At 42.5% G+C, this 288,358-nt stretch overlaps 3 protein-coding genes across 13 annotated transcripts; 2 read left to right on the top strand and 1 right to left on the bottom strand.

The window, feature by feature from the left end:
• The first annotated feature begins 8,269 nt into the window (after window positions 1–8,269).
• LOC115162807 (actin-binding LIM protein 1) lies at window positions 8,270–189,735 on the top strand. Of its 7 annotated transcripts, none has more exons than XM_029714247.1 (23): window positions 8,270–8,379; window positions 72,398–72,532; window positions 97,340–97,523; window positions 97,826–97,938; window positions 105,385–105,511; window positions 105,706–105,799; window positions 143,097–143,184; window positions 143,398–143,462; window positions 145,577–145,654; window positions 146,699–146,857; window positions 151,266–151,310; window positions 151,630–151,756; window positions 158,564–158,686; window positions 160,072–160,176; window positions 160,591–160,638; window positions 169,959–170,047; window positions 170,953–171,067; window positions 178,200–178,252; window positions 178,427–178,487; window positions 178,813–178,820; window positions 179,467–179,541; window positions 188,167–188,247; window positions 188,422–189,735. In XM_029714247.1, exons 1-23 carry the CDS (start codon window positions 8,367–8,369, stop codon window positions 188,533–188,535), a joined length of 2,100 nt encoding a protein of 699 aa, XP_029570107.1. In that variant the 5' UTR covers window positions 8,270–8,366; the 3' UTR covers window positions 188,536–189,735. The 7 variants fall into 7 exon arrangements, with proteins under 7 accessions (XP_029570107.1, XP_029570095.1, XP_029570111.1 ...); XM_029714235.1 differs by lacking the exon at window positions 8,270–8,379 and adding an exon at window positions 24,990–25,248; XM_029714251.1 differs by lacking the exon at window positions 8,270–8,379 and adding an exon at window positions 25,158–25,313.
• A 34,161-nt stretch (window positions 189,736–223,896) lies between these two features.
• LOC115162848 (delta-1-pyrroline-5-carboxylate synthase) lies at window positions 223,897–241,546 on the top strand. The gene is made up of 18 exons (XM_029714278.1): window positions 223,897–224,034; window positions 225,630–225,740; window positions 226,104–226,255; window positions 226,546–226,695; window positions 226,800–226,904; window positions 227,634–227,792; window positions 228,262–228,352; window positions 228,437–228,561; window positions 228,874–229,018; window positions 229,295–229,368; window positions 229,528–229,627; window positions 229,783–230,003; window positions 230,904–231,041; window positions 231,381–231,576; window positions 238,549–238,670; window positions 240,326–240,512; window positions 240,755–240,850; window positions 241,099–241,546. Exons 2-18 carry the CDS (start codon window positions 225,641–225,643, stop codon window positions 241,278–241,280), a joined length of 2,343 nt encoding a protein of 780 aa, XP_029570138.1. The 5' UTR covers window positions 223,897–224,034; window positions 225,630–225,640; the 3' UTR covers window positions 241,281–241,546.
• A 5,244-nt stretch (window positions 241,547–246,790) lies between these two features.
• On the bottom strand, window positions 246,791–250,541 carry LOC115162851 (gamma-crystallin S-1). Of its 5 annotated transcripts, none has more exons than XM_029714327.1 (4): window positions 250,523–250,541; window positions 249,091–249,145; window positions 248,419–248,661; window positions 246,791–247,944 (listed from the first exon to the last, which is right to left on the bottom strand). In XM_029714327.1, the coding sequence occupies exons 2-4, from the start codon at window positions 249,100–249,102 to the stop codon at window positions 247,633–247,635; spliced, it is 567 nt and encodes a 188-aa protein (XP_029570187.1). In that variant the 5' UTR covers window positions 249,103–249,145; window positions 250,523–250,541; the 3' UTR covers window positions 246,791–247,632. The 5 variants fall into 5 exon arrangements, with proteins under 5 accessions (XP_029570187.1, XP_029570178.1, XP_029570170.1 ...); XM_029714318.1 differs by lacking the exon at window positions 250,523–250,541 and adding an exon at window positions 250,345–250,363; XM_029714310.1 differs by lacking the exon at window positions 250,523–250,541 and adding an exon at window positions 250,259–250,341.
• Between the last annotated feature and the right edge of the window lie 37,817 nt (window positions 250,542–288,358).

Genomic DNA, 288,358 nt, shown 5'->3' on the forward strand with positions numbered 1-288,358 from the left:
TCCACCTCTACGCAGACGACACCATTGTGTATACATCTGGCCCTTCTTTGGACACTGTGTTAACAAACCTCCAAACGAGCTTCAATGCCATACAACACTCCTTCCGTGGCCTCCAACTGCTCTTAACCCCTGTGCGGGCTCGCATCCAGCAAAAAATCCTATCGTCATTAGCATAACAAAATGTAATAATTTTTTTTTTTCATTTTTTTTTTCAAATTATATCGTTTTATAGATACACCTCTCCTGAATCGAACCACGTTGTCCGATTTCAAAAAGGCTTTACGGCAAAAGTAAAACATTAGATTATGTTAGAGGAGTATATCGTAAAAGTAGCCACATAGCCATTTTCCGACCAACCACATGCATCACAAATAACCAAAAAACAGCTAAATGCAGCACTAACCTTTTACAAACTTCATCAGATGACACACCTAGGACATCATGTTACACAATGCATGCATTCTTTTGTTCAATAAAGTTCATATTTATATATAAAAACAGCATTTTACATCGGCACGTAACGTTGACTAACTATTTTCCCTCAAATGCATCCGGTGAAACAGTGCTACAATTTACTAAATTACTATTCGAAAACATTTTTAAAATGTAATATTGTCATTCTAAGATGTATAGATGAATATCTCTTGAAAGCACCTGTAATGCCAGATTTAAAAATAACTTTACTGGGTAATCACACTTTGCGATAAAAGGGGATGCGATACTCAGAAAATTACCTAGTAAATATAGGTCTGCGCCATCTTGGAACAATCGCATATCACATCTAGTCTTGTATACTATTGTCAATAATCCCTTACCTTTGGTTGTCTTCATCAGAAAGCACTTCCAGAAATCCCAGGTCCACAACAAATGTATTTTCGTTCGAAAAAATTACTCCTTTATGTTCCAAGAGCTTGTTCTTGTTAGCGCGTCTGAAGGCTGATCCAAATGCTCCGTCGGCCGCGGGACAGCTATTTCGAGAAAATGCATTTTTTTCCAATTAGGTTTGTTCAAACATGTCAAACGTTGTATAACATAAATCTTCAGGGCCTTTTTCAACAAGAGAGCCAATAAGATTCGAGGGGGACGATTGCATTGTGTTTCAAAACGTTTCGAAAGGGGAGGGAAGCCAGGGCCGCCAGCGTCATAATGGTGATGGCCCTCCTCATGTGACCAATTTCAACAGCGTCTCATTCATTCAGTTTTAACAGTAGGAGACTCAAACCACTTTGTAAAGACTGGGGACATCTAGTGGAAGCAATAGGAAGTGCTCAATGAACCATTGCTCACTGTGTGAATTACAGGCAAAGATGTGAAGTTGAGTCCACAATTCAGAATTCCACATCCTGTTACGATCGGTCTCGGGGTTTTGACTGCCATATGAGTTCTGTTATACTCACAGACACCATTCAAACAGTTTTAGAAACTGTAGGGTGTTTTCTATCCACAAGTATTAATTATATGCATATCCTAGCTTCTGAGTTTGAGTAGGAGGCCGTTTAAAATGGGCACAAATGTAAACTATCCTAGGGGAACGCCAAGAGGTTAAACGCTAGTAAAACTAAATGCATGCTCTTCAACCGATCGCTGCCCGCACCTGCCCGCCCGAAAAGCATCACTACTCTGGACGGTTCTGACTGAGAATATGTGGACAACTACAAATACCTAGGTGTCTGGCTAGACTGTAAACTCTCCTTCCAGACTCAATCCATCTCCAATCCATAATTAAAACTATAATCGGCTTCCTATTTCGCAACAAAGCCTCCTTCACACACGCTGCCAAACTAACCCTTGTAAAACTGACTATCCTACCGATCCTCGATTTCAGCGATGTCATTTACAAAATAGCCTCCAACACTCTACTCAGCAAACTGGATGCAGTCTATCACAGTGCCATCCGTTTTGTCACCAAAGCCCCATATACCACCCACCAATGCGACCTGTATGCTCTCATCGGCTGGCCCTCGGTACATATTCGTCGCCAGACCCATTGTCTCCAGGTCATCTATACGTTTTTGCTAGGTAAAGCTCCACCTAATCTCAGCTCACTGGTCACCATAACAACACCCACCCATAGCACGCGCTCCAGCAGGTATATCTCACTGGTCATCCCCAAAGCCAACACGTCCTTTGGCCGCCTTTCCTTCCAGTTCTCTGCTGCCAATGACTGGAAAGAATTGCAAATATTGCTGAAGTTGTAGACCTATATCTTCCTCACTAACTTTAAGCATCAGCTATCTGAGCAGCTTACTGATCGCTGCAGCTGTCACAGCCCATCTGTAAATAGCCCATCCAACTATCTACCTCATCCCTATATTGTTTTTATTTACTTGTTTTGCTCTTTTGCACACCAGTATTTCTATTTGCACATCATCATCTGCACATCTATCACTCCAGTGTTGATTTGCTAAATTGTAATTACTTCGCTACTATGGCCTATTTATTGCCTTACCTCCTTACTTCATTTGCACACACTGTATATAGATTTTTCTATTGTGTTATTGACTGTACATTTGTTTATCCCATGTGTAACTCTGTGTTGTTGTTTTTTTGTTGCACTGCTTTGCTTTATCTTGGCCAGGTTGCAGTTGTAAATGAGAACTTGTTCTCAACTGGCCTACCTGGTTAAATAAAGGTGAAATAAAAAACTAATAAAAAAATGTTTTGTTTCTAAATGTGCGCAACAGTGAAGGTTTCCCATGAGAGAGTAACGGTTAATGTGATTGGATGTTCTTTATTTGACTAGGCTACCTGTATCTGACATTGTTGTTATTTCGCTGAACACTAGATGGTTTCATTTTATTTTTGGCAGTGAAACGAGGCTACTCAGACGAGAGGAAAAAACCTCACCCAAATGTATAGCCCAGTTGGAAAATATAAATGTACTGTTTGAAAATGTGAAGAAAAAAAAAAGTTTAAATGTGAATCAGATTTTTACTTGGCGTACCCCCGACGGCATTGCGCATACCTCTGGGGGTACGCATACCCCAGTTTGGGAATACCTGGTATAGAGAATAGAGCCTAAACTATTCAAGATAAACTGCACTTCCTCGAACAGTACACCAGAGGACAGGCTCGAGAGGTAGTTAGGAGCTGCCAACATATGGCTCCAGATAAGGGCTATCAGATAGCCATGGGCTTATTAAAGGAGCACTACAGTAATGAATACATGATTGCCAATGCATACATGGAGAAGTAGTTTAGCTGGCCTAGCATCAAATCTGAAGACCCCAGACAATACAGGCTTATGCATTATACCTCAGAGGTTGTTGTAATGCAATGGAAGATGGAAGACATGGATGAGTTGGATCTGGCCTCCAGCTTAAAGAACATCATTCTGAAACTACCCTACAAGCTCAGGGAGAGGTGGAGGTTGGTTGCTTGTGAGTTACAGGAGCAGCGCCATGGCAGGCGTGCTAGACTCCTTGATCTCATCCTGTTCATTGAAAAACAAGTGGGAATAGCCACACATCCAGTGTTCGGTGATATTCAAGATCCTACAGGATCCAGAGGCAAGAATCAAAGGCCACAGTCAAGGCTCATTCACACGTCTATTCACAAATCCACAGGGAGCAGCTTTGCTTCCAGCGTGTCATCACCACAGAAAACCCCCAAACCCAATACATCAGATGTCTGTTCTGTAATGGCGGTCACAAATTGGAGCTGTGTCCACAACTTAGGAAAATGAGCCACAGGGAGAAGATTGATTTTCTAAAGGAAAAGGGAATTGGTTTTGGTGGCTTGTCAAGTGGGCCTCTCCAATGCATTGTATGTATCCAAACTCATGTTGATCAGAGGAACAGCAGAGCAGTCATCAGAAGCACCAGTGAGCAGTGCACTGGTTTCTCTGAACACATATGGGCATGCCGGGGACCAAGAATGTGCACTTGCTATTGTACCAGTAAAGCACAGTAAAGGCAACATGATTATCCAGACATACGCCTTCCTAGACCCAGGAAGCACAGCCACATTCTGCACAGAGAGACTGATGACACATTTTGGCATCACAGGAAGAGGAGCTAAAACGGTATTGAAGACCATGAATCAAGTAAAAGGAAAGTTCATGCACACCCATGTTATCAGAGGATTGGATATTTCTGAGTTGAAGAAAAACATTAATGGAATTACCTGAAGTCTACACTCAGAACAACATGCCAGTGAGTACAGAAAACATCACCACAGAGAAAGACCTGCCCAAGTGGCCTTACCTGAGTAATATAAACATTCCTGAAATTAAAGCAGAAGTGGAGATGTTGAAAGGAACCAACGCTCCTAAGGTCATGGAACCATGGGAGGTGGTTAACAGCTGTGAAAATGGACCATATGCTGTGAGGACCCTACTGGGGTTGTCAATGGTCCCCTTAGAAGCCATAATAATGAGGACAAGAGTCGCCGTCCTACTGTTACAGCTAACAGAATCTGTTTGAAATCTGGAATAGATGTTGATAAGTCAATACAACACAGATTTCGATGAGAAGTCCTACGAGGAGAAATAGAAAATGTCAGTGGAAGACAAAATGTTTATGAAGATAATGAATGATTCTGTGAAGTTACAGGAGGGCCATTACAGCCTGAGGTTACCTTCCAGGAAGGATGACGACACCTTACCCGACAACCATCACGTTGCTGAACAGCGCCTCCTAAACTTGAAATGCAAGTTCAATGTTTTTACCTTGCTACATAAATAGATACGCTAGCGCAGGGGCAAAAAAAAACATGCAACTGCGACCCAAACTGGCCATTGTTTTATTAGAAAGAATATAGTCCTTTAGAATGTCCAGTTATGTACATAGGATACTGTGTATATACAGTAGCATTTTAACATATTAAAACAAAAGTGATAAGTAATATTTGTCAAGCCTTTACTGCTATTCTTGCAGATGAATAATATGCTGCGATCCTAATGAAAAAGTATTTAATAACTCCAAATAACAAAAACGGAGCTATAGGTTTGTAACATTTAAACTTAAAACGTTTTTTTTTTTTTTTTTTATAGCACTGCATGGATCACTGGTGCAGTTGAATGCAGCATTGCTGTATGGTGCACTCAAAAAGTATTGTAGTTGAGTAGCCAGCCTAGGCTACTGCCCAAATGTCCTACATGTTTCTCCTTTGCATGTTGTTTTGTTGCAGGTTTTGTTTTTTGGTTATTCATTGTCCAGCTTTAAAAACCAAAGCCAGACTGCAACATTTTAGTAGCCTAGCTAGGACTGTGGCATTTGTTTGTACACTTTCCCTCCACTGTGCACTGTAAGTGGGACACACAAAAGCAGCAAATTGAAATTGGATTCACTGATTCGAGTGCATCAGGTTGTAATTTCATGAAGTTGATTACTCAACTGTTAACTCCTTTTATAGTCGCTTTTGTGTCCTATTCGGCCCGTGGGCCTTGTGTTTGACACGTGTGCTAGCCCATTAGCCACATTATGCCTGAATTGTGATCATTGCCCTTGCTAGTTTGATTGATTGTATGGACATTCTCAGACAGACTGTAACTCAATCTATTTACCACTATAAACCAAAAACTAAAGCAGGAAGTACCAGTGACTTGCTCAATACAGAAGTGGTCAGATGACGAGGATGCTACGCTGCAGGACTGTTTTCCTAGCACAGACTGGAATATGTTCCGGGATTCATCCAATGGCATTGAGGAGTATACCACCTCAGTCATCGGCTTCATCAGTAAGTGCATCAACGACGTAGTCCCCACAGTGAATGTGCGTACATATCCCAACCAGAAGCCATGGATTACAGGCAACATCCGCATCGAGCTAAAGGGTAGAGCTGCCTCTTTCAAGGAGCGGAAAACTAATCTGGACGCTTATAAGAAATCCCGCTATGCCCTTAGACAAACCATCAAACAAGCAAAGTGTCAATACAGGATTAAGATTGAAACTGACTGCACTGGCTCTGATGCTTGTCAGATGTGGAAGGGCTTGAAAACTATTATGGACTACAAAGGGAAAACCAGACGCGAGCTGCCCAGTGACGCGAGCCTTCCAGACGAGCTAAATGCATTTTATGCTCGCTTCAAGGCAAGCAACACTGAAGCATGCACAAGAGCATGAGCTGTTCTGGACGACTGTGTGATAATGCTCTCGGTAGCCGATTTGAGCAAGATTTTTAAACAGGTCAACATTCACAAAGCATGCGTGTTTACTCAAAGCATGCGTGGACCAACTGGTAAGTGTCTTCACTGACATTTTCAACCTCTCCCTGACCAAGTCTGTAATACCTACATGTTTCAAGCAGACCACCATAGTTCATGTGCCAAGGAAGTGAAAGTAACCTGCCTAAATGATTACCATGCCATAGCACTCACATTGGTAGCCATGAAGTGCTTTGAAAGGCTAGTCATAGCTCACATTAACAGCATTCTCCTGGATACGCTAGACCCACTCCAATTCGCATACTGCCCCAACAGATCCACAGATGACGCAATCTCAATCGCACTCCACACTGCCCTTTCCCACCTGGACAAAAGGAACACCTATGTGAGAATGCTGTTCATTGACTACAGCAAAGCGTTCAACACCATAGTGCCCACGAAGCTCATCCCTAAGCTAAGGACCCTGGGACTAAACACCTCCCTCTGAAACTGGTTCCTGGACTTCCTGACGGGCCGCCCCCAGGTGGTAAGGGTAGACAACAACACATCTGCCACGCTGACCCAAAACACTGGGGCCTCTCAGGGGTGTGTGCTTAGTCCCCTACTGTACTCCCTGTTCACCCACGACTGCTTGGCCAAACACGACTCCAACACCACCATTAAGTTTGCCATTGACACAACAGTGGTAGGCCTGATCACCAACAATGATGAGACAGCCTATATGGAGGAGGTCAGAGACCTGGCAGTGTGGTGCCAGGACAACAACCTCTCCCTCAATGTGAGCAAGACAAAGGAGCTGATTTGATTTGAATCATCCCCAGCTTCCAATTGGCTCATTCATCCCCCTTCTGTTCTGTAACTATTCCCCAGGTTGTTGCTGTAATGAGAATGTGTTCTCAGTCAATTTACCTGGTAAAAATAAGGGTTAAATAAATAAATAAATATCCAGGTGCACTCATACCCCAATACATAAGAATGACAGGGTCCAAGACGTGCTGTTGGCGCGAGGGTTGTCACTAATTACCACAGCCACAAAGTCATAATTATAGCTAAACCCCACCTATTTCTACAATTTCTGCAACCTTAACCACATTGCTAACCTTATGCCTAACCGTAGCCTTAAATTAAGACAAAAAAGCTAATGTTTGTTTTCATGAATATTTACGATACTTTGGACTTTGTCTGGGGGTAACTAGTGACAACCCGACTGAGCCGCCCAACTTTCTCAACATTCAACAAATATTTTTTCTTATTTGTAATGATCATACACTGTTAATGTTATTGAATATTAAATATGGCCCCGTATACCAACATCTTATAGCATATTTGTAATAATTGAGAAACAGAATTTAAAAAAAAATGTTTTTGAAATTGCCTAACCATAAAAATATGTGGAAAAGTGAGCACACACAGTAGGTCATGCACAGAGATGGAGAAACCCCCCTCTAAAACAGCTTGAAACTTTAGATTCCGGACTGAGTACATAAGGCATAGGCTACAGAATATAAATATTTATATCGACAAAACAATATCACTTATGTAGGAAAAAGGATGAAAGGATCAGAAAAAGTAGGCTAGTATCAGCCTAGTATGTGCAATATAATAGTCTAAAGTAAATAAAACGTTTCTTCATTAGCATTTTCAGGTAGGCCTAAATTAAGCATTAACATACGAAAATGAAACTCCAATAGAAGTAGCCTGCCTACTTCTGTTAGAGCAGGTAGCAAGAACACAAATGGTATAGGCTATAAGCATACTCAACATCTTGTAAAAGGGGCAATCAATAAAAAGTGAAATCTCCAAGTAGTTTTGTGCAGTTGTGCATCTCTAATATAGCACTTCATAAGGGCCAGGATTTTTCCTGACCATATGGAAAACTGAATGTCAATTAAAATAAATAACGGGACGAGGGACTACTGGATGGGAATGAGAAAGGTGCCTGAGTGGGGGGTGTCACTGTAACGCAAATACAATCTATACCTGTCCCAGAGTTTGAGACCACAATTCACTCAAAAGTCAAGACCTATTTCACATTTGTGTCTTTAACTTAAAAATAGAGAGGTACTGTGTTTATTAATAGGACACGCCCTGCTGCCCGCTACCATGTTCTCCATCGCGCAGGACTGTTTCCTGCGCCAAGCCTATATACGGTCTAGTGTAGCCTAGCCTACACAGGGAAAATAGTGTATTTTAATGGCCCCTCCAAAGCAGCACTTTAGGATCCACTAGAACCGTTCCCGCAAGAAGGTGGCTACCGGACATGTCTGCAAGAGGTGAGTAGCCTATCCAATACCGCACTAACTGCAAAAGCCGTCATCTCATTCCGGACAGGAAAAACATATGTCAGATTTTGTTATCTCGGATGAATTCGAGAGAGGTACTGTCATCCTGCGGGAGTAGGGTACGTGATTGAAATACACTTCATGACAGGATACCAGTAGCCATATGCAGCACATGCACAGCTAGAGGGGGAGGGGGGGTGGGGGCTACCTATGGCTATATCTGTCCACTTATATGGGACTAGTAAAGGCCCAGTGCACTACTTTTGTGAAAAAAATGTTTGTGGCATTTTTTAAATTGTTTAATTTGTATATTTTATTTTTCAGGGGGTGCTGCAGCACTCTCATTAACCCTACTTCCCACAGCTATGCATAGTGATATGATATATCCCTTGTTGATATTGACTGCTAACATGAATTACTATCAGCTCCAAATCCAAGTGTAAAAACGCTGTTTTATTTTGTATTTTGAAAAATAATTCACAGTTTATCGCTGTAATGAGTGTTTCTAGGTAGTGTTAAACAAATCTACTTTGAAATAAAATAAAACACCTCACACACATTGGTTATGGAATTAAAAAAGAAGACACCTGTACCATATCAGATATAGAGTTGAAAAGTATGACATTTAAATTTTGCATCCCAATATTACAATTTATATCACAGAAGACTGAAATACATTGAAACCGTTTAACATAATTTCATAATAAACATTATGTTCATATAAAAAATATTATTAACATTGCACCCATGAGGCCACAAGGTCATTTGACTGCAGGAAAGTGCAGCATTTATTCCAGTTCAAAATAAACTCAGCATAAAAAGAAACATCCTCTCACTGTCAACTGCGTTTATTTTCAGCAAACTTAACGTATAAATATTTGTATGAACATAACAAGATTCAACAACTGAGACATAACTGAACAAGTTCCACAGACATGTGACTAACAGAAATTGAATAATGTGTCCCTGAACAAAGGGGGGATCAAAATCAAAAGTAACAGTCAGTATCTGGTATGGCCACCAGCTGCATTAAGTACTGCAGTGCACCTCCTCCTCATGGACTGCACCAGATTTGCCAGTTCTTTCTGTGCGATGTTCCCGGATATTTCTGGGGGGAATGGCCCTAGCCTTCACCCTCCGATCCAACAGGTCCCAGACGTGCTCTATGGGATCGAGATCCGGGCTCTTCGCTGGCCATGGCAGAACACTGACATTCCTATCTTGCAGGAAATCACGCACAGAATAAGCAGTATGGCTGGTGGCATTGTCATGCTGGAGTGAGGGAGGAGGATGTCTTCCCTGTAACACACAGCGTTGAGATTGCCTGCAATGACAACAAGCTCAATCCGATGATGCTGTGACACACCGCCCCAGATTATGAAGGACACTCCGTCTCCAAATCGATTCCGCTCCAGAGTACAGGCCTTGGTGTAACGCTCATTCCTATGACGATAAACGCGAATCTGACCATCACCCCTGGCGAGACAAAACCGTGACTCGTCAGTGAAGAGCATATTTTGCCAGTCCTGTTTGGTCCAGCGACGGTGGGTTTGTGCCCATAGGCGACGTTGTTGCCGGTGATGTCTGGTGAGGACCTCCCTTACAACAGGCCTACAAGCCCTTAGTCCAGCCTCTCTCAGCCTATTGCGGACAGTCTGAGAACTGATGGAGGGATTGGGCATTCCTGGTGTAATTCGGGCAGTTGTTGTTGCTGTCCTGTACCTGTCCCGCGGGTGTGATGTTCGGGTGTACAAATCCTGTGCAGGTGTTTTTACACGTGGTCTGCCACTGCAAGGACGATCAGCTGTCCATCCTGTCTCTCTGTAGCGCTGTCTTAGGCATCTCACAGTACAGACATAGCAATTTATTGCCCTGGCCACATCTGCAGTCCTCATGCCTCCTTGCAGCATGCCTAAGGCACATTCACGCAGATGAGCAGGGACCCTGGGCATCTTTCTTTTGGTGTTTTTCAGAGTCAGTAGAAAGGCCTCTTTAGTGTGCTGAATTTTCATAATTGTGACCTTAATTGCCTACCGTCTGTAAGCTGTTAGTGTCTTAACGGCCATTCCAGAGGTGCATGTTCGTTAATTTCTACAGTTGCCTATACCATACCATAGTAGCCTAATCAGTAAACAGAAACTTTTGCAGACAGCCAGGACACATCATTTCATGCACAATCTTACAGATGTAAAAAAAACAGTTACAGTAAGGCTGTTTGACTATAATAAACAGTTTATTATAGTCTATCAAAAAATTGTGAACAAAAAAAGGCTCATACTGCTCTGTAATTTGCACAACCTCAATTCACTATGTTGAATATGTGGCTGTGCCTGGAGTGTCACATTTGTCTGTATGTGTGACTCTTTAGACATTCATAGGTGCATAGCCTACTGGAAGAAACCCTGCCATTATATTGAATACATTCATGTCTTCATATGGTATAAACATGTAGTGATTATATTTCGGGGATGAAACACCTGTAGTATGGAGGTAGACAACATTCCTTTCTAGAAAAAGTCCTGAGCCCTGTGTGCCTGTCCAGGGAGGTTAGTCAAACATAGACTACACTCTCTTGCAGACATCTTCAGCAGAAGAAAAGATCAATGAATGTGCAATAAAACTATTATTTGAATAGCCATGTTCATTATTTCACTCAATAAACTAGTTATTGCATTTCTTAATGTAAATTGATGGCACAGTAACCCATTTTTTCAGGGACTGAGCAAATGTCAGGTCTGCTGAGCGCAAACTTGAACGTTGTGAAAATTCTGTGCAACTTCTGGAGCGCGTTTACTGTGAACACCGAGGCTGTACCCTCTTTTATAGTTATAACAGTGGCTATTTGATCATAATGTAGGCCTGTCAGTGTGGCCTACCATTTACATTTTAGTTTACCATAAAAAACAATGGACAAAATGCATCCCATAGTAACATGGAAATAGCTGTTCTATCATTCAGCCTACAATAGCAGCCAATGTCTGGTGTTCAATGTAGGCCTACATTCCGTGAGACCTTTGGAAAAAAATATGCAGGGCTTGATATGAACCTGTTTATCCACTTGTCATTCAGACAAGGAGGTGACTGAATGTTTGGTTTGATGCAAGAAACCACTTTACAAAACAAAGTTCATTATTTTTCCCATACTATTATTACAGAGAATGAGACAAATTATGCTACCCTCTGCCTATTGTCCACTTAGCTTATTCAAGCCTGTCTCAAAATACAACACTGCCCCTTTAAGTCAGAAAAAATGCTCTTTACCTGACTTGCTTTTCAAAGATGGCTAGAAATGCAGAAGTGTTGTGCTCTTGTAGGAAGCAACTACTTCCCCATTGCTGACTAGAACTTTTAGCTATAACTGGGCTAATAACTCACTTAATTGCAAAGAATATTAACAAATGTGCACACGTGGCTACCTGCAGCTCTCGCTTTGATCTCAAAACAAGCTTATCTACTCCCAACCAGTCATGCTGTAAACACAGTCCAGTTCAAAGTGAACGGCACAGATCCATATATGACAATGGTCTATTTGCATAGAGGGTTACTGCAGATCTGATTGGTTATGCCGCACTGGTCTGTAGAGTATGGTTGAGTCCTGCATGTCAATGCGATAGCATCCTACTCTGGTGCATTCTGCCTACAAGAAAATATCTTGTATAGTTAATTTTGTTTCGGTATGTGGTATTAAAAGTGGGTAATATTGGCATTTCCCACAGTAAAGGGAAACATTGATAGTGTTAACTAAAGGGGAAAACTAGAAAGTTGAGTGAAGTTCAATCTCGTGCTTCTCTGCCCTGGCGAATATTTCTTCTGTGCAGCAGTCCTGAGGGAGCTGCGTGCAGTAACTTCATTTCAGTGTAATATAATTTCCGCTCCAAATCATTTTTTTCTTCCATTTAGTCCAGGATTGGCACATCCACTTTTTCAACAACAAAAAAATTCAAATCCCAGATATTTTTTTTTTTTTTAGCAAACTCATGTAATTCAGCGTTTTACTTCCTATTGCTTAGTAAAAGAATCGGCTAGGAAACAGGACAACTGATGGGGAACCATCCTGGGCTGAACAAAAACAGTTGCTCTCATGAGGGGTTATCTTTGCTGGGGGACAATGACAAACAGCACACATCTTCATTTGTCAATTCCTCTGTACGTTGTAGAGTAATTTCCTCACATACAGTGCATTTGGAAAATATTCAGACCTCTTAACTTTTTTCCACATTTTGCTATGTTACAGCCTAATTCTGAAATGGATTAAATAAACAATTTTCCTCATCGATCTACACACAATACCTCATAATGATTAAGCAAAAACAAGTTTAGACATTTTTACATAAGGATTCAGACCCTTTGCTATTTTTTTGTATTTTATTAGGATCCCCATTTTAGCTGTTGCAAAAGCAGCAGCTACTCTTCTGCTATGAGACTCGAAATTGAGCTCAGGAGCAACCTGTTTCCATTGATCATTCTTGATGTTTCTACAACTTGATTGGAGTCCAACTGTGGGATATTCAACTGATGGGACATGATTTGGAAAGGCAAAAATGTCTGCAGCATTGAAGGTCCCCAAGAACACAGTGGCCTCCATAATTCTTAAATAGAAGAAGTTTGGAACCACCAAGACTTCCTAGAGCTGGCTACCTGGCCAAACTGAGCAATCGGGGGAGAAGGGCCTTGGTCAGGGAGGTGACCAAGAACCTGATGGTCACTCTGACAGAGCTCTAAAGTTCCTATGTGGAGATGGGAGAACCTTCCAGAAGAGCAACCATCTCTGCAGCACTCCACCAATCAGGCCTTTATGGTAGAGTGGCATGACGGAATCCACTCTTCAGTAAAAGGCACATGACAGCCTGTTTGTAGTTTGCCAAAAGGCACATAAAGGTCTCTCAGACCATGAGAAACCAGATTCTCTGGTCTGATGAAACCAAGATTGAACTCTTTGGCCTGAATACCAAGTGTCACGTCTGGAGGAAACCTGGCACCATCACTATGGAGAAGCATGGTGGTGGTAGCATCATGCTGTGGGGATGTTTTTCAGTGGCAGGGACTGAGAGACTAGTCAGGATCAAGGGAAAGATAAAAGGAGTAAAGTACAGAGAGATCCTTGATGAAAACCTGCTCCAGAGCACTCAGGACTTTAGACTGGGGCAAATGTTCACCTTCTAACAGGACAGTGACACTAAAGACAGCCAAGACAATGCAGGAGTGGCTTCGGGACAAGTCTATGAATGTCTTTGAGTGGCCCAGCCAGAGCCCGGACTTGAACCAGATAGAACATCTCTGGAGAGACTTGAAAATAGCTCTCCCCATCCAACCTGACAGAGATTGAGAGGATCTGCAGAGAAGGATGGGAGAAACTCCCTAAATACCGGTGTGCCAAGCTTGTAGTTCAATTTCTAAAACCCTGTTTTTGCTTTGTCATTATGGGGTATTGTGTGTAGATTGATGAGGGGGGGAAAAACAATTTAATCCATTTTAGAATAAGGCACATAACAAAATGTAAGGTCTGAATACTTTCCAAATGCACTCTTCTTCCTCTCAGTGAACAGCCTATGTGGTGAAGAGAAACTGTTGGGGTTGTGTTAATTAGTTCACACCGTTTCAAAACATAGCAAAGCATTGTGAAAAGGAAAATTAGCTATTCTTATCGAACAAGTTCAGGTAGGTTCTCCCTGTTTTGTGTTTTCTTTCTAGTGCCTAATGAATACAACCCCCCTGTTTGACAGATTTTTAGTGCTGTTTCTCTATGAGCTTGCTCTGCGGCTTCACCCTGCTGGCCTGTGATGCGTTGACTCATCTGTCTTACATTTCCCAGTGTTACCTGGCAAGCTGACTGTACAACACAATAACAGAATGCTACCCACTTAAATAACAGGAACAACAATGCACATAAGTGGAATCAAATATTTTGTAACACTTCACTTAAAGCCTGTAGGTATTGCACATTGTTATGCATTTATAATGCATTATGTTTTATCATCATAATGATCCTGGCTAGCTAACATACATTTGTTTTGTTAAAATGTTATAAACCTTATAAGACAAAGTTTTATACATGCTTATAACTAGTAATAAATAGCTGCAGGCTTCCCACTCTATAACACATTTTAATTTAAATGTATCAGGAGTTATTTTAACTCGGAAAATATGGTAATACAGTATATTGCTTTGCTTAGCAGTCACTAATATTGTGGAGAAATATGGACCAGTGTCCGCAGGGTAAAGGGTTCACAGTGAACAGGTTTCAATCCCCCAGGTGGGCGTTTGTTGTGTTCTGGATTTGAGGGCGATTGCAGTTATTTGACACAGATGAGTTAAACTACCTCCAACTGTTACTGCTAGATATTCTGATTAGATATACTGAATGTTGTGTGTCTTATAGAAGAGCTGGGGATGGAAAGAGACAAGATAAAACAAATATATCAAACTTGACCTCTACTGTATATGATTATAGCATGCTTTATCCATGATTTTGGCCTGAGCTTAAACAAATAATTTCGGTGAGAAAAATGTCCATATACTGTTGGTGAGACCGGGAAACAAAGTAACAGTTTAAGGATTTTGCTTAGTAAGAAAATAATATTTGAGGTAGATTGACAATATCTATATACAAACAAGCTACCATTACACACTGTAAGGACGTTTCTAGGACATACCAGTTGTTTACAATTCAACAGAAAAGAAATCGAATCAAATTTTATTTGTCACATGCGCTGATTACAACACTGCCCTACCAAGCAAAAAGGCAGTAACTGCTCATTTGGTTCGAAAATGAGTTAATGTCATTTTTGCTACATTAAATAGTGCTTAATCGTGTGGACAAGTATCATGCCTCTAGTGTGTTGTGTTTTGGACAAAATGGGGGTCATGTTAATGTCGCGTCCTGACTAGTAAAAGGAGTTATTTGGTCAGGGCGTGGCAGGGGGTGTTTGTTTTGTGTGTTTCAGTGTTTTTGGGTTTAGGTTCTATGTTATCTATTTCTATGTTTATATCTAGTTTACTATTTCTATATTGGGTTTTTGGCAATGACCTCCAATTAGAGGCAGCTGGTTGTCATTGTCTCTAATTGGAGGCCATAATTAGTTGTGTTTGTTTCACTTGTGTTTTGTGGGTCGTTGTTTTCCTGTATAGCCTGTGTTGCCTTACGGAACTGTTTCGTAATTTGTTTATTTAGTTTAAGTGTTTTCTTTAAATAAATTAAGAAGATGAGCACTTTACCCGCTGCGCCTTGGTCCAATCCTTACGACGCCTATGACAGTTAAAAGTAACTGCATAAAGTTACTGTGAAACCAAGGTAAATAAAAGCCATATTTCTGAGTTCCACGCTATGAGCAGTTACTGCCTTTTTGCTTGGTAGGGCAGAACCTTAACATGAAATGCTTACTTTCAAGCCCTTCAGAACCAACAATGCAGTTTTAAGAAAATAAAGTTAAGAAAATATTTACTAAATAAACTAAAGTAAAAATATTTTATTAAAAATGACACAATAAAATAACAATAACGAGCCTATGTACAGGGGGTACTGGTACCGAGTCAATGTGTGGGGGTACAGGTTAGTCGAGGTAATTTGTACATCGAGGTAGGGGTAAAGTGACTATGCATGGATAATAAACAGTGAGGAGGAGCAGTGTAAAAAATAAATGGGGGGGTCAATGCAAATAGTCTGGATGGCCATTTGATTATTTGTTCTGCAGTCTTATGGAATGGTGGTAGAAGCTGTTAAGGAGCCTTTTGAACTTGGTGCTCTGGTACCGTTTGCCGTGTGGTAGCAGACAGAACAGTCTATGACTTGGGTGATTGGAGTCTTTGACAATTTTTTGGGGCCTTCCTCTGACACCACCTAGTATATACACTACCGTTCAAAAGTTTGGGGTCACTTAGAAATGTCCTTGTTTTCCACAAAAACATACATGAAATTAGTTGCAAAATGAATAGGAAATATAGTCAAGACATTGACAAGGTTATAAATAATGATTTTTAATTGAAATAATTGTGTCCTTCAAATTTTGCTTTCGTCAAAGAATCCTCCATTTGCATCAATTATAGCCTTTCAGACATTTGGCATTCTAGTTGTCAATTTGTTGAGATAATCTGAAGAGACTTCACCCCATGCTTCCTGAAGCACCTCCCACCAGTTGGATTGACTTAATGGGCACTTCTTACGTACCATACGGTCAAGTTGCTCCCACAACATCTCAATAGGGTTGAGATCCGGTCACTATACTGGACACTCCATTATAGACAAAATACCAGCTGACTGCTTCTTCCCTAAATAGATATTGCATAGTTCGGAGCTGTGCTTTGGGTCATTGTCCTGTTGTAGGAGGAAATTGGCCCCAATTGAAGCGCTGTCCACAGGGTATGTCATGGCATTGCAAAATGGAGTGATAGCCTTCCTTCTTCAAGATCCCTTTTACCCTGTACAAATCTCCCACTTTACCACCACCAAAGCACCCCCAGACCATCACATTGCCTCCACCATGCTTGACAGATGGCGTCAAGCACTCCTCCAGCATCTTTTCATTTTTTCTGTGTCTCACGAATGTTCTTCTTTGTGATCCGAACACCTCAAACTTGAATTCGTCTGTCCATAACACTTTCTTTCCAATCTTCCTCTGTGCAGTGTGTGTTCTTTTGCCCATATTAACCTTTTGTTTTTATTGGCCAGTCTGAGATATGGCTTTTTCTTTCCAACTGTTGTGTCTTTGGCATCATTAAAGGTGAAGACTGTTATTTTATCAAATCAATTCTCTGTAATTATTATTACGTGTTTAAACTAATCATGTAAATATAATTAATTAGGAAGTCGGGGCACCACAGAAAATCTTCAGATTACAAAGTTATAATTTTCCAAGTTTAACTTGAGATTTTAATATCTGATCAATTAGTCTTCTACTAATTAATTATTCTTTACCTCACGTCAGTCTCATTCCAAACGTCGAAAATTGTTGGTTATCTGCACGAACCCAGCCTAAACTATGAATCATCCATACACCAATTGGCTTAATCATTTATTTACTAATGAACTAAATAAATAATCACAGAAATGCATAAGCAAACGAACAGAAGATATTGGTTACTAACAATGATAGGGAAGATCCCCTAATGGGCTAAACCGATATGACAGCTTGGTGGACAACGGGAAGGGGGTGTGGACTGAGAATGAGCGGGAAAGACAAAATGGATCACTACACACAGTGGATAATTATATTCATTGAAATGCAAATCCTTTGCAGATGAATGCTCGCTCATTCGGGAATAATTGCAATCAGTATATTTACGCCCATATGTTGTTGTTGTCTTCTCTGTTGGAATCGTCAGTCCATCTGCTAGAGAGTCAGTTCATAAGAGAGCCTCTGGGTACTCATGGTGGTTGCTCTATCGGCAGCTCCTGATAGTGTCTGTTGTAATGGATACGTCAGGCGTCCATTGTTCTTAGAGTAGGTGTTTCGGCGGTTGTCAGTATTCACATCCCAGGTTTACATAATTTCTAGCTGCAGACTAGTAATTAGGGTCTAAGATTTGCTCTTATTCTATAGGGATCGATAGTCTCAGAGTTGAACCCTTTCCAGCTGTGTAGCCAATGCTCCACGTGGTATGGTTTTCTAGTCTTGGTACTCAAACATGTGCCATCTCAGCTTACACTGAGGTGTGCGTGGCATGAAGATGATTTCTTCTAGAGGGGTTTTATTCGTAACAATAGAAAAGGCAGTTCCATCACGCCAGATCATGTCTGTGCTCACGGGGGTGTGGCCCCTGACTAGTTCAACTTTACAGGGAATACAATTCTCTCAAAATTAAAGGATAACATCACATTACATCATTTCACAAAAAGTTTAATCTTTAGTCATTAATTTTATACAAGAATTAGATGCAAACCCCATAATTGTCAAGGCTGTGGGTAACTGGTGAAAGGAGTCAGGCGCAGGAGAGTTGAGATGCTTGGACAAGGTATTTAATTCAAGAAGACACCTGCATAAACACAATACTATGGTGCTGGAAAAATACTGGTACCACGAAATAAACGGGCGTAAATGCAAAACCCGGTAACAATATACCTAATCTGGGGGAAGCTGTAAACTGTAACAAACCTCGTTCACTCTCCTCAGGACTTTGAATGGCCCCACAAACCGCGGACCCAGCTTCCGGCAGGGCAGGCGGAGGGGCAGGTTTCGGGTCGAGATCCACGAAATAAACGGGCGTAAATACAAATGCTGGTAACAATATGCCAGCCATTAGATACAGCAGTACAATAAAACAAACACGCACACAAACATAGGGGAAACCAGAGGGTGTAAAAAACAAAGACAAAACAAATGGAAAATGAAAAGTGGATCTGTGATGGCTAGAAGGCCGGTGACGTCGACTGCCGAACGCCGCTCAAACAAGGAGAGGGACCGACTCCGGTGGAAGTTGTGACAATAATTGAGAAATGTACACATTCAGAGATATAGTTATGTGTCTTTCCTGTCCTTCATGAGGTCACAAAATGAAACACACTCAACATTACTGTCCCTTTTGTGTCCACGGACCATTCCCACACTCTCAAATGTGGACATATTGTTTAGAACACTCATCTGGCGGATTTAGGAGTGTGGCCAAGTGAAATCCCTTGTTCACTCTGGTCTCTCTCTGCATGAAAATGGGGAGAGAGTCTAAACCAGGAATTTACAACCTGAGATAACAGAACCTGAGTGTAGGAGAGAATGAGAGAGGGGGAAGCCAAGATCTACACCCAGAAATGGCCACGTCATGACACATCTCTGCCTAGAAGGCCAGCATCTCTTCACTGTTGACGTTGAGACTTTTGTTTCTCAAACTAGACACTGTAATGTACTTGTCCTCTTGCTCAGTTCTGCACTGGGTCCTCCCACTCCTCTTTGTATTCTGGTTAGAGACAGTTTGCGCTGTTCTGTGAAGAGTAGTACACAGCGTTGTACGAGATCTTCAGTTTCTTGGCAGTTTCTTGCATTGAATAGCCTTCATTTATCAGAACAAGAATAGACTGATGATTTTCAGAAGAAAGGTCTTTGTTTCATTTTGAGCCTGTAATCAAACCCACAAATGCTGATGTTCCAGATACTCAACTAGTCTAAAGAAGGCCAGTTTTATTTTAGATTGCATCATCTTTGGATCTGTTGGGGCGATATGCCAATTGGAGTGGGTCTAGTGTTTCCGGGATGATGCTGTTGATGTGAGCTATGACCAGCCTTTCACAGCACTTCATGGCTACCAACGTGAGTGCAACGGGGCGGTAATCATTTAGGCAGGTCACCTTTGCTTTTTTGGGCAGGGGGACTATGGTTGAAATGTGTAGGTATAGCCTTGTGGATGTTGACCTGTTTAAAGGTCTTGCTCACATTGGCTACGGAGAGCGTGATCACACTGTCGTCCAGAACAGCTGGTTCTCTCATGCATGCCTCAGTGTACCTTGCCTCGAAGCGAGCATAAAAGGCATTTAGTCTGTCTGGTAGGTTTGTGTCACTGGGCAGCTCGCGGCTGGGTTTCCTTTTGTAGTCTGTAATAGTTTGCAAACCCTGCCACATCCAAAGAGCGTCAGAGCCGGTGTAGTAGGATACAACTTTAGACCTGTATTGATGCTTTGTTTGTCTGAGGACATAGGATTTCTTATGAGTGTCCAGATTAGTGTCCCGCTCCTTGAAAGCGGCAGCTCTAGTCTTTAGCTTGGTGGGGATGTTGCCTGTAATCCATGGCTTCTGGTTGGCATAGGTACGTATGGTCACTGTTGGGACTACGTCGTCGATGCACTTATTGATGAAGCCGGTGAATGAGCTGCTATACTCCTCAATGCCATTGGATGAATCCCGGAACATATTCCAGTCTGTGCTAGCAAAACAGTCCTGTAGCATAGCATCTGCGTCATCTGACCACTTCTGTATTGAGTGAGTCACTGGTACTACCTGCTTTAGTATTTGGTAGTAAGCAGGAATCAGGAGGATAGTATTATGGTTAGATTTGACAAATGGAGGACGGGGGAGAGCTTTGTATGCGTCTCTGTGAGTGGACTAAAGGTGGTCTTTTTTCTCTGGTTGCACATGCTGGTAGAAATGAGAGAAAACGGATTTAAGTTTGCCTGCATTAAAGTCCCTGGCCACTAGGAGTGCCGCTTCTGGAAGAGCATTTTCTTGTTTGCTTATGGCCTTATATAGCTCGATGAGTGCGGTCTTAGTGCTACCATCGGTTTGTGGTGGTAAATACATGGCAACAAAAAATATAGATATTCTCTCTTGGTAGATAATGTGGTCTACAGCTTATCATGAGGTACTCATGATATTTTGACATTTTTTGTCACGAAACGCGCCAGGCGCTTCACCCTTCGTTACCCTTCGGATAGTTTCTTGAACGCACGAACAAAACGCCACTATTTGGATATAACTATGGATTATTTGGAACCAAACCAACATTTGTTATTGAAGTAGAAGTCCTGGGAGTGCATTCTGACGAAGAACAGCAAAGGTAATCCAATTTTTCTTATAGTAAATCTGAGTTTGGTGAGTACCAAACTTGGTGGGTGTCAAAATAGCTAGCCTGTGATGGCCGGGCTATCTACTCAGAATATTGCAAAATGTGCTTTCACCGAAAGCTATTTTAAAATCGGACACCGCGATTGCATAAAGGAGTTCTGTATCTATAATTCTTAAAATAATTGTTATGTTTTTTGTGAACGTTTATCGTGAGTAATTTAGTAAATTCACCGGAAGTGTTCGGTGGGAATGCTAGTCACATGCTAGTGTCGTGTCTTTGGCTATGCCGGATTAAGTGATATGACATGCTAACTTATAAAACTATTTCTCTGTAATTGATATTACCTGATTAAGCTAATCATGTAAATGTAATTAACTAGAAAGTCGGGGCACCACAGAAGAACGTTTATAGAGCTGTTATCCTCTGAATAAACTCTTAAAATACTTAGTAATATTTTACATCGATAGCAGTCAATCTTAACCCGTATGTTGTTTCAGTCTCATCATGAAAGTTGTAATTCTTGGTTATCTGCACGAACCCAGTCTTTACTAAAATCATCCATACATCAATTGTCTTAAAATCATTTATTTACTACACTAAGTAATTAACAGAAAACATACAAACAGTAATTATCGTCACCAAGGATTGGCATAGTAATGTGCCCTACTGGCTAACAAGCATGGCTGGTCTGTTAGACAATGGGTCATAAAACGGTAAGCTGAGAAGTTACACAGAGTTCATTAATATTAACAATTGACAATTGAAGGCTCACTCATTCGGGAACAATTGCAATATCAATATATATTTACGCTCATGTGTCGTCGGGATTCTTGTTGGAGAGTTTTGTTCTGATGGAGAGTTTGTCAGCGTTCTCTCTCTCTCTCTCTCGGTTAGAATGGATCGTTCAGAGCGACATTCATGAATGTCGTCATAGAATGGATGTGGTTGGTCTTCGCGTTCGATGATATAATTTACTTAGCTGCAGACTAATAATTAATATCAAAGACTTGTTCTTATTCTGTCGGTCTCGATAGTAAAAGTTAACCACGTGGTATAGTTCACTTTCAGTAGAGTACTTGGCTGGTCAAACCTCTGGGCCAAACTCACGATGGAGTGTAGGCCTGGTCTGTAGAAATGTAAATCAGGGGGTCTTTTATAGTACCCAGAGAACAGGCTTGTCAAATGACGCCTGGTCCTGTATGTGTCCCTGGGGGCGTGCCTATGACTGAGCTAGACTTGGTTACAGAAATATAATTCTATCACATTAACATCAGTACATAGCATCTCAATGTATTACAAATAGCTTTATCCTTAATAATACATTGTATACACCCATGTGGATTCAGTCTCATCGCTGAGGCTATCATGTAGACCGTTTTAGGGTAATATGGCTATATTGTCTCTTCTGAGTATCACAAAATTGTACCAAGCGGATCAGTTCGTAGCTGGAGTCTTCATCAATCTTCCATATCTTCTCCAGCACACACATGTCGCTAGGTTCTCCAATTCTATGAGTTGGAAGAATTTCCTTTGTCTCTCTATGAAACATGTTGTAGTAGATTCTCCTCTTGGAATTTTTACAACCCTGGGTTGGGGGGGAAGGTAGGTTGGGTGATGGTACAAAGGGGAGGGGGTCAACTGTCCTTCCTGTACCCAAAGAGGCCAACGTCATGACATACCCCCCCTGGTGGTTTGGATCTTGTTTATCCTGCAAGTTACAAATCAACATAAAATCATGACCACGTGATGTCCCATTGGTAGATCATCGTTGCAGTCCTCTCTGGTGGTTGAACTTGGTAGGCTCTCTGAAAGCGGAGCCGTCCACCACAAGGATGGGCAGTTGAGGTCCGGTTGGTGATCGCCGATGCGGTCTCCTCTAGTGGCGTACCTTGGTAGGTTCCCTGGAAGCTGTAAAGTACCCCAGGGAGGGCCAGGGGATGTCCTGGTTGTTGATCGCCGTTGCGGTCCCCCCCTCTGGTGGTTTACCTTGGTAGTCTCTCTGACAGCGGGCATGCCGCCACAAGGATAGGTTGTGGGTGTCCGGATTTGGGGTCGCCGTTCCGGACCCGTCGTCCAGACTGGAAGATCTGGGCAGTAACTTAGGCAGATGTTAACAACGCACACACACTCATGAAATATATATGATTACATTCATTCCCCAATGAGCGGCGTTGTGGCACTAAGTGATGGTTGTATGGGGACTTTGTTTATGGCTCTATCACACAATTTAACTAAATAAATTGAATGAGGCAATGATACCCAAGCAATTCAGATTGCGGAGTTATCATAACAGTAATGTGGTTTAAATGTTTGGAGTACATTCACCACTATACTTTCCCTTAAGGCCGAAGCCACATGGGATTCACTCCCGTCAGTAATGGGTTTTACTGAATGTGCCTTGCTAAAGCAGATTTTACTGATTAATCTATTTATGATATATCAAACCTGTATAGGCTATCTGGGAATTAACTTTGAATTACCTGAGAGGTTGCTTCATCAAGGTTAATATGCAAAGTTTAAGTTGTCTCATTTAGTTGGAAGAACCTAGAAAGGTATGTTCGACAATTTAACTAAATAAATTGAATGAGGCAATGATACCCAAGCAATTCAGATTGCGGAGTTATCATAACAGTAATGTGGTTTAAATGTTTAGGGTACATTCGCCACTATACTTTCCCTTAAGGCCGAAGCCACATGGGATTCACTCCCGTCTTCATCAGATGACACTTCTAGGACATTATGTTATACAATACATGCATGTTTTGTTCAATCAAGTTCATATTTATATCAAAAAACAGCTTTTTACATTAGCATGTGACGTTCAGAACTAGCATACCCCCGCAAACTTCCGGTGAATTTACTAAATTACTCACGATAAACGTTCACAAAAAACATAACAATTATTTTAAGAATTATAGATACAGAACTCCTCTATGCACTCGATATGTCCGATTTTAAAATAGCTTTTCGGTGAAAGCACATTTTGCAATATTCTAAGTAGATAGCCCGGCATCACAGGGCTAGCTTTTCAGACACCAACCAAGTTTAGCCATCACCAAAGTCAGATTTACTATAAGAAAAATGTTATTAACTTTGCTTTTCTTCGTCAGGACTTCTACTTCAATAACAAATGTTGGTTTGGTCCCAAATAATCCATAGTTATATCCAAATAGTGGCGTTTTGTTCGTGCGTTGAAGACACTATCCGAAGGTTAAATAAGGGTTACGCGCCCGATGCGTTTCGTGACAAAACAATTCTAAATATTCCATTACTGTACTTCGAAGCATGTCAACCGCTGTTTAAAATCAATTTTTATGCCATTTTTCTCCTAGCGATAATATTCCGACCGGGAATCTGTGTTTTAGTTCAAAGAGAGAGAAAGTAAAAACATGAGGTCGCCCTGTGCATGCGCCTCAGGCTCATTGTCCTCTGATAGACCACTTACCAAAGGCGCTAATGTTTTTCAGCCAGGGGCTGGAATTACATCATTCAACTTTTTCCCGGGTTCTGAGAGCCTATGGGAGCCGTAGGAAGTGTCACGTTACAGCAAAGATCCTAAGTTTTCAATAAACAGAGTCAAGAAGCCCAAGGAATGGTCAGAGAGGGCACTTCCTGTACAGAATCTTCTCAGGTTTTTGCCTGCCATATGAGTTCTGTTATACTCACAGACACCATTCAAACAGTTTTAGAAACTTTAGGGTGTTTTCTATCCAAAGCCAATAATTATATGCATATTCTAGTTTCTGGGCAGTAGTAATAACCAGATTAAATCGGGTACTTTTTTTATCCGGCCGTGTAAATACTGCCCCCTAGCCCTAACAGGTTAAAGCACCAGTCATGCACTACTCTTCCTCTGGTCCAAAGCACCACCCTTCCTCTGGGAAGGGCCAGCAAGCTCGCCCTACTTACCTGTTGCACTGCAGCAGAATCTGTCCGACTCAGTCGGTGCTGAATTGGAAGGCATCGCACAGCACCGCAGCAGTAACCCAATCCCCTGGCTTCTCCAAAGTTTGACCATAGGACAGGGCTGCCTGCTCACACTCAGCAGCATGAAGACCCTTTCACCTCTACATTTTTTTCTCTGCATGTGTGTGAGTGCATTTGGCTTGTGTGTGTGTGTGTGTGAGACTGTGTGTGTGTGTGTGTGAGACTGTGTGTGTGTGTGAGACTGTGTGTGACTCCATGCAAGAGCCTGCATTATTGATGAGAAGAGGAAGGAAGGATTGAAAGCAGTGCCGGGACGGGACTGTGTGTGTGTGTTTGAGTGTATAGAAGAGATGGGGGAGAGGAGTTCGGTGCAGCAGCACAAGCATCCTCCCTACGATGGTGGGCTTTGCAACTATTCCCAGAAAATCATCTCCTGCTTCGGACTGGACGGTAACAGAGGGGTGGTTGTCCTGTACAGTGTGGAGGAGGGTTGGAAGGAACAGACCAATGACTGAGTATATATGACATTCATTTCTCTCAATGATCCGGATGTCTAGGATGACATAGGAATGTTGTCTTTTGTGTCTAGTCATGGTGCGTTTGTGAGAGAGTGTGTTAGTATCGATGTGTGCCGGGCTGACTGGGTGTGTAGCTAGCTGCACCCACAGATAGACAGTAGAATAGGGGAGCAGGGACGAGCAGGGCCGTGCCCCACTGCAGCAGAACTAACCAGCCTGTCCTCTAACAGAGCTAGCCTCGGTCATCAGCCTGTGTGTGTGTGCGTGCGTGTGTCCTCTGCCTTATTCTACATCATGCCATATCCTTTTATCTACATTTTATTGGACTCTTTACTGTACATTGGATGTGTGAGAAATTGATGTAGGATAGATTTATGGGTGAGAAATAGACCGATAAATAAAACATTGATGTCAGTAGTAAAATGCTCAATAAGCAGTAATAAGCCCTAGTTCTCTGCAGTAATAAGCCCTTGTTCTCCTCTAGAGTCTGTTTCTGCTCTGTCTTCATCCTCGCTTGTATCATGATTTTCAAAAGCTTTCGAGTGGGTAGTGTAAGGTAGATGTTTGCAGTGTTTACTGTATCTGTTTTGTGGACAGTGTTACTATAAGAGAGCATTAGTAAAATATTATATTGGTTTATATAGAAGTGGTGTGTGTGTGTGTGACCTTAAGTGACTGTGTTCAGTTTGTGCAGGTAGCAGTAGCACGTCAGTAAATGGGTTCAATTGAAAATGGTTCACCTTACAGACCAAAAAGCGTATAGTTCATCTTTACATTTTAGTCATTGAGCAGATGCTCTTATCCAGAGCGACTTACATGAGCAATTAGGGTTAAGTGCCTTGCTCAAGGGCACATCAACAGATTTTCACCTAGTTGGCTCGGGGATTCAAACCAGAAACCTTTCGCTTACTGGCCCAATGTTCTTAACCGCTAGACTACCTGCCGTATTCAATCATTTTAAATCAACATTCCCAATAAGCGTGTCTCTCTGTAGGTTTTGCTCAATTCATACTGGTATGAAAACAGTTAACTTTCTTTGCCTGTTCATCTCGCATATTACCTCTCACCGGGAGAGCCTGATGATTTTCTAAATGTGGCTTAGGAAGGAAAATCCAGTCCTTAATCAAGGAGATGGAAGGTGTCATCTTTAATTCATGAAGTCTCACACAAATCCAAAGATGGACGAAAGAAAGGGGCTTGTAGAGAGACATCTGCTATATCTGGATGTTTTTCCTTCTATTATAAATACTTTTTGGGGAATCTTAGTGATAATACATTTCTACCAAACATTAAATGGTTTCAAGATTACAAGACCAATCCAAGACCCTCTACATAGTTTATATCACCCTAATCCTGAGGCTCTGTTTGTGTGTGTGTGTGTGTTTATGGTTTTAATGAAGTAGAGGCAACAAATGTGACCTGCAAAGTAATAGAATGGAAGTAATGCTGCTAATAAGGCTTAATTTGTAATCAAGTTGTTGTAATTGTGACTTGGATCAATGTGGTCCTGTGTGCCTCAGTTGGCATGACACTAGCAACACCAAGGTTGTACATTCAATTCTCTCAGGGATCACATATATAGTGGTGTAAAGTACTTAACTAAACATACTTTAAAATACTACTTAAGTTGTTTTTTGGAGTATCTGTACTTTACTTTACTATTTATATTTTTGATAACTTTTACTTCACTACATTCCTAAAGAAAATAATGTACTTTTTACTCCATACATTTTCCTGACAACCAAAAGTACCATTTACATTTTCAATGCTTTTCAGGACTGGAAAATGGTCCAATTCACAGACTGCCTCTGATCTGGTGGACTTACTAAACACACATGCTACGTTTGTAAATGATGTCTGAGTGTCGTGAGTGTTCCCCTGGCTATCTGTAAATGATGTCTGAGTGTTGGAGTGTTCCCGTGGCTAAAAAACAAAAAAATGGTGCTGTCTGGTTTACTTTTTGTAAGGAATTTGAAATAATGTATTATTTTACTTTTGTATATTTGATCAATTACATTTAGTTTTGATACTTAAGTATATTTAAAACCTTATACTTTTACTCAAGTAGTATTTTACTGGGTGACTAACTTTTACATTAGCCATTTTTTATTAAGGTATCTTTACTTTTACTCAAGTATGACAATTGGATACTTTGTCCACCACTGCATACATAACGAAAATGTATGCACGCAGGGTTTAGATAAGCGCCTGCTAAGTTGAACATTTAGAGCATAGTGTAACCTGGCTACTTGAGATCTCATATAACCACTCAGCATGTAGGAAGATATGGTCCACTGATATTGGACTTTGTTTTTACTACAAATAATGCACACTATAAATAAACAATTAACTAGAATCACGTTTTTTCTTTTTATTTAACCTTTACTCAACTAGGCAAGTCAGTTAAGAACAAATTCTTATTTACAATGATGGCCTACCCCGGCCAATCCCGGACGATGCTGGGTCAATTGTGGGCTGCCCTATGTGACTGAATAAGTTAACCTATTATAATTTCCTTTATTTATTTGTGTGTGCGCGCAGGTTTATGCATCTATTATACAGTTGAAGTCAGAAGCTTACATACACATAGGTTGGAGTCATTCAAACTCGTTTTTCAACCACTCCACAAATTTCTTGATAACAAACTATAGTTTTGGCAAGTCGGTTAGGACATCTACTTTGTGCATGACACAAGTAATTTTTCCAACAATTGTTTACAGACAGATTATTTCACTTATAATTCACTGTATCACAATTCCAGTGGGTCAGAAGTTTACATACACTAAGTTGAATGTGCCTTTAAACAGCTTGAGAAATCACAGAAAATTATGTCATGGCTTTAGAAGCTTCTGATAGGCTAATTGACATCATTTGAGTCAATTGGAGGTGTACCTGTGGAAGGCCTACCTTCAAACTCAGTGCCTCATTGCTTGACATCATGGGAAAATCAAAAGAAATCAGACAAGACCTCAGAAAAATAATTGTAGACCTCCACAAGTCTGGTTCATCCTTGGGAGCAATTTCAAAACGTCTGAAGGTAACACGTTAATCTGTACAGACAATAAACACCATGGGACCACACAGCCGAGATGCACGTACTTTGGTGCGAGAAATGCAAATCAATCCCAGAACAACAGCAAAGGACCATGTGAAGATGCTGGAGGAAACAGGTACAAAAGTATCTATAGCCACAGTAAAACAAGTCCTATATCGACATAACCTGAAAGGCTGCCCAGCAAGGAAGAAGTCACTGCTCCAAAACCGCCATAAAAAGCCAGACTACGGTTTGCAACTACACATGGGGACAAAGATAGTACTTTTTGGAGAAATGTTCTCTGGTCTGATGAAACAAAAATAGAACTGTTTGGCCATAATGACCATCGTTATGTTTGGAGGAAAAAGGGGGAGACTTGCAAGCCGAAGAACACCATCCCAACTGTGAAGCACGGGGGTGGCAGCATCATGTTGAGGGGGTGCTTTGCTGCAGGAGGGACTGGTGCACTTCACGAAATAGATGGGATCATGAGGAAGGACAATTATGTGGATATATTGAAGCAACATCTCAAGACATAAGTCAGGAAGTTAAAGCTTGGTCGCAAATGGGTCTTCCAAATGGACAATGACCCCAAGCATACTTCCAAAGTTGTGGCAAAATGGCTTAAGGACAACAAAGTCAAGGTATTGGAGTGGCCATCACAAAGCCCTGACCTAGAAAATGTGTGGGCAGAACTGAAAAAGCATGTGCAAGCAAGGAGGCCTACAAACCTGACTCCGTTACACCAGCTCTGTCAGGAGGAATGCGCCAAAATTCACCAAACTTATTGTGTGAAGCTTGTGGAAGGCTACCCGAAACGTTCGACCCAAGTTAAACAAGTTAATAAAGGCAATGCTACCAAATACTAATTGAGTGTATGTAAACTTCTGACCCCCTGGGAATGTGATGAAAGAAATAAAAGCTGAAATAAATCATTCTCTCTACTATTATTCTGACATTTCACATTCTTAAAATAAAGTGGTGATCCTAACTGACCTAAGACAGGGAATTTTTACTACGATTAAATGTCAGGAATTGTGAAGAACTGAGTTTAATTGTATTTGGCCAAGGTATATGTAAACTTCCGACTTCAACTGTATTTCTGTGATCCTGTTCTGAGACCTTACTAAACAGACAATTATTTATTTAATGGTATTTAATAGACAAGACAGGACAGAGGGTTTAGTTCTATTCTAATATTGTAAACCTCACAATTCCCCAACCTTAATTGGACAGATTTGATCATGAACAACAGACTCATCCATGAATGGTTGTGGAGCAAATCTGAAACTGCAGTGTAATGGAAAATCTAATATCATAACAAAAGCAGGATGCCGTTATTAATATTCTTAAAGTAACCTGTCCCAGTAAATTATTGTGACCAGTGGCATGTCTCTTTTTTAACATCACTGTCCCAGAGCACCTATCAGGTGCAAGAGCCAATGAGTGTGGCAATGACACACCGTAAAGGAAAACTGTAATTTATAAGGTACATTTGTGTATTATCAATAGTAAATACTGTGAAACGTTTTACTGGAGCATACTGTCAATTATGGCCATCTTTTGAACCGTACTGTAATTTCACTCCACAGAATACAATACGATCCAGTTCCAATCCTTTTTTGGAGAACTAGTGCATGGTACTGTTGTTTCTGTCTCATTATCATATTTTGAGGTGTGACTTGTAAGAGGCTATGTTTGTCGCACCCTTTTGTGAGAGTCCTGTATCAATTTACCTCCTATGTGATAATAGTGCCCTATCAATTTAAAATGTATAGGGGCCAGATTGGAGTGGCAGCAAACCTTAAACCTTTAATGGTTGAGAATTTTGCCATGTCCTTTTGGTTTGTTTGGCCCTGTAGTTGCTGCCAATTTCAAAGCCTTTGTTAAGGCCTCTAGAAGTGCAAGTGATTGATATGCTGTCATCAATCAATCAAAAGTATTTATACAGCCCTTTTTTTACATCAGCAGACGTCACAAAGTGCTATACAGAAACCCAGCCTAAAACCCCAAACAGCAAGCAATGCAGATGTAGAAGCCCGGAGGAAAAACTCCCTAGAAAGGCAGGAACCTAGGAAGAAACCTAGAGAGGAACCAGGTTCTGAGGGGTGGCCAGTCCTCTTCTGGCTGTGCCGGGTGGAGATTATAAGAGTAAATGGCCATTTAACACCAAATTGTTCTTCAAGATGTTCAAATGTTCATAGATGACCAGCAGGGTCAAATAATAATCAGTGGTTGTAGAGGGTGCAATAGGTCAGTACCTCAGGAGTAAATTGGCTTTTCGTAGCCGAGCATTCAGTTAGAGACAGCAGGTCCGGGACAAGGTCAGGGTTCCCTTGCCACAGGCAGAAAACTTGGAACTGGAGCAGCAGCACGACCAGGTGGACTGGGGACAGCCAGGAGTCATCAGGCCAGGTAGTCTTGAGGCATGATCCTAGGGCTCTGGTCCTCCGAGAGGGGAGGGAGAGAGCGAGAATTAGGGGGATTATACTTAAATTCACACAGGACACCAGATAAGGCAGGACAATTACACCAGATATAACAGAGCCCCGCGCCACAGACTGTTGCAGTAAAGGTGCTGGAGACTGAGACGGGTGGGTCGGGGGACACTGTGGCCCCATCCAATGATACCCACAGACAGGGCCAACCAGGCAGGATATAACTCCACCCACTTTGCCAAAGCACAGCCCCCACACCACTAGAGGAATATCAACAGACCACCAACTTACTTCCCTGAGACAAGGCTGAGACAAGCCCACGAAGATCTTCTCCACCGCACAAGCCAGAGGGGGCGCAAAATCAGACAGGAAGATCATGTCTGTGACTCAACCTACTCAAGTGACGCACCCCTCCTAGGTAGGGCATGGAAGAGCACTAGTAAGCCAGTGACTCAGCCCCAGTAATAGGGTCAGAGGAAGAGAATCTCAGTGGAGAGAGGGGATCCGGCCAGGCATAGACAACAAGGGCATTTTGTCAATACAGTGCCTTGCCGTTCACCTTCGCACCCCTGGGCCAGACTACACTCAATCATAGGATCTACTGAAGAGATGAGTTTTCAATAAAGACTTAAAGGTCGAGACCGAGTCTGCATCTCTCACATGGATAGGCAGACCATTCCATAAAAATGGAGCTCTATAGGAGAAAGCCCTGCCTCCAGCTGTTTGCTTAGAAATTCTAGCGACAATAAGGAGGCCTGCATCTTGTGACCGTAGCGTACATGTAGGTATGTACAGCAGGACCAAATCGGAGAGATGGGTAGGAGCAAGCCCATGTAAGGCTTTGTAGGTTAGCAGTAAAACCTTGAAATCAGCCCTAGCCATAACAGAAAGCCAATGTAGAGAGGCTAGCATTTGAGTAATATGATACATTTTTTTGGTTCTAGTCAGGATTCTAGCTGCTGTGTTTAGCATTAACTTATTTAGTGCTTTATCCGGGTAGCTGGATAGTAGAGCATTGCAGCAGTCTAATCTAGAAGTGACAAAAGCATGGATTAGCTTTTCTGCATAATTTTTGGACAAAATGTTTCTGATTTTTGCAATGTTACGAAGATGGAAAAAAGCTTGAAATATTCTTGATATTTTCGTCAAAAGAGAGATCAGGGTCCAGAGTAACGCCCTCTCGAAATGTATGTAATATCAAAATGATGCAGGCAAAGGGGCCACAGTTTTCCAAGCAAGGAACCAAGATGGTGGTTTACATCAGGATTACAGTGAGCATGAGGACTAGCCAGACATTATTCATCCACTGACTCCATGCCAGGCTGTGCGATATGGTTGCATCCCAAATGGCACCCTATTCCCTATATAATGCACTACTTTGACCAGGACCCATAGGGCCTTGATGTTTGAGCATTGAAGTTCCAAAAAACATTCCCCTGTATTCTCTGGATTTTAAGTTGATCAGTTGAAACTGATTGATTGTTGGTCCATCCTTGGTGGTGTACAGTGTTTTCTTTAAGTAGGCATACACGGCCTTCCGGTTGGCGCAGTGGTCTAAGGCACTGCATCACAGTGCTTGCTGTGCCACCAGAGATTCTGGGTTCGAGCCCAGGCTCCCGGTCGCAGCCGGCCGCGACCGGGAGGCCCATGGGGCGGCGTACAATTGGCCCAGCATCGTCCGGGTTAGGGAGGGTTTGGCCGGCAGGGATATCCTTGTCTCATCGCGCACTAGCGACTCCTGTGGCGGGCCGGGCGCAGTGCACGCTGACCAGGTCGCTAGGTGTATGGTGTTTCCTCCGACACATTGGTGTGGCTAGCTTCCGGGTTGGATGTGCATTGTGTCAAGAAGCAGTGCGGCTAGGTTGGGTTGTGTTTCGGAGGACGCATGGCTCTCAACCGTCGCCTCTCCCGAGTTCGTACGGGAGTTGCAGCGATGAGACAAGACTGTAACTACTACTAATTGGATACCAAAGGGGGTTAACAAACAAAAAAAAAGTAGGCATGCACATCTAGCCCCCGCGGGGAGAACAACTGTATTTTATGTTATGGTCATTTGGTTGTTTGAAGACGTTTAGTCAACATATTTGACAGACAAATAAACGTCTTTAGGTGGTTGTAATCTGGTTATCTAACCATAAAACAACCCAAATATCACGTATTGACTTTCTAAGAACTCTTTACCTGGTTATAACAGAGACCAGTTGATTAATGTGGTTACGATGTCTTCTCAACCTGAAAAGCAGTTTACATCAAGAAAAGGATGACTACATGGGGGGCATGAGACTAGAATAACTGTCCCAAATGGCAGGCTATTCCCAATTTTTGTGCATTACTTATGACCAGGGCCAATTGGTACTGTATATAGTGCACTAAATTGGGAAAATTATGCCATTTAGGATGCACTTCAGATTGAAAGTGTGCATGATAACTAACTCAATTTTATCACATGAGCTATAATTCCCAGACTGTTTTTTCTAATGGCTGACAATCTCTGTTTTGTAATACATGATCATTTTAGAACCCCCCCTCTTGACGGTTGAGAGAAAAAAAGGAAGGTTTAAAGTAAATTAAATTTCCTGCACTTCTACACATTTTTGCCATGGGGAGTAGAGACTGAGTCATGTGGCTGTGGCTTGCTATATAAAGCAGACATCTAGACATTCAGTTTCTGTTTGATTGAACATTTTACTAGGCTCGTCATTTAAGAACAAATTCTTATTTACAATGACAGTCTACCCCAGCCAAACCCAGACAATGCTGGGCCAATTGTGCACTGCCCTATGGGACTCCCAATCAAGCCGGATGTGATGCAGCCTGGATTTTAACCAGGGACTGCAGTGATGCCTCTTGCACTAAGATGTAGTGCCTTAGATCACTGTGCCACTCAGGAGCCCCAAATGACCTAAGCCACTTTGAATGTGGTATGATCATCAGTGCCAGGTGCGCCGGATCCAGTACCTCAGAAACGGCCACACTCTTGGGCTTTTCACACACGACAGTGTCTGGGGTTTACCGATAATGGGGCGAGAAACAAAAAACATCCATTCAGCTGTCGTCCTGTGGATGAAAACAGCTTGTTTATGAGAGAGGTCAAAGGAGAATGGCAAGAATTGTGCAAGCTAACAGGCGGGATACAAATAGACAAATAATGGTTCAGTACAACAGTGGTGTGCAGAACGACATCTCGGAATGCACAACTTGTCAAGCCGTGTCATGGATGGGCTATTGCAGCAGATGACCACATCTGGTTCCAAAAACAAGAAGAAGTGGCTCCAGTGGGCACGTGATCACCAACACTAGACAATTGAGGAGTGGGAAAACATTGCCTGAAACATGACAACGAGTTCAGTTTACTTGAGTGGCCTGCGCAGTCGCCAGACCTCAACCCAATAGAGCATCTTTGGGATGAGATGGAAGGGCTGTTTGCAGCATGAATGTACTTCCGTTCAATCTGCAGCAACTGTGTGATGCCATCGCGTCAGAATGGACCAACATCCCTTTGCAACGTTTCCGACACCTTGTAGAATGCCCCAAATAATTCAGGCTGTTCTGGAGGCAAAGGGGGGGGGGTCCGACCCGGTACTAGATTAATGCAACTAATAAACTGTCCGGTGAGTATATGTTTCCACACTATGAGGCTGGAATAATACTGTGATATTATGAGCATGATGAGAATGCCCTTTTATTGTAAGAGCTGTTTGAAAAGGCCACCTGAAAGTTCTGCCTATTTTGGTGGGATGGAGTTTTGGCCTTCCATTGTGACATCATGCGGTAAATTAGTTAATATATCAATATGAAAGACCTCTCTGCCAAAAACATCAATTTTTTTTCCATCCAGACCACTCCCAGACAGCAAAAATCTTGCTTGAGAAAATGTTCTTTGAAAACAATCACAGTAAGGTACCGTAATTTCCGGACTATTGAGCGCACCAGAATATAAGCCGCACCCACTGAATTAAAAAATATATATTATTTTGAACATAAATAAGCCGCACATGTCTATAAGCCACAGGTGCCTACTGGTACATTGAAACAAATTAACTTTACACAGGCTTTAACGAAACACGGCTTGTAACAAAAATAAATAGGCTTTAACGAAACACGGCTTGTAACAAAAAATAAAAAATTAGCAGTAAACAGTAGCCTACCAAGAAAGTCATTGGTCACTATCTTCCTTTTCCTGTGCACTGAAACCACTGAAGTCATCACCTTTCAAAAAAATGTGAAAGTGGGAAAAATCCATATATTAGCCACGTCATTGTTTAAGCCGCGAGGTTCAAAGCGTGGGAAAAAAGTTGCGGCTTATAGTCCAGAAATTACGGTACTTAATTGTTACCCAGAAATTATTTGATATTGAGATAAAAAAAACAGCTGCATTGGACCATTTAAAGCATGTTTTCTGTAATTGTACACATTTTTCCATGGGGCAGAGAGAAAACAGCAATTATATAACACATTTCAAACAATTCTATTAATTTTGCCGTGGGGCAAAGATACAATTTGTTTAGTTTAAAGCTAATTTCCTGCAAATCTACACATTTTGTAACGACTAGTATACTACCAATATAAAAGTTTTGTTAGCTGACATGGCTAATTGAGTGACTGTCAGTGACCCATAACAAGAGAAAAACTGCTAACGCACAACCAAATTTCAAAATTGCACTTGGTGTATTGTACTATTCTTACTCTCAATGGTAAGTTGATACCCCGACTGAGTTCCTGGGGCCTTAAGCGACCGCTTATGTCTGGAACCGGCCCTGTATTCATGGACACTGTGGTGGTTACATGACATGACATTGCATCACATGTTCATTTGCCAATGAACTGTGAGGGTGGGTCTTTCCAAGCTGTTTTACAATTACAAACCATGATAGGTCTATGTGATATACAGTATAAAACTGAGAAATGGTAACCAATATACTAGTTGCTGAATATAGCTAAGGCATAAGTTAATTATTTGAATGCATCATCATGCATTTGTTTTGGAATAATATCATAATATCATTTGGAATGTAAGCTATCAAAGGTGACATGATGGATAATAATTCTTGTCACTTTACACAAAGTACATGTCCTAAATACATGTCATTTGTATTTATTATGGATCCCCAGCAAAATTAAGGCAGTTCATACAATTTTAAAAACATAATACATTCACAGATTTCACAACACACTGTGCCCTCAGGCCCCTACTCCACCCCTACCACATATCTACAGTACAAAATCCATGTGTAGGTGTGGGTATAGTGCGCATGCTATCGTGTGTGTGTGTGTGTGTGTGTGTGTGTGTGTGTGTGTGTGTGTGTGCCTGTGTCTGTGCCTATGTTTGTGTTGCTTCACAGTCCCCGCTGTTCCATAAGGTAATTTTTTAATCTGTTTTTTAAACCTAATTTTACTGCTTGCATCAGTTACTTGATGTGGAATAGAGTTCCATGTAGTCATGGCTCTATGTAGTACTGTCATGTTAGGTCCTCACAGTCAGGTATTGGGTGTAACAAGCAACATGTCAAAAGGTCATCTAAGGTATTTTTGTTATTGATCCCTTGGCCTTGAGTGAGCCAGGTAATGGTCCTACCATACTGTACCATGACGCTCATAATAGTATCTGAAAAGATCAACACAAAGATATTTACATGAGGATTAGACAAGGTCACATCAAGACCAAGTCTCTAGCATGTCCTCAGATGAACCTATATTACCTGCCCTAGAAACACATGGGCTTGGCTATAGTAAGAAGCCTTGTCCAAAGCCAAGCCACCATAACAGCCCATAAGCCAGGAGCTCCTGTCATCTCTTGTTTCTATAGCGTGAGGCAGCTTGATGTACAAGTACATCCCCTGGACAGGGCACTAGTCTATTGCAGGGCCTTATTAGCTATGGAATAATGGAGAAAAGCTGTAGGAGTTTCTGGATCCTTTTTTATTCTTTATTAAAGGAGCAATCGGGCAACTTTATTTTGGTTGTGATAGAGTAAGAAGGTTAAACTAAGCTCATGAGGCATTAAGACATTATATTATATTATTCTTCAAGAATAAATGTCTGTATATCATCAGGAATGATGCACTTTTAAGGAATTCGTACAGGACCCTTTTCCCCAGGTCATATATTAACCCCTAGCTCCACCCCACTCCTTACAAGTGAGTCTTATGAAAGCTGACAACTTATGGCCTGTAATAGGGTTTGAGTATAGGTGTTGCTAATGCTGTTGTAACATGGAAGGGTTCATGTAAGCTATGAGGGCCTAACATGTCACACCAGGGGCTGTATATATCAAGCGTCTCAAAGTACAATGCTGATTCAGGATCAGTTTTGCCACTCGATTACAATAAATAAGGTTAAATGGACATGGAAGACCTGCTCTGAGATGCTTGATACATATGAGCTTGATATTATTTATTTTGTTACCATGTTAAGTTATGTATGAGGGATTTACTGTATACAGTATGTGAATATCTCCAAGATGGCGCAGCAGTAAGACATATTTGTTTTTGTCCTATGTAAATATTCAGTCTTTTTCGTTTTCTTTGAAATATAATGAAATGTATACAATCTCTTTTTTTCCATTTTCGAATTAAATATACCTTCCTGCAACCCGCTTCACCCAATGTGGTACGGATCTGCTATTTTTTAGACCTTATAACTGGAACCTCCATCGGAGGCTAGCCATCAGGAGCTAGCCAGCTAATTGGCTACTAGCTATTTAGTCATTGTTAGCCACTGCTAGCGGTCTTTACCTTTAGCTCGGACACCAGCCGCTTTAGCCCGGATAATACCTGCCAGTCTGCACAGCACGATATCAGCCCTGAGCATATCAGACTGCTTTTCCCCCCACTACATCACTGGATACCTGCCGCAAGCTCTGGACCATTACACTGGATATTCGCAGCTAGCTAGCTGAGTGGCTATTGTGGCTAACGCCCTTGTCCAGAAGCATGCACCAGTTAGCCTCGAGCTAGGCCCATCTCCCGGCTAGCAAACAAAGTACACCAACTACAATACCTCTCTAGCCAATCGACCTGGACCCTTTGTCGACACGGCGCCCCACCGATCCATCACGACTGGTCTGTTGATCTGCTGACGTAATTCGGCCAATGTGCTCTCAACCGGCCTCTGCGTCGTGGATATGGTGAAGATCCATCTGCTAGCCCCGGCCCGCTAGCTTCCTGAACGCCGTGTCTCCCGCTCACCTAGCGTCGTAATCGATTACCGAACAGCTCCCTGTTTCATCTATTGCTGCTCATTGGACTCTATGATCACTCAGCTACACAGCTGATGCCTGCTGGACTGTTCATTAACACGGTACTTCATTTTTTTTATCTGCCTCAAACTCAGGCTCTTTGTGTAGTTAACTGACCCTCTCTGCCCATTTATTGCCATTTACACGTTGTTGTCTTCGCTGTTTACCTGTTGTTGTCTCACCCGCTGTTGTCTTAGTTCTCCCAATCAACACCTGTGATTGCTTTATGCCTCTCTCTAATGTCAATATGCCTTGTATACTGTTGTTTAGGGCAGCTCTCATTGTTTTGTTTTACTGCGGAGTCACTAGTCCTGCTCAACATGTCTCAGAATTCCCCCTTGTCCCATCCCACACACATGCGGAGACCGCACCTAGCTTAACTGGCGCCTGCAGAGATGCAACCTCTCTCATTATCACTCAACGCCTAGGTTTACCCCCACTGTATTCACACCCTACCATACCCTTGTCTGTGCACTATGCCCTGAATCTATCCTACCATGCCCAGAAATCTGCTCCTTTTATTCTCTGTTCCCAAAGCACTAGAGGACCAGTTCTTATAGCCTTCAGCCGTACCCTCATCCTACTCCTCCTCTGGTGATGTAGAAGTTAACCCAGGCCCTGTGTGTCTCCAGGTGCTCTCATTTGTTAACTTCTGCAACCATAAAAGCCTTGGGTTCATGCATGTTAACATCAGAAGCCTCCTCCCTAAGTTTGCTTTATTCACTGCTTTAGCACACTCCGCCAACCCTGATGTCCTAGCTGTGTCTGAAACCTGGCTTAGGAAGGCCACCAAAAATTCAGAAATTTCCATCCCAATTACAACATTTTCCGTCAAGACAGAACTGCTAAAGGAGCGGAATTGAAATCTACTGCAGAGATAGCCTGTCCTACTATCCAGGTCTATGCCCAAACAGTTCGAGCTTCTAATTTTATAGATCCATCCCTCCTGAAATAAGTCCCTCACTGTTGCCGCTTTTTATAGACCCTCCCCAGCTCCCAGCTGTGCCCTGGACACCATACGTGAATTGATTGACCCCATCTATCGTCAGAGTTCGTACTGCTAGGTAACCTAAATTGGGATATGCTTAACACCCCGGCTGTCCTACAATCTAAGCTAGATGTCCTCAATCTCACACAAATTATCAAAGAACCTACCAGGTACAACCCCAAATCCGTAAACATGGGCACCCTCATAGATATCATCCTGACCAACTTGCCCTCTAAATAAACCTCTGCTGTTTTCAACCAGGATCTCAGCGATCACTGCCTCATTGCTTGCGTCCGCTATGAGTCCGTGTCAAACGACCACCCCTCATCACTGTCAAACGCTCCCTAAAACACTTCTGTGAGCAGGCCTTTCTAATCGACCTGGCCCGGCTATCCTGGAAGGATATTGACCTCATAGAGGATGCCTGGTTATTCTTTAAAAGTGCTTTCCTCACCATCTAAAATAAGCATGCCCCTTTCAAAAAATGTAGAACTAAGAACAGATATAGCCCTTGGTTCACTCCAGAATTGACTGCCCTTGACCAACACAAATGTGGCGTACTGCGCTAGCATCGAATAGTCCCGACGATATGCAACTTTTCAGGGAAGCCAGGAACCAATACACACAGTCAGTTAGAAAAGCAAAGGCTAGCTTTTTCAAACAGAAATTTGCATCCTGCAGTAATAATTCCAAAACTTTTTGGGACACTGTAAAATCCATAGAGAATAAGAGTACCTCCTCCCAGCTGCCCACTGCACTGAGACTAGGAAACACTGTCACCACTGGCCCAAGCCCCCCCCCCACTTCTCCTTCACCCAAATCCAGACAGCTGATGTTCTGAAAGAGCTGCAAAATCTGGATCCCTACAAATCAGCTGGGCTAGACAATCTAGACCCTCTCTTCTTAAAATTATCCGCCGCCATTGTTGAAACCCTATTACTAGTCTGTTCAACCTCTTTCGTATCATCTGAGATTCCTAAAGATTGGAAAGAGGCCGCAGTCATCCCCCTCTTCAAAGGGGGAGACACTCTAGACCCAAAATGTTACAGACCTATATCCATCCTGCCCTGCCTTTATAATGTCTTCAAAAGCCAAGTCAACAAACAGATCACCGACCATTTCGAATCCAACCGTACCTTCTCCGCTATGCAATCTGGTTTCCGAGCTGGTCATGGGTGCACCTCAGCCACGCTCAAGGTCCTAAACGATATCATAACCGCCATCGATAAAAGACAGTACTGTGTAGCCGTCTTCATCAACATGGCCAAGGCTTTCGACTCTGTCAATCACCGTATTCTTATTGGCCAACTCAACAGCCTTGGTTTCTCTAATGACTGCCTCGCCTGGTTCACTAACTACTTCTCAGATAGAGTTCAGTGTGTGAAATTGGAGGGCCTGTTGTCCAGACTTCTGGAAGTCTCTATGGGGTTGCAACAGGGTTCAATTCTCGGGCCGACTCTTTTCTCTGTATATATCAATGATGTCACTCTTGCTGCGGGGGATTCTTTGATCCACCTCAACGCAGACGACACCATTCTGTATACATCTGGCCCTTCTTTGGATACTGTGTTAACAAACCTCCAAACGAGCTTCAACGCCACACAACACTCCTTCCATGGCTTCCAACTGCTCTTAAATGCTAATAAAACGAAATGCATGCTCTTCAACAGATAGCTGCTCGCACCCCCCCGCTCGACTAGCATCACTACTCTGGACGGTTCTGACTTGTGGACAACTATAAATACCTAGGTGTCTGGCTAGACTGTAAACTCTCCTTCCAGACTCATATTAAACATCTCCAATCCATAAATAAATCTATAATCGGCTTCCTATTTCGCAACAAAGCCTCGTTCACTCATGATGCCAAACTTACCCTCGTAAAACTGACTATCCTACTGATCCTTGACTTCAGCTATGTCATTTACATATTTGCCTCCAACACTCTACTCAGCGAAGTGGATGCAGTCTATCACAGTGCCATCCGTTTTGTCACCAAAGCCCCATATACTACCCACCACTGCGACCTGTATGCTCTCGTTGTCTGGTCCTCGCTACATATTCATTGCCAAACCCTCTGGCTCCAGGCCATCTATAAGTCGTTGCTAGATATAGCTCTGCCTTATCTCAGCTCACTGGTCACCATAGCAACAGCCATCCGTAGCACGTGCTCCAGCAGGTATATTTCATTGGTCATCCCCAAAGCCAACACCTCCTTTGGCCACCTTTCCTTCCAGTTCTCTGCTGCCAATGACTGGAACGAGAGATAAAAAGAGGCAGGCCAAGAAAGTATTTGAATGACTGAGTACTAGAGACAGCATTACTTCACAGGAGAGACATTTGAACATAAACTTGTTTTATTTTATTGAAATGTGTTTTTTTGCAGAAATGCATTCTCGAACATGTGAACTTTCATGTGCCTTAATAACAAACTGGTATGCCATCTGGAAATACAAATACAATTGTTCAATTACGAGCCTAGTTGGTTTAACCACAGAGAAAGACTGGAAACTTACCGCTAGCCATGATTGGCTGAGATAATGAGTGGGCTGGACATGCCGAGAGATGAGTTTGGATTGGTCTGCCATGTAGCTGGCTTCTGTCCATAACATGAGCTGGTTCGTATGTGCAGGTAATCCTTTCTAACATGGCTTTTTTTTAAAGATATCACGTAGTAGAACTGCATAAGTGTTGCTCTCCACATTTTGGAGGATTGGGTTTTGAAATAAGTGGAATTAGATTAGGATAGTTAAGGAGATGAAGAAAATTCTGGTGTTTGATTGCAAATATGCAGAGTTGAAAAGAGAACACACAGAAGGCTGTTGTAATCTTCAAACTAACGGCAACCTTGGCATCCGTGACAGAGAGGGAGAAGTGTTCATCCATGTATACAGATAGTCTCGCTTGACCTCACGAGTGGTGCAACAGTCTAAGGCACTGCATCGCAGTGCTTGAGGCGTCACTACAGACCCAGGTTTGATCTCAGGCTGTCACAGCCGGCCGTGACCGGGAGATCCATGAGGTGGCGCACAATTGGCCCAGTCTTGTCCGCGTTTGGCTGGCTAGGATTTCCTTGTCCGATCACACTCTAGCGACTCCTTGTGGCAGACCAGGTGCCTGCAAGCTAACCTCGGTCACCAGCTGGACGGTGTTTCCTGCCACAAATTGGTGCGGCTAGCTTCCGGGATAAGCGAGCAGTGTGTCAAGAAGCATAGCTTGGCCGCGTCATGTTTCGGAGGATGCATGGCTCTCAACCTTCGCCTCTCCCGAGGCCATAGGGGAGTTGCAGTGATGGGACAAGCATGTAACTACCAATTGGATATCATGAAAAAGGGGTAAAAGTATATTACACAATTCTAATTTTCTCAGAAAGTCTTTTTATCTCAAGTTAAAAGTATACTGTTAGCTAGCTAGCTAACGTCAGCTGGCTGGCTTGCTAGCTAACATTACATGTATGATCTATGTAGTAATATTATTAATATCTCATTTGTATTGCTAGTTATAGCCTAATGTTAGCTAACATTGAACCTGGTTGGTTAGATTGAACCTGGTTGCAGAACCTGGTTGCAGATTCATGCAGGGTAGTAACGTCATGAGTTGGGATTATGGTTAATTGTTTAGCTAGCTAGCTACAGTTGAAGTCGGAAGTTTACATACACCTTAGCCAAATACATTTAAACTCAGTTTTTCACAATTCCTGACATTTAATCGTAGTAAAAATTCCCTGTCTTAGGTCAGTTAGGATCACCACTTTCTTTTAAGAATGTGAAATGTCAGAATGATTTATTTCAGCTTTTATTTCTTTCATCACATTCCCAGTGGGTCAGAAGTTTACATACACTCAATTAGTATTTGGTAGCATTGCATTTAAATTGTTTAACTTGGGTCAAACGTTTCGTGTAGCCTTCCACAAGCTTCCCACAATAAGTTTTGTGAATTTTGGCCCATTCCTCATGACAGAGCTGGTGTAACTGAGTCAGGTTTGTAGGCCTCCTTGCTTGCACACGCTTTTTCAGTTCAGCCCACAACTTTTATATGGGATTTAGGTCAGGGCTTTGTGATGTCCACTCCAAAACCTTGAATTTGTTGTCCTTAAACCATTTTTCCACAACTTTGGAAGTATGCTTGGGGCCATTGTCCATTTGGAAGACCCATTTGTGACCAAGCTTCAACTTCCTGACTGATGTCTTGAGATGTTGCTTCAATATATACACATAATTTTCCAGCCACATGATGCCATCTATTTTGTGAAGTGCACCAGTCCCTCCTGCAGCAAAGCACCCCCGCAACATGATGCTGCCACCCCTGTGCTTCACGGGTGGGATGGTGTTCTTCGGCTTGCAAGCCTCCCCCTTTTTCCTCCAAACATAACGATGGTCATTATGGCCAAACAGTTCTATTTTTGTTTCATCAGACCAGAGGACATTTCTCCAAAATGTATGATCTTTGTCCCCATGTGCAGTTGCAGACCGTAGTCTGGCTTTTGTATGGTGGTTTTGGAGCAGTGGCTTCTTCCTTGCTGAGCATCCTTTCAGGTTATGTTGATATAGGACTCGTTTTACTGTGGATATTGATACTTTTGTACCTGTTTCCTCCAGCATCTTCTGAAGGTCCTTTGCTGTTGTTCTGGGATGGATTTGCACTTTTCACACCAAAGTATCTCTAGGAGACAGAACACGTCTCCTTCCTGAGTGGTATGACGGCTGCGTGGTCCCATGGTGTTTATACTTGCGTACTATTGTTTGTACAGATGAACATGGTACCTACAGGTGTTTGGAAATTGCTCCCAAGGATGAACCAGATGTATGGAGGTTTACAATTTTTTTTCTGAGGTCTTGGCTGATTTCTTTTGATTTTCCCATGATGTCAAGCAAAGAGGCACTGAGTTTGAAGGTAGGACTTGAAATACATCCACAGGTACACCTCCAATTGACTCAAATGATGTCAGTTCGCCCATCAGAAGTTTCTAAAGCCATGACACAATTTTCTGGAATTTTCCACGCTGTTTAAAGGCACAGTCAACTTAGTTTATGTAAACTTCTAACCCAATGGAATTGTGATACAGTGAATTATCGTGAAATAATCTGTCTGTAAACAATTGTTGGAGAAATTACTTGTGTCATGCACAAAGTAAATGTCCTAACCGACTTGCCAAAACTATAGTTCGTTAACAAGAAATTTGTGGAGTGTTTGAAAAACGAGTTTTAATGACTCTAACCTAAGTGTATGTAAACTTCTGACTTCAACTGTATATGTATAAACAAAAGACTCCACTATGCAAGTAACCATTTCTATAGAATTTACCAGCTAGACATAGCTGGTAAATTCGCTCTGGTTATCTACTCCAATTTCAGAACACTCTCGTCTGAGTGTGCCAGAGAGCAGAACTGCTCATCACCCGTTGAATACGGCCGGTGTCAGTAAAAGTTGGTAAAAAAAAAGTGTGATTCGATTGTTACCAGCAGCACAGTTGCAGACAACAATACTCTGGATAACATAAAAACAGCCTAACCAACTCTGTTAAGGCAAGTAAAATGGTCAGAAGAAGCTGTTCTCTCATTTGTGTGTGGAAGTAGCTAGCAAGCTAGCCAACATTAGCCAGTTAACTTGGATATTTGACTGCTGCTGTTAGGTTAGAACGCCCCAATCAACCTTACTCCTCGGCCAGAGCGAAATGCTCTGAATTTACAAACGGACAATCTGACAACGCTCTGAGTCTACGAACGCCCAGAAAACACTCCAGATTAAATTTATGAACACACCCATGGTTTAAACCAGCCTTTAGTCTTGAAATCTTTGGTTGTTTAGTACATGGCCTCATATGTGAATCTTTAACGGGATAAGGCTAAAGCTTAACCTCTCTGGCGCATGTGGGACGAACTCGTCCCACCTACGTAACAGCCACTGAAATCCAGTGGCGCGATTTTTGAATCGTTAGAAATACTATTACTTCAATTTCTCAAACATATGACTATTTTACAGCTATTTAAAGACAAGAATCTCGTTAATCTAACCCCACTGTCCGATTTCAAAAAGGCTTTACAACGAAAGCAAAATATTAGATTATGTCAGCAGAGTGCCCAGCCAGAAATAATCAGACACCCATTTTTCAAGCTAGCATATCATGTCACATAAACCCAAACCACAGCTAAATGCAGCACTAACCTTTTATGATCTTCATCAGATGACACACCTAGGACATTGTGTTATACAATACATGCATGTCTGTTCAATCAAGTTCATATTTATATCAAAAAACTGCTTTTTACATTAGCATGTGACGTTCAGAAAAAGCATAACCCCCGCAAACTTCCGGGGAATTTACTAACAGTTTGCTAAATTACTCACGATAAACGTTCACAAAAAGCATAACAATTATTTTAAGAATTATAGATACATTACTCCTCTATGCACTCGATATGTCCAATTTTAAAATAGCTTTTCGGATGAAGCACATTTTGCAATAATCTAAGTACATAGCCCGGCATCACAGGGCTAGCTATTTAGACACCCACCCAGGTCAGCCTCCACCAAAATCACATTTCCTATAAGAAAAATGTTCTTACCTTGCTTGTTCTTCGTCAGAATACACTGCCAGGACTTCTACTTCAATAACAAATGTTGGTTTGGTCCCAAATAATCCATCGTTATATCCAAACAGCGACGTTTTGTTCGTGAGTTCTAGACACTATCAGAATGCAACATCACGGTCTCGCGCATGGCGCATTGGCGTGACAAAAAAATTCTAAATATTCCATTACCGTACTTCGAAGCATGTCAACCGCTGTTTAAAACCAATTTTTATGCCATTTATCTCGTAGAAAAGCGATAATATTCCGACCGGGAATATGCATTGAGCCTAAACAGCCAAATTAAATTTCTCCTCAGGAGCGAATCGTGCACGCGCCTCATTCAAAGGTCCTCTGATCCGCCACTTACCAAAGGCGATAATGTGTTTCAGCCTGAGGCTGCCTCGTCAACCTTCAGGTATTTCCCGGGTTCTGAGAGCCTATCGGAGCCCTGGGAATTGTCACGTTACAGCTAAGATCCTTACTTTTCAATAAACAGATGCAAGAAGCACGACTCCTTGTCAGACAGGGTACTTCCTGCATGAAACCTTGTCAGGCTTTTGCCTGCCATAGGAGTTCTGTTATACTCACAGACACCATTCAAACAGTTTTAGAAAATTCAGAGTGTTTTCTATCCAAACCTGAACAATAATATGCATATTCTAGCTTCTGAGTTGGTGTAGGAGGCAGTTAAAAATGGGAACATATTTTTTCCAAAATTCTCAATACTGCCCCCTATCCCAAACAGGTTTTAAGAGGGTGTGAACGATGCTGAATGGGTGTAGACAAAGAAGACCTCTCCAGTATGTGTTGATCAACTTTTAAAGTAGAATTACTTTCCCATTGTTCCTCAAGTGTAGTGTATGATATAATTTTCTAGCTCTGTGTCTCAACTTTTATCCAATGTAAAAAACACCACTTAAAATGTTGCTACATAGGACCGAATCGAGCCGGTCGGTCATATAATTCTAAAACGGCAGCAGCTGCCACCTAGACACTGCAATGAGGAGAGGGCTGACACAACAGAGGTGATGAGCGAGGGGAGTGGGATACAAGGGGAGTGTGGGGGGGAGGTGGGGGTAGAAAATAGGCTGGCAGGAGGCATACCCCATGCTGCCGTATTGGTTTACGGAGAAGAGCTTTTCTCCTGCATGTTTCACCTCTGTCTAGCTTGCATAGCTCATTTTTCACTCAAGGACACACCATCTCCCTGGACACATTTTTTACATATCACCCCTCATTTTCTGATCAGTTTTACCTGGATATCAATGGTCATGGTGAAAGAAAAAGGTAACTGAATCGTATTGGAGTTGCTGTGTCTGTGCGGTTTTTGTTTTTCAGCTTTATTGTCCGCAGTCGGTTCTGATGTGGAGTGTGTTTTTGTGGGTCTGTCCTGGTTTGAATTGTACGTGTATATTGTACATGTATTGCTGATGTAAGTTGGGGACCAGTATTAGTGATCAGCAACCCCATTTTGTAAGGATTCTTTTTTTGAAGGAGCATATCAAAGCATAACCAATCTACAATAGTTAGAACAGGGCTCTACAACCCTGTTCCTGGAGAACTACCGTCCTGTAGGTTTTCGCTCCAACCCTAATCAAGGGCACCTGTTTCTAATAATTAGCTGGTTGATAATCTGAATCAGGTTAGTTACAACTGGGGTTGGAGCAAAAACCTACAGGAGGGTAGCTCTCCAGGAACAGGGTTGGAGAGCTCTGGGTTAGAAGATCTCTTTTTGATATCAAGGAGTTATCTGAAGCGTAGCGCTCTGCTGATAAAGACACATACGCAAACATACAGTACAGTTCTTTATGCTGAAATATGCCTGTTGATATTTGGGTTGGACAGTGATGCTTTTCCTGGCAAAACAGTTAATTGATGGCCAGTTTGAGTGGTGAGTTTGTGGTAAGGTAATGTACATTTGTGTACAGAGTGGAAAGTGGAGCACTAGTGTAGAGGTCACAAGAGGCTGCTGAGGGGAGGACAGCTCATAATAATGGATGGAATGGAATGGTGTCATTTGATGAGTTCAATACCATTCCATTTACTTTGTTCCAGCCATTACTATAAGCCTGTCCTCCCCAATTAAGGTGCCACCAACCTCCTGTGGTAGGGATCTATACTGCGCAGAGCAGCCCCAGTTGGACTGCACACACACTCATCAGTCTGCAACTGTAACCATGGCAACTGGTTAAAAGGTACACGCCATTGTTATCTGCCGTGGACTCATTCATAGAGTGCTCTTTCTTACTAAAATCAATCCATGTCCTACTATAATGTATCAAGTGTGAAATATGTGTGTAAAGAAAAAAGGAAGCTTGCACTCGTCTTTTCCTACTAGCACTGACTTTGCTTCTTTATTAAGGATACATTTACTTACTATGACTGTGATATGTGGTTGTCTCACCTATCTATCTTAAGATGAATGCACTAACTGTAAGTCGCTTTGGATAAGAGTGTCTACTAAATTACTAAATGTAAATGTGTGTTTGTGTGTGCAGGTCTGTGTGCGTGCATGCATGTATCTATGTAAATGTGTATGGTGATTGTGTGTGTGTGTCAGTGTAAATGCATCACAGTCATCACATTAGTCATATCAATAAATTATTTTAAATCATACACTCTTAGAAAAAAAGTGCTGTCTAGAACCTAAAAGGGTTCTTCAGCTGTCCCCATAAGCAAACCCTTTGAAGAACCCCTTTTGGTTCCAGTTAGAACCTTTTCCACAGAGGGTAGAGCTCTGCTACCCCGAACCGAGCCCGACGGGTGCTGACATTATACATCGGGTTAGGGCTGGGTAGGGCCTGCTTTTTCATCAATAACTATGGTACGGTCAGGGTTCGGGTATAACTAAATTGATTGCTAACATTTTGAAGCCAAGCAATTTGCGAGTGCTCTGCTGTGCAGTACAGTCATATCTAACTAAGATCATAACATGGTGTCAGAATTGCTTCAACCTCATAAAAAATAAAACATGAGAGATTATTTCACAGAAAATAATAATGTTCCTTGAGTTTTGTCGGAGTTTAGTCTGACAAAGTATCAAACTGCTCTCTCATGTCTCTTTATTGAGCAGAGCAGCCCAAGCGGAGCCATTGCTATGGATACTCAGACTCAGAGAGCCGCCATGAGTAGGCATGGGTAGGGCTCGGGCTTGAAATGTATGCCCGTGCAGGGCTCTAACAGAGGGTTCTACATGGAACCAAAAGGGTTCTCCTATGGGGACAGCTGAATAACCCTTTTGGAACCATTTTTTCTAAGAGTGTATGAACAGACATTGACAGCTGTGTATGTGTGTGTAATAGAGACAGAAGCGTGCTACATGGCAGACCAATCCGTACTCATCTCTCGACATGAGTGCATTATCTCAGCCAATCATGGCTAGTGGGAAGGTTCCGGTATTTTTCTGTGGTTAAACCAACTAGGCTCGTAATTTAACAATTTCATTTGTCTTTACAGCTGGCATACAAGTTTGTTATTTAGGCACATGAAAGTTCACGTTCCAGAATGCATTTCTGCCAAAAGTGCATTTTTGATATAAAAGAATAACGTTCATGTTTAAATGGCTCTCCTGTGAAGTAGTGACGTGGGACATACAGCTGGTTTCCTGAAATAAGTCACTTATTTTAAGTCTTTCTAAAATCCCCTATGGCAAAAATGAATGGTGAAAAAACGATTGGAAGCATTTCCGTTTGACTGCTCGGTTTTATGGGTATTTTCCAAAGAGCTTGCCATGAACCACTAAATCACAGACAGGCAGACTGACAAACAGACCACATGACATGGTCTATCTGAGACCCACTGAGCTTTGGTATTTGAGCTGAATGTGTGACACATTAAAAAATAAGCTAAACAATGACTACACTCAGAGTGATTGTACTTGTTTGTGGATTTCCCTATTAAACTAAGAATGCTCTAGATATACTTGGCAATTTACAGGGTATCCCACATACACCCGAGGAGACAGACTGATCTACTTACCTTGAGCTATTTGTCCTCTTTACCACATCACATCTTCAGTGTTTGCTTCAGTTTTGTCTTTGTCAGTAGTGTGTGTCTGTGTGCGTGCACATGTGGGTGCACTGTACAGTCTCTGTGTCTAATCTTATGTTGGTTCAATGATACACATAATCCCCAAGGTTATCATCACCACATTCACTTTTATATTTTTATGCCTCTCCCAGCATCTCTGATTTTGCAGAGTACTGCAGACACTGCAGTAGTGCCTCCTCTTTGGACGGCGCCTCTCTCTCCATCTGTATCTCTCTCTCCTAAGTGACAATCATCCTCACTATTGCCATTTGCTCTGTGCTAAAACTGAACCACTATTCTGATTATTATAGGAAATGTGACACAAAATTCTAAATAGAACAGATAGTCTAGATTTGGGTCTTATTTTGGATCCTGTAATGGATTTAAATGGACTGTCTTTCAGATGGAGAGAACCATGCATTTATAAGGTAATTTTAATGAATTTCAGATACAAGGATTTGTATTGTTTGAAATAGAATAAGGGGCAAATGGTATTGGACACAGTCCTCTGTATAAAAAAAACACTATACATTACACACTTGACAAATACACATGTTTACAAGACAGGCTTTTTCTCTACACATGGTATGTACCACCAGCTGGTAAATTGAAAGTCATTCTGCGTTCATACAGTACATGGCAGGTACCTGTGTTAGTTAGAACAACCCAACAACAATAACTCTCTGGTCTATGACAGCCAGCCATTTAGAAACAATCATTATTCTGTGTTAGGTCCCGAGGGATTAGTTTGTCAGGGGTTGGGGGCCTGGTAGAGGGAGATACGTTCCCCCCAATGTTTGAAGTGCTTTGTCTGAGAAGATGGTGCAGGGGCTGGTGGGTGGATGGGGGTAGGGGTTGTGAATCAAATCATACATATTTATAAGAGGAAAGTTTAAGGACGTCTTGTTACGTTTGTGTGATGAAAAGTACCCCACACCATAACACACATCCACACACGCAAGCTTGCGTACCAAAGCCTCCCTCCCAGACGTGCTTAACACATTCTACGCTCGATTCAAGGCAGACAATAACGAGCCATCCTGGAAGACTCTCGCTGCTCTGGACAATCAGGTGCTTTCGCTCTCTGAGGCTAACGTGAGGAAAACTCTCAAAAGAGTAAATACTCAAAAAGCCTTCGGCCCTGTAGCAATGTGAAAAAAATATATATGCATAAAAATATATTGATTCTTTTTGACAATATCACATCACAATATTGTTTTTGCGTTGGATGTACCTGCATCAAATCTCCAGTATTCTTCCTTCAAAGCTTGTTTTCCATCTTCTTTTAATATACGTAGCCAATTTGTTTTCATTACTATTATTTCCATGACTGATCAAATCTCGTTTTCTCATGGCTCTTTCTTGTCCCTTTGCAGAAGACATACTTTATCCAAGATGGTGTAGCAGTGCAGACGTGGTTTTGTCATCCTCTCGTGTGCTTTTTGTATTTTTCATATTTTTTATATATATTTAAATTTATTTTCAATCTCTTTTCCATTTTTTTATTAAATATAACTTCCGGTAACCCGGCTCACCCAATGTGATACGGATCCGCTTTTTTTAAATATACCTTATATATATACCAGCTAATTTAGCTACTAGCTATTTAGTCATTGTCTGCCACTGCTAGCGGCCTTTACCTTCTGCACAGACACCAGCCGTTTTTTTTAGCCTGGATATTACTTGCCAGCCTGCCAGCATCAGACTGTTTTCTCACTACAACGCCGGATTCCTGCCGTAAGCCCTGGACCTTTACCCCTGATCATCACAGCTAGCTAGCTGCCACCGAGTGACCCAGCCCTGAAGCTAGCCCTGAGCCAAGCCCACATCCCGGCCTACTCAGTGATCACCTCCCGGACCCTACCCCAACACGGCTTGAACTCCACCACTCCACCAGATCCTGCCATAAGCTCCGGTCCCTTACATCGGTTCATTGCTGCTAGCTAGATGCTACCGAGTGGCTATAGTGGCTAACGCCCCTGCCCTGAAGCTAGCACCAGTTAGCTGCGAGCCAGGCGCATCTCCCGGCTAGCAAACGAAATTACTACAATACCTCTTTCGCCATCTGTCCCTGACCCTTTGTCGACACGGCACCCCGCCATACCACCAACACTGGTCAGCCATCCTCTGTGCCCTCAACCGGCCTTTGCCGGACGTCAAAGCAGAAGCTACTATTAACCCCGGCCTGCTAACTTTAATCGCCGTGTTTCCCGCGTGTTAGCGCAGTAACAACTACCCCGCGGCTTCCCTGCTCCATCTATTGCTGTTCACTGGACCCTTTGCTCACTTGGCTACATAGCTGATGCCTGCTGGACTGTTCATTGATCACGGTACTCCATTTTGTTCATTTTTGTTTATCGAACAGGCCCTGGGTGTAGCTAACCGACCCTCTCTGCCCATTCATCACCATTTTACCTGTTGTTGTTGTCTTAGCTGATTAGTTGTTGTTGTCTTCGCTTGCTCTCCCAATCAACACCTGTGACTGCTTTATGCCTCGCTTTGTCTCTCTCAAATGTCAATATGCCTTGTATACTGTTGTTTAGGATAGTTATCATTGTTTTGGTTTACTGTGGAGCCCCTAGTCCCACTCAACATGTCTCAGACACCTCCTTTGTCCCACATCCCACACATGCGGTGACTTCACCCAGCATAACTAGCTTGTCCAGAGATGTAACCTCTCTTATCATCACTCAGTGCTTGGGCTTACCTCCACTGTACCCGCACCCCACCATAACCCTGTCTGTACATTATGCCCTAAACCTATTCTACCACGCCCAGAAATCTGCTCCTTTTATTCTCTCTTCCCAACACACAAGATGACCAGTCTTCATAGCCTTTAGCCGTATCCTCATCCTCTGTTCCTCGGGTGATGTGGAGGTTAACCCAGGCCCTGTGTGTCCCCAGGCACTCTCATTTGTTGACTTCTGTAACCAAAAAAGCCTTGGTTTCATGCACGTTAACATCAGAAGACTCCTCCCTAAGTTTGTTTTACTCACTGCTTTAGCACACTCCGCCAACCCGGATGTCCTTGCCGTGTCTGAATCCTGGCTTAGGAAGGCCACCAAAAATTCTGAGATTTCCATACCCAACTACAACATTTTCCATCAAGATAGAACTGCCAAAGGGGGAGGAGTTGCAATCTACTTCAGAAATAGCCTGCAAAGTTCTGTCATACTTTCCAGGTCTATGCCCAAACAGTTCGAGCTTCTAATTTTTCAAATTAATCTCTCCAGAAATAAGTCTCTCACTGTTGCCCCGGCAGTCCTACAATCTAAGCTAGATGTCCTCAATCTCACACAAATTATCAAGGAACCCACCAGGTTCAACCCTAAATCCATAAACATGGGCACCCTCATAGATATTATCCTGACCAACTTGCCCTCCAAATACTCCTCTGCTGTTTTCAATCAGGATCTCAATGATCACTGCCTCATTGCCTGCATCCGCTATGGGTCCGCGATCAAACGACTGTTGAAATAAACCTACCATTAAAATTATAGACTGATCATTTCTTTATCAGTGGGCAAACGTACAAAATCAACAGGGGATCAAATACCTTTTTTCCCTCACTGTATATTTCACTGGCCATCCCCAAAGACAACACATCCTTTGGCCGCCTTTCCTTCCAGTTCTCTGCTGCCAATGACTGGAACGAATTACAAAAATCGCTGAAGCTGGAGACTTATATTTCCCTCACTAACTTTAAACATCAGCTTTCTGAGCATCTAACCGATCGCTGCAACTGTACATAGCCCATCTGTAAATAGCCCACCCAATCAACCTACTTCATCCCCATTTTGTTTTTATTTAATTTTCTTCTCTTTTGCACACCAGTATTTCTACTTGCACATCATCATCTGCTCATCTATCACTCCAGTGTTAATTTGCTAAATTGTAACTACCTCGCTACTATGGCCTATTTATTGCCTTACCTCCTCACACCATTTACACACACTGTAAATAGCCTTTTTTTCTATTGTGTTATTGACTGTACGCTTGTTTATTCCATGTGTAACTCTGTGTTGTTGTTTGTGTCGCACTGCTTTGCTTTATCTTAGCCAGGTCGCAGTTGTAAATGAGAACTTGTTCTCAATAGCTTACCTGGTTACAGGTGAAATAAAATAAAAATATATAATATGGTGAGCAATACTTTTAGAACATTGAAACACAATGAAATCACAGAATTGAATTGCATTATACAGTACCAGTCAAATGTTTGGTCACACCTACTCATTCAAGGGTTTTAATTTATTTTTTATTATTTTCTACATTGTAAAATAATAGTGAAGACATCAAAACTATTAAAGAAAACATATGGAATCATGTAGTGACCAAAAAAGTGTTAAACAAATCAAAATAGATTTTATGTTTGAGATTCTTCAAAGTAGCCACCCTTTGCCTTGACTACAGCTTTGCACATTCTTGGCATTATCTCAACCAGCTTCATGAGGTAGTCACCTGGAATGCATTTAATTAATAGGTGTGCCTTGTTTAAAGTTAGTTTGTGGAATTTCTTTCTTTCCTAAATGTGTTTGAGACAATCAGTTGTGTTGTGACAAGATAGGGGTGGTATACAAAAGACAGCCCTATTTGGTAAAAGACCAAGTCCATATTAAGGCAAGAACAGCTCAAATAAGCAGAGTCCATCATTACATGAAGATCAGTCAATCCAAAACATTTCAAGAACTTTGAAAATTTCCTCAAATGCTGTTGCAAAAACCATCAAGCGCTATGATGAATGTCTCTTAAGAGGACTGCCAAAGGAAAGGAAGACCCAGAGTTACCTCTGCTGCAGAGGATAAGTTAGTTAGTTACCAGCCTCTAATAAATGCTTCAGAGTTCAAGTAACAGACACATCTTAGCATCAACTGTTCAGAGGAGACTGTGTGAATCAGGCCTTTATGGTCGAATTGCTGCAAAGAAACCACTACTAAAGGACACCAATAATAAGAAGAGACTTGCTTGGGCCAAGAAACACAAGCAATGGACATAAGACCGACGAAAATCTTATCTTTGGTCTGATGTCACATTTTTGGATTTTTGGTTCCAACCTCTGTGTTTTTGTGAGACGCAGAGTAGGTGAACGGATGATCTCCGCATGTGTGGTTCCCACCGTGAAACATGGAGGAGGAGGTGTGATGGTGTGGGAGTGCTTTGCTGGTGACACTGTCTGTGATTTTATTTAGAATTCAAGGCACACTTAACGAGCATGGCTACCACAGTATTCTGCAGCGATTCACCATCCCATCTGGTTTGCACTTAGTCCCACTATCATTTGTTTTTCAACAGGACAATGACACAACAGACATCCAGGCTGTGTAAGGGCTATTTGACCAAGAAGGAGAGTGATGCATCAGATGACCTGACCTCCACAATCACATGACCTCAACCCAATTGAGATGGTTTGGACTGCAGAGTGAAGGAAAAGCAGCCAACAAGTGCTCAGCAACTCCTTCAAGACTGTTGGAAAAGTATTCCAGGTTAAACTGGTTGAGAGAATGCCAAAAAGCTGTCATCAAGGCAAAGGGTGGCTACTTTGAAGAATCTCAAATATAAAATACATTTTGATTTGTTTAATTATGTTTTAGTGACTACGTGATTTCATATGTGTTATTTCATCACTTTGATGTGTTCACTATTATTCTACAATGTAGAAAATAGTACAAATAAAGAAAAACCCTTGAATGAGTAGGTGTGTCCAGTACTGTATATAGAATCGTGAGAATCACAATACTTATCGTATTGCCAATTTCCAGCCCTACGGCCCAGATGGCATCCCTGGCCGCGTCCTCAGAGTGTGTGCTGACCAGCAGGCGGGCGTCTTCTCGGACATCTTCAACCTGTCTGTCCCAGGCTGTAGTCCCCACCTGCTTTAAGGAGACCACCAATGTGCCAGTGCCCAAGAAAAACTACTTTAATGCAGGGAAACTTAAATCAGTTTCACCAAGTTTCTATCAGCATGTTTAATGTGCAACCAGAGGGAAAAAAACTCTAGACCACCTTTACTCCACACACAAAGATGCGTACAAAGCTCTCCCTCCATTTGGAAAATCTGATCATAATTCTATCCTCCTGGTCCTGCTTACAAGCAAACATTTAAGCAGGAAGCACCAGTGACTCAGTCTATAAAGGGGTGGCAGGTAGCCTAGTGGTTAGACCAGTAACCAAAAGGTTGCTGGATGGAATTCCTGAGTTGATAAAGTAAACATTTGTCGTTTTAACCCACTGTTCCCTGGTAGGCTGTCATTGTAAATAAGAATTTGTTCTTAACTGATTTGCCTGCTTAAATAAAATAAAAAAGTGGTCAGATGAAGCAGATGCTAAACTACAGGACTATTTTGCTAGCACAGACTGGAATATGTTCCGGGATTCTTTCAATGGCATTGAGGAGTACATCACATCAGTCACTGGCTTCATCAATAAGTGCATCGATGACGTTGTCCCCACAGTGACTGTACATACATACCCCAACCAGAAGCCATGGATTACAGGCAACATTCGCACTGAGCTAAGGGTAGAGCTGCTGCTTTCAAGGAGTGGGACTCTAACTCGGAAGCTTATAAGAAATTCGGCTATGCACTCCAATGAACCATCAAACAGGCAAAGCATCAATACAGGACTAAGATCGAATCGTACTACACCGGCTCCGACGCTCATTGGATGTGGCAGGGCTTGCAAACTATTACAGACGACAGAGGGAAGCACAGCCGAGAGCTGCCCAGTGACACGAGCCTACAGTGGTTGCTCAACTAAAAGTTTTGTGATTATGCTGCGGGACTTAGAGGTCATTTGTGGTTTAGTATGGTACACTGTGTCACTACTTCATTGCTCCAGACCAGTGCAAGGGGGAGTTAGAGCACTGATTATGCTTTTGGGTCCCAAGGCACTATCGTGTATGACAGTGAATGGGCGACAAAAACCAAATAGAAACTTATAATTGTGCACTTACTTACTAAAACTGTTGTTACACTAAGGTTTTTATTCTAAGAGAAACTTAGACTAAAGTTATGGTGTGGAAATGTTATGATTATTTTGCTCTTACTGTAGTACTGTAGGCTACTCCTGACCGGTCATGTTGTACAGCGCCCGAGTGGCACCACAGTCTAAGACACTGTATTGCAGTGCAAACTGCGTTGCTACAGATGCTGGTTTAATACCCGTGCCGGCCGCGACTGGGAGACCCATGAGGCGACAGTAGGCTTTTGGTTTCTCTCCCTCTAAAAACAGAAATAAATTATTCTTAATAACAAACCGGCTTTATTTACAAATTAGTAACAATGTCTCACCCTATGTTAAAGAATGGCCTTTTTCTCGCTCACTATAGGTTATTTGAAAACAAAATCATCTCCAAAATATCGTTATTTTTTAACAAGCCATAGAAAGTTGTTTGCAATTTCAGTTTAATCCACCAGAAAAGACAGAACAAATAATACAACAAATTTTGTTGTTAAACTCAAATATACTAATTGATAAAATACCCCATAGATATTCATTTTGATTCCTCCAATCCTCTAAATGTAATTATTGGCGGAGAGTCAAGTCATTGAAAATAATATTTTTAGATATACCTGTAGGCCTACTGTAGGCGACATGACTCTCACTAGTGTTGAGTAATGTGCTATTAGAAGTGGTGTAGGTCTTATTTATTTTTAATGTGTACACAGCATTTGTGTGTTGAAGTCACTTTTAATTCTTAACTGATCTTCCGTTTCTATCATAGGCCACTGTAATCAATGGGGGCTCAGGGCGGTACCATTCTGCTCATCTGATGAAGGTGCACATGGATCAGATTCAAACTTTGAAGACCGAGATTGAGTCATTGAAGGCAGACCAGCAGAAAGAGAAACATTGTCTGAGGGCAGAGATACGGGCGACAGCTGATGCGTTGGTCCACTGCCAGGCGGTATTGGCAGAGAGTCAATCGTTATTGGCAGAGAGTCATTCGTTATTGGCAGAGAGTCAGGTGGCATTGGCGGAGAGTCAGGCGGAGAATGACGCGTTGAAGAGGGCAAGGAATGAGATGGAGTCACAATCCATGCCAGGCACACCTGTGAGCTCTGGAACTTCACCCCCCACAGGCAGAGTCAACATACCTGGCGAATTCATCAGGTCGTCAGTTCACCCTGACATTTCCATTCCTCTTCTGACAACAGAACTTGACCAACTGTTCACAAGGCACAGCAAGGGCTGTCCGGACCGTTATGCTGTTCTGCTATTCCAAGGATGTGTAACCGAGGTGAGATACCACGAGTGGACACAGAAAACCAACTGGGATGGATCCCGAGGCAAATGTGGCTTACCAGTGAACCTCTGGGGTTTCATTCTCAGAAGTTTCTTCTATCCATGACTGATGCAACTCAAAAAGCACTAAAGACAGAGTTAATGAGTACATGCGTTCATCGAGAAAGTCTGGACATGGCCTGCTCTCCCTTATGTAAGGAATTAGGCACTTTACCAGGTTTATTACAGTATGTACAGTCGTGGCCAAAAGTTTTGAGAATTATCAAATAATAATTTTCACAAAGTCTGCTGCCTCAGTTTGTATGATGGCAATAATTTGCATATACTCCAGAATGTTATGAAGAGTGATCAGATGAATTTTTTGCCAGTCCTGTCTGGTCCAGCGACTGTGGGTTTGTGCCCATGGGCGACGTTATTGCCGGTGATGTCTGGTGAGGACCTGTCTTACAACAGGCCTACAAGCCCTCAGTCTGGGCCTCTCTCAGCCTATTGCAGACAGTCTGAGCACTGATGGAGAGATTGTGCATTCCTGGTGTAGCTCAGGCAGTTGTTGTTGCTGCCATCCTGTACCTGTCCTGCAGGTGTGATGTTCGGATGTACCGATCCTGTTCAGGTGTTGTTACACGTGGTCTGCTACTGCGAGGACGATCAGCTGTCCGTCCTGTCTCCCTGTAGTGCTGTCTTAGGCGTCTCACAGTACGGACATTGCAATTTATTTCCCTGGCCACATCTGCAGTCCTCATGCCTCCTTGCAGCATGCCCAAGGCACGTTCACGCAGATGCGCAGGGACCCTGGGCATTTCCTTTTGGTGTTTTTCAAAGTCTGTAGAAAGGCCTCTTTAGTGTCCTGAATTTTCATAACAAGGACCTTAATTGCCTACCATCTGTAAGCTGTTAGTGTTTTAACGACCTTTCCACAGGTGCATATTCATTAATTGTTTATGGTTCATTGAACAAGTGCATGGGAAACAGTGTTTAAACTCTTTACAATGAAGATCTGTGAAGTTTTGGGGATTTTTCCGAATTATCTTTGTAAGACAGGGTCCTGAAAAAGGGACGTTTCTTTTTTTGCTGAGTTAATTTTCATAAACAATTTTATTTTACTAGGCAAGTCAGTTAAGAACTAATTCTTATTTTCAATGATGGCCTAAGAACAGTGGGTTAACTGCCTTGTTCAGGGGCAGAACGACAGATTTTTTTCCTTGTCAGCTCTGGGATTCGATCTTGCAACCTTTCGGTTACTAGTCCAATGCTCTAATCACTAGTCTCAGACTTAAATTAATTACAGAAAAAAACAGTGGAGTGAAAATACACTAATTAGAACATTTCCTTTTAATCTTTGGAGTAATCATATTCTCAATCCATTTTCAAAACACTACTACTATTTTGTGCATTTTAGAAAGAATGCACTCAGAAAAAAAGGGGTGACCCAGAAAAAGGGTTCTCTGATGGATAGCCGAAGAACCCTTTATGGTTCTAAGTAGCTCATTTTTTCTAAAAAAGTAGCAAATACGAAGTTAAAGCTCGAGGTGCCTGAAGAGGATGAGAATGGAGTCTTCATCAGCCATTTCCCTCTCCTTCCATCAATAACACACACTGATATTGCCTGTGCACACGTAATGGGAAAATGTGTCCCCGGGGGATAACATTTGGCCTTCTCCAGTTCCCTGTACATCATCTCCAGCCTTTATTATTGCATACACAGAGGCTTCCTTTAAAGGGGTGAAGGTGGGGGTTGGGGTTGTGGTAGGTGGGTTGTATGGCAGAAGGCAGAAGGCAGCCTCCGTCTCAGTGTGCTGAGCCTGGGAATGCTCCAGTGGCTATTGTTCCCCTACGACCATGGATTTGGGGGCTACGCCTGTCTGTTGCCTTGTATCAGTCCTAAAGCACTGCAGGCTGTGAGTGTGAGGGGAGGCCTGGGTGATGATCAGGGCCACGTTCAGTAGGCAGACCCTGTGGAACCATGCAAATAGTACTTCCTAAATAGAGTGGCCATGACTCCATAATCTAGGTAACATATTTATATCTGAATGTTATACAATGTTCTGCCCTGCTGAACTTGCTCAGTGTACATAGTCCCATCTATCCTTTGATCTTCCAGTGATGAGGCAGTACAGCTCTCTCTGTCAGTAGAGCTTACAGTCACATCCTCTATAGACTAAGATATCAATGCAGTAGTTTATAGTCTGGAGGGTAGAGTGTGCTGTAGTGTGATGATAGTGGCTGCTACTGAGCAATTCCTCAGTAAGAGCATGGTATAAACAGTTAGACTTACTTTAGGGATAGCACCGTCACAGTATTGGGCTTGCCCTGCATATTCACTACGACTGAGGTAATATTATCACAGTTGGTTAAATCTCAGAACCCAGAACCAAACCTTGCAAGAGACTTCAGTTGGTTTGGAGTATTCATTACTCCTTAGTTCCAGTAAGATGCTGTTTAGTTAAATACCAGTGCTGAGTACCAGTAGCCCTCACCACCACTGCTGTTAGTCTCAGTTCACTGCCACTCTTGTCTAACACCTTTGTCATTTAGGGATAACCACATCTCTGTGGGAATCACATTGGGAACATGAGGGAGACAGACGCCCTCCCTCCTGTGTCTCTCTCTCTCTTTTGTTTTCACTTCCTCTCCCACTCGTGCTCTCTCCCTCCCTCTGCCCATGCTCAATTGCTCCTTTATTTTGCCTTCATTTCTAACCTCATCTCTTAAACCATGAATGGGTGTGATCTCTCTCTTGCAATGTCATGCCCACCACTTTCAATTCAGATCCAGACCCACCTTGAATAGGTTTCTGTCGAGTCACGAATATTCCTGAAGTGTGTTGTAGCATATGAAACAAAGAATTAAAGTGGCTTTGTGACATTTCATTTGGGGATGGATTGATAGCATTTGTTGAATATGTTCCTACATCAGAAACTGAAGGAAAAGTGAATGTTTGCTCAAGGTTTTCTGAAGGTGTTCCTTTGTCAGAAACAATTAAATGTGGAGGTGTGTTGTGTTTCTCTAAGTTATTCGTATCTGTTGTGATAGTAGTTCCCTGGCTTATTACACAGAGAATGCCTGGTACTTCATCCTCCAGGTATAATGGAAACAATGGACAATGCAGCATAGTTCATTTTGGACAGAACAGAGGCATTTATCCCGCTTATACCACATTTGCCAAATAAAACAATATGAAAGCACACATTTACTGGTAGAAATATATATTTGAAGATGGAAGTTTACATACACTTAGGTTGGAGTCATTAAAACTAGTTTTTCAACCACTCCACACATTTCTTGTTAACAAACTATAGTTTTGGCAAGTCAGTTAGGACATCTACTTTGTGCATGACACAAGTCATTTTTCCAACAATTGTTTACAGACAGATTATTTCACTTTTATTTCACTGTATCACAATTCCAGTGGGTCAGAAGTTTACATACACTAAGTTGACTGTGCCTTTAAACAGCTTGGAAATTTCAAGAAAATTATGTCATGGCTTTAGAAGCTTCTGATGGGCTAATTGACATCATTTGAGTCAATTGGAGGTGTACCTGTGGATGTATTTCAAGTCCTACCTTCAAATTCAGTTCCTCTTTGCTTGACATCATGAGAAATCAAAGAAATCAACCAAAACCTCAGAACATTTTTTGTAGACCTCCACAAATCTGGTTCATCCTTAGGAGCAATTTCCAAACGCCTGTAGGTACCATGTTCATCTGTACAAACAATAGTACGCAATTATAAACAACATGGGACCACGCAGCCGTCATACCGCTCAGGAAGGAGATGCGTTCTGTCTCCTAGAAATGAACGTACTTTGGTGCAAAAAGTGAAAATCAATCCCAGAACAACAGCAAAGGACCTTGTGAAGATGCTGGAGGACACAGGTACAAAAGTATCTATATCCACAGTAAATCGAGTCCTATATCGACATAACCTGAAAGGCCGCTCATCAAGGAAGAAGCCACTGCTCCAAAACCGCCATAAAAAAGCCAGACTATGGTTTGCAACTACACATGGGGAAAAAGATGGTACTTTTTGGAGAAATGTCCTCTGGTCTGATGAAACAAAAATAGAACTGTTTGGCCATAATGACCATCGTTATGTTTGGAGGAAAAAGGGGGACGCTTGCAAGCCGAAGAACACCATCCCAACCGTGAAGCACAGGGGTGGCAGCATCATGTTGTGGGGGTGCTTTGCTGCAGGAGGGACTGGTGCACTTCACAAAATAGATGGCATCACGAGGAGGGAAAATTATGTGTATATATTGAAGCAACAATCGGATTCCACGCTTCAAGATTGCTTCGATCACGTGGACTGGGATATGTTCCGCACAGCGTTGGACAATAACATTGATGAATATGCTGATTCGGTGAGCGAGTTTATTAGCAAGTGCATCGGTGATGTTGTACCCTCAGCGTCTCTTAAAACATTCCCCAACCAGAAACCGTGGATTGATGGCAGGATTCGTGCAAAACTGAAAGCGCGAACCACTGCTTTTAATCAGGGCAAGGTGACCGGAAACATGACCGAATACAAACAGTGTAGCTATTCCGTCCGCAAGGCAATCAAACAAGCTAAGCGTCAGTATAGAGTCAAAGTAGAGTCACAATTCAACGGCTCAGACATGAGAGGTATGTGGCAGGGTCTACAGTCAATCACGGACTACAAAAGGAAAACCAGCCCCGTCGTGGACCACAATGTCTTGCTCCCAGGCAAACTAAACAACTTCTTTGCTCACTTTGAGGACAACACAGTGCCACTGACACGGCCCGCCACCAAAACCTGCGGGCTCTCCTTCACTGCAGCCAACGTGAGTAAAACATTTAAACGTGTTAACCCTCGCAAGGCTGCCAGCCCAGACGGCATCCCCAGCCGCGTCCTCAGAGCATGTGCAGGCCAACTGGCTGGTGTGTTTACGGACATATTTAATCAAGCCTTAATCCAGTCTGCTGTTCCCACATGCTTCAAGAGGGCCACCATTGTTCCTGTTCCCAAGAAAGCGAAGGTAACTGAGCTAAATGACTATCGCCCCATAGCACTCACTTCTGTCATAATGAAGTGCTTTGAGAGTCAAGGACCATATCACCTACACCCTACCTGACACCCTAGACCCACTCCAATTTGCTTACCGCCCCAATAGGTCCACAGACGACGTGATCGCAATCACACTGCACACTGCCCTAACCCATCTGGACAAGAGGAATACCTATGTAAGAATGCTGTTCATCGACTACAGCTCAGCATTTAACACCATAGTACCCTCCAAACTCGTCATTAAGCTCGAGACCCTGGGTTTCAACCCCGCCCTGTGCAACTGGGTCCTGGATTTTCTGACGGGCCGCCCCCAGGTGGTGAGGGTAGGAAACAACATCTCCACCCGCTGATCCTCAACACTGGGGCCCCACAAGGGTGCGGTCTCAGCCCTCTCCTGTACTCCCTGTTCACCCATGACTGCGTGGCCATGCACGCCTCCAACTCAATCATCAAGTTTGCAGACGACACTACAGTGGTAGGCTTGATTAACAACAATGATGAGACGGCCTACAGGGAGGAGGTGAGGGTTCTGGGAGTTTGGTGTCAGCAAAATAACCTCACACTCAATGTCAACAAAACAAAGGATATGATCATGGACTTCAGGAAACAGCAGAGGGATCAGCCCCCTATCCACATCGACGGGACAGTAGTGGAGAAGGTGGAAAGTTCCTCGGCGTACACATCACGGACAAACTGAAATGGTCCACCCACACAGACAGAGTGGTGAAGAAGGCGCAGCAGCGCCTCTTTAACCTCAGGAGACTGAAGCAATTCGGCTTGTCACCAAAAACACTCACAAACTTTTACAGATCCACAATCGAGAGCGTCCTGTCGGGCTGTATCATCGCCTGGTACGGCAACTGCTCCACCCACAACCGTAAGGCTCTCCAGAGGGTAGTGAGGTCTGCACAACGCATCACCGGGGACAAACTATCTGCCCTCCAGGACACCTACACCACCCGATGTCACAGAAAGGCCAAAAGATCATCAAGGACAACAACCACCCGAGCCACTGCCTGTTTACTCCGCTATCATCCAGAAGGCGACGCCAGTACGGGTGCATCACAGCGGGGACCGAGAGACTGAAAAACAGCTTCTATCTCAAGGCCATTAGACTGTTAAATAGCCATCACTAAAATTGAGTGGCTGCTGCCAACATACTGACTCATCGCTAGTCACTTTAATAATGAAAAATTGATGTAACAAATGTATTACTAGCCACTTTAAACAATGCCACTTTATATAATGTTTACATACCCTACATTACTCATCTCATATGTATATACTGTACTCTACACCATCTACTGCATCTTGCCTATGCCGTTCGGCCATCGCTCATTCATATATTTTTATGTACATATTCTTATTCATTCCTTTACACTTGTGTGTATAAGGTAGTTGTTGTGAAATTGTTAGATTAGATTACTTGTTAGATATTACTGCATGGTCGGAACTAGAAGCACAATGTAACATTGCGTCGTTGTAGGTAGACCAAAACGCAGCGGGTATATTTATCATCTTCTTAAATTATTGAAGGAAAAACACTTACACAAAACAAACGACGAAAACAGTCCCGTAAGGTACACAGACTATCCAGGAAACAACCACCCACAAACACAAGAGAAAACTAACCCACTTAAATATGGCCTCCAATTAGACACAACCAGCTGCCTCTAATTGGAGGTCCTACCAAAACCCCAACATTGAAATAGAAAAACTAGATAAACACATAGAAAAATAAAATGTAGAACATAAACCAAAAACCCCGAACCACACAAAACAAACACCCCCTGCCACACCCTGACCAACCTACAATAACATATAACCCCTTTTACTGGTCAGCATGTGACAGTACCCCCCCCCCCCAAAGGTGTAGACCCCAAATCCACCAAACTTAAAGGGAGGGAAGGGAGGGTGGCCACCGTCAACGACGGCTCCCGTGCTACATCCCCCCTCCCGAATCCTCGGAGGTGGCTCTGGCTCCGGTCTTAGTCCCCATTCTAACCTGCCCACCCCCGCTGAAGGCTCAGGGCTGTAGAACCACTGCTGAAGGCTCTGGGCTGAGGTGCGTCGCTGGAGACCTCGGTCTGAGGTGCGTCGCTGGAGACCTCGGTCTGAGGTGCGTCGCTGGAGACCTCGGTCTGAGGTGCGTCGGTGGAGACCTCGGTCTGAGGTGCGTCGCTGCAGAACTTGGTCTGATGTGCGTCGCTGGAGACCTCGGGCTGAGGTGCGTCGCTGGAGACTCAGGGCTGAGGTGCGTCGCTGGAGACTCAGGGCTGAGGTGCGTCGCTGGAGACTCAGGGCTGAGGTGCGTCGCTGGAGACTCAGGGCTGAGGAGCTTCGCTGCAGGCTCCGGACTGTGGGCCGTCTCTGCAGGCTCAGGACTGTGGGCCGTCTCTGCAGGCTCCGGACTGTGGGCCGTCTCTGCAGGCTCCGGACTGTGGGCCGTCTCTGCAGGCTCAGGACTGTGGGCCGTCTCTGCAGGCTCCGGACTGTGGGCCGTCTCTGCAGGCCCCGGACTGTGGGCCGTCTCTGCAGGCCCCGGACTGTGGGCCGTCTCTGCAGGTTCCGGACTGTGGGCCGTCTCTGCCGGTTCCGGACTGTAGGCCGTCTCTGTCGGTTCCAGACTGTAGGACATCGCTGGAAGCACTGGACCGGGAACTGTCGCCGGAAGCTCTGGACGGGGAACTGTCGCCGGAAGCTCTGGACGGGGAACTGTCGCCGGAAGCACTGCACGGGGAACTGTCGCCGGAAGCTCTGGACGGGGACTGAAGGCCTGATGCGTGGGGCTGGCCTAGGAGGCGCCAGACTATTGACACGCACCTTAGGGCTAGTGCGAGGAGCAGGAACAGGACGTACTGGACTGGGCAGGCGCACTATAGTCCTGATGCGTGGGGCTGGCTTTGGAGGCACCAGACTATTGACATGCACCTCAGGGCTAGTGCGAGGAGCAGGAACAGGACGTACTGGACTGGGTAGGCGCACTATAGGCCTGATGCGTGGGGCTGGTTTTGGAGGCGCCAGCCTAGTAACACTCACCTCAAGGCTTGTGCGAGGAGCAGGAACAGGACACACTGGGCCATGAACCCTCACCGGCGGTCTGATGCTTGCAACTTGCATCACCGGTCCTGGCTCGATGCTGGCTCTAGCATGACACCTGTGAGGAGCTTTCATCAAGCGCACCGGGCTGTAGCTGTGCACTGGCGATACCGTGCGTATCTCCGCATAACATGGTGCTTGCTTAATCCGTCGCTCCCCATAATAAGCACGGGGAGTTAGCTCAGGGCTAACCCTTGGCCCAGCCAAACTACCCGTGTGCCCCCCCCCAAACATTTTTTCGGGCTGCCTCTCAGGCTTCCTTGCTAGCCGTGTTCCCTCATAACTTTGCCGCTGGTCCTTTTTTCCTGCTGCCTCCGCTCTTCTGATTGCCTCCACCTGTTCCCATGGGAGGCGACCCCTTCTGGCCAGGATCTCTTCCCACTTCCTCCTTGCCGTCCAGAATGTCCTCCCATGTCCACGACTCCAAGTAGCTCTCCTGCTTCTCCTTCCTCCGCTGCTTGGTCCTTCTTTGGTGGGTGGTTCTGTAACATGCGTCGTTGTAGGTAGACCAAAACGCAGCGGGTATATTTATCATCTTCTTAATTTATTGAAGGAAAAACACTTACACAAAACAAACGATGAAAACAGTCCCGTAAGGTACACAGACTATCCAGGAAACAACCACCCACAAACACAGAAAACTAACCCACTTAAATATGGCCTCCAATTAGAGGCAATGACAACCAGCTGTCTCTAATTGGAGGTACTACCAAAACCCAACATTGAAATAGAAAAACTAGATAAACACATAGAAATAGAAAATGTAGAACATAAACCAAAAACCCCGAACCACACAAAACAAACACCCCCTGCCACGCCTTGACCAACCTACAATAACAAATAACCCCTTTTACTGGTCAGCATGTGACACACAAGCATTTCGCTACACTTTCATTAACATCTGCTAACCATGTGTATGTAACAAATAAAATTTGATTTGACTTGAACATCTCAAGACATCAGTCAGGAAGTTAAAGCTTGGTCGCAAATAGGTCTTCCAAATGGACAATGACCCAAAGCATACTTCCAAAGTTGTGACAAAATGGCTTAAGGACAACAAAGTCAAGGTATTGGAGTGGACATCACAAAGCCCTGACCTTTATGCTATAGAAAAGTTGTGGGCAGAATTGAAAAAGTTTGTGCGAGCAAGGAGGCCTACAAACCTGACTCAGTTACACCAGCTTGTCAGGAGGAATGGGCCAAAATTCACCCAACTTATTGTGGAAGGCTACCCAAAACGTTTGACTCAAGTTAAACAGTTTAAAGGCACTGCCAATCAAATACTAATTGAGTGTATGTAAACTACTGACCCACTGGGAATGTGATGAAAGAAATAAAAGCTGAAATAAATCATTCTCTCTACTATTATTCTGACATTTCACATTCTTAAAATAAAGTGGTGATTCTAACTGACCTAAGACAGGGAATTCTTACTAGGATTAAATGTCAGAAATTGTGAAGAACTGAGTTTAAATGTATTTGCCTAAGGTGCATGTAAACTTCCGACTTCAACTGTATATATTTGTCATTTTTAAAATGTTCAATTCATACTTTCTCATCTTTCGGTTGCTGGAGACACGACCCAGTCGTTCGTTCTTTATGTTCCGTTGCCATGCTCGCTGGCAACATTCTTTTCCCTTGCTTGTTAACTATCCAGATAGCTACAGCTAACACATTCACAACCTCTGCAGCCAGAATAAGTAGCTGTTTTTCTATTGACATTCATTTGGTTCCATCCATAACAATGAGCCGATAATGCCGATTTTGCCTGGCATAGCTGGAAAAGTTTGCCTTCTCGTCAGGACACTCATCAACACTGACTGTTAATTACAAGGATATCACATTCCATATCAAACACTAGGCTAGAAGCTCGGTAAATACTTTGTTGCTACCAAACCTGCCAATATGACAACCAAATAAAAAAATATCAGTTGCTGAAAATAGCTGGTCAAACTAGAAACGTGGGAGGATTTGACAGCTTTAGCGGCAGAGGGGACCGGAGAAATTCATCTTCATCACTCACCACGTCAGGTCATCAAATGCTAAAAAAAAACATGTCCCTGCAAAGACATTATCTTTTCCAACTGTCCCGTTATCTGGTTTTAATGTCCATTCTAGAATGCCCTTTTCGCCAATCAGAAACGAGTATTCAACAATGCTGTGGTATAATGCTTTTTAATTTGTTATAAGCATGTGTGAGCCTTTATAAACTCTTATAATAAGGCTAATTATACGTTATGCCTCTATGTATTAACATTTCAACTGACTCAAATTGCTGTATTTTTGTCAGGATCATTATGAGATGACTAAAATACATTAAAAAGGGGACGTACATGCTTAGCAAGGCATGAAAATACATTAAACCTGCCGGCTGTAAAGGGTAACTGAATAGTTTGGTAAAAGGTATGCTCACCATACGATTTGATGGACACTGTAAAAGGAGAAGTCACACCATCTGTCGAGGTAGAACAATTTCATTAACAATCCAAAGTGTCTCATTTTTGCAGCAGACGATCAATTTGTCATAATGCTATTCCTGTACCCTCAGTAATGTATTTTGTTAGTGTTTCACTCTAATGGTCCATTGCGGGGGAGACAGAGTCTCTGCCTGCCCATCTACCCGCTTCAATAGCCATAGGAGGGCAAAAGCCACAGCTTACTAATGATTAACGTATTTATATTTCATAGGGCAGATTTTCTGGACATTGATTGAGCCTAGTCTAGGGCTGGGCGATATTGCCTAAAAATCAGACCTAGAATTTTTCTAATTTATGGGCGATTCACCATATATAGTACCAGTCAAAAGTCTGGACACATCTACTCATCCAAAGCTGTCAGTAAGGCAAAAGGTGGCTACTTTGAAGAATCTCAAATATAAAATGTTTTAATTGGTTATTTTTTGGTTACTACATGATTCCATATGTGTTATTTCATAGTTTTGATGTCTTCACTATTATTCTACAATGTAGAAAATAGTAAAAATAAAGAAAAACCCTTAAATGAGTAAGTGTGTCCAAACTTTTGACTGGTACTGTATATCTCGGTTTCCTTTAACGTTTTCTTTAAATAAGCTATGTTGCACAATTAAAGGTCAATACAATGCATTTCAAACAGGAATAATCTAATGAATTCAGGGCTTGTGAAATTGTCTAATTATAAGGCTTCCACAAACATAAGACCCACTAATAATGTAATTATTTTATCAAAATAGTTTAACCTGCTTTTTTGCAATAATAACTGATCTGGCTTTCAAGTCTGTCTATGAAAATATTTAACCAAAACCATCCACAATCCACTAATAATGACCAACTTCTGGCAGCAGGCATTATAGACAATGAACACAGGCAAATAGTTAACCAAATAGCTACACGGACTAACTATTTAGCAGTCTTATGGCTTGGGGGTAGAAGCTGTTCAGGGTGCTGTTGGTTCCAGACTGCATCGGTACCACTTTCCGTGCGGTAGCAGAGGGATGGGTGGCTGGAGTCTTTGACAATTTGTAGGGCATTCCTCTGACACCGCCTGGCATTGAGGTCCTGGATGGCAGGGAGCTTGGCCCCAGTGATGTACTGCGCCGTCCGCACTACAGGTCGAATGCCAAGCAGTTGCCATGCCAAGCGGCGATACAGCCAGTCAAGATGCTCTCAATGGTGCAACTGTACAACTTTTTGAGGATCTGAGGGCCCATGCCAAATCTTTTCAGTCTCCTGAGGGGGGAGAGGTGTTGTCATGCCCTCTTCACAACCGTGTTGTGTTTTTCCCATGATAGATCCTTAGTGATGTAGACACTGAGGAACTTGAAGCTTTCGACCCGCTCCACTACAGCCACATAGATGGGAATGGGGGTGTGCTCAGCCTTCTGTTTCCTCTAGTCCACGATCAGCTCCCTTGTCTTGCTGACGTTGAGGGAGAGGTTGATGTCCCGGCACCACACTGCCAGGTCTCTGACCTCCCTATAGGAGGTCATTATCGTCAGTGATCAGGCCTATCACCTTCGCATCGTCAGCAAACTTAATGATGGTGTTGGACTTGTGTGTGGACACGCAGTTTTTTATTTATTTTATTTTTATTTCACCTTTATTTAACCAGGTAGGCAAGTTGAGAACAAGTTCTCATTTACAATTGCGACCTGGCCAAGATAAAGCAAAGCAGTTCGACAACATACAAAAACACAGAGTTACACATGGGGTAAAACAACATACAATCAATGATACAGTAGAAAGAAATAAGACTATATACAATGTGAGCAAATGATGTGAGATAAGGGAGGTAAAGGCAAAAAAGGCCATGGTGGCAGAGTAAATAAAGTATAGCAAGTAAAACACTGCAATGGTAGATTTGTTATTTGAAGAAAGTTCAAAGTTAAAATAGTTGTAGGTGAATGAGTAGTACAGGAAAGAACTAGGCACGCAGCCCTGAGGGGCCCCCATGTTGAGGGTCAGCATGGAAAATGTGTTGTTGCCTACTCATCACCTGGATATTTTTAATAATATGCCTGTCAATCTCTCCTGGCTCAACGTGGAGGAGAGATTGACTTCATCAATGCTTATATTTATGAGAGGTTGTTGAATGCACCGAGCTGTCTGTTTGAACTACACAGCTCGGACCCTCATGCATAACCCACAAGACATGTCACAAGACGTCTCTTCACAGTCCCCAAGTCCAGAACAGACTATGGAAGGCGTACAGTACTAAATAGAGCCAAGACTACATGGAACTTTATTCCACATCAAGTAACTCATGCAAGCATTACAGTTAGATTAAAAAAACAGATTAAAAAACACCTTATGGAAGAGCAGGGACTGTGAAGCAACACAAACATAGCCACAGACACATGCATACACACACACACATATGCACGATAGCATACGCACTATACACACACGTACACATGGATTTTGTACTGTATATGTGGTAGTGGTGGGTAGGGGCCTGAGGACACACAGTCTGAATGTATTGTAATGTATTTAAAATTGTATAAACTTCCTTAATTTAGCTGAACCCCAGGAAGAGTAGCTAATGGGGATCCATAATAAATACAAAATACCTGTTGGAGTCCTGCCAGGAAGTCCAGGATCCTGTGGATCTGTTGGGGTGGTATGCGAATTGGGGTGGGTCCAGGGTTTCTGGGATGATGGTGTTGATGTAAGCCAAGACCGGCCTTTCAAAGCATTTCATATCTACAGATGTGAGTGCTACAGGGTAATAGTCATTTAAACAAGTTACTTTGGAGTTCTTGAGCTGAAACTGCTTGTTGTCAGAGAGGAAGAAGTGATCTTTCATCTGTGTTGTGGGTCGCAGGTGGAGGGGTGTCTGAGTGAGTAGGAAGGTGCACAGTGTAAACAAGGAGACAAGGAGAGGAGACAAAAAATGTAAAATCTTGATTCTTGCGATACAGGCATTTGATTCAGAGTTCATCTGTCCAGTGTTTGTGTTCTTTTGGCAATTTTAATCTTTTATTTTTATTGGCCAGTCTGAGATATTACTTTTTCTTTGCAACTGTGCCTAGAAGGCCAGCATCCCCGAGTCACCTCTTCACTGTTGACGTTGAGACTGGTGTTTTGCGGGTACTATTTAATTAAGCTGCCAGTTAAGGACTTGTGAAGCGTCTGTTTGTAGACACTCTAATGTACTTGTCCGATTACTCAGTTATGCACTGGGGCCTCCCACTCTTTCTATTCTGGTTAGAGCCAGTTTGCGCTGTTCTGTGAAGGGAGTAGTACACAGCGTTGTACGAGATCTTCAGTTTCTTGGCCATTTCTCGCATGGAATAGCCTTCATTTCTCAGAACAAGAATGGACTGACGAGTTTCAGAAGAAAGGTCTTTGTTTCTGGCCATTTTGAGCCTGTAATCGAACCCACAAATGCTGATGCTCCAGACACTCATCTAGTCTAAATAAGGCCAGTTTTATTGCTTCTTTAATCAGGACAACAGTTTTCAGCTGCGCTAACATATTTGCAAAAGGGTTTTCTAATGATCAATTAGCCTTTCAAAATGATAAACTTGGATTAGCTAACACACCGTGCCATTGGAACACAGGAGTGATGGTTGCTGATAATGCACCTCTGTACGCCTATGTAGATATTCCATTAAAGAATCTGCCGTTTCCAGCTAAAATAGTCAGTTACAACATTAACAATGTCTACACTGTATTTCTGATCAATGTGATAGTCCAGGGCTCGTATTCTTAAAGCATCTCATAGTAGGAGTGCTTATGTAGGATCAGTTTTGCCTTTTAGATCATAGCACTTTTAGCACTCTGAGACGCTTCATACATGTGGACTAAAAAGCAGTATACATGGAGAATCTCCATTAGACATGCTTCTAAATCTAAGTCTAGGATTAATCTGTGTGCTGGAAACCAGACCTATAATGTGTGTGATTTATAGTGGTTCATGTCTATCTCTGTTCTATTCTAGTGGCACATGCGCAGGACACCCACCATTCCAATGAGAAGCCTCTGATTCAGTGCTACAAGTGTGGGGAGCCATGTAAGGGTGAGGTGCTGCGGGTGCAGTCCAAGCACTTCCACCTGAAGTGCTTCAGCTGTAAAGGTAAGTACAGTACCAAACCTTGGAGATCATTTGAGGGTTTAAGTACAGTAACGGGGGACTCCGACTTAGCGATATTCAAGTCATTGAGCTCTCCCAGAGTGTGTGTAGCCTTCAAACAGCATGCATGATGGCAGATTTGTTGTTAGACAATAGTGCTGAGCGATTAGTGCTTTTTGAGTTCGGTTCGGTTTCGGTACGATTATTTTTAAAAACATGTTTTTTTTTATTTCGATTTCGGAAAAAATTGATTTTCAATGAGAGCACAACGGTAAAGGCCGTCAGCCGCCAGAGTTCAAATAATTTAGAGTTCTATACCAGGCGGTGTCAGAGAAAGGCCCTAAAAATTGTCAAAGACTCCAGCCACCCTAGTCATCGACTGTACTCTCTGCTACCGCACATCAAGTGGCACCGGAGCGCCAAGTCTAGGTCCAAGAGGCTTCTAAACAGCTTCTACACCCAAGCCATAACACTCCTAAAAATCTAATCAAATGGCGACCCAAACTATTTGCATTGCCCCCCCCCCCCTCTACGCTGCTGCTCTCTGTTAGTCACTTTGATAATTCTACCTACCATGCACATACAGTGGGGGAAAAAAGTATTTGATCCCCCGCTGATTTTGTACGTTTGCCCACTTACAAAGAAATGATCAGTCTATAATTTTAATAGTAGGTTTACTTGAACAGTGAGAGACAGAACAACAACAAAAAAATCCAGAAAAACCCATGTCAAAAATTTTATAAAATGATTTGCATTTTAATGAGGGAAATAAGTATTTGACCCCTCTGCAAAACACGACTTAGTACTTGTTGGCAATCACAGAGGTCAGACGTTTCTTGTAGTTGGCCAGCAGGTTTGCACACATCTCAGGAGGGATTTTGTCCCACTCCTCTTTGCAGATGTTCTCCAAGTCATTAAGGTTTCGAGGCTGACGTTTGGCAACTCGAACCTTCAGCTCCCTCCACAGATTTTCTATGGGATTAAGGTCTGGAGACTGGCTAGGCCACTCCAGGACCTTAATGTGCTTCTTCTTGAGCCACTCCTTTGTTGCCTTGGTCGTGTGTTTTGGGTCATTGTCATGCTGGAATACCCATCCATGACCCATTTTCAATGCCCTGGCTGAGGGAAGGAGGTTCCCACCCAAGACTTGACGGTACATGGCCCCGTCCATCGTCCCTTTGATGCGGTGAAGTTCTCCTGTCCCCTTAGCAGAAAAACACCCCCAAAGCATTATGTTTCCACCTCCATGTTTGCCAGTGGAGATGGATGTCCATGGGGTCATAGGCAGCATTCCTCCTCCTCCAAACACGGCGAGTTGAGTTGATGTCAAAGAGCCTCATTTTGGTCTCATCTGACCACAACACTTTCATCAGTTGTCCTCTGAGTCATTCAGATGTTCATTGGCAAACTTCAGACGGGCATGTATATGTATTCTTGAGCAGGGGGACATTGCGGGCACTGCAGGATTTCAGTCCTTCACAGCGTAGTGTGTTACCAATTGTTTTCTTGTTGACTATGGTCTCAGCTGCCTTGAGATCATTGACAAGATCCTCCCGTGTAGTTCTGGGCTGATTACTCACCGTTCTCATGATCATTGCAACTCCACGTGTTGAGATCTTGCATGGAGCCCCAGATCTTGCATGGAGTCCTGTTGTCACCTTCTCACAAAGCTGCTTGGCGATGGTCTTGTAGCCCATTCCAGCCTTGTGTAGGTCTACAATCTTGTCCCTGACATCCTTGGAGAGCTCTTTGGTCTTGGCCATGGTGGAGAGTTTGTAATCTGATTGATTGATTGCTTCTGTGGACAGGTGTCTTTTATACAGGTAACAAGCTGCGGTTAGGAGCACTCCCTTAAAGAGTGTGCTCCTAATCTCAGCTCGTTACCTGTATAAAAGACACCTGGGAGTCAGAAATCTTTCTGATTGAGAGGGGGTCAAATACTTATTTCTCTCATTAAAAGGCAAATCAATTTATAACATTTTTGACATGCGTTTTTCTGGATATTTTTGTTGTTATTCTGTCTCTCACTGTTCAAATAAACCTACCATTAAAATTATAGACTGATCCTTTCTTTATCAGTGGGCAAATGTACAAAATCAGCAGGGGATCAAATACTTTTTCCCCCCACTGTGCTACCTCAATTACCTCGACTAACCGGTGCCCCCGCACATTGACTCTATACCGGTACCCGCTGTATATAGCCTCGCTATTTTTATTTTACTGCTGCTCTTTAATTATTTGTCACTTTTATTTCTTACTTTTTTAGGTATTTTCTAAACTGCATTGTTGGTTAAGGGCTTGTACGTAAGCATTTCACTGTAAGGTCTACTACACCTGTTGTATGTGACAAATAAAATTAGATTTCATTTCATTTAAACTTTTGCTGTCTGCTGTAGCGTTGTTTTCTATCGGATGTTAATTTGCACTGTTCGTTTACTGAAATCCCCATAGCAATGCATATCGTTGTGCAGGCTTGGTTTTGACATCAACCTCTTTCTTGTTTTCTTGTCCCGCTATACCAACTAGTATGAAGTGTTTTGCGTCCCTAGTCTAAATGCAGCATTACTTTAATAAAATATTGAAGTTGTGTATGTTACATTTGTTTTATTTGATTACTTTATTATTTAATTCCAATTCATCATCTCATCTTAATAGAGCTGCTGCCTATGCTGTCTGACAAAATCACTATTTTAGTAGTTTTTCTAAGTAAATAAGGCATACTTTTATGACTGCTGATTACCAACTATCAATCATGTAGATCAAGTATTTTCAGGTAGACATACCCCAAGCAGCAACTGATCTCTATCCCTCTTGATCCATTTATTCTTCTGTCTCTTTTATGTAGCAGGCGTGAAAGACACACAGACCAGACAAGTGTGTGCACAATGGATTATGGTTATTGTAGTTAATTACCACATTTTCTTCTCTAAACTATTTAGAATATTGGCCTGTTGGAAACCAACTCCCTACTACATCACAGTTTGGGCTTGATCTGATTTAGCTCTAGAGAAACTATGCATTGAGCTCACAAAAAATTGAAATCAAATAATTGAACCGATGTCGGTGAATTGCTTGTTTAAGAATCCCAAAATTATCGCTCAGCACTATTCGCCAATGTCAAAGCTAACTAGCACAAGCTTCCCTCTCCCAATCGGCTGTCGTGTGGTTGTGTCACAGAAGTGAATAATATTAGGACATTTTCAATTATGGTTGCTAGCCCTCTGTGTGTCCTTGTGTCTCCTCCTTCCATCAAAATTGTCTGGTCACTGATTACAGCCCCAAGTGTGAGCCCAGTGCAAGTGACGTCACTAAAGCCTGTTCCCAATGGATCACAGTGTGTGCTTGTTCACCCAAGGCCCAGAGGAGTACAGTTATCCCATATTGTGTAAAGGTGTCAAGTGCCTTGATGTGAATCTGATACTAAACATCTTGATCATCCAATTAGTTACTTTTTTCCCACAACTGCTGTATCATCTCAGACTGGGGATGGAGCGCACTGAGTCCGGGAAAGCGAGACTACCAATTAGTTAGTTAGCTAGCCAGGTCATCAGATCCTACTGCCCTAAGCGCTCTCCTGGCCCCTGACACTAAGTCTGAATTTGTCCTGCTAGGTGACCTAAACTGGGACATGCTTAAACCACCTAACCAAGTCCTAAAGCAATGGGACCCCCTAAGGAATGACTCCAAACACAAGAAAAGGCTACTCTTCTTGATGTTATCCTCACAAATAATCCTGATAGGTATCAGTCTGGTGTTTTCTGTAATGACCTGAGTGATCACTGTTTTACAGCCTGTGTTCGTAATGGCTGCTCAGTGAAACGACCTGTCCTGATTTGTCATAGACGCTTGCTAAAAAAACTTTAATGAGCAAGCCTTCCTTCATGAACTGGCCTCTGTAAAAGGGTATAGAATCAGCTTGGTGCCCTTTGTCGAAGACGCTTGGACCTTCTTTTTTGATATTTTCAATGGTATTGTTAACAAACACACCCCCATAAAGAAAATTAGAATTAAAAACAGGTTCAGCCCGAGGTTCGACCGTGATCTTGCAGAGTTACTCCACCTCAAAAAATGCATTTGGCAAAAGGCTCGGCACACCCATACTCAGGCTGACTGCCTCTTGTTCAAGCAAATGAGAAATAAGTGCACTCAGGCTATCCGGAAGGCCAAAGTTAGTTACTTTAAGGAGCAGTTCTCTCTGTGGGTCTAACCCCAAGAAGTTCTGGAAAACAGTTAACTTTTTAGTGACAGGGGGCAGTATTCGGAAATTCGGATGAATGACGTGCCCAAATTAAACTGCCTACTATTCGGGCTCAGAACGTAGGATATGCATATCATAGTAGCCATTTTCCAAGCAAGGAGAGGAGTCACAAAAAACAGAAATAAAGCTAAAATTAATCACTAACCTTTGATGATCATCAGATGGCACTCATAGGACTTCATGTTACACAATACATGTATGTTTTGCTCGATAAAGTTCATATTTATATCCAAAATCCCCATTTTACATTGGCGTGTGATGTTCAGAAATGTTTTGCCTCCCAAAACCTCCGGTGAATGAGCACATCAATTTACAGAAATACTCATCATAAACGTTGATAAAATATACAACTGTTATTCAAAGAATTATAGATACAGTTCTCCTTAATGCAACCGCTGTGTCAGATTTCAAAAAAGTTTTACGACGAAAGCACACTTTGCAATAATCTGAGTAGAACGCTCAGCAACAACAGCAACCAATACAGAAACCCGCCATATTGCGGACCCAACAAAAGACAGAAATAACACTATAAATATTCACTTACCTTTGATGATCTTCATCGGAATGCACTCCCAGGAATCCCAGTTCCACAATCAATGTTTTGTTTCGATAAAGTCCATATTTATGTCGAAATACCTCCTTTTTGTTCGTGCGTTCAGTCCAGCATTCCAAATGCACTGTGCTCGCGCAGTAAGTTCAGAAGTCAAAAAAGTTATATTACAGTTCGTAGAAACATGTCAAACGATGTATAGCATCAATCTTTAGGATGTTTTTATCATAAATCTTTGATAATATTCCAACGGGACAATTCCATTGTCTTCAGAAATGAAAAGGAACAAACCTAACTCTCACGGGCGTGCGCCTGTCTGAGCTCATGTCATTTTCTCAGTCATCTGATTCCAATGGCTCTTATTCTCTCCCCATTCACAGTAGAAGCATGAAACAACGTTCTAAAGACTGTTGACATCTAGTGGAAGCCTTAGGAAGTGCAAAATGACCCCACAGACACTGTATACTGGATAGGCAATCACTTGAAAAACTACAAACCTCAGATTTACCACTTCCTGGTTGGATTTTTTTCTCAGGTTTTTGCCTGCCATCATTCAAACAGTTTTAGAAACTTCTGAGTGTTTTCTATCCAAATCTACTAATAATATGCATATCCTACCTTCTGGGCCTGAGTAGCAGGCAGTTTACTACGGGCACGCTTTTCATCCGGATGTCAAAATACTGCCTCCTACCCCGATTAAGTTAATCACCACTTCATTATGTCAGGATTGCTATTTGACTCAGAAATGCCTCCTTGCCCGTCCAACATTTCCTCATCTCCCACCCCTTCTAATGCGACTATCCCCGATGATTTTCCCTCATTGTCCCCTGTCCCGCAACAAAGTTGCTCCCTGCAGGCAGTCTGAGGTGCTAAATGATCTCCTGAAACTTGACCCCAAAACACATCTGGGTCAGATGGTTTAGATCCTTTCTTCTTTAACCTCTCTGGCGCATGTGGGACGAATTCGTCCCACCTACGTAACAGCCACTTCAATCCAGTGGCACGATTTTTGAATCGTTTGAAATACTATTACTTCAATTTCTCAAACATATGACTATTTTACAGCTATTTAAAGACAAGAATCTCGTTAATCTAAGCACACTGTCCGATTTCAAAAAGGCTTTACAACGAAAGCAAAACATTAGATTATGTCAGGAGAGTGCCCAGCCAGAAATAATCAGACACCCATTTTTCAAGCTAGCATATCATGTCACATAAACCCAAACCACAGCTAAATGCAGCACTAACCTTTTATGATCTTCATCAGATGACACACCTAGGACATTATGTTATACAATACATGCATGTCTGTTCAATCAAGTTCATATTTATATCAAAAACCAGCTTTTTACATTAGCATGTGACGTTCAGAAAAAGCATTCCCACCGAAAACTTCCGGGGAATTTACTAACAGTTTGCTAAATTACTCACGATAAACGTTCACAAAACGCATAACAATTATTTTAAGAATTATAGATACAGAACTCCTCTATGCACTCGATATGTCCGATTTTAAAATAGCTTTTCGAATGAAGCACATTTTGCAATATTCTAAGTACATAGCCCGGCATCACGGGCTAGCTATTTAGACACCCACCCAGTTCAGACTTCACCAAAATCACATTTCCTATAAGAAAAATGTTCTTACCTTTCTTGTTCTTCGTCAGAATACACTGCCAGGACTTCTACTTCAATAACAAATGTAGGTTTGGTCCCAAATAATCCATCGTTATATCCAAACAGCGACGTTTTGTTCGTGAGTTCTAGACACTATCAGAATGCTACATCACGGTCACGAGCATGGCGCATGGCGTGACAAAAAATGTCTAAATATTCCATTACCGTACTTCGAAGCATGTCAACCGCTGTTTAAAACCAATTTTTATGCCATTTATCTCGTAGAAAAGCGATAATATTTCGACCGGGAATCTGCAATGAGCCTAAACAGCCGAATAAAATTTCTCCACGGGGGCGAATCGTACACGCGCCTCATTCAATGGTCCTCTGATCGGCCACTTACCAAAGGCGATAATCTGTTTCAGCCAGAGGCCGCCTCGTCATCCTTCAGGGTTTTCCCGGGTTCTGAGAGCCTATTGGAGCCCTAGGAATTGTCACGTTACAGCTAAGATCCTTACTTTTCAATAAACAGATGCAAGACGCACGACTCCTTGTCAGACAGGCCACTTCCTGCATGAAACCTTGTCAGGTTTTTGCCTGCCATAGGAGTTCTGTTATACTCACAGACACCATTCAAACAGTTTTAGAAACTTTAGGGTGTTTTCTATCCAAACCTGAACAATAATATGCATATTCTAGCTTCTGAGTTGGTGTAGGAGGCAGTTAAAAATGGGCACATATTTTTTCCAAAATTCTCAATACTGCCCCCTAGCCCAAACAGGTTAAGGTTGCTGACCAAGCCTGTCTCTCCTTTCTGGGGAGGTTCCTGTTGCTTGGAATGCAGCCATGGTTCATCAATTATTTAAAGGGGGAGATCAAGCTGATCCTAACTGTTATAGGCCTATTTCTATTTTGCCCTGTTTATAAAAAGTGTTGGAAAAACTTGTCAATAATCAACTGACTGGCATTCTTGATGTCTATAGTATTCTCTCGCGTATGCAATCTGGTTTCCGCTCAGGTTATGTTTACTGATGTTTCACGTTAAAAATGGACCAAAAGATTAATGCTAAACAACGTTTGACATGTTTGAACGAACATAAATAGATTATTTACTAGGTTTTTTTTAGCTTTTCGGCGTGACTTTACACCCCCCACCCAGCCTACTGAACGCTAACTACTTGGTGTTATTTGGACGTAAATTATGAACTTTGTCAAAAGAAACCACATTTGTTCTGGACCTGTGATTCCTGGCAGTGCCTTCTGATGGAGATAATCAAAGGTAAGGGGATATTTACAATGTTATTATCGATATTAGATGATGCTAACTGTATAGCTTAGCTTATAGCTTAGCTTATTGTTCTTAGCATAGTACCCCGTTTATTGCAAAATGTGATTTCCCAGTAAAGTTATTTTGAGATCTGGCCATTCGGTAGCAATTACAAGATGATAATATATTATTCTTTGAATGACAATATTATAATTTACCAATGTTTTCGAATAGTAATTCCGTGATTTGTAATGCTGGATTCACTGGGAGCATTCGAGCCGAAAAAAATTCTGAATATCACCGCGACTGTAAATGCTGTTTTTGGATATAAATATGAACTTGATGGAACTAAAAATGCATGTATTGTATAACATAATGTCCTATGAGTGTCATCTGATGCAGATTGTCAAAGGTAAGTGCATAATTCTAGCTAGTTTTCTGTCTGTTGATGCCCTTCTTTGAATTGGATAAACATTACACACAGCTATTGTCAATGTACTCCTAACATAACCTAACTTTATGCATTCTCCGTAAAGCCTCTTTGAAAATCGGACAGCGTGGTTAGATTTAGGAGATATATCTTTCAAATGGAGGAAAATAGTTGATTATTTGAGTATTTGAAATGATTACTCTTGCAGTTTTGAATTCCCCGCCATGGTCACATGACAATGAATCCCAATACCGGGATAAGATCGGGATATTAAAAATGCTATTACTTCAATTTCTCAAACATATGACTATTTTACACCATTTTAAAGACAAGACTCTCGTTAATCTAACCACACTGTCCGATTTCAAAAAGGCTTCACAACGAAGCAAAACATTAGATTATGTCAGCAGAGTACCCAGCCAGAAATAATCAGACACCCATTTTTCAAGCTAGCATATAAAGTCACATAAACCCAAACCACAGCTAAATGCAGCACTAACCTTTGATGATCTTCATCAGATGACACTCCTAGGACATTATGTTATACAATACATGCATGTTTTGTTCAATCAAGTTCATATTTATATCAAAAACCAGCTTTTTACATTAGCATGTGACTAGCATGTGACTAGCATTCCCACCGAACACTTCCGGTGAATTTACTAAATTACTCACGATAAACGTTCACAAAAAACATAACAATTATTTTAAGAATTATAGATACAGAACTCCTATATGCACTCGCTATGTCCGATTTTAAAATAGCTTTTCGGTGAAAGCACATTTTGCAATATTCTAAGTAGATTTCCCGGCATCACAGGGCTAGCTATTTAGACACCCACCAAGTTTAGCCCTCACCAAAGTCAGATTTACTATAAGAAAAATGTTACTACCTTTGCTGTTCTTCGTCAGAATGCACTCCCAGGACTTCTACTTCATTAACAAATGTTGGTTTGGTCCCAAATAATCCATAGTTATATCCAAATAGCGGCGTTTTGTTTGTGCATTCAAGACACTATCCGAAGGGTAAATAAGGGTTACGCGCCCGACGCATTTCGCGACAAAAAATTTCGAAATATTCCATTACCGTACTTCGAAGCATGTCAACCGCTGTTTAAAATACATTTTTATGCCATTTTTCTCGTAAAAAAGCGATAATATTCCGACCGGGAGTGGTTGTTTTCATTCAAAGAGAGAGAAAGTAAACATGGAGTCGACTCGAGCACGCGCCTTCAGTATCATTGTTCTCAGATCGACCACTTACAAAATGCGCTAATGTTTTTCAGCCAGGGCCTGCAAAGCCACCATTCAGCTTTTTGGCGCCTTCTTAGAGCCTATGGGAGCGTTAGAAAATGTCACGTCATGCCAGAGATCCCCTGTTTGGTTAGAGATGATCAAGAAGGCCATGAAATGGTCAGAGAGAGCGCTTCCTGTTTGGAATCTTCTCAGGTTTTGGCCTGCCAAATGAGTTCTGTTATACTCACAGACACCATTCAAACAGTTTTAGAAACTTTAGGGTGTTTTCTATCCAAATCAAACAATTATATGCATATTCTAGTTACTGGGCAGGAGTAGTAACCAGATTAAATCGGGTACGTTTTTTATCCGGCCGTGCAAATACTGCCCCCTAGCCCCAACAGGTTAAAGGTCCTCAATGATGTCACAATTTCCCTTGATTTTAAGCAATATTGTGCTGCTATTTTTATTGACTTGGCCAAAGCTTTTGATATGGTAGACCACTCCATTCCTAAGGAGTATTGGTGTCTCTGAGGGTTCTTTGGCCTGGTTTGCTAACTACAGTGAGGGAAAAAAGTATTTGATCACCTGCTGATTTTGTACATGTGCCCACTGACAAAGAAATTATCAGTCTATAATTTTAATGGTAGGTTTATTTGAACAGTGAGAGACAGAATAACAACAAAAAAATCCAGAAAAACGCATGTCAAAAATGTTATAAATAGATTTGCATTTTAATGAGGGAAATAAGTATTTGCGTCGTGGTTGCGAACCCCGGAGTCGTTGTTGATCCTCCTTCGCTGCTTCCAAACGCTTCCCCAGCATGCTTTCATATCTCTTATTTATAACCTTGTCAACGGTGGTTGGCGGAGCCAGGTTTCAGACCAGAGCCAACTCCCCGCACTCGCTTTAAGGAGCGTGTGACCGTTCAGACACCATGTTATGCGGTGATACGCACTGTGTCTCCAGTGCGCATTCACAGCCCGGTGCGTCTTGTGCCAGCGCCCCGCACTTGCCGGGCTAAAGTGAGCATCCAGCCAGGACGGGTTGTGCCAGCTCTACGCTCCAGACCTCCAGTGCGCCTCCACGGCCCAGTATATCCTGTGCCAGCTCCGTGCACCCGGTCTCCAGTGCGTCTCCCCAGCCCGGTACGACCTGTACCTGCTCCACGTACCCGGCCTCCAGGGAGTCTCTCCAGCCTGGTACGCCCTGTGCCTGCTCCACACACCCGGTCTCCAGTGCGTCTCCCCAGCCTGGTAAGCCCTGTGCCGGCTCCATGCACCAAGCCTCCAGTGATGATCCATGGCCCGAAGCGTCCGGTGATGATCCATGGCCCGAAGCCTCCGGTGATGATCCATGGCCCGGAGCCTCCGGTGACGATCCATGGCCCGGAGCCTCCTGCGACGGTCTGCGGTCCGGAGCCTCCAGCGACGGTCTGCGGTCCAAAGCCTCCAGTGATGCTCTGCCGTCCAGAGTCTCCAGCGACGATCTGCGGTCCAGAGTCTCCAGCGACGGTCTGCGGTCCAGAGTCTCCAGCGACGGTCTGCGGTCCAGAGTCTCCAGCGACGGTCTGCGGTCCAGAGTCTCCAGCGACGGTCTGCGGTCCAGAGTCTCCAGCGACCGTCTGCGGTCCAGAGTCTCCAGCGACGGTCTGCGGTCCATAGTCTCCAGCGACGGTCTGCGGTCCAAAGCCTACAGCGACGGTCTGCGGTCCAAAGCCTCCAGCGACGGTCTGCGGTCCAGAGTCTCCAGCGACCGTCTGCGGTCCAGAGTCTCCAGCGACGGTCTGCGGTCCAGAGTCTCCAGCGACGGTCTGCGGTCCAGAGTCTCCAGCGACGGTCTGCGGTCCAGAGTCTCCAGCGACGGTCTGCGGTCCAGAGTCTCCAGCGACGGTCTGCGGTCCATAGTCTCCAGAGACGGTCTGCGGTCCAGAGTCTCCAGCGACGGTCTGCGGTCCAGAGTCTCCAGCGACGGTCTGCGGTCCAGAGTCTCCAGCGACAGTCTGCTGTCCAGAGTCTCCAGCGACGATCTGCTGTCCAGAGTCTCCAGCGACTGTCTGCGGTCCAGAGTCTCCAGCGACGGTCTGCGGTCCAGAGTCTCCAGCGACGGTCTGCTGTCCAGAGCCTCCAGTGATGGTTCCCAGTCCGGAGCCTCCAGCGAAGGTTCCCAGTCCGGAGCTTCCAGCGGGGGTTCCCAGTCCGGAGCCTTCTGCTGTGATCTACGGTCCAGAGTCCCCGGCAGCAATCTACGGTCCGGAGTCTCCGGCGACGATCTATGGTCCGGAGTCTCCGGCGACGGTCTACGGTCCGGAGTCCCCGGCATTTGTTTGTAGTCCAGAGTCTCCGGCGACGGTCTACCGTCCAGAGCCTCCGGCGACGGTCTGCTGTCCAGAGCCTCCAGCGACGGTCGGCGGTCCAGAGCCTCCAGCGACGGTCGGCGGTCCAGAGCCTCCAGCGACGGTCTGCGGTCCAGAGTCTCCAGCGACGGTCTGCGGTCCATAGTCTCCAGCGACGGTCTGCGGTCCAGAGTCTCCAGCGACGGTCTGCGGTCCAGAGTCTCCAGCGACGGTCTGCGGTCCAGAGTCTCCAGCGACGGTCTGCAGTCCAGAGTCTCCAGCGACGGTCTGCGGTCCATAGTCTCCAGCGATGGTCTGCGGTCCAGAGTCTCCAGCGACGGTCTGCAGTCCAGAGTCTCCAGCGACGGTCTGCGGTCCATAGTCTCCAGCGACGGTCTGCGGTCCAAAGCCTCCAGCGATGGTCTGCGGTCCAGAGTCTCCAGCGACGGTCTGCGGTCCATAGTCTCCAGCGACGGTCTGCGGTCCAAAGCCTCCAGCGACGGTCTGCGGTCCAGAGTCTCCAGCGACGGTCTGCGGTCCAGAGTCTCCAGCGACGGTCTGCGGTCCAGAGTCTCCAGCGACGGTCTGCGGTCCAGAGTCTCCAGCGACGGTCTGCTGTCCAGAGTCTCCAGCGACGGTCTGCTGTCCAGAGCCTCCAGCGATGGTTCCCAGTCCGGAGCCTCCAGCGAAGGTTCCCAGTCCGGAGCCTCCAGCGACGGTTCCCAGTCCGGAGCCTCCAGCGACGGTTCCCAGTCCGGAGCCTCCAGCGACGTTTCCCAGTCCGGAGCCTCCAGCGACGGTTCCCAGTCCGGAGCCTCCAGCGACGGTTCCCAGTCCGGAGCCTCCAGCGACGGTTCCCAGTCCGGAGCTTCCAGCGGGGGTTCCCAGTCCGGAGCCTCCAGCGGGGGTTCCCAGTCCGGAGCCTTCTGCGGCGATCTACGGTCCGGAGTCCCCAGCGACAATCTACAGTCCGGAGTCTCCGGCAATGATCTACGGTCCGGAGTCCCCGGCGACAACCCACAGTCCGGTTCCTTCGGCGACGATCCAAGGTCGGGAGCTTCCGGCGACAATCCCCGCACCAGAGTCCCCCTACACCAAACGCGATCACGACACGCAGGTTAAAATATCAAAACAAACTCTGAACCAGAGGACAGGTCAAAAAGCATTAGATATTAATGGCAATTTAGCTAGTTAGCTTGCATTTGCTATAGCTTGCATGCTGTTGCTAGCTAATTTGTCCTGGGATATAAACATTAGGTTGTTATTTTACCTGAAATGCACAAGGTCCTCTACTCTGACATTTAATCCACACATAAAACAGTCAACCGAATCATTTCTAGTCATCTCTCCTCCTTCCAGGCTTTTTCATCTTTGAACTTCTATAGTGCTTGGTATCTACATTTTCACAGTATTACCACGACAACCGGCAACACAGTTTGTCTTTCATAAGAGGCAGGACTTGCAGCGCGATCTGCGTCAGAAATAGAAAGGACTTCTATTTTAGCCCTTGGCAACGCATACGCTCGTTGACGCGCGCGAGAAGTGTGGGTGCAGTAATTGAATAACATAGATTTCAAAATTTATTTTGCAATGCTCGTTCACATGATGGGAGCGGTGTAGTCAGGGTATTAGGCCTCACTCCCCCCTATCTGAGATATCTACTGCAGCCCTCATCCTCCACATACAACACCTATTCTGCCAGTCACATTCTGTTAAAGGTCCCCAAAGCGCACACATCCCTGGGTTGCTCATCTTTTCAGTTTGCTGCAGCTAGCGACTGGAACAAGCTGGAACAAACACTCAAACTGGACAGTTTTATCTCAAGCTCTTCATTCAAAAACTCAATCACGGACACTCTTACTGACAGTTGTGGTTGCTTTGCGTGATGTATTGTATCCACCTTCTTGCCCTTTGTGCTGTTGTCTGTGCCCAATAATGTTTGTACCATGTTTTGTGCTGCTACCATGTTGTTTCTACCATGTTGTTGTCATGTGTTGCTACCATGCTATGTTGTCTTAGGTCTCTCTTTATGTAGTGGTGTGTTGTCTCGTTGTAATGTGTGTTTTGTCCTATTTAAAAAAATAATGTATCACAGCCCCCGTCCCAGCAGGAGGCCTTTTGCCTTTTGGTAGGCCATCACTGTAAATAAGAATTTGTTCTTAACTGACTTGCCTAGTTAAATATAAAATTAAAAATACTTGAAGGCAATTACTGTGGCATTCAGAGCCACATAGCTATAATATAATTTCAACAGTATGAACTGGCAGTGGTTACAGTAAATCTGTTCATTTAGAGTTATCTTATTTCAGATGAACCTCCAGTTGGCCTTGGCCACCCACAGAGGTGCCAGCCAGCCTACAGATTGACTGTGTTGGCTGAACCTCTACTGTTGAGGTTGTTAAGGCTCATCTCTGATGCGGCAACTGTTTTAGATTTGGCTTTGCTCACCACTGCCTCAAAGTACAGTTGGCTCACACATTAGACCCTGAATCTGTCCCTGTCAAGCGTTGTTGGTGCTGCAGTCCTCACAGGCGGTGTGTGTGTGTGTGTGTGTGTGTGTGTGTGTGGCTGGCAGCTATCAAAGCATACATTAGAAGTTGAAGCTGGCATCCGCTACAAGTCCATGGTGCTTGTCTACGGAGCTGTGAGGGGAACGGCACCTCCGTACCTTCAGGCTCTGATCAGGCCCTACACCCAAACAAGGGCACTGCGTTCATCCACCTCTGGCCTGCTCGCCTCCCTACCTCTGAGGAAGCACAGTTCCCGCTCAGCCCAGTCAAAACTGTTCGCTGCTCTGGCACCCCAATGGTGGAACAAGCTCCCTCACGACGCCAGGACAGCGGAGTCAATCACCACCTTCCGGAGACACCTGAAACCCCACCTCTTTAAGGAATACCTGGGATAGGATAAAGTAATCCTTCTAACCCCACCCCCCTTAAAAGAATTAGATGCACTATTGTAAAGTGGTTGTTCCACTGGATATCATAAGGTGAATGCACCAATATGTAAGTCGCTCTGGATAAGAGCGTCTGCTAAATGATTTAAATGTAAATGTAAATGTAAGCTTTCCTCTTAACAAGTGAAAGAGCAACTGTCATCATATAGCACTTTTGTTGATTCTGTTCTCTTTACTGGCTGACATACGTGAGGGAGGGAGCATGTTGCAAAAACAATGCAAATTAAGTTAAAGTGGGTCTCCCAAATGATACCCTATTCCCTTCACAGTGCACTACTTTTGACCAGAGCCCTATGAGCCTTAGCCAAAAGTAGTGTACTATATATGGAATAGGGTACCATTTGGGACACCCACTTTAACTTAATTTGCATTGTTTTTGCAACATGCTCCCTCCCTCACGTATGTCAGCCAGACATACTCATTATGCTAAAAATGTGTGCATTGTCCTATTGAAATCTCTGTGATACTTTCTGATGTGTTGTCTCCAGAAAAATTGGTTGTAACATACTCCCACAGAGCCAATCCTGCACATACAAATATTGTTCACATGCACACGTGTACAAGTACACACAGACACAGGACACAAACCCCAGATGGTATTTGTGCGTGACTGTCTATAAAGGAACTCATTCCATGCTACGCTCAGAGAAAAGCTAATCTTGGCACTGTGCATGCATTTCACTTTCAATTACGAATGGCTTATAGGTCGCAGCTTCTCACATAGGGAGACAAATACAAGCCATGACAACACCAAACACCGTTACCTGGCATGTAAACCAGCCTGGCTTGTGTGGCCTAAACCTACTTTAGATGAGGTGGTCTGAGGACCAAAAAAATAATATATCTGCGTCCAAATGGCACCATATTCCCTACATAGTGCACCACTTTTGACCAGAGCCCTATGGATTCTGATCAAAAGTAGTGCACTAGAGAATAGGATGTCATTTGGCACACACATATACTGTATCTCTGGCTGAAATCGATTTGGTAAAGAACTAATCTTGTCACACCCGCAACTCTGAGCCTTGATCCAATTAAACATTATTCTCTCTCTCTGTCCTATTCATCCCTGGGATTGAATGTGGCTCGTTGCATAAGGACGAATAGACCTAGTTATCTCAAGCATTGAACCGTCCTATGCTCTCTTTTGTAATTGCACAATGTATCGTACATTACTCATATGGTAATTGTATGGCTATGATTAAGTTGTCTCCGACCTGCCAAAACACTGTCTCTTTAAACTGAAAGAGTTTTATTAAACACAGAACTGTTATTCTGTCACATTTATACAACTCATCCTCTCTGCATACTAATGAAATATGCAAAACGAAGTTCAATATAAAGTGTAATAGGTGAGACAGGTGAGACTCAGACCTCTGTGGTTGGACCATTTAAAGTGGAAGTTCAGGGTTTTACAACTTGATGTTAGGTTAAGGAACCACCTAAAACAACCACTACAAACTTCAGCTAACTTCAGCCACCGCTAGCTAAAAATCTATGGGAGTGATATGGGCAATCGAACTTCCTCTTTGAAATCATCCATCCAAATCCACGGACTAAAGCCATTTAAGGATATCTGGGTATAGGTGCTGGTAGAGAGTAGCCTTGCATGCAGTCTCAGAGCGTGCTGCTTTAAGACGTCTGTTGGAAAGAGACTAGTTGGAGAGCTATGGATGATCTAGTCCCACACATTGTTTGTACCACTGACGTATACTGCATTTGACGCAACTGTTTTCATATAACAGAGCTGCACACAAATAATTACATAAATGTTGTGGAGACACCACACAATGGTTGTGTAATGATTTTTGTGCAGACCTACTCTCTATTGTATCAACAAGAAAAAATCAGTTGTACATCCAATTGTGAAACCTGAGTGTGTGCGGGGCCATAGATCTTCATTCACACTGTTGACGACCAGCAGGCTGTATTGACTGTAGGGGTTTGGGCTGTGCTGACTGACTGAGAACTAACAAGCCATGGTAAATCCCCAGCCACAGATAGTCTATTTTGAGTCTGCAGAGCTGCTGGTCCAAGATAAATACTTTGAGGTTTAACTGTCATTCATTAAGTGAATGGCGGCAGTTGTGACACTCCTAGTTGGAGATAACCTCGTCCCCAGGCTCAATTCCCACTGGGCACACACAGGTTGAATCAACGTTGTTTCAACATAATTTGTCAATGTATTGTGATGTGGAATCATCATGGTAAATACATTGGATTTGAAAAAGTCATCAACCAGTTTTGTTTTCATCTAATTTCAACCAGTGTTGTAAACATTGAAATTAGGGTAAAACTTCAACTTAAATACATTGACTTAAATGTACATTCAGTTATATGGCATAGATACAGAAAGTAAACAGCGTAGTGGGTAAATTTCAACAACAACTAAGAGCGTTAAAGCATGAGGCTCAACTTCACTGCTGTTTTGGTCGAGTGTCTATCACGATGTGAACAGCTTGAAGTGAACCCATGCACATGCGCAGATACTGTGTGTGTGTGCGAAGTCTTGCATCTCGCTCATCTCAATATCTGCTATGGCAACGTCATTTTGCTGAGTCTTCCTTTAACTTGACTAACAGGTTGTTTCATCAATATAATCATCAGAACTATGTAACCATTGAAATTGTGTTAAATTCCAAATAGAAATGTAATTCCAGTGGGTGGTTGAATTTTAGATTTAATTACAGTGGCTTGCAAAAGTATTCACCCCCTTGGCATTTTTCCTATTTTGTTGCCTTACAACCTGGAATTAAAATAGATTTTTGGGGGGTTTGTATCATTTGATTTACACAACATGCTTACTACTTTGAAGATGCAAAATATTTTTTATTGGGAAACAAACAAGAAATAAAACAGTGAAAACTTGAGTGTGCATAACTATTCACCCCCCAAAGTCAATACTTCGTAGAGCCACCTTTTGCAGCAATTACAGCTGCAAGTCTCTTGGGGTATGTCTCAATAAGCTTGGCACATCTAGCCATTCTTCAAGGCAAAACTGCTCCAGCAAGTTGGATGGGTTCTGCTGGTGTACAGCAATCTTTAAGTCATACCACCGATTCTAAATTGGATTGAGGTCTGGGCTTAACTAGGCCATTCCAAGACATTTAAATGTTTCCCCTTAAACCACTCGAGTGTTGCCTTAGCAATATACTTAGGGTCATTGTCCTGCTGGAAGGTGAACCTCTGTCCCAGTCTCAAATCTCTGGAAGACCGAAACAGGTTTCCCTCAAGAATTCCCCTGTATTTAGCGCCATCTATCATTCATTCAATTCTGACCAGTTTCCCAATCCCTGCTGATGAAAAACATCCCCACAGCATGATGCTGCCCCCACCATGCTTCACTGTGGGGATGGTGTCTTGGGGTTTGCGCCAGACATAGCATTTTCCTTGATGGCCAAAAAGCCAATTTTAGTCTCATCTGACCAGAGTACCTTCTTCCATATGTTTGGGGAGTCTCCTACATACCTTTTGGCGAACACCAAATGTATTTGCTTATTTTCTTCTTTAACTTCTTGCGGATCATTGGGACGCTAGCGTCCCATCTGGCCAACATCAGGTGAAATTGCAGAATATTTAAAATATTTAAATATTTAACTTTCATGAAATCACAAGTGCAATACATCAAAATAAAGCTTAACTTGTTGTTAATCCAGCCTCCCTGTCAGATTTCAAAAAGGATTTATGGCGAAAGCAAACCATGCGATTATCTGAGGACAGCGCCAAGCACACAAATGCATAACAAATCATTTTCAACCAGGGAGTTGCAACACGAAAGTCAGAAATAGCGATAGAATATATGCCTTACCTTTGAAGATCTTCTTCTGTTGGCACTCCAAAAGGTCCCAGTTACATTACAAATGGTCCTTTTGTTCGATAAAGTCCTTCTTCATATCCTTAAAAACTCAGTTTAGCTGGCGCGCTTCAGTCAATAATCCACTCGGTTTCCCTCCTTCAAAATGCATACAAAATGAATCGCAAACGTTACCAATAAACTTTTCCAAACAAGTCAATCAACGTTTATAATCAATCCTTAGGTACCCTAATACGCAAATAAATGATAAAATTTAAGATGGAGAATCGTTATTGTCTTTACCGGAGATACACAAAAAGAACGCGCTCCCTCGGCCATGTGCTTGGAAACAATACAGCCAAAATGAGAGCCACTTAGAAAAACTACAACTTCTCCCTCACTTTTCCAAAAAACAGCCTGAAACTCTTTCTGAAGACTGTTGAAGCCCTAGGAACTGCAATCGAGGACGATTATAAAAGTGCCAGCCATTGAAATCAGTGGTATGCTGAATTTTTTGTTGTTGTTGATGGTTTGTCCTCGGGGTTTTGCCTGCCATTTCAGTTCCGTTATACTCACAGACATTATTTTAACAGTTTTAGAAACGTTAGAGTGTTTTCTATCCAATTATATGCACATCCTAGCTTCTGGGCCTGAGTAGCAGGCAGTTTACTTTGGGCACGCTTTTCATCTGGACGTCAAAATACCGCCCCCTATCCCAAAGAAGTTAAGCAATTTTTTTTTCTGGCCACTCTTCTGTAAAGCCCAGCTCTGTGGAGTATACGGCTTAAAGTGGTTCTATGGACAGGTACTCCAATCTCCGCTGTGGAGCTTTGCAGCTCCTTCAGTGTTATCGTTGGTCTCTTTATTGCCTCTCTGAATAATGCCCTCCTTGCCTGGTCCGTGAGTTTTGGTGGGCGGCCTTCTCTTGGCAGGTTTGTTGTGGTGCAGTATTCTTTCCATTTAAAAAAAATTGATCCGTGGGATGTTCAAAGTTTCTGATATTTTTTTGTAACCCAACCCTGATCTGTACTTCTCCACAACTTTGTCCCTGACCAGTTTGGAGAGCTCCTTGGTCTTCATGGTGCCCCTTGCTTAGTGGTGTTGCAGACTCTGCGGCCTTTAAGAACAGGTGTATATATACTGAGATCATGAGACAGATCATGTGACACTTAGATTGCGCACAGGTTGACTTAACTAATTATGTGACTTCTGAAGGTAATTGTTTGCACCAGATCTTATTTAGGGGCTTCATAGAAAAAGGGGTGAATATATATGCACACACCACTTTTCCGTTTTTTTATTTTTTTCATTTCACTTCATCAATTTAGACTATTTTGTGTGTATCCATTACATGAAATCCAAATAAAAATGTTTTTGAATTACAGGTTGTAATGCAAAAAAATAGGAAAAACGCCGAGGGGGATGAATACTTTTGCAAGGCACTGTAGGCATTTTATTTGACCTTATTCCTATGTTGATTGTTCAAAAGGCACTCGCACATCTGAGCTATCTTTTTTGTAGGTGCATGGTAACAGTTTAATAAAATGAGAAAAAGCTTTACGTATCGGCCTCACGACCTTAGTCAGAGCATAAAGTGAGGCCGATACGCAAACCTTATTAAAGAGCAGTGATACTATCAAGAGCAGTGTGTGGGTTTCCTCTTTTTTCTCTCCTATGTTGATAGTAAAATGGTATGTTTGAAACAACGTCATACTATCAACCTAAATAAAGAGGTATATTGAAATAGAATGTGAAGCCACAGTCCAATGATTTCTGCCTGAACAGTGAGAGATAATGAGCGATAATGTACTGTACTTCAGTGAGAACAAGTCTACCATCCAGATACCTACCTCTATGTACCCTGCTTAGCTTTGGAAACAAGCTGTGTTCGTTTCAACTGAGATATCAGGTCAACACATTTAGACATTGATCAGCGTCCATACTCATTTGTGTAGACTACCTAAATAACATTGACTAGTTGAATGTAACTAACTTTAGTTGAAAGTAACTAAGCTGTATGTGTAAGTAAATTCAGAGTGAGGATGTGTTTATGTAGGCTACATTGACATGGGACCTGGTCAAAAATAGTGCACTAAATAAGTAATGGAGGCCAATTGGAATGCAGACTTAGAGTTCTCAAATTACAAATACAATAAGGAATATCTGTAAATTGTCAGCGAAGGAACCTTGATATTCTGGAATTAACTTTCCTCATATGGGAAATATTTGGATTCAGATTATTGACACTTTGCTTTCAGTAGAGCATAGTACAATATAGGGTTGGGTGATGTCAACCATTGTCCCATTATGGTTATGTACTCAGAAAACATTGTGATATACAATGGTATTGCCCCTTATTGGCCAACCGCCCCCCACATTTTTAAGAACATTTTATTTAAAAAACTCTGCTAAAAGCAGCATTGAGCTATAGCGCAAAATCGCGCGCTACAACTTGACGAATCATGACGAAAGATTATGTTGTTAAATTACATGTCTTTACCATTAGGCCCATAAAAAAGTGGAAGGGCCTGCACACACAGGATGTCCCGTTTAAAGCATAAAGACACCCGAATGTCAAGATACAAGCTGTGTTCGTATTCAGACCCCTTCACTTTTTCCACATTTTGTTAAATTACAGCCTTATTCTAAAATTGATTAAATTGTTTTCCCCTCATCAATCTACACACAATAACCCATAATAACAAAGCAAAAACAGGTTTTTAGACACTTTTGCAAAACATTTTTTACATTTACATAAGTATACAGACCCTTTTCTCAGTACTTTGTTGAAGCACCTTTGGCAGCAATTACAGACTCGAGTCTTAGCTATGACGCTATAAGGTTGGCACACCTGTATTTGGGGAGTTTCTCCCATTCTTCTCTGCAGATCCTCTCAAGCTCTGTCAGGTTTGGATGGGGAGCGTCGCTGCGCAGCTATTTTCAGGTCTCTACAGGGATGTTCCATCGGGTTCAAGTCTGGGCTCTGGCTGGGCCACTCGAGGACATTCAGAGACTTGTCCCGAAGCCACTCCCGTGTTGTCTTGGCTGTGTGCTTAGTCGTTATCTTGTTGGAAGGTGAACCTTCACGCCAGTCTGGAGCAGGTTTTCATCAAGGATCTCTCTGTACTTTGCTCCGTTCATCTTTCCCTCGATCCTGACTAGTCTCCCAGTCCGTGCCACTGAAAAACATCCCCACAGCATGATGCTTCCATTTAAGAACAATGGAGGCCACTGTGTTCCTTTGGACCTTCAATGCTGCAGAGTTTGTTTTGTACCCTTCCCCAGTTCTGTGCCTCAACACAATCCTGTCTCGGAGCTCTACGGACAATTCCTTCGACCTCATTGCTTGCTTTTTGCTCTGACATCCTTTGTCAACTGTGGGGCCTTATAGACAGATGTGTGCCTTTACAAATCATATTAAATCAATTGAATTTACCATATGGTGGACTCCAATCAAGTTGTAGAAACATCTCAAGGATGATCAAAGGAAACAGGATGCACCTGAGCTCAACTGTGTCTCATGGCAAAGGATCTGAAAACGTATGTTTTTCTTATAATTAAAAAATCTGTTTTCGCTCTGTCATTGAGGTATTGTGTGTAGATGGATTAAATCTATATTTTTCTCATCAATTTTAGAATAAGGCTGTAATGTAACAAAATGTGGAAAAAGTGAAGGGGTCTGAATACTTTCCGAATGCACTGTATATTTTGCACTCTGCTTAAACTTCACAATAGATTTTTCTTTCGGCTATTGATGTTTGTTCTCTTATTATTAGTCCCCTTGCTACCTTAGGTTTTTAGGCTATTCAAACAACTTTTTGAGATGGAACTCCAGATTCATTCATTGCTTCGATGCATAAAACGATGAAAGCATATTGCCCCAAGTCTCTGTTTTTTAAACAGCTAAACACAAGATAGTTAGGAAGTGTCCGAATAAGGCCCGAGAGATATAATATTTTCTGACGGGACGTTTTGCTCTGCTTTGGTGGAATTCTCCGCTCTGTCTAGACTACATTCGGTATACCATATTTATTGAAATAGGCCATAGCAAATAGAAATATTAAAATTACTCGGAATGCCACTCGTGTGCTGCCCGACTCCGTTCTTGTGTGCCATCATGTCACATCACGATGTCGTCACCATCGACGATGGCTGTCAATCATCGTCGATAGACGATAACCCACACAAAACACTCCCCACCTCTCGTCATGATCAGTCCTGCCGTTACCGAGAACCACTATACTGTATTTTTTGACAGCGTCGTTAGCATTAGAGTCGTCAGACAATGCTTTGCCCAAACCAAGCTCAAATTCTAGACGTCGGATTAGAACAAGGCTACAGCGTCCATAAGGTAACAATTAGACTTGGATCCATTTGGACTGAATACGTTTGTAGGTGCAACAGTTTTTATTACATTATTCATTTATCGATCTCACATGCACATTTCCGTCCATTAAGAACCAATGATGTGCTACGTTTTCGTAGCATTTCTGACAATGCTAACATATTTTCAGCTGAAACTCAAGAGTTCTAAAACTGGACCAAAGCACTTGGGTTGCACAGCAACAGTGCTAGAACCCAGCTAACACCAGTCGGATTAGAGTCAAACTACAAGGAAAGGAAGCTAGCTATATTTTGCTATGGAAAGTTTTTCACATGGATGAAGTCATCTGTGTAAACTGTTGGCCTTGACACTTGACACCTTCTTTTTAACCTCATTTTCTCCCTGAATTTGGTCCCTTGGCTCATCTCTACAAATCCTCAATGGGCCAATTGTGCGCCGTCCTATCCCTATGGGGCTCCCGGTCGGTTGTGACACAGCCTGGCTGTAGTAGTGCCTCTGCATTGCAGTGCAATGCTTTTGACAGCTGCCCCACCCAGGACCTCAAGGTTTTCCAGCACAAAGCCTTGACCTACTACAGTAGCTATGTTGGCCTATTGTACTTCAAACAATGTGTATCAGACCAATGCCTACATCTCACTTAACCTTTTGCTGCAGTGGACTAAATCAGGGTCACACAGAGTTTCTACAAATCTGTACTTTGAAACAAAAGTATACACCTCACACACATGGTTATGGGCTTTAAAAAAAGAACAGACCTGTACCTTGTCAGATATATAGTTGAAATGTATTACATTATTAATTAGCATCCCAATTTTACACTTTATATACATCACAGAAGACTGAAATATAACAAAACAGTTTGACATAGAAACACCGGATTTGTCAGTTTAAAAAAAACAAACTATTAATTATGAAAGAATGAAAAATATAAATAACAAGAGGGTGTATTTGGTTATTGACTGCAGGAAAGGGCTACAACAGTTTGTTATCAATAGACACTAGTGTACATCCCAAAACATACATGTGGAAAAATACATTGATTATTTACAAGTGCAAAATACAGCAGTGCCAGCAATCCCATAGGGGAAGACCTCAGGAAGGGCCATCTTAATAATTGATTTATTTGAAGGTGGAAGATATTGTTCTTGTCTCTGGAAATACAATCAATACTTAACCTTACATATCCACAGAGGTATTGGCATTTGACTTTTTTGATTGTTTTGTTGTCATACCCCTTGTCAAAGTGACATACAGTAAGTAGCCTAATCTAATGGAGACACAAACACACATTTCTGCAGTCGTACACATGGAAGATCAACAAATGGATTTTCAGATTTCCTCAAAACCATCAAACTTTATTAATAATTACTGCAGTAATGGAGCGTTAACTCTACACCATTGGGTGACCGTTAAACCCCAAATAAGCAGGGTTCGGTTACAACTCTTTATAGTCTTCCTCAGTCCTCGTAACAAAGAACATATGTGAAATTATACACAGGTACATTGTGCGCTCATACAACAGACAGCAAGATTTACATGGCGCCAAATAACCATCTCTAGGTCATTTACTACTTGTATATCCAAACATACTAATGCAACATGAGACACTAGGTCCTTCCCTTAATTTATGAAGTCCAGTATTCATTAATAACCTAGAGGGAGGATTCTCCTCACTCTGGCAGACAGATCAGCATTTCACAGACACTACTCATCGAATGGAATGTTGTCTTCTCACCAAACCATCATAAATCGACTGTCAGTGTTAAACCTCAGAGGCTCCTCTCAGACAGTGAGAATGTAATGTAAGAATACATTTTAATATAAAAGTAATGTGCTTAACATAATGTTGTAATTCTACCACAGATGATTGGATGGATACATATATTTTTTTCACCTTTATTTAACCAGGTAGGCCAGTTGAGAACAGTTCTCATTTACAACTGCGAGATATATATATATATATATATATGCAAGGAGGATAGATGAATAGCATGACTTACTGACCTCTGTTGCGTCCCTGCAGTGTGTGGCTGTGACCTGGCTCAGGGAGGCTTCTTCATGAAAAATGGAGACTACCTGTGTACCCTGGACTACCAGCGAATGCACGGTACACGCTGCAACGGCTGTAGGGACTTTGTGGAGGGAGAGGTGGTCACTGCCCTAGGCAAGACTTACCACCCTGCCTGCTTTGTCTGCACCATCTGCAAGTAAGAATCTCTTTTTCAAATGAGCCCTGGTCAAGAGCTAGCAGAATTACTCATTATCCATCTCATTACTCTTATTGTTCACATTCATTTTCCTCTTATCATCCTGCCTGCATCCTCGTCTGCATTGATTGCGTTGGCCTTGAAATGGGTCAATTGGCTCACTCCAACAATGCTGACACACATTCACCTCATCATACACTGTTAATCAATACACTGAATATTCCCAAACTGATGTACCCTAATGTGACCCGTGCTACACATCTTAGTCCATTAGTCCATGTATCTTTCTGTCTCTCCCACAGACAACCATTTCCTGCTGGGGATAGGGTCACCTTCAATGGCAAAGACTGTCTGTGTCAGTACTGTGTCCAGCCCACGTCCCCAGGACCTGGCAAAGACCTCATGGACTCCAACTGTAAGTAGCCTCTGTCTCCACTATACTTACAGTACTGTAGTTACACTGAACTAATACTTCATCTCAAATACCAAAAAAATGTGCCAACCAATTTATTTGAGTTCATATGATGTGTGTAACCCATTGTCTGTGATAACCACCAGAACTCTGTAAACTACTAGTAACAATTTTAAAGTATTCAGTAATAAGTACAGCAATATTCCATCTATACTGCAGCTCAGCCATAGCCTGGTCCTAGATCTGTTTGTGCTGTATAGGCAAATCTGGGATCAGTTAAGCTGAGCAATATTTTCACAATCATTCTACTCTAACCTAGTTCAACAGTACGTTAACTGAGAGGGGATGAGAAAGGAGGGGAGACTACTGACTCTCCCTCCCTCCCCAGGCTCCAGTAGGAATACTTGTGATAATGCTGTTTGAAGAGACAGCCTGAAATGTCCAGCCTGTTTTGGTAGGCTGGAGTTTTGGTAAATTAGTTAGAGCGTTCCAAACCTCTGCCAATAACATCTAGTTTTCAGTTTCTCTCCACACTCGGACCACTCCCAGACAGTCCAAGCAAAATTCTTGTTTGAGAAATTTCTCTCTGCTAAGAAGCTATTTTTGTTAATTTTGACAATTTTAAGATGTCTGACTGGAACGAACTGCAAAAAAAAAAAAATCACTGAAGCTGGAGACTCATATCTCCCTCACTAGCTTTAAGCACCAGCTGTCAGAGCAGCTCACAGATCACTGCACCTGTACTGTCACGACTTCCGCCAAAGTCAGCTCCTCTCCTTGTTCGGGCAGCGTTCAGCGGTCGACGTCACCGGCTTTCTAGCCATCGCCGCTGCATTTTTCATTTATCCATTTGTTTTGTCTTGTTCCCTGCACACCTGGTTTTCATTCCCCAATCACACTACATGTATTTATTCCTCTGTTCCCCCTCATGTCTTTGTGTGAGATTGTTTCGTGTTACGTGTCACGTTTGACTGGCTATTCTGGTGTGCGTTTATTCTGTTTTATTTCACGAAGTATGTTTATTTGTTTGTACATAATTATTGTGACAGGGTGCGCGTTTTGCACTTTGGCATATTGGCTGGAGGATTCGACACAGTGGCGTCCGTCTGTTGGTTTCTCCTGCCTAAATAAAGTGTTGCCTGTTCACAACTCTCTGCTCTCCTGCACCTGACTCCGCCCCCAGTACACACATCATAGCCCATCTGTAAATAGCCCATCCAACTACCTCATCTCCATACTGTATTTATTTATTTATCTTGCTCCTTTCCACCCCATTATCTCTACTTGCACATTCATCTTCTGCACATCTATCATTCCATTGTTTAATTGGTATATTGTAATTACTTCGCCACCATGGCCTATTTATTGCCTTACCTCCCTTATCTTACCTCATTTGCACACACTGTATATAGACTTTTTCAACTGTATTATTGACTATGTTTGTTTATCCCATGTGTAACTGTTGTTGCATGTTTCAAACTGCTTTGCTTTATCTTGGCCAGATTGCAGTTGTAAATGAGCACTTGTTCTCAACTAGCCTACCTAGTTAAATAAGGTGAAATAAAAATAATAAAAAAAATGTAACAAAATGGAGTAAGTGAAGGGGTCTGAATACTTTCCGAATGCACTGTATACTGAAGCAGAGGCAAAAACAGGGCAATCAGTTACCAGTCTAATAGTACGGAAATTGACAGCATCACTAGTCCTTTGCCAGTGCTTTGACCAAGGGCCCATTCCGGTAGTTGACAAGGAGGCAGGCAACGGTGTAGAGCTGGTTGATGCGCCCAGTGAGGGAGAGAGGGATGACCATGTCAAACAGCTTGTGCTCGTTCACTCTGCTAATCTGTCGCTCCACATGGACCCTCAGCCGAGCAATGGCTTGCGTCTCCTTGACTTCTGCTGCTGGCATCTGTACCCTCTGAGAGGAAAGACGGTTTTAAGACCTTGCAGGGCACACAGTCGTCCACGATTATGGGCATCCCTGCTTTCAGCACAGACACGATGCCAGGCTGCTTCAGGATCTCCTTGTCACTTACAGAACCTCAGTGCAAACACCTTTGTTTCAGCCCTTTACAATGTGGTGCCATGCCAATCATCGCCTTGAAAGTGTAGTGGGACTTCATTCTGAAGCAGGAGAGAAGATCGTGTTTGGCAACACAACTCTGTGCAGTCTATCACCATGTGTGTCTGGGTATTCCTTGAATTCCTCTCACAGGTGCGCCTTGACTGCTTCCTCAGACATCCAGATACACACTGAACCAAGAACTGCGTAAAGAAAGTTGCCCCATGTTGTCACGATGTGTCTCACAGTCGACTGGTGGATGTTAAATCTGTGGGCCAGATCCCTCTACTTCAGACTTAGTGAAAGATGGGTCAGGAAAAGGAAATACATGTATATGGACTGCAGGAAAAAAGGATTATGAAGAGAAAAAAAAGGATTATGATGCATGAATATGCAAAATTTTAACTAAAATGATCAACCCTCCAGAGGGCAGATAAATCATGCACCTATAACGGTGAATAATTTATCTTCCCTCCCTAACCCAGAAAGATGCATTATCATGATTGGTTTAATGGCTTAAAGTAGATTCAAGTAGAATCAAGCTTGTCAAAGTGGCATTTAGCCCTTCTGTGTTTGTCTAAGGTCAGTTGTAGCTTTGATGATTAACATTACCAGGAAATGCAAAGGTAAATTCAAGTAGTGTGACCTCATTCCTCTTTGCAGCTGCCCTTGCTATGGTAACACGTACCATGTTATGGGATGCCGGTTCGATGAGCTTCCAGGAGGCCATTAGGTGGGCATACTTCGCAAACCTACACTCAATGGCCAGTTTATTAGGTACACCCATCTAGTACTGGGTCGGACACTCCTTTGACTCCAGAAAAGCCTGAATGATTTGGGGCATTCTACAAGATGTCGGAAATGTTTCACTGGGATGTTGGTCCAGATTGGACGGTGGTACATTCACGCTGCAAACAGCCCGTTCTATGTCATCCGAAAGATCCTCTATTGGGTTGAGGTCTGGGACTGTGCAGGCCACTCAAGTAAATTGAACTTGTTGTCATGCGATGCATTTTCGTGAATGGTGTGGTGTACCTAATAAACTCGCCGGTGAGTGTATGTCAGAAGTGGGAAATATGATGAATGAGGAGAATGACGTAATTGATATCTAATCCTAGGTGGTGTTACTGCCTCTGTAACCGATGTGAAATGGCTAGTTAGTTAGCGGTGGTGCGCGCTAATAGCGTTTCAATCAGTGACATCACTCGCTCTGAGACTTGAAGTAGGGTTTCCCCTTGCGTTGCAAGGGCCGTGGCTCTTGTGGCGCGATGGGTAACGATGCTTCGGTGGGTGTCAGTTGTTGATGTGTGCAAGGGTCCCTGGTTCAAGCCCGGGTTGGGGTGAAGAGAGGGACGAAACCTACACTGCTACACCTCCAGAGGAAAGTACTACCCAGGAGTATATAACGTGTCAATAACACCTACTGCGTCATTGCGCAAAATGGTATGCAGCATCATCTGGATATGTGTACCACAAAAGTTGAACATTCACATTCTGCTACCATTTCTGTCAACTCATCGACACATACAATTTGATGCATACTGTACGTTCTATAAATCCAACGTACAGTATGCACCACACAGAACACACTGCAACGCAATGCTGCAAAGCAAACGCAGTGTTCCATTGGAAATGAATGTACTTCTGGTGTACCAAAACACAATGACACTGTCGGTGTGATTGAGGTGTAAGACCCTCGGTGTGATTGAGGTGTAAGACCCTTTTATTGCCACCAGGGCAACAAAATAACACCAGACAAATGCAGATAAATTAAGGAATGATGAGAAAAGAAAGTATTATTGTTACCTACAACAAAGATTAAGGCAATGCTTTTGTGCAAACATTTTAAAGCCTTTATTAAACAAAGCATTTATTTTTGCTTATTTTTACACATTGTTTCTACTCAAGCCACAACACAGTTTTGGTCTCAGTCTATTTAGACCTTGTTTTAAATGACCTTTTGATACCATTTAGTATTCATTTTATAGAAGCAAAGCAGCACTCTTTATCCTCTCTATATTATTATCATTACCGTTATCATAACCTACCTTGTCTAGAACCGTGTGTCGGAGGCAGCAAAATCGTTCCAAACAGAATTTGCTGACAGATATTTCCTCCACCTGTCTCCTCAGTTTCTCTACCTCCTTATGAAGATCTTCGCCTGGCTCCAGTGCAGGTCAGCAGCTGAACAATAATCATGATACAGGTGGAGGAAGTCATTCATCCACCTGAGCCAGTTCATAAGTTGGTTGCTCTCTCCTTTGCCATACCCCAGGTCTTGGCGCTGTAACAGAATAGTTATTCCACTGGAACAGGGTGGGGAGAGCTCCCTTCTTGAGTAGCCGACGTCCAGTGGGAGGTAAAGGCTCGATCTAGTCATTACTTTGGAAGTGGCAGCTGCAGACCCCTGTATGGGAGGTGATGTTGAATCTCACATCAATTTTTCCAGTGCAGGTGTGAAAGCTCAACATGGAGTTGATCTTGGAGGAAGCCGCACACAGTGGGACACAGCAATGCTCAGCTGTACTGCTACCTTCATGTCGTAAAATTGTAAAAACCTTGCTTGAACTAATTTGAGGTTAGGCTATAATGGAAAAAAAAATATAACAAAAATGTACTAATAAAAATATAAGATTTGTTTGACTGACAATTTATGCTTTCCCTGCTAGCTAGCTATTGTATCAAAGATGATGAGTGCGCAATACTGGTAATCAAGGGCTAGCTGTAATTTTTGCCGAAATACATAGGCTAGTGGGCATGCATAAAGCGAATTGTTACACAGAAATTATTTGATATTGAGATAAAAAAAGGCTGCATTGGAACTTTAAAAAGAGCTGAGTGTATCAAGTCCAGGCAGTGCTTTCCTGTTTCAGTTTGTTGTCTTCTGTTAGGTGTCAAATGAACACGACCCTGGTTTCTCTCTGTGTTGCCAGTTAGCTTATATCCTCTCTTGGGTAGGGGGCAGTATTTTTATGTCCGGATGAAAAGCATGCCCATAGTAAACTGCCTGCTACTCAGGCCCAGAAGGTAGGATATGCATATTATTAGTAGATTTGGATAGAAAACACTCTGAAGTTTCTAAAACTGTTTGAATTATGTCTGTGAGTATAACAGAACTCATATGGCAGGCAGAAACCTGAGAAAAAATCCAACCAGGATGTGTGGAAATCTGAGGTTTGTAGTTTTTCAAGTGATTACTTATCTAATACACAGTGTCTGTGGGGTCATTTTGCACTTCCTAAGGCTTCCACTAGATGTCAAAAGTCTTTAGAACATTGTTTCATGCTTCTATTGTGAATGGGGAGAAAATAAGAGCATATGAAGTCAGATGACTGAAAAAATGACATGAGCCCAATCGCGCGCATTCCCGTGAGAGTTAGGTGTGTTCCTTTTAATTTCTGAAGAAAAAGGAATCATCCGGTTGGAATATTATGGAAGATTTATGATGATAACATCCTAAAGATTGATTCTATACATCGTTTGACATGTTTCTACGAACTGTAATGTACCTTTTTTGACTTGTGCATTTGCATTACTCGACTGAACGCACAAACAAAATGGAGGTATTTGGACATAAAGATGAACTTTATCGAACAAAAAGAACATTTATTCTGGAACTGGGATGCCTGGGAGTGCATTCCGATGAAGATCATCAAAGGTAAGTGAATATTTATAATGTTTTTTGTGACTTCTGTTGACTCCAAAATGGCGGGTATCTGTATGGCTTGTTTTGATGTCTGAGCGCTGTACTCAGATTATTGCAAAGTTTGCTTTCGCCATAAAGCTTTTTTGAAATCTGACACAGCGGTTGCATTAAGGAGAAGTGTATCTTTAATTCTTTGAATAACAGTTGTATATTTTATCAACGTTTATGATGAGTATTTCTGTAAATTGATGTGCTCATTCACCGGAGGTTTTGGGAGGCAAAACATTTCTGAACATCACACGCCAATGTAAAATGGGGATTTTGGATATAAATATGAACTTTATCGAGCAAAACATACATGTATTGTGTAACATGAAGTCCTATGAGTGCCATCTGATGATCATCAAAGGTTAGTGATTAATTTTAGCTTTATTTCTGTTTTTTGTGACTCCTCTCCTTGCTTGGAAAATGGCTACTATGATATGCATATCCTACGTTCTGAGCCCGAATAGTAGGCAGTTTAATTTGGGCACGTCATTCATCCGAATTTCCCGAATACTGTCCCCTGTCACTAAAAAGTTAACTGTTTTCGAGAACTTCTTGGGGTTAGACCCACAGAGAGAACTGCTCCTTAAAGTAACTAACTTTGGCCTTCTGGATAGCCTGAGTGCACTTATTTCTCATTTGCTTGAATAAGAGGCAGTCAGCCTGAGTATGGGTGTGCCGAGCCTTTTGCCAAATGCATTTCTTGAGGTGGAGTAACTCTGCAAGATCACGGTCGAACCTCGGGCTGAACCTGTTTTTAATTCTAATTTTCTTTATGGGGGTGTGTTTGTTAACAATACCATTGAAAATATCAAAAAGAAGGTCCAAGCGTCTTCGACAAAGGGCACCAAGCTAATTCTATACCATTTTACAGAGGCCAGTTCATGAAGGAAGGCTTGTTTGCTTGGAAAATGGCTGTGTGGTTTTTCTTGTCTAACATAATCTAACGTTATGCTTTTGCCGTAAAGCCTTTTTGAAATCGGACACTGTGGTTGGATTAATGAGAAGTGTATCTTTAAAATGGGATACAATAGTTGTATGTTTGAGAAATTTGAATGAGATTTTTGTTGTTTTGAATTTGGCGCCCGGCTGTTGGCGAGTGTGTCCCACTAGCGTCCCACATACCCCAGAGAGGATATACAGGGTTAGCCATAAATAAGGGATGCTGATTATCCTCATGTCATCATTTCATGCTCTTTATACTCAGTGTGTCATCACACATGTAATGGGATGACACTGGGATCCTATGACATGACTGGGAGCTTAGGAAGGATTTATTTCTTTGTAGATCGCCTGGATAAGCTTTTGGTAATTAAGTGATAAGGGCGGATAATGCGCGAGAAGCCGGTGTTTGTTGGATCTATTGGCACGGGTGTTGGTCCCGAGACGAAGTCATTGTTATAATATTGTTTTCCAGTAGCCTAATTAAGAGTGAACTTAGAAATAACACAAACAGGCTATGAACAACATACCTTAAACCATTCTCGTCTGTTTTTACAAGGAATGAGATGGGCTTTGGTGCCAATATATCCAACAAACACCGACTTCTCGGCATTATCACTTAAATATACCTTAACGGAAGATTAAAGCACCCATAAATAAACCATGGCTATTGAGCCTCTGCCACATCTAGCGTATAGGTTTTGAATAGATGCAAACTATTGTTTGTGTATGTGTGCGTGCGTGTGTTTTACAGGCTGTGCGGGCTGTGGTAGAGACATTAAGAATGGTCAGGCTCTCTTAGCACTGGAGAGACAGTGGCACCTGGGCTGCTTCAAGTGTAAGGCCTGTCAAAAAGTCCTCACAGGGGAGTACATCAGCAAGTAAGTCTAACAAATATTATACACATGAAATGCTTACACACATAATGAAATACACAGTGTACTTTCAGACAAAGTAAAACCCACTATTCTATTATTTTATACACACAACATACTTGCAGACACAGTGAAATATACTATTCCATTGTATCCTTTATTAATGCAGCCTCTCTATATTCTTCTCTCTCTTTGCCCAGGGATGGCGCACCCTATTGTGAGAAGGACTACCAGATCCATTTTGGGGTCCAGTGCGAGGCATGCCAGCAGTTTATCACAGGCAAAGTGCTGGAGGTAAGCCAATCACCTAACATTCATCATGAGAGAGGAGAGAGAGGAGGAGGCGTGACTGAGAAAGGTAATGGCGGACTGAACGAAGTTATGTAGAGCACCTCAAGATAAAAACCTAATATTCAATATCGGCAAGTTAGACTAAATATTAGCACTACACAATCTGGTGGGTGATAACCTTCAATCTGGATAATAACACAAAACAAATCTTAAGACATTTATCGACAAATATTACGAAAACAAGCAACACCCAAACATGACGGAGAGTAAGACAGGGGAACCGATTTCTAAGCGAAAAATGTGACTCTTCTACAGATAGACAATTTAATATTTTCACCACCGGGAATGGTGAAGGTCGAAACCGATCTGTTAAAATCAATAAATGACAAACTGGGTATACTTGAATTAGTCAGTAAGGATATAAAAGAGTTGAAGGCAAGCCTCGAGATGAGTGATGAAAAAGCTGTGACATTGGAGAAGGAAACACACAACCTAAAAAGGGACAGTCAATAAGATTGAAACCGAAGTGAATGAACTTAAAAAGGAGAACACCGTTCTGAGAGAAGCCTTACTTGACATACAGACTAGATCCATGAGAGAGAATCTGGTATTTACAGGTATCCAAGAGAAAGAAGGAGAAGTTCCTTAAGCTGTAGTTAGAGAGTTCCTCCTTACAGCATTTCAGATTCCACGCGAAGCTATCGACAAAATCCAACTCGAACATGTACACCGCTTCGGATGGAGAGGGCAAAGATATGAACACCCAATCGTTGCCAAATTTGCTTCCTTTAAAGATAAAATAAATGGTTAAAAGCCTGGGTAAAAGACTTGCTGGGACCAAAATTGGCATGAATGATCAGTTCCCGAAGGAAATTGCAGAACGGCGTAAAGTTCTGTATCCAATTTTGAAAGAAAATGGATTGAAAGGGAAACGAGTAGCTCTTGTCGTCGATAAACTATATATTGATAACCAGTTGTTCAGAGACAAAGACTACTCTATGGTTATTTTAAAAATTACAAAGTTCTCATAGACGAGGAAAATAATGAAACACAATTTTAGCCCGGTTATGGATTGTAACAATACAATAAAAAATATAGCTTTTCTATATGTCTTCAAATATAACTAATTGGAACACACAAGCACTAATTCAACATGGTGAAGATAAAAACTCAGTAAGCAGAAGGCACAGTATGTGTGGATGGTGTGGTGTGTGTTTATTTTTTATTTGTTATGTTTGGGAAAGTGTGGCTTTGAGTGAGAAATGAAATGGTTGCATATCCCGGAACCAATGTATTGCTGTGAGCGGGGGTGTGAGAGAGCTTTCAATGTTGTTCAGATGATGGATATACCTTTTATAATGAATTATACATCTTATTTATTTATTGTCCTATCAGGGTGGAACAGTTTTAAAATAAATTATACATTTATTTTATTTATTGTCCTATCATGGGGAACTAAATTTTTTAAATAAATGATCTAATTTATTTATTTATGATCCTATATTGATGGAACGGTCCACAACCCTTTACCGTAGACACCCACCTGAATGATACTAAGGAGAAGTCCGTAACTGTTTTATGTGCCTGCTGTAAGCCAAAATGCGGTCAGAGACCTAGAGCAGCACTGACCCCTCAAGATTCTGATCTTACTTGGCAGGGTTGGTCCTGCAAAGCCAAGCCCCTTTTTCCTCTCTCTACCGATGTGACTATTGAAGATCGCTTTGTTAACATCAAAAGGTGGGAAATGGAACCATATTTCAGTAATCCAACCAGTTGGAAATATGCGTTGGTACTTAATGAATATGATGTCAGATCAGTTGGCGTCTGAGACATTATTACTGATGATAGGATGACAAACTGTATCTTGGAAAGTCTACACATTCTAGTTATCAGATTCACATGGAATTGTTGTGCAATTTAAATGTTTAAATATGAAACTATTTGTGAAAAGATTAAAACAAATTTTAGCTTCTAAAGGAGAGAATTGGTTGTCATAGAGTAAACTCTGCTCACTCAGAAACCCCGCCCAAGTGAATAGACATTGTTTGTAAACTATGAAACACGCCCTTCTTTCACCACTATATAATCCCGTTGACGAAAATTCAACTTTCTGTTCCAAGGACGTGAGGACTTGCGGTCCCTGCGTTAAAAGGACAAGATCACCTACAGAACTAAGCCAACCTCAGCATGAGCTCTGGTTGAACGACAAGAACCTAACAAAATTATCATCGAATTTCAACGTGAAGATGACGATCAACACGCCGAAAGGATGAATTTTGACTATACCACCCAGAATATAGCATGAGCTTACCCTCTCTGATATCATTGGGACATTAGCGTCCCACCTCGACAACAGCCAGTGAAATTGCAGGGTGCCAAATTCAAACAGAAATCCCATAATTAAAATTCCTCAAACATACAAGTGTTATAAACCATTTTAAAGATAAACTTCTTGTTAATCCATCCACAGTGTCCGATTTCAAAAAGGCTTTACGGCGAAAGCACACCATGCGATTATGTTAGGACAGCGCCTAGCCACAAAACACCATACAGACATTTTCTAGCAAAGGAGAGGACTCACAAAAGTCAGAAATAGCGATTAAATGAATCACTTACCTTTGATGATCTTCGTCTGGTGGCACTCCCAGGACTCCATGTTACACAATAAATGTTCGTATTGTTCGATAATGTCCCTCTTTATGTCCAAAAACCTCAGTTTTGTTGCTGCGTTTAGTTCAGTGATCCAAAGGCACAAAGCACGGTCTCAACATCCAGACGAAAATTTAAAAAAGTACAATAAAAGTTCGTAGAAACATGTCAAACGTTGTTTAAAATCAATCCTCAGGTTGTTTTTGTCATAAATAATCAATAATATTTCAACCGGACAAAAACTTTGTCAATAGAAAAGGAGAAACAAGAAAGGTGTGCTCCCGATAACACGCTGGACTCATGTCTGGAAATGTCCACTGTCCACTCATTGAAAGTGCTGTATCTCCCTCATTTTTCAGAGTAAAAGCCTGAAACAATGCCTAAAGACTGGCCACATGTAGAAGAAGCCATAGAGATCGTGAACTGGGTCCTAAGTCTTTGTATGGTAGATAGGCTTTCAATGGAAAAACAGCCTTTCAAAAATAATAGTACTTCCTGGATGGATTTTCCTCATGTTTTTGCCTTCCATATCAGTTCTGTTATACTCACAGACATTATTTTAACAGTTTCGGAAACTTTACAGTGCATATCCTAGCTTCTGGGCCTGAGTAGCAGGCAGTTTAATTTGGGCACGCTTTTCATCCAAAATTCCGAATGCTGCCCCCTACCCTAGTGACGTTAAAGTATGGCAACTTGGTATGAACTTTGAACTCTTATTCACTAAAGAAGTGATACCTCCTAGCCGATTGAGTTAGCCGCAGCAACTGTAAACGTGGGCTAGGAGAGGACGGACAGAGTATCCATTCTACCGCGCTCCAGTTTACCACTAGACATTCGTCAGAGGACAAAAGATCCATGCTGGCCAACCCGGCCTTCTATCTACGGCCAATCTACCAAAGCGAAGCTCAGAGTAAATATTTATTGCATTTTCCTTTTTCAAATGGGCGGTTATTTAGAATGCATAAGATACTGTATTTAAAATAGCATAGCTGCCTACGGCCCGATAGAGACAAAATCTTTTTGTTCCTCAGTTTTCCTGCTCTTTCATTCAAAACCCAACCCCCTTTCTTTGTGTAACCAGCCATCATATCCGCTCCGTCCACCAGGGACGTTTTTCATGTATGACATAATTAGTATTCAATGTATATCCCATCCTGCGTATGTGTAATTCTGTGTGATTGTTTAGGTATTTAGTAAATAAATAAACAAAATTCTGCATTGCTGATTCAACTTGTTAGCCAGGGTTCGTGAAGATAGCCAAGAATTTACAACTTTCAGATGAGACTAAATAAAGTGACGATTAAATATTGACTGCTATTGAGGTAAAATATTACTAGGTCTTTATTTGGAAGATAACAGCTCTATAAACATTATTTTGTGGTGCCCCGCATTTCTAGTTAATTACATTTACATGATTAGTTCAGTCAGGTAATATTAATTACAGAGAAATGATTTTATAGAATAGCATGTCATATCACTTAATCCGGCATAGCCAAAGACACGACTGGGGTGATGGTTTTAATTAACAGTAATTTTGATCCAAATGTGCAAATTGTCCAAACAGATCATCAAGGTAGATGGATTATTTTAAATATGTTCTTGGACAATAAACAGATATGGCTTATTAACCTATACGGTCCTAATAATGATGATCCAAGCTTCTTTGAAAATATATAAGAATTTATCAACTCTACAAGCAAGACTAGACTCTATTATTATGGTGGGAGATTTTAATACGGTCTTAAATACCTCTATGGACCGGAAAGGAAAATCACCCTCAGGCACTTAAGGAAATCATGAATGTCATGGATATATTGGAATTAGTGGATATGTGGAGACTTAAATACCCTGACTTAGTGAGATATACATGGCGGAGGCTTAATCAAGCTAGTCGTCTTGACTACTTTCTTATGTCATTCTCTCTGGCACCAAAAGTTTAAAAAAGTGTTGATGGGGACAGAATGAAGTCGATTCATCACATAATTGGCATATATATTACTCTTACAGAATTTCCACGTGGGCGAGGATATTGGAAATTTAATCAAAGCCTACTACATGATAAATTGTTTAGAACTAGGACAGAAGAATTTAAAACTGACTTTTTCAGACATAACATAGGTACTGCAGATCCCCATATTGTATGGGACACTTTTAAGTGTGCCTTTAGAGGCCATGCAATTCACTACTCCTCTATAAAACAAAAGCAATTTAGATCAAAAGAGTCCATATTAATAAAAGGAAATTGAAGGACTAACAGTACAGTTAGATAGCAATAAAAAAAACTGTAGAGACACATAATAAGTTAGAGGAAAAACAAAAAGAAATGGAGGAACTTATTCAAGAAAGATCCAGTGTAATATATTATAAAAATAAAGCGAACTGAAAAATGCACCAAATTCTTTTTCAATCTTCAATATAGAAATGCTACCAAAAAAATGTATTAAAACTTGTTACAAATGACGGAGTCACGCATGATTCACCAAATTATATTTTGAAAGAGGAAGTACTTTAAGAATATGTTTACATTTCAGTCTCCTCCATCTCCACTAACTGAAATTAATTGTGTGGATTTTTTTACTAATAATAATGTAAAATTAACATCTGTACAGAAAGACTCATGTGAAGGCCAAATGACAGAGGAACTTCTTGATGCAATTGGGGCCTTTAAGGATGGGAAAACTCCAGGGCTGGATGGCATACCAGTGGAATTATACAAAACTTTTTTTGATATGCTCAAAGGACCATTATTAGCATGTTTTAGCCACTCCTATATAAATGGTAGATTATCAGACACGCAACAAGGTCTGATATCATTATTACTGAAACAGGACCCAAATGGTACATATAAAGATCCAGTCCATTTAAAAAAATTGGAGACCTCTTACTCTTCAGTGTTGTGAAGCAAAAATCCTAGCAAAATGCTTGGCGCATAGAATTAATAAAGTATTGTCAGATATTATTCATCCTAATCAGACAGGTTTTTTACATGGACGATACATTGGAGATAATATAAGACAAGTACTGGAAACAATGGAATACTATGAAATATCGGGGACACCAGGCCTGGTTTTCATAGCTGATTTTGAAAAGGCTTTTGATAAAGTACGACTGGAGTTTATATATAAATGCCTAGAATATTTACATTTTTGGGGAATCTCTTATGAAATGGGTTAAAATTATGTATAGTAACCCTAGATGTAAATAATGGCTACATCTCAGAAAGTTTTCAACTATCTAGAGGAGTAAAACAAGGTTGTCCACTATTGGCATATCTATTTATTATTGGCATCGAAATGTTAGCTGTTAAAATTAGACCAAACAATAATATTAAGGGATTAGAAATCCGTGGCTTAACCTCTCTAGTACATGTGGGACGAACTCGTCCCACCTACGTAACAGCCACTGAAATCCAGTGGCGCGATTTTTGAATCGTTAGAAATGCTATAACTTCAATTTCTCAAACATATGACTATTTCACAGCTATTTAAAGACAAGAATCTCGTTAATCTAACCCCACTGTCCGATTTCAAAAAGGCTTTACAACAAAAGCAAAACATTAGATTATGTCAGCAGAGTGCCCAGCCAGAAAAAATCTGACACCCATTTTTCAAGCTAGCATATCATGTCACATAAACCCAAACCACAGCTAAATGCAGCACTAACCTTTTATAATCTTCATCAGATGACACACCTAGGACATTGTGTTATACAATACATGCATGTCTGTTCAATCAAGTTCATATTTATATCAAAAACCAGCTTTTTACATTAGCATGTGACGTTCAGAAAAAGCATAACCACCGCAAACTTCCGGTGAATTTACTAACAGTTTGCTAAATTACTCACGATAAACGTTCACAAAAAGCATAACAATTATTTTAAGAATTATAGATACATTACCCCTCTATGCACTCGATATGTCCGATTTTAAAATAGCTTTTCGGATGAAGCACATTTTGCAATAATCTAAGTACATAGCCCGGCATTACAGGGCTAGCTATTTAGATACCCACCCAGGTCAGCATCCACCAAAATCACATTTCCTATAAGAAAGATGTTCTTACCTTGCTTGTTCTTCATCAGAATACACTGCCAGGACTTCTACTTCAATAACAAATGTTGGTTTGGTCCCAAATAATCCATCGTTATATCCAAACAGCGACGTTTTGTTCGTGAGTTCTAGAATGCTTCTTCGCGGTGTCGCGCATGGCGCATTGGCGTGTCAAAAATGTCTAAATATTCCATTACCGTACTTCGAAGCATGTCAACCGCTGTTTAAAACCAATTTTTATGCCATTTATGTCATAGAGAAGTGTTAATATTCCGACCGGGAGTATGCATTGAGCCTAAACAGCCGAATAAAATTTCTCCTCAGAAGCGACTCATGCACGCGCATCATTGAAAGGTCCTCCGAGCATCCACTTACAAAAGGCGATAATATATTTCAACCTGAGGTTCCCTCGTAAACCTTCAGTTATTTCGCGGGCTCTGAGAGCCTATTGGAGCCCTGGGAATTGTCACGTTACAGCTAAGATCCTTACTTTTCAATAAAAAGAGGTAAGACGCACGACTCCTTGTCAGACAGGGTACTTCCTGCTTGAAGCCTTGTCAGGTTTTTGCCTGCCATAGGAGTTCTGTTATACTCACAGACACCATTCAAACAGTTTTAGAAAATTCAGAGTGTTTTCTATCCAAACCTGAACAATAATATGCATATTCTAGCTTCTGAGTTGGTGTAGGAGGCAGTTAAAAACGGGAACATATTTTTTCCAAAATTCTCAATACTGCCCCCTATACCAAAGAGGTTAAACTAAGGTGTCATTGTACGCTGATGATTGATGTTTTCTTTTAAAACCACAATTAGAATCTCTCCACAGCCTCAGAGGATCTAGATACTTTTGCTATCCTCTCTGGATTAAAACCAAATTATGATAAATGTATTTTATTACTTAATAGAGGTCGACCGATTAATCGGACTGGCCGATTAATTAGGGCCGATTTCAAGTTTTCATAACAATCGGACATCAGTATTTTTGGACACCGATTTGGCCGATTTAAAAAATATATATATATATATTTTAAACGTACACCTTTTATTTAACTAGGCAAGTCAGTTAAGAACACATTCTTAATTTCAATGACGGCCTAGGAACGGTGGGTTAACTGCCTTGTTCAGGGGCAGAACGACAGATTTTTACCTTGTCAGCTCGGGGATTCAATCTTGGAATCTTACGGTTAACTAGTCTAACGCTCTAACCATCTTGTCACGGCTGTCTGAAGAATGGGACCAAAGTGCAGCATGTGTATCGTTCCACATATTTTATTGAACTGTGAAACTATGCAAGATACACAAATAAACTAAAGAACAAAAACAACAAACCGTGACGAAGAGGTGCAACATACACTAACTCAAAAACAATCTCCCACAAACCCAGGTGGGAAAAACAACTACTTAAGTATGATCTCCAATTAGAGACAACGATGACCAGCTGCCTCTAATTGGAGATCATCCCAAAAAACATCAACATAGAAATACAAAAACTAGAACATAACAACATGGAAAATCTGAACTAGAAAAAAAACCTATCCCGCCCTGACCTACTCTACCATAGAAAATAACAGCTTTCTATGGTCAGGACGTGACACACCTGCCTTACATTGCACTCCATGAGGAGCCTGCCTGTTACGCGAATGCAGTAAGAAGCCAAGGTAAGTTGCTAGCTAGCATTAAACTTATCTTATAAAAAACAATCAATCAATCATAATCACTAGTTAACTACACATGGTTGATGATATTACTAGTTTATCTAGCATGTCCTGCTTTGCATATAATCGATACGGTACGCATTCGTGAAAAAGGACTGTCATTGCTCTAACGTGTACCTAACCATAAACATCAATGCCTTTCTTAAAATCAAGACACAAGTATATATTTTTAAACCTGCATATTTAGTTAACATTGCCTGCTAACATGAATTTCTTTTAACTAGGGAAATTGTGTCACTTCTCTTGCAACAGAGTCAGGGTATATGCAGCAGTTAGGGCCGCCTGGCTCGTTGCGAACTGTGTAAAGACTATTTCTTCCTAACAAAGACAGCCAACTTCGCCAAACGGTAAATGATTTAACAAAAGCGCATTTGCGAAAAAAGCACAATTGTTGCAGGACTGTACCTAATAATAAACATCAATGCCTTTCTTAAAATCAATACATGGAAGTATACATGGAAGTATACATGGAAGTATATATTTTTAAACCATCATATTTAGCTAAAAGAAATCCAGGTTAGCAGGCAATACTAACCAGGTGAAATTGTGCCACTTCTCTTGCGCTCATTGCACGCAGAGTCAGGGTATACAGTGAAGGGAAAAAGTATTTGATCCCCTGCTGATTTTGTACGTTTGCCCACTGACCAAGAAATGATCAGTCTATAATTTTAAAGGTAGGTTTATTTGAACAGTGAGAGACAGAATAACAACAACAAAATCCAGAAAAAAGCATGTAAAAAATGTTATAAATTGATTTGCATTTTAATGAGGGAAATAAGTATTTGACCCCTCTGCAAAACATGACTTAGTACTTGGTGGCAAAACCCTTGTTGGCAATCACAGAGGTCAGACGTTTCTTGTAGTTGGCCACCAGGTTTGCACACATCTCAGGAGGGATTTTGTCCCACTCCTCTCTGCAGATTTTCTCCAAGTCATTAAGGTTTCGAGGCTGACGTTTGGCAACTTGAACCTTCAGCTCCCTCCACAGATTTTCTATGGGATTAAGGTCTGGAGACTGGCTAGGCCACTCCAGGACCTTAATTCTTGAGCCACTCCTTTGTTGCCTTGGCTGTGTGTTTTGGGTCATTGTCATGCTGGAATACCCATCCACGACCCATTTTCAATGCCCTGGCTGAGGGAAGGAGGTTCTCACCCAAGATTTGACGGTACATGGCCCTGTCCATCGTCCCTTTGATGCGGTGAAGTTGTCCTGTCCCCTTAGCAGAAAAACACCCCCAAAGCATAATGTTTCCACCTCCATGTTTGCCGGTGGGGATGGTGTTCTTGGGGTCATAAGCAGCATTCCTCCTCCTCCAAACACGGCGAGTTGAGTTGATGCCAAAGTGCTCCATTTTGGTCTCATCTGACCACAACACTTTCACCCAGTTATCCTCTGAATCATTCAGATTGGCAAACTTCAGACGGGCATGTATATGTGCTTTCTTGAGCAGGGGGACCTTGCGGGCGCTGCAGGATTTCAGTCCTTCACGGCGTAGTGTGTTACCAATTGTTTTCTTGGTGACTATGGTCCCAGCTGCCTTGAGATCATTGACAAGATCCTCCCATGTAGTTCTGGGCTGATTCCTCACCATTCTCATGATCATTGCAACACCACGAGGTGAGATCTTGCATGGAGCCCCAGGCCAAGGGAGATTGACAGTTATTTTGTGTTTCTTCCATTTGCGAATAATCACACCAAATGTTGTCACCTTCTCACCAAGCTGCTTGGCGATGGTCTTATAGCCCATTCCAGCCTTGTGTAGGTCTACAATCTTGTCCCTGACATCCTTGGAGAGCTGTTTGGTCTTGGCCATGGTGAAGAGTTTGGAATCTGATTGATTGATTGCTTCTGTGGACAGGTGTCTTTTACACTCCCTTTAAGAGTGTGCTCCTAATCTCAGCTTGTTAGCTGTGGTTTCTACAGGGCCGGCCTTATTGGTGGGCCTTAGGGGGGTTTGGCCCACCCTACCGTACCTCCTTGTCTGTCCAAATAAAATATTGATAATTTAATTGACTGAGATGCGCGCCGACAAAAAGACGCATCAATCTCAGTTAAAGTATACGAGCGAGCGAAACAGCACCCCTCTGTCTCAGTATGTGTAGACCATGTATCTGAGGCTGTCTGGACCAAAAGATTATGGCATGTCATACTATTTCTGGCCAGACAGCATCATATACATGGACTACATGTACAGTACCAGTCAAAAGTTTGGACATACATACTCATTCAAGGGTTTTCCTTTATTTTTACTATTTTCTACATTGTAGAAATTAAGTAACACATATGGAATCTATGAAATAACACATATGGAATCATGTAGTAAGCAAAAAAGTGTTTAACCAAAACATTTTAGATTCTTCAAAGTAGCCACCCTTTGCCTTGATGACAGCTTGGTTAGGGATGAGTTGGACTGCAGAGTGAAGGAAAAGCAGCCAACAAGTGCTCAACATTTGTAGACTGTTGGAAAAGCATTCCTCATGAAGCAGGTTGAGAGAATGCCAAGAGAGTGGCATTCTCTCAACCTGCTTCATGAGGAATGCTTTTCCAACAGTCTACAAATGTTGAGCACTTGTTGGCTGCTTTTCCTTCACTCTGCAGTCCAACTCATCCCTAACCATCTCAATTAGGTTGAGGTCGGGTGATTGTGGAGGCCAGGTCATCTGATGTAGCACTCCATCACTCTCCTTCTTGGTAAATAGCCCTTACACAGCCTGGAGGTGTTTTGGGTCATTGTCTGGATGAAAAACAAATGATAGTCCCACTAAACCCAAACCAGATGGGATGGTGTATTGCTGCACAATGCTGTGGTAGCCATGCTGGTTAAGTGTGCCTTGAATTCTAAATAAAATCACTGACAGTGTCACCAGCAAAGCACCATCACACCATCTTCTCTATGCTTCATGTAGGGAATCACACATGCAGAGATCATCCGTTCACCTACTCTGCATCTCACAAAGACATGGCAGTTGGAACCAAAAATCTTACATTTGGACTCATCAGACCAAAGGACAGATTTCCACCGGTCTAATGTCCATTGCTAGTGTTTCTTGGCCCAAGCAATTCTCTTCTTCTTATTGGTGTCCTTTAGTAGTGGTTTCTTTGTAGCAATTCGACCATGAAGGCCTGATTCACGCAATCTCCTCTCAACAGTTGATGTTGAGATGTGTCTGTTACCTGAACTCTGAAGCATTTATTTGGCCTGCAATTTCTGAGACTGGTAACTCTAATGAACATATCCTCTGCAGCAGAGGTAACTCTGGGTCTTCCTTTCCTGTGGCGGTCCTCATGAGAGCCAGTTTCATCATAGCGCTTGATGTTTTTTGCGACTTGAAGAAACTTTCAAAGCTCTTGAAATTTTCCGGATTGACTGACCTTCATGTCTTAAAGTAATGATTGGACTGTCATTTCTCATTGCTTATTTCAGCTGTTCTTGACATAATATTGTAAGGTTCTAAATAACAGGGTAAAAACTGACGGGGAACTTTAAAAGCTCAAACCAAGTTCATTCACCCAAAGGGTCGGACAGCTGAACAGACAAAGAACATATTCACACTAGTACTACTATTTAACACAACTGATTGGCTCAAATGCATTGAGAAGGAAAGAAATTAGGGCGGAGACATGAGCATCTCGTCATTATATACAGATATCTGGTTTCCGCCTCTAGCGAATTGGAAAGGAAAATTGGCGGTTGCACAGTTAGGATGCTGGATTGCCCTAAAGTAAATTGATGTTTTGCCAAAATTATATAATTACTCTTGTCTAAGCAAAATCATTCAATATTCTTCACCGGGGAGCATGACTTAGCCACAGAGGATCATTAGCTTCTTTAAAAATGTTTTGCTGTAGATTGTTTCAAAATCAGAAGTGTGTAAGCCTATGCCTATTTGGGAAGCCTGCAATTTGGGTAGTGCACCTGGCAATAGGTCTAGCTGATTGAGTTGTGGTTGTCAGTGAAAAGCGTCTATAATATGTGCAAAGATAATGTGTCTCGAGTATAACTTATAATGTTGCATCAAGAAGAGTGATGTGTGGCAAAGATATGGTGCGTCTCTCCAGAATACATGCATATGTAGGAAAGTGGACATTTGACAATGTCTGATTTCTGATTGTCTTAACTCACCACGTACACCACTAATAACCTGAGCTTCTCAGTCATGTTATCTTCCCCTCACACAAGTCAACGAAGTCTGTTTTTTTAACATCCATTGCGATTGATAGTTCCTTGGTATTTCAAAAACCTTTCCAGATCTCCCGGCCTCGATAGTCACCTAGAGCAAAATACCCTGATCTGATGATATCATATATCCAGTGGAAACATCTAAAAACTGTCCCAAAACTCATTAGCGCAGAAATTTCGGAAGGCCCGGAATAGGCTAGTTGATTCAATGTGGCAAGTTCGCTACCAACCTGCTTTGGGCCGGACCCAGGGATTATTTGATACGTTGCACTTCACTAGCAATAGCTAAAGTCAAGACAGAGAAAGGGAGGCACAGAGATGAATGTGATTGAAAGAAGCCGAATTTTAAAATTAGGATATTTTCTGTTTTTATTTTTTGGCTTTAGGCCTATGTATTTTCCTTAGTTGACAATGGAAGTTATAGGCCCACTGCTGCCTTTGCCTATAGGCAATCTCTGAGTTCTATTTTTTGCCGCCAATGGATCACAATGTATCACCGTGTCCATATGGCAGATGCTGATGCTCTCCCCATAGTTGAATTTTAACTTTTAAATTCATCATTGTACTTCAGATTTTTATGATTAACCACGTGACAATGATTTTGACAAACAAAAAGATAATTAAAATGAAACTGTTCCACGGAAATGCGCATATAAAAATAGTCATAACTGCCACTCAGATCGGGACAAATTGTAAGCTTCCCCAATCTTGAAAAACTCACCAGCTGCCTATGGTCTTTACTTTTACACACCTTAAAGTTGTGAAAGCGCCATCCCATGCACAAAGGAGGTTTCATGAAAAAAACGTGCCCGCCTATGGAAATCAAAGGCCTGTCCAACTGATTTGTTCTGGTGCCGGCCCTGGGTTTCAAGCGAATATGTGGTTTGTTGAATTTGGCTCTAGCGTTTAAACGCTTTAAGCTACAAAATATTATGACCCCATTCCTGAAAGCTATGACTGTCAGGAACACTTCCGTGCCTTCTGTTTTCCTCTCTGATGCTCACAAGGACCTAATGACTGAGGGAAATTAATTCAAAACATACTTCCTTCAGACTGGAATTTAGCATTACCTGATTTTACATATCTTTGTATTATTTACTGAAATGCTTAGTTTTTTGATGATTTAAAATTACCCAATTACTGTTAAGAAGCTTTTAAATAGATATAGAGCTTTTAAATAGAGCATTTTCCTTTTTAATGATTATCAAATTTGTTTGACTCATGTTGGTTTCCTAATTACTTTTAGCAGCATTTAACTTTAATAAAAGTGCTTTATTGGTGTGTGTGCGCACGCTGCTTTTTTTATACAGTTCTTCCGAAGAATAATCACACGTAGAAAATGTTTGTCCTCCCTGCAATTAACCTTGTTTACATCTGGCCTCTGTAAGAATATAGTTGAAAAGGCCTGGTGTACGGAGTGTATGGTTGATGAAACCGTGAAGCATGTGTTGATGTGTTTTTATAAGTACCGATATGTGGAAGAGAGAGTTTGTTAGAAGAAAGTAAGTAGGGCTCTTTTTAAAATGGTAGTAGTACAGGATTAGGTAGCTTTTCTTAATGCTTGTTTTTTTTATTAATTTAGTCTGTATGGTGTGATTGACTACAGTACAGTAGGTGGCGGCATTTTGAGAAGTGGAATTGTTTAGATTTTTTTGTCTATCCGACTCCGAGGAAAGGTTTGCTTCGAGTCACGCGTCCCGGGGTCAACCTGTGGTGTGCTTTGTGGGGTAGTGTTGAGTGTAGTGGTGGATCAAATGAAAATGAATATTTGTTTGTGAAGCCTGCCATTTGGTGAGACGTAAACCTAGTGGCAATGGTGAGACTGTCTTGTTTAGCTTTGACACAGAGTTTTGTCCTGATAAGGTCAGGTTAGGTAATATTTGTTATTCTGTTAGGGCCTATGTTCCGAACCCGCTTCGGTGCTTTAGGTGCCAAGGAATCGGACATGTTGCAGCAGTGTGTAGAAGGGAGGTCCCACAACGTCAGAAATGTGTAGGAGGGCATAGAGGAAGTGTACAGTTGGAATAGAGAAAGCACTGTGTTAACTGTGGGATGCCCATGCAGCTGGGGATCCGAAGAGCCTTGTGAGAGAAAGAGACAAGTTGAGATTGCCAGAATTCGAGTGGGGCAGGAAGTGGCCTATGCTGAGGCAGTGAAGTAGAGAATAGCCCAAGGGTGAGTGAGTCGATTGGGAGGTCCCCAGTGAGTAGGCCTGAAAATAAAGGCGCCAGAGAGGATGATTTTAGTAAGGTTGGATTTCTTGCGTTTATAGCCATGGTGATCAACTGCACTGCACTAATGGAGTGGAAACCAAAGAAGATAGATGTGGTTGTTGCAGCAGCACAGAAATATTTGGGTGTGAGAGATTTTTGTGCAGAAGATCTACAGGAAGGTTTGAGAGAAGGGGTTCCATCCTCCCAGTGGATTTTGGGGCATAGTGTACAGGTGTAGGGTTAAATGGTGGTGCAATTTAAGTTTTTCCCTTTCCCCTTTTTTTGGGGTGACCAAAATGTACACTCCGAACTGCGAAAGGCAGCAATACGCAACAGTGTCTAGTCTGCTGAAAAGCCACACGAAGGTAGCACACTGCTTCGAAGTTAGCTGCTTAGTGATTTTAACGCATGCCTCGGAGTTCCAGTATCAAATGTAACATCACTACTAGCTAGCTATTCTGTTAAGGTAAGAATTATCTAAGGTAAAAAGTTGTTGCTCTGTTTTTTGAAACTGTCTCTGGGCAGTGACTGTTGTTAACGTTAGCTTGCTAGCTAGACTAATGGGGGTTAGTCAGCTAATAGACCTTGCTTGGTTGACTTTTTGTGCAGATCATTCTATGCATCGTTCTGTTTGTTTAGCTAACAACGTTAAACGTTGAATTTAGCGGTAGTAAGTAGCCACCTAGCTAGCTAACATTAGCTAAATAGCTAGCTAGGTTAGGCAATGTTTGAACATTGATAGCTAGCAAGCAAACTATTTCATAAAATATAACTATACGAATTCGACCTTGCAGTCCTTCTAAACAACGCAATAAAAAAAAAAAAAATAATACATGGGCTGTGTTTGTAACAGTGTGTTTGTAACAGACTCTAGTTTTAGGAAGAATGTATTGAGATCAGATGTTTCATCAATGAGAACATTTTCAGAATGCCAGCCCAGTTTCAACTAGTTCCATCCTGGTGAGAACGTTCTAAATGGATGCTTTATAGCCCTTGTGACGTGCCTGGGTTTTGTCTTCTGTCTGTGGTGCTATTGTATCGCCAATATTAGCAGACACTACATTTAGCTAGATAGCTGGCTAGTTTGATGTATGTGACCTAATGCGAGCTAAGTTCTCGCTACCTGGCTAGCTAGCTACAGACTTGCAACAACGCGACACCGTTAACTAGCTACAGGCTTGCTATTTAGCGTTACATTCCTCTGCTACAAGCCTCTTTGATCCGGGAGACCTGTACACAATGGATACACCAATGTGCAACTTACAGGTCTCCCGGAGAAAAGAGGATATTCTGTTGGCTGATGTTACCAATAATATTTTTTTATGTCAGCTAACACTCCTAGATCCTAAAAGTTATGTCAGCTACCTAGCCAGTTATTTAGATAGATATTATTTGTTGCTAGGCCAGAAATACATTGCTTTGACATAGCTAGTTAACGTTATCAACCAGAGAGACATTCAAGTCTTAGCTACGATCCCTAGCTAGTTTTCTAATGCTAGCTGTAGACATCCGAGTTGATGTCTTATTTTAAAAAGGCCTAGGTGAGTAAAATAACTAGCAAGCTAATTAAAGTTAATGTTTGAAACCATCCAGCCCTATGAGTAAATGTCTAATTTACAACGCGTTATTTGTTTCAGTGTAGATCTGAGTTTTTTTACCACATTTTCTAGATCAAGGATATATCCACCTGTAATCCGCCAACATATTTGAAAGTACAGTACAACCCCAATCAAGGTAAGTACATTTACCCTTTTCTCAATATTGTAATAACACGGTGTTCTACTGGAAGCCTTCCATTATCCATGTATGTGGGTGTGTGTAATAATGTGTACATCTCCCTCCAATGTGATACCCCTAGGTGCGAGTCCGCACCTAATTGGTTTGTTAATTATTTGTAGACAGAGTTAGTGTATGGTTGATTTACAGGTGTGTGTGTGTGTGGGGATGCATTCACAGACACAGCAATCAGCTTGTTGGGGGTGAACTGGGAGCACAGTGCTGTATCGGTGTGACAGAGACGACAACAGAGAGGGCTTCGTCCTGACCCCTATACTACGAATCAGGTTTGAAGAGTTAGCAAGTTAACTTTAGTTAACTCTGGGATCAACTTTGCCTGGAAACCCGACGTTGAATTGCATTGAATTCTACGTTGGGCAGAAATTAGCGTTTGAATCAGGAAAGTTTCTTCTCACAACCTCTACAAGCCAGAATGTTAAATAAAATTACATTAACATTTCCGGTTGGGCCTTTTGCAGGTAGGAATGTGAGACAATGTAACGATTGTCGTCGGGAGACGAGGAAGCGGACCAAAACGCAGCTGGGAGCGAATACATGTTTATTTAACACACTAGAATTAAACATGTACACAAAATCAAGGAAAAACTGCCAATACGTTACGTGCTCAAATAACGAGACAACAACCCACAAACATCGTGGGGGAAAAGGAACTTAAATGTGATTCCCAATCAGACTTCACAAGCGACAGCTGTCTGATTGGGAAATCACCCCCGAGCCCAACATAGAAATAAAACACAAAGAAAGGCTATAACCAAAACATAGAAAATAAAGCATAGAAATGCCACACCCTGACCAAAATAGCAGAGTTCACCTGGTCAGGGCGTGACAGTACCCCCCCTCCAACGGTGCGTACTCCCGGCGCACCAACCTAAAGTCTATTAGGGGGGGGACCCGGGTGGGCGCCTCACCCTCGGTGGAGGCTCTGGCCCCGGGCGTGTTTCTCCCCCTGCCTCCACCCTAGCCCTACCCCTCTGGCCCGGACTGGACCACTGTGGAGCGGCATGCTCAGGCTCCGGAGCGGAGCCGTCGACCGGAACAGGATTGGGCACCGGTGGACCAGACACGGGCCGTGCCGGACTGTGGACACGCACCGTGGGCTTGGTGCGGGGAACAGGAACGGGCCGGACAGGACTGTGGACACACACCGTGGGCTTGGTGCGGGGAACAGGGACGGGCCGGACAGGACTGTGGACACGCACCGTGGGCTTGGTGCGGGGAACAGGAACGGGCCGGACAGGACTGTGGACACGCACCGTGGGCTTGGTGCGGGGAACAGGGACGGGCCGGACAGGACTGTGGACACGCACCGTGGGCTTGGTGCGGGGAACATGGATGGGCCGGACAGGACTGGGGACACGCACCACTAACCTGGTGCGGGGAGCAGGGACGGGCCGGACAGGACTGGGGACACGCACCACTAACCTGGTGCGGGGAGCAGGGACGGGCCGGGCCGGACTGGGGACACGCACCACTAACCTGGTGCGGGGAGCAGGGACGGGCCGGACAGGACTGGGGACACGCACCACTAACCTGGTGCGGGGAGCAGGGACGGGCCGGACAGGACTGGGGACACGCACCACTGACTTGGTGCGGGGAGCAGGGACGGGCCGGACAGGACTGGGGACACGCACCACTAACCTGGTGCGGGGAGCAGGGACGGGCCGGACAGGACTGGGGACACGCACCACTAACCTGGTGCGGGGAGTAGGGACGGGCCAGACAGGACTGTGAACACGTACTGGTGACCTGAAGCGTGGAGCCGGTTTAGCCACTCGTCCTGGCTGGATGCCCATCCTAGCACGGCATGTGCTGGGCATGTCCACCGGACGCACCGGGCTGTGCGGGCGCACTGGCGACACAGCGCGCAACTCCGCTTCCCATGGCTTGGTGCGGGGAGCAGGAACGGGCCAGACAGGACTGTGAACACGCACTAGTGACCTGAAGCGTGGAGCCGGTTTAGCCACTCGTCCTGGCTGGATGCCCATCCTAGCACGGCATGTGCTGGGCATGTCCACCGGACGCACCGGGCTGTGCGGGCGCACTGGCGACACAGCGCGCAACTCCGCATACCATGGCTCCTCCTCCAGATCTTCCCTCTGCAGGTCCTCAATCAACTGCCTCATATCCGTCTCTTCCTCCGCCGTCATCCCCCACGAGAGCAGTGGTCTGGGCTCTTCCTCTGCCCTTCCGGACCACCCCATTAGCCCCCCCCCCAAAATTTTCTTGGGGGTGTTTTCCGGGCCTCCTCGACCGCCACCTGCGACTCCGTCTACCGGCTGGCTTTTCCTCCTCGACCTGGGAATCCGTCCGCCAGGGTCCTTTCCCCGACATGATCTCCTCCCAGGTCCAGAACTCCTTCCCCTCGCGAGCCCATCTCTCGCGCTCCTTTTCCTCCCGCTGCTTGGTCCTGGTTCGGTGGGTTGTTCTGTAACGATTGTCGTCGGGAGACGAGGAAGCGGACCAAAACGCAGCTGGGAGCGAATACATGTTTATTTAACACACTAGAATTAAACATGTACACAAAATCAAGGAAAAACTGCCAATACGTTACGTGCTCAAATAACGAGACAACAACCCACAACCATCGTGGGGGAAAAGGAACTTAAATGTGATTCCCAATCAGACTTCACAAGCGACAGCTGTCTGATTGGGAAATCACCCCCGAGCCCAACATAGAAATAAAACACAAAGAAAGGCTATAACCAAAACATAGAAAATAAAGCATAGAAATGCCACACCCTGACCAAAATAGCAGAGTTCACCTGGTCAGGGCGTGACAGACAATATACAGTATCCACAGGGAAGTATAATTACATCAACCTTTCAAAGTGCGATCAGATTTCTATACCCTGAAGCATGCGCACAAGATAAAAATGTATCCTGATTCAAACGCAAATTTCTGACCGACGCAGAAATCAATGCAATTCAACGTCGGGTTTCCAGGCAAAGTTGAACTAGCATGAAAGGGCTCACCTTTTAGCTAGGTAAATTTCTATGGCAACGAATCCTTCAGGACTAACCTGCTCTGGGGCAGGCTAACTAAGGGCTGACTGTGAACACGGAAAACATAAAAAAAATACCCTCTGCCACGTCCTGACCAACCTACAAATACAAATAACCCCTATACTGGTCAGGACGTGACACTGACTTCATTTATCCTGAATGAAATGTCTGAGCCACGAGTTGAGGACCAATGAAATCAGATACCTTCCCTCTCGCTAAGTTTGAGTCACCATCCCTTCATTTGAGGAAGACAACTGATTCAAAATGTAATTAATCAAATGTTTCTTTGTGTAAAAATGTTTGTTGAAATACCTATCACATTAAGCATTTAGTAAGGACAGCATTTGCTTTCTAAACTGTGTGTTTTTGAGAGATTTTGTTTTGGAATTTGCAAAAGGAAAACTGACAGCTGCAACCAATCAGACATACAGTATAATCAATAGATGGCAGGTCCCATTCAAGTCAAGACTGGCAGCTATTGCTGGTGTACCCATGAGTTGAAAAGTCAAATTGCCAGGGTTAAAGATTCCAAAACCCTTGTATGGATTATATGTCAATAGTCACAACGCAACAAGCAGTTCTACAGATAGGAGCAATCAGAGTGGGGAAAGGTGAGTGTATTAATAACCACACCAAAGACTGCATTAAAAATAAATAAGATAAAGATGTCACTTCTAAAAGCCTATTTCACACCATAGCCTGCTGAATTTGCAAGATAACTTTTCTTTCAATAAGATTTTTTGACAAATAAAAATGTGGTGCTGACTCGCCCATGGATTGAGGATTCAATGAAGAAGAGTTTGTCATTCGACTAGCCATGTGCGACATGCATACGCAGTTACAAGCCTGCTAGAGTTAATGGCAGGCGGGCAAGCAATATCCACTGTTGTAGAATGGATGAAGCCTGACCTGGAATGTGACATTAACAAGCTCGATAGCTTTATAAAAGCCTGAGTAGTATACCACTCTGGTGATACAAGGGAATGGTGGTAATTATGTGTGTGTATCTCTCTGTTAGTCTAATGGCTTGTGTTAGTCTAATGGCTGGGATGCCAGTGATATGTTCAACTAGGAGACGTACGGAGTCAACTCCACCTATGGCTTCCTCTCCATGTAGACATGAAAATCCTCCCATCAGCTCCTCAATGTCCTCAAAGTTTTAGTTTTGCATTCTTTGCTTCGACAAGCACCCCATTTCAAAACAGAATACCTGTATTTATACTGGTATGCCTTACTGATAAGACCATGTCAATTAGAGGTTGACCGATTTTATGATTTTTCAACACCGATACCGATTATTGGAGGACCAAAAAAAGCCAATACCGATTAATCAGCCAATTTTATATACATGTAATAATGACAATTACTACAATACTGAAAGAACACTTATTTTAACTTAATATAATACATAATCAATTTAGTCTCAAATAAATAATGAAACATGTTCAATTTGGTTTAACTTCTTTGGGATAGGGGGCGGTATTTTGATGTCCGGATGAAAAGCATACCCAAAATAAACTGCCTGCTACTCAGGCCCAGAAGCTAGGATATGCATATAATTGGAAAACACTCTAAAGTTTCTAAAACGGTTAAAATAATGAGTACAACAGAACTGAAATGGCAGGCAAAACCCCGAGGACAAACCAACCCCCTACCCAAACAAATCATCCTACCACTGATTTCAATGGCTGGCACTTTTATAAAACTCGTGCCCGATTGCAGTTCCTAGGGCTTCCACTAGATGTCAACAGTCTTTAGAAAGAGTTTCAGGCTGGTTTTTGGAAAAATGAGCCAGAAATTGAAGTTTTTCTAGGTGGCTCCCATTTTGGCTGTAGTGTTTCCAAGCGTGTAAATGAGAGCGCGTTCTTTGGTATTTTTCTCCGATAAAGACAATAACGATTCTCCGTCTTGCATTTTTATCATTTATTTGCGTATTAGGGTACCTAAGGTTTGATTATAAACGTTGATTGACTTGTTTGGAAAAGTTTATTGGTAACATTTGGGATACATTTTGTATGCATTTTGAAGGAGGGAAACTGTGTGGATTATTGACTGAAGTGCGCCAGCTAAACTGAGTTTTTCTGGATATAAAGAAGGACTTTATTGAACAAAAGGACCATTTGTAATGTAACTGGGACCTTTTGGAGTGCCAACAGAAGAAGATCTTCAAAGGGAAGGCATATATTATATCGCTATTTCTGACTTTTGGGTCGCAACTCCCTGGTTGAAAATGATTTGTTATGCATTTGTGTGCTGGGCGCTGTCCTCAGATAATCGTATGTTTGCTTTTGCCGTAAAGCCTTTTTGAAATCTGAGACGGCGGCTGGATTAACAACAAGTTAAGCTTTATTTTGATGTATTGCACTTGTGATTTCATGAAAGTTTAATATTTATAGTAATTTAATTTGAATTTAGCGCTCTGCAATTTCACCGGAGGTTTTCGAAATGGGAAGCTAGCATCCCACTGATCCGCAAGAAGTTAAACAATGCAAAAACAGTGTTGTAAAAGTTGTAGCGGTATTTATTAGAGAGGGGTAAAGAACGATTATGTTCGGGCGCCAGGCAGGAATTAAGCATGCGGGGAAAAAAAGAGTAGAATAGAGAGAGTACCACTTCCAGACCCACACACATCAACAGAAGAGACTGCCTAGAGTATAGCCTGTTTGCCAGATAGCCAGTGGAGAGAAAAAAGAAGACACACCATATAAGCCCATGTCACAGCACAGGGGTAACCCCACCAATAATACCTCATACAATAATAACAATGGCAGAGCAATTGAACGGCAACTTCATTGAAACAAATTACAAGAAAGAAATCAGTAATCAACAGAGAATTTGCAATATTCTGTATTACCTTCCAGTGGAGGAGTGCAAAGGGTATGAATGTGGGGGGTGTTCATAGACAAAACGAAGGCCTTAAAAAAATGTCCACAATCTTCTCGGCCACATGTCATTAGTACACCCCACCTCAATACAGTTCAAATAACAATACACACCTTGCAAGCAACCTCCCTTTTAACTAAAATGTCAACCCAAATACTTCTGGCAGGGCAATAATAGTCCAGCTTTAATGAACATCAACGGGAAGTGCATTTGAAAAATAGAAAGTCTGCTGCAGGTTAAAGCACTGGAACGATAGAGGGAAGAAAAAGAGAACAAGAGAGATCTTAGCTGTGGTCTTCAGGCTTGCAGTTGTACTGTCTGACCGCCTGATGGTTTGTTGGTTTGTATGTCAAAGCTTCGCAACAAAGTTGCTACTATTCCATGCGATCCATAATCGGTGCGGTCCCAAATGATAACAACCATGACCTAGAGCGGTCACACCGAGGATTGAGTTAAACACTTTATAAACTAAACACACTGAAAATAAACAAAACTTCTGCAGCATAGCACAGCACACACAATCAAACTGTCGCGCCAACCAAGAGCTCCCTCCCAGAGAGCTGAAAGAGCTGTCTTTATTTCCTCTGCTGATGCGCTCTTAAAGTGGCAGTGCACGGTGAAGGTTACGTGCAGGAGTTCACCACAAAGGGCAATATGTGCCATGTAAAAAAGCTAACGTTTAAAACTTGTTAGGGATAGGGGGCAGTATTCGGAATTTTGGATGACTGAGGTGTCCAAAGTAAACTGCCTGTTACTCAGGCCCAGAAGCTAGGATATGCATATGCATAGTATTGGATAGAAAACACTCTAACGTTTCTAAAACTGTTAGAAATATGTCTGTGAGTATAACAGAACTGATTTGTCAGGCAAAAACCCGAGGACCAATTTTCTTTTCTGTTGACCTGCCAGCTAATTCCAAGCTTAAGCTATTGAAACCAAAGACTTCCGCCTCCCAAATTACAGTTCCTATGGCTTCCACTAGATGTCAACAGTCTTTATACATGGTTTCAGGCTTGTATTCTGAAAAACCAACGAGGAATAGTTGTTTATCCTCAGGAAGTCCCATGGCAAAACTAGTCTCATTGCTCGCATGACCGAGGGAGTGCGCTGCGTTCTTTTCCTTTTCTATTGAAAATAGTTTGCTCCGTATGAAATATGATCATTTATTTAGATATTAGAGTACCTAATAATGAATTTGAAACGTTGTTTGATTTGTTTGGATAAACTTTACTGGTAACTTTTGAAACTCCTATGTCTGCATTCTGAACGGGTGGATTACTGAACTCAATGACGCCTACTAAACGGACTATTTGGGATATAAAGAAGGAATTTATCGAACAAAACGACCATTCATTGTGTTCCTGGGACTCTTGTGATTGCGATCAGAGGAAGATCTTCAAAGGTAAGTCACTTATTTTATTGCTATTTGGGATTTTGTGACGCCTGTGCTTGTTTGAATAATATGCTGTTGTGAGGCGCTGACCTCAGATAATCGAATGCTGTGCTTTTGCCGTAAAGCCTTTTTGAAATCTGACAATGCGGTTAGATTGCCAAGATTCTAAGCTAAATAATCATGTATGACACTTGTATAATCATGAAGGTTTAATATTACGTTTTCTGTATTTTGAATTTGGCGCTCAGCAATTTCACCGGATGTTGTCGAGGTGGGTCACCTGCGGGACCCCTGCGCCAGAAAGGTTATTAAGTTCCTTGCTCAGAACATGAGAACATATGAAAGCTGGTGGTTCCTTTTAACATGAGTCTTCAATATTCCCATTTAAAAAGTTTTAGGTTGTAGTTATTATAGGAATTATAGGACTATTTCTCTTTATACCATTTGTATTTCATATACCTTTGACTATTGGATGTTCTTATAGGCACTATAGTATTGCCAGCCTAATCTTGGGAGTTGATAGGCTTGAAGTCATAAACAGCGCTGTGCATCAAGCATTGCGAAGAGCTGCTGGCAAACGCAGGAAAGTGCTGTTTGAATGAATGCTTACGAGCCTGCTGCTGCCTACCACCGCTCAGTCAGACTGCTCTATTAAATAACAAATTATAGACTTAATTATAATATAATAAACACACAGAAATACGAGCCTTAGGTCATTAATATGGTCAAATCCGGAAACTATCATTTAGAAAACAAAACGTTTATTCTTTCAGTGAAATACTGCATCCATAAGTCTAAATATTGCTGTTACATTGTACAACCTTCAATGTTATGTCATAATTATGTCAAATTCGGGCAAATTATTTACGGTCTTTGTTAGGAAGAAATGGTCTTCACACAGTTTGCAAAGAGCCAGGCGGCCCAAAATAGAGTTTCTTTGTCTCCTCGTGGAGTGCAATGTAATTGGCCATAATCGGCATCCAAAAATGCCGATTACGGTTGTTATGAAAACTTGAAATCAGCCCTAATTAATCGGCCATGCCGATTAATCGGTCGACCTCTAATGTCAATTTATCCCTCTCTCCCCCCTCACTTTTCCTCTGGAGAGGCCTGCCTTGGATGAATAGATCCAAGGGCAAGAAGGCAAGACTGAGTACAAGTACAGTACCATGGTCTAAGAGAGAGGCGACATGAATGAGTAGTGCCGAGGGCAGATGGGTCACGAGAGGAATTGCAGACTTACACTAATACGTGATCACATACAAACGTGTAACAGTGTTAAGAATGTGCTGTAAGCTCACTCCGCAGCTGGCTTGAAATTTTGCGGATGAAGCCATCCAATTTGTGGCTCAAACCGTTGGTACGTTGTCAAGGAGGACAGTTGTGTGTTTGCGAGCAGAGGATCACTGGTTTGTGCCCAGTGTGGGACAGTGGAGGAAGATGTACTGTTTTTGCATTAGCACTACACACCTGATTCAAATCATCAACACATGATAATAAGTGGATCATTTGAATCGGCAGTGTAGGTGCACTTGATTCAGAAGACAAAGCAACCAGGTAGGCAAAGTTTTCCCATTTTAAACCATTTAATTTGTCTGAAAAGACACTTCACCTACCCGGCAGACCGGGAGATCTGTGGCTAAATTGAGTGCGCTTAATGCTCTGGCCAATCAGATAGCTCAATTCATAGAACATAAAACACACTTTCCCTACTTCCACTCGCGCTGCAGCTGCAATGAATGATTAGCCAAGTGTATCGATAGACCTGTGTTTTTATTATTATTAGCAGCTGACTGGAAAAAATCTGATCTGACTGGAAAAAATCGTTTTGAAGGGTCATCCGACTCGGAATTCCAAGTCGGAAACTCTAGAATATTTCTAGAACTCTGACTTTCCGACCTGATGATCACTGACTTCATGATTTTACCTTTTTCCCAGAGTTCCCAGCACCATGAAAACACCATGACCATCAGATGCAGGTACCATCAGTCCAGTAAAATAAAACAGATAATTATTTGCAAATTATTAAAATGTATGCTTAGCTGTGCCTCGCAAGTGCTACACCATCTGATAAATTTTGTTATCAAAGCTAGAGTTTTGAAATATAGTATGGTCTGAGAAGAACAATATTGGTAGGCCAGGCATATAGCCAATATGCTGTGATAATGTATTAGGGCTACTGCACAAACCTCATTCCTACATAAGTTTTTATTAGGTTAATGTAAAAAAAATAAGTAATGTTTAAATAAATTATCTGAAAGCTAGGTCTCGGCTTACTTTTTGATTGCGAAAGTGATCTTGACTAAGAAAAGGTTGGAGACAACTGATCTAGACTAATCACATTATCCGCCTCAACTCTCCCTGGCTACCGTATGTAAAAATGATCCAACTCTGTGAACACATTGACTATACTTCAATGGATGTTTGTACCTGTTTGCTTTATTTACCGGTTTTAAAAAAGTTTCAGTGTTGCTACAGTTTGCAAACAAAGTAATTGTGACAATATTTTAGTTTTTCAAGTGATCATGGTGATGGTCTACTAGAGATGGGTAACTCTAGTTCTCGGAATGCAATTTGTTTAATCAGGTGTGTTAGCTGGGGAAAAAGTGTGACACCAATCAGGCCCCTGAGTACCACGATGAGGATGACCAGAAGAAGATGGAATCAACAGACTCGACACAAGATCCAGCATGATCAGATACAGGGCTCTCCTGGAGAGTTACCGTCTTGTAGGTTTTCTCCAACCCTAATGTAGTGCACCTGATTCTAATAACTAGCTGATGGATAAGCGACATGAGGGTATCTCTCCAAGAGATCTGAAACTCCACCTAGTCCCACCCACCCTTTTTTTTGTAACTTCTCTCCCTCTTCTATAGCCATCTTTGGTAATGTAGCCTTTATTTAACTAGGCAAGTCAGTTAAGAACAAATTCTTATTTACATTGACGGCCTACACCGGCCAAACCCGGACGACGCTGGGCCAATTGTGAGCTGCCCTATGGACTGAGAGGGATGTAAACACAGACAGCTTGTAGCTACCACATAAACAATGTGTGATTCATTCACCATTACACAATCATTTAAAATAAAGTGAGAGAAAAAAAAATACTTGTTTGTGCTAAGGAGGTCCATTAGGTTAATATGAATAGTGCTGATGACTGTATTACAATCATGTTGGCAAGGTTGACTTAAGTGAAATATTGTTATGTTATTTATGTTTTGGTATTGTAATACTTCCTGTAACGGGTCTCATCTGTTGCTTGCATTTCAATAGTGAAGTTGTTTATTAATTACACAATTGTCAGAAAGTGAGCCTAAATCAGGCAACATCAGTCAACAGCCATCTTAGTGCAGACCAACATTGCATAGACACTTGTATGATTTTGTGATGAGACTCCTAATAATATTGAAGATATGGCCAAGGAGTAGGTAATACCGACAATCAAGGTAAGAATAGACATAGCTATAACGTTCTACTTCTGTTTGATGAACATGTTGCGGCATTATGCTATTGTATGTCATTTGAGGCATCATTGGTTTGATTAGTTAACGTAACTAACATTAGCTAGCTATGGTGGAGAGGTCGATTTGATGCAACTAAATGAATGTAGCTGATCTGTGCTCATGCCTGCATGTTAAATAGTTAATGTCTTGAATTTAATTGTGAATATGGCTGAGATAATAGAACAAAAGAAGTATGTTGAGGGCCAATGTTGTCACAACGAGTTAGTTAGCTAGCCAGCTAACGTTAACAGTTAGCCAACTTGTGCAATAGCTGGGCTGGTCGGACAAGACGTGAACCCAGGAGCCTGGCTAGCTAGCAAGTAATGTTACAACGTCAACTAACGAAACAAATAACAAAGAAAATACCTATGGGTGAATTCTACATTTCTAGTGAGTGGATCACAGAGCCATCTGCTGACCATTTAGGGAATTGAGTTCTCAACCGGTGTGCCAAATTTTGTTCTGTAATATGGAGTGTTGACGGAGAAATGACGAGGGGAAAAACGCACTTTAACATTGCTAGCTCATAACCTAATATAGACTTGACGATAATAAAGGTAGTTCTGGACGTATTCTTAGGGTGATTATTAGGTTGCAAAAAAGTGCTTTCCTCTCACAATTTTGGCCTTCACATTTGTTTTCGAAACATAAATAAGGAAGATAGGTTGCTGCTGCTGGTCAGTCTGTGAGACAGGCAGGCTGCCTCTGACTGGGAAAGAGAAAAAGGCTTGTTTGAGCCTATTGCCTGAGGTTCAGATTAACATACCTTCTCTAATTCTGTAGCCTACTAGAAACCAGTTGTTCCAATATTTATAAAACTACTAAAGTTCTCTTTGAACTCACAAAAATGAGCCCAATATAACCGTTACCAATTATTACTTTTTTTCGCGCTCACAAGCTAGATGCGCATGTCACGCCCTGACCTGAGAGAGACGTTTTTCTCTGTTTAGTTAGGTCAGGGTGTGATATGGGGTGGGCATTCTATGTATTTTGTTTCTGTGTTTTGGCCAGGTATGGTTTCCAATCAGAGGCAGCTGTCTATTGTTGTCTCTGATTGGGAACCATACTTAGGCAGCCCTTTTTCCCTCCTTGTGTTGTGGGATCTTGTTTTTGTGTAGCTGCCTTTGAGCAGCCCCAGAACGTCACGTTTCTTTCTGTTTTCACCTGTTTCTTGTTTTGTTCGGGTTCACAAATAAAGTATGTGGAATTACCAGCACGCTGCGCCTTGGCTGATCTATGACAGGGAGTTCGAGGACAGTGATCGTGACAGCGCATCTCGTCACAGAAACCTCAATTTGAAAAATAGGCTTTCCTTTTCTATGTAATTCTTATTTGTGCTCATGAATTGACCGTGTTAAATATGAACGTATTTATTTATTTGTTACAAGTTATCTCACAGAATTAAGGGTTTTGTTAAAAAAGAGATAGGAGAGAGTGAGAAAAGAAGCTTTATTATTGCGGGTGGTCAAATTGACCTGTTTCTAAAATTGAGGGAACCCCCGCAAGTTACTGAACCCCCGCAAGTTACATGAACCCCCGCAAGTTACTGTATGCACCTGCAATATGTTAATGGCAATTTAAACTCCTTATACTTACATTATACGGTATACTACACATTATACAGTATACTACATCGAAGATTAAGTTTGTAACCCTGGTTATGTGTGCCATTCGGAGCACTCCAATATGGTAACCTTCCACGCAGCACGAGACATTCCGAGTAAGATTAGTCCCTTGTTAAATAGCTACCGTTGCACTACTTCAAGGTTCCAGCTTGGCATGGAACAGGCCTTCCCTGGACGCAGACATCGAACTCCCTTCATAAAGAGCAAAGGGTGGCCATCGTCATGCCATGCCGAGATTGCAGCTAAATAAACTCTCAAAGTGGATGCTGCTTGCCCACATCAAGCAGTGATTGTAAAGAATGTCAAACTGTTTGTACATCACATGACTCGAGGGCAACATTATGACCCTCACACCAAGTACAGAATATGCCCCACTGCATTTGATATGACGCATTGGTGGAGGAAGCCCTGGCATTCTGCAACGTGTTCACCACATTGTCCTGAATGCCTAGATTGGTCAATTTATACCTCTCAGAGGCCAAGCCCTGATCAGGGGAAATGGTGGGAACTCAAAGTCTCGTTGCCTGCCAATTGTGAGAGAGGGCGTCCAGACCCAGAAGCCTGAGGGTCCAACATCAAGAACCAACTGGGGCAATGAGTGTTCTCCTGAGATGATCCAACTGAGGGTGTAGACTTCAGTCCCCCTCCAGCGGGGCATCTCTCGAGAGCATGTCTGCCACATGTTTCAGGACCCGGGGATGTGTACTGCTCACAGTGATGCTAAGTGGGTCTGGGCCCACAGCAAGAGATCCGAGCCATTTCATGGAGGTGCCGTGATCTTAGTCCCCCTGGTGATTGATCTACAGTGGTGTTGTCTGGTCTAACCAGGACATATTTCCTCTCCAAGTAGGGGGCGGTAACTGTTGGAAGGCCAGGCCAACCGCCCTGAGCTCCAGCACATTGATGTGCTAGCCACTCTATGGGGGGCTCCTGCATCCGCTTGCTGTCATGCCTCTGAACACTGCCCCCAACCCGCTACCGAGGCATCGGTGCACACTAGCTCCCTGCGGTGGACTGTTCAGTATCACTCCCTCTGACAGGAAGGAGTGGGAGTGTCGCTTCAACAGAGTCCTCACACATGCATTCGTCACCGACAGATGACAATATCTGTCGTCTCTGGTGCAGATGGTGAGAGTTGAACCATAGCTGGGTTGGCCTGAGGTGGAGAAGGTCCAGTGGAATTAACAGAGATGCCGAAGTGAGTAGGACGAGTAACTTCTGGCACGTTAACACAGACACGGCTCGGTTGGTCTGTATCTTTTCTACTCTCACCTGAGGGAGACGTGCTCTCATAAGAGTTGAGTCGATCAACATTCACAGGAAGACCACCGTTTGTGAGGGAGTCAGGTTGCTCTTCTCCCTGTTTAGGGTGAGGCCCAGGTCTTAAATGTGCTTCAAGATTATCCTTGTCTGTTGTGGCTTGCTCTCTTGATTGAGCACACACCAGCCAGTCATCCAAGTAGTTCAGCACTAGAATTCCCTGGGACGCGGGAGGCGCTAGAACTGCGTCCATGCACTTTGTGAATGTGAACGGGAATTCGTAAGCCTCTCCTTCTAAGGCCAATCTGAGGTACTTCCAGTGATTTCAGTGAACAGGATCATGGAAGTACGCATCCTTCAGGTTGAGCGTGGTGAACCATAGGCCGCTCGAGATGGCCTGCATCACCCGCGCTGGTGAGAGCATCTTGAACCTGTGCTCCTTTAAACATTTGCTGGTCCAGGATTGGCCGGAAACTTCCACCCTTTTCGGAATTATGAAATACGTGGAGCAGAACCCACTTAGCCGTTCTAACGCCTCTACTTTTCTGATTGCGTCCATGTTCAGAAGTGAGGCCGGAACGCCTCCTTCCTCACTCCGTCTGTCACAGAGACACCCCTGTATGGCGGCTGTCAGCATCGGAACTGGAGTTTGTACCCATCCAGGACTGTGTCTGGTACCCAGGGGGACTCGACCCACTTCTCCCAGTTTGCCCTTTGGGCCTGGGAGAGACGGCCGAGGCCGACCGCCAGCACATCAAAAGAGCTGCTGAGGCGCACCCCTTTTAGCCATGTCTGCTGCTTGTAAGTGTGGTCATGGCCCCTGTCCTTGCACTGTTGGGGTGTAAAACGTTGGCTCCCATTTCCCTGCCCCTGCTGTTTCGGCGGGGGAAGAGGAGGGCCAAGACGTTGCTGGAGAGCTTTCGAGACATGCGGCCTTGTCTTTCAGTTCCTCCGAGGCGCGGCGTTAGGGCTCGCAGTTTTGTAGTCTGCTGTATGATGTTGACAACCCCTGGCCCAAAGGGTGAACCTGGTGTGAGGGGGAGCTCCAAGAATGTTTCCTGAACTGGCGGTGGCAGTTTAGACTGTGCCAGCCAGAGATGGCGGTGTGAGATCACCACTGAAGCCAAAAGTGGCCGAAGGGGTGCCACTGCGACGACGCACCACACCCAGAGGGGGGAATGCAATCATCAGAGGAGGAGGACTGTACTGTGGCCCTCATCCCCTCCAGGCGTGCTATGTGCATGCATTCTCCAAAAGCGATGCAGGCCAGATAACTATTGGGTTCTCTAACCGCTCTCCGCGCGTGATCCAAAGTTAGAAATGTTAAGCCAACAGTGTAATATACTATGTCTATAGTACACACTGCGCAATACTGTATAATAGTGAAGATTACTACGTACCTACAGTATCTGCCTTCAGTCATACACTATCTGAAGCATAGGAGATGTAAATGGAGTGTGAACTGCCTGACAGTGCGGGGAGAGCATGGGAACTCACACACGTTTATAGCTTAGTCCTAGCTTTATATGTGTGGGTCGGCTGTAACTCACACCACGTATAAGTTTATTCTTGCTTATTTGTTGGGGTTTAAGTTGGCAGGATGTAAGGGAAGTGTGTTTAGCAACTTAGTACTTAGTCCTGCAATGGTCAACTCTCATTAAGTTAGTTAATTTGCATAGCTTGTTCACCGTGGAACACACAAGATTCTAGACACAATGGCTGCGCCCTGTTAGAGATAAACGTGGTGCGCCTTGCGTCACGTTGCTCACTCTCCGGGGAGAACTGCAAGTCCGCCAGAGGGAAACATACAAAGGCTCCCGATCTTGGCAAGGGTAGGCGTGGAGCCCGAGGGCTAAACGAAAACCGGGAGAGTACCGGTGGACAAACCAAGACAAAGACAACTAGAACAAGCCCTCCACACCGCAATACGAGTATCACCCAGGTTGGTACACTGTCACAAGTCATTAAACCCAAACAAGATGCCACATACCAAACCGAGTGGAGGGACAGCAGAGCACCCAGATAGAGAGGCTAGCTAGCAAGGTTCTCTATGCTATTGATATCTGGGTATACATCTGCACTTATACACTCTAACATAGAGCTTTTACCAAGACAATCCTCTCAGGAATGCGCAGAGAAAAAGAAGAGGTATCCCAAGCAAGTCTCTTCTTATTGGTGTCCTTTAGTAGTGGTTTCTTTGCAGCAACTCGATCATGAAGGCCTGGTTCACGCAGTTGAGATGTCTGTTACTTGAACTCTGTGAAGCATTTATTTGGGCTACAATCTGAGGTGCAGTTAACTCTAATGAACTTATCCTCTGCAGCAGAGGTAACTCTGGGTCTTCCTTTCCTATGGAGGTCCTTATGAGAACCAGTTTCATTATAGTGCTTTATGGTTTTTGTGACTGCTCTTGAAGAAACTTTAAAAGTTCTTCCGTATTGACTGAACTTCATGTCCTAATGTAATGAGGGACTGTCATTTCTCTTTGCTTATTTGAGCTGTTCTTGCAATAATATGGACTTGGTCTTTTACCAAATAGGGCTATCTTCTGTATACCAACCCTACCTTGTCACAACACAACTGATTGGCTCAAATGCATTAAGAAGGAAAGAAATTCCACAAATGAACTTTTAACAAGGCACACCTGTTAATTGAAATGCATTCCAGGTGACTACCTCATGAAACTGGTTGAGAGAATGCCAAGTGTGCAATGCTGTCATGAAGTCAAAGGGTGGCTACTTTGAAGAATCTCGAATATATAATATAATAACACTTTTTTTGGTTTTTACATGATTCCATATGTGTTATTTCATAGTTTTGATGTCTTCACTATTATTCTACAATGTAGAAAATAGTAAAACATTTAGAAAAATCATGGAAGGAGTAGGTGTGTCCAAACTCTTGACTGGTACTATAAGTACTAGAAATACATGTTTATACAGTTGAAGTCAATAGTTTTTTATACACCTTAGCCAAATACATTTAAACTCAGTTTTTCACAATTCCTGACATGTAATCGTAGTAAAAATTCCCACAATAAGTTGGGTGAATTTTGGCCAATTCCTCCTGACAGAGCTGGTGTAACTGAGTCAAGGTTGTAGACCTCCTTGCTCGCACACGCTTTTTCAGTTCTGCCTACAAATTTTCTATAGGGTTGAGGTCAGGGCTTTGTGATGGCCACTCCAATACCTTGACTTTGTTGTCCTTAATTTTCCACAACTTTGGAAGTATGCTTAAGGTCATTTTCCATTTGGAAGACCCATTTGCGACCAAGCTTTAACTTCCTGACTGATGTCTTGAGATGTTGCTTCAATATATCCACATCATTTTCCTACCTCATGATGCCATCTATTTTGTGACCACCATTCCCTCCTGCAGCAAAGCACCCACACAACATGATGCAGCCACTCCCGTGCTTCACGGATGGGATGATGTTCTTCGGCTTGCAAACTTCCCCCTTTTTCCACCAAACATAACGATGGTCATTATGGCCAAACAGTTCTATTTTTGTTTCATCAGACCAGAGGACATTTCTCCAAAAAGTACGATCGTTGTCCCCATGTGCAGTTGCAAACCGTAGTCTGGCTTTTTTATGGCGGTTTTGGAGCAGTGGCTTCTTCTTTGTTGAGCGGCCTTTCAGGTTATGCCGATATAGGACTCGTTTTACTGTGGATATGTAATGGCTGTCGTTATGTAGATAGGACCAAGGCGCAGCGGGTTGCATGTTCATCATTATATTTTATTAAATAGATGTGAACAGAGAAAAACAAGAAAACAAAGAATGACAGTTTCACAGGCTAATACTCACAGCAGTGCGAAATACAACTACCCACAAACTACAAACAAAACACATACCTATATATAGGACTGGAAACACCGGTCCATGGAGGCGCACAGGCGGTCTTGAACGCACCTCCTGCACAACCTGTCCTGGCTGGATGGAACTAGTAGCCATGTACGTGCGGAGTGCTGGTACAGGGTGAACTGGGCTGTGCAGGGGCCTGATGGTTGCCGTGCATAGAGCGGGAGTAGGGTAGCCTGGTCCTAGGAGGCGTACCGGCGACCAGACGCGCTGCGCAGGCATCCTCCTACCAGGCTGGATGCCCACTCTAGCGTGGCATCTACGAGGGGCTGGAATAACTCGCACTGGACTGTGCGTGCGTATGGGCGAGATTGTGCACACTTCTGCAAAACACGGCACCCTCCACTCCATACGCTCCTCCATATAAGCACGGGTAGCTGGCTTAGGGCTCACCCTTGGCCCAGCCAAACTACCCGTGTGCCCCCCCCCCAAAGAATTATTGGGGGTGCCTCTCATGCTCTACCTGCTTCCCAGGCAGGTTGTCATAGTGGTCCAGTAATTGTTCCCATGTCCAGTCAATCCTTGACTCCAAAACCTCCAGGATGCCATCTCCTCCTGAGCGCGCTGCTTCTTCCACTCCAGGTGCTGCTCCCTATAGTCCACCCGTAATTCCCTTTGCTCCTTTCTTCGCTGCTTGGTCCATTTTTGGTGGGTAGTTCTGTAACGGCTGTCGTTATGTAGATAGGACCAAGGCGCAGCGGGTTGCATGTTCATCATTATATTTTATTAAATAGATGTGAACACAGAAAAACAAAAAAAACAGAGAACGACAGACCGACAGTTTCACAGGCTAATACTCACAGCAGTGCGAAATACAACTACCCACAAACAAAACACCTACCTATATATAGGACTCTCAATCAGAGGCAACTAAAAACACCTACCTCCAATTGAGAGTCCAACACCCAATTACCAAGACATAGAAATACAAAGAACTAGAATGAACCTAGAAATACAAAACACAGAACATACACCAAAACCCGGAAATAATAAATCAAACACCCCTACAAAATTCACACTCAACCTAAACCATACAAAACAAATACCCTTCTGCCACGTCCTGATCAAATACTAATACAATTACTCCCTCTGCTGGTCAGGACGTGACAGGATATAGATACTTTTGTACCTCCCAAGGATGAGTCAGACTTGTGGAGGTCTACACATTTTTATCCGAGGTGTTGGCTGATTTCTTTTGATTTTCCCATGATGTCAAGCAAAGAGGCACTGAGTTTGAAGGTAGACCTTGAAATACATCCACAGGTACACCTTCAATTGATTCAAATGATGTCAATTAGCCTATCAGAAGCTTCTAAAGACATGACATAATTTTCTGGAATTTTCCAAGTTGTTTAAAGGCGTAGTCAACTTAGACTGTGAACTTCTGACCCATGTGAATTGTGATACAGTGAATTGTAAGTGAAATAATCTGTCTGTAAACAATTGTTGGAAAAATGACTTGAGTCATGCACAAAGTAGATGTTCTAACCGACTTGCCAAAACTATAGTTTGTTAACAAGAAATGTGTGGAGTGGTTGAAAAATGAGTTTTATTGACTCCAACCTAAGTGTATGTAAACTTCCGACTTCAACTGTATATGATTTTGTGTTCAGTAACTTATTTCCAGATTTTATTGTATTTCATTATTTATGTGGTGAGTGAACTATGTAGTTTGTGATTCTCTGGGCATAGATATTTTAAAGTAAGTTGCATTCTGAATATTGTTTTCTTTATTTTTGAATTAATATTTTGGGCATTGGTCTGGTCTTATTGTTTGATATACATTTCACTATGTTCTGTTCTCTCTGTTGTATCCTTAACTATTTTTCCAATACCTACTTTTACCTGAAGGGAAGTGACCCTGAAAAGCGGAGTTGTTTTGACAAGACAGTAAATGAGAGTATTCATGGGGTATATAGGACCCTTCATTTGCAGCCAATGGTTTTCTAAGTTTTCAGATCCTCTGTAGCAACAGTTGACGTGTAATTTAAGGAGTCATTTTATTATCACGATTACATTGTGCTCTGAGAATGGCCTTAGCTGCTGCAGACAATATGCAAATCAGGCCATGGAGTGTTACTGGGTATGGGACCTCACTAATTGGTCATGAGTGCTTTAGCCTTGTTTATCCACTGGCTACACAGAGGGATGAGACATTTTCCTATTATCTATCACCAAGAGAAGCCTTATGACACGATTACTGTAAGCCTGGAAGGCAGTGACATTATCCAAATATTTGATTTCCCATAACTCATAGTCTGATTGCATCTTTGTCTGCGGACACCTACTATGGCAGGAAGGAGAGAGAGACAGAGAGGAAAAACAGCAGCAGATGAGAGAGTGGGCAAGCAGAATGATTTGTGTCACTTACATTGAGGCAGACAGATATGCTGCTTTGTTCAATTCTGGGCACACTGATGAAATGGAGCCATTGCTACTCTTTCATTCCCAAGGGATTTGGCCATTACAGAGTGTGTGTGCAGAAGATTAATCAGGAGGTTACATTAGAGAATTTCACAATTCTGATAAAGATGAATTGTTTTTGTGTAAACACATCGATACTAGAGTTTTGATTAGTGCGGTTTGTGTGTTTGTGTATGTGGAAGGTGGTCCTGATCCAACAGGGATGGTTAAAGACACATTTCCCAGGCCATAGCCCCATATCAGTGGCACTTGTCTGTTAGAGTGCTGGTGAGTGGGGAGGGTGGTTGGTGAGGGCTGTTTGCTGCTCCTTTGGGTATTTATCTCTTCTGGTCAGTGTCCCGTTCCTAAATGCATTAGTGAAATGTCGCTGTGTATGCAAAGCACCTCATTATGCAGTATCAGGGGAGGATACTTTTGACTTAAGTACTGTACAAAGGGAAGATAGCTCTATATTTGAAGGCAGGTTGAATGATCATGCTAGACAGTGAACCCTTTGTAGTGTGCCTGGATTAATGGGTGAATGAAAGGTTGATTTAATCAGTTAACTCTATACAGTTTGTATACTAAATTGATGTAATGTAAATGTCTCATGACTGCTCTTGCGAAGAAATGTACATACACTGGACATTACACTAAACCATGCCCTGGATGGAATAGTGAGTCAGCATGGCCACAGGTAGATCATATATTCCAGTCCTTAATGATATCTGTGCGTGTGTTTTGTGTGTGTGTTGTTTCTAGGCAGGGGACAAACACTACCATCCCAGCTGTGCACGATGCAGCAGGTGCAACCAGATGTTCACAGAAGGAGAAGAGATGTACCTGCAAGGTAAGTAGCTAGATGGGCTGACGTTATGATTGAAGCATTTTAAGGGTTATTACAGTATAGCTGGGTTGGTTTAGCCTGGTCCCAGATCTGCTGTATTGCCAACTCTTAGGTTTGAACATACATGTTGGCAAGATAGCACAAACATATCTGGGACCAGCTTAGGTTTGGATGTCTTTGTTCTCTAAGACCATCTGTCTCTGTTCTGTTCCACAGGATCAACCGTGTGGCACCCTGGCTGTAAGAACACAACCAGAACAGAGGAGCAACATAGGGAACAGGTAGGAATCTATCTGGACATGAATGACCTCTTGTACCTTTACCTTGTTTGCATTGTGCAAGTGTCTCTTCTGTGTCAGCCAGTCCCAATTTGCTCCCCATACCCCTTCCCATTGGACCTAAACCTTCGATGTGTGCAGATGTGTAAGTAATACATCAAAACGTTGAAGTTGATTGGTCGCTTACACAGATTTGTAGGTCTTATAGCAGGTGCAGCGAAATGCTTATGTTACTAGCGCCAAAAGTACAGTAGAATATCTCGCAAATACACACAAAAATAAAAAATCCAAACAAAAAAATCAAGAAATAACAATCCAAAGTAGATATATTAGAGTGAGCATGTTTGAGAATATAAATACGTGGTGGCTATAGACAGTATATAATTTTGAAAAGAAAATGGTATGTACAGTATATTAGGATGAGCTATGTCGAGAATACAGTATATACAGACACAGTGAGTAAACAACAGTATATAAAAAGAATGAGGTGACCAGCATTCAATGACTTTATACATGGGACATTATTCTCAATGTGCAGGACTGAGTACCAGACAGGCTAGTGATGGTTGTTCAATAGTCTGATGGCCTGGTCATAAAAGCTCTTTCTCAGTCTCTGTCCCGGCTGACGCGCCTCTACCGTCTCTGTCTGCTAGATGGTAGTAGGGTGAACAGACTGTGGCTTGGGTGCCTGAGGTATTTAAAGATCTGCTTGGCCTTCCTTCAACACTGAGTGCTGTAAATGTCCTGGAGGGCAGGCAGCGTGCCCCCGGTGAGCACCACCCTCTGTAGAGCCATGTGGTTGATGGCGATGCAGTTGCCATAACAGGTGGTGATGCAGACCTACAGAAGAGTATGGTGGAAGCTCCACCACTACACGGCCTATACCTACCAGACCTCTCAGATCTGCAAACATCAAAGAGTTGGGGCTAAAAGGAAGGGGTAGGGAGCAAACCGAGATTGGCTGTGTCTGTGTTACTGGTTTTTAGGCGGCTAAAATGTATCTTTAGGCTGCACAGACACCTACAGACACCTCCCCTTTAACCTTTGTCCTTCTTATGTCTACCTCTGTATGTAGTGTGTGTCCCACACTCTGTGGTGGTTGTGTGCGTGTGAGCTGTAGGTTTGGGGCAATTACATTTCATTTCAGTCAATTCATGAGGTATTGAATTAACTGAAATTCCAATTGAAAAATTCAAATTTTTATTGGAATTAAAATGTCAGTTTACTTCCGTAATTGATTGAATTGAAATGGAATTGACCCCATCCCTGGTGAGCTGTGACTTGGACCGCTGAATGGGCTCCATCTAAGTCAGGTTGGAGAGGAGGCACAGCACAGCCCCCTCTCTCAGACACACTCATGTGTGGGAAGGAGTAAGGGCTAAAGACAAGGACATATTTGAGAAGTAGACATAAAAATGGTTCAAATTATACATTTACTTTTGGGGATGCCCAATGTCTCTTGAGGACACCCTTTTTTTTATGGGGGCACCCAGCCACCCCTGTAATTTGAGCCATGAAGACAAATATCAAACAATATAAAGTGATGGTTGTTTTCACCCTAAAACTCTTTACAAAGCCCCCATTTATAGTAACCATGTGGTTGTGAAAACATGATTCATGTCAATCAATACATGAATTCAGGACTGTTGTTTTCATCTGAAATTCATTTCCCATGGGAATGCATGTGGTATTTACAGTGTTAAGGACATTACTAAGTCACAATGCAAATGCCCTCAATCACTTTGCAAGAGGCAAATGAATGACATCATTGCAAGATAATGTGTTTGTATTTTATTTAAAGATTGAATCTACTTGTCATGTGACAATGTGGTGGAATTTCAAAAACAAAGTTAGGTGTTAAACTGTCTTTTCTTTATTGAACCTTTATTTATCCAGGCGAGTCAATTAAGAACAAATTCTTCTTTAAAATGACGGCCTGATGAATTCTTATTTTCCCCTCCTTTTGACGAAGCAGTGATTGAGTGGACAAATTTCGTTCCTCATTTGCAAATTGAGGCGAACACAATACTGTAGCAACTTTGATCCAACACCTATAAAACTCATCAAGAGGTTGTTGGGATGTTGTCTTGACTTATTTTTCTGTTCTCCTCTTGCAGCCTTCAAGGTCGTCATCCGAGAGTATCTGTTCCAGACCTGGTTCAAGCATACATGGCTCACCAGGTCATACCATATATGTGAGTTCTGTCTACCATACAACTACCCTCACACACATACTGGGCTGGATGTACTGCTTATATTTTTTTATAGGCCACATCTTCCCTAGGGAAACTTAAGATAAATCGTCATTCCATGTGTAAACTTTGTCTAACATGCTGACCAGATCGCGTGTGGGATTGCGCGCATGTTGATTTTGTCCCCCCACACCAGACGCCATCAGGACACGCAGGTTGAATTATTAAAATAAACTCTGAACCAATTATATTCATTTGGGGACAGGTTGAAAAGCATTAAACATTTATGGCAATTTAGCTAGCTAGCTTGTTGTTGCTAGCTAATTTGTCCTGGGATATAAACATTGGGTTGTTATTTTACCAGAAAAGCACAGACTAATCCACAGAATAAAGGGTAAACGTTTGTTTTCTAGTAATTGCTCCTCCTTCAGGCTTCTTCTTCTTTGGACATTAAAAGGTGCATTACCACAACCGACTGGAGTGTGGACCTCAGTTCATCTTGCAATCACCCACGTGGGTATATGCTCCTAAAAACCAATGAGGAGATGGCCCGTGGGTATATGTTCCTAAAAACCAATGAGGAGATGGGAGAGGCAGGACTTGCAGCGCGTCCAGTGTCACAAATAGAACCAAGTTCTATTTTAGCGCCTTGCCACGCAGACGCTCGCGAGCAGTGTGAGTGCAATGATTGAATAACATGTATGTGTACATTTATTTTGCAACGCTCGCGCACGCGACACATCAGGTCTGGTCAGCATGTTAGTCGTAGACTTTATTCTTACCGGTACATACATTTTCTGTTCAGCCTTACATCTAAAGTGGAAGGAACCCTATGCTTATCAGACTCTCTTATAGTTCCTTTATAGACACTGACCACTGGGGTTGTTTTTTTTGCAACCCCAGTGGTCAGGGTCTATAGAGGAACTTTTTAGCTGCCCTAATACTGGCTAGTGTTAACTCTTTGCAGTAGATGTGTGCTTTTAGTTGTGTATAACCTCTCTCGCTCTGTCTCTATGTATGTGTTGGTCTGTCTGTCTGTGTCCCTAGGCAAAAGTAGACAATGAGATCCTTGAATACAGGGACCTAGCCGCCATTCCCAAAGTCAAAGCCATTTATGACATAGACCGCCCTGATCTGATTACCTATGAGCCTTTGTACACCTTGTCCCTTGATGAGAGGGAGGAGAGGAGGGAGAGTGTGGGAGAGGTAATTAGCATGAACGTGTATGTGCTTGTGCGTGTGTGACGTGTCATGTTGAAATGAACAAGCCCTCATTCTGAAGTTGCAAGCTGTGCCGGGTAAGTATTGGTTTGAGAGAAAACAGCTGTGATGCATAAATTATATTATCCTAAATCATATCCATTTTCTTCATCTCTCCCCCCCAGAGAGTCATGTGTCAGGCAATAAATATGTCTGTTGTTGCAGGGTGGAAGGCTAACACTTTGTGTACATTTCGTATTTAGTAATAATAACACATTATAATTATAGAGTGCTTTTTCAAGGATCCAAAGTCTAGTGTTAACCTCTCTGGGCTAGGTGGCACCAAATCGTCCCACCTACGTAACAGCCAGTTGAATCCTGTGGCGCGATTTTCAAAACCTTTGAAATGCTATTACTTCAATTTCTCAAACATATGACTATTTTACAGCTATTTAAAGACAAGACTCTCGTTAACCTAACCACACTGTCCGATTTCAAAAAGGCTTTACAACGAAAGCAAAACATTAGATTATGTCAGCAGAGTACCCAGCCAGAAATAATCAGACACCCATTTTTCAAGCTAGCATATAATGTCACAAAAACCCAGAAGACAGCTAAATGCAGCACTAACCTTTGATGATCTTCATCAGATGACACACCTAGGACATTATGTTATACAATACATGCATGTCTGTTCAATCAAGTTCATATTTATATAAAAAAACAGCTTTTTACATTAGCATGTGACGTTCAGAAAAAGCATACCCCCCGCAAACTTCCGGGGAATTTACTAACAATTTACTAAATTACTCACGATAAACGTTCACAAAAAGCAAAACAATTATTTTAAGAATTATAGATACAGAACTCCTCTATGCACTCGATATGTCCGATTTTAAAATAGCTTTTCGGATGAAGCACATTTTGCAATATTCTAAGTACATAGCCCAGCCATCACGGGCTAGCTATTTAGACACCCGGCAAGTTTAGCCTTCACCAAAATCATATTTACTATAAGAAAAATGGTCTTACCTTTCCTGTTCTTCGTCAGAATGCACTCCCAGGACCTCTACTTCAATAACAAATGTAGGTTTGGTCTCAAATAATCCATCGTTATCTTCCATCAGCGACGTTTTGTTCGTGAGTTCTAGACACTATCAGAATGGTAAATCACGGTCGTGCGCATGGCGCATAACGTGACAAAAATTGTCTAAATATTCCATTACCGTACTTCGAAGCATGTCAACCGCTGTTTAAAATAAATTTTTATGCAATTTATCTCGTAGAAAAGCGATAATATTCCGACCGGGAATCTGCCTGTCTGTAAATAGAGGGAAAAACAGAAAGGCGGGGGCGGGCAGTGCTCGAGCCTAAGCCCTTTGTCCTTGTCACAGATATCTTCGTCTTCTGACGATAAGGCGAAATCGTCATCGGAAAAGGTTGACCAATACGCAGCAGAGTCGATATAGTTCATCTTGAACATTTAATTAAATCAACACGAATACAAAAAAACAACAAACAAGAAAACAAACGATAAACTGACAGTCTGCAAAGCATAGGCTCAACACAGAACAATCACCCACACCTAACAAACACAAACACACCCTAATATATGGGACTCTCAATCAAAGGCAGATAGACAACACCTGCCTTCAACTGAGAGTCCCAACCCCAATTAACCAAACATAGAACACACTCACCAGACTACACATAGAAATACATAAACATAGACCATCAACCAAAAACCCAGAAATACTAAATCAAACACCCTTTAACCAAACACACCACCCTGAACCACATAAAACAAATACCCTCTGCCACGTCCTGACCAAACTACAATACTAATTAACCCTTATACTGGCCAGGACGTGACAGTACCCCCCCTTAAAGGTGCTAACCCCGGAAGCACCTTTAAAACAAAAAACAAAACAAAAACAACAACCCCAAACAACAAAACAAAAATTCCCCTCTACTAAAGGGAGGGAAGGGAGAGTGGCTCTCGTCAACGACGGCACTGTGCTACACCCCCCCCCAACCCACCTATATCAGGAGGTGGCTCCGGTTCTGGCCTTTCCCGGCAGTCGGGCCACTCTGGCAGTTCGGGGCAGTCTGGCCAGTCTGGCAGCTCGGGGCAGTCTGGCAACTCGGGGCAGTCTGGCAACTCGGGGCAGTCTGGGCAGTCTGGCAACTCGGGACAGTCTGGGCAGTCTGGCAACTCGGGACAGTCTGGGCAGTCCGGCAACTCGGGACAGCCTGGGCAGTCCGGCAACTCGGGACAGCCTGGGCAGTCCGGCAACTCGGGACAGTCTGGGCAGTCCGGCAACTCGGGACAGTCTGGGCAGTCCGGCAACTCGGGACAGTCTGGCCACTCCGGCAGTTCAGCGCAGTCTGGCCACTCCGGCAGTTCAGCGCAGTCTGGCCACTCCGGCAGTTCAGCGCAGTCTGGCCACTCCGGCAGTTCAGCGCAGTCTGGCCACTCCGGCGACTGTTGACTGGCGGGCAGCTCCGGCGACTGTTGACTGGCGGGCAGCTCCGACGACTGTTGACTGGCGGTCAGCTCCGACGACTGTTGACTGGCGGGCAGCTCCGACGACTGTTGACTGGCGGGCAGCTCCGACGACTGTTGACTGGCGGGCAGCTCCGACGACTGTTGACTGGCGGGCAGCTCCGACGACTGTTGACTGGCGGGTAGCTCCGACGACTGTTGACTGGCGGGCAGCTCCGACGACTGTTGACTGGCGAGGCTGGGTTTACGCACTTGCAGGCTAGTGCGGGGAGTGGGAACAGGACGAGTTGGACTGGGTTGACGCACTTCCGGGTCCGCACGAGAGACAGGAGCTGGAAACCCAGGGCTATGGAGGCGCACAGCCGGTCTAGATCTTACCTCCTGCACAACCCGCCTTGGCTGGATGGAACTAGTAGCCCTGTACGAGCGGGGTGCTCGTACAGGGCAGACTGGGCTGTGCAGGGGCCTGATGGTAGCCGTGCGTAGAGCGGGAGTTGGGTAGCCTGGTCCTCGGAGGCGTACCGGCGACCAGATGCGCTGTGCAGGCATCCTCCTACCAGGCTGGATGCCCGCTCTAGCACGGCACCTGCGAGGGGCTGGAATAACTCGCACCGGACTGTGCGTGCGTATGGGTGAGAGAGTGCGCTTCTCAGCGAAACATAGCGCTCTCCACCCCATACGCTCCTCCATATAACCACGGGTAGCTGGCTTCCGGCTCTTCCTATACCTAGCCAAACTACCCGTGTGCCCCCCCAAAAAAAATTCTTGGGGGTGCCTCTCGTGCTTATACGCCAGTCGTGTCCCTCGGAAACGTTCCCGGTCCATACCAGCCTTACTCCATGGGCCTTCTCCGGCCATAACCTGCTCCCATGACCATCTCTCCCGATTGTCCAAATCACAACTCCTCTGCTCCTTTCCTCTGCTGCTTGGTCCTGGTTTGGTGGGTGATTCTGTCACAGATATCTTCGTCTTCTGACGATAATGCGAAATCGTCAACGGAAAAGGTTGACCAATACGCAGCAGAGTCGATATAGTTCATCTTGAACATTTAATTAAATCAACACGAATACAAAAAAACAACAAACAAGAAAACAAACGATAAACTGACAGTCTGCAAAGCATAGGCTCAACACAGAACAATCACCCTAATATATGGGACTCTCAATCAAAGGCAGATAGACAACACCTGCCTTCAACTGAGAGTCCCAACCCCAATTAACCAAACATAGAACACACTCATCAGACTACACATAGAAATACATAAACATAGACCATCAACCAAAACCCCGGAAATACTAAATCAAACACCCTTTAACCAAACACACCACCCTGAACCACATAAAACAAATACCCTCTGCCACGTCCTGACCAAACTACAATACTAATTAACCCTTATACTGGCCAGGACGTGACAGTCCTCTGATAGACCACTTAGCAAAAGCGCTCGTGTGTTTCAGCCAGGGCTTTGAATTACGTCATTCAGGTTTTTCCCGGGCTCTGAGAGCCCATTGGAGACGTGGGAAGTGTCACGTAACAGCAGAGATCCTTCGTTTTTGGAAGAGATGTCAAAGAAAGCAAATAAATGGTCAGACAGGCCACTTCCTGTAAAGGAATCTCTCAGGTTTTTGCCTGCCAAATGAGTTCTGTTATACTCACAGACACCATTCAAACAGTTTTAGAAACTTTAGGGTGTTTTCTATCCATATATAATAAGTATATGCATATTCTAGTTACTGGGTAGGATTAGTAACCAGATTAAATCGGGTACGTTTTTTATCCGGCCGTGTAAATACTGCCCCCTAGCCCCAACAGGTTTTAATGTCACACTCAGGTTCATGGCAAACTCACCCTTATAAAGGAAACCTATTATTGACACGAGAGTGCTCAGTCATTTTTCTGTGTCTACAGCTCCATACAGCAAGAAGGGAGCGTTCCCCCATGCCAGATGACAAGGTAAGACAGCCACCCACTATTCTCATTGATGATAACATGGTGTTGGTGTGTGCTTAAAGTATGTTGTATGGTGTTTCTTTGCTTACAGTATGGTCAGGATTGTTAGCTAAGTTAGCTTGAAATAAAGACAAAAAATGTTTTTCTTTCAGTCCTCAAGAAACATGTCACCTACACCATCCGCTGTAGGTGGTACTGCATTACACAGTAATACTCTGTACATGTTTAGCTGCAAACGTTCAGATCGAATTACAATGAAAGGAAGCTCTTGACTATGGGTTGACAGTGATTGACAGGTGATGTAACTGTGTTGTCCCTGTAGAGCTGCTATGACATGAGGGAACGCATCCTTCAGAGGTCTACCAGTCAGGGCTCCATCGGCTCACCTGTCTACAATCGTCATAGTTACACCCCGTTGTCACGCTCACCACAGCATTTTCACAGACCAGGTGAGAGGTGTGTGTGCAAACGCATGTTTGTGTGCGTGCGCGCATGCATGCATGTATGGTTTGTATTGTTAGTCTTTACAGGTTACACAGGTTAAATAATTTAAAATAGTCTGAGATGTACAGTAGGCACTGCCTCAACACTCTTCCTTGACTATTTTAACAAGAACATAATACCACTTGTTCACATCTCACAGGAGTATCATTCATGCCTGTCACTCTTTCTTAACCCCACCTTAATCTTAACTCCCCACTGCAGCTGCTCTGTTGCTGTCCTCCTATATCTTCACTCTTCACTGACCACTCTGATAATACTTTATAATAACTGTCATTAATAAGCCATTATATTTATTTTATTATTTTTATTTTATTTAACCTTTATTTAACTAGGCAAGTCATTTAAGAACAAATTCGTATTTTCAATGACAGCCTACCTGTCACGGTCGTCGTAATGGATGGACCAAGGCGCAGCGGGTATGTGAATGCTCATTTTATTTAACACGAAACAAAAAACAAGAAAACGAATAACGGACGACAAACAGTCTTGTAGGCTCACACAGCAATACAAAGAAATCACAGCTGTCCTGGTACATTGTTTGCTGCCTCTAGCCATTCGGGATACACTGTTTCAGTTTCAATGACTCAATATTTTGCACAAAATCTGACAAATGTAAAGAAGACTGGGAATGTCAATACAATCAAACTAGCAAGGGCAATTTGTTTATTTTAATTTTTTTTATTTCACCTTTATCTAGTTGAGAACAAGTTCTCATTTACAACTGCGACCTGGCCAAGATAAAGCAAAGCAGTGCGACACAAACAACAACAACATAGTTACACATGGAATAAACAAGCGTCAATAACACAACAGAAAAAAGATAGTCTATATACAGCGTGTACAAATGGCGTGAGGAGGTAGGCAATAAATAGGCCATAGTAGCGGAATAATTACAATTTAGCAGATTAACACTGGAGTGATAAATTAGCAGATGATGATGTGCAAGTAGAGATACTGGTGTGCAAAAGAGCAGAAATGTAAATAAAAACAATATGGGGATGAGGTAGGTAGATTGGGTGGGCTATTTACAGATGGACTATGTACAGCTGCAGCGATCGGTTAGCTGCTCAAATAGCTGATGTTTAAAGTTAGTGAGGGAAATATAAGTCTCCAGCTTAAGCAATTTTTGCAATTCGTTCCAGTCACTGGCAGCAGAGAACTTGAAGGAAAGGCGGCCAAAGGAGGTGTTGGCTTTGGGGATGACCAGTGAGATATACCTGCTGGAGCGCGTGCTACAGGTGGGTGTAGTTATCTTGACCAGTGACCTGAGATAAGGCGGAGCTTTACCTAGCATAGACTTATAGATGACCTGTAGCCAGTGGGTCTGGTGACGAATATGTAGCGAGGGCCAGCCAACTAGAGCATACAGGTCGCAGTCGTGGGTGGTATAAGGGGCTTTGGTAACAAAACCAATGGCACTGTTATAGACTGCATCCAGTTTGCTGAGTAGAGTATTGGAAGCTATTTTGTAAATGACATTGCCGAAGTCGAGGATCGGTAGGATAGTCAGTTTTACTAGGGTAAGTTTGGCGGCGTGAGTGAAGGAGGCTTTGTTGCAATGATCATAAGCCAGTCATAACGTGGCTAATAGGCTAGCTTTTACTTAGCAAGCTGAAAACACGGAGCCTAACGTTAGCAAACTAGCTGCTGGGAGGATGTCATGTCATTGGACGAGTGGGTGAGTGCCCACCCCATATTGTCTTTTGTTGGCTACAGCTAGAGATGCAGGTGTCAGTTGGTTAGCTTGCAAGAAATGTGAATCACTTTGCTAGGTAGCTATGCTGAACTTGAACAACTGTCATCCACAGTTAGCATATCTCTTAGTTGTCAGTCAAATGTATTTGGCATTGATCAAATGGGCGGGCAGGAAATTTCCCACCTAGTTGTCAAAATGTGGGTTGGGACAAGCACGCATTGGCAGGCAAGCTGCAGAAGGGCGAGCAGGCTGCTATTCCCATCATTTATCGGTCTGCATGCCGAAAAGGTTTGAGAGAGTTTATCTACTCTTCCCTTGTTGGATTTGAGTGAATCTCACTCTTGCTAGCATTAGTTGTTGATCTTGCTGTTGTTGATGTGCATAGGTAACAGAGATAGATAGCCTACCTGTTCATGGTTGTTTGATCAATAGGACTGTAAAGTTTCCAAGGACTCCTGTGGTATTTACATATTTGCAGAAATCCATGTGTATGTAACCCTCTCACCAGGCTCAAACTTGACTCTCACGATATTACCTTACATAGAATATCTCAACCGCATGGGATGTTAGGTGAGAAGGACATCTCCAATAAGAATCCCTATTGTAAACTATCTAGGGTGATGACAACTAGGGTATTAACTTCAGATAGAATGATTATAGATTTTTGTTATTGTATAAGGATATGCTTTCCCATGCATAAAATGTAATTTAAACAGGAAATTACTCCACCAAGGCAACATACATAAGGTTCAAGATGTGTATTATTACATTTTCAAAGCACCACATCAAAATAAACAAAAATAATAAAACGCCAATGAGTCGTGCACAACCCATGCCCAAATTATTTCGAACTTGCTTAACCCGTTTGTCACGTCCTGACCATAGTAAGTTGTTATTTTCTATGGTAGAGTGGGTCAGGGCGTGACAGGGGGTGTTTGTCTGTTTTTGTATTTCTATGTTTAGTTTCTAGTTTTTTATTTCTAGGTTAGTTTTTGTTTGGCATGCCCTCCAATTAGAGGCAGCCGGTTGTCGTTGTCTCTAATTGGAGGCCATATTTAAGTTGATGTTTGTCCCACTGGTATTTTGTGGGTGATTAATTTTGTGAGTAGTGTATGCCTGCTCTGCGTCACGGCTTTCTTGTTTTTGTATTTCAAGTTTATTGTTTATTGCATTAGTTTCACAATTTAATAAAAGATGTGGAACTACGATCACGCTGCGTATTGGTCCGATCCTTCTGAAAGCCCTGACACCATTGGCGTTGGAGCTAAAAAAAAAAAAATACGACACACATAAAGTCCCAAAGCAACCGTTGTGGTTACTCACTACTCATAGATATTCCCTCAGCGAAGTATGGCAGTTCCGTGAAGGTTTCCTCACAAGATCCACAGCAAGCACAGCTATCAATGCAGACAGTACTCCTTAGCAGTAACCGATATCCCATGGGAACATGAACTTGTTAACTTTCCCAAGCAATTCTCTCTCGGTGTCACACGATGCTAGGCTAACCTCAAGGCTGTCAAATACCTCCACGGTGAGACGGTAGCTTCAGTCTTTACTAAGTCTTTCTTAACAAAATTATAACAACTCTCTTATAAAATAAAATCGGTATTTCCCTTCAAAACTCAGTAGGTATGGGTTTTGTTCTATTTTTCTTATTTTATCATTTTTCTTCACCAACGGTCATAATGTAATTCCCATCCTTTTCTAAACGTCTCCCCCCCCTCTCTTTTTTCCCAGGCCTTCCGTTAACCAGGTCAACTCCCATTGGCCACATCTTAACAAGCGACCTCATTGGTCAAAACTTAAACTTAAAAGTAAACCAACCTATTCACTTATACATTACCAATGAATTATAACAAATAAATGAAATACTTGGTTCTAACAAGGGTATTACCGTGATTTCCGGACTATTAAGCGCACCTGAATATAAGCCGCACCCACTGAATTTAAAAAAAAATATTTTTTGAACATAAATAAGCCGCACATGTCTATAAGCCGCAGGTGCCTACCAGTACATTGAAACAAATGAACTTTACACAGTGTCACAGGCCGGCTCATAGCCTGTGGCAAAAATGAGGGGACATCAACAACAGGTATAGGCCAATTCAAAAGGTTCTTTATTGTAAAACAAAACTATTAACTCTAAACAAAGAAGAAATGAGGTGTGGAAATGTCATAATGTAAGGTGTATGTAAGGTGCATGGATGCGTGAATATGTGTGTGTGAACATGACTGAGTGGAAACTAAATAAACCTACAAAGGAACAAACAAAACAGGATCATACCTGAAGGAGCAGGGAGAGAGAGAGAGAGAGAGAGAGAGAGGTTAGTGGAGCAGTTTTATGCCCTGAGCCCAGGTGGCTCCAATCACGCCAGCTCCAATGACTAATGACTCTCCTCTGCCTGCAGGAGGAACCGCCCCTGCACTGCAGAGGAGGAGCCGTGACAACAGGCTTTAACGAAACACGGCTTGTAACAAAAATAAATAGGCTTTAACGAAACACGGCTTGTAACAAAAATAAATAGGCTGTAACGAAACACGGCTTGTAACAAAAAATAAAATATTAGCAGTAAGCTTTAGTTGTCTTTTTGCACTGAGTCAATTCCTCACGCTGCTGTTTCCAACATCTTATCATCGACTCATTAAGACCAAGCTCCCGTGCAGCAGCTCTATTTCCTTTTCCAACAGCCAGATCAATCGCCTTCAACTTGAAAGCTGCATCATATGCATTTCTCCGTGTCTTTGCCATGATGAGGGTGACAAAATGACTACCGTAATCAGAATGATGGGAAGTTTGAGAGCACGATTTAATCTAAACAGTAAACAAAAAAGTTCTTCATGCCGCCAAAAAACTGAGCACGTCACAGAATGTGTTTTTTTGGAAGAAAAAAAATTGAAAGCGGGAAAAATCCATATATTAGCCGCGTCATTGTTTAAGCCGCGAGGTTCAAAGCTGGGAAAAAAGTTGCGGCTTATAGTCCGGAATTTACGGTACATGTATTTTGTGGATTTTGGCGAATGCTTTCTAATTATCTAAAGTCACGCTGTTGCTACTGCCTGTGAACACACAGTCCAGTTCAAAGTGAATGATGGCAGCCCCATGTGGGAAATGGCTTATTTGCATATAGGCCTACCGTAGCTCTGATTGGCTATGGTGCACCGGTCTGTGTGGTGCACAGACTATGGTGCACCGGTCTGAGTCCGGTCCTAGACAAGACAGATGTTTTTATTAGCTTTTATTTACTGCAATGTCTGTTAACCTCTCTGGGCTAGGTACTCAACAGCCAGTGGAATCCCGTGGCGCGATATTCAAATACCTTAGAAATGCTATTACTTCAATTTCTCAAACATATGACTATTTTACACCATTTTAAAGACAAGACTGTTGTTAATCTAACCACACTGTCCGATTTCAAAAAGGCTTTACAACGAAAGCAAAACATTAGATTATGTCAGCAGAGTACCCAGCCAGAAATAATCAGACAACCATTTTTCAAGCTAGCATATAATGTAACAAAAACCAAAACCACAGCTAAATGCAGCACTAACCTTTGATGATCTTCATCAGATGACACTCCTAGGACATTATGTTATACAATACATGCATGTTTTGTTCAATCAAGTTCATATTTATATCAAAAACCAGCTTTTTACATTAGCATGTGACTAGCATGTGACTAGCATTCCCACCGAACACTTCCGGTGAATTTACTAAATTACTCACGATAAACGTTCACAAAAAACACAACAATTATTTTAAGAATTATAGATACAGAACTCCTTTATGCAATCGATATGTCCGATTTTAAAATAGCTTTTCGGTGAAAGCACATTTTGCAATATTCTGAGTAGATAGCCCGGCCATCACAGGCTAGATATTTTGACACCCACCAAGTTTGGTACTCACCAAACTCAGATTTACTATAAGAAAAATTGGATTACCTTTGCTGTTCTTCGTCAGAATGCACTCCCAGGACTTCTACTTCAATAACAAATGTTGGTTTGGTTCCAAATAATCCATAGTTATATCCAAATAGCGGCGTTTTGTTCGTGCGTTCAAGACACTATCCGAAGGGTATATATTCCATTACCGTACTTCGAAGCATGTCAAACGCTGTTTAAAATCAATTTTTATGCGATTTTTCTCGTAAAAAAGCGATAATATTCCGACCGGGAAAGCGTGTTTTCGTTCAAAGACTGAAAATGTAAACATGGAGTCGTCTTGTGCACGCGTGCGCCAGTCTCATTGTTCTCAGATCGACCACTTACCAAATGCGCTACTGTTTTTCAGCCAGAGACTGGAGAGTCATCATTCAACGTTCTGCCGCCTTCTGAGAGCCTATGGGAGCCGTAGAGAATGTCACGTTACAGCAGAGATCTTTTGTTTTGGATAGAGATGATCAAGAAGGCCAAGAAATGGTCAGAGAGGGCACTTCCTGTTTGGAATCTTCTCAGGTTTTGGCCTGTCATATGAGTTCTGTTATACTCACAGACACCATTCAAACAGTTTTAGAAACTTTAGAGTGTTTTCTATCCAAATCAAACAATTATATCCATTTTCTAGTTACTGGGCAGGAGTAGTAACCAGATAAAATCGGGTACGTTTTTTATCTGGCCGTGCAAATACTGCCCCCTATCCCCAACAGGTTAATGTAGCGATAATACAAATTTGTCCATTATTCCTTATCCCCATCTCACTCAAATGGTCCTTCCTCCTCATTTCAAGTTTCTTAATTTCTAGTTTTGACATGATTCCGATTTTCTCCCTTATCCCCTTCTTTTCTTCACCCTCTTTCACCTCACCTCCTCTCCCTCCCTAACTGTGGTGGTGTGTATCCACTGGCTCTGTCTCCTCTCTTACCTATCCTTTAACTCTTCCCCCCTACGTTCCTCCCTCCCTGCCTCCTTGTGTCTATCTGTGATGGTGTGTCTACCGACTGTCTCTCTCCCTTTTCACATCCACACCTCCGTCTTCCTCCTCCAACTCCCCTCCACATCATCTGTAATGATGTCTTCCCAACGGCTCTGTCCCACCTGCCCTCCCTCTCCCCTGCAGAAGCTTTGACAGGCATGCAGAAGCTCTGCTCCGCCCTGTGCAGTAACAGTGTGGGCTCCTCCAGCCATAGTGACTCCCGTCCCACCTCACCTTTCAGACACCACTTCTTTCCCCATAGCCAAGGTAAGACATGGCCTTAGACCCCATCGTCCCTCCACTGTCCCCACTCCCCAGGCAAGCTATGTCACCTCATTCAAGTCTTACTGCCTCAGACTCTATGGCTTAACTCATGTCCCTACGCTCATCTCCAGCCCCTATATACTGTAGTCATGCACATTTGATGTAAAACGACTGTCAGAAGCTGAGTACCCTGGTCCAAAATCTGTTTGTGCTTTTCTTGCCAACTGACCATAGGCTGGCAAAGAGATCTGGGACCAAGCTAGAGACGTCTCATCTGCTGTCAAAGTCATAAGATGACATAGACATGCAGCCCAGCTCACTTACACCAATCAAATGTCCAGAGACCTTTCCTGGACCTCTGGACATTTTGGCCCATGTAATATTCTATTTTTGTTCTGAGTGTTTGTATTTGGCAGTAGTGATGGCCATGCATGCACCTAAATGTCACCCAAGTCACATTACTGGCATTCTGCCTGTTTAATGATCAATGTCCATTATGTCTGGCTGCATGCTTTGGATAGGTCTCATATTACCTCATGGCTACAGGATGTAACTAGGGCTGTCATTACATTTCATCAGCCGGTGATTGTCATGCAAATAACTGCCGGTCTCACTGTATTTAAAAATATATATATATTTTTAGTTGAACCTTTATTTAAATAGGCAAGTCAGTTAAGAACAAATTCTTATATACAATGACAGCCTAGCAGGGAATAGCGGGTTAACTGCATTGTTCAGGGGCAAAATGACATATTTTTACCTTGTTAGCTCGGGGATTCGATCCAGCAACCTTTCGGTTATTGGCCCAACACTCTAACCACTAGGCTACCTGCCGTGGATACACTAGGCTATGGTAATTGACCATTAATTAACATAAACACATTTAGCATCTCCTGGCTTCCACGCTAGCCACAGATGCGGACCTTTGGTAATAAAATCCCTTGTGCCTTATTGCTTAAATGGAGTGCTGAGTACCAGGCCATTAGCGACTTGCAGTTAGAAAGTTTGGTAGGCTATTAATGACCATCAGTGGCATCAGAGCGCAGATTTGGAGAAGCCTAGTTACCGTGACTAAACGGTCACATGGAATTTGACTGTCGTCATGACTCGTGACCACCGGTGTGGCGGTAATACGGTCACCGTAACAGCTCTAGATGTAACTGACCTCCATAGTGTGACTAACTGATTTGCTAACACAGGATTATTCAATAATTACTCTTTCAATCCCCTTGCGTCCATTTTTATGCTTTATCCTAATCTCACATGCCAGACTTTACAGCTATATGCAATAGTCCCTCGTCTGGCTCTGCGAGATTAGCTTTTTCCAAACGTATGTTTTCCGTATCGTTGCCCTGCTTATGTTTTGTTCTTGGTTCTTCTCATTGGAGGCACTGATCCACATAGCGGGCGGAGCTCCCCTATACCCCAAAGGCCAGACAGCCGGCCTGTCACTCCGCCTCTCTCTCTGACCCCTAAACATTTCCACCTCCCAGGTAGGAGACACACGGAGCGTACCCTGTCACTGTCACTGCTACTGGTCACCTGAGATCTTTTATATCTCTCTCTCTCTTATCTCTCTCTCACTTCACTTCTGTCTACCACTTTTTCCATTTCAATAATGCTTTTGATTCAGTCCATTAAAGGATGCTGGCACTTAGTGTGCCTTTTAACCAGTCACATCACGAATATAAGACTCTCTGTATAAAATAATAATTGATTTTAATGTCAATTTTAATGTAAATACTGATGTTTATTGGTTTACAGTGTGTGATTGTGAAGACACCCTCCCTCTGTGGTATTTTTCATTAGTCATTTCACAATGCCCTCTGTGTCACAGGAAAAGTGTTTGATACGTATACATGAAATGCAAAAGACTGAGTTTTGTCTTTCTCCCTTTATCCTTTCAGATCAGGGGATCAACATTTACAGGAAACCACCCATCTACAAACAACACGGTACATTCACTTTCCGTGACCTGGTTTCACCAGTATTAACAGCATCATTATCGTTATGAATACTTATACTGATACTATTATTCCCAAATAGTGTCATGAGCCTCATTGGCTATAACAAATCGATAAGCTTAGCTTATTGATGCGCGGATTGACTCATAACCCTCAGTCCCCGCGGTTATATCTGCGGGGCAGGTTTAGGGTCATGAAATACTGTGTGGATCAGCTGTTTGTTCACCCGCCCGCAACTATTGCACAAATATGTGATAAAGTTAAAATCTGAGGCCCACACCCAACCCTTACCCGCTAATATAGAAAATGTGGCTAAATGTAGGCTAAAAGCTGATAGTATCAACCACATAAAATATGTATCCAAGCCAAACTGACATTTTATCAAAAACATGTTGGGTCATTTTAACAGCTTTGACTTTCCTTAAAACTGGTCAAACTGTTGTAATTTTTTGAAATTTAGCACGAAAGATCTTTCCCATTGTTTATTTTTATTTTTTTTGTGCATTTTCTCTTCAGTACCTATAAACATCTTTGCAGAGATGAAAGAGAAAACAAACTTTACCTCTTCAGTACCTATAAACATCTTTGCAGAGATGAAAGAGAAAACAAACTTTGCTAGAATGAATGCTTCAATCTAGTAATCTTTGACGTAGGGTTTATTTAGTCTTCTAGGGCAGAAACTAATGACCGAAGAGAAGCTGTATGTATCTAATTATAGACAAGTTGACTAACAAATAGCCAACCAAAATGTTTGAAATTATAAGCAGAAACATGGGCCTATCTAAAAATGCCTGTCAAAAAAAAGTAAAGACATCTCTGACTGTACAATGCATTTTCTATATTTACGGGTTAGGGTCGGCTGCAGGCCTCAGATTTTCACTTTATCACACATAGTCGGGCGGTTGTGAATGTGTTATTAACAATTTGCAGGCGGGTGTGGGTGGGTGAACAAACACCTGACTAAGCTATACAAAGCAGCACCTAAACTTTTAAAGGTATAGGGTCCTTTCAATTATGGTTTATTTGTTTGGATTGAAATTGTGTGATCACCACGTTGATCTCTGATTGTACACCACCTTACTGTAACCACCTCCAATGTCAATGTGTTAATACTGTTTGAAGTCTCTCTCTGACCAAACAATTTCTGAACACTTTCTGAGCATCTAATGCCTAAGCAAAATATCAAGGCATGTGAGCCTACAGCATATCCAAAAATCTAAAAAGAAGTTTCAGGATGGCAACTTAATTCCCTTCAATAATACTTAATCCTGACATGTTTTGAAGCCTGCTCCTTCCCCACTAGTGGTGCTTTGACAAAGGAGTATGCTCCGAAACACGTCACTAATAAATATTTAATGGAAATAAGGTCTAGATTTGATCAGATCCGCGCTAGCCGACCTCTGCATGGAGGTTGTTTTAATGGTGGCTGAGGTGGAACTGCGTTAGAGCTGTCAAATCAACAAACGTCTCCTTGCGTTACCTTATCATCGAATGCAGCGAAACCACATCCAACTTTATATCAGACAAATCCCATGCAGCCGTGTTACAAGTTCAAACACTCAAATGCGTGATCTTCTATTGTCTACACCTCGATTACACTGATAAATTATAAATCCCCCCATCCAAATTAACATGGAAACATGCATTAGCCTATCATTATTTCTATCATCAATAGAGCCTACACTTTATATTGCCCTTTAGAACTTCTAACACAGTAGGGATAATAAGGAAGGGAGTGGTTGATGACACACAAGAGCAGCCGCTCACTAACACCGCCAAAACATCCGCAATTCAGATGTCGGCCAACACAGGTTAACGCTCAATCTGATTGCCATCCTGAACCATGTTTCAAGATTTCATTTTAACATTCCTAGGACGGAGCACCCCTTCAGTGGTGCAAACTACAACTATCTACAGTGCATTTGGAAAGTATTCAGACCCCTTGACTTTATCCACATTTTGTTATGTTACAGCAAAAACAGAAAACATTTTTGGAAATGTATTAAAAATAAAAATCAGAAATACATTATTTACATAATTATTCATCTTGTTTCCATTGATCATCCTTTAGATGTTTCTACAACTTGATTTGAGTCCACCTGTGGTAAATTCAATTGATTGGACATGATTTGGAAAGGCACACACCTGTCTATATAAGGCCCCACAGTTGACAGTGCATGTCAGAGCAAAAACAAAGCTATGAGGTCAAAGGAATTGTCCATAGAGCTCAGAGATAGAATTGTGTCGAGGCACAGATCTGTTGAAGGGTACCAAAAAATGTCTGCAGAATTGAAGGTACCCAAGAACACAATGTCCTCCATCATTCTTAAATGGAAGAAATTTGGAACCACCAAGACTCTTCCGAGAGCTGGCCTCCCAGCCTAACTGAGCAATCTGGGGAGAAGGGCCTTAGTCAGGGAGGTGACCAAGAACCCGACGGTCACTCTGATAGCGCTCCAGAGTTCCTCTGTGGAGATGGGAGAAACTTCCAGAAGGACAACCATCTCTGCAGCACTCCACCAATCAGGCCCAATCAGTGGCCAGACAGAAGCCACTCCTCAGTAAAAGGCACATGACATCCCGCTTGGAGTTTGCCAAAAGGCACCTAAATGACTCTCAGACCGTGAGAAACAAAATTCTCTGGTCTGATGAAACCAAGATTGAACTCTTTGGCCTGAATGCCAAGCTTCACGTCTGGAGGAAACCTGTCACCATCCCTATGGTGAAGCATTGTGTTGGCATCATCATGCTGTGGGGATGTTTTTAAGTGGAAGGGACTGGGAGAATATTCAGGATCGAGGGAAAGATGAACAGAGCAAAGTACAGAGAGATCCTTGATGAAAACCTGTTCCAGAACGCTCAGGACCGCAGACTGGGGCGAATGTTCACCTTCCAACAGGAGAACGACCCTAACCACACAGCCAAGACAATGCAGGAGTGGCTTTGGTCCAAGTCTCTGAATGTGCTTGAGTGGCCCAGCCAAAGCCTGGACTTGAACCTGATCTAACATCTCTGGAGAGACCTGAAAATAGCTGTGCAGCCAAGCTCCCCATCCAATCTTACAGAGTTTGAGAGGATCTGCAGAGAAGAATTAGAGAAACTCCCCAAATACAGGTGTGCCAAGCTTCTAGCATCATATCCAAGATGACTCGAGGCTGTAAACGCTGCCAAAGGTGCTTCAACAAAGTACTGAATAAAGGGTCTGAATACTTATGTAAATGTATTATATTATTTTATTTTTTATTATAAATCAGCAAAATGTATAAAAAACAGTTTTTGCTTTGTCATTATGGGGTATTGTGTGTAGATTGATGAGGGGGAAAAGCGATTTAATCAATTTTAGAATAAGTCTGTAACGTAACAAAATATGGAAAAAGTCAAGAGGTCTGACTACTTTCCAAATGCACTGTATATAATCTATGTACAATTCTGAGTAATAGGTGTAAGTGTAAGGTTACGGGATTATTTTGATCTTTACCATGTAGAAATCGTCACACAACATTTCAGACAGATGTTGAAATGTTCAGCTGTGTTTCAAAGGACTTACTCAGACACTGATAGTCCAGTTCCCCTGGTTACCAACCTAGATTCACCCGCACCAAAAATAAAGTCTGCTGATGAAATCATCAGATCCGCTACGTTTCCTGCTGCCCATGACACATCACCGAGCCAGAGCGTCCACTGGCCCCCCTGCGCTTTCTCCCTGGCCCTGGTTGCCTTAGGTACAGTAGGCTCCCTATGAGCATGCTTGCACTGCCCTACCTTCCACCCCTTAGAGGCTCACTACCCCCTAGACATTTGTGGAGAACCAAGAGGATTTGATAGGTTTGAGTAATATGCCAATAGCTCACTCTGATAGACTAGGTGTAATTTCTGCCATATTCTCTCAGATTTCAACAAGTGTCTAGGATGTAGTGGTTGGGGTTCTTTATGAATGGGGCAGAATATCACTTTTATGCACTTGTAGCTTAACCCCACCACTAAGTTTTATTGCATCCCTGCTCTCACTAGAATTTGACTCTGGAACACAGACTTTTACAATTATTTTTGCTGATGCTGAATAGTGTCTCCTTGAAAGGCTGTTGTTGTTGGCGTCATGTCACTTTTTGCTTACTAGATCTTCAGTTTTACTTTCGTTTACAGCTACCTATACAATCAATCAATTGATTGATATACAGGTAATTACCAAAATAATGGAACCACTTTTAGTTTACTGATAGCAGGTGCTTCCAAACAGGTGTGGTTCATGAGTTAATTAAGAAATTAGCATCCCATCATGCTTAGGGTCATGTATAAAAATGCCCAGTTGCACATTATCAGTTTTGTCTTTTTTTGTTGTTGAAGGGGCTGTGTTTGTCTCAGTCCCCAGATCTTAACCCAATTGAATACTTATGGTAAATTCTGGGGCGGCGCCTGCATTTTCCACCACCATCAACCAAACACCAAATGATGGAATTTCTCATGGGAAAATGGTGTAGCATCCCTCCAATAGAGTTCCTGACACTTGTAGAATCTATGCCAAGGCGCATTACAGCTGTTCTGGCAGCTCGTGGTGGCCCAACGCCCTATTAAGACACTTTATATTGGTGTTTCCTTTATTTGGGCAGTTACCTGTATCTACACCATTCACAAATGACTTGGACAGAGCTACTTTGACTGAGACTGGCCTCAAACTGACCTGTTTTCCTACACTGTGTTTTTCTGTGTATTAAACTAATAGTACAAAGCTCATCTTGTGAAGACTGTTGTAATGTCTGCATTAACATTCAGTGCAGCTGAGTATTTGTACTGCCCTGGTGTTGTCTGTGTGTATGTCTAGTATGTCTCTCATTTGTGTTCTCCCACACCCCTGTTCTTCAATCCCACTGAAATGGCTGGAAAGATAAATCCTACAGTACTTTTGTAAATCCATTTTAAAATCCTGGACAGTACTTTTGTGAATGTGATGACCAGAGATGGAAGCATTCTATTATGCATTCTGTTATAGTTTTGGACAGTCTCATTTTACTGTTTCTAGCACTGCTCCTCGGTCAAGATGTCCGTAGTTCACACACGGTGATAAGTGTCACGACCTGATCTGTTTCACCTGTCCTTGTGATTGTCTCCACCCCCTCCAGGCGTCGCTGATTTTCCCTAGTGTATTTATCTCTGTGTTTCCTGTCTCTCTGTGCCTGTTTCTGGACTTTGTACCCGCCTGCCTGACCTTTCTGCCTGCCTTGACCATGAGCCTGTCTGCCACTCTGTACCTCCTGGATTCTGATCTGGTTTTGACCTTTTGCCTGTCCACGACCATTCTCTTGCCTACCCCTTTGGATTAATAAACATTGTAAGACTCCAACCATCTGCCTCATGTGTCTGCATCTGGGTCTCGCCTTGTGCCTTGATAGAAGAACTGGCCATGACAGACCCAGCAGACTTGGACCAGCTCCGCCACGCGGTCTGCCTGCAGGAAGCCACCATTAGGAGAAATGAGGAGTGGGTACAGCGCCTTTTGGAAGGGCTCAGGTCCTTGACGGAACGCCACGACCATGGGTTAAAAGCTATTATGGAGCAAATCGGGGAGTTAGCTCAGAGGTTGCCTGCCAACTCTGGAAAAACCCCAATCACCCAGTAATTTTTCTCTTATCTGTGGTGAGTTTGTACAGCCTATCCCGGCTCCCCGGGAACCCCGCTTACCATCTACGGAGCGATATTCGGGGAATCTTGGTACCTACCGGGGTTTTCTTTTTCAGTGCTCGCTTATTTTTGCGCTACAACCATCTTCGATTCCTTCAGACCGATCAAAGATGGCGTATATTATTACGCTAATGTCGGGAAGGGCACTCTTCTGGGCTACGGCAGTTTGGGAGCAACAATCTGCAATTTGTGGTCATCTGGAGGAATTTATGGCAGAAGTGAGAAAGGTATTTGAATCTCCGGTTTCTGGGAGAAAGGCGGCCAGTAAACTCCTTGACTTATGTCAAAACTCTAGTAGAGTGGCAGACTACGCAGTTGATTTTCGCACGTTGACCACCAAGAGTGCCTGGAATCCAGAGTCTCTTTTTCAATACTTTTTTTGCACGGATTATCTGAGGTAAAGGATGAGCTAGCTGCTCGGGAATTGCCGATGGATCTCGACTCCATTATCGCCCTAACCATTAAAATTGATGGACGCCTAAGGGAACGCAAGAGTGAGAGGAGGTCTGGTCTCGGGCACACTCGTGCATCCGCTATAGTGCGTTCACCTCCAAGGGAATCCTCAAGTTTCCAAAGGCAGCTCTTCCGAGAGGATTCGAAGCCACCCGAGACCTCTCGTCTGGGTGAGTTGGATACTCCTGAGCCTATGCAGTTGGGAAGAGCTAGGTTATCAGTTGGGGAACGCTCACGGAGGATGAACAGTAACTGTTGTCTGTACTGTGGAGGGGCAGGACATTTTATAGCTACCCTATTAGGAAACCCTTGTCTCTAATGGGTACCAGCACCATGGTGAATCAGACTAGGATTTCCCTAATTCCCATCACCTGCACACCTTTTTTGTGCTTGTAATGTGGGGAGACCAATCTAAGTCTGAGCGCTCATTGACTCTGGGGTTGATGGAAGTTTTATGGATGCCACTATTGCTTCGGAGCTTGGTATTCCCACTCAGCCTCTCGCTGTTCACATGGATGCTAGGGCACTGGACGGCCGCTCTCTAGGGGGAGTCACCCATAGTACTGTGCCCGTTCAATTACAGGTTTCTAGTAACCAGAGTGAGACCATACAGTTCCTCCTCATTGCATCTCCCCATGTTCTGGTTGTTTTGGGATTTTCCTGGCTACAAAAGCACAAACCTGTGATTGACTGGACCACAAGCTCCATCCTGGGTTGGAGTCCCCAACGTCCAGGGTGCTGTTGCAATGGTTTCTTGGTTTTGCAGACTTCTACTGCCGTTTCATTCGGGACTACAGCACCCTGGCGGCCCCCCTCTCGGCACTCACCTCTCCCAAGGTTCCGTTTACATGGTCTCCAGCTGTCGACAAAGCCTTTGTGGATCTGAAGCATCGGTTCACAACAGCACCCATCCTCATCCATCCAGAACCCTCGCGTCAATTTCTGGTGGAAGTGGATGCTTCAGAAGTTGGAGGGGGGGCCATCCTGTCCCAGCGATCTGCCCAGTACCAGAAGCTTCATCCCTGTACCTTCCTGTCCCATCGTCTCAATCCTGCTGAAAGGAACTACGATGTTAGCAACCATGAACTCCTGGCGGTGAAGATGGCGTTGGAAGAGTGGAGGCACTGGTTGGAAGGAGCAGAACAGCCATTCCTGGTCTGGACCAACCATAAAAACCTGGAATATCTCCGTACAGACAAGCGGCTCAACTCCAGGCAGGCCCGGTGGCCCTCATGTTCACCGGATTTAACTTCACCATTTCCTACCGTCCAGGGTAGGAATGTGAAGCCTGAAGCCCTCTTAAACCATTCTCCCAACCTCATGCCTTGCTGCCACTGGATTGGGGTATTGAGAACCTGGTCCATGAGGCACAATGCTCCCAGCCTTGACCTGAAGTGGGGCCCAGCAAACCAGCTGTTTGACCCTAATCCAGTCCGGTCCTGGAATGGGCTCATTCCTTCAGGCTGACCTGTTATCCAGGGTCCCGTCGTACACTAGCCTTCCTTCGACAATGCTTCTGGTGGCCCACAATGGTTCCTGACATCTCTGCCTTCATCGCCGCATGCCCAGTGTGTGCTCAAAACAAGACTCCATGGCAAGCTCCTTCTGGCCTCCTGCAGCCACTACCGTTCCCTAATCGTCCCTGGTCTCATATCTCTGGACTTTGTCACTGGGCTTCCTCCGTCTGATGGCAACACTGTCATTCTGACAGTAGTCAACCGGTTTTCCAAGTTTGACCATTTCATCCCTCTCCCCAAACTACCTTCTGCCAAGGAGATGGTCCAGCTTATGGTGCAGCATGTCTTCTGGATCCATGGACTTCCAGTAGACATGGTCTCTGATCGGGGTCCTCAGTTCTCATCTCAGCTCTAGAAGGCATTCTGCACCCTTATTGGGTCATCGGCCAGCCTGTCATCTGGATTCCATCCCCAAACCAACGGTCAGTCTGAGCGAGCCAACCAAGACCTGGAAACCACACTTAGATGCCTAGTCTCAAACAATCCCACTACCTGGAGCCAACTGGTCTGGGTGGCGTATGTCCGGAACACCCTTCCCAGCTTCCACTCTTCCCAGAACAAGAGCAGGAGGTCAGCATACCCCTGGCCCAGATGTTTGTCCGACACTGTCGACGTACCTGGAGAAGAGCCAGGGCGGCTATTCTCAAGACCAACTCCAGGTATTGTCGACAAGTGGACCGTCGCCGGACCCCAGCTCCCCGCTACTACATTGGGCAGAGGGTATGGCTTTCCACTCGGAACCTGCCCCTGCGGGTAGAGTCCCGCAAATTGTCTCCCCGGTTCATTGGTCCTTTTCCCATCTCCAGAGTCCTGAGTTCCACTGCTGTCCGTCTTGTTACCCTGTACCCTCCATATCCACCCTACCTTCCATTTGTCCAGAATTAAGCCCGTGTCTCACTGTCCTTTGTCTTCTGTTTCCAGGCCCATCCTGCCCCCCTGGGTAATCGATGGCCAGCCAGTGTATACGGTGAGACGCCTCCTGAAGGTTCGACCTCGGGGCAGGGGTTTCCAGTACCTGGTTGACTGGGAGGGTTATGGCCTGGAGGAGAGGTGCTGGGTTCCTGCTAAAGAGATCTTGGACCCGGCCCTCATCGCCGATTTCCACCCCGGTCAGCCAGGTATGCGCCCAGGTAGGACACCTGGTGGCGTCCCTGGGGGGGGGAGGAGGTGCTGTCACTCCCTGATCGGTTTCACCTGTCCTTGTGATTGTCTCCACCCCCACCAGGTGTCGCTGATTTTGCCTAGTGTAATTATCCCTGTTTCCTGTCTCTCTGTGCCAGTTCCTCTTGTATGTTTCCAAGTCAACCAGCATTTTTCCTGTTCTCCTGCTTTTTGCATTCTCCTTTTTCTAGTCCTCCAGGTTTTGACCCTTGCCTGTTTCTGGACTTTGTACCCGCCTGCCTGACCTTTCTGCCTGCCTAGACCACGAGCCTGTCTGCCCCTCTGTACCTCCTGGATTCTGATCTGGTTTTGACCTTTTGCCTGTCCACAACCATTCTCTTGCCTACCCCTTTGGATTAATAAACATTGTAAGACTCCAACCATCTGCCTCCTGTGTCTGCATCTGGGTCTCACCTTGTGCCTTGATAGATATGGACCTGTGTGTCTGGGTGTGTGTGCATGTTTTTCTGTTGGCTTATTTGTGGGTTGTGTATGCTGTCCTAGGATCAGAAGGAGGAAGGAGACGGTCTAGGGAAGAGGAGGAAGAGGAGGCCCTGAAGAGAAAGCAGCTCCAGGAGGAGCATATCAACAAGGTTAGAGAAGGCACATTAATACACCTGTTCCCACAAACACACACTGGCCCAGATAGGCAGCTCTGCTCTACTATTGAACAGTATGTTTGTAAAATGTTATTCCTGCAGGTATAATGCTTAGAAGCACGATCAAGCCTTCATACTGTCTCATAATAATGTTTACACTACATTATGTTTCAACATTTTAACTGACTCAAAATAGCTGGTATTTAGTAAGGACAAAAAACATAAGATGGTCATTCATGCTCAGGACCAGTGTTACAGTGCGTTATAACTTGATCATAATGCATTATACCTACAGGCTTTAAAAAGGCACTGAACACGCCGTTTGGCATGTGTATTTTTCTGTTGCTCATTTGAAAATCAATATTTCAGTCCTGGAGGTGTGTTTCCTGACCGATTCCACGTCTGGTTAATGATCTTTCTCCCCCATGAGGCACTGTAGACACAGAAGCTTATTTCACTTACTCAAAATCCAGAATGGACATCTAACTAAGGTGTTCGGTGCAGTATTTCTCAAGTAAAAAATGTGTGACAATGTGTTGTCTTGTCTAAACAAAGTCAGGCTGCTAGGTCTGTCTCTCTATCTATGCTATTGGATAGAGAGCAATCACCGCAGCTGTTCATCCCATCTTAGTTGGCAAATATAAATGTACGTCAAATCAAAACCCAACCTTAATTTACCTTACCTGTTGTGACACACGGATGTTCCAAACTCCGTTTTAGACAAGACTGACTGTATGACCCAAATGATCCTATTTACACTTTAGTACATTGTACATACTAGAATAACTGTCTCTGACTCATATTGATGCCACGTAGGCTGTTTTCAAAAGGATTCATTGCTTTTTATAGACAGTTGCTCTTTAAGTTACATTTTACCATAATGTTCTGTGGGTCCACAGATCCAGTCTGGTTTGGGGAAGCTGATAATGAAGGAGGAGAATGAGAAGGAGCAGATCAGGGAACGCAGCCAATCATCTCAGCGCTATGACCCCCAGCAGACCAACTGTGATGGAGGTATGTTCTAACAAACCTCATCATATAGTAACTAGCACATTGTTTAGAAGAACCACATCAAATGAGCTGTTAATTATGGTAGTGTTCATTAGGCACCAAATTGAAGAAAGCGAATTGAAATAGTATCTCTATAGAGTAGAGTCTTTATTATCCCTGAGGTGCAATTCATTTTGCAGCACGTAGTTAACAAAACACAATGAACACATGACAATAAATTTACACAAACAAAACCAGTATATACAGCAATATGTACACAGCACACAATACTACTACAGCTTGTTTGAGGAAGCTGACAGCAGCTGGGATGACAGAGTTTAGACCTGTTCGTTTTAAACTTAGGGAGCCTGTGTCTGCGCTCTGAGCATTGTAAATTCATCAAATAAGGGATGCTGGGAGTTTCTCCGAATGGATTGCACCTTGAGTCTGACTTGTGCCTAACATACTGACCATAACGCCCGCGTTAATTAGTTTGCACACTTTAACGAGCGTCTGCGTAGCCAGGCACTAAAATAGAACTAGGTTCTATTTTTGATGTTTGACTCGCTGAAAGTCCCATCTCTTAATTGGTTTTTAGGAGCATAAACTCATGTGGGTGATTGAAAGATGAAACAAGGTCCACAGTCCAGTTAGTACCGGTAATGAATGCACCTTAAAGTTGGTTGCAAACCACCATATAAAGTCCACAAGAGGAGAAGACCAAAGGAGAGATTACTAGAAACTAACTAGGTGTCCCTTTTAATCTGTGGATCAATCTTCGGAGAAGAGAACATACAATTTTGTGTGACGCAAAATAGGTCCAAATTCAACAACGATCCAGAAAAAAAGCACCTGCATTTCGGGTAAAATAACAAGCTAGCTAGCTATATGTCCATGAATGTTTCAACCTGTCCCCAAATTAATATAATTGTTTCAGAGTTCATTCATACCAATGATCCTGCTACTTTATTTCACAACGCCACTTCCAAGATGGAGTAACAGTCAGACGTGTGTCTGTCTTGTCCTGTCCCATGTATATATTGTTTTCTTCGTATATATATTTTAATCTCACTTTCCATCTACGGACTGAATATACTCTCCTGCAACCTGCCTTACCCTATGTGGTACGGATCTGCTATTTTTATATTTTAGAACCCGGAACCCCCTTCAGAAGCTAGCCAGCTAACTAGCCACTAGCTAGTAGTCAGTTAGCCACTGCTAGTGGTCCTCACCGTTAACTCGGACATCAGCCAGCCTCAACCCGGTCAATTCCTGCCAGTCTGCACAGCGCAATATCAGCCCAGAGCAAATCGGACTGCTTTTTCTCTACCACATCGCCGGATTCCTACCGCAAGCTCTGAACCTTTACACCGGCTCATCGCAGCTAGCTAGCTGCTATCAGAGTGGCTACTTCTGGCTAACGTCTCTGTCCCGAAGCAAGCACCAGTTAGCTTGGAGCTAGCCTCGAGCTAGGCCCATCTCCCATCTCTCTGAATCGCCATGTCTCCAGCTCGCCTAGCGTAGCAGCGACTACGAAATCTGGCTCCCTGACTCATCTAGTGCTACTCATTGGACCCTATGATCACTCGGTTACACACGTCTCTCCCTAATGTCAAAATGCCTTGTCTGTTGCTGTTTTGGTTAGTGATTATAATCTTATTTCACTGTAGAGCCGCTAGCCTTGCCCAATATGACTTAGACCTTTTGTTCCACCCCCCACACATGCGGTGACCTCACCTGGCTTAACTGGTGCCCCTAGAGACAACCTCTCACCGTCAATCAATACCTAGGTTTACCAACACTGCACTCACATCCTACCATACCCTTGTCTGTACATTATGCCTTGAATCTACTCTTCCATGCCCAGAAACCTGCTCCTTTTACTCAATGTTCCGAACACACTAGACGACCAGTTCTTATAGCCATTAGCCGTACCCTTATCCTACTCCTCCTCTGTTCCTCTGCTGATGTATAGGTTAACCCAGGCCCTGCAGCCCCCAGCATCACTCCTATTCCCCAGGCGCTCTCATTTGTTGACTTCTGTAACCGTAAAAGCCTTGGTTTCATGCATGTTAATATTAGAAGCATCCTCCCTAAGTTTGTTTTATTCACTGCTTTAGCACACTCCGCCAACCCTGATGTCCTAGCCGTGTCTGAATCGTGGCTTAGGAAGGCCACAAAAAATCCAGAAATGTCCATCCCTAACTATAACATCTTCCGACAAGATAGAAATGCCAAAGGGGCAGAGTTGCAATCGACTGCAGAGAACTCTGCAAGCTGTCATACTATCCAGGTCTGTGCCCAAACAATTAGAGCTTCTGCTTTAATAAATTCCACCTTTCCAGAAACAAGTCTCTCACCGTTGCTGCTTGTTATAGGCCCCGTTCAGCCCTGAGCTGTCTTGGACACCAAATGTGATTTGATCGACCCCATCTATCTTCAGTTTCAATAAGGATTTTTCTACGGCTGGCCATGCTTCCACCTGGCTACCCCTACCCGGGCCAACAGCTCGGCACCCCCTGCAGAAATTTGTCCAAGCCGCCCGCTTCTCCTTCACCCAAATCCAGACAGCTGATGTTCTGAAAGAGCTGCAAAATTTGGACCGCTACAAATCAGCTGGGCTAGACAATCTGGACCCTCTCTTTCTAAAATGATCCGCCAAAATTGTTGCAACCCCTATTACTAGCCTGTTCAAACTCTCCTTCATATCGTATGAGATCCCAAAGATTGGAAAGCTGCCGCGGTCACCCCCCTCTTCAAAGGGGGAGACACTATAGACCCAAACTGTTAGACCTACAGTTGAAGTCGGAAGTTTACATACACCTTAGCCAAATGCATTTAAACTCCGTTTTCCACAATTCCTGACATTTAATCCTAGTAAAAATTCCCAGTTTTAGGTCAGTTAGGATCACCACTTTATTTTAAAAATGTGAAATGCCAGCATAATCAGAGTGATTTATTTCAGCTTTTATTTATTTCATCACATTCCCAGTGGGTCAGTTTACATACACTCAATTAGTATTTGGTAGCATTGCCTTTAAATTGTTTAACTTGGGTCAAATGCTTTGGGCAGCCTTCTACAAGCTTCCCAGAATAAGTTGGGTAAATTATGGCCCATTCCTCCTGACAGAGCTGGTGTAACTGAGTCAGATTTGTAGGCCTTCTTGCTCTCACACACTTTCAGTTTTGCCCACAAATTTTCTATGGGATTGAGTTCAGGGCTTTGTGATGGCCACTCCAATACCTTGACTTTGTTGTCCTTAAGCCGTTTTGCCACAAATTTTGAAGTATGCTTGGGGTCATTGTCCATTTGCAACCAAGCTTTAACTTCCTGACTGATGTCTTGAGATGTTGCTTCAATATATCCACATAATTATCCTACCTCATGATGCCATCTATTTTGTGATGTGCACCAGTCCCTCCTGCAGCAAAGCACCCCCACAACATGATGCTGCCACCCCCTTGCTTCATGGTTGGGATGGTGTTCTTCGGCTTGCAAGCCTCCCCCTTTTTCCTCCAAACATAACGATGGTCATTATGGCCAAACTGTTCTATTTTTGTTTCATCAAACCAGAGGAAATTTCCTCAAGTACAATCTTTGTCCCCATGTGCAGTTCCAAACCGTAGTCTGGCTTTTTTATGGCGATTTTGGAGCAGTGGCTGCTTCCTTGCTGAGTGGCCTTTCAGATTATGTCGATTTAGGACTCGTTTTACTGTGGATATAGATACTTTTGTACCTGTTTCCTCCAGCATCTACACAAGGTCCTTTGCTGTTCTGGGATTGATTTGCACTTTTCACACCAAAAGTACGTTCATCTCTAGGAGACTGAACGTGTCTCCTTCCTGAGCGGTATGACGGCTGCGTGGTCCCATGGTGTTTATACTTGCGTACTATTGTTTGTACAGATGAGCGTGGTACGTTCAGTCATTTGGAAATTGCTCCAAAGGATGAACCAGACTTGTGGAGGTCTACATTTTTTTTCTGAGGTCTTGGCTTATTTATTTTGATTTTCCCATGACGTCAAGCAAAGATGCACTGAGTTTGAAAGTAGGCATTGAAATGCATCCACAGGTACACCTCCAATTGACTCAGGCTAATTGACACCATTTATCAGAAGCTTCTAAAGCCATGACATTTTCTGGAATTTTCCAAGCTGTTTAAAGGCACAGTCAACTTAGTGTATGTGAATTGTGATCCAGTGAAATTATGTGTCTGTAAACATTTTTGGGAAAAATTACTTGTGTCATGCACAAATTAGATGTCCTAACCGACTTACCAAAACTATAGTTTGTTAACAAGAAATTTGTGGAGTGGTTGAAAAACGAGTTTTAATGACTCCAACCTAAGTGTATGTAAACTTCTGACTTCAACTGTATATCCATCCTGCCCTGCCTTTCTAAAATCTTGGAAAGCCAAGTTAATAAACAGATCACCAACCATTTCGAATCCCACTGTACCTTCTCTACTATGCAATCTGGTTTCCGAGCTGGTCATGGGTGCACCTCAGCCATGCTCAAGGTCCTAAATGATATAACTGCCATTGATAAAAGACAGTACTGTGCAGCAGTCTTCATCGACCTGGCCAAGGCTCTCGACTCTGTCAATCACTGCATTCTTATCGGCAGACTCAATATCTTTGATTACTATAATGACTGCCTCGCCTGGTTCACCAACTACTTCTCAGACAGAGTTCAGTGTGTCAAATCGGAGGGCCTGTTGTCCAGACCTCTGTCAGTCTCTATGGGGGTGCCACAGGGTTCAATTCTCGGGCCGACTCTTTTTTTCTCTGTATATATCAATGATGTCACTCTTGCTGCGGGTGATTCTTTGATCCACATCTACGCAGATGACACCATTCTGTATACATCTGGTCCTTTGGACACTGTTAACAAACCTCCAAACAAGCTTCAATGCCATACAACACCTCTTCTGTGGCCTCCAACTGCTTTTAAATGCTAGTAAAACTAAATGCATGCTCTTCAACCGATTGTTGCCCGACTAGGATCACTACTCCGGATGGTTCTGACCTAGTATGTGGACAACTACAAATACCTAGGTGTCTGGTTAGACTGAACTCTCCTTCCAGACTCACATTAAGCATCTCCAATCCAAAATTAAATCTAGAATCGGCTTCCTATTTTGCCAACAAAGCCTCCTTCCCTCATGCTGCCCAACATACCCTCGTAAACTGACTATTCTACCGATCCTTGACTTTGGCGATGTCATCTATAAAATAGCCTCCAACACTCTACTCAACAAACTGGATGCAATCTATCACAGTGTCATTCTTTTTATAACCAAAGCCCCATATACAGTGGGGGGAAAAAGTATTTGATCCCCTGCTGATTTTGTACGTTTGCCCAGTTACAAAGAAATTATCAGTCTATAATTTTAATAGTATGTTTATTTGAACAGTGAGAGACAGAATAACAACAAAAAAATCCAGAAAAATGCATGTCAAAAATGTTATAAAATGATTTGCATTTTAATGAGGGAAATAAGTATTTGACCCCTCTGCAAAACATGACTTAGTACTTGGTGGCAAAACCCTTGTTGGCAATCACAGAGGTCAGACGTTTCTTGTAGTTGGTCACCAGGTTTGCACACATCTCAGGAGGGATTTTGTCCCACTCCTCTTTGCAGATTTTCTCCAAGTCATTAAGGTTTCTAGCCTGATGTTTGGCAACTCGAACCTTCAGCTCCCTCCACAGATTTTCTATGGGATTAAGGTCTGGAGACTGGCTAGACCACTCCAGGACCTTAATGTGCTTCTTCTTGAGCCACTCCTTTGTTGCCTTGGCCGTGTGTTTTGGGTCATTGTCATGCTGGAATACCCATCCACGACCCATTTTCAATGCCCTGGCTGAGGGAAGGAGGGTCTCACAAGATTTGACGGTACATGGCCTTTGATGCGGTGAAGTTGTCCTGTCCCCTTAGCAGAAAAACACCCCCAAAGCATAATGTTTCCACCTCCATGTTTAATGCTAAATTGTAATTATTTCACCTCTATGGCCTATTTATTGCCTTACCTCCCTACTCTTCTACATTTGAACACACTGTACATCAATTTTTCTATTGTGTTATTGACTGTGTTTGTTGTTTTTGCCGCTTTGCTTTATCTTCGCCAGGTCGCAGTTGTAAATGAGAACTTGTTCTCAACTGGCCTACCTGGTTAAATAAAGGTGAAAATATAAAAAAAAGTTATCCAGCCTATTATCCTAAGATTACCAAAACAGCAGGTCATATTAAATGTTAAAATGGATTCAATGAACAATCTGCAAAAGATGGTCATCAGCTTCCTATCCACCCTGAAACTGCTGAGTTTCCTCAGGAAGAACAGGTGCTGATTTCCCGTCGCACAGATAGCGTCCACATTGGCCTCAATTCTGTTTGCTGTCAAGGGAAGTGCCAAAGTATTTGTATTGATCAACAATATCCACTGGTTCACCATCAATCAGTTTGCATTGGTGTCAGGGCCGTATCGTTGGTTTTCTTGACATTAAGTTCTTAAAAGGAGCAGTCACCCCATCCAACATAGTCCTCCACCACTGGGCCATGGCTCACCTCTTCATCCTGTAAAAGACTCCCGATAACCAAGTCATCTGCAAACATAATGATATGTCTAGAGTCATGATTACTCTGAAAATCATCAGTGCACAATACAAACAACAGAGGGAAAAGACACCCCCAGGAGGATACTGTGCCAGATGGGAACCGTTGACTCTCACCCTTTTGAGTTTGGTTGGTTAAAGTCAATCAACCAGCTGACTACTGTACTGTATTTTAAAATCAAGCCTCTCTGCTTAGAGGTTGTATACAATTAACTTCAGAAGAGAAGTCAACAGATAGTAGTCTGGCATGGGTCTTACTTCCCTCAAGATGTTTAAGGACGTAGTTAAGAGTGATGGTTGCATCTTCTACCCCTCTCAATAACAACCCCTATCAACATAACAAACACAAATGTTTTTGTTTTCCGCCATAAACCGTTTTGAAACCTTTTGATATGGCGTGAACCAATAAATACCATCCTGGTCAGATCCAACCTCAAAAGCAACCCTATCAAATAAACAGCATGAACCATTCAAACTATAGGACAGCCAAATCGATCTTAGATGTTTCATCGAAATTATGCTTACTGTAGTTTCAACTTTTCAGATGATTCCAAAACCTCATCGCTGCCTGGTTATGGACGGAATGGATTACATAGGGTAAGATGAGATGCTTCAGATATCACAACTATTGATTCACTCCAACAATAAAATCTAACTTATTGATTAATGTGGATGGTTTCCCCTTATAGGCTTTGATTGACAAAGTGTTGTTGATCATATTGTTCATAGACACGTGTGATCGTTGTTACAATACTGTCTCTGCCCCTACAGCCTCAGTCCACAGATTTCACTCCGTACAACAGCCATGGCAACATGTGTGGGGGAGGAAGAGGTGAGTGTTGCTCAACAAATACAGCTGTGGTTGTGTTCACAGCTACTTCTACATCTACATACAATTTCAATATTCTTAAAGCTACAATCTAGAAATTAGTTTTTCAGCAAAATGACAGCCCTGACACTACTTTTGGTATACAGTTGTGGAATGGGGCTTGGGAAATGTAACCCCTCCCAGATTGTACCTTTAACTGATAATACATTGTAAATAAGCAACCCAATTATTGAGCAGTCAGATTTAGAAATAATGTAGTATTTCTTTCAGATTTAAATAGTACAGGAAAAACTAACTGAGTCATTTTCTGTCCCATGTTGTCTTGCAGAGTTTCAGGTATGTCGCTCATTTGCTTATCCACAAACATATTTCATTATGCAATTTCATTTTGCATGCGTTTGCTCACTCTATACCCAGGATCGCAAACTTCATGTTATCCTGAATGTCAACCCACTCCTGCTAAATGCCTGCATCACTATTAGATATCCCAAACTGTAGTGAATGCATTGCAGCGACCCTGCATGCTCTTGTCAAGGAACACATACAACATTGCTCAGACATGTTCAGTCTCACTGTGACTAGATGGAACCACTGTACTGTACATGCAATGTAGAATGGTCTTTGTATCATTGCCTGTTTTTATTGTTGCGAAATGTCTCCAGTTGTCACTAAATGTCTCATTTATTTACATATTCAATTTTAAACTGTCACAGTCCTCTTGACTGTGAGGTCGAGGTATCACAAGTGTAGGTAACCTAAGATGCTATTGATAGTAATTGTATTAAAAGAATGCCACTTTGAGTGCCATGACCTATTACCGACAGACAAAAGTATTGCAGTGACCATAAGTACCAGTATGCTGCTCTATATGATAGGAATAAGATATAGTAGCTGGGGTAGTAGTAGATAGCGATGGTAGATATATCTCAGTTCCATACCACTATATTACATGTGTGTGTGTACTGTATGTTCTATCCTGTAGCACATAAGGGATGGCAGTGTTGCAGTAACAAGAATGGACAGGGGAGTATCTATGCCTAATATGTTGGAAACAAAAGCAAGTATTTATTATTATTATTATTATTTTATTTTTTTATATAATTTCTTTAAAAAGATTTTGAATTTACCTGATGTATGTGCCATATCCTTATTAGTATATTTGACTTACATTCCAAGTTTTTTTTAGCTTATACTTTACTACAAAAACGTGTATGCTACAAAAACAAATATGCTGAGTCAGTAGAGAGAGCTTCAAGTGAGCTTGGCACATCGGAACCACCGCACACATTGGGTGATATTATAGAAGGAATAGTGAGGTAAACCTCGGCACCTATAACAGGAGGTACAGTTGAAGTCGGAAGTTTACATACACCTTAGCCAAATACATTTAAACTTAGTTTTTCACAATTCCTGACATTTAATCCTAGTAAAAAATCCCTGTCTTAGGTCAGTTAGGATCACCACTTTATATTAAGAATGTGAAATGTCAGAATAATAGTGGAGAATGATTTATTTCAGCTTTTATTTATTTCACCACATTCCCAGTGGGTCAGAAGTTTACATACACTCAATTAGTATTTGATAGCATTGCTAAACTTGGGTCAAACATTTCGGGTAGCCTTCCACAAGCTTCCCACAATAAGTTGAATTTTGGCTCATTCCTCCTGACAGAGCTGGTGTAACTGAGTCAGGTTTGTAGGCCTCCTTGCTCGCACATGCTTTTTCAGTTCTTCCCACAAATTGTGATGGCTTTGATGGCTACTCCAATACCTTGACTTTGTTGTCCTTAAGCCATTTTGCCACAACTTTGGAAGCTTGCTTGGGGTCATTGTCCATTTGGAAGACCCATTTGCGACCAAGCTTTAACTTCCTGACTGATGTCTTGAGATGTTTCTTCAATATATCCACATAATTGTCCTACCTCATGATGCCATCTATTTTGAAGTGCATCAGTCCCTCCTGCAGCAAAGTACCCCCACAACATGATGCTGCCACCCCCATGCTTCACGGTTGGGATGGTGTTCTTCGGCTTGCAAGCCTCCCCCTTTTTCCTCCAAACATAATGATGGTCATTATGGCCAAACAGTTCTATTTTTGTTTGACCCGAGGACATTTCTCCAAAAAGTACTCTTTGTCCCCATGTGCAGTTGGAAACCGTAGTCTGGCTTTTTATGGTGGTTTTGGAGCAGTGGCTTTTTCCTTGCTGAGTATGTCGATATAGGACTCGTTTTACTGTGGATATAGATACTTTTGTACCTGTTTCCTGCAGCATCTTCACAAGGTCCTTTGCTGTTCTGGGAGGGATTTGCACTTTTTGCACCAAAGTACGTTCATCTCTAGGAGACAGAATGCATCTCCTTCCTGAGCGGTATGACGGTTGCGTGGTCCCATGGGGTTTATACTTGTGTATTATTGTTTGTACGGATGAATGTGGTACCTTCAGGCATTTGGAAATTGCTCCCAAGGATGAACCAGACTTGTGGAGGTCTACAATCTTTTTTCTGAGGTCTTGGCTGATTTTCTTTTGATTTTCCCATGATGTCAAGCAAAGAGGCACTGAGTTTGAAGGTAGGCCTTGAAATACATCCACAGGTACACCTCCAATTGACTCAGGCTAATTGACATCATTTATCATAAGCTTCTAAAGCCATGACATTTTCTGGAATTTTCCAAGCTGTTTAAAACCTCTCTGGGATAGGCGTCCCGCCAGCGGGACACCTGATGACAACTTCCGGTGAAATTGGAAGAAATTAAACATCTAGGTACATACAAGTGTCTTATATCAGTTAATAACCTCTTACATCTACACGTTCCGCTAGCGGAACGTCTGCTCCAATATCCAATGATGGGCGGGGCGCGAAATTCAAACTCCTCTAAATCCGAAAACTTCCACTTTTCAAACATATGACTATGTTACAGCTATTTAAAGACAAGACTCTCCTTTATCTAACCAAACTGTCCGATTTCAAAAAGGCTTTACAGCGAAAGCAAAACATTAGATTATGTCAGCAGAGTACCCAGCCAGGAATAATCACACAGCCATTTTTCAAGCTAGCATATCATGTCACATAAACCCAAACCATATCTAAATGCAGCACTAACCTTTGATGATCTTCATCAGATGACACACCTAGGACATTGTGTTATACAATACATGCATGTCTGTTCAATCAAGTTCATATTTATATCAAAAACCAGCTTTTTACATTAGCATGTGACGTTCAGAACTAGCATTCCCACCGAACACTTCCGGTGATTTTACTAAATTACTCACGATAAACGTTCACAAAAAGCATAACAATGATTTTAAGAATTATAGATACAGAACTCCTCTATGCACTCGATATGTCCGATTTTAAAATAGCTTTTCGGATGAAGCACATTTTGCAATAATGTAAGTACATAGCCCGGCGTTACAGGGCTAGCTATTTAGACACCCTGCAAGTTTAGCCTTCACCAAAATCACATTTCCTATAAGAAAAATGTTCTTACCTTGCTTGTTCTTCATCAGAATACACTGCCAGGACTTCTACTTCAATAACAAATGTAGGTTTGGTCCCAAATAATCCATCGTTATATCCAAACAGCGACGTTTTGTTCGTGCGTTCTAGACACTATCCCAACGCTAAATCTCGGCCACGAGCATGACGCAAAATATGACAAAAAATTTCGAAATATTCCATTACCGTACTTCGAAGCATGTCAACCGCTGTTTAAAACCAATATTTATGCAATTTATCTCGTAGAGAAGCGATAATATTCCGACCGGGAATCTGCCTGTCTGTAAACTGAGGAAAAAACCGAAAGCCGGGGGCGGGGCGTGTCACGCGCCTAAGGCTTAGTCCATCAAGTGACCACTTAGCTTTTGCTCTCGTGTGCTTCAGCCAGGGCTTTGAATTACGTCATTCCTGTTTTTCCCGGGCTGTGAGACTCCATTGTTGACGTGAGAAGTGTCACGTAAGAGCAGAGATCCTTTGTAAACGACAGAGATAATCAAGAAGGGCAAGAAATGTTCAGACAGGGTACTTCCTGAACAGAAGCATCTCAGGTTTTTGCCTGCCATAGGAGTTCTGTTATACTCACAGACACCATTCAAACAGTTTCAGAAACTTTGGAGTGTTTTCTCTCCAAAGCTAATAATTATATGCATATTCCAGTTTCTGGGCAGGACTAATAATCAGATTAAATCGGGTACGTTTTTTATCCAGCCGTGAAATTACTGCCCCCTAGATGTAAGAGGTTAAAAGCTTAAATTCTTGTTAATCTAACTGCATTGTCCGAATTACAATAGGCTTCACAGCAAAAGCATGCGATTGTTTGAGGACGGCGCCCCATATCAAAATATTTTTCAACCAGCACAGGCTTTGTAAAATCACAAATAGCGACTCAATATTCACTTACTTTTTGAAAATCGTCCAATCCCAAGGGTCCTAGCTACAACATGCATGGTCGTTTTGTTAGATAAAATCCTTTATATACCAAAACGGCAGTTTAGTTGGCGCCATCGATTTGAGTAATCCACTCGTTCAACGTGCAGAGAAAGGAATCCAAAAAGCTACCACTAAACTTGAAACAAGTCAAATACATTTCTATGTAATCCTCAGGTACCCTAAAATGTAAAACCTCTTACATCTAGACGTTCCGCTAGCGGAACACCTGCTCCAATATCCAGTGATGGGCGTGGCGCGAAATACAAACTCCTCGAAAATCCGAAAACTTCAATTTTTCAAACATATGACTATTTTACACCATTTTAAAGACAAGACTCTCCTTTATCTAACCACACTGTCCGATTTCAAAAAGGCTTTACAACGAAAGCAAAACATTAGATTATGTCAGGAGAGTACCCAGCCAGAAATAATCAGACACCCATTTTTCAAGCTAGCATATAATGTCACAAAAACCAAAACCACAGCTAAATGCAGCACTAACCTTTGATGATCTTCATCAGATGACACTCCTAGGACATTATGTTATACAATACATGCATGTTTTGTTCAATCAAGTTCATATTTATATCAAAAACCAGCTTTTTACATTAGTATGTGACGTTCAGAACTAGCATTCCCACCGAACACTTCCGGTGAATATACTAAATTACTCCGATAAACGATAAACGTTCACAAAAAACATAACAATAATTTTAAGAATTATAGATACCGAACTCCTTTATGCAATCACTATGTCCGATTTTAAAATAGATTTTCGGTGAAAGCACATTTTGCAATATTCTGAGTAGATAACCCGGCCATCATGGCTAGCTATTTTGACACCCACCAAGTTTGGCACTCAACAAACTCAGATTTACTATAAGAAAAATTGGATTACCTTTGCTGTTCTTCGTCAGAATGCACTCCCAGGACTTCTACTTCAATAACAAATGTTGGTTTGGTTCCAAATAATCCATAGTTATATCCAAATAGCGGCGTTTTGTTGTGCGTTCAAGACACTATCCGAAGGGTAACGAAGGGTGACACGCCCGGCACGTATCGTGACAAAAAATGTCAAAATATTCCATTACCGTACTTCGAAGCATGTCAACCGCTGTTTAAAATCAATTTTTAAGCGATTTTTCTCAGAAAAAAGCGATAATATTCCGACCGGGAGTCGTTGTTTTCGTTCAAAGACTGAAAATGTAAACATGGAGTCGTCTCGTGCACGCGTGCGCCAGTCTCATTGTTCTCAGATCGACCACTTACCAAATGCGCTACTGTTTTTCAGACAGAGACAGCAGAGTTATCATTCAACGTTCTGCCTCCTTCTGAGAGCCTATGGGAGCATTAGAAAGTGTCACGTTACAGCAGAGATCCTCTGTTTTGGATAGAGATGGCAAAGAAGGCCAAGAAATGGTCAGACAGGGTACTTCCTGTACAGAATCTTCTCAGGTTTTGGCCTGCCATTTGAGTTCTGTTATACTCACAGACACCATTCAAACAGTTTTATAAACTTTGGAATGTTTTCTATCCAAAGCTAATAATTATATGCATATTCTAGTTTCTGGGCAGGAGTAGTAATCAGATTAAATCGGGTACGTTTTTTATCCGGCCGTGAAAATACCGCCCCCTATCCATAACAAGTTAAACTATAATATTTCATACGGAGAGAAGTATGATCAATAGAAAAGTAAAATTAGCAGACTGATTTCCAACTCAGACTCCCAGTACCAAAACTCATTCTTCCTCGTTTGGGAAGAAACAAGCCTGAAAGCTTGAACAAACACTGTTGACATCTAGTGGAAGCCATAGAAATTGCAATCTGGGAGCTGGAATTGCATAGGACCCATAGCTCTCCATTGAAAGAGCATGGCTCTCAAAACAAAAATCCTGATTGGATTTTCTTTGAAGTTCCTCCTACAATATCAATTGTTATAGTCTCATACATTATTTTAACATTTCTACAAACTTCAAAGTGTTTTCTATCCAATGGTACCAATTATATGCATATCCTGGCTTCTGGGCCTGAGTAACAGGCAGTTTACTTTGGGCACGTCAGTCAGACAGGAACTGGAGAAAAATAGACCCTAGCCTGAAGAAGTTTAAAGGCACAGTCAACTCACTGTATGTAAACTTCTGACCCACCGCAATTATGACACAGTGAAATAATCTGTCTGTAAACAATTGTTGGAAAAATTACTTGTGTCATGCACAAAGTAGATGTCCTAACCGACTTGCCAAAACTATAGTTTGTTAACAAGAAATTTGTGGAGTGGTTGAAAAACGAGTTTTAATGACTTCAACTGTATGTGATTGGTGTCTCATATCACCACTAACTACCTACAACATGCAGCTGGTAGTCAGTCCCTTCATGGGTTCCTGTAACCAAAGGCAGCCCCTCTAAAGTACTAAATCTCCCATGAGGCTTTGGCTGTGCTGCAGTCCAGACAGGCGCTAGGGAACAGAGTCACCTCTCGCTTAGCATGCTGGCTTCTCCATGCTCATTCGCACATGGCTTCAATACAGACTGTATGTAACATACAGTTGAAAATCCAACACCAAATGTGTCTTTGATACAACTTAATGAAGGAGAGACACCTTCATTGTTGGATTTTCATGACTGGTTTGACTACTATGAGTTGGTCAGATAGAGGGCGGGAAAAAAACACAAATCACTCCCCCTGTTGCTTATTAGAGCATTTCAGTAAAATCTTGCAAAACTCTTCCTCTAAATTTCAATCGATCTCATCTAGGTGTGTTTGTGTACTGGGCCTAACATACGTTTGCTGTAAAGCCCACAGTATAGCTGCTTTCCAGGACTCGACCTATGAATTCACAATTTCATTGAATTAAATTGTTCAACACTTACAGTACTGTAACTTACTTACCATTATTTTAGGGCCACAGTTCTTTGAAAATGTCGATCTGTAGCCTAATCTCGTCTAGTCAGATATTCCAACATATTCACATTTTAACTGATATACCCCCCCCCCCCACACGGGAAACTGTTGAGCGTGACACAAACCGGTGCTCCTGGCACCTACTATACGCCGTTCAAAGACACTTAAATATGTTGTCTTGCCCATTCAACCTCTAAATGGCACACATACACAATCCATGTCTCAAGGCTTAAATACTTCTCTAACCTGTCTCATCCCTTTCATCTACACTGAAGGGGATTTAACAAGTGACCATCAATAATGGATCATAGCTTTCACCTGGATTCCCCTGTTCAGTCTATATCATGGAAAGAACAGGTGTTTTGAATGTTTTGTACACTCAGTGTAGATGTTTTGGTAATAATGAGAGCACTAATGCACGTACCTACACAACGAAACTGGCATCATGCACCTCCCTATCAACTGATACCCTTATAGTTAAGCTCCCAGGGTCTATAGCCCCATCAGCCCTCACTCACAATCTCCTGTCACACTTGTTGTCCCTACCCAGTGTTCCCCTGTCTCAGACAAGACTAAGTTTTGAACATGCTGTAACTGTAAAAACAATGCCCTATCCAATCAAACTTGGATACCCGGTTTCTGTGGGATCTCAAAAATATGATAATGCGCTGTCTGCAGCGATGAATGTGTGGATTCAGGTACTCAATAAAATAATTACAGCATAAGTATTTTTCTTTCCCCTTTTTGGATATACAGTGCATTCAGAAAGTATTCAGACCCCTTGACTTTTTCAAACTTTTGTTACGTTACAGCCTTATTGTAAAAAAAAAATGTTTCCCCTCATCAATCTACAGACAATACCCTGTAATGACGAAGCAAAAACAGTTTTTTTGGCAGTGATTACAGCCTCGGGTCTTCTTGGGAATGATGCTACAAGCTTGGCACACCTGTATTTGGGGAGTTTTTCCCATTCTTCTCTGCAGATCATCTCAAGCTCTGTGAGGTTGGAATGGGAGCGTCGCTGCACAGCTATTTTCAGGTCTCTCCAGAGATGTTCGATCGGGTTCAATTCCGGGCTCTGGCTGGGCCACTCAAGCACATTCAGAAGCCACTCCTGCATTGTCTTGGCTGTGTGCTTAGGGTTGTTGTCCTGTTGGAAGGTGAACATTGGTCCCAGTTTGAGGTCCTGAGCACTCTGGAGCAGGTTTTCATTAAGGATCTCTCTGTACTTTACTCAATTTCTTTGCCTCGATTCTGACTAGTCTCCAAGTCCCTGCCACTGAAAAACATCCCCACAGCATGATATTGCCACCACCATGCTTCACCGTCGGGATGGTGCCAGGTTTCCTCCAGACGTGACACTTTACATTCAGGCCAAAGAGTTCAATCTTGGTTTCATCAGACCAGAGAATCTTGTTTCTCATGGTCTGAGTCCTTTAGATGCCTTTTGCCAAACATCAAGCGGGCTGTTATGCTTTTTACTGAGGAGTGGCTTCCATCTGATTGGTTAAGTGCTGCAGAGATGGTTGTCCTTCTGGAAGGTTCTTCCATCTCCACAGAGGAGCTCTGGAGCCCTGTCAGAGTGACCATCGGGTTCTTGGTCACCTCCCTGATCAAGGCCCTTCTCCCCTGATTGCTCAGTTTGGCCAGGCTGCCAGCTCCAGGAAGAGTCTTGGTGGTTCCAAACTTCTTCCATTTAAGAATGATGGAGGCCACTGTGTTCTTGGGGACCTTCAATGCTGCAGAAATGTTTTGGAACCCTTCCCCAGATCTGTGCCTCGACACAATTCTGTCTCTGAGCTCTATGGACAATTCCTTCGACCTCATGGCTTGGTTTTTGCTCTGACATGCACTGTCAACTGTGGGACCTTATTTCGACAGGTGTGTGCCTTTCCAAATCATGTCCAATCAATTCAATTTACCACAGGTGGACTCCAAGTTGTAGAAACATCTCAAGGATGATCAATGGAAACAGGATTACCTGACCTCAATTTCGAGTCTCATAGCAAAGGGTCTGTATACTTACGTAAATAAGGTATTTATGTTTCATTTTTAATAAATGTGCAAGCATTTTTTTTTTAAATTGCTTCATGGGGTATTTTGTGTAAATTGATGTAGAAAATGTTTTATTTAATCCATTTTAGAATAAGGTTGTAACAAAATGTGGAAAAAGTCAAGGGGTCGTTAATACTTTCCGAATGCACTGTATCTTAAAACCTAGTATCCAGGTTTGATTGAATTGGGTCCTCAGTCCGTTTTGATGGCCCCTTGGGCTATCTTTCAACAGTCTCCTTTTGAAGCTTAATTCAGTATTTACATCCTTTACTGACGAGTGTCTCCCTTTTGAAGGTTGTACCATATGAAATGCTCATGATAACCAGTAGAGGGCGAGCTAAACTGCCCAGGGAGGTGGACAGAACAAGACTGGAGGTATCATTTGATTTCTGCATGTGTGTGCATGAATGCTACACAAATACTTAGCGAGGAAAGTACAGAATCCATATAGCTTCTTGAGAATTTTTCAATGACCATATAGGAGTGGAAATGTTAACCACAACACCCCCCCTTCCCCTCTTTTTTTCTCAACCTCTCTTCTCACTCTAGTGCCACTTAGCCCCAGAAACGTTCTTTGACATCTTTGGGATGGAGATCCAGGAGTTTGACAGGCTTCCACTGTGGAAACGCAACAACATGAAAAAGAAGGCCAATCTCTTCTAGCAGTCAGAGCAGAATGCACTCATCCCATCCTTTCAGATAGCACTCTACTCTAACACTGTAACATAGATTTAAGATTTGTTTAGATTTTTGGCAACCTTTTTTCTGACATGTTCAAGAAGGCAATGGACTCTTTTTTTTTCACGATGCCTCCGCTACAGACTGAATACATGATTTAATAACTAATAGATACATTTGAAAGGCTACAAGGAAAGAAAATAAAACTATTTCTTCCATGTTCAAAAATGAGAGAAGGATGAAATAAGTCATGTTCTTTTTGACTGCTGCGCTTGTTTTAATTTAATTTCTGGCTTTGCTTTGAATGGAACTGCTTTCCTTGACCTGCTTGTTTCCTCATATTTGTTGCTGTTGATTCCTGTGTAACTTTGTTAGTAGAATTTCATGGCACCATATGAAACATGCTGTTCACATGCAAAAATTGAATGTCTGTCAGCTTCACATGTCAATGGTCAGCTTGCCCTCATTTGGGCTATCAAGTCAAATCAAATGGCTCAGTCTTCATCATGGGAAATATTGGGTCTTGCCATTTCTTTATGGCTCTAGTACATACCAGCTAGCCTAAGCACCTAACTATGTTACTCTCACTGGCATCAGAGTCTGGAAAAGCTGCTATTCAAAACAATATAATGTGGTTTACATATAGATCCGGGTCATATTCTTTAGGGCATGAAACGGAAAACATTTTAAACCGCTTTTCAACAGAAAACGGAAATGAGCCTTCCTTATTGGACGAGTCCAAGTAGTCCCACCCTGTTTCAGTCTGTTTTCTTTGGTTTGATGCCAAATCACGACTCAGTTTTGCCTCTCAGGCTCCCATTGGAGTAGTAATTCCTATTTTACTAACAAACACATTAAATGTAAAAAAATATATATATTTGAAATGAATGTTTTATAAATGAAACCCACACTGCCATTTGTTGTATTGAAATATAAGCAAAAAATAAAGCTTTAAATCACTGTGTATGTGAATCCTCGGCTACTCCAAAGGTATCGCCTGTATTAGTTTACCTGTTCTCCTCTCAGCTATTAAACTATAATAAACACTGTGGTTCATATATGTTGTTCAAGGAACTACAGTGTGTAATGTAATATGAGGACTCCTGTCAAGTTTTATGGAACAAATCAGACAGTGTGTTCCGTTGACTTCCTGGACTTCAGCCAATAAAGAGGCAAACACCCATGGAACTGTCTCTTTCTCTCTCAAACACGCACATACTGATACACAAACACACAGGTTTATAGTAGGCCTATAGTTTTAAAGTATGGTATGAATGAAAGTATGAATGGAGGAAATAAAGTATTGCTAAATATCTATGTATCAAATTGGATAATAACTTCTGTTAGCTTATTGTTAGAATTAAAAGAATTTCAACTGGTTATCGGGACAGACATGAATGTCATTCTGGATATGCGGGATGAATCTAATAAGACCAACTACAATCCAAAGGCAACCAAGGCTCTCCAACATATGCTCTCTGATTACAACCCTTGATGCCTGGCGAGCTCATATCCCTAAAGCAAAAGAGCACACTTTCTATTCAAACAGGCGCAAAACATTCTCCCGAATCGATTTCGTACTAGAATCTACTCTATTTTCTTTAATCAAGAAAATAGAAATTCGACATATGAGTATCTTATCATCATGTTTATTACTGACAGATACAAATGTCATAATTTCCTAAAATAACCACAAGATGACGCTTTAATGTTTCCTTACTACAAAATCCTACTTTGTGTACAATTTGAATTTATAATGATTAACAAAAATTCAATCTGATCCTCTGATTTTTATGGGATGCCATTAAAGGTAAAAAAACAAAAAAACAATGCAACTGCATTTGCATCTGGGCTGAATAAATCACAAAGAAGATATCAGAATTGGAAAAGTTGTCAACGAACACTTTTTTCAGACAAGGTAGCAACTACTCTCTTCAAAGTCAGAAGAGAACTAAAATATATAACTAAATCTATTGACAAGACAGAGAGGAGAATTTGCCAGCCATCGGGTTAGACTTAACCATTACTTCCATGGTAATCGACCCAGTCGTCTATTGGCTAAAAGTTTTTCAGTAATGATCAATTAGTGAATATTGCAACTGTTGAATCCAAATTAATCAACCAAAAATTATCCAGTTTCTATAAAGAATTGTACACCTCTGATTGTAAATCAAACACCAGATCGAGTCCTTTTTAAAAGATTTCTCCTCTTCTCGCAACTGAGGAAGCCAGCTTGCTGGGAGCCTAAATCCCTCTACATGAACTTTAAAGTTCATTGGATAACATGAATAAAGGTAAATCACCTGGTTCCTCCTGAGGTCTATTTAAAAATGTGGAACCAATTACGTCATACTTGCAATGATTAACACAGCCGTTCACAAAGGTTCATTTGGAAGGAATGTAAATGCAGGACTAATTTCGCTTTTTTTAAAGGTAAAAACCATTCAGTGCTCTCAGTATCACCCTGTTTCTTTGATAAACACAGATATTAAACTATTTTCTAATACATATTTTACATGCTTCATCAGAAACCAAAGCTCCTTGGGCGCTTCTATCTCTCGATGCAGAAAAAGTTTTTGATAGACTAGAATCGTCATATCTTTGGCCGGTTTTGTGACATATGGTACTTGGCTCTGTTTTTATTAATATGATTCAAATACTACAGTATATGCCAATCCCTCAGCAAAAGTAATAACAGGCAATACCGGCTCTGTTCCGTTCAGAATAACTAGAAGTAACAGGCAAGGTGATCCCATCTCACCTCGTCAAAACTAGGAAATAACACATAGGGAATCATGTAGTAACCAAAAAAGTGTTAAACAAATGAAAGTATATTTTATATTTGAGATTCTTCAAAGTAACCACCCTTTGCCTTGATGACAGCTATGCACACTCTTGGCATTCTCTCAACCAGCTTCATGTGGTAGTCACCTGGAATGCATTTCAATTAACAGGTGTGCCTTGTTAAAAGTTAATTTGTGGAATTTCTTTCCTTCGTAATGCGTTTGAGCCAGTTGTGTTGTGACAAGGTAGGGGTGGTATACAGAAGATAGCCCTATTTGGTAAAAGATTAAATCCATATTAGGGCAAGAACAGCTCAAATAAGCAAAGAAAAACAACAGTCCATCATTACTTTAGGACATGGTCAGTCAATCCTGAAAATTTCAAGAACTTTGAAAGTTTCTTCAAGTGCCATCAACAAAAACCATCAAGCGCTATGATGAAACTGGCTCTCATGAGGACCGCCACAGGAAGGAAGACCCAGAGTTACCTCTGCTGCAGAGGATAAGTTCATTTGACTTAACTACACCTCAGATTGCAGCACAAATAAATGCATCTCAACACATCTCAACATCAACTGTTCAGAGGAGACTGTGTGAATCAGGCCTTCATGGTCGAATTGCTGAAAAATAAACACTACTAAAGGACACCAATAAGAAGAAGAGACTTGCTTGGACCAAGAAACACGAGCAATGGACATTCGACAGGTGTAAACCTGTCCTTTAGTCTTAACCAGCATGGCTACCACAGCATTCTGCAGCGATATGCCATCCCAGCATTCTGCAGCGATATGCCATCCCAGCATTCTGCAGCGATATGCCATCCCATCTGGTTTGCGCTTAGTGCGAATATTATTTGTTTTTCAACAGGAGAATGACCCAAAACACACATCCAGACTGTGTAGGGGCTATTTGACCAAGAAGGATGATAGAGTGCTGCATCAGATGACCTGTCCTCCACAATCACCCAACCTCAACCCATGTTATTTTATTTTACCTTTATTTAACTAGGCAAGTAAGTTAAGAACAAATTCTTATTTTCAATGATGGCCTAGGAACAGGGGCAGAACAACAGATTTTTACCTTGTCAGCTCAGGGATTTGATCTTGCAACTTTTTGGTTCCTAGGCCTACAGTCTAACCACTAGGCTACCTGCCACCCCCATTGAGATGGTTTGGGTATGAGTTGGACCGCTGAGTGAAGGAAAAGCAGCCAACAAGTGCTCAGCATATGTGGGAACTCCTTCAAGACTGTTGGAAAAGCATTCCAGGTGAAGCTGGTTGGGAGAATGCCAAGAGTGTGCAAAGCTGTAATCCAGGCAAAGGGTGGGTAATTTGAAGAATCTGAAATATAAAATATGTTTTGATTTGTTTAACACTTTTGGTTACTACATAATTCCATGTTTTAGTTTATAGTTTTGATGTCTTCACTATTATTCTACAATGTTGAAAATAGTAAAAATAAAGAAAAACCCTTGAATGAATGAGGAGGTGTGTCCCAACTTTTGACTGGTGCTGTGTATATATAAATATACCTATTTTAATATTTTTACGTTCTTTGCTTTCAGGCCCATGTGGAAGGGGTGGTATGGGGAGGGTTTTCTTTTCCTGTTGATACAGAATTTATTATCACTTAAACTCTGTATGTATTTCTTACTGGGGTTGTTTTCTTCTTTTGAGTGGCAGCCTACAGGTACATAATGGGGTGGCAGGTAGCCTAGTGGTTAGGGTGTTAGGACAGTAATCGAAAGGTTGCTGGATCGAATCCCCGAGCTGACAAGGTAAAAATCTGTTGTTCTTCCCCTGAGCAAGGCACCCACTGTTCCCCAGGTGCTGTAGACATGGGTGTCGATTAAGGCAGCCCCCCACACCTCTCTGATTCAGAGGGATTGGGTTAAATGCAGAAGACACATTTCAGTTGTACAACTGACTCGAAAACCCCCTTTCCCTAATGGATAGTGAACCTGTAACCCCCCCATAAAACAAATACCAAAAAAGGACCAATAAGTAAATAAACCTATGTTAGCTTATAGCCTGCTTACAGCACCTCATAACAAGATGTTTTAGTAATTTGCCAGGGATCCGTTCACACAAGTATAGAAAATGTTATACAATATGTAGGATTCCCGGGCACAGATTAATTCTAGTCCTGGACAAAATAGAATGCTCAATGGAGAGCTGTGTCATCATGATGGATGTCACATTGTCATCTACTGATTTTCATTGGTAAATGTTGACCAATCCAAAACTAAAATCATGGAAACGAGTTGACAGCAATGACACTGGAACTTGGAAGACAGATGCCTGTTGACCTGCATGGTCTGTCTGGAGTCAAGGTGAATACTTTCTAGGGGAGAATGAAGGTGGCTCATTGAATGGGCCATAACCGTTCTAGTGACTATATTTCTATGGACACCACCCTACCCACTATACTCTAGCACCTGAGCTTGTGAAACTAGAGGCATGGGATTGTTAAAGAGTGCCATGCCTACTGATATGGTATGGTATGTACTGTATGAGACAGGCCATTCTATAAACAGAGGAAGAGAGACAAGCAGACAGACACAAGTGAATGTAGTGAGGGAATGTATGTGAATGTAGTCTATGTAGTCTATATTGATTTAAGACTCATTGACACAGGACTAGAAGTCTTTGGTTTATTACAACTTCCCTTTGCAATTTCGTCAGCTTTTCTTCATTTGGTATAACTGAATAAGGCCTTGAAGATGAAGACTCAGGATCAGGTGTGTGCTACTTTTTTTCACTCCTCAGGAGATGCAGTTGAAGCACCAGGAATGTCTGAAGAGGCAAAGAGAGTCTGTGAAGCTCCGAATGAAGAAACTAAGTGCAAAGCAAACTGAAATCATTGTAAGTAAACAGCATGGGGCTTCATCTGTGTGAACAGTGGTCACAAGCATCACAATAACATGTCAGACATATTGAATGCACACATGAGTGTTCCAGTCAAATTGAAGTAATCTGAGGGGCTTTGGCCATTCTAGTAATTATATTTATATGGTCACATCTGACATTTATATTTCTATGGCATCTATTTGTGGTGAAAAACATGCACAACATGGTAGCATAAAAACTCTAAGATGTGAAATGTTGCAATGACTTTCGCATTGACTGGTTCTGTGTCCCACAAACAGAAAAAGTCCTTAGCGATGAGGGAGAGTATAAAGAAGAAGTATGAGGACATCCAGAGGGTTCTGAATGAGGACCTCAGGATGACTCTGACCCATCTGGAGATAGAGGAGAGAGCTGCAGTCACAGCCCTGGAGGACCTGATGGAAAAAAATTGTATCATCATCCAGGAGATAGAGCAGAATCTGGCTAGGCTCACCGCTGAGCTGGCCCGGAAGGACATTCTTCTGCCTGATACAATGGTGATTTGGCTCTTCAGTTCTATTCAACATAAAGTAATTTAATGGATATTGATGCTGTTGAATTCACTATCACTGTCTGTATTTCCTCCACATCGACTCTAGGACACAGAGATAGAAGACAGGTATGTAATTTGATCCAAATACATGTGTTGTTTCTAATACCGCATGCACATATCTTTTTCATAAAACATTTTATTGACAAAGATGTTTACAATCATCATTATTGATCATAAACTGCCAATAGCTATTTTTCCATTAACTTGTCCGGCGATTTTCTGTCAACATGTAGAAAGTTTGCATAGAAAATAGATGCGTTTCCATCTAACTAACTTGTGTCAATAAAAACAGTTGGATGTAATGAAGTTACACCAACAACCCAAAAACTTTTCTGCAAAAGCCTGTCAAATAAAAATGTAGTGGTTGAAATATTTCCATTACCAATTTAGGCAAATTGCGGATTAGTAAATTGGCGACAGCCTGTGTGCCCTCCCACCTATCTGTTTCATGTCTCAAGTAGCCTGCGAAAGCCAGCATGGACAGAATTCAATAATTGACAAATATACCTTCAAGAAATTCAGGAATTTTTCAGTCAGGACAATCCTTTTCTTGCAAAGAAACATTCTTTGTATACTTGAAAAAATGTGATTTTGCAAGCAGTAGACATTTAGTAAATGTGAAGTGGCGCTTTATAATTACGTATACCTTCAAAATGATTCATTCGGCAATCATCAGTTATTTGAAAAACACCATTTCCATCATTGTGTCGCAATAAAGTTCTACAAAAGAAAAATCCACCCCTGTTGAACAGATACAAATGTTATCAATCTTTAGAACATTTATCATATATCTGCTGTTTCCATTACACATGTCGCAATTATTCTTTTTGGGTCAATGGAAACCTGCCTACATTTACATTTACATTTAAGTCATTTAGCAGACGCTCTTATCCAGAGCGACTTACAAATTGGTGCATTCACCTATAATATCCAGTAGAACAACCACTTTACAATAGTGCATCTAAATCTTTTAAAGGGGGGGGGGTTAGAAGGATTACTTTATCCTATCCCAGGTATTCCTTAAAGAGGTGGGGTTTCAGGTGTCTCCGGAAGGTGGTGATTGACTCCGCTGTCCTGGCATCGTGAGGGAGCTTGTTCCACCATTGGGGTGCCAGAGCGGCGAACAGTTTTGACTGGGCTGAGCGGGAACTGTGCTTCCTCAGAGGTAGGGAGGCGAGCAGGCCAGAGGTGGATGAACGCAGTGCCCTTGTTTGGGTGTAGGGCCTGATCAGAGCCTGAAGGTACGGAGGTGCCGTTCCCCTCATAGCTCCGTAGGCAAGCACCATGGTCTTGTAGCGGATGCGAGCTTCAACTGGAAGCCAGTGGAGAGAGCGGAGGAGCAGGGTGACGTGAGAGAACTTGGGAAGGTTGAACACCAGACGGGCTGCGGCGTTCTGGATGAGTTGTAGGGGTTTGATGGCACAGGCAGGGAGCCCAGCCAACAGTGAGTTGCAGTAATCCAGACGGGAGATGACAAGTGCCTGGATTAGGACCTGCGCCGCTTCCTGTGTGAGGCAGGGTCGTACTCTGCGAATGTTGTAGAGCATGAACCTACAGGATCGGGTCACCGCCTTGATGTTAGTGGAGAACGACAGGGTGTTGTCCAGGATCACGCCAAGGTTCTTAGCACTCTGGGAGGAGGACACAAGGGAGTTGTCAACCGTGATGGCGAGATCATGGAACGGGCAGTCCTTCCCCGGGAGGAAGAGCAGCTCCGTCTTGCCGAGGTTCAGCTTGAGGTGGTGATCCGTCATCCACACTGATATGTCTGCCAGACATGCAGAGATGCGATTCGCCACCTGGTTGTCAGAAGGGGGAAAGGAGAAGATTAATTGTGTGTCGTCTGCATAGCAATGATAGGAGAGACCGTGTGAGGATATGACAGAGCCAAGTGACTTGGTGTATAGCGAGAATAGGAGAGGGCCTAGAACAGAGCCCTGGGGGACACCAGTGGTGAGAGCACGTGGTGCGGAGACAGATTCTCGCCACGCCACCTGGTAGGAGCGACCTGTCAGGTAGGACGCAATCCAAGCGTGGGCCGCGCTGGAGATGCCCAGCTCGGAGAGGGTGGAGAGGAGGATCTGATGGTTCACAGTATCAAAGGCAGCAGATAGGTCTAGAAGGATGAGAGCAGAGGAGAGAGAGTTAGCTTTAGCAGTGCGGAGAGCCTCCGTGACACAGAGAAGAGCAGTCTCAGTTGAATGCCCAGTCTTGAAACCTGACTGATTAGGATCAAGAAGGTCGTTCTGAGAGAGATAGCAGGAGAGCTGGCCAAGGACGGCACGTTCAAGAGTTTTGGAGAGAAAAGAAAGAAGGGATACTGGTCTGTAGTTGTTGACATCGGAGGGATCGAGTGTAGGTTTTTTCAGAAGGGGTGCAACTCTCGCTCTCTTGAAGACGGAAGGGACGTAGCCAGCGGTCAAGGATGAGTTGATGAGCGAGGTGAGGTAGGGGAGAAGGTCTCCGGAAATGGTCTGGAGAAGAGAGGAGGGGATAGGGTCAAGTGGGCAGGTTGTTGGGCGGCCGGCCGTCACAAGACGCGAGATTTCATCTGGAGAGAGAGGGGAGAAAGAGGTCAAAGCACAGGGTAGGGCAGTGTGAGCAGGACCAGCGGTGTCGCTTGACTTAGCAAACGAGGATCGGATGTCGTCAACCTTCTTTTCAAAATGGTTGACGAAGTCATCCGCAGTGAGGGAGGAGGGGGGGAGGGGGAGGAGGATTCAGGAGGGAGGAGAAGGTAGCAAAAAGCTTCCTAGGGTTAGAGGCAGATGCTTGGAATTTAGAGTGGTAGAAAGTGGCTTTAGCAGCAGATACAGAAGAGGAAAATGTAGAGAGGAGGGAGTGAAAGGATGCGAGGTCCGCAGGGAGGCGAGTTTTCCTCCATTTCCGCTCGGCTGCCCGGAGCCCTGTTCTGTGAGCTCGCAGTGAGTCGTCGAGCCACGGAGCAGGAGGGGAGGACCGAGCCGGCCTGGAGGATAGGGGACAGAGAAAATCAAAGGATGCAGAGAGGGAGGAGAGGAGGGTTGAGGAGGCAAAATCAGGAGATAGGTTGGAGAAGGTTTGAGCAGAGGGAAGAGATGATAGGATGGAAGAGGAGAGAGTAGCAGGAGAGAGAGAGCGAAGGTTGGGACGGCGCAATACCATCCGAGTAGGGGCAGAGTGAGAAGTTTTTGATGAGAGCGAGAGGGAAAAGGATACAAGGTAGTGGTCGGAGACTTGGAGAGGAGTTGCAATGAGATTAGTGGAAGAACAGCATCTAGTAAAGATGAGGTCAAGCGTATTGCCTGCCTTGTGAGTAGGGGGGAAGGTGAGAGGGTGAGGTCAAAAGAGGAGAGGAGTGGAAAGAAGGAGGCAGAGAGGAATGAGTCGAAGGTAGACGTGGGGAGGTTAAAGTCACCCAGAACTGTGAGAGGTGAGCCATCCTCAGGGAAGGAACTTATCAAGGCGTCAAGCTCATTGATGAACTCTCCAAGGGAACCTGGAGGGCGATAAATGATGAGGATGTTAAGCTTGAAAGGGCTGGTAACTGTGACAGCATGGAATTCAAATGAGGAGATAGACAGATGGGTCAGGGGAGAAAGAGAGAATGTCCACTTGGGAGAGATGAGGATTCCAGTGCCACCACCCCGCTGGCTCGATGCTCTAGGGGTATGCGAGAACACGTGGGCAGACGAGGAGAGAGCAGTAGGAGTAGCAGTGTTATCTGTGGTGATCCATGTTTCCGTCAGCGCCAGGAAGTCTAGGGACTGGAGGGTAGCATAGGCTGAGATGAACTCAGCCTTGTTGGCCGCAGACCGGCAGTTCCAGAGGCTGCCGGAGACCTGGAACTCCACGTGGGTCGTGCGCGCTGGGACCACCAGGTTAGAGTGGCAGCGGCCACGCGGTGTGAAGTGTTTGTATGGCCTGTGCAGAGGGGAGAGAACAGGGATAGACAGACACATAGTTGACAAGCTACAGAAGAGGCTACGCTAATGCAAAGGAGATTGGAATGACAAGTGGACTACACGTCTCGAATGTTCAGAAAGTTAAGCTTACGTTGCAAAAAATCTTATTGACTAAAATGACGAAAATGATACAGTACTGCTGGCTGGTGGAGTAGGCTAGCTAGCAGTGGCTGCGTTGTTGACTTTGTTTGACCGTGTAGCTGGCTAGGTGTAGCTGGCTAGGTGACCTCGATAGTTTCAGTACTACACCTTGTCATGATACAAAAGCAACTTTGTAGCTAGCTAACATAACACTAATCAAGACGTTCCTTTGTAATGTATTTAGTTTCTACAGTGTTACTAGTTGGCTGGGTTTGGAAAAAATGGCGTCGCGGGGGATGGCAATAGCTGGCTAGCTAACCTCGGTAATTACTAAACTACACAATTATCAAGCTATGACAAAGACAACTATGTAGCTAGCTAGCCAACACTGCACTAGTCAAATCGTTCTGTTGTAAAGTATTGGTATCTACAGCGCTGCTAGTCGGTAACGGTTGGCTAGCTGTTTGCTAGCTAGCTAGCAGTGGGTTAATGATGACTAGGTGTGTTGACTACGTCTGGCGTCGCGGCTGGCTAGTTACTAATAATTACTCTAAACTACACAATTATCTTAGATGCAAAGACAGCAAAGACAACTATGTAGCTGGCTCACTAACACTACACTAATCAAGTCGTTCCGTTGTAAAGTATTAGTGTCTAGAGCGCTGCTAGTCGGTAACGGTTGGCTAGCTGTTGGCTAGCTAGCTAGCAGTGGGTTAATGAAGACTAGGTGTGTTGACTAAGTCTGGCGTCGCGGCTGGCTAGTTACTAATAATTACTCTAAACTACACAATTATCTTAGATGCAAAGACAACTATGTAGCTGGCTCACTAACACTACACTAGTCAAGTCGTTCCGTTGTAATGTAATAGATTCTACAGTGCTGCTAGTCGGTGGAAGTTGGCTGGTTGGCTAGCTAGCAGTGTTGACTAGCTAGCTAGCAGTGATGACTACGTTAGGAGGACGAAGATAGCTAACTTCGATAATTACTCTAAGCTACACGATTATCTTTGATACAAAGACGGCTATGTAGCTAGCTAAGAAAAGAATTGCTCGGATCAAACAAATCAAACCGTTGTAATGTAGTGAAGTGTAATATTACCTGTGGAGTGAAGCGTAGTGCGACTGCTCGCTCCAAACCGGATCACTGTTCATGTGAGGGCCACTACAGTAAATGTCAACCTGGTCTCAGAGCATTTCGTATTATTCTGTATGTATATCCGGAACATTCGATTTAGTATGATATGTTATGTTTCGTATGGCAAGGTATGTATTAATTTGTGGATGTCCATTACCTATTTCATATGACATGTTAGGAATTACAATTTGTGTTATATATTACGAATTAGCAAAACATATGATATGTTACAAATTCTAGCTAGTTGGTTAATGTTAGCTAGCTAGTTAAAGTTAGCTAGGCTATGGGTTAGGGTTAAGTTTAGGAGTTAGGTGAAAGGGTTAAGGTTAGGGGAAGGGTTGTCACGTCCTGACCAGTATAAGGGGTTATTTGTTATTGTAGTTTGGTCAGGACGTGGCAGGGGGTGTTTGTTTAGAGTGTTTCGGGGTTTGTTGGGCTATGTTCATATTTAAGAGGGGTGTTTGTTTAGAGTGTTTCGGGGTTTGTTGGGCTATGTTCTTTGTTAGTCTATTTCTATGTTAGTTCTAGTATATCTATTTCTATGTTGTGTTTGTTGGGTTGACCTTCAATTGGAAGCAGCTGCTCCTAGTTGCTCCTAATTGAAGGTCCTATTTAAGAGGGGTGTTTTTCTATGGGATTTTGTGGGTAGTTGTTCCTTGTTTAGTGTTTGTTGCACCTGACAGGACTGTTTCGTTTTGTTCTTTTTTTGTATACGTATTTAGTTGTTTCTCCTTCTTCAAATAAAAAGAAGATGAGTATACATATTCCCGCTGCATTTTGGTCCAATCCTTACGACAACCGTGACAAGGGTTAGCTAAAAGGGTTAATTAATAAATCCTCTTGCGACAACAATCCCGTAACCGGGACCGAGTTTAGTGAAAAATCAGAGCGCCATATTCAAAACCACAAATCTAATAATTTCTATTTCTCAAACATAGGACTATTTTACACCATTTTATAGATACACTTATCCTGAATCGAACCACGTTTTCCGATTTCAAAAAGGCTTTACAGCGAAAGCAAAACATTAGATTATGTTGGGAGAGTACATCGACACAAATAACCACACAGCCATTTTCAAAGCAACTAGCATGCATCACAAATACCCAAAACACAGCTAAATGAAGCACTAACCTTTGACGATCTTCATCAGATGACACTCATAGGACATCATGTTACACAATACATGCATTTTTTGTTCGATAAAGTTCATATTTATATATAAAAACTGCGTTTTACATTGGCGCGTGACGTTCAGAAAATATTTTCCCTCAAATACTTCCGGTGAACCAGCACCACAATTTACAAAAATACTCATCATAAACGTTGATAAAATATTAAACTGTCATTCAAAGAATTATAGATGAACATCTCCTTTATGCTAACGTTGTGAAAGATTTCAAAAAAGCTTCACGAGGAAAGCACTCTTTGCAATAATCTGAGTACTGAGCTCAGAAAAATGCACTAGGCAATACAGATAGCCGCCATTTTGGAGTCTAAAATCATAAATTGCTTTACAAATATTCCCTTACCTTTGATGATCTTCATCAGAAGGCACTTCCAGGAATCCCAGGTCCACAATAAATGTTGTTTTGGTCGATAAACTCCATAATTTATGTCCAAATAACTCCTTGTTGTTTGCGCGTTCAGTTCAGCTACTCCAAATGTTGGAAGCGCGCGGAAAATGTGACGACGAAAAGTACAAAAAAGTTGTATTTACGTTCGTTCAAACATGTCAAACGTTGTAAAACATCAATCTTTAGGGCCTTTAGAACGTGAAGATTCAGTAATATTTCAACCGGACCATTCCTGTGTCTTGAAAAACGTTTTGGAACAGAGCTACCTCTCTCGTGAATGCGCGCCAATGAAGTGATGTCTTTCCCTGGGTGACCAACTTCCCAGCCTTCTCATTCGGTCTCTGTTCATCGTAGATGCCTCAAACAACTTTCTAAAGACTGTTGACATCTAGTGGAAGCCTTAGGAAGTGCACAATTACTACTACGTCACTGTGTGTTCAATAGAAAATGACTTGAAGAGAGCCCATGCATCCAGATTTCCACTTCCTGGTAGGATTTCTCTCAGATTTTTGCTTGCCATATGAGTTCTGTTATACTCACAGACATCATTCAAACAGTTTTAGAAACTTCAGAGTGTTTTCTATCCAAATCTACTAATAATATGCATATCCTAGCTTCTGAGTTTGAGTAGGAGGCAGTTTAATATGGGAACATCTTTTTTTTCTTCGAAATTGTCAATACTGCCCCCTATCCCCAAAGGGCTGTAAGAAGTTTTAAGTAACCATCTGTCTTATTTAACCATACCAAACGTAACATATCATACTCATTTGATTGATTTGATTTACATTTACTATGTTACATTTAGTCTATGAGACCTGGCATTAAATGTTGGTAATTGTCCTCTCTCTCACCCAGAGTGATGGATCTGCTGAGCAGGACAGACCCCAGGAAAGTGAACCTGGATGAGCCTAAAGCTGACCAAATTCTCAGCCTCACCAACAATATGCTGCTACTCATCCACTCCCAGACCCCCATTACCAAGAGACTCATCAAGAGCTGTGAGTACCCTTAGTATTCCATGACGTCTTTTCATTTTTATGATTTAAATCTCAAGATGCTATGATGTCACTAGGCAGGTTTCCATTGACACATGTTTCTTCAACAAAAGCAATGTCGCAAAACAAATCTTTGCGACATGTGTAATGTGAACGGCAGATATAGGAGACATTTTCTAAAGATACAACATTTGTATCCATTCGACAGGGGGGATTTTTATTTTGTCTAACTTTCTTTATTGTGACAAATAATGATTGAAAACGTTTTTCAAATAAATGATGATTGCCAAATATTTTTAAGGTATTCGGAATACATGATGCCATCATGTAATTATAAAGCTCCACTCCACATTTCATTCTAAAAGTCTACTGCTGTAAACTATAAAAAAATATGTTTCTTTGCAGGACAAGGATAGTCCTGACTTTCAAGAATATCTGAATGACTTCTCCTTGCTTTTCTTGTTGGCTAGATGCAAGTTTCACGATCCAATTATTTCAGATCTACAGGAGTGCAAGTTTCACCATGGCTCGGACCGTGACAATACATTGGCACATGAGAATTATTATAATTTGTCAAATGTGGCTTTCGTGGTGGGGGACGGGACGGACGACATCATTACATCCAGCTGTTTTTATTGACACATGATAGTTCAATGGAAACGCACCGTAGCAGGCAATTGTTGCATCTATTTTCAATGCAAGCTTTCTAAATGTCAAAAAATAAAAAATACTGGACAAGTTAATGGAAAGATAGCTAAGTACAACTGGAAGTGGAGAGATAGGCAGGTCTTCTTTTTGTACCATGGATCCTCTACACCTAGTGGTCTATCAGAATACTATAGAAATTCTAAAACAATTCAAAAAGTGTATTTCATTATACGTACATTTGTTACATCTATAATTTATAAGTGAAGGTAAGCCGTTATAACATACAGCATGTTTTTGTACTTAAAAACATGCTGCATGTTATTAAAACTCACAGCACAAAGTGGTTATGCCTTGAAACATCCAGCCAATTATAATATACTATTTTAAATATAGTATTTTCTCATGGAAAATTACACCTCTGTCAACAGATGCTACAGAGGTGTCCCTGGACCCAGAGACAGCGCACCCCAAGCTGGTCATCTCCCTGCGCGGTGACAGTGCCACCTACACAGACACCTGGCAGGAACTACCAGAGCTCCCAGGACGCTTTGACACCACCCTCAACGTGATCAGCCTGCAGGGCTTCAGCTCCGGGCGTCACTACTGGGAAATAGATGTGGCTGGGAAGACTTACTGGGAGCTGGGCCTCACCTACCCCACCATCTCCCGCAAGGGCCGGGCCGAGGACTGCTGGCTGGGCCGCGGCTCTGAATCCTGGGCCATGGAATTCTTTGACGGGGAGTACACAGCCTGGCACGGTGGGGTGCCCCACCAGCTGCCTGTCACGAAACACTTAAGCCGTATTGGGGTCCTGTGTAGTTTCCCAGCGGGCCTAGTGTCTTTTCTGGGGGCGGACAGCATGACCCCTCTGTTCTCGTTTTGTGTGGGGGCGTTCAAGGACTGTCTCCATCTGGCGTTGTGCCCAGGTCACGACCACAACGGTACGAACGCCAAACCCATTTTGATCTGTAACGCACCTCCAACTCCTAGTTCTTTCCAGAATGCCCAAGAATGCTGACTCTGCTCCTTATGATACTCAAAGGGGATGATTCCCTTTTTAAGCGATTTTCTCTCAACACAAATTCTGACCTTGAATTTAGGCATGAGAATAGCACACTATTCACCCGCTTTTGTTTTGGGGTGGATATCTAATATCTAATGAAGGTGTGGCAGAGGTGTCTACAGATACACCGTATTCTGACCTCGACTTAATGTCCTAATAATTCAGCCACCTTTACGCAAGAGGAAAAAGCATCTACTTAATATTTTCTGATAGAAATAACACCATTCTCCATGCAGGGTAATTGACCATTTCATGAGAGCTACTGATAAGAGCTAGATAAATTAGTAATCCATTTGGATAAGGGGATTGTAAATATTAATGATACTTGTTTTAGATATATTTTATCTTATTATCACTGGAGACAATTGTGAAACCATATGGCAGCAAAATGAAGCATATCGACATATCAACTTTCTCACAGTAAAGATTATGAAATGCATTATGCAGAATTTTAATTGTACAGCCTTTTAACTTGCAGTGATGGGCCTATTTCTATTATGTTAAATATTAGCCACTATCAGTATTGACTGTCAGTATGCTTAATAACAACACATCTGCCATTCTGCCCTTGAGCAAGGCAGTTAACCCCAACAACAATTGCTCTCTGGGTGCCGATGATGTCGTTTAAGGCATCCCCCGCACCTCTTGGGTTAAATGTGGAAGACATATACAACAGTTGAGGAACAATGGGAAAGTAATTTTGCTTTGAAAGTTGATAAACTTGTAAACTCACTTTTGAGAAAATGTCCTTTGAATATTTTGGAACTACTACTGGAGAGCCCTTCTTTATCAACACCCATTCAGCATCGTTCACAACCTCTTAAGCTTTAGCCCCACCCATCTCTTTAAGGGTTGATCCAAGCTTCCTGTATTATCAACAGCAATCAAGCACCCAAGCTAACTTGCTAGTAACTTCCAGACACAAATGAGAGAACAGCTCACTCAACATTACTCGCCCTAGCAGAGCTGGTTAGGCTGTTATGTTATCCAGAGCTTTGGTGACTGCAACTGTGCTGTCACATTGTCCATTCTTCAGAGCGTTTCGCTCTCGGAGCGTTCAGAGCGCACACTGGCGCTATGGCCGATGAGTAGGGTTGATCAGAACGTTCTGACCTCACAGTAGTGAAGCACCCAAACTAACTGGCTAACATTGGCTAGCTTGCTAGCTACTTCCAGACACATAATGAGAGAACACCCCACTCTGACCACTTATTTTGTGGTCCCAAAAAGAGACAGGATTTTGACCAATTCTGGACCTCCGCAACCTCAACCTTGAAGGTACTGAGGTTCCACATGCTGTCCCCAGCCATGTGTTGCAGGCCGTGTCCAGGGACCAGTGGTTTGTGACGCTGGACCTGAGGGTTGCGTACTTCCATGTTCCTGTTCACCTAGCTCAGTGGCAGTACCTCCGATTCGCTTTCGAAGGGACAGTTCTTCCCTTCAGCCTCTCCTTGGCACCCCGCACTTTCACAAAGTGTTGAATCTCAATTACCTGGACGATTGACTGATTTGTGCCCTGACCAGGACACAGGTCCTATCAGACAGAGTCATGCTCCTGACCCACATCGGCGGGCTGGGTATTACTGTAACCGACAAGAACAGTTGTCTGACGCCCACCCAGAGGGTGGCCTTCATTGGCATGGAGCTAGACTCAGTCCTCATGAGAGCATGCCTGTCCACCAGAAGGGTTCAGGCAATCTCACCTTGCCTCGATCCCTTTTGGCAGGGACGGGTGGTATCCGCCTTAACCTGCCAACGCCTGTTGGGCTTGCTGACAGCGGCCTCGTTGTTGATCCCCTGGGCATTATCCATCTCCGGCCTCTTCAACGGTGTTTCAACTACCACCGGCTGCAACCGAAGCGCCGCTGTCACCGCCAGCTGCGGATGACCACACAGTGCCTCAGGGCATTGTTGAGGTGGCGCTGTCACTCCTTTCTCTCAGGTGGGGTGGAGATGCTGAGGATGTGCTGCCGGGAGCTGGTCAGCACAGACGCCTCCCAGATCGGCTAGGGGTGTGTGACCAAGGGAAGGTAAGCCAGCAGCTGTTGGCTACCCCCTTGGAGCGGCAGTCACATCAATACACAAGTGCTCTGAGCTGTACTGCTGGCCCTGCAGTCTTTCCTTCCACATCTGAAGGGAAGACATGTCCTGGTGAGAACGGACAACACCACAGTGGTGGCTTACATCAACCATCAGGGTGGACTGAGGTCCCACTGCCTACATCTTATGGCACGTGAGCTCCTTCTCTGGGCTCAGGGATGTCTAGCGCACGTACCTGGCATCCTGAATGTGGCAGCGGATGTGCTCTCAAAGGAGGGTCCACCACCTTGGGACTGGAGCCGACATCCCCAGGTGGTGCAGCAAGTTCGGGAGGGCCTGTTTGCCTCCCTAGACAATGCGCACTGCCCCCTGAGGTACTCCATGTTGGAGCCACCTGGGCTTCTGGGCTTGGATGCTCTGGCTCATGATTGGTGAGGGCTGGAGGTTTACGCATTCCCCCCGCCCTTTTTCCCCTGTTCCAGGCTGTGCTGGACAGGACCAGGATGGCAGAGCATCGTCTGCTTCTGGTGGCCCCATACTGGCCCAGACGACCCTGGTTCAGCCTTCTCCTGTCCCTGTTGTCTGGGACACCTTGGCAACTTCCCCTGAGATCGGACCTGCTGTCTCAGTCGGTGGGCTTGGCCACTGAATGGCACCAATGGTCCATGTTAGGACTACAGGAGGGTGTAATGAACTCCATGCAGTGCAAGGGCACCGGATACAACCGCGTCATACCAGTTGAGCTGACGATTGTTCTGCTCTTGGTGCACTGGTATTGAGGTGGTGCCTGAGTCATGCGGGGTGCAGTATGTCCTCCAATACCTGCAGTCTTGCTTGGATGAGGGCTTAGCAGCCTCTACACTGAGGGTATTTGGCTGCAATATCTGCTTGCCATGTGGGGTGGATGGACATGCCAGTGGGGCGCCATCCCTTGGTCTCCAGGTTTATGAAGGGGGTTCGTCGCCTGCATCCAGCTAGGACCCGGTCAATGGCGAGCTGGGATTTGGATGTGGTCTTTTCAACTTTGGCAAAGCTGCCTTTCGAAACATTGGAAACACCTCTTTATGAAGGTGGCTTTCTTGGTAGCGATTACTTCCATGAAGAGGTTGGGTGAGCTCCATGCTTTATTGGTAAGTTCTGAGTGCTAACGGATGGACCCCGGTGGGAGGAGTATATCTCTCTCCTACAAGGCGCAAGCCTTGTAAAGGTTCTCTCCAGTTCAGCCCTGATAAATGGCCGCCAGCAGAGATTGACATCGTTCCAGTACCACAGTGCACAGCAGAAGCACAAGCAAAACACGGTTGACATGAAGGGACAGGTGGAGAGAACCAGGAAACTAATGACAACCGCAGTAAAGGGAAAAATACCGCTAACTGAGGAACTGTGTTTGAAAACGGAACATTTAAAAGAAATAGCAAAAACTTATGACGACGAACGAGCACAAACTCTTCAACCAAATCATCTTCTGCAGGAACACAATCCTCAAACTAGATAAATCTGTTGAGTTATCTATGAACAGGGGCGCGCAACTTGATAGCATGCATGGAGTTTTGATAAACAACACTCAAAGCAATAATGTTCTAGTCCAAATGCTGCAGACCAAAGACGATCAGCTTATGAACACAATTACCAAGTTGGATGACTAAACCGCGGAACTCATTGAAGTCGCTGACCAAATGAACGATGAGAGAACCCAGGTGAACAAAATTATCTCTAAGCAAGCGGAGAAAATCTCATCACTGAATCTCTCACTCCGCACTCAGGACCTCTACCTGCAAACCATGACAGATAAGTATGAGACCGAACGGAGCAACTGCGACACTCACGTGTCTAAAATAAGTACTCTAAGCACCCAAGTGGACTCTGCGATGCAGCAGAATACCACCCTTAGGTACCATCTGTAGGAATTCCAGAACCGTCACGCGCTACAGCATGACTACCCTACCCAATCAAGCTCACAACCGGAGCTTGGTACAAAAAGGAGTGTAGACAATAGAAGGTTTCAGACTTTGCCTCTCTCAGGTGTCCCTCAGTCTTCTCCTCTTGGCCATTCGGCACAGAGTAATATGGCGCCTCCTTGCCAACAAAGCCAAAGCTTGGCTTCACCTCTTGGCCTTTCGGCCCATACTTCCCCAAAGGATGAAGCCAACCCTCTGCGCACTTTGCAAGGAACGCCTTGACAAAATCGTCAAAAACTTCCACACCTTTGACCCCATTCCAGGGAAGCCAAATGACATGGAGACGTTATTAGCAGACAGAGTACGCCTTGGATGGCTACCCAAACGCTACTGGTACTGACAGGCTTTACCTGTTGAAGCAAACGTCGAATAGACATGTGACAAGATTAATCCGTGTACAACAGCAGCACGTGCAAAACGACTATGCGAAACTTGCCACAGCTTTGAAAATAGAATTCAGTGGTTCTGCGACTCCCAAACACAACAGCTCGCTGGCTAACACTGTCAAACAAGCTTGGAATGAACACCCACAAGCATACTATCATAGGCTTCGTTCAGCTTACTTTGGCCTACTCACTGAAACAGGAATGGAAGAGCGATTGCCATTCAAAAAATGTTTCTGTCGAACATGTATCCCCACTTCATTAACTACTTGGGCCCTACAACCCACATTGGTTTGTCAATCTCAAAACTCAGAGAGCTTGCGAGCACAGCTTTTGAGGCATCTAAAGTGAGCCACGCTAAGAGCCCTGACATCTCAGTTTTGAAGATTGAACAGAAGCACTCACTCCAGGTAGGGGGGGTGTTATCAGGGATAGGAGCATTGAGAGATGTCGCACAACAATGGTCTCTACCACAAAACCACAAAACGATGCGACACTAAACTTTGAGGTTTCACTCAGACTACCTCCTCTCTCACAATGCGACTCATGCTGAATCTACACTTCCAAAACGTATCACTTGTTCACCCTGTGTATGTTACCAGCCTCGAAACTGAACACCTGCTACTCGGAGCAGACTTGATGGATCGTTTGATCTCACTAAGTATGGTCACAAGTAAATTCGCTGGCTGAAACACAGTCATCCACAAGGAGTATCTGTCGAAAGGACCCCTTGGGAAAAATACTTTTCGAAAACCTCTTGTTGCAGAATCTGATTCAAGCAGATATTACGACATCTCATCACATTCAAACCTGATTGACTATTCTTCTCATGATTTCGAGCAAGTAGTCTCTGTGAGTGAGCAACTTCCCTCCTCCTTGGAGTCATGCAATACTGTAGCTAGATTAACTTCTCTTGTCCTTCAGACACTTCCGCAAGCACCACGGCCGTCTCAGGAAATAATGTATCAACGTTCAGACTGGTCTCTGCTTCCGATGATACATTTTCCGCTTTAAGGGGGACTGAAACCCCTTACAATGAAACTAACGGCATCAGTCCCGCCACTGACCGGATGACTCCCACTGGTGAAACTGTGCGATATCGCAGAAAGATATCCTTGTCTCAGTTCGCAGGTACTGAAACGCTTGCCACACAAGGACGCTGTGGTGAATGGCGGGCCATGACAGCCACTGAGCGTTTTGAAGCACAAACATCAGGAGATTTGGTTGAAAGGTTACAACCAATCTACTAACAACGCAGCTGCTGACAACTCGTACAAAAAGTCTGACCTTTTTCATTTGTGCCTCAGACACCAACAACAACCACTGGTGGGGAGGTCCCAAAACACAAAGGGGGAATATTAGCCCAGACCCTTGATGAGCCTCATCGAGGCCAGTGGGGGAGTCGAGACAACATGTAACAATGTACAAGGCCGCCCAATCAGGAAACAAATCAAGTTGTAAACTTCCCCATGATAACAGAGAGGAGTGGACAAGCCCCTCGATGGGAATAACCTTAGAATACATCTGAGATATCACTGTGGTGTCCCACACTGGTCGTAAAAGAAGTCCAGTGGACTTTCCATCTCTCCCCCCAAAAATTGTAACAATAATCATTCCTTGCCATGTGCAGTCTCAACTTCAATGCAACTAGTAAATTGCTCTAATCATGTGTTCCGGTAGGATAACATTTCGGAATAAATCGGTAGGATAGCTGGTCCCCTTGGGAACCAGCACCAATGCCAGCAACAGTCAGTCCAGCCACAATCAGTAAGAAGGTTAGAGACCTAACAATTCAAATTGCCCTTGATAATAGCAACAGAGGATGAAGTAGTCACTCAGATTGCAACACGTGGAAGCGAATCTCCAAAACACTCTTCTGATGGTTAACACATGTGCCGCTAATAAATAGAACCCTCCATTCAGGAGGAAAGTTCTTAGAAGTCATGATCATCGTGATCACTTAGTGGATAACATAGCTATGAAATAGACTCCTTCATACCTATCGCCACTACAATGGTGTAAGACACATTGACTTTTAGTAAAACCACTACAGGTCCCCTTGGCATATGGCTTAAAGTCGGCAGCATTTCTTACTGACACATGGTCATTGGCATGGAAATTATCTGATGATGTCAGACTCATTCTGAACAGGTTGCAGCTTACCAGGATACTTGGTTTTCTTTCCCTTGGCATGTGCACTTGTCTAAGCATAAACACACATGCACAACGGAACATTTAATGAGGATTTATACTAGGATCACTTAATAAGGGTCCGAGCAAAATACCAGCCTTGGTAAAGTTGAACATTTACCCTGACACCTCTTTGACTCAACAGCTACATGAATCACCAATTACTTCCCAGAGGTGCATAGGTCATCCCTGTAGACTGTCTGAAGCTAATGCCTTACAGCTGTAGACTTATCATGTAGATATCAATTTAGGATAGTGCCCTCAGCAACACACCACTAGGGTCGCTGTACTGTAGATGTGACATGAGATTAAATGCCATGAAAATGGAATTTAGCCACGACCGTGGACGTATATAGAATATAGTCCAATTACATAATTAGGGTGTGGTAACTATATTTTGTATATCTTTTCTCTGTATTTTTTATTCATTTTTGCTTCATTTTCTTTGACACTTAGGAAGTGATACTGCCACAAACAAGTTCCCCATACAACCACTAGTTAGTGCAACAACACCACTCATTTGGGGAAGAAATGTAATGATGTATTGCTTGAGTGTTGTGCGTTATTAACGTCTGTCTAAGTTACTGCCTAGATCCACCAGCCTGGACAACCGGACGATGGGTCCAGAATGACGATCCGCAACCAGGACATTCCCTGGCCATTCTTGTGGTGGTCTGCAGCTTGCAGAAATCCTACCAGGGTAAACCACGATGATCCACAAGCCAGGACATCCCGTGGTCATTTTTGTGTTAATTTCAACTTGCAGAATCCTTCCAAGATTGAACCTACCAGAAGGGGACTGTCATGACTGTCCTGTGAGGTTCCGAATGGGTCAGATCAGCTGGGCAATTGATGACAGTAACCAGACTCTCTCTCACCCATAGAGGGGCAGAGGAGGGAGCTGGTGGAGGGTTGACACCTTCCGCCCTGTTGTAAATTAAAGGAGAGGAAATCCAGAGAACATCCCTCTCCAAATCCACACCAGAATGTTCCTTTGTCTACCCGAAAATCTCTTCTACACATTCTAAAGCGAATACTGGAACAATATTTCTAACATAAGAACGTGGGGAATGGTCAGTGGTAATCTAAATAATAATAATGTCATATAGGTTGTTATTTTGTGGTGTCATTAAAGGTTATAAAGGAAATACTGTATATACAGTATACACTACATGTACAAAGTCTCCATCCTATACTTCGTATATGAAAAATGAAACATTTTGAAAGTATCTTTGTTAAGATAAGAATGTGATTTTAAGAGAATTTGTCTCCTATAAAATTTGCACAGTAATTAGCCAAGCCCCGAAAGACACGAGAAGCTCCCCTCCCGGACAATCACTGGTACGGCTGATTAGCTGTCCTTAGTTAAATATCTAGAAAAATGAATTTAAGTAGGACCATTCTACTACTCTTCAAACCATCCTATTCTACTACTCTTCTCAAATCACCGTATTCTACTACTCTTATCACCAATGGGAACTTTCGACACGGCTGGCTAGCCTATCTTCCAAGGAGCATCTTCCAGAGTGAACAACAGTAGAAGACTGGGGAGGGGAGACCCCTTTTGGACAATCAGAGCCTTACAACCCTGCCGCTGAAAGTCCCAACACCCTTCCTAAGGAGGGCTGGTTCCAACAGAGATCCATGGTGAGCGAAGACATTTAAAGGTAAATACATTCATGATTTCTTACTCCAAACGGGCGGCAGTTCATGTGCAAAATAATGATTACTGTGAGAATAATTACTAAAATGTGACTCACCACCTGGATTCGGTCTTATGTAGCAAAATGTGAAATTAGATTTTTTACATTGGATAAAAGTAGAGACTCAGAGCTACAAAATGGTATATCATACACTGCATTTGAGGAACAATGGGAAAGTAATGCTGATTTGAAAGTTGATCAACTTATAAACTCACTTTTGAGAAAATCGCCTTTGAATGTTTTGGTACCGCCGCTCCACCCATCTGGTACCGCTGCCCCACCCATCTGGTTTCGCTCTCGGAGCGCACACTTGACGCTCTGGCTGATGGTTAGTTTACCTCTGGATAACATGAAAACAGCCTAACCAGCTCTGCGGGCAAGTTTCATTACACTTTATTTTCAGACGTTTACTGACACCAGCCATATTCAATGGGTGTTGTACACACGTCACGTAACGTTAGCTAAAGAGCCAACCAGCTAACGTTAGCTAATTAAACAACAATGAACAAAGTGCCAGCAATGCCAAACATTAGGCTCTAACTAGAAAAGCAAACAGCTCTGGGAAATGAATAATAACGTCCGCTAGGGAGCCAGCCATCTAACGTTAGCTAGCTAGCTAAACAGTACACTTTAGCTTAAGACATGTAGCTAGCTAGATAAACAATGAACCTAGCTAGGTAAACAACATTTAAGATCACACAAGTCATGTAACGTTAGCTAATGAGCCAGCCAGCTAATGTTAGCTAGTTAAACAACAATGAACAAAGTGCCAACAATGCCACAGTGCTGGAAGCTAACCAACCAGGTCCAATATTAGCTAGCTAACATTAGGCTTTAACTAGAAAAGCAAACGGCTCTGGGAAATAAATAATAACGTCAGCTAGGGAGCCAGCCAGCTAACAGTACATTTTCTGTCAAAATTAGAAACGTGTAATATCTGAAAATGTAGCTAGCTAACGCTAGACTATCTTACCTGTATACATCATCATGCATGATGCCGGATGCATCTCCCTGTCAGGAATGCCATACCACGGTTGCCCTTAGTTTGAAGATGTAATCTGGAGACAGGTGTATTCTCCATCTCTTTACATGCTGACTACACCGCTCGCATTGTGTGTGCTTGCGTTGCAAAATAAATTCAAACATAAATGTTATTCAATTATTGCACCCCCACTGCTCGCGCGCCAACGAGCGTCTGCGTTGCCAAGGGCTAAAATAGAAGTCAGTTCTATTTGTGACGCTGATCGCGCTGCAAGTCCTGCTTCTCCCATCTCCTCAGTGGTTTATAGAAGCAGATACCCACATGTCATCTCCTCATTGGTTATACCCACGTGGGTGACTGAAAGACGAACGGAGGTTGGTGGTGGTAATACACGTTATGAAAGTTAGTTGCCAATCGCCATATAAGTCCAAAGAAGAAAAGGCCTGGAAGGAGGAGAGATGGCTAGAAATGATTCGGTTGACCGTTTTATGTGTGGATTAATTGTCGGAGTAGAGGACCTTGTCCTTTTCAGGTAAAATAACAACTCAATGTTTATATCCCAGGACAAATTAGCTAGCAACAGCAAGCTAGCGAAATAGGGCAAGTTAGCCAGCAACTGCAAGCTAGCTAGCTAAATTGCCTTAAATGTTTAATGCTTTTCGACCTGTCCCCAAATGAATATAATTGGTTCAGAGTTTGTTTTGATATTTTAACCTGCGTGTCGTGATCGCGTTTGGTGTGGGGGGACAAAATCAATTTGCGCATGATGGCGCGCTGCCAGTTAGGGTACGGCATTAGCTATCATACTATAATTCAACTGATTTCAGGATGAACTGACCTTGATCCTCAACCAACAAGGCTTGTAATTTAACATTTTTATTCTTATTTACAGATGGCATGCAAGTTTGTAATTAAGGCACATGAAAGTTCACATGTTCAAGAAGGCATTTCTGCCAATAAATGCATTTTGCTAAAAAAAAATTTTTACGTTTAAACGGCTCTCCTGTGAAGTCGTGACTTGAGACATATGCCTAGTTTCATGAATTGGGTAACAAATGTATCAACAATAAGTGTCTCTTTCTCTCCCTCCCCCGTCATCTTCTTTGTAACAAGCCACCATATGTTGTGTCAGTCCACTAGGGACCTTTTGTCATGTATTAAGTGTGTATGTTTATTCTGTCTTATCAATTTGTTAGCTAGGAAATAAATAATTAAACCAATTTCTGTTTTACTGAATCATAAGGCTGGGTTTTCTGCAGATGCAGGAGGTTTTGACTGTTCAGAATGATGATATGATACGAGGTTATGATTAATATATTGACTATGGATGTGATAGGTAAAGACCTCTAGAGTTTAATTCGGGAGAAGGTAAGCCTTTAACGAACCGCTCTCGTGGTGCCCCAAATCCTAATTAGTTAATTATTACATTATTAATTTATTGGGTAACAATTAAACATAGTAAGTTGATCAGATAAATAAGTCATCAGATAAACTAAAGTAAAAGTCACGACAACTTTTACAAGCTCAAGTATGACAGGATGTCGTATTGCATCAAGGTGAGTGAGACAGACGATAGAGATTAATGGAACTCCCATTTTATGCTGGAGAAAGGCGCTGATCCCTTCAATGACTTTGAGGATGCCGATGGACTGGGCCCTCATAACTTATTCAGGTCAGGACTCATATTCACTGTGAGTATCAGAGTATCAATACTGATATGTGATCAATTTTGCCTTTTAGATAATAATTAATTTGATTATATGGACGGGGGGGGGGGGGCTGATCCTAGAACAGCACTCCTACACTTAAATTGCCTTTAAGACAAATACAAATTTGTCACAGAATACATAGAGTATCTGTATAAAAAGACACCTTATATACTTAACTTTCTCACATTCAAACATATTGTTGTATACACCTACAACTGTTAAATGTTGTGTATTGACTCTGGTCCAGAAACCCAGATGGTGACACTCAGCCATGGTGCTTCATAGGAACAGGCCGGAAGCTGCTGTGGGATCACTGTGACGTCAGTGGGTGTGCTGAGCCCTCAGGTCAGCCTTAAATATCATAGCAGGTTTTCAGAAATACGTTATTTACATAAGTATTCAGACCCTTTGCTATGAGACTCAAAATTGAGCTCAGGTGCATCCTGTTTCCATTGATCATACATGAGAGGTTTCTACAACTTGATTGGAGTCCACTTTTGGTAAATTCAATTGATTGGACATTATTTGGAAAGGCACACACCTGTCTATATAAGGTCCCACAGTTGACAGTGCATGTCAGTGCAAAAACCAAGCCATGAGGTCGAAGGAATTGTGCGTAGAGCTCCGAGACAGGATTGTGTCGAGGCACAGATCTGGGGAAGGGTACCAACACATTTCTGCAGCATTGAAGGTCCCCAAGAACGCAGTGGCTTCCATCATTCTTAAATGGAAGAAGTTTAGAACCACCAAGACTTCCTGGAGCTGAACGCCCGGCCAAACTGAGCAATCGGGGGAGAAGCCCTTGGTCAGGAAGGTGACCAATAACCCGATGGTCACTCAGATAGAGCTCTAGAGTGCCTCTGTGGAGATGGGAGAACCTTCCAGAAGAACAAACCATCTCTGCAGCACTCCACCAATTAGGCCTTTGTGGTAGAGGGGCCAGACGGAAGCCACTCCTCAGTAAAAGGCACATGACAGCCCGCTTGGAGTTTTCCAAAAGCCACCTAAAGACTTCCAGACCATGAGAAACAAGATTCTCCGGTCTGATGAAACCAAGATTTAACTCTTTGGCCTGAATGCCAAGTGTCACGCCTGGAGGAAACCTGGCACCATCCCTACGGTGAAGCATGGTGGTGGCAGCATCATGCTGTGGTGATTTCTTTCAGCGTCAGGGACTGGGAGACTAGTCAGGATCGAGAAAAAGATGAACGGAGCAAAGTACAGAGAGATCCTTGATGAAAACCTGCTCCACACCCTCACACATCCTCCTCCATGCTTCACGGTGGGAACCACACATGCAGAGATAATCCGTTCACCTACTCTGTGTCTCACAAAGACACGAGTTGGAAACCAAAAATCTAACATTTGGACTCCGGACAAAAGGACAGATTTCCAACAGTCTAATGTCCATTGCTCGTGTTTCTTGGCCCACGCAAGTCTCTTCTTCTTATTTGTGTACTTTAGTAGTGGTTTCTTTGCAGCAATTTGAGGGCCTGATTCACGCAGTCTCCTCTGAACAGTTGATTTTGAGATGTGTCTGTTACTTGAACTCTGTGAAGCATTTATTTGGCTGAAATTCCTAAGGCTGGTAACTCTAATTAACTTATCCTCTGCAGCAGAGGTAACTATGGGTCATCCTTTCCTGTGGCGGTCCTCATGAGAGCCAGTTTCATCATAGCGCTTGATGGTTTTTGCGACTGGACTTTTTATTTATTGACTGACCTTCATGTCTTAAAGTAATGATGGACTGTCGTTTCTCTTTGCTTATTTGAGCTGCTCTTGCCATAATATGGACTTGGTCTTTTACCAAATAGGGCTATCTTATGTTTACCACCCCTACCTTGTCACAACACAACTGATTGGCGCTAACACTTTAAGAAGGATAGACATTCCACAAATAAAATTTTAACAAGGCCCACCTGTTAATTGAAATGCATTCCAGGTGACTACCTCATGAAGCTAGTTGAGAGAATGCCAAGAGTGTGGAACACTGTCATCAAGGCAAAGGCTAGCTACTTTGAAGAATCACAAATATAAAATATATTTTGATTTGTTTAACGCTTTTTTGGTTACTACATGATTCCATATGTGTTATTTCATAGTTTTGATGTCTTCACTATTATTCTACAATGTAGAAAATAGTAAAAAATAAAGAAAAAAACCCTAGAATGAGTAGGTGTGTTCAAACCTTTGACTGGTACTGTACATCATGGATGGACGCTTCTCCCTGTCACAGATGCCATGGTTGCCCTGAGTTTAAAGATCTAATCCGGAGACAGGTGTTTTCTCCATTTCCTTAGCTATCATACTCTAATTCCAGAAAGTGGAGAGCAACACTGATGCAGTTCTACTATGCGATACATTTCTGAAAAAGATGCGTTAGACAGGATTACATACACATACTGAGCCGCTCAAATATACAGAAGCCTTCTACATGGCAGACCAATCTGAACTCGTCTCTCGGCATGTCCAGCCCACTCATTATCTCAGCCAATCATGGCTTTTTATTTTTTTAATTTAACCTTCATTTTACTAGGCAAGTCAGTTAAGAACAAATTCTTATTTACAATGACAGCCTAGGAACAGTGGGTTAACTGCTTTGTTCAGGGGCAGAATGACATATTTTTACCTTGTCAGCTCGGGGATTCGATTGAGCAACCTTTCGGTTACTGGCCCAACGCTCTAACCACTAGGCTACCTGCCGCCCCATGGCTAGCGGGAAGGTTGCTGACTTTTTCTGTGGCTTAACCAACTAGGCTCGTAATTTAACAATTATTTTTGTATTTACAGATGGCATTCAAGTCTGTTATTAAGGAACATGAAAGTTCACATTTTCCACAAAGCATTTCTACCAAAAAATGCATTTTCATTAAGTTAAAAAGGTTTTCGTTCAAATGGCTCTCCTGTGAAGTAGTGACCCGTAACATACACCTAGTTTCCTGAAACGAGTCACATTTTAGCCTACTCAACAACCTGACTCAAACAGAGAGCAATGACATTTATGTTAGCTAGCTGGCTAAGTCTATCCAGCACTCAAACTCTTCCAAGTCAAGGTAAGGCTTTTGGTTTTATTAATTTATTGCCTCTGGGGCTCATCTGTGTAACTGCTAAACTTCTTGCTTTACACTGTACTGCGTGATTGTACAAATGGAATGGATTGTGAGTTTACTAACACGTTAGTTCTAGTAGCTATGTGTTGACTATGACGTTAGCTAGGGTGACCATACGTCCTCTTTTTCCCGGACATGTCCTCTTTTTGGACCTAAAAAAATGCGTCCGGCCGGGATTTGTAAATCGCACAAAATGTCCGGGATTCGGCTTTTGCTTTCTACAGTCGCCATTCATTGTGTGCGTTTTTGGGGTTTTGCATTTCTTTGACCTTTCTCTTTAGGTCCCCCTTCTCACACGCCACCATTGGTGGGTCATGTAGGCCTACGCAAACATTGGTCAAATTGCATCTCAATCATTACCCTCACCATGGCAACAGCCAAGAGACAGAGCAGCAGCTTGGTTGTCAACACTGGTACATGGCTCCAGAACAGCGTAAAAATGGCCAAACGCAAATGTAAATTCACAGACGATTTACAGAGAAAATTCCTGTGTTTTCGTCTTGGTCGGGATCCGTGTGAAGCAGAATGCATGACCTGCAAAGCTGGCACGTTGTCACGCCCTGACCTTAGAGATCCTTTTATGTCTCTATTTGGGTTGGTCAGGGCGTGAGTTAGGGTGGGCATTCTATGTCCTTTTTTCTATGTTTGGTATTTCTTTGTTTCGGCCGGGTATGGCTCTCAATCAGGGACAGCTGTATATCGTTGTTGCTGATTGGGAGCCATACTTAGGCAGCCTGTTTTCCTTTGGGTTTTGTGGGTGGTTATTTTCTGTTTAGTCATTTGTTACCTGACAGAACTGTTTGGCTTTGTCTTTTGTTTAGTTGTAAAGTGTTCTCATTTTCCATTAAATTTCATGATGAGCACTAACCACGCTGCGCTTTGGTCTACTCCATTCAACAGACGTTACAGAACCACCCACCACAAGAAGACCAAGCAGCGTGGAAAAGAGGACTGGACATGGGAGGACATCCTGGATGGCAAGGGATCCTACACGTGGGAAGAGATCCTGGCCGGAAGGGATCGCCTCCCATGGGAACAGGTGGAGGCACTCAGAAGAGCGGAGGCAGCAGGAGAAAAGGACCAACGGCAACGGTGTGAGGGAACACGACTGGCAAGGAAGCCCGAAAGGCAGACCCAATTTTTTTTTTTTTGGGGGGGGGGGGGTCACACGGGGAGTGTGGCAGAGTCAGGTTGGAGACCTGAGCCAGCTCCCCGTGCTTACTGGAAGCAGCGTGGTACTGGTTAGGCACCATGTTATGCTGTGAAGTGCACGGTGTCTCCAGTGCGCGCTCATAGCCCGGTGCGCTATAAGGCCAGCCCCCCGCAAGCGTCATGCTAGAGTGGGCATCGAGCCAGGACAGGTTGTGCAGGCCGTGCGTTCCAGACCTCCAGTGCGTCTCCAGGACCCGGTCTATCCAGTGCCTGCTCCCAGAGCCAGGCCTCCTGTATGTCTCTCCAGCCTGGTGAGTCCTGTGCCTGCTCCCAGAGCCAGGCCTCCTGCAAGTCTCCCCAGCCTGGTGAGTCCTGTGCCTGCTCCCAGAGCCAGGCCTCCTGCATGTCTCCCCAGCCTGGTGAGTCCTGTGCCTGTGCCTGCGCCCAGAGCCAGGCCTCCTGCATGTCTCCCCAGCCTGGTGAGTCCTGTGCCTGCGCCCAGAGCCAGGCCTACGGAAAGTCCCCGTCCAGAGCTTCCGGCGACAGTTCCCCGTCCAGAGCTTCCGGCGACAGTGCCCCGTCTAGAGATGGCCCACAGTTCGGAGCCTGCAGAGACGGCCCACAGTCCGGAGCCTGCCGAGACGGCCCACAGTCCGGAGCCTGCCGAGACGGCCCACAGTCCGGAGCCTGCCGATACGGCCCACAGTCCGGAGCCTGCCGAGACGGCCCACAGTCCGGAGCCTGCTGAGTCGCCCGCCAGCCGGGCGCAGCCAGAGTCGCCCGCCAGCCGGGCGCAGCCAGAGTCGCCCACCAGCCGGGCGCAGCCAGAGTCGCCCTCCAGTCCGGGGCCCGCTGCGAGGGTCCCCAGTCCGTGGTCGGCGGCAAGAGACCACGTTCTAGGGGAGCCATTAAAGTGGGTTGAGCCAGCGGTGGAGCGGGGTCTGCGTCCTGCTCCTGAGCCACCACCACGGGTAGATGCCCACCCAGACCCTCCCCTATAGGTTTAGGTTTTGCGGCCGGAGTCCGCACCTTTCTGGGGGGGGGGGGGGGTACTGTCACGCCCTGACCTTAGAGATCCTTTTATGTCTCTATTTGGGTTGGTCAGGGCGTGAGTTGGGGTGGGCATTCTATGTCCTTTTTTCTATGTTTGGTATTTCTTTGTTTCGGTCGGGTATGGCTCTCAATCAGGGACAGCTGTATATTGTTGTTGCTGATTGGGAGCCATACTTAGGCAGCCTGTTTTCCTTTGGGTTTTGTCGGTGGTTATTTTCTGTTTAGTCATTTGTTACCTGACAGAACTGTTTGGCTTTGTCTTTTGTTTAGTTGCAAAGTGTTCTCATTTTCCACTACATTTCATGATGAGCACTAACCACGCTGCGCCTTGGTCTACTCCATTCAACAGCCGTTACACACGTACGTGTCAGTGTCAAATAAAGGTGCTGGCGACCTAGAGGCCCACATAAGCTCCGCAAAACACAAAATTGCAGCTAAAGGAGAGAGTTCGTCAGGTAAATTAACTGACTATTTTGTGAGAGCAGGTAAAACAGAAGATGCTGTTACTGCTGCGGAGGGAGTTTTTGCATTCCACAACACGAAGCATCACAATAGCTACAGATCAATGGACTGCACGTCTGCCTTGTTATTAAAAAAGCCTTTCCCTGATTCCGAGACTGCGCGAAAATGTTCAAGCGCTCATACTAAGACCGAAGCAATTGTTAACGCAGTGATAGCACCACATTCTGTCGACATAGCTCAGAAAGCACTAGAAGACATTCCTTACTGTGGTGTTTCTACTGATGGGAGCAATCACGGTGCTGTGAAAATATTCCCTCTGCTTATTCAGTATTTTGATTGGAAGAATGGTGGCGTGCAAAGTAAATTAGTCGAAGTTAAAAACACTCCAAATGAGACAGCTGATACGATCGCACAATACATCAAAGAAACACTGGAAAATAATGGGATTTTTTCCAAATGTATTGCATTTACAGGTGACAACTGCAATACAATGTTCGGGGTGATGAAGAAGGAAAGAATGTTTTCGCAAACTTAAAGAAGTCATTGCAGAACAAGTCTTTAATCGGTGTGGGCTGCCCAGCACACGTCTTGAACAATTGTGTTCATTACGGGGCAGACACACGAGATGTCGATATTCAGAACATCATCTTCAAAATATGTCAATACTTTCACATCTACACTGTGCGCACAGAGAATCTGAAGGAGTACTGTGAATTTGTTGATGTTGAATACAGAAGTCTCCTTTCTCACAGCAAGACGCGATGGCTGTCATTATTCCCAGGTATTGAGAGGCTGCTACAGATGTTTCCAGCCTTGAAAGCATTCTTTTTGTCACAGGAAAAAACACCCTCCTTGATCAAGAAGTTTTTTGAAGATGAGTTCAGTGAAATTTACCTCTGGCACATGCACTCACTCATGTGTGTGTTTCATTCACACATTCAGGAGATGGAAAGGGAGAATAATTCAATTGTGGAAGTGAAGAAACTTTTGAACAAAGTCCACACCATGCTTCTTGAACGCAAGACCAATAACTTCATGTCCCTTAAAGTTAAGGGACTATTGGCACAAAAGCACAAGGATGGACTTGGTAAGAATTGTGACCATTTCAGTGTTCAAGTACAGGGTCTGTACAGTTGATGCCTGGAGTATCTGGAGAAATGGATGGCACCCATGGAGGAGTTCTCCTCTTTCATGTGGATGGATCTGAGCGAGACACCTGACTGGAATGACATAGAAGCCTGTATAAAACACCTGGGAGAAAAGGGGGTGCCAATTGATGATGCAAAGTGCTTTGATCAGGTCACCAACCTGAAGAAATTCACAGAAAGGTGTAACAGTGATGGAGAGTTCTGTAATCTGCAAGCACACAAGAAGTGGACCAAATATTTTGAGGTCCAAAAGCATAGATTTTCATTCAGAGCTACTGAAGATTGCACAGTTTTTCTTTGCTATTCCTTCTCACAATGCAAATGTAGAGAGAGTTTTTTCACTGATGCAAAGCCAGTGGACAAAGGAAAGGAATCACTTGTCTGTTGAGTCACTGAAGGGGCTTCTGTGTACACCATACAACTTTAAAAACATGTCTTGCAAAGACTTTCATGCCTACTTGATTGGTAATCAAGGACTGTTGGGAAAGATTCTATCTTCGGGAAAGTATACCAGAGAGCATCAGGAGGACTGACATTATTTTTGACTGAAATAGTGGATTTTTATAACAGTTTTTTAATTTTATTTTAACCTATGGCCATGAAAAGAAAGGTGTTAAAAGCTAAACTATTATTTATTGTTTTATTATTATTCTATTGTTGAGGGCCAACAGTTGAATGGAAAGGATGTATTACTTTATGTATTAAAGTTCAATAACATAGTTGCATGGTTGTGAACGCATTTGTATTTACCGCCCACTGTGTCCGTCTCCCTCTGCCTCCACTGTCCTCTTTTTTGAAAACTAAAATATGGTCACCCTACGTTAGCTAATATGGTGACAATGTAGGGAAAATGTGAGAGGAGGAGAGCGCGTAGATGTGATTATGCTATTTGTATGGCTGCTATGAAAGTGAATTGTGTGTGCGGGTGATCAGGGGTGTATTCATTCAGCCAATTCAGTTGAGAAATATTTTTTCAACTGAAGCAAATGGAGCGAAACTGGAATGGACCTACCTGAATTTATCCAATATAATCTCACTTTTTAGTTGCAAAACGTAACGTTTGGACTAATGATTACACCCTAGATCAGCGAGATGTAGGCAAGAGTGTGCTAGGTGGTATTGAATGTTTCACTTTCTGTCACCTTGATTACTCCAATTTTTCTTTCGATCTGTGCACCTACGTTATAAACTTTAATTTGTAGGCTCGGTTGTAGCAACCTCATGAGGGGTTATAGGGCAAATTTGAGTATCAGTAGCCTAAACCTATCAATGTTACATTGAGCTGGGTGAATGGAATATGATTGACAGTCATCCCATATGCTGCAATAGAAATAAGGCTGTGCTCAGAATTTTTTTTATCATCCACCCTAATCTTAAACTGCACAGACCGCCACTGGATTCATCAAAAGACAGCAATTAGTTAATTTGATACAAAGTAAAACATCTGTTGAAATGGCACTGTGGATGTATTAGACTTCAGAATTGCATTGGGGGCATACTCATATTGCAAGCTACTGTATGGGTTTTGGGTCCATTACATTTATTAGCTAACTCAGTGCCACACAGATTACAATTCTAAAGACTTTACACAAATATTAGCGTCGTAGCTCTTATAGCGGGACTTAACCGTGAGAAATCACCTCACTATTCAGTCTATCGGACATTCATATTGCTATGTACAGCCTTAACTATGGCTCTTGGAGGATTCTACATTTTTTTATCTGTTTGAATCACTTTCAATGGGGTACCTTTATTTTGAAAGCGAACCGCTGATTCACGTTTATGTTGTTCACAACACAACCCACATGTTTCGGGAACACGGCCTATGGCTGTCTGTGGATGTGGCAATCTGACGACGTGTCTTTACTCAGCAGTTGTCAATTTTGCTGCAGCGGGAACCTTCGACTTTTATAAGTACTGACTGTTGGTGAGACATCTTTTGAATTAATTCTCTATTGTGTTTCTCTATTTGGTTGCCTCAACGTAGTCTATTGCTAGCTAGTCAGATCCTAGCCTGCTGTAGCTAGCGTTCCCTATCGACTATAGTAACGTTAGCTAGAAGCGGCCATATTGAAGTAACGTTAGTCGCATATTTTATCGTTCCCCCCAGTTTTCTCGTCATTAAGTAAGGTTGCTGAGGAAATCGAAACATTTGCAGCCTGAATATATATATATAGTGTTTAAGTACGAACCGGTCAAGGGGTCACGTGTATTACCGGCTGGCCACATCAAGCCCGGACGATAGTGGAGGTCTATGCCCAGCCTAGCTTGTACTAGTAGCCTACAGCTTGATTTAACGAACATTTTCTAGCTAGACATTTCAGCAGCCACATCAACAGACTAACATGAGAACTTCGTTATCCAACGTTACACATTTGATTTATGACAGTACTATAGCTAGTTACGTTAGCTATCATAATGACCCTGTCCAGTTGTACAACATTGACAGCTTAGCTTCCATTTATGGCAACCCTGGCCGATTTGTGATATCCATGGATGAACTAACTAGTCGTAGTATAAAGCAGTGGGCACTGAATTGGCACCATTTCTGTAACTACAGCTATCAATCCTTAGCAAAACACCACAACTAACTATACTGAACAAAAATATAGACGCAACAATTTCAAATACTTTACTGAGTTAGTTCTTATGAGGAAATCAGTCAATTGAAATAAGTAAATTAGGCCCTAATCTATGAATTTCACATGACTGGGAATACAGCTATGCATCTGTTGGTCACAGACATACCTTTAAAAAGATGGGCCTCAGGTATTTCTATGCATCGATAAAATGCAATTGTGTCTGTAGTTTATTCCTGCCCATACCATTCATAACCCCACTGCCACCATGGTGCACTCTGTTCACAACGTTGACATCAGCAAACTGCTGGCCCACACGTCATACATGTGGTCTGAGGCCGATTGGAGGTATAGCCAAATTCTCGAAAACACGTTGGAGGCGGCTATGGTAGAGAAATGAACATTACATTCTCTGGCAACCGATCTGGTGGACATTCCTGCAGTCATGCCAATTGCATGCTCCCTCAACTTGAGACATCTGTGGCTTTGTGTTGTATGATAAAACTGCACATTTTAGTGGCCTTTTATTGTCTCGGCACAAGGGGCACCTGTGTAATGCTCATGCTGTTTAATCATATACTTGATATGCCACTTATCAGGTGGATTTATTATCTTGGAAAATGAGAAATGCTCATTAACACGGATGTAAACAAATTTGTGCACAAAATAAGCTGTATGTGCGAATGGAACATTTCTGGGATCTTTTATTTCAGCTCATGAAACATGGGACCAAAACTTTGCATGTTGCATTTTATATTTTTGTTGTGTGTAGTATAGCTGGTTAACTTCAGCGCTTGAGACTGTTGACAGCTATTTTCTACCAATTATCTACAACAACGAGACAATTTGGTTTAGCTTACTTACAAGCAAATGTACACCTGTATATCAGCCTAAAGGATGCCCACTTTATTGTGATTTATAAATAGCTGTGTACTGTCCTCAGGTCACATTGCCATGATGTTGCAGAGGCTGGCCTTGTGTTCCAGTCTACGGTCCAGGAGCCTGCAAGCAAATGTTTGCCCACGCTTTGCCAGGGCAGTGTCCCAAACCAAGTGTAAGTAGCCAACCTCATTCCACCATTCCAAAACACACTGCACTGGTGCACCCCACTACAGATGACACTTGGCACTTAACACACCTCTTTGGCAGTCTCAGACGTTTGTCCATATAATAGCCTAACATATGCTGTTGTCAGACAACCCAAGGTTTACGATGAGAACTGCTGTTCAGTACGTTTTGGATAAAGGTATTTTGGGTCATGTTCAGTAGGTATGAAACGGAAGCAAACAAGTTAAATATGAGGGTACTATCTGAACTAAGAAACTTTAATTTTTGTTTTTTGTTGCATAATGTTTTGTTACGGTGTGCCCTAATGAACATGACTGGTGTTAAATGAATGTCCTGTTATCTGTTGCAGTCCCTGTCACCCATTCTCCTGGGAAGTCAGCAGCGCACCGCAGTGAGCTCAGACAGGCCAAGCGCATTGTGGTGAAATTGGGCAGTGCTGTGGTGACGCGGGGAGATGAGTGTGGCTTGGCCCTCGGGCGTCTCGCCTCCATTGTGGAGCAGGTGAGGTCACGACCCGGTCATTGATGATATAGGTTGTAATGACCAGGAACTACTAACGAGAACCAGAAATAATGTAGAAATAGAAGACTCCAGAATATTGAAATTCAAGACATGATTATGTGGGTTTTGATTGGCATTGAAGGTATCTTCTAAAATTTAAGGGGAGAAACTGCTGAGGTAATGTTCATTTATATTTTGGGTGGGTCTTTAGAGAATACTTGTTGAAGATAGAATTAAGTTGATGAATAAGTGGTGTGTAAGAAGAGTTCATTGTTGTGTGTGCCCCTTAGGTGGCCGTGCTGCAGAACCAAGGCAGGGAGATGATGATTGTCACCAGTGGGGCTGTTGCTTTCGGAAGGCAGAGACTGAGACACGAGATCCTGCTATCTCAGAGCGTCAGACAAGCCTTGCACTCTGGACAGAACCAACTCAAAGAAATGGTATACCAAGTCACCTCACAACAGATTGGATGACAATGGACAATCGATCAATAACTATTGGCATATTGGCTTTTACTCATGATTTTTATTTCTCTGCGCTTCAGTCACTTCCAGTTCTGGAGGCCCGGGCGTGTGCAGCTGCTGGACAGAGTGGCTTGATGGCTCTGTATGAAGCTATGTTCACCCAGTACAGCACCTGCACTGCACAGGTACAAACCCACTTACAAAAGTATTACTGTATCATTCTTTGCAGATGGAATTGCATAGTGTCTGATTACACTAAATTCATTTATTGTATGCCTTTTCTTAGCCAAAGTTGTATTGACAAATCAAATGTTATTAGTCACATGCTCCGAATACAACAAATGTAGAACTTACAGTGAAATGCTTACTTACGAACCCCTAACCAACAATGCAGTTTTAAAAAATACAGATAAGAAATAAAAGTAACAAGTAATTAAAGAGCAGCAGTAAAATAACAATAGCGAGACTATACAGGGGGGGTACCGGTATAGAGTCAATGTGCGGGGGCACCGGTTAGTTAAGGTATTATGTACATGTAGGTAGAGTTATTAAAGTAACTATGCATAGATAACAACAGAAAGTAGCAGTGGTGTAAAAGAGGGGGGGGGCAATTCAAATAGTCTGGGTATCCATTTGATTAGATGTTCAGGAGTCTAATGGCTTGGGGGTAGAAGCTGTTTAGAAGCCTCTTGGACCTAGACTTGGCGCTCCGGTTCTGCTTGCCGTGCGGTAGCAGAGAGAACAATCTGACTAGCGTGGCTGGAGTATTTGACAATTTTTAGGGCCTTCCCCTGACACCACCTGGTATATAGGTCTTGGATGGCAGGAAGCTTGGCCCCAGTACATGTTTTTAGAATGACTATATGCCTACGTTAAACCCTCAAACTGAGATCTTTCGTATGCCTCTTCAATAGATCCTGGTGACGAACCTCGACTTCCACGATGAGCAGAAGCGTCGCAACCTGAACAGCACCCTCCACGAGCTGCTGCGCATGAACATAGTGCCCATCATCAACACCAATGACGCAGTTGTACCGCCCCCTGTTCCAAACAGTGACCTTCAGGGGGTAAATGTAGGTATATTGTGAAGGGCATGCTGGGAATGCATAGTGTGGTTGTGATGGTTTATTACATAAGGCATATTTTCTTTTACTTTCTCCACCCACACAAATGTTTCATTTTGGTTTAGCATCTGTTTGAAATTAAATGTAATTAGCTTTGATCATTTCTACTTTTATTAGTGCTTCTTCATGCATCTGAGGGGCGAATCCGGACTTCCACTTAGTCTTCCATTGATGCCAATGCAAACCTAAGTGAAAACTTGGCTTATGTGGAAGTTAGGATATGACTTATGTTGAAGTCAGAGCCAATGCTAGTGTAGAGGGGCCTATTGTAGCAAGTTTTTGTTCAGCAAGCTGCTCTTACTTTAAAATTACATCCTAGGCTAGGGTACACTGCATAGTTATGATACATGGCTATGATGAGCTGTTTGCATGTATTAAATGGGGTCATGCTGTTATGTTTTTTTTTCTTGCATTTTAGGTAATACACATCAAGGATAACGACAGCTTGGCTGCAAGACTGGCTGTTGAAATGAAAGCAGACCTTCTTATTGCTCTATCTGATGTTGAAGGTATGTAATGCATTTCGAAATGAGCTACGTTCATTTACTCTCAGCTAAAATAAAAAGTATTTGCGTTGACCATGTATCCCTCAGGATTGTATGACAGCCCCCCAGGAACAGATGACGCTAAACTCATCGACATCTTCTACCCCGGAGACCAGCAGTCTATCAGATATGGCTCAAAGTCCAAAGTGGGCATTGGGGGCATGGAGGCAAAGGTTAGTGGCAAGCAACCACCATCTACACTCCAAGTGTTAAAATAGTGTGGTTGGCCATTTGAAAGAAGGTTTTATCAATCAATCAATTTCATTTATAAAACCCTTTACATCAGCAGTTATCACAAGTGCTTTTACAGTAACTCGGACTAGGGCCCCAAAGTTAAAAGCAAGCAGAAAGAAAGAGGCAAGGAAATACGCCCTAAATAGAAGAAACCTAGGGAGGAACCAGGGTCAGAAGGGGGGGACACCCTCCACTGGCTACTGGGTATGTCTCATTATAAATGTTTATTACAACCATGTTGTCTCACCCAGGTGAAGTCGGCTCTGTGGGCGCTTCAGGGTGGCACGTCGGTCGTCATTGCCAATGGCACAGACCCCAAAGTCACGGGCCACGTCATCACAGACATAGTGGAGGGAAAGAAAGTGGGCACATTCTTCTCTGAGGTCAAGCCTGCTGGTGAGTCACTGATAGCTTTGTAGAGAAATAAACACCAACCTACAGTAGATTAGAAGCAGTAGTTACACTCATTAATAAACTACATTTATTTGTAAAAATGCAGTTCATTACATTGCAATTCATGAGCATTTATAATAATGTATAACGAATTTATAAGCATTTCAAAAAGCATTTATAATGGCTCATGTATGAAAGTGGTTAAAAAGAGTCACTGAAACAGTTAAGTTGGTGAGATGCCCCACTCAGGTTCATGTTGTTGTGGGATGTGACACACAGGTCCCACTGTGGAGCAGCAGACAGAAATGGCCAGGCAGGCAGGCAGGACTCTGGCCACTCTTCACCCAGATGAGGTGAGCGTTCCCTTTTTTACCCTTTTCACCCTACAGAGCTGTGCCGAGCTGTACTGACTGGCCTGGTTATAGAGTGCCCATCTGAGCTGATGTGTGATTTATCTCTGCTGTACTTTAGTAATCTTTTTAAGACGTCTGTATTCATTCACACTCAACCAGAGAGGAGAGATAATTTGCCGTCTGGCTGACCTGCTGACAGAGAAGAAGGATGAGATCCTCAGTGCCAACAAGAGAGACATGGAGACTGCAGCATCATCAGGTACTCAATGCAGCTTCATCAGGTCACAATGGCCTCACAAATTAGGATCATACCAGATATTGTTAATATTGCTGACACAAGCTGTCTGTCGATATCAGCAATTGATATAAGCCATAAGAATTTTGGTCTTATATTTTAGTGTGATTTCCCTCTAGGCCGTCTTTCCCAACCCCTGTTGGCAAGGTTGAGTCTGTCCACATCAAAGCTGAACAGCCTAGCCATAGGCCTGCGTCAGATTGCTGTATCATCCAGGGACAGCGTGGGGCAGGTGCTCCGCAGGACCAGAGTCGCCAACAACCTGGAGCTCGAACAGATCACTGTGCCCATCGGGGTCCTGCTGGTCATCTTTGAGTCCCGGCCCGACTGCCTTCCTCAGGTCAGTCACCTGATGATGGCCATGCTGCTAAACCACAAGGCTCATCCTAGGCCCAATCCCAAATGGACCACTAGACCCTTCACCCTAGGCACTTGTGGAGATCTGAGAGGATTTGATTGGAAAATAAGTAATATGGTGAAACTTTAACATAGCCTATTAGAGGGCAAGGTGAAGCTATTACCATATTGCTTACATTTGTTAAATCCTCTCTAATTTATTAGTTATCTAAACATTTGTTTTATTTTACCCCTTTTTTCTTTACCCCCTTTTTCTAATTGGTAGTTACGATCTTGTCTCATCGCTGCATGTCCCCTATGGACTTGGGAGAGGCGACGGTCGAGAGACGTGTCTTCCGAAACACAACCCTGCCAAGCCGCACTGCTTCTTGACACACTGCTCGCTTAACCCCGCAGCCAGCCGCACCAATGTGTCGGAGGAAACACCATCCAACTGACAACCGAGGTCAGCTTGCAGGCGCCTGGCCCGCAACAAGCAGTTGCTATACCCGCAATAACATCTGCTAAATATGTGTATGTGACCCATAAAATTTGATTTGATTTAGAGCACGATGACACAAGGAAATCGCGGCCGGCATAACCCTCCCTTAACCCGGACGACGCTGGGCCAATTGTGAGCTGCCCCATGGGTTTCCCAGTCACGGCCAGGCTGTGATACAGCCTGGGATCGAACCCGAGGCTGTAGTGGTGCATCAGTACTGCAAAAGTGCCTTAGACCGCTGCGCCACTCGGGAGGCCTCAAATCCTCACAGATTTTAAGTACACAGGACAAATGGTCTAAGGGTTGATTTGAGATTGCACCCTATTGTCTTTTATTTTCAGAGACATGATTGTACTGATGTGACTAAAGTGTCGTATGGACATGTACCGATATGAAATACAGGTGTCAGCTCTGGCTATTGCCAGTGGAAATGCTCTGTTACTGAAGGGGGGAAAAGAAGCGGCCAACACCAACCGGATCTTGCATCAACTGACCCAGGAGGCGCTCTCTCTCCATGGGGTGAAGGATGCTATTCAGCTGGTAAGAGCTTGATCCAAATCAATGGGAAATTTGAGGCAGGAGTTGAGTTTTAGGTTATGCATAACACTTATTAGATACACTTATGTTACAGATAGGAGAAATCATTTGTGTGGTGTGAATAACAGTACACTTGTACTGTAGGTCAGGGCTGGAGTAAATTCCATTTTAATTCAGTCATTTTAGGAAGTAAACTGAAATTCACATGCCCCTCAATCCTTCTCTATAAGAAGATAATTGGAATTGACTGAATTAAAATGGAATTGACCCCAGCCCTGTTGTAGGTACATATGATTTTAGTTTGCATCGTAGTAAAGTATGTTATTAACGTGTGTGCTGTAGGTGAGTACCCGTGAGGAGGTGGAGGACCTGTGTAGACTAGATAAGATGATAGACCTGATCATCCCCCGAGGCTCATCCCAGCTGGTCAGAGACATCCAGAGAGCTGCCAAGGGCATCCCTGTGCTGGGACACAGTGAGGGCATCTGCCATGTCTACATCGACTCTGAGGCCTGCATCGAAAAGGCTGTTGACATCAGTGAGTGCTTCATTACCCCATTGTTTATAAGCAACAATGTACAATGTGTAGTTTTAAACTTATGGTGAAGCTATCTTGTGGATGTCATGAACTGTCAGTCCTTGCGTCTATGGCACGTGTCAAACTCGTTCCGCGGAAGGCAGAGTGTCTGCCGGTTTTCGCTCCTCCCTTGTACTTGATTGATGAGTTAAGGTCACTGATTGGCAAGGAACTCCCCTCAACTGGTTGTCTAGGTCTTAAAAACCAAAAACCAGCAAACGGCTTTAGTTAACATTAAATTATGAACTCATTCATACACCCAGTCCTCTTAAGTCAGTGGTTCCCAAACTTTTTATAGTCCCGTACCCCTTCAAACATTCAACCTCCAGATGCGTACCCCATCTAGCACCAGGGTCAGCGCACTCTCAAATGTTGTTTTTTCCGCCATTGTAAGCCTACCACACACACTATACGATACATTTATTAAACATGAGAATGTGAGTGTGAGTTTTTGTCACAACCCGGCTCGTGGGAAGTGACAAAGAGCTCTTATAGGACCAGGGCACAAATAATAATATATAATACTTTTTTTCTTTATTTAGCCATCTTGCATATAAAACCTTATTATTCACAATTTTTGAGGAACAAACTCACCACAGGTTAATGAGAAGGGTGTGCTTGAAAGGATGCACATACAGTTGAAGTCGGAAGTTTACATACACCTTAGCCAAATACATTTTAAACAATTCCTGACATTTAATCCTAGTAAAAAGTCCCTGTCTTTGGTCAGTTAGGATCACCACTTTATTTTAAGAATATGAAATGTCAGAATAATAGTAAAGAGTGATTTATTTCAGCTATTATTTCTTTCATCACATTCCCAGTGGGTCAGAAGTTTACATACACTTAATTAGTATTTCTTAGCATTGCCTTTAAATTGTTGAACTTGAGTCAAACGTTTCGAGTAGCCTTCCACAAGCTTCCCACAATAAGTTGGATGAATTTTGGCCCATTCCTCCTGACAGAGCTGGTGTAACTGAGTCAGGTTTGTAGGCCTCCTTGCTCGCACACGCTTTTTCAGTTCTGCCCACATATTTTCTATAGGATTGAGGTCAGGGCTTTGTGATGGCCACTCCAATACCTTGACTTTTGTTGTCCTTAAGCCATTTTTCCACAACTTTGGAAGTATGCTTGGGGTCATTGTCCATTTGGAAGACCCATTTGCGACCAAGCTTTAACTTCCTGACTGATGACTTGAGATGTTTCTTCAATATATCCACATAATTTTCCTTTCCTCATAATGTCATCTATTTTGTGAAGCAAAGCACCCCCACCACATGATGCTGCCACCTCCGTGCTTCACTGTTGGGAAGGTGTTCTTCGACTTGCAAGCCTCCCCTTTTTCCTCCAAACATAACGATGGTCATTATGGCCAAACAGTTCTATTTTTGTTTCATCAGACCAGAGAACATTTCTCCAAAAGGTACAATCTTGGTTCTCATGTGCAGTTGCAAACCGTAGTCTGGCTTTTTATGGCGGTTTTGGAGCAGTGGCTTCTTCCTTGCTGAGCAGCCTTTCAGGTTATGTCGATATAGGACTCGTTTTACTGTGCATATAGATACTTTTGTACCTGTTTCCTCCAGCATCTTTCAAGGTCCTTTGCTGCTGTTCTGGGATTGATTTGCACTTTTCACACCAAAGTACGTTCATCTCTAGGAGACAGAACGCGTCTCCGTCCTGAGCAGTATGACGACTGCGTGGTCCCGTGGTGTTTATACTTGCGTACTATTTTTTGTACAGATGAACGTGGTACCTTCAGGCATTTGGAAATTCCTCCCAAGGATGAACCAGACTTGTCGAGGTCTACACATTTTTTTTCTGAGGTCTTGGCTGATTTCTTTTGATTTCCCCATGATGTCAAGCAAAGAGGCACTGAGTTTGAAGGTAGACCTTGAAATACATCCACAGGTACACTTCCAATTGACACAAATGATGTCATTTAGCCTATCAGAAGCTTCTAAAGCCATGACATCATTTTCTGGAATTTTCCAAGCTGTTTAAAGGCACAGTCAACTTGGTGTATGTAAACTTCTGACCCGCTGGAATTGTGATACAGACTTTGACTTGTCATGCACAAAGTAGATGTCCTAACCGACTTGCCAAAACTATAGTTTGTTAACAATAAATTTGTGGAGTGGTTGAAAAACGAATTTTAGTGACTCAAATAGAGGTCGATCGATTATGATTTTTCAACGCTGATTATTGGAGGACCAAAAAAAGCCGATAGATTAATCGGATGTTTTTTATTTGTATATATTTATAATAATGACAATTACTACAATTCTGAATGAACGCTTTTATTTTAACTTAATATAATACATAAAAATCTATTTAGTCACAAATAAATAATGGAACATGTTCAATTTGGTTTAAATAATGCAAAAACACAGTGTTGGAGAAGAAAGTAAAAGTGCAATATGTGCCATGTAAAATCTAACGTTTAATTTCCTTGCTCAGAACATATGAAAGCTGGTGGTTACTTTTAACATGAGTCTTCAATATTCCCAGCTAAGAAGTTTTAGGTTGTAGTTATTATAAGAATTATAGGACTATTTCTCTCTATACCATTTGCATTTCATATACCTTTGACTATTGGATGTTCTTATAGGCACTATAGTATTGCCAGTCTAATCTTTGGAGTTGATAGGCTTGAAGTGATAAACAGCGCTGTGCTTCAAGCATTGCGAAGAGCTGCTGGCAAACGCAGGAAAGTGCTGTTTGAATGAATGCACACGAGCCTGCTGCTGCCTACCACCGCTCAGACTGCTCTGTCAATATCAAGTCATAGACTTAATTATAATATAATAAACACACAGAAATACGAGCCTTAGGTCATTAATATGGTCAAATCCGGAAACAATCATTTCGAAAACAAAAAGTAAATTTTTTCAGTGAAATACGGAACCGTTCCGTATTTTATCGAACGGGTGGCATCCATAAGTCCAAATATTGTTGTTAGATTGCACAACCTTCAATGTTATGTCATAATTATGTGTGAAGGAAAAAGGAAACCGCACACTGCTCTTGATAGTATCACTGATATTTAATAAGCTTACGTATCGTCAGAGCTTTTGTGAATTTTCGGAAAAAAGCACCTCTATGTAGACCTAGCCCCACCCACATCCATTCCACGTATGGAAAGGGGTTGGAGGCAAAGGAAAAATAAGTGCTACCAAACATAACAATATGCATTTCACAAACACTACAAAAGTGTATAAATAAGACGCATTGAATACGTCCATAAAACCACAATGAGGACATAGCAAGTTTTCATTAATCATTGGGTACATCATACGAAAAACATCAGAGTAATCTTAAATAGGCACATAATTCATGTTCAAATTCACAACATAACATACATAGGCATTTCATCATTAAGTCCTTTGGGAAATAATATCTGGAGGGTGAAAATCCAAAAACATTCTCTTTTGCTCAGAGTATTGTTAATATCACCTCCCCTGTCTGATATCTTGACTTTCTCTATGACACAAAATCTAAAAGGTGGAAATGTCATGTTTTAGGTCATTAAAATGTACTGCGACTGGATAATCCCTGTCGTTTCACCTGATTGAACTTTTATGTTCACTAATTCTCTGTTTGAGAGAGCGGGAGGTCTTACCGACATAGCAGAGCCCACATGGACATTTAATAATGTAAATAACATGGGTGGTGGTACATGTAATGATATCATTTATTTGAAACCGTTTTCCTCTGGGGGTGGCAGAAATATTCACACTTCATCATATTGTTGCACTGTGCGCATCCTCTGCATTTATAGCTACCATTTGGTAGACGGCGTAAAAGAGCCTGGCTGATTTTTCTTTCGTGGCTGGCAGTTGGCATGAACCAGTTTATCGCGTAAATTGCGACCTCTCCTATACACAATAAGTGGTGGATTTTTAAATTCAGCCGGCAAAGCTGGGTCCGATGATAAAATATGCCAGTGTTTCTTGACCACACCTCCCACTTTTCGCAAATTCAAAGTATATGTGGTTGTGAACATTACGGAGTGTTCTTTTGTTTTAGCGGGTCTTTTTTGTAACAATTCATCTCGTGTTTTTCCCAATGCCAAATGAAGAGCTTCATCCACACATTGTGGCGAATAGCCTCTTCTTAGAAACCTAATACGCATCTCCACTGCTTTTTCTAGATAATCATCTGTGGAGTAGCATATACGGCGCAGTCTGAAAAATTGGCTTCTTGGAAGTCCTCTTTTTAATGGCTCAGGATGGAAGCTGTCCCCGTGTAATAGAGTATTTCTGTCCGTTTCTTTTCTATACAGAGTTGTAAACAGGGTTCCATTTGATTTCTCAATCCACATATCGAGGTAATGAACGCGTTGAGTGTCACTTTCAATAGTGAATTAAATATCAGTGATACTATCAAGAGCAGTGTGCAGTTTCCTTTTTCCTTCATCCTGTTTCAATTGTTGCCATGCACCTGCAATAAGATTGCTCAGCGAGTGCCTTTTGAATTATGTCATAATTATGTAAAATGTCATAATTATCTAAAATTCTTTACGGTCTTTGTTAGGAAGAAATGGTCTTCACACAGTTCGCAACGAGCCAGGCGGCCCAAACTGCTGCATATACCCTGACTCTGCTCGCACAGAACGCAAGAGAAGTGACACAATTTCCCTAGTTATTATTGCCTGCTAACATGAATTTATTTTAGCTAAATATGCAGGTTTAAAACATGTTTACTTTTGTATTGATTTTAAGAAAGGCAATGATGTTTATGGTTAGGTACATTGGTGCAACGACAGTGCTTTTTTTGCGAATGCGCTTGTTAAATCATTACCCGTTTGGCGAAGTAGGCTGTGATTTGATGATAAATTAAGAGCCACCCCATTGATTATTTGCAATGCAGGACAAGCTAGTTAAACTAGTAATATCATCAACCATGTGTAGTTAACTAGTGATTGTTAAGATTGTTTTTTTTTTTTTATAAGATTAATGCTAGCTAGCAACTTACCTTGGCTCCTTGCTTTACTCGCGTAACAGGTGGTCAGCCTGCCACGCAGTTTCCTTGTGGAGTGCAATGTAATCGGCCATCATCGGCGTCCAAAAATGCCGTTTACCGATTGTTATGAAAACTTGAAATCGGCCCTAATTAATCGGCCATGCCGATTAATCGGTCGACCTCTAGACTCCAACATAAGTGTATGTAAACTTCCCACTTCAAATGTAACTTTCCAATGTTGGGTTGTATTGGAGAGAGTCTGTCTTAAATCATTTTCCACACACAGTCTGTGCCTGTATTTAGTTTTCATGCTTGTGAGGGCCGAGAATCCACTCTCACATAGGTACGTGGTTGCAAAGGGCATCAGTGTCTTAACAGTGTGATTTGCCAAGGCAGGATACTCTGAGCGCAGCCCAATCCAGAAATCTGGCAGTGGCTTCTGATTTAAATTCAATTTTCACAGAACCGCTTGTTGCAATTTCGATGAGGCTCTCTTGATCAGATATCGGTAACTGGACTGGAGGCAGGGCATGAAAGGGAACACGAATCCAGTTGTTTGTGTCGTCCGTTTCAGGAAAGTACTTGCGTAATTGCACACCCAGCTCAATCAGGTGCTTCGCTATATGACATTTTCTGTAAGCTTGAGTTAATTTGCACACAAAAAATCATACAATGATGGAAAGACCTGTGTGTTGTCCTTGTTAATGCAGACAGAAAAGAGCTCCAACTTCTTAAACACAGCCTCAATTTTGTCCCGCACATTGAATATAGTTGCGGAGAGTCCCTGTAATCCTAGATTCAGATCGTTCAGCGAGAACAAACACCACCTAGATAGGCCAGTCGTGTGAGAAACTCGTCATCATGCAAGCGGTCAGACAATTGAACATTATGGTCACTTAAAACTTTAAGCTCGTCTCTCAATTCAAACGACGTGTCAGTGCTTTGCCCCTTGATAACCAGCGCACTTATGTATGTTGTAAAAGCATTACATGGTCGCTGCCCATATTGCATAGGGCAGAAAATACACGAGAGTTCAGGGGCCTTGCTTTAACAAAGTTAACCATTTTTACTGTAGTGTCCAAAACGTCTTTCAAGCTGTCAGACATTACCTTGGCAGCAAGAGCCTCTCGGTGGATGCTTCAGTGTACCCAAGTGGCGCCGGGAGCAACTGCTTGCACGCTCGTTACCACTCCACTATGTCTCCCTGTCATGGCTTTTGCGCCATCAGTATAGATACCAACACATCTTGATCACAAGTCCAATTGACGGCCCAAAGCTGTCCAGTACTTTAAAAATATCCTCATGTTGTCCTCGTTTGCAGAAGAGGATGTCATCCTTAATTGACCTCCCATAAACGTAACGGACATATGCCAGGAGCTGTGCCAGACCCGCCACGTCTGACTCATCCAGCTGTAACGCATATAATTCACTGGCTTGTATGCAAAGCAGTAATTGTTTCAAAACATCTCCCGCCGTGTCACTGATGCATCATGAAACAGTGTTGTTTGAGGAAGGCATTGTCTGTATAGTTTTTTTTGGCCTTTTCCCCCAGCATTGTCCCAGCCATATCCGCAGCAGCAGGAATAATTAAATCCTCTACAATAGTATGGGGCTTGCCTGTCCTAGCCACTCGGTAGCTCACCATATAAGATGCTTCTAGCCCCTTCTTATTAATGGTCTGTTGCTTTTATACATGTCTTACTACTCGAAAGTCGTCTTTATTCTCACTCAAACTCCCGTTGCTTATTTTTCAAATTGTCATGTTTCATTTCTAAATGTCTGAGCAAAAGTTCAGGTTTCCTGCTGGAGAGTTATGGTTAATGTGATTGGATATTAATTGACTAGGCTACCTAAAGTATTTTTTTTTATGTGCATCACATTTTTATTTGGCGTACCCCCTACGGCATTACGCGTACTGCTGGGAATACCTGCTCTAAGTGAACAGTAGTCTAATAAATGTTCTCTCTGCAGTCAAAGACTCTAAATGTGACTACCCTGCGGCCTGCAATGCCATGGAGACCCTACTCCTCCACAGAGATCTACTGAGGACACCTCTGTTTGACCAGATTATAGACATGCTTAGAGTGGAACAGGTGAGACGTGCATACACACCCACCATCTCTCCATGTAGACGATACACATACTCATACTGAGACTTGTTCAGTAACTTATACAGATGACAGACATTACACAACCCAGAGCATTAATGCACTATATAGAGACATCATTTATAAAGGGAGAGACCAGGCCAACACTCTGTTAGACCTTTTGGTGTTGTCATCCAAAGCATTGTCATCTCTAAAGCAGCCATTCATAAACTTACCGGAGAACCCCACAGCAGAATAGTTAATTATTCCAACAATAACTTATTCATGTAGTACCTTGCCACCCTATCTGACCAATTGTAATGGGGGAAGGCTTACTGTCTTTTTTATTTAACCCTTTCAAACGTACCATCACATGGGGTGTGATCGTTCTACAGTGGTCCCTGAAGCGTATGATCACACCCCTTGTGATTAGAATGCTCATTTAGAAAGCCATAGTTTCGAATGACGCAACAATCAGCATTTGAGCTGGCCACACTTTTTTTCAGAAACTATTTACACAAACACAGTCCTTACAAAGTTATGTCCAGAATGTTAGCAGTTTATTTTTGGATGCAATGTTCAGATATTCACAGAACTGTATATATAGCACAACACGATCATCCTAACCGGAAAAATGTAGGCTACATTTGTCCTAGCGCTAACTGAGGAAAGATTGACCCAACACAAGCAGTCATATTTTCTAACTCTCGGCTGACATAAACTACAATATGAATTAGCTAATAGCAATTACCATGTATAATTAATCACATCATGGGTGAGCTCACCATTGATCGAAATAATTAGGTAAAACACTTTCTAGAAATTGAAAGTAATCCGTCGATTAGTTTCAGCGCGCAGCCATGCATTTTTTCCACACAGAAACCAAAGATAATAAGAGAAGACAAGATAAGTTTGGTCTGTTTATAGTATGCATGTTGAAGGGGTGGGTTCACATCCCACCATTCATTTCCAGAAGTCCTCAAAAAATGAGTGAACTCCGACTCAACTCATTTTGTTATAACATCTTAGGTCAAACAGATGATTTCTTGAAACCCAGAATGCATTGTATGTCAACAAACATGGCTCCATACACATAGCTGGAATTAGCTTAGCTCATCATAATCAGTACAACCTTCAAAACATTATTTTACACACATACTATGTGCCCATTACAATTTATGCAAAAATCGGAACGCATGATTTATCACCGGTAATTGAAAAACGTGAATAAAATAGTAAATATATCAATAATACCACACAAAACATTTTCTGATAGTGATTTATTGATACAAATGGCGCGTGCAGGCAGTCAATCACGGTAACCTCTCACTCCCACTCTGAGCCATTCAGTGTTGTTGTTTATGTAACAATCACATTCTGGAATGGAGAGAACGTTTGAACATCACGTGCATAAAAAAACTCACGCTGGGGCGACCGTTAGAGATATTTGGAACACACGCGTGAAAGGGTTAAATCAGTGAAGCATCTACCTGGTCAGTTTAATGGGATATTGGTAAAAAGTATTCTAATGTTGAGATACTGTATGTGCACATCCTTCTTTGATTTGAAATGTTATGTCCCTTTAACTACACAGTAGAGATATGTGTACATGGTCAAATACAGTCATCATTGAAAATGTAATGTCTTGTGTCATCCCACAGGTCAAGATCCATGCTGGCCCCAGGTTTGCCTCCTACCTGACCTTTAGCCCGTCTGAGGTGAAGTCTCTGAGGACAGAGTACGGGGACCTGGAGTGCTGCATTGAGGTGGTGGATAGTATGCAGGACGCCGTGGACCACATCCACAAATACGGCAGCTCCCACACAGATGTTATTGTTACAGATAACGGTGAGCAAATCCTGCAACGCACATGTATACACACACACAGTTTTCAATGAGTTCTGTAGCACTGCATGTCAACGTTCCAATGTTGTACTGTCCTAGTGTATAGGCCTACCATGCATTTATTTACAACAAATGCATTTATGTTTACACTATAGGGTCCCAAAAAAGTAACGTTGATGTCAAATTATTTAAAATACAGTAACTGCTTCCTAGAACTATATATATTGTAATGTTTTTCTGCACAGAGAAGACAGCTGAACAGTTCATGCAGCAGGTGGACAGTGCCTGTGTTTTCTGGAACGCTAGCTCTCGCTTTGCTGATGGATACAGATTTGGTCTTGGTGAGTACATATAATTGTATCATACAAAAATATAACCGTAAATCTAATTTATAAATGCATTTAAAAAAAATGATAAATGTTGTATGCTTATGAATTGTAATGCTTAGTTTGTTATAATGCTTATAAATGTGTATTCATGTTGAGTACAGTATTTAATTATATTAGTTTATTAATTCATATTCATGATAAACAGTTATTATAAAGTGTGTCTAGTCCAGCACATACTGATCCGTATTGTGGTGTTGCAGGTGCGGAGGTTGGCATCAGCACAGCTCGGATCCATGCGAGGGGCCCAGTGGGTCTGGAGGGGCTGTTGACCACCAAGTGGGTCCTCCGGGGTGAGGGGCACACAGTGGCAGAGTTCTCAGAGGCGGGCAGTATGAAGTACCTTCATGAGAACATCCCTGTTCCTCAGAGATTCCCCAGCTAGGAACCACAGTCAGTCACAGAACCCTCCAATACAGGAACTGTCATGTAAAGTGGGAAGTGAGAACCTTAAAGTTCATTTTTATCAGTAGTGCTTAAATTGCAACCTTATATATGGATCTGTATGTGACTGTGGGGGTCAACAAACCACTTTCAGAAACCACATACATGAAAGCAGGAGGAGGCTGTTTTGTATCTGCTACAGTATCGGAGCGTGTAAAGCATTAAGATGACTTGGAAATGAATGAAGAGGTGGTGAACGGTTGCACAGGAAAGCGAATGGTCAAAGTATACGTGTGTGTGTGTACGCTATATATACAGAAGTATGTGGAGACCTGTTCAAATGAGTGGATTCAGCTGTTTCAGCCATACCCGTTGCTGACAGGTGTATAAAATCGAGCACACAGCCATGCAATCTCCTAGACCAACATTGGCAGTAGAATGGCCTTACTGAAGAGCTCAGTGACTTTCAACGTGGCACCGTCATAGGATGCCACCTTTCCAACAAGTTAGTTCATCAACTTTCTGCCTTGCTAGATCAATGTAAGTGCTGTCATTGTGAAGTGGAAACTTCTAGGAGCAACAACGGCTCAGCCGTGAAGTGGTAGGCCTCACGTAAGAATCGTCTGTCCTCGGTTGCAACATTCCCTACCGAGTTCCAAACTGGCTCTTGAAGCAATGTCTGCACAAGCACTGTTCGTGGTAATTGGCCCAGTGTGGTCCGGGTTTGGCAGGCTGAGATTTCGCTGTCCCATCGCGCTCTAGCGACTCCTGTGGTGGGCCAGGTGCATGCACGCTGACACGGTCGCCAGGTGTACGGTGTTTCCTCCGACACATTGGTGCGGCTGGCTTCCGGGTAAAGCGAGCATTGTGTCAAGAAGCAGTGCGGCTTGGCTGGGTCGTGATTCGGAGGACGCACGGCTCTCGACCTTTGCCTCTCCCGAGTTGCAGTGATGGGACAACACTATAACTAACAATTGGATACCACACAATTTTTATGTCTTGCGGGCCGGATTCAAGTTCCGAGGAAACCAGAATACGCCCCCCCCCCTCCCCCTCCTGTTAGACGATACTGTGCTTCCAACTTTGTGGCAACAGTTTGAGGAAGGCCCTTTTCTGTTTCAGCATGACAATGCCCCCTTGCACAAAAACAAGTCCATACAGAAATGGTTTGTTGAGATCGGTGTGGAAGAACTTGACTGGCCTACACAGAGACCTGAACTCAACCCCATCGAACACCTTTGGGATGAATTGGAACGCAGACTGGGAGCCAGGCCTAATCGCCCAACATCAGTGCCCCGACCTCCCTAATGCTATTGTGGCTGAATTGAAGCAAATCCCTGCAGCAATGTTCCAACATCTAGTGGAAAGCCTTCCCAGAAGAGTGGAGGCAGTTACAGCAGCAAAGGGGGGACCAACTCCATATTAATGCCCATGTTCAACGAGCAGTTTTCCACATACTTTTGGTCATGTAGTGTGTGTGAAAATAAGTCGGAAGTTTACATGCACCTTAGCCCAATACATTTAAACTCAGTTTTTCACAATTCCTGAATTTTTAATCCTGTCTTAGGTCAGTTAGGATCACCACCTTTATTTTAAGAATGTGAAATGTCAGAATAATAGTAGAGAAGGATTTATTTCTTCACATTCCCAGTGGGTCAGAAGTTTATATACACTCAATTTGTATTTGGTACGTTGCCTTTAAATTGTTTAACTTGGGTCATACGGGCAGCCTTCCACAAGCTTCCCACAATAAGTTAAGTGAATTTTGGCCCGGTTTGTAGGCCTCCTTGCTCGCACACACTTTTTCAGTTCTGCCCACAAATTTTCTATAGGATTGAGGTCAGGGCTTTGTGATGGCCACTCCAATACCTTGACTTTGTTGTCCTTAAGCCATTTTTCCACAACTTTGGAAGTATGCTTGGGGTCATTGTCCATTTGGAAGACCCATTTGCGACCAAGCTTTAACTTCCTGACTGATGTCTTGAGATATCCACATAATTTTGCTTCCTCATGATTCCATCTATTTTGTGAAGTGCACCAGTCCCTCCTGCAGCAAAGCACCCCCACAACATGATGCAGCCACCCCCGTTGCTTCACGGTTGGGATGGTGTTCTTCGGCTTGCAAGCATCCCCCTTTTTCCTCCAAACATAAGGATGGTCATTATGGCCAAACAGTTCTATTTTTGTTTCATCAGACCAGAGAACATTTCTCCAAAAAGTACGATCTTTGTCCACATGTGCAGTTGCAAACTGTAGTCTGGCTTTTTTTATGGCGGTTTTGGAGCAGTGGCTTCTTCCTTGCTGAGTGGCCTTTCAGTTTATGTCGACATAGGACTCATTTTGTACCCGTTTCCTCCAGCATCTTCACATGGTCCTTTGCTGTTGTTCTGGGATTGATTTGCACTTTTCGCACCAAAGTGCGTTCATCTCTAGGAGACAGAATGCGTCTCCTTCCTGAGCGGTATGACGGCTGCGTGGTCCCATGGTGTTTATAGTTGCGTACTATTGTTTACAGATGAACGTGGTACTTTCAGGCGTTTGGAAATTGCTCCCAAGGATGAACCATGATTTCTTTTGATTTTCACATGATGTCAAGCAAAGAGGAACTGAGTTTGAAGGTAGACCTTGAAATACATCCACAGGTACGCCTCCAGTGATGTAAATTAACCTATCAGAAGCTTCTAAAGCCATGACATAATTGTTTGGAATTTTCCAAGCTGTTTAGGCGCAGTCAACTTAGTGTATGTAAACTTCTGACCCACTGGAATTGTGATACTGTGAATTATAAGTGAAATAATCTGTCTGTAAACAATTGTTGGAAAAATGACTTGTTATGCACAAAGTAGATGTCCTAACCAACTTGCCAAAACTATAGTTTGTTAACAAGAAATTTGTGGAGTGGTTGATGACTCCAACCTAAGTGTATGTAAACTTCCAACTTGAACTTTACATGCATGCATACAGTACCAGTCAAAAGTTTGGACAGACCTAATAATTCCAGGGTTTTTCTTTATTTTTACTTTCTACATTGTATAATACGGAAGACCTCAAAACTAACACATATGGAATCATGTAGTAAAAAATTGAAATATATTTTTGATTCTTCAAAGTTGCCACCCTTTGCCTTGATGTCAGCTTTGCATACTCATGACATTCTCTCAACCAGCTTCATGAGGAATGCTTTTCCAACAGTCTTGAAGGAGTTCCCACATATGCTGAGCACATGCTGGCTGCTTTTCCTTTACTCTGCTGTCTAACTCCTCCCAAACCATCTCAATTGGGTTGAGGTCGGGTGATTGTGGAGGTCAGGTCATCTGATGCAGCACTCCATCACTCTCCTTCTTGGTCAAATAGCCCTTACAGAGCCTGGAGGTGTGTTTGGTCATTTTCCTGTTGAAAAACAAATGATATTCCCACTAAGCGCAAACCAGATGGGATGGCATGTTGCTGCAAAATGCTGTGGTAGCCATGCTGGTTAAGTGTGCCTCAATTTCTAAATAAATCACTGACTGTGTCACCAGCAAAGCACCATCACACATCCTCTTCCATGCTTCATGGTGGGAACCACACATACGTTCACCTACTCTGTGTCTCACAGAGACGGTGGTTGGAACCAAAAACCTCATTTGTACTAATCAGACCAAAGGACAGATTTCCACCGGTCTAATGTCCATTGCATGTTTCTCGGCCCAAGCAAGTCTCTTCTTCTTATTGGTGTCCTTTTAGTAGGGGTTTCTTTGCAGAAATTCAACCATGAAGTCCTGATTCATGCCGTCTCCTCTGAACAGTTGATGTTGAGATGTGTCTGTTACTACAATTCTGTGAGGCATTTATTTGGGCTGCAATTTCTGAGGCTGGTAACTCGAAGGAACTTATCCTCTCCAGCAGAGGTAACTCTGGGTCTTCCTTTCCTGTTGCAGTCCTCATGAGAGCCAGTTTCATCAAAGCACTTGATGGTTTTTATGATTGCACTTTTTATTTATATATATATATATTTATGTGTGTGTATATGTGTGTGTATATGTGTGTGTGTGTATGTATGTATGTATGTATGTATGTATGTGTGTGTGTGTGTGTGTGTATATATATATATATATAACATTTATTTAACTAGGCAAGTCAGTTAAGAACAAATTCATATTTACAATGACGGCCTGCCCCAGCCAAACTCGGACGACGCGGGGCCAATTGTTCGCTGCCCTATGGGACTCCCAATCACGACCGGATGTGATACAGCCTGGATTCGAACCAGGGACTGTAGTTGGACTGCAGAGTGAAGGAAAGCAGCCAACAAGTGCTCAGCATATGTGGGAACTCATTCAAGACTGTTAAAAAAGCATTCCTCATGAAGCTGGTTGAGAGAATGCCAAGAGTGTGCAAAGCTGTCATCAAGGCAAATGGTGGCTACCTTTAATAATCTAAACTATAATATATTTTGATTTGTTTAACACTTTTTTTTGGTTACTACATGATTCAGTATGTGTTATTTCATAGTTTTGATGTCTTCACAAAATAGTAAAACTAAAGAAAATCCCTTCCGAGTAGGTGTGTCCAATCTTTTAACTGGTACTGTATGTGTATGTGAAAACACATATTTATCTCAACAAAAATATAAACGCAATGATTTTACTGAATTACAGTTCATATAAGGAAATCAGTCAATTGAAATAAATTAATTTGGCCCTAATCTATGGATTTCACATGACTGGGATGGGGTGCAGCCATGGATGTGCCTGGGAGGGCATAGGCCCACCCACTGGGGAGCCAGGCCCAGCCTATCAGAAATATTTTTTTTTTCTCCACAAAAGGGCTTTAGTACAGACAAATACTCCTCAGTTTCATCAGCTGTCCAGGTGGCTGGTCTCAGACGATCCCGGATGTGGAGGTCCTAGGCTGGCGTGGTTCCACGTGGTGTGCAGTTGTGAGGCCGGTTGTACGTCGTGCCAAATTCTCTAAAACGATTTTGGAGAGTCGGCGTATAGTAGAGAAATGAACATTCAATTCTCTGGCAACAGCTCTGGTTGACATTCCTGCAGTCAGCATGCCAATTGCACATTCCCTCAACTTGAGACATCTGTAGCATTGGCCTTATTTTCCCCAGCACAAGGTGCACCTGTGTAATGATCATGCTGTTTAATCAGCTTCATCTGCCTCACCTGTCAGGAGGATGGATTATATTGTCAAGGGGTTAACGCTCGCTAACAGGGATGTAAACAAATTTGTGCACAATTTGAGTCTTTTTGTGTATAGAACATTTCTGGGAGTTTTTATTTCAGCTCATGAAACATGGGACCAACACTTTACATGCCGTGTTTTATATTTTTGTTCAGTGTATATCCATCCATTCGTTGTGTGTGTCTGGCAATCCCCTGCACTAGGTCTCTGCAGTATGTTTTGTATAGTGACACCACAGAGGTTGGACGTTTTGTGCAATTTGTGCCTCCCCCTCCACTCATAAATGTTTATGGTAAAATGATTTGTAATCATGATTGGTATCTGGCCCTTGATTGATTTTTTGACAAAAAAATATTATATAAACTTTTTCCCCCTTCTGTTTTTCATGTTTATGGTCACGTGTTTGGTGTCAGTACAGGTCCATAGTGAAAGTTTGTTATCTTTGGTTCCTCATGCCACAGATTCTTTGAATAATAAACCTGATGTACCGTTTGGTACTTGACGTTCTCAATCATGTTTGTTTCACAATCACAGTTGGAAAAAATATTTTTGTACCCTTTTATTTATTTGTTTTTTGTTGATATGATTAATTATTGTGATTGATATCTGATTGCTCAAACTTGATTTACTTCTAGTGAACGTCAAACACCAACATTCAATTGCCTCACACTTCAAACGTCAACTGGTAAGATTTTTGTTATATTCCAAACAGTGCTACATTGACAAGTTAACAAAGTTACTTTGTCATAGACACATGAAGTTCACTTGTTTTGATATAGGTCAGAATAATGTAAAACCATTTTTTTTTTAAAAACACCTCAATTTAAGCAGGCTCAGTTGGAAGAAATTGCAACTGTCTTTGCTGCTGCATTAGTGACGCAATTAAATATACTGTCCCTGCAGTCCACTGGTTTATTATTCAATATGAGGGGATGGTATGTATAAATTGACTTATGTCTGCATAAAGCCCTTTAAATTTTCTTGTATACAAATCTACACCAGGATTCCAATCCAATGCTTGCTTTCTTCAGCCCAGCCATATTCTCAGTAAGTGGTCTAATTACTAAAGGACAATCTCCTTATTCCCTGATATCAACCATATTCTGAGATTGACTCATGTTGGCATCCCCTCTACATATGTATTGACTTCTGCAGGCTGTCAGACAGATCTAGCCGGGCTAGACAGAGCGATCTAGAGACAGCTTTATTGGTTGTTTTGCTTCAGCTCTGACGCGACGCACCGAGCCGATGGTGGAGCTCATGCTGCCCCAGTCGCTGTGCTTGTTGTACTCGCCAGGGCGCAGGAAGTACTGATGGCCCCTGTAGTTTGGGTGCTCGTGGAGGATCCAGTAGCCCTCCATAACATTGCAGGAGGAAATGTCTCTCCGGTGGAAGCGGTCCTGCAGGTTGGGGCAGTCGTCGCTCAGCTCCATCATCTTTCCCCCAAAGTCTGATCTCTCAAAGATCTTCATCCTGTAGTTTCCGTTGTACTGTGCAAGGAGAAAATGTATTCACTTCATAGAACTGAAATAATGTTTTTTCAATGTGAGACTTTTAGGCCTGAACTTTGTATGAAGGCTTGGAAAGTTTGGGAAACTTTACATGAACTCCCTAGCTACACAGAATATTGTCATAACAATTAATTAACAGCTGTTGTAAACAGTCATGACAGCTGATGTAAGCTTATGGGAATCTTGAATCTGAGAACATCTGACAGCTTCCACCTGAAAGACCTCTCCTGCAATGTTATGGAGGGCTAACAAAACAACTGTTGTTTTGGTCAATTTCAATTGGCAAGGCATACCTCCTACAAACATTCCTAAATAGTGGTTTGTGTCAAGTCAATTGCCTATAACCATGTCAAACTTACCAGCTGTTATAAATGTTTACAAAGGTAAAACAGATTCAAGAGCATTTGTTTGTGTTATGTTGTGTCATGATGGTCAAGATATAGCCGTTCTCACAGCTGGGATTATGCGACAGGAGCGGATGCAGTCGTTGAAGCCGGACCAGCGATGGTGGTCAGGGTACTTCCCCCTTGTCAGCATGTACTGGTACCCAGAAAAGTTAGGCTTCTCATAGGCCATCCAGCACCCACTGTCCACCCGAATGGAGTTACATCGGGAGAAGTGGGAGTGCATGTCAGCGCAGTCACCACTGCACTCATAGTGGCGTCCCTCAAAATTCCTGCCCTCGTAGAAGATGATCTGAACAGAGAGCTTCTAAAGTTAATGGGAATACAGGCAGAAGCACATCTCTACATTTTAATCAACCTAGCTTAGAACCTTCTTTCTGGGTGAAAAACACCCCTGTGTTTGGGTTTACACATGAAATTGACTCTGCAAATATATTTGAGAATGGCACAAAGGATAGGAGAACACCTATTTTCCTAGCCTTGGTCCCAGCTCTGAATGTGCTGTCTCACCAACACCTATTGTCATTGTCATGCCAAACAACGGCCATAGGAGTTGGTTATACAGCACAATCAGATCTAGAACCAGGCAAAAAAATATCTGGAATCATACTACAATTATGATTTCAGACAAAACTCATGACTAAATCTGAAATGGAACGGCAATAGACTTGAAAAGGCGGTCTAATGTTTTTTTCTTTGGAAAATTATATGTTCTGCTTACCTTACCCATCATGACTGTGGAGGTCAACAGGACAGGCCTGTCCTCATCACAGAGCCTTTTATGTGTCAGAGAAAAAGGATAGAGCATTGTTATTAAAATCAGGTGAGTTATCATGTCAGCACAAACTGTTCTATCTGCCCTATGACACTGAGAACATGTCAACCTCATGCTCCCTTTAGATTAACTGTATTTGCATAACAATGGAATTCAGACTATTTACTAGGTCCGGACAATAGAGTTGCACACTTGGTGTTTGGTCCCGAGGAAAACATTGCTCAGAACAGGTTTGAAAAAGGTTATTTGGAAAACTGGACTTCAAACATCGCCGTCTGCCCCCCAATAATTCTGAATGATGGGCTCTGATGTATAATAATCTTTGTTCAAGTAAACAGTTTTCAGGTTCTGTCTTGGAATATCCTCATATACTGCATTTACATATTTCTGTTACTGTACATATACAATAAACCACTATGGGTTCTTCCTCTGTGGAAAATTTAACTTGAATCTCGGGACTCTATTGATTTACAACGTCAAACAAAAGTAGAGTCAGAGTACTATACTTTATCCATACTGTAATATGTTTATTATAGTCCGAAGGTGCATTCCCACTTTAGGAGACGGGGTGCAATAGGCCTTTTCCATCTTTGTAATAATTTCAGTCTTCTATGGTGTTCACGCTCAGCTCGCTCTGTCGCTCCTAAAAACGCCGGGTGGTTTGCTGCAAATCTATTGTCGGAAATGTCAGCTGGTAGGTCCTACACATTAGTGGAATATTTCGGGGGCGATGACGGCTACTGCTGTGGTTATTGTAAAAATTAGAAGGGGAACTTCTCTCATGGTAGGTGTTGATTTGTAAAATCGCTGGGTCAACTTTATTTTACTGTCCTTCGTGAAGGCCTCGTTGACAGCTGGCTAGTTAGCTTACTAACTGTTAGCGGACTCTGCTAGTGGAAAATGGCTGGCTATCTAACGTTAGCTAGCCATCACATAATTTTAGCTAGACACATAGCTAACGTTACGTAGTTGAAATATTTGGCAAGTTATTTGACACATGGTTTACAACTTCATAGTTAAACATATTAACGTTAGCTAGTCAAGCACACCAAGTTAACCTTACTAGCTAGCTAACGCCGGTAGCACCCCCAAAAAAATTCAATCATTCTTCTACCTGTGTTACCACCGCAGATGGAACAATGAGCCAGATATTTCACCAGATGTTAAACTCTAAAGCATTAGTTTGGCGTTTTCGCTTACAACTGAATATGATGATGCGAGGAATCACAGTGGCCTGCAGTGGGAGAAGATGGCGCAAGATGGATTTTGGCTGACATTCTGCAAATTTTCTCATTTATGAAACATTTGATCTCCATACAGTTTTCTGTTCTCTAAACTATAATCTGTAACAGAGTGGACTGCATTTTGTAGACATTACCCTTTGCTAAAGTTCTGTACATTTCGCTGTTTAGGAGTGCAAGGGCGAATCGAGTTGCTGCACAAGGCACTTCAGAGTAGGTGTTCCCTAATAGAAATATGCAAATAAATGCTAGAACGTGCTGATAGGATGTCACTACCTCGTGCTTGGCTCTGCCCACCTTGTTTATTCTGCCCACTATAATTAATTTACTCCCATTGGAAACGACAGGCTCTGATCTATCTTGGGCTAGTTGTAAAAATCTTTGGTACCACTGTGGTGACTTGGCGGCCAAGTTGGCTACTTTGACAGCGGACCACACTTCAAAGTATAGCAATTTTCGTTAGTTAGGCCTATGTGAAATCAATGTCTGTTTACATAGGGACTGGGACTTCCCCAGCTTAAAAATGTTTATAAAAATGTCACTGCATCAAGCTAGCTAATGGCAGAGCCAATATACACGCAAGTATGTGGACAACCCTTAAAATTAGTGGGTTCGGCTATTTCAGCCACACCTTTTGCTGAAAGGTGTGTTAAATCGAGCAGATAGCCATGCCATCTCCATAGACAAGCATTGGCAGTAGAATGGCCTTACTGAAGAGCTCAGTGACTTTCAATGTGGCACCATCATAGGATGCCACCTTTCCAACAAGTCAGTTTGTAAAATGTCTGCCCTACTAGAGCTGCCCTGCTCAACTGTAAGTGATGTTATTGTGCAGTGGAAACTTCTAGGAGCAACCACTGCTCAGCCGCTAAGTTGTAGGCCACACAAGCTCACAGAATGGGTTCGCCGAGTGCTGTAGTGTGTAAAGATTGTCTGTCCTCTGCTGCAACACTCTACTGAGTTCGGAAAACACTTCCTGCCCCAATGCATAATGCCAACTGTAAAGTTTGGTGGAGGAGGAATAATGGTTTGGGCTGTTTTTCATGGTTCGGGCTAGGCCCCTTAGTTCCAGGGAAGGGAAATCTTAACGCTACAGCATAGAATAACATTCTAGACAATACTGTGCTTCCAACTTTGTGGCAACAGTTTGGGGAAGGGCCTTTTCTGTTTCAGCATGACAATGCCCCCGGTCACAAAGCGAGGTCCATACAGAAATAGTTTGTCGAGATCGGTTTGGAAGAACTTGACTGGTCTGCACAGAGCCCTGACCTCAACCCCATCGAACACCATTGGGATGAATTGGAACGCCGACTGCGAGCCAGGCCTAATCGCCTGATATCAGTGCTCGACCTCCCTAATGCGATTGTGTCTGAATGGAAGCAAGTCCCCGCAGCAATGTTCAAACATCTAGTGGAAAGCCATCCCAGAAGAGCGAAGGCTGTTATAGTAGCAAAGGGGGGACCAACTCCATATTAATGCCCATGATTTTGGAATGAGATGTTTTCCAAGCGTGTGTCTACGTACTTTTGGTCATGTAGTGTATTTTCTTGTAACAACTGCTTGTAGAACTCTTTTTGTTATTTTAAAAGAACCTTCAACTGTGATAGCGAGACACCACTGCCCTCAACGGTACTCCCACCAGCTTTGGTCATGGAAGTAATGTAGGCTACTCTTACTCCTCAAGCTGCTAAGGAAACCTGGCTAGCTTGAAATCTAGCTAACGTTAGTTAGAAGCTAGGCTAGCGTCTGCACTAACGAGGGAACAATGAGCTACTTCTCTGGAGCAAAATAGACCTGCTATTCTTCTCTGTAATACAGTAAATGTCCTACACATTAATGTTATGTTGATCATTATTTGCAAATAAGTCTTAGAACTCAGTTATTCCGCAAAAAAAGCCACGAGAAAGATGCACGTTTCAATGCATGTCACCAGAACCGAAAGGTTGGTCTGGTCATCTGAGGACCAGGCTAATTGACGCTGCCAAATGCTACATACTGTCATGGGTGACAATGGCACTAAGCCAACCCTGAACATCTAACACCCTCTGTCTGGCTTAGAGCGACATGATGACGGTCAGAAACTTGTGCAATCTATATCCTCTGAGGTATAATTCAGAGAAGAGCTAGCCAGTTTAGGCCTTATTTCCTGTTCAGAGAACTGACCTTAGAAACACCAGATTTAAACTAGGCTAGACGTTATTGAAGTGAGACTTGAGTTTCACTTTAATAGTGAGTTTGAAGTCTTATGATGGAACCTTTACGGAGCTAGGTTGGTTTTAAAGCAATGGCTGATTTTATAAATAGTAAGTTAAAAGCAGGGGAGGTATATAGATGGACTCCCTGAGAGAGAGAAATGCTGGCCAGCTCAGCCTCGTAGGCGTACTCAATTCTCAAACCAGCTGGATGAGTCAACAGACGTGGCGGGCCTGGCACAGCTCCTGGTATACACTACCGTTCAAAAGTTTGGGGTCCCTTAGAAATGTCCTGTTTTAAAAGAAAAACACATTTTTTTGTCCATTAAAATAACATCAAATTGATCAGAATTAGTGTAGACATTGTTAATGTTGTAAATGTCTATTGTAGCTGGAAACTGCTTTTTATTTTTATGGAATATCTACATAGGCGTACAGAGGCCCATTATCAGCAACCATTACTCCTGTGTTCCAACGGCACATTGTGTTAGCTAATCCAAGTTTATCATTTTACAAGGTGGATTGATAAGTAGAAAACCCTTTTGCAATTATGTTAGCACACCTGAAAACTGTTCTGATTAAAGAAGCAATAAAACTGGCAAAACACATCACGGCAACTGGTTTGAGGCATTCACCTCTGAAGGTAAATAATGTATTTACATTCAGTAATCTTGCTCTCATTTGTTATCCATTTTTATATTCAAATGTACGAACTGGGTTTTATAGTTTGAACCCCTGCTGTTTCTGGCCTCACCCTGCCCGGCTATCTAGATGTGGGAAGGTTAGTGTTTTTCCTGTAGGGAAGCTAATTATCCATGTATGACCTTCCTGGGAGTGTGTAAATGTAAAAAAAAAAAAATTACATTATTTTTTCGATGTTCTCTATAGTTATGTACTTAAAAATATATCAATTGACCAATTTGGCACATTTGGGCAAACTTGATTCAAAATGTTGTGCAGTAATGTAATGCTTCACTGGATCCACCTGAAACTATGCACACACTGCTGCCATCTGGTGGCTAAAATCTAAATTGCACCTAAATTCAAGGCCTTTCTCTTGCATTTCAGAGTTAAAAAAAAAAGAAAACGCATGTTTTTTTGGGTTGGTTATCTTTTATCAGATCTAATGTGTTATTCTCCTACATTAATTTCACATTTCCACAAACTTAAGTGTTTCCTTTCAAATGGTATCAAGAATATGCATATCCTTGCTTCCGGTCCTGAGCTACAGGCAGTTAGCTTTGGGTATGTCATTTTAGGCAGAAATTGAAAAAAAGGGTCAGATCCTTTGAGTTAAGAAAAAAGACAGCAAGTGACTGTGTGACTAGCACCTGTTGTCTCTTTCTCCTCCCTGCTGCAGCGACCACCACATAACGTAAGTGTGTGTGTATAGTGCTGTCCGTGTTGCTGTTGCTTCAACATAATTAGACATTTCTGGCTGAAAAGGTGTTACCGAAATCCCCTAATTTGTTTAAGGAAACGTCCCGTTAGATTACAAAATAATTTTTCTGACCTTTTGGAACAATGTAATTAACACTAAATAAATTCTAAGCGCACACAGTCTGTTGTTTTGTAAAGCCTTTATTGCATTAGACTAAACAGTTGCATGCATTCGTGAATGCAGTTTCCGAAATGGAACAGTTTAGGCTTATTTTATTGTTTATGCTAATTATTCAATGGTCTCTTTTTTTAAAACTAAAATGTTTCATTGCATTTCACATCAAATGACTTGTGTGATGACATGAACTAATAAATGATTGATACAGTAGTATATATACACACACAAACACACACACACACACACTCATGTAAGTTATGATATAAAGACTAAACAGGATATGCTCTTAGGCCTACAGCTTGATGGTGGTTATACAAGGCTGCTATACTTAGCCTACTAATCACAATAATAAGGAAAAAGGAGGGTTGTTATAAATATAATAATAAAAAAAAGAATTCTCCCAAACTTAGATCTTGTCTCATCGCTGCAACTCCCCAACGGGCTCGAGAGAGGCGAAGATTGAGAGCCATGAGTCCTCCGAATCAATGTGTTGGAGAAAACCCTGTTCAACTGGCAACCGGGGTCAGCCTGCAGGCACCCGGCCTGCCACAAGGAGTTGCTAGGGAGCGTTGAGCTGAGTAAAGCCCCCCTGGCCAAACCCTCCCCTAACCCAGACGATGCTGGGCCAATTGTGCGCTGTCCTATGGGACTCCTGGCCACAGACGGTTGTGGCACAGCCCGGAATGAACCCGGGTCTGTAGTAATGCCTCTAGCACTGCGATGCAGTGCCTTAGACTGCTGCGCCACTCGGGAGGCCCTATAAATATACTTTTTTGGACAATTTGGAACAGTGTTAACAATGCTAAACACATTCTAAATAATACCAGTAAGGCTGGTCTAACGAAAAAAAGTGTAAAGCCTTTACAGCATTGCAAAGATATTTAAAACAGCCGATTTTTGTGAAATTGTTGCGTGAGGCTTGATGCTCACGGAATCAGTAGGCTATCAACCAAACACTCAAACAGAAGCAGGATCTGTCTTATTTCTGTAGATAGATATATGGATGATTTATAAAACCAGGCACATAACAGTTAGGCTATTGATTAGAGACCTAATTTTAAGTTGGTTTCCTCACTTTTCTTAGACAATTTAAGCTGAGCTGTTTTCTCGTCTCCTAATTCTGCTGCTACCTCCGCCACATTATTCTCAACACCAATATGCTGGTCATTATTCATATTGCAACAAGGTCTAGGAAAAGGATCCAATTCAACAGTGCACTGTTTCTGAACCTCTGACAGCGACCACTATCCGATGCCGGAGAAAGCGCACACTGTTATAAAATATAATTTGTATTGCACCATTGTTGTTCTTACATAATATAACCATATACTATTTCAATAGCACATGTCTTAGACCGATTGACTGTGGCATCCCAACAGCCTACACAATGGATCAGTCCACTCAGACATGTGCAAATCAGACAGGTGTCTTGTACACCATGAATATATATATCAACTAAAGAAATCTCGGGCGACCAACAGCCTATTGCCTAAACAATCGACCAGTCGACTAAATGGGGTCAGCCCTACAAGGGAAGAAGGTGGTCAAAGTTGACCCATTTTGCATACCATACCATGAGACATCCATGTCTTCATCAGTGGAAAAGATAAATGGTTATATAATTTAGCACTAGAACCACTGGGCAGTCATTCTAATGGCAACATTCTAAAATGATTTTAAAAAATGGTTGTTTAAGAAGGCCATTAGAATACTAATTTATTTTGTATTTTTTTGTATAACACTAGCAATTTCATTCGTTTTTTACTGTAGGCTATAGGTACACTGAACAAAAATATAAAGGCAACATGTAAAGTGTTGGTCCCATGTCTCATAAGTTGACATAAAAGATCCAAGACATTTTCCATACACACAAAGCAAATTTCTCTAAAATGTTTTGCACATAATTGTTTGCATTTCTGCTTTGCCCAAATAATCCATCCTCCTGACAGGTGTGGCATATGAAGAAGCTGATTTAACAGCATGTTTATTACACAGGTGCACCTTGTGCTGGGTACAATGAAAGGCCACTCTAAAAATGTGCAATTTTGTCACACAGCACAATGCCACAGATGTCTTAAGTTGAGGGAGCATGCAATTGGCATGTTGACGGCAGAAATGTCCACCAGAGCTTTTGCCAGGGAATTGAAAGTGTAATTTCTCAACCATAAGCATTGAAGAGGAGTGGGACAACATTCCACAGGCCACAGTCAATGGCCTGATCAACTCTATGCGAAGGAGATGTGTTACGCTGCATGAGGCAAATGGTGGTCACACCAGATACTAGCTGGTTTTCTGATCCATGCCCCTACCCTTTAAAAATATCTGTGACCAATGGTTGCATATCTGTATTCCCAGTCATTTGAAATCCAGGGATTAGAGACTAATAAATTCCTTTCAATTGACTGATTTCCTTATATGAACTGTAACTCAGTAAAATCTTTGCAATTGTTGCGTTTTTTATATTTTTGTTCAGTGTAGAATGGCCTGCCCTGTTCTTCATTCACAATTGGTGATTACATAATTATGCATCATTTACTTAATTTATTTAATCTGTTATACAGTGCAATTGGAAAGTATTAGACCCCTTCCCTTTTTCTAAAATGGATTAAATAAAAATGTCAATCTACACACAGTACCCCATAATGACAAAGCAAAAACAGGTTTTAGACATTTTTGCAAATGTATTAAAAATAACACCTTATTTACGTAAGTATTCAGACCCTTTGCTATGAGATGTGAAATTGAGCTCAGGTGCATCCTTTTTTCCATTGATCATCCTGTGTGTTTCTACAATATGATTTGGAGTCCAGCTGTGGTAAATTAAATTGATTGGACATGATTTGGAAAGGCACACACCTGTCTATATAAGGCCCCACAGTTGGCAGTGCAAAAAACCAAGCCATTAGGTCAAAGGAATTGTCCGTAGAGCTCCGAGACAGGATTGCATCGAGACACAGATCTGGGGAAGGGTACCAAAAATGTCTGCAGCATTGAAGGTCCCCAAAAACATAGTGGCCTCAATCATTCTTAAATGGAAGAAGTTTGGAACCACCAAGACTCTTCCTAGAGCTGGCTGCCTTGCCAAACTGAGCAATCACAGGAGAAGGGCCTTTGTCAGGGAGGACCAAGAACCCAATGGTCACTCTGACAGTGCTCCTCTGTGGAGATGGGAGAACCTTCCAGAAGGACAACCATATCTGCAGCACTCCATCAATCAGGCCGTGCATACCTATATAATGTAGGTACATGACATAATGACGCCCCGTAAAATTTTGCGCTACACGTGCAACACAGCATTCCTAACCTAGCCCACACAATGTCTGCTGTGTGGATTGAGCAGTCATTTGAAAGAGTAAGACATTTTCAGCCAGACAACTCAAAGGTGAAATCCATTAAATCCAAGATAATGGAATTAATTGCCCTTGACAATCAACCGTTCTCTGTCGTGGGTGATGTTGGCTTTCGCTGACTGGTCGAGCACCGGTAAACACTACCAAGTGCGCTGTACAAAAAAGTCTGCAAACAAGCAAACACCGGCCACGAACGATGTGCTTACAATACCGCGTTGGTAATAAAGCATAATTTGTTTGACCGCAACTTCTGAGGTAGCTAGCTTTAGTTTGCTACCTAGCTAGCACCAATACAATCAGCCTGAAAACAATGTAGGAACTGCAGTCATTTTCATTATTCTTAGCAATGATTTAGGAATCCTTGTGAGTAAGTATTAGCTAGGTTGCCACTTGTTGTTCGCCTATTGAAATTGAACTTCAGTTCATGAAAATAAATAGCTAGCCAGCTACTTAACCCTGTTGCCCAAAGCTAACGTTATTTGCAGCCAGCTACCTTAATCTGGCTAGTGATGCTCGACCGGACCGGTTTATGTGTTGTGGAGCTAGCCACAATAAGGATTAGGCACAATAGTGGAATTTGCGGTTAGCCTACAAAATAAATGTCATTGACAGTGATGCAAATGAATGCAAATGGTAGAATGCCATTCTTTTATTTTTAAGGCTGATCGCCAAGTCCACTATTGTGGCTTATCCTTATTGTGGCTAGCTTCACATAGATGGGTCCGACCACCATTAATTAAATAAGAACTGTCTTATAAATTAGGGTTATTTTAGATGATGACACCTAGCTATATAGTTATTTTATTTAACCTTGTATTTAAATAGGCAAGTCAGTTAAGAACATATTCTTATTTACAATGACGGTCTACCAAAAGGCCTCCTGCGGGGGCGAGGGCCTGGGATTAAAAATAAAAAATAAATACAATACAAATATAGAACAAATCTTACGTCACGACAAGAGAGTCAACACAACACTACATAGAGACCTAAGACGAGAACATAGCAAGGCAGCAACGCATGACAACACAGCATGGTAGAAACATTACAACAACATGGTAGCAACAGAACATGGTAGCAGCACAAAACATGATACAAACATTATTGGACACAGACAACAGCACAAAGGGCAAGAAGGTGGAGACAACAATACATCACGCAAAGCAGCCACAACTGTCAGTAAGACTGTCCATGATTGAGTCTTTGAGTGTTTGTTGCAGCTCGTTCCAGTCGCTAGCTGCAGCGAACTGAAAAGACGAGCGACCCAGGGATGTGTGAGCTTTGGGGACCTTTAACAGAATGTCACTGATAGAATGGGGGTTGTATGTGGAGGATGAGGGCTGCAGTAGATATCTCAGATAGGGGGGAGTAAGGCCTAAGAAGGTTTCATAAATTAGCATCAACCACTGTTGCTTGCCTTGACTACAGCCAAGCGTGTCAATGATTTGTGTGCTCTTTCGACGAGACCCGACTGCCTTGCCATAAATGGTGACTTGAGCAGAGCGGTATTACGTCCTAACCTGGCATTTACGCCGAAGGTTATTAAGAGCTCATACAGGTCACAGACTGTTAAGCTATGGGCTTTCTCCCCCCCTCCTCATGAGGAGCGGAGAGAGGAGAGACTTCATCGCCTGTGCCCGGTGCGCGCCTTAGCATGCTACGTGCAGCGCACGGCGATGATTAGGTCATCACCTCAGTTGTTTGTGTGTCACGGTGCTAACGCACTGGGTAGACCACTTTCAAAACAGCGGCTGTCTCATTGGCTTTGCGAAGGCATTGAGACGGCTTATGAGGCGGCAGGGCGACCAATGCCTCATGGCGTAAGAGCCCACTCCACTCGTGGAGTAGCGGCGTCTACGGCACTTTTCAGGGGAATTGGGGTAGAGGATATTTGTGCAGGGGCGTCGTGGTCGTCACCGTCTCCTTTTATCCAATTCTACCTATTGGACATGTCGTCTAACTCCCTAGCTCGTTCTGTACTCAGCGTAGTTGAGGGCAGAACTTGAGTTAAGAAAGGTTGCAGGACTAATGGGCTGTGTTCCCATTAGGTCCGCTCTTTTTTGACAGAAGAGAGAGAGACACGTGTAACATAGCCTTTGTTTGACACTGTCATTGTGCTGGGAAATAGTACTGTAACCTAGTGTTACTTGACTATTAGACCGGTCACTAAAGTTGAGGGAATATTGAGGCATCATCCATCTGCTGAGGCAGAATAGTTTGCCTAAATTCTATTGTCTGCCCACGAATCATTGGCTCTGCCTATGGATTGAGTGTGGTGGGTTACACTGAGAAAGCAGTGAGCATGTCTTCTAAACTGGTTCAGCCTGTACTCAGCTTTGCTGACGTGAAGGCTAGAATTAAGGCGGGAAAACACAGGATTAATGGACAGGGTTTCCATCAGGTCCGTTTTTTTCCTTTATTAGAAGGACTGCAGGACATGACTCCTGGCTGAATGGCACAGTTGAGTCGTGTTATATCTTGCCCACCAGTCTATGACTGTGTTGGGCAGAGGGATTAGGGATATATTTTTGTAATTGATATTACAGTACTATTCGACCAATCTGAATATCAATAGAGTTGAGTTCATCTATCTGTGGTACAGTTAGTATGACTCATATTCTATGATCTGCTCACTAGTCATTGGCTTTGCCTTTAGACTGAGTGAGCGGATTAGATCAAAGACACAGCACATTGTAACTTAGTGTGGTTCACAGTAAGTTACAGTACTGTGGGAATTGGTTGCAGCCATTGCTGAGCTGACCTTTTCTTAAGTGGAAAGTGTTTGGCTTGGCAGGGAGTACATTTTGGGAGCGTTTCGCTCCGCCTTAGACCACTAGGAGCAGAGCTCCCCTATGGGGCGGAGCTCCACGATGTAGAACGATAGTTACCAGAGTGTAACTCCAGTTCTATGAGTGGAGCGGAGCCCCATAGGGCTTAAGGCCCTGCCGACCCCTAGTCTCGCTGAAGATAATTTTTCGGGAGGCTGATTGAGGGGAAGCGTCCCCTTATATACTCCTATTGGCTGCAGGTGTGTGCATAATTTTCTCTCAGGCTATTCGCTGCCTAGGCAGCGGGGTAAACCACTAGGAGCAGAACTCCCCTATGGGGCTCCGCTCCACTCATAGAACTGGAGTTACACTCCGGTAACTATCGTTTTCTTTCATTTGATGCCTAATGAACTTGACCCAGATTACCCTTTACTCCACGTGTCAAACTCGTTCCATGGAGGGCCGAGTGTACTAGATTGATGAATTTAAGGTCACTAATTAGTAAGGAACTTCATCTGGTTGTCTAGTTCTTAATTGAATTTCTTTTTTTTAACTCGGCCCTCCGTGGAATGAATTTGACACCCCTGCTTTACTCTGTTATAAGCAAACAAATCAAATCAAATGTATTTATATAGCCCTTCTTACATCAGCTGATATCTCAAAGTGCTGTACAGAAACCCAGCCTAAAACCCCAAACAGCGAGCAATGCAGGTGTAGAAGCACGGGGGCTAGGAAAAACTCCCTAGAAAGGCCAAAACCTAGGAAGAAACCTAGAGAGGAATCAGGCTATGAGGGGTGGCCAGTCCTCTTCTGGCTGTGCCGGGTGGAGATTATAACAGCACATGGCCAAGATGTTCAAATGTTCAGAAATGACCAGCATGGTCAAATAATAATAATCATAGTAGTTGTCGAGGGTGCAACAAGTCAGCAACACAAGAGTAAGTGTCAGTTGGCTTTTTCATAGCCGATCTTTGAAAGTATCTCTACCGCTCCTGCTGTCTCTAGAGAGTTGAAAACAGCAGGTCTGGGACAGGTAGCACGTCCGGTGAACAGGTCAGGGTTCCAACAGGTCAGGGTTCCAACAGGTCTGGGTTCCAACAGGTCTGGGACAGCAGGTCTGGGACAGGTAGCACGTCCTGTGAACAGGTTAGGGTTCCATAGCCGCAGGCAGAACAGTTGGAACTGGAGCAGCAGCACGGCCAGGTGGACTGGGGACAGCAAGGAGTCATCATGCCAGGTAGTCCTGAGGCATGGTCCTAGGGCTCAGGTCCTCCGAGAGAGAAAGAGAGAATTAGAGAGAGCATATTTAAATTCACACAGGACACCGGATAAGACAAGAGAAATACTCCAGATGTGACAGACTGACCCTAGCCCCCCGACACATAAACTACTGCAGCATAAATACTGGAGGCTGAGACAGGAGGGGTCAGGAGACACTGTGGCCCCATCCGATGAAACCCCCGGACAGGGCCAAACAGGTAGGATATAACCCCACCCACTTTGCCATAGCACAGCCCCCACACCACTGGAGGGATATCTCCAACCACCAACTTACCATCCACACCTTAGGTGTCCACTAACTCACTAATACATAATTTGTTCTCTCTGTGAAGGTGTCATTCGTTGAACTTTCAGCCATCCAAAACCCACAAGAAGATCCTAAAGAAGATGTGCAAGTTTCTGTTCAAAGGGTAGATGCCAATGGAACAGGGCGATGGTAAGAGAATATTTTCTTTTGAAAAGCTGTCTAATAAATGTCACATCATTTATATTTGGTAGGCTTCCCTATACTAGGGATGGGCATGAGTACAAGAACCAAGTTCACCTCACTGCAGAGCCGTAGAACATGTGCATGCTTCAATGTGGACGGAGCTACACATTTAGCCCCGCCCATGGACGTCAGTATTCATTCACAGACCTGCCAATCTGTACACATTTTGTGTACCATGCATGCAATTTTACGTTGGTACTAAAAACTACCCTAAAATACGCAGAAAAATAATAGCTCCCCGCTCCGCCCCCCCGTTGACGTATTTTCCTCCCTCGAGCTGGATGGCAGCTCTCCACTTCCACTTTGATACCACTGATGTGTAAGAAAAGTTTGTTCTACATTTTTTTCTACCCTATTTGCCAAATACTTTTCCAAAATTGTATGTGTTAGTCAAGCACACAACCACAATTTTATAGTTAGCTCCTTAGCTAAGGCATCATTACGATGAAGGTAGTTAGCTACAGCATTTAGTCAACTAAGCGAGAACAATACCGTCTTTCACAGAAAGTTATGCTAGGCTGTTAAAAATTAAGTAGGCCTATGTTAATTATTCAGTTCTTGATCTAGTGTTTTTCATCATTAGGGGTTTTCAACCCTGCCCCACTGGGTAGCACAGAGCAACACTTTAAGGGGCATTGTACTAATAATGGTGCTGACTAGGGAAACATTCCCGCTGTTTTTAGTGCCTGTCTGCACGTTCAAACTAAAACAATGTAACTAATAATGTCGTGAAAAGTGTCCCATAGACATGAATTTGGAGGGCAGAAATGATTAAATATTAAAGCGTTGGACCTCTCACTAAAGCCGTCAGTCAAAAGTTATACTTAAATCCAAACTGGATTTAATGAAAAATGACATGAAAAGCGCACATTTGTGAAGCCCAAACTCTAAAAGTAATTGGAACGGTAGATACAAATTATTTGTAAAGTGGTTACAATAAAGAATGTAAACAAGATGCTGTTTTTATTTACAGTAGTGATGGACAGCTGAAGGCATTTTGTATTTCTTCATCTTTATGATTTCATTAATAAAATAACGAGAAAAAAGTATTTCAAAATGCAGATGTTAATTTAACCTCTAGGGGCTAGGGGGCAGTATTTTCACGGCCGGATGAAAAACGTACCCAATTTAAACAGGTTACTACTCCGGCCCAGAAAATAGAATATGCATATTATTAGTAGATTTGGATAGAAAACACTCTGAAGTTTCTAAAACTGTTTGAATGGTGTCTCTAAGTATAACAGAACTCATATGGCAGGCAAAAACCTGAGAAAAAATACAAGCAGGAAATGAACATTTTGTGGCTGTACTATTTTCATGTCATTGCCAATAAAACACACAGTGACAAAGGATTCATTTTGCACTTCCTATGGCTTCCACTAGATGTCAACGATCTTTATAAAGTTGTTTGAAGCGTCTATGATGAACAGAGACCGAATGAGAAGGAAGGGAAGTTGACGTCCCTGGGATGTCGTCACTTCATTATTGTGCGCACATGCGCGTTCATGTGAGGCGAGACATTTTTCAAAACGTGTTTCAAGACACAGGAGAGGTCGGGTTGAAATATTACTGATGTTTCACGTAAAAAATTGACCAAAAGATTGATGCTAAACAATAGATTTTTTTTTACTTTTCGCTGTGACTTTTCCCTCCCGCGCCCTTCATTTTGAGTAGCCTACCGAACGAGCTAACAACACGGAACAGCATGGAGTTATTTGGACAAAAATTATGAACTTCATCGAAAAAAACAACATTTGTTGTGGACCTGAGATCCCTGGAAGTGCCTTCTGATGAAGATTATTAAAGGTAAGGGAATATTGCTAATGTTATTTATGGTTTTAGATGATTCCAACATGGCGGCTATCTGTATAGCCTAGTGTATTTTTCTGACCAGAGTACTCAGATTATTGCAAAGTATGCTTTTCCAGTAAAGTTATTTTGAAATCTGTCAATTCTTTGAATAACAGTTTAATACTTTAACCACGTTTTATAATGAGTATTTTTTGTAAATTCACTGGCAGTTTTGGGGGAGACACATTTTCTCAACGACACGCGCCGATGTAAAATGCTGTTTTTGGATATAAATATAAACTTGATAGAACAAAAATGCATGTATTGTCTAACATAATGTCCTAGGAGTGTCATCTGATGAAGATTGTCAAAGGTTAGTGCATCATTTTAGCTGGTTTTCTGCTTTTGGTGGCGCCTGTCCTTGAATTGAAAATGGATGTGTGTACTTTTTTGGCTATGTACTCTCCTAACATAATCTAACTTTATGCTTTCGCCGTAAAGCCTCTTTGAAAATTGGACAATGTGGTTCGATTAAGGAGATGTTTGTCTTTTAAATGGTGTAAAATAGTTGATTGTTTGAGAAATTGAAATTATTAGATTTTTGATGTTTTGAATTTCCCACCTTGCTAGCAATCCCGTCAGTGGGATTAGGTTACCCTCGGTCCCCAAGATTAAACTATATTTTAGTTGCACTTCCACCTAGCTCCATGACCATGGGTAAAACCTTGCTGAGATGATCAATGTATTTGTTGCATTGTTGTATCGTCAATTTCTCTAGCCAAAATGTTGTGATGGCCTTGACCAGTTAATCTTTGCTTGTTGGCTTGGCAGAATTACAGATTAATGTTTTCAGTTGATGCCAAACAAGTTGGATCTCGTTTAAATCAGGAGACCTACATGTAGAGATGAAAAAAAACATTTTTAGATATACTCGAGGCCTACTGTTGGTCTTTATATTTATTTAACCTTTATTTTACTACATAAATGTCTACTTACTTTGCTGGCGTCTTGACCCAGTTTATGCCCTCATTTGCAATGCAAACCCGTGTGGCAGTGTGTTTTGGGTCATTGTCTACATTTGGAGAAGGAAAAAAATACATTTAGCCTAACAGCCAACATTAGGTGCAATACTAGAAATATACATGTAAATAGGCCTAAACATAACAAAATATTGCTATAATCCTACCTTGAACGAAACGATGTGGTCACAGAATCCCCTCCCTGACATAGGGTCCAGCATATCTCTTGATGATTTCTTCCTCAAATCTCGAGCCATGATACCTGAAAACAGAGGCAACAGTGAATTATTGTGGAACACATAGCAGTCTGTGAGGTGTAGGCTACAATATTTTATGTCCCTTTTACTTTGTAAATAGCCAAACTTAGCATCAAAAATCAAATATGGTCCTGGTCCCTGGCGAGAAATTACCCTCCACACATGGAGTTTGAGCGGATGCTTGGGACTCGGCTTGCTTGATCTTCCTTTTTGTCGGTAGCAATTTTGAGCAAATTGCTCAAGGGCCACGGTTGATTCGTCTGTGAAGATGACGTCATTGAATGTCTCGCCAGCTTTGATCCATTCCTGGCCCTGCAGGATGCAAAGTTCTTTGTTTGTCAGACGAATCATCGGGTCAAAACTACAGTACAGGACAAGACAAGCGAACACACAAGATTAATGTTCGGGATTTTATATATATATATATATATATATATATATATATATATATACACACACACACACACACACACACACACACACACACACACACACACACACACACACACACACACACACACAGTTGAAGTTTACATACACCTTAGCCAAATACTCAGTTTTTCACAATTCCTGACATTTAATCCTAGTACAAATTCCCTGTCTTAGATCAGTTAAGATCACCACTTTATTTTAAGAATGTGAAATGTCAGAATAATAGTAGAGAGAATGATTTATTTCTGCTTTAATTTATTTCATCACATTCCCAATGGGTCAGAAGTTTACATACACTCAATTAGTATTTGGTAGCATTGCCTTTAAATTGTTTAACTTGGGTCAAATGTTTCAGGTAGCCTTCCACAAGCTTCCCACAATAAGTTGGGTGAATTTTGTCTCATTCCTCCTGGCAGAGCCTGTGTAACTGAGTCAGGTTTGTAGGCCTCCTTGCTCGCACACGCTTTTTCAGTTCTGCCCACAAATGTTCTATAGGATTGAGGTCAGGGCTTTGTGATGGCCACTCCAATACCGTGACTTTATTGTCCTTAAGCCATTTTTCCACAGCTTTGCAAGTATGCTTGGGGTCATTGTCCATTTGGAAGACCCATTTGCGACCACGCATTAACTTCCTGACTGATGTCTTGAGATGTTGCTTCAATATATCCACATAATTTTCCTTTCTTCATAATGCCATCTATTTTGTGAAGTGCACCAGTCCCTCCTGCAGCAAAGCACCCCCACAACATGATGTTGCCACCCCCATGTTCACGGTTGGGATGGTGTTCTTCGGCTTGCAAAAGCCTCCCCCTTCTTCCTCCAAACATCACAATGGCCATTAGAGCCAAACAGTTCTATTTTTGTTTCGTCAAACCAGAGGACATTTCTCCAAAAATTACAATATTTGTTCCCATGTGCAGTTGCAAACCATAGTCTGGCTTTTTTTTATGGAGGTTTTGGAGCAGTGGCTTCTTTCTTGCTGAGCGGCCTTTCAAGTTATGTCGATATAGGACTCGTTTTACTGTGGATATAGATACGTTTGTACCTGTTTCCTCCAGCATCTTCACAAGATCCTTTGCTGTTATTCTGGGATTTATTTGCACTTTCGCACCAAAGTACGTTCATCTCTAGGAGACAGAATGCATCTCCTTCATGAGTGGTATGACGGCTGTGTGGTCCCATGGTGTTTATACGTGCGTACTATTGTTTGTACAGATGAACGTGGTACCTTCAGGCGTTTGGAAATTGCTCCCAAGGATGAACCAGACTTGTGTAGGTCTACACATTTTTTTCTGAGGTCTAGGCTGATTTCTTTAGATTTTCCCATGATGTCAAGCAACGAGGCACTGAGTTTGAAGGTAGGCCTTGAAATACAACCACAGGTACACCTCCAATTGAATCAAATGATGTCCATTATCCTTTCAGAAGCTTCTAAAGTCATGACATAGTTTTCTGGAATTTTCCAAGCTGTTTAAAGGCACAGTCAACTTAGTGAATGTAAACTTCTGACCCACTGGAATTGTGATACAGTGAATTATAAGTGAAATAATCTGTCTAAACAATTGTTATAAAAATGACTTGTTATGCACAAAGTAGATGTCCTTACCGACTTGCCAAAACTATAGTTTGTTAACAAGAAATTTGTGGAGTGGTTGAAAATGAGTTTTAATGACTCCAACCTAAGTGTATGTAAACTTCCGACTTCAACTGTATATATACACAATACCGTTAAAAAGTTTGGGCTCACTTAGAAATGTTCTTGTTTTCCATGAAAACATACATGAAATGAGTTGCAAAATTAATAGGAAATATAGTCAAGACATTGACAAGGTTATGAATAATGATTTTTAATTGAAATAATAATTGTGTCCTTCAAACTTTGCTTTTGTCAAAGAATCCTCTATTTGCTACAATTACAGCCTTTGGCATTCTAGTTGTCAATTTGTTGAGGTAACGTGAAGAGATTTCACCCCATGCTTCCTGAAGCACCTCCCACAAGTTGAATTGGCTTGTCAAGCTGCTCCCACACGGTCAAGCTGCTCCCACAACGGCTCAACAGAGTTGAGATCCGGTGACTGCTGGTCACTCCATTATAGACAGAATACCAGCTGACTGCTTCTTCCCTAAATAGTTATTGCATAGTTTGGAGCTGTGCTTTGGGTCATTGTCCTGTTGTAGGAGGAAATTGGCTCCAATTAAGCGCAGTCCACAGGGCATGGCATGGCATTGCAAAATGGAGTGATAGCCTTCCTTCTTCAAGATCCCTTTTACACTGTAAAAATCTCCCACTTTACCACCACCAAAGCACCCCCAGACCATCACATTGCCTCCACCATGCTTGACAGATGGCATCAAACACTCCTCCAGCATCTTTTCATTTTTTCTGCGTCTCACGAATGTTCTTCTTTTTGATCCGAACACCTCAAACTTAGATTTGTCTGTCCGTAACACTTTTTTCCCCAATCTTCCTCTGTCCAGTGTCTGTGTTCTTTTGCCCATCTTAATATTTTCTTTTTATTGGCCAGTCTGAGATATGGCTTTTTCTTTGCAGCTCTGCCTAGAAGGCCAGCATCCCGGAGTCACCTCTTCACTGTTGACGTTGAGACTGGTGTTTTGCGGGTACTATTCAATGAAGCTGCCAGTTGAGGACTTGTGAGGCGACTGTTTCTAGACACTGTATTGTACTTGTCCTCTTGCTCAGTTGAGCACCGGGGCCTCCCACTCCTATTTCTATTCTGGTTAGAGCCAGTTTGCTCTGTTCTGTGAAGGGAGTAGTACACAGCGTTGTATGATATTTTCAGTTTCTTGCCAATTTATCGCATGGAATAGCCTTAATTTCTCATAACAAGAATAGACTGATGAGTTTCAGAAGAAAGGTCTTTGTTTCTGGCCATTTTGAGCCTGTAATCAAACCCACAAATGCTGATGCTTCAGATTCTCAACCAGTCTAAAGGCCAGTTGTACTGATTTAAAGAAGCAATAAAAAGTTTTTAGCTGTGCTAACATAATTGTTCACTGTACTTCCGCATGGCAAGCAATACCGGACTTCCAAGTCTAGGACAAAAAGGCTTCTCAACAGTTTTTACCCCCAAGCCATAAGACTCTTGAACAGGTAATCAAATGGTTACCCGGACTATTTGCATTGTGTCCCCCCCCCCCCCAATCCATCTTTTACGCTGCTGCTACTCTCTGTTTATCATATATGTATAGTCACTTTAACTATACATTCATGTACATACTACCTCAATTGGCCCGACTAACCGGTGCATGCATGTGCCTTGCTACTGTATATAGCCTCGCTACTGTTATTTTTCACTGTCTTTTTACTGTTTTTATTTCTTTACTTACCTATTGTTCACCTAATACATTTGTTGCACTGTTGGTTAGAGCCTGTAAGTAAGCATTTTACTGTAAGGTCTACACCTGTTGTATTCGGCGCACGTGACAAACTTTGATTTGAATTGCAAAATGATTTTCTAACGTTCAGTTAGCCTTTTAAAATTATAAACTTGGATTAGCTAACACAACGTGCCATTGGAACACAGGAGTGATGATTGCTGATAATGGGCCTCTGTACGCCTATGTAGATATTCCATTAAAAAAATTGGCCGTTTCCAGCTACAATAGTCATTTACAATATTGACCATGTCTACACTGTATTTCTGATGAATTTGATGTTATTTTAATGGACAAAAAAGTTTGCTTTTCTTTCAAAAACAAGGACATTTCTAAGTGACCCCAAACGTGTGTGTGTGTATCATGTCTTAGCGAGCCTTTCATAAATCCACGCAACTTTCTTAAACTGTCTTCTGACTGTGATTAGAGCGATGTTGATGTGCCGTGATGCCAGCAGATTAGATGGCCTTTGCCGATCGCTTATCTTCATTCGTCAGTGAGTCAATGGCTTGAATAGTCTCACTGGAAATGGAATACAATGTAAAAAAATGTGCAGCACACAGTAAATACCAGCAGTCAATTTATTTTTAGCATTATCAGGCCTTTTTTATAGTATTGTCGCCTACTGTACCTGTTCATTTTCCTGGGCTTGCGCTTTCGGCGTAACACAGGCATCTGATGATAGTGTTTGTGAGGAGCACTGTCCGTGACCAAAATCCCCAAGTCTACTAGTATTTTTGAAATGTCTCCAGTAGATTTTCTGTTCCTCCTGAAAGCCCTAATCTGCTCACTCAAATGAATAGAGGTCATGGTGCTACAGTATGTTGTTACAGCATAATCATCAAAGTGAGGACAATCAATCTGCTGTATACTTATGGCCTATTGTAAGCTGAAAGTCACACCTTTCCAGTACTCCTCACCCGCCCCAAACTCCATCCATATTAGTTACCATTCAAAAACGAGCTGTTTATCTAAAAAAAAATGACATTGCGACCAAAGAGAACAGACGAAATGGACATTTGTTTTTATCAAGCTAGCTAGCTTCTTTCTATGGTGCTACCCTCTCCAGGGTTAGGACCGTAACCACCAGAGGACTTGAAAATGAGCCGGAGCTGAGAGGATCACCAAAACTAAAGGTATTTTGGTTTCAGTGCATTTTCTTAAAAAAATATGTATCTAGCCTATCAATGTGTAGGAATACTGCGTGATAAAATTGATATCTTTTTTTTAAACAATTATTGTGTACTAAAAACGTGAATGTGTTTTTGAAGTCACTTTTAATTCTTAACTGATCTACCGTTTCTATCATAGGCCACTGTAATCAATGGGGGCTCAGGGCGGTACCATTCTGCTCATCTGATGAAGGTGCACATGGATCAGATTCAAACTTTGAAGAACGAGATCGAGTCATTGAAGGCAGACCAGCAGAAAGAGAAACATTGTCTGAGGGCAGAGATACGGGCAACAGCTGATGCGTTGGTCCAGGGCCAGGCGCTTTTGGCAGAGAGTGAGGCGGAGAATGACGCATTGAAGAGGGCGTGGAACTAGATGGAGTCACAATCCATGCCAGGCACACCTGTGAGCTCTGGAACTCCACCTCTGACAGGCAGAGTCAACATAGTGGGGGAAAAAAGTATTTGATCCCCTGCTGATTTTGTAGGTTTGCCCACTGACAAAGAAATGTTCAGTCTATAATTTTAATGGTAGGTTTATTTGAACAGTGAGAGACAGAATAACAGCCCCAAAAAATCCTTAGCTATCATACTCGAATTCCACTGATTTCAAAACTGTCCCCCAGAAAGTGGAGAGCATACACATAACGTTAGCTAGTGAGCTAACAGTACATTTTAACTTGACATTAGGTTTATGCAGTTTTACTATGCGATACCTTTAAAAAAAGCTGCGTTTTGACACAATTACCTAAACATACTGACTAGCTCCAATAGACAGACACGTGCTATATGGCAGACCAATCCAAACTCATCTCTCAGCATGTCCATTCCACTCATTATCTCAGCCAATCATGGCTTGCGGGAAGGTTGCTGGTTTTTTTCTCTGGCTAAACCAACTAGGTTCGTAATTTAACCATTTTATTCTTATTTACAGATCTTAAGGCACATGAAAGTTCACATGTTTGAGAAGGTATTTCTGCCAAAAAACTAATTTAGATTATTATTTTAATTTTTTTACGTTCAAACGGCTCTCCTGTGTAGTCGTGACTTGCGACATGCGTCTAGTTTCCTGAATCGGGTCACATATACTAATTGATAAAAAAAAACGTTATCAATTGCAACCTTTAACATGTGGAAGGCGGAAAAGTGTTATTAACTTATTTGGGGTAGGGGGCAGTATTTTCACTTCCGGATGAAAAGCGTGCCCAGAGTAAACTGCCTGCTACTCAGGCCCAGAAGCTAGGAAATGCATATTATTAGTAGATTTGGATAGACAACACTCTGAAGTTTCTAAAACTGTTTGAATGATGTCTGTGAGTATAACAGAACTCATATGGCAGGCAAAAACCTGAAACAAATCCAACCAGGAAGTGGGAAATCTGAGGTTTGTAGTTTTTCAAGTGATTGCCTATTCAAAATACAGTGTCTGTGGGGTCATATTGCACTTCCTAAGGCTTCCACTAGATGTCAACCGTCGTTAGATCGTTGTTTCAGGCTTCTATTTTAAAGGGGGAGAGAATAAGACCACCTTGAGTAAGTGGACCAGCTGAAAGCTATGAGTTTATCGTGCGCGGCCGTGTGCACGAGCTCCGTTCCTTTTCATTTCTAAAGACAAAGGAATTGTCCAGTTGGAATATTATTGAATATTTATGATAAGAACATCCTAAAGATTGATTCTATACATCGTTTGACATGTTTCTACAAACTGTAATATAACTTTTTGGACTTTTTGTCTGGACTTAGTGCGTGCGCCTTGTGCATTTGGAATAGTGAACAAAATGATGGTATTTGGACATAAAGATTAACTTTATTGAACAAAACAAAAATGTATTGTGGAACTGGGATTACTGGGAGTGCATTCAGATGAAGATCATCAAAGTTAAGTGAATATTTATAACACTATTTCTGACTTTTGTTGACTCCACAACATGGCGGGTGTCTGTATGGCTTGTTTGGTGGCAGAGCGCTGTACTCAGATTATCGCAAGGTGTGCTTTTTTAAAATCTGACACAGCGGTTGCATTTAGGAGAAGTTTATCTATAATCCTATGCATAACCTTTGTATCTTTCATCAAAGTTTATGATGAGTATTTCTGTAAATTGATGTGGCTCTCTGCAAAATCACCGGATGTTTTTGCAGAGAGGCAAAACATTACTGAACATAACGCGCCAATGTAAACAGATTTTTGGATATAAATATGCACTTTATTGAACAAAACATACATGTATGAGTGCCATCTGATGAAGATCATCAAAGGTTAGTGATTCATTTTATCTCTATTTCTGCTTTTTGTGACTCCTCTCTTTGGCTGGAAAATGGCTATATGTTTTTTTGTGACTAGGCGCTAACCTAACATAATCATATGGTATGCTATCGCCGTAAAGCCTTTCGGAAATCAGACACTGTGGCTGGATTAACAAGAAGTGTATCTTTAAAATGGTGTATAATACTTGTATGTTTGAGGAATTTAATTATGACATTTCTGTTGTATTGAATTTGGCGCCCTGCAATTTCACTGGCTGTTGTCGAGTGCTAGCGTCCCACATACCCCAGAGAAGTTAACCCTGTATTTCACAAGCATAAGCAGGCTGTGAATTCTGCACACATGTTCAAGAATGGCCTTTTTTTTTGCTCATCTACAAAATAGTTATTTTTTTAAACAAAGTGATTATGATTAATTAATTTAGAATTATATAAAAGCCCCTTAGATATTCTCACAGATCAGATTTGCCCTAACGAAAAATGCCCCTTAGATATTAATCCAATCCTCTAAATGTAATTATTGGCAGAGTCACGTCATTGGATTTCTTTCTTCGATATACTGTAGGCCTACCGTTGGCGACATGAGTCTCACTGGTGTTGAGTAATGTGCTGATTAGTGGTGTAGATCTTGTTTATTTAAAAAGCATATTGAAGTTAGAAACAATAGGATTTGAAGCAATAGCCAACCCGTTGTGGTCAACTATTGCAGCACCGTTTCGCGCTGCTCAGACAAGCATAGGGACTGGTCTTGATAAATCAATGAGATTTTTATTTTCACAATCTCCGTTTGGGTGTTGGGTTAGACTACAATTAGGGTGTGGAAATGTTATGCTCTTAGTACTGTAGCCCGACCGTCACGTTGTACAGCACCATATTTTCCGTTCCATCCTAATGGAAACCCTCATGGTTTCGTTTTTATTGGAGTAGAAACACCATAATATTAAGCAAATTAATTAAGCAAAATTTCTTAAAATCAATCCCATATACTAAGTTCTTAAAAAAAAGGTTTTACATTCTCGAGTACAGCCACTATAGAAGGCTAAATGCTTCTCAGATGCTCTCTGGTGGTCAAACTAGCACTAACTAGCATTAATGGCAACAATAACTGACAATTAAATAATGTGCCATAGAATTCTGCAGCAGCCCGCAAGTTGTGCTGCAGTATGATGCAACTTTTAAAGGAGGAACCACTGTGTCCATGATATTGCATCAGGAAACCAAAGGATTTCCTAGGTTTCCTTTCCTAGGATGTCGGGGTTTGCTAGCTAGTGATGCTAAAGTGAACGACCATCATCAGTCAGTGTAGCCTTCTGAATCGTGTCCGAGAGCCGTTCATTTGGCAATTGGCTCCCTAATTTTGGTAGGCTTTTTGACGAAGATGGTAAATCGTTACTGCAGAAACAATACAGTGGTTCCTCCTTTAAAAGTTGCGTCATACTGCGGCACACCTTGCGTGCTGCCGCAGCATTCTGTGCACGTCATTTAATTCTGACATTTTTTATTTTACTGCAAGTTATTGCTAGTTTGACCACCAGAGGGCATCTTTGAGAAGCATTTGATAGTATTCTGTATTGGCATTACCATAGAATTTAAAATCTTTTTTGTAATAACATAGTATATGGGATTAATTTGATTAATATTATGGTGTTTCTATTCAGAGAAAAACAAAACCCTCAGGGTTTCCGTTAGGATAGAATGGAAAATATGGCGATGTACAATATCATGGTTGTGTAAAGGGTCCTAGGTGTAGCTGGTGTAGAGAGACAGGCGCAGGACTGCAGATATGAGTAATCAACGTACTTTTACTCAAAATGTCAAATATACAAATTAACAAATACACACACACCATGACAGACCGAAAATACAACAAACAATCACTCACAACCAAACATGGGGAACAGAGGTTTAAATAATAAACAGGATTATTAATACATTTTTTTTTACAATACTAACTGTGGTATTGCAATTAAGGCTCGGGCCTCCCTCCGGTCCGAATGTTTCTCCCACTATTCTGAACTGGACTCACTTTCTTATTTGTGGACTTTACATTTTTTTTGTTTTGACAACAATAACTGACAATTAACTGACAATTGGTGAGTGAAACCAGGTGTGTAAGACTAAGACAAAACAAATGGAAAATTAAAAGTGGATCGGCCGGTGACGTCGACCGCCGCCCGAACAAGGAGAGGGACCGACTTCGGCGGAAGTCGTGACAGGTTGGGAGTAGGCTACGGGATTGGAGGATTCTAAATTGTTTGCCTTCATTAGACAACTTTCTTCCAATATTTCTGTAAATCAGTGATATTTATTCCCATAGTAATTTGTTATGGATCCATAACTAAATCAACATCTGCATTTTGAAAGAGTCCCAAGTTAACTACAGTATGTATTGTAGACTGCACAGTAGCCTAATAAACAAATAAACACATTTCGTAAATAAAATAATGATAAAAAAATACTCTTTCAAAATGCAGATATTTTCCATTCCATCCTAACGGAAACCCGGAGGGTTTCATTTTTCGTGGAATAGAAACACCATAATATTATTCTAATTAATTAACCTCCCTGGGCAAGGTGGGACGTTTGCGTCCCACCTAGTCAACAGCCAGTGGAATCGTGTGGCGCGAAATACAAATACCTCATAAATGCTATAACTTCAATTTCTCAAACATATGACTATTTTACACCATTTTAAAGACAAGACTCTCGTTAATCTAACCACACTGTCCGATTTCAAAAAGGCTTTACAGCGAAAGCAAAACATTAGATTATGTCAGGAGAGTACCCTGCCAAAAATAATCACACAGCCATTTTTAAAGCATGCATATATGTCACAAAAACCAAAACCACAGCTAAATGCAGCACTAACCTTTGATGATCTTCATCAGATGACACTTCTAGGACATTATGTTATACAATACATGCATGTTTTGTTCAATCAAGTTCATATTTATATCAAAAAACAGCTTTTTACATTAGCATGTGATGTTCAGAACTAGCATACCCACCGCAAACTTCCGGTGAATTTACTTAATTACTCACGATTAACGTTCACAAAATACATAACAATTATTTTAAGAATTATAGATACAGAACTCCTTTATGCAATCGCGGTTTCAGATTTTAAAATAGCTTTTTGGCGAAAGCACATTTTGCAATTTTCTGAGTAGATAGCCCGGCCATCAAGGCTAGCTAATTTGACACCCACCAAGTTTGGCCCTCACCAAACTCAGATTTACTATTAGAAAAATTGGATTACCTTTGCTGTTCTTCGTCAGAATGTACCCAGGACTTCTACTTCAACAACAAATGTTGTTTTGGTTCGAAATAATCCATAGTTATATTGAAATAGCTCCGTTTTGTTCGTGCATTGAGGTCAGTATCCGAAGGGTTACGCGCGGGCGCATTTCGGGACAAAACATTTATAAATATTCCATTACCGTACTTCGAAGCATGTCAAACGCTGTTTAAAATCAATTTTTATGCGATTTTTCTCGTAAAATAGCGATAATATTCCAACCGGGCGACATTGTATTCGTTCAAAGAGAGAAAGAAAAAAATGGAGTCCTCTGGTGCATGCGCGCTCCATTGTCAGTGTTCCCTGCCTGACCACTCACAAACACTCCTGCTGTTTTTCGCCCAGAGACTGCAGAGCTCTCATTGCGCCTTCTTAGAGCCAATGGAAGCCTTAGAAAATGTCACGTTACAGCAGAGATGCTGTATTTTTGATAGAGATGCCCTAGAAGGACAACAAATTGTCAGACAGGGCATGGAATCTTCTCAGGTTTTGGCCTGCCATATGAGTTCTGCTATACTCACAGATACCATTCAAACAGTTTTAGAAACTTTATAGTGTTTTCTATCCAAATCTACTAATTATATGCATATTCTCATTTCTGGGTAAGGGTAGTAACCAGTTTAAATCGGGTATGTTTTTTATCCGTCTGTGAAAATACTGCCCCCTAGCCCCAACAGGTTTTAAGCAAGTACCAGTCAAACGTTTAGACACACCTACTCATTCCAGGATTTTTATTTTTACTATTTTCTAAATTGTAGAATAATAGTGAAGACATCAACTATGAAATAACACCAGACTCCCGCGTGCCCTGCATTCTGTAGTACAGACATGGCCTGCTCTCCCTTATGTAAGGAATTAGGCACTTTCCCATGTTAACTACATGTATTGTAGACTGTGCAGTAGCCTAACAAAAATCCTGGAATGAGTAGGTGTGTCCAAACTTTTGACTGGTACTTGCTGGAACGGAAAATGACGGTCGGCGGTACAGTACTGAGCTATTTACGAGGAAGGAGTAGGCTGTCCTTGTAAATAAGAATTTGTTCATAACTGACTTTCCTAGTTAAATGAAGGTTACACTAAGAGCATAACATTTCTGGATCCTAATTTTCTAATTCTTGTCTAACCAATACCCAAATGGAGATTCAGTGAAATATAAACATTTGAATGTCCTTTTTTCTCGTTATTTTATTTTATTAATGAAAGCATAAAGATGTTGATGAAGAAATACTGTACTCCTGTACTGCTGTTTTGAGTTAGAAATGTAACACTTTAGAGTACTTACGCTTGCTGTCACAATCACTAGCCCATTGAAGCTTAACCTGTTAGGGCTAGGGGGCAGTATTTACACCGCCGGATAAAAAACGTACCCGATTTAATCTGGTTACCACTCCTACCCAGTAACTAGAATATGCATATACTTATTAGATATGGATAGAAAACACCCTAAAGTTTCTAAAACTGTTTGAATGTCTGTGAGTATAACAGAACTCATATGGCAGGCAAAAACCTGAGAGATTCCTTTACAGGAAGTGGCCTGTCTGACCATTTATTGGCTTTCTTTGTCATCTCTATTCATTACAAAGGATCTCTGCTGTTACGTGACACTTCCTACGGCTCCAATGGGCTCTCAGAGCCCGGGAAAAACCTGAATGACGTAATTCAAAGCCCTGGCTGAAACACACGAGCGCTTTTGCTAAGTGGTCTATCAGAGGACAAAGGGCTTCATGCTCGTGCACTGGCCGCCCCCGTCTTTCTGTTTTTCCCTCTATTTACCGAAACGCAGATTCCCGGTCGGAATATTATCGCTTTGTTACGAGATAAATTGCATAAAAATTGATTTTAAACAGCGGTTGACATGCTTCGAAGTACGGTAATGGAATATTTAGAATTTTTTTGTCACGAAATGCGCCATGCGCACGACCCTGATTTACCATTTCGGATAGTGTCTAGAACGCACGAACAAAACGCCGCTGTTTGGATATAACGATGGATTATTTGGGACCAAACCAACATTTGTTATTGAAGTAGAAGTCCTGGGAGTGCATTCTGACGAAGAACAGGAAAGGTAATAACATTTTTCTTATAGGTAATCTGATTTTGGTGAAGGCTAAACTTGCCGGGTGTCTAAATAGCTAGCCCGTGATGGCTGGGCAATGTACTTAGAATATTGCAAAAAAGCTATTTTAAAATCGGACATAGAGTGCATAGAGGAGTTCTGCATCTATAATTCTTAAAATAATTGTTATGCTTTTTGTGAACGTTTATCGTGAGTAATTTAGTAAATTGTTAGTAAATTCCCCGGAAGTTTGCGGGGGTATGCTAGTTCTGAACGTCACATGCTAATGTAAAAAGCTGTTTTTTGATATAAATATGAACTTGATTGAACAAAACGTGCATGTATTGTATAACATAATGTCCTAGGTGTGTCATCTGATGAAGATCATCAAAGGTTAGTGCTGCATTTAGCTGTCTTCTGGGTTTCTGATTATTTGTCTGATTATTTCTGGCTGGGTACTCTGCTGACATAATCTAATGTTTTGCTTTCGTTGTAAAGCCTTTTTGAAATCGGACAGTGTGGTTAGATTAACGAGAGTCTTGTCTTTAAAATGGTGTAAAATAGTCATATGTTTGAGAAATTGAAGTAATAGCATTTCTAAGGTATTTGAATATCGCGCCACGGGATTCCACTGGCTGTTGAGTACCTAGCCCAGAGAGGTTAACAGACATTGCAGTAAATAAAAGCTAATAAAAACATCTGTCAAGGTAAGGTGCTAGCTAGCATTAAACGTATCTTATAAAAAACAATCAATCTTAACATAATCACTAGTTAACTACACATGGTTGATGATGTTACTTGTTTATCTAGCTTGTCCTGCGTTGCATATAATCGATGCGGTGCCTCTTAATTTTTCATTGAATCATAGCCTACTTCGCCAAACGGGTGATTTAAGAAGCGCATTCGTGAAAAAAGCACAGTTGTTGCACCAATTTGTACCTAACCATAAACATCAACGCCTTAATTAAAATTAATACACAAGTATATATTTTTAAACGTGCATATTTAGTTAATATTGCCTGCTAACATGAATTTATTTTAACTATGGAAATTGTCACTTCTCTTGCGTTCTGTGCAACAGAGTCCAGTGTATATGCAGCAGTTTGGGCTGCCTGGCACGTTGTGAACTGTGTGAAGACAATGTCTTCCTAACAAAGACAGCCAACTTCACCAAACGGGGGATGATTTAATTTAACAAAAGCGCATTTGCGAAAAAAGCACAATCGTTGCACGAATGTACCTAACCATAAACACCAATGCCTTTCTTAAAATCAATATACAGAAGGATATTTTTTTTAACATGCATATTTAGTTAAAAGTAATTCAGGTTAGCAGGCAATATTAAACTAGGTAAATTGTCACTTCTCTTGCGTTCATTGCACACAGAGTCAGGGTATATGCAGCAGTTTGGGCCGCCTGGCTCATTGCGAACTAATTTTCCAGAATTTTCCATAATTATGACATGACATTGAAGGTTGTGCAATCAAATAGCAATATTTAGACATATGGATGCCATCCGTTAGATAAAATACGGTTCCCAACCCCAATGAATACATTTGGGCACAGTCGATAGCGTGCTGGACTTCGGGCTAGAATGTTGAGGGTTCAAAACCTGCTCCCTGCTTGCTATAATGAATACGTTTGATACACCTGGTATTGGATATGGCTGAAAAAAAATTTGCTAACTAGCGATTTTCAAAAATGAACTTCATGACAAAAAATATATGCATAATCGTTTGTCTCCAAATTAACTAACATATTTCTCTCAATTGTAAATGTTTTGCTTGACTGTTATGACCTTATAACTACAGTTGAAGTCGGAAGTTTACATACACTTAGGTTGGAGTCATTAAAACTCATTTTTCAACCACTCCACAAATTTCTTGTTAACAAACTATAGTTTTGGCAAGTCGGTTAGGACATCTACTTTGTGCATCACACAAGTCATTTTTCCAACAATTGTTTACAGACAGATTATTTGACTTATAATTCACTGTATTACAATTCCAATGGGTCAGAAGTTTACATACACTAAGTTGACTGTGCCTAAACAGCTGGGAAGAAAATTCCAGAAAATTATGTCATGACTTTAGAAGCTTCTGATAGGCTAATTGACATAATTTGAGTCAATCGGAGGTGTACCCGTGGATGTATTTCAAGGCCTACCTTCAACCTCAGTGCCTCTTTGCTTGACATCATGGGAAAATCAAAAGAAATCAGCCAAGACCTCAGAAAAAAAGTTGTAGACCTCCACAATTTGGGTTCATACTTGGGAGCAATTTCCAAATTCCTGAAGGTACCACGTTCATCTTTACAAACAATAGTACGCAAGAATTAACACCATGGGACCACGCAGCCGTCATACCGCTCAGAAAGGAGACGTGTTCTGTCTCCTAGAGAAGAACGTACTTTGATGCTAAGAGTGTGAATCAATCCCAGAACAACAGCAAAGGACCTTGTGAAGATGCTGGAGGAAACAGGTACAAAAGTATCTATATCCACAGTAAAATGAGTCCTATATCGACATAACCTGAAAGGCCGCTCAGCAAGGAAGAAGCCACTGCTCCAAACCCACCATAAAAAAAGCCAGACTACGGTTTGCAACTACACATGTGGACAAAGATCGTAATTTTTGGAGAAAAGTCTGGTGAAACAAAAATAGAACTGTTTGGCCATAGTGACCATCGTTATGTTTGGAGGGAAAAGGGGGACGCTTGCAAGCCGAAGAACACCATCCCAACCGTGAAGCACGGGGTGGCAGCATCATGTTGTGGGGGTGCTTTGCTGCAGGAGGGACTGGTGCACTTCACAAAATAGATGGCATGATGAGGAAAGGAAAATTATGTGAATATATTGAAGCAACATCTCAAGACATCAGTCAGGAAGTTAAAGCTTGGTCGCAAATTGGTCTTCCAAATGGACAATGACCCCAAGCATACTTCAAAAGTTGTGGGAAAATGGCTCAAGGGCAACAAAGTCAGGGTATTGGAGTGGCCATCACAAAACCCTGACCTCAATCCTATAGAATATTTGTGGGCTGAACTGAAAAAGCATGTGCGAGCGAGGAGGCCTACAAACCTGACTCAGTTACATCGGCTCTGTCAGGAAGAATGGGCCAAAATTCACCCAACTTATTGCGGGAAGCTTGTGGAAGGCTACCTGAAACGTTTGACCCAAGTTAAACAATTTAAAGGCAATGCTACTAAATACTATTTGAGTGTATGTAAACTTCTGACCCACTGGGAATGTGATGAAATAAATAAAAGCTGAAATAAATAATTCTCTCTACTATTATTCTGACATTTCACATCCTTAAAATAAAGTGGTGATCCTAACTGACCTGAGACGGAATTTTTACAATGATTAAATGTCAGTAATTGTGAAACTAAGTTTAAATGTATTTGTCTAAGGTGTATGTAAACTTCCAACTTCAACTGTACATACATTTGCTTCCCCATAATATTTTGTCAGCCATCTTTGCTGAAGTCACCAGGTACGGGTGGCCCGCGTCAAATTCGTCACTGGAACCACTCGATATGATTGGTCATATAAAAACCTTGGAACCCAAATGCATATTGAGTACTTTAACTCCCCCTTGTGGTAGTCTGGCGCAATGAAGCCATGATGCTGTGTATCCCTAAGTCCCGCTGTGTAGACTCTCAACTTTTAAAGGAGGAACCACTGTATATTGTGGAAAGCCTCATTCTGGTCCAAATATGATAAGGCCCTCACGGAATCCAGGCATTAAAATGGAATTCAACAATATATTTTTTTATTGACCTTAGTAGAGAATCAACTAAATGTACTGAAATTAATAAGCCCAAGTTTATCATAAGACAGGAACACAGAATGAGTGATTTGTATTTCCTGCAACTTTCTGAAAAGGCAACGAGGATGTCTGTGTGTGCAGTGCTCGCATCTACCACTTTGTGTAGCCGTTAGCCATGATGCTAATGAAAACAGTCTTCTGGTAGATGGAAAGGCTTTCCCAAAACCTTCTCAATTAAATGTTAACTGCAAAGTAGCCTTTGCTTACTTGGCCGAATAACATTATTTTAATCAATTCATTGGGTATTTGTTATGCAACTCTACCATCACATATGCGCTACAAACACCTCTAAACAACAGCTTCTTGTTAGGTGCTCACTTAAGCTCACTTAAGCATTGTTGTGGAGATGGAACATCCAATGTTGTACTATTTTTAAAAGTGTGATTTTTGAGAGCGAAAACCTCAAACAAAACCTTTCATTTATTTTTCAAGATGTGGGCCATTTACATAATTTGTCTGTTTTAATAAAATACATTATTTGTAAAACAAACATTGTGACAATTCATATCTTGAGGAACAATATTAGCAGGTGTGTGTGTTGTGCTCAGACCTCAAGATTGGTATTGACGTTGCATTCCAAGTGGCATTAAAGGTCTTAGTCTTTAATTCAAATGAATTTAACCTGCAGATACCCTGTATTTGACTGGCTACTCTGGAAAACACTCTTGATCTGTCCTCTTGATATACTGCAGCTGTATATCAACAATACGTTTCTAATGATATGTTCATAGTCACTTCACCAAAGACAACAAGGCATGTTGAATGAATGGTAACCTAGTAGTAGTCATACCTAACTTGATAAATTAGGTCAGTGATGGAGATGGCAGTTACCGGTTCTAAAAAATGCAAAATGCTCCAACTTACTGAGGGGGAAGTTGACTCATCTCCCCCTGCCAAACCTTAGGCCTACATCAGCACCACCATGTCAGAAAATCCTAGGGAGAGCCCTGATTGTACATTTTAATCTATTTCTAGTTACAGTGTTTTCAGAAGTATTCATACCCCTTGACTTATTCCACATTGTTACAGCCTGAATTCAAAATGGATTAAATACTTTTAAATCTCACCCATCTACACACGTTGTGTCTTGAGTTTCTTTAAATGTGAAGACTATATTATCAAATAATTTCTCTGTGTAATTTCATTACGTGATTAAACTAATCATGTAACTTTTTAATTAACTAGGAAGTCGGGGCACCACAAAAACATTTTTATAGTGTGTCTATTTCCCGACCTATAACTCTTCAGATATTTTCATATCTTATCAAAACAGCCGCTTATTAATGAATTTTATTACCTCATCAACTCTTTTCTCTGTATACATCAATGATGTCGCTCTTGCTGCTGGTGAATCTCTGATCCACCTCTACGCAGACGACACCATTCTGTATACTTCTGGCCCTTCTTTGGACACTGTGTTAACAACCCTCCAGACGAAGCTTCAATGCCATACAACTCTCCTTCCGTGGTCTCCAACTGCTCCTAAATACAAGTAAAACTAAATGCATGCTCTTCAACCGATCGCTGCCTGCACCTGCTCGCCCGTTCAGCATCACTACTCTGGACGGCTCTGACTTAGAATACGTGGACAACTACAAATACATGGGTGTCTGGTTAGACTGTAAACTCTCCTTCCAGCCTCACATTAAGCATCTCCAATCCAAAATTAAGTCTAGAATCGGCTTCCTATATCGCAACAAATCATCCAAACATACCTGCGTAAAACTGACCATCCTACCGATCCTCGACTTTGGTGATGTAATCTATAAAATAGCCTCCAACACTCTACTCAACAAACTAGACGCAGTCTATCACAGTGCCATCCGTTTTGTCACCAAAGCCCCATACACTACCCACCATTGCGACCTGTACGCTCTCGTTGGTTGGCCCTCGCTTCATACTCGTCGTCAAACCCACTGGCTACAGGTTATCTACAAGTCTCTGCTAGATAAAGCCCCGCCTTATCTCAGCTCACTGGTCACCATAGCAGCACCCACTCATAGCATGCGCTCCAGCAGGTATATCTCACTGGTCACCCCCAAAGCCAATTCCTCCTTTGGTCGTCTTTCCTTCCAGTTCTCTGCTGCCAATGAATGGAACGAACTGCAAAAATCTCTGAAGCTGGAGACTCATATTTCCCTCACTAGCTTTAAGCACCAGCTGTCAGAGCAGCTCACAGATGTACCTGTACATAGATGGGCTGTTTACAGATGGGCTATCTACCTACCCAATCCCCATACTGTATTTATTTATTTATCTTGCTCCTTTGCACCCCAGTATCTCTACTTGTACATTCATCTTCTGCACATTTACCATTCCAGTGTTTAATTGCTATATTGTAATTACTTCGCCACCATGGTCTATTTATTGCCTTAACTTACCTCATTTGCACTCACTGTATATATACTTTTTGTTTTATTTTGTTCTACTGTATTATTGACTGTATGCTTTGTTTATTCCATGTGTAACTCTGTGTTGTTGTATGTGTCGAATTGCTATGCTTTATCTTGGCCACGTCGCAGTTGCAACTGAGAACTTGTTCTCAACTAGCCTACCTGGTTAAATAAAGGTGAAATAAAAATAAATACAAATATTCAATACTGTTTACATGACATCACAGCTCCAAAACCTATAAAACCACATGCATTATATTTTTTGACCTCCAGTGATTCAGGGCTTTTTGCGGACACTTGGTTTCAAATTATAGAGTATTTGTCACAGCTGTCTTCAGGAAAGGACCAAAATGCAGCAGAGTTAGTGTTCGTCATCTTGAATTTAGTAGAAAGAAAACAAACTGAGAAAACTGACAGCCAACAGTCCTGTCAGGTGCAACCACACTAAACAAGAAACAATTACCCATAACCCCAAAGAAAAACACACACTCCTATATAGGACTCCCAATCAAAGGCAACTCAACACACCTGCCTTCAATTGGGAGTCCTAATCACCAACACAACGATTCACACACACAAAAACCCTGCCACATCCTGACCAAAACTAATCCAATTGCTCCCTCTGCTGGTCAGGATGTGACAGTATTAAAAGGGCCAGTGCCGTCAAAATTCAGTTTTTCCTGTTTTATATATCATATTATATGGTGGGTCTAATCCTGAATGCTGATTGGTTAAAAACACATTTCAGGCGGTGTCTATTTCAGGCGGTGTCTATTTTACCTGGTTAAATAAAGGTAAAACATTGTTTTTATAACTTTTTAAACTGAAAGAGACGATGACATCCAATCAATTGAGATTGGCTGGATTATAGTAGGTGTAAACGGTAGTTTAGAGTACATTCACCACTAGGGTCACTTATACCTAAGGCCAAAGCCACATGGGATTCCGGTGAAGGTGGGACTTCCATCAGTACTGGGTAGTACTGAATGAGCTTTGCAAAAGCAAATTTTCCTGATTTTAATCAATGTTAATGATAAATGAAACCTGTATAGGCTACTTTGGAATTGAAACTTTAATTAACCTGAAAGCGTGGCTGTATCAAGGTTAATGTGGAAAAGTTTAAATTGTCTCATTTGTATAAACCAATCAATTTGGATTATATTTAAAATGTCCATTTGAAAAAGGTAAATCTGGCAATTTTACCTCTTAGTTATTGAATGAGACATCGATATCCAATCAGTTGAGACTGGCTGGATATCATAAGTGACCACTTGCTAAAGTTGATACAGTTTAAGTCGGAAGTTTACATACACCTTAGCCATATACATTTGAACTCAGTATTTCACAATTCCTGATATTTTATCCTAGTAAAAATTCCCTGTCTTAGGTCATTTAGGATCACCACTTTATTTTAAGAATGTGAAATGTCAGAATAATAGTAGAGAGAATGATTTATTTCAGCTTTTATTTCATTCATCACATTCCCAGTGGGTCAGAAGTTTACATGCTACCAAATACTAATTGAGTGTATTGCCTTTAAATTGTTTAACTTGGGTCAAACGTTTCAGGTTGCCTTCCACAAGCTTCCCGCAATAAGTTGGGTGAATTTCTGCCCATTCCTCCTGACAGAGTTGGTGTAACTGAGTCAGGTCTGTAGGCCTTCTTGCTCGATTGCTCGCTTTTTCAGTTCTGCCCACAAATTTTCTATAGGATTGAGGTCAGGGCTTTGTGATGGCCATTCCAATACCTTGACTTTGTTGTCCTTAAGCCATTTTTCCACAACTTTGGAAGTATGCTTGGGGTCATTGTCCATTTGGAAGATCCATTTGCGACCAAGCTTCCTGACTGATGTCTTGAGATGTTGCTTCAATATATCCACATAGTTTTGCTTCCTCATGATGCCATTTATTTTGTGGAATGCACCAGTCCCTACTGCGACAAAGCACCCCCACAACATAATGCTGCCACCCCCGTGCTTCACGGTTGGGATGGTGTTCTTCGGCTTGCAAGCCTCCCCCTTTTCCTCCAAACATAACGATGGTCATTATGACCAAACAGTTGTATTTTTCTTTTGTCAGACCAGAGGACATTTCACCAAAAAGTACGATCTTTGTCCACATGTGCAGTTGCAAACCGTAGTCTGGATTTTTTTTATGGTGGTTTTGGAGCACTGGCTTCTTCCTTACTGAGCGGCCTTTCAGGGTACGTCGATATAGGACTCGTTTTACTGTGGATATATATACTTTTGAACCTGTTTCCTCCAGCATCTCACAAGGTCCTTTGCTGTTGTTCTGGGATTGATTTGCACTTTTCTAGGAGACACATCTCTAGGAGACAGAACGCGTCTCCTTCCTGAGCAGTATGACAGCTGCGTGGTCCCATGATGTTTATATTTTTATACTATTGTTTGTACAGATGAACGTGGTACCTTCAGGCATTTGAAAATTGCTCCCAAGGATGAACCAGACTTGTGGAGGTCTACAATTCTTTTTTCTGAGGTCTTGGCTGATTTCCTTTGATTTTCCCATGATGTCGAGCAAAGAGGCACTGAGTTTGAAGGTAGGCGTTGAAATACATCCACAGGTACACCTTCAATTGACTCAAATTATGTAAATTAGCCTATCAGAAGCTTCTAAAGCATGACATCAATTTCTGTAATTTTACAAGCTGTTTAAAGGCACAGTCAACTTAGTGTATATGTAAACTTTTGACCCACTGGAATTGAGATACAGTGAATTATAAGTGAAATCTGTAAACAATGTTTGGAAAAATGACTTGTGTTATGCAAAAAGTAGATGTCCTAACAAGCTTGCCAAAACTATAGTTTGTTCACAAGAAATATATGGAGTGGTTGAAAAACGAGTTTTAATTACTCCAACCTAAGTTTATTTTAACTTCCGACTTCAACTGTACATGTTGGGTGTCACATAAATAATTATAAAAAATAATTACTGTCGATTCTTCACCCCCAGAGGTCACTGATCGCAGAAAGCTGAAATCAAACGGAAGTACAAAGTGCTGGACTTCCGTCGCCCAAGATGGAGGAATTTCAACGTGAGACAGGAAACAAAATGGCTGCTCTCCCTTTGTTAGCTGTAGCATCTCATGCAAGCTAATCCTACTTTGTACACTTTTAAGCATAACAAGGCAACGGTTTTACTAGTAATCATCTTACATTCAAATCTATTCGTCATTCTTCTTTGCTTGCACTAAATTACTGGAACTCGCGGTAGTTTTAGAAAAAGATACGCCAGTGGCCTACCCACGCTGTCTAAGTGCGGTAGATTGATAGATAATACTCTGGCCCGGTAAACGGTCGGGGGGGGGCGGGATCTATGAATGTCTCTAGACTATAATACTGACCGACTCACTCGCTCCTTAGACACGAGTGACAAAAATAATTAATTTTGTCAAACGGACTATATCTGGAATTTAACAACTCCTCAGGAAACTAGGAAACCTCCTTGGACCCACATCAACAAGTCCTGTCTACAACCCCCATGTTGTATAACAATCTGGGTGCATAATGCAATCTGCTTTTCAATTTTATATAGGCTGAATCAAAATAGAATGAGTTATTTATCTGAGATTCCTCGCACGAGGCACCATAATGTCATGTCTTGAGTTTCATTAAATGTGAAGACTATATTATGAAATCAATTCTCTGTGTAATTTAATTACGCGATTAAACTAATCATGTAACTTTAACTAGGAAGTCGGGGCACCATAGATTTTTGTTTATAGTTTGCCAATTTCCCGACTATAACTCTTCAGATATTTTCATGTCTTGTTAATGAATTTTATTACCTCGTCAGACTCATTACTGAACGTCGCTAACCCTTGGATATCTGCACGTACCCTAGCATAGAATCACGAATCAGCAATTTACAAATTGGCTTAATTATTTATTGACTAACTAACTTAATCACAGAATTACAAACACCCACACAAATAGTTAATACATTGGTTACTACATGATACAAAAAGTAAAGTTCCTAGCGGACGAAACCGTTATGACAGCTTGGTAGACAAAGGAAAAGGGGTGGGGACTGCTCAAGAGCAGGAAACTCATAGAGGACTACTACACTCATAGAAATTGCTAATACTTTGAACATGAACAACTGTTCATTTGAAAAGAAATTGCAATTTATGAGTGTCTGCCTTTGTGGTCCCTGTCTGCGATTGCCGGTCTGTCGGCTGGATAGTCAGTCGACAGAGAGCCTCTGGTTTGTCCACCAGTGATCAAAGTCGTAGGTTGTTAGAATGGTTCTTCAGAGTTCCATGACGCCGTGTAACGTCTGTGTTCACGGGGCATGGGCTCTGACTAGTTAAAATTTTATATGAAAACCCTACCAATTCTCTCATTTAGAAGGCTAACATCAGATTTCATCTTTTCACAAATAGTTTCATATGTAATCATATATTTTACACA

This window comes from Salmo trutta, chromosome 2 (assembly GCF_901001165.1).
Source record: "Salmo trutta chromosome 2, fSalTru1.1, whole genome shotgun sequence".
Classification (NCBI taxonomy): Eukaryota; Metazoa; Chordata; class Actinopteri; order Salmoniformes; family Salmonidae; genus Salmo; species Salmo trutta.

Coding starts and splice junctions, on each gene's coding strand:
- LOC115162807 (XM_029714230.1), top strand. CDS start 46,731: ATGTTTCACCTCTGTCTAGCTTGCATAGCTCATTTTTCACTCAAGGAC. Junction 72,533..97,339: donor GAAGTGCTTCAGCTGTAAAG/GTAAGTACAGTA, acceptor GCGTCCCTGCAG/TGTGTGGCTGTGACCTGGCT. Junction 179,542..188,166: donor CTAATATGTTGGAAACAAAA/GCAAGTATTTAT, acceptor TCCCTTTTGAAG/GTTGTACCATATGAAATGCT.
- LOC115162848 (XM_029714278.1), top strand. CDS start 225,641: ATGATGTTGCAGAGGCTGGCCTTGTGTTCCAGTCTACGGTCCAGGAGC. Junction 226,905..227,633: donor ACAGCACCTGCACTGCACAG/GTACAAACCCAC, acceptor CCTCTTCAATAG/ATCCTGGTGACGAACCTCGA. Junction 240,513..240,754: donor TGTTATTGTTACAGATAACG/GTGAGCAAATCC, acceptor TTTTCTGCACAG/AGAAGACAGCTGAACAGTTC.
- LOC115162851 (XM_029714292.1), bottom strand. CDS start 249,732: ATGGAAAAGGCCTATTGCACCCCGTCTCCTAAAGTGGGAATGCACCTT. Junction 249,146..249,661: donor ACTATAATAAACATATTACA/GTATGGATAAAG, acceptor GACACATAAAAG/GCTCTGTGATGAGGACAGGC. Junction 248,677..249,090: donor CCACAGTCATGATGGGTAAG/GTAAGCAGAACA, acceptor CATTAACTTTAG/AAGCTCTCTGTTCAGATCAT.